This window comes from Vicugna pacos, chromosome 4 (assembly GCF_048564905.1).
Source record: "Vicugna pacos chromosome 4, VicPac4, whole genome shotgun sequence".
Taxonomy (NCBI): Eukaryota; Metazoa; Chordata; class Mammalia; order Artiodactyla; family Camelidae; genus Vicugna; species Vicugna pacos.
The window spans coordinates 58,553,086-58,841,443 of NC_132990.1; the positions used below are offsets into that span (position 1 = coordinate 58,553,086).

Sequence of the window (288,358 nt, forward strand, 5' to 3'; positions counted from 1 at the left end):
TCAGCATTAAAGAAATGCTTGTTGAGTGAATGCAAGATCTTATTTCATTGTCATGATGGCTCCATGGGGGTAGGGATTGCTTTTGCTTTTGAGAGATGGAGAAAATGAAGATTGGAGTGGAGCCTGGACTCACACTCATGTCTCCTGACTCCGGATCCCATGTACTACTGACAATACCATGTCATGGAGAATTCCACAGGGACTCCATATTGCTTTCATTTTACCTCTACCTCCTCTGTGCCAGACACTGTCACTGAATTGATCTCATTCAGTCCTCATCACAATAGTGATTTAAGCACAATTTTTTTCTAGCACACAGGGGAGAGAAACAGAGACTCAGGCCTTCCTTTGATTAAATTTCATGTCACCCAAGTTTCTTCCCCAGAATTTCCACGTTTGATGAGTAAGTTTGCATTTAGTCTGTTCACAGTGTTACGCATTTCAGTGATTATACTTTCTTAATCGCTGCCTTTCAGACCCTAAAAGTTTCTATCCCTGTTATCCGGGCTCTGTACCAGCCCTTCAAAAATTTTAATTGCTGTTTCTCAGACCTCCCCTATGCTCAGTGAAAATGGGCCAGAACTGCCCATTTCATTTTCATGTGTTTGCCAATAATACATCACTCTTTTGTTGGCTTTTTGGTCCTCAAACTATTATTTAGTTATTTCACCTAGGTTCCTGTCTAGAATCACCTTGGGCTAAAGTTCTCATGAGACAGTCTGTTATGAAAAGGAATATATGTATGTACATGTATGACTGAAACATTATGCACCAGAAATTGACACAACATTGTAAACTGACAAGATTTCAATTAAAAACAAACAAACGGAAAACAAGCAAAAAGAGACAGTCTACACTCAATTCCAGGGCCTTCCCTTGGCCAGGAACAGTAGCTTGACGTCCTCAGTCTCACGGGCAGTATTTAGAATCTGACCCCTCGAGTCACTTCTCGCCTTCTCCTCACTAAAGCCCAGCCATGGCTGCCTTATCCTCCACCTCTGGTTCGGGAGAACCTCCCGGCTTGCTTCTCATCCCTCCTCCAGAGGTTTGTGTCATCAGTAAACCTCAGAGCGTTCCTTACACACTCCCTTCCTCCAGAGTAGTTATACATTTTAATTAAACAGCCCCCCCCATCTCTAAGGAACTCCTCCCAGAAATGTGCCGTTTATTCCTATCCTTTGTTTCCTGGCTCATTTCCTAGACTCAATAAAATTGTGCCCTCATTCCCTCAGACTCCTTTTCTTTTCCCACAGGACAAGATTACACTTGAATGTGTGTTCCTATTTACTCCCTCATAAATTTTTCTTTACATAAACTTTTTTTTTTTTGAAGTAGAGTTGATTTACAATGTTGTGTTAGTTTCTGGTACAGCATAGTGATTCAGTTATGCATATATATATTCTTTTTTATATTCCTTTATAGGTTATTACAAGCTATTGAATATAGCTCCTTGTGATATACAGTAGGACTTGGTTGTTTATCTATTATATATATAGTATATTAGTATCTGCAAATCTCAAACTCCCAATTTATCCCCCCCTCCACCGCTTTCCCCTTTCATTACTGTAAGTTTGTTTTCTATGTCTGTGAGTCTGTTTCTGTTTTGCAAATACATTCATTTGTATCATTTTTTCGATTCCACAGATAAGTGTTATGATATTTGTCTTTCTCTGTCTGAGTTACTTCACTTAATATTGTTAATCTCTAGGTCCATCTATGTTGCTACAAATGACATTATTTCATTCTTTTTTGTGGCTGAGTAGTATTCCATTGTGTGTGTGTGAGAGAGAGAGAAAGAGGGAGATGATAGATAGATATCACATCTTCTTTATACAGTCATCTGTTGATGGACATCTGTTGATTGCCTCCTTGTCTTGGCTATTGTAAATAGTGCTGCTATGAACACTGGGATGCATGTATCTTTTCAAATTAAAGTTTTCTCTGAATATATGCCCAGGAATGGGATTGCTGGATCATATGGTAACTCTGTTTTTAGTTTTTTAAGGAATCTCCATACTGTTTTCCATAATGGCTGCACCAAACTACATTCCCACCAATAGTGTAGGAGGGTTCCCTTTTCTCCACAGCCTCTCCAGCATTTATCATTTGTGGACTTTTTAGTGATGGCCATTCTGACGAGTGTGAGGTGATACCTCATTGTCATTTCGATTTGCATTTCTGTCTTTTCATTAATATTTACTGAGACCTTACTATGTCCCACAAAGCCTTCCTTGCCCTTCCAAGTGTTTAGTAAATGTTGCCTTAACCTTTTGGCTATCATTTCATAATAATAATAGCTATTATTAAATATAGACTGTGGAGTGGGCAGCTGTGCTTTCTGCCAGCCCAGCGTCCATTTTTCCTTCTTTGAGTTACAGAGTCTGGGTTCCTTTGCAGAATTACTTCACCCCCGCTCAGAAACCTAGTGGTCCAGGTGACGCTAACCTCACTGTCTGCCTCAGGTATGGCACATGATCAGGCCTGGCTAATCAGAGCACTGCATTTCCCAGTGACCTGTTACTGGTTCAAGAATGGGCAGTGACCCATGTCAAGCCAATGGAGGTCAGCCCTGGAACTCATGTTGAAGTTATTGGGAACCAGCAGTGTTAGGCCTGGAACTGGAACTGCTTGCTGTGGGCCCACCTTGACGCTACATGGAGAGAGGATGACACCTTTCTTCTCTTCTTGGGGACAATACAAACAAAAAGAGAAGCAGAGCCAAAAGATGAAGAGACATAGATTTCTGGTGACACTCTGATTTCGACAACCTGGATCCAGCCATGCCTGAAGCTACACCCTGGAATTTACAGTTTAAGGAGTAAATGAGATAAGAATGGAGTTTTCCAGGTCCCAGATTTTATCTTGGCTTTATTTGTTCTCTTTCCTGAATACAGAGCAAAAGCACTGTTTTGAATGGGTGCTCACTTTATTCTTTAAAGGACTTATCTCCAAGCAAATAATTAGCAAAGCAATGCTCATCAGTGAATTTGCAGAACTAAATGAGTTAATAAGCCATCTAAACTTTTAGATTCAGAAGTGGCAATAACAAAAGGACTTTTTGGTGACTACAACTGACTTCCAAATTTGTATTTTTAGCCAATCCTTTCCCCCTGCTCTAGATCCTACTTGTGACTTCCTCCTCAACATCTAATCCATAGATCTTGATTAACAGATAGATACACATTACTATATAATAGATAAACAACAAGGACCTACTGTATAGCATAGGGAACTATATTCGATTTCTTATAATGAGGTGTAATGGAAAAGAATCTGAAAAAATATATATATGTATGTATATGTATAACTGAATCACTTTGCTGTACACCTAAAACTAACTGTAAATCCACTACATTTCAACAAAAAAGTAAGAATTTTAAAGAAAAAGCCCATCTAAACCCTAGATCTCTGTTCCAGCACCTACTATCCAGCCCTCTGTCTAGACTCAAGAGATCAACATCTGGAGAGAAACAAGAGTGTCCCCCACTTCCCTGATACCTACCCTAGCATGTGCATCCTATCTGAGGACCCGTTTCTTCCCTGAAGGATGCACATCCTGCTTTGGGGAAACATGTGTGGCTCTGACGCAATAGCCCTGACATTCATACGGAGATGCACATGGAGAATGGAAGAGGGGCATTTTTATAGTGCCTGCCCACCTTGCTGCCTCCCTGCCTTCATCTCAGATGTAATTCCCTCTTACTTGACATTTCTGATGAGCTTGTCTGTCTCTTACTCTCTCTTAGCCAGCTGCTTACCTTTGATTCTTTTCTATCCAAAGGTCTAAAATCAGTGCTGTCCAATAGAACTTTCTGCAGTGATGGAAGCATTCTATATCTGTGCTGTCCAATATGGCAGCCACTAGCCACATTTGACTCTTTAGCACTTGCAAGGAGGCTAGTGTGAATAAGGAACTAAATATTTGATTTTACTTCATTTTAATTCAAATGTAAACATGATAAGTGGTCATCGTGTTGGACAGAGCAGGACTAGGCATCACCCTCACCCAACCACCTGGAGATGAGTTCATCTTCCTGGTCCCTGCTCCACTCTTATTGGGAGAGTATATTTCCAAGCAGTGACCCTTTTTCTCTGTCCCAGACTTCTGATATTAACCTTCCCATGCCAAGTCATAAGATATGATAGCTCTGATCCTATTTGACAACAAATCCAAAATCCATCTTCTGCCAAGATGGTCAAAACCAAGGGAAATTGTCCTTTCAGGGAGAGTCTTTGGCAACTGAGCTGGTGGTGGTGGTGGTGGGACGTACGATAGAAATGCCACCACAGCTCAGAGCACATTGGGGAAGCAGTGTTCCAAAATGAGGGTCCCATCACTCATCTATCTGAGTTACACTGCACAACAAAGATACAGGAACCCCAGACACAAAAGGAATCCTCTCCATCACCTCCTTTTCTGTTACAGATTTTAAGTCCGACTTCAAGCCAAGGAAAGAGAATTTGAAGAAAGAGAAGGTATGGGTAGGGTCAGATGTGGGCCAGTTAAGGTTTAAGAGGAGTGAGGTCTGTGAGGGTCCTTGGGAGTGGGCCAGCTGGGGAAGAGGTATTGGCCCTGATGACCTTGAGGTGACCTTGCAATAGTGGAAGCAGTAAATGGATTATCTGGAGTTAAGAGAAGACAGAGGCAGGGCAATGGAGATGGGAGACCCAGGCCACTCATTTGAAAAGCTTAACATCAAAGGGAGGCAGTGAAGTATCAAAGAAAGAACTAGGATTCTGCTGGATCCTAGCCTGAGACTCATTTTTCTCATCTGTCAAATGGGCGAGTACTACTAACTTCAAAGTTTTGTTCTGACATTAATGCTAGGACAAAACAGATAATGAGGGAGGAAGAAAGAAAGAAAAGGCTTTATCAACTGCAAAATCCTCTAAAAATCTAAGGCTGGAAGAAGGCAAGAATAGGGTAGTTGTTAGAAGGGGCACGGAGACCAAGCAAGATCGGGGGGAGTATGATTCTTGTTTTAATATTGGGAGGTCAATACATACTAGTAGAAAAAAGGAAGAAGCCTGTGGAGGGGGAAGCCCAAAGGGACAAAGGAGTATCAGAGGGAGCTTGGGGGAAGGAATAAATGGCATCTTTTGAAACCGGAGGGAAGACTGATTGCCAAAAGCTGGGTGGAGCTGAGAACTGACAAATGTATATCAGAGGCACCCTGTTTTTTGTTTGTTTGTTTTTTATTCCCAAGGGAATAATAAAAAGGATCACACATCTTTAGGCTGCACAGAGGTTTATGGTTTACTAAGTGCTGTCACAGACATGACCACGTTTAATGACCCTGCCAGGGCAGCCCTGCTGGCTGTGAGCTGTTCTTACCCCCAGTGTACCGCTGAGGACACTGGGGCTCAGAGAAGGGTGGGACTTGCCTGAGGTTAGGTGGCTGGTGAGCAGCAGCGCCCTGGGACGGGAGCCCCTGGATCCCGCAGCTATTTGACTGGGCCTCCTTCCCTCCCTGTCGCCCTCTCCAAACTGAAACCCGGCCCCTCCCTGCAGCCACCCTCACTGACTCACGGGGAGGGGCCCCTGTTCTCTCCTCCTTAGAGCCAGTTTCTGACCGTCAAGACTCCACCCAATCTTTTGTCCCTTCGCCTCCCTCTCCTCTAGCCCCTCTCTCCCTCTTGTCTCTGCTGTTAGAAATGAAGGCAGGGGTTTTGAGGACAGGAAGGTGGCAGCCACTGCAGGCCTGCCCTGCCTCTTCCCCTCCGGCCCAGAGAGTCCCAGGGGAGACGGGCACCAAGGGCAAAGGCAGGAGATACAGGCTGTGCTTTCTTTCTGCTGAGCCTGCCCAGTGCCCAGGGCTCTCTGATAAGGCTGGGACGGAGCCCAGGGCCTAGCCTGGAAGAGAGCCTTTCCCTCCCCCTCAGCCCTCCTTTGTTTCAGGCATGTTTCCTTGTCCTGGTCAGTAGCCCACTGGAGAAGCCAAGGCCAGTGTGCTTAGGTGTGGGTGAAGGGAAGAGGGTCACGTTCTTGTGTATGTGTCTGTGTGTGTGTGTGTGTGTGTGTGTTTTGATGCTCAGTGACCCCACCATGCACAGGTAAACTTGACCTAACTGTCGACCTGGAATTGGGCCAATAAGATTAGTATTCCGTCTTCTTAAGGCAGAGAGCAGAGAATTTGCAGGGAGAATTTCCTGCTGTGGAGAGTTGGGTGGGCCTTTCTCTGCAGTTTCGAACCACTGTCTCAGCTAGAAACTTCCAGCCCTCATTTTCCCACGTCCCTCGACATCTGCACCCCACAACCCCAACTTTTCCACAGCCGCTACCTAATCCCCTAGACCACTGCCTAGCCTCCCCTGCAGTCTCTCTCCAATCCACCCCTTACGTAGCCCCTCACCCCAACCAAGCCACCATTCGGAAAAGGAAATGGGCTGAGTGGTCCCCTATTTATAATCCGTCAGTAGGGCTGATGACAAAGGACACCGGTAAAAATGACAAGAGTTCCAGGAGTCTGGAAGGGGGCCAGGGGCCATCTGTATTTCATATCTGGATGGATTCCACCTAGAAATCTTTAGCCAGCCTTAATTTATTTGCTGGTGAGACCGAACAAATTTTAAACCAGAGCTCCCTCCCCGTCACTCTCGGAGAACTTGTCTTTTAGTGGCTCCCCATGATCTACAGGGAAAAGGCCTCAATCCGGCCCTGCCTGTGGCGGCAGCCTTACTGTCACTTCACACCCCACCCCCAGTCCTAAATTATAAATTATTGCCATTTTTCAGACATCCTAAGGTGCGCTTCAAGACTTTATATGCGAATCTGATGCCTCTCAAATATGTTTTCCCACCTTCCCACCTGTAAACTGTCATTCACCCTTCAGAGCCCAGATTGGCCCCCTCACTAAAGCCCTTTGGCACCCTCCATGGCTAGATCTGGTGGGTGCCCTTCTGTTGCCTTATAATACCATATGCACACGTCTCCCTCTGCCACGTAAACCGGGCAGCCTCCCTGTGCTAAGAGCTAGCAGGCATTGGAAGTTACAGATGATGACAGCGTGGGCTGGAGTGGAGAAAGAAAGTGGGCAGAACTGAGAGGTAATAAGGAGATAATCCCAGCAGAATTAGGTGATGGATGGGCTGTGGGGGCAAGGGAGGCAGGTGTCAGGGGACTGCTGAGTTTCTGGCCTGTGAGTCCCCTTCCCCCTCAGACTGACAGTCCTCTGAAGGTGGAAACGTGTCTTGTTTACCTCATCATCCTCTGCCCCATGCAGGCCTGGTTGGGAGAACATCTTCAGAACCGAGGCAGGTCTGAGCCTGCTGGGAAAGCAGTATCAGCGTGTCCAGCCAGGAGGTGCCGGCAGGACAGAGCCAGGCCTGGGGGGTGGGGGTGGGGGGCTGTGAGTGGTCCCGGGTATGTGCTCAAGAACTTTCATTAGAAGTTACCTCAGCTGTTGGCTTTCTGCCCCTAACCTGCTCCCCTTCCTTGATAAGTGGGCCAATGCCCACTGGATACTAGAAAGGCTGGACTTTGAAGACTAACTTTGAGACCTAATTCTATCTCTGCCCACCATCCCCTGACCTTAGGAAGGTCATTTCTTCTACTGGGGCGTTGAAGTCCTGAGAGTACATGCTCTCTCCCCCATCACTGCTCTCTCTCTCTCTCTCTGTCACACACACACACACACACATACACACACACACACACACACACACACACACACACACACATACACACACACACACACAGAGTGGCTGGTACACATAGATGTTCATTAAATGGCCATGGTCACCAATCAAGAATGGGCATCAGACAGTCCAGCCCAGAAGCATTTTCTGGACATGGTGTCTGAGTCCTGGCTGTGCCCCTTACTTGCTATGTGACTTCAGGCACAGAATTTGAGCCCTCACGCCTTAGTTTCTCGTCTGTCAACAGGACGTAATAATACTATCGGCCACACAGGGCTGTTGTGAGGAATAAATGACACGATATGTCAACTATGTTTGGTAAGTACCCAATAAATGTGAATTGTTATTGTTTGCATTTCTAGTCATGTAATTATTGATAATTTTATGTCCATTAAAAAAATAGAAACTTCTGGGTCAGAGCCCAGCTGGCCTGGCAGGGGGCCCAGGGCAGGAAAGGGGCTCCAAGCCTTGGCCATGGGCGTGGAAGTGAAGTCAGGGGCCCAGGGCCTTTGGCCTGGGGGTTGGCAGGGACTGTGCAGAGACTGGGAGAGAGGAGAAAAGCAGGGTGGGGTGGGGAGAGAGGGAATTTGAGAAGAAATATAGCTGGAAAGAGAGAGAGAGAAAAGCCACGACTGTGGCCAGGGAACTAGCTCCCAAGTGAATAGAAACTCTGCAAACCGGTCTGGGCAGTCCCGGAGCCAGGCTGGGTCAGCTGGTGTGGCAGCCGGAGGGAGCAGCCCGACTGAGTAGGGCTGCCTTTGGGCGATGCCTGAGGCCTTCTCACCCCACCTTTGGGCACGTCAGGAGTTCTCCAGGCCTGGCCTGTGACAGCCCTTCTGGGTCTGGGAGAGAGAAAAAGACTATTTGAGAGAAAACTGGGGCACACACTCTACTACAAAAAAGCGTAACACATAAAGCCCAGCAGAGCTGGATTCTAAACTCTGCTTCATCAAGGGTGCCAAGACCATTCAAGTAGGAAAGGGCAGTGTTTTCAATAAGTGGTGCTGGGAAAATGGGGTATCCATATGCAAAACAGCGAAGTTGGACCCTTACTGTCACACCATATATGAAAATTAACTCAAATTGGACCAAAGACCTAAACGTAAAAACCGAAACTATGAAACTCTGACAAAATTGGTTTACTAGGACCCACAAAATGGAGGCCTCCTCAGGGGCCCAGCCCAGGTCACAAATCTAAACCCAAGCCAGCCTGCACCTACGGGAAAGGCCTCTCTGTCAAGGAAACCTCACATATACCCATCATCACCTTCCAACTCGACTTTAGCTACGTTACCCTGGAGAACAGGACCCACTAGCCTTGTAAGGAAATTCCAGAGCTCATAGCCCATCATGTCCTGCTAACGTGCTGTGTCTGATGACGTTCTACAAAACTCTCTCTGGCCCAAAATTTCTCGGGAAGAGTGCCCCTCTGCATGCTAGGTCCTGTACTCCCCAATCCTTTGATTGTGTTCCTTTGAATAAAGGGCATCAAACCCGTTATTAAACTGTATTATTGTATTATTTTTGTCATTTAACAGCTTCTAGCAGAAAACACAGGGAAAAGTCTTCATGATACCAGATTTGGCAGTGAGTTCTTGGCTCTGACACCAAAAGCACAAGCAAAAAAAGAAAAAAATAGATAAATTAGACTTCATCAGAACGAAAAAATTTTGGCATCAAAGGACACCATCAAGAGAGTGAAAATACAACCCACAGATTGGGGAAGATATTTACAAATCATGTGTCTTATAAGGGATGAGTATCCAGAATATATAAAGGACACCTAACATTCAAAAACAACTCAATTCAAAAATAGGCAAAAGATTTGAAAAGACATTTCTACCAAAAAGATATACAGATGGCCAATACGCACATGGCAAGATGCTCAACATCATTAACCATTAGGGAAATGCAAATCAGAACCACAATGAGATACCACTTCACACTGATAGGATGGCTATTATAAAACAAGACAAGACAGAAAATAAATATTGATGAGGATATGGGAAGTTTGTGTATTTCTGGTAGGAAATAGAAGAGTACAGATAATGTAGAAAACAAGTTGATAATTCTTCAAAAAGTTAAGCATGAAGTTACCTTATGTCCAGCAAATCTACTCATAGACCCATACACCCAAAATAATTGAAAGCAGGGATTCAAACTGATACTTGTATACTAATGTTCAGAGCAACATTATTCACATTAGTTAAGAGGTGGAAATAAGCCAAATGTTTATCAGCAGATGAATAGATAAACAAAATGTGGTAGATCCATACAACAGAATATTATACAGTTATAAAAAAGGAATGAGCTACTGATACACACTATAACATCAATAAACCTTGAAGACATTAAGTGAAATAAGCCAGACACAAAAGGGCAAATATTGCATGACTCCTCTTACATGAGATTCTAGATTCGGCAAATTCGTAAGAGATAGAAAGTAGAATGGAGGCCACCAGGGGCTGGGGACAGGGAGAAATGGGGAATTAGTGTTTCATAGGTATAAAGTTTCAGTTTGAGATGACAAAAATTTCTGGAAATAGTGCTGGTGGTAGCACAACATTGTGAATGAACTTAATACCACTGAATTATACAGTTAAAAATGGTGAAAATGATAAACTTGTTGTTTTGTATATCTGATCACACTTCAAAAAAACCCTGCTCCACCACATACAGTGTATGATCTTGGGCGAGTCAGTTAACTGCTTTGTGTCTCAGCTTCCTTACCTGTAAAATGGGAATAATAATTGGGAGGATTAAATGATACCAGATAACTGAAGTGCCCGAGGCACAGTAGATGCTCAAATATTATTTTACCTATTGCCTCTGCCCCCATCCCAAAATAGCTTTATTTCTCCTTTTGATTATAAAATGAACACATACTTATTGTGAAAACATTCTTTTCAGACAATATCTAATAGAGAGTAACAGGTTTAAATTTTTTTTTTGAGAGTAACAGGTTTAATAATAAAGTAAGTTTAACAGTAACTTTAAAAAGTTTAATAAAGTTTATTTAATAAAAACTTTATTCTTATGTAAATGCCATTCTGTAGGTAAAACAAAAAAAGCATAGTATAAACATTTTAAAATAAAGTGTAAAGCATAACAGGATAGTGCAATCAACAAACGCAGTAGTCTATCGATATAAACATACCCTAAAATTTTAAACAAACTGAGAATGGTCTACATGGATATTTTTGCCATTGGAAATTTAAACATTCCAGTGGTTGGGGGAGCGGTTGGAGGGGACAAGAGGTAATCAATAAGATATACCTTTTTCCTAAACAAAAACGGGATCCTTTCCACATACCTAGTTGTAGCTTTCCTTTTCACACCACAAAATATCTTTACAACATCCTTATTGACTTTTCAAATTTATTACTTAAAGTATTTCTTAAGATAAGCATGTATTTCGTCACTGTGTATCCATGTCTGCCGTCCAGGCATGGAGAGATGTCAGGATTTTTCCCACTTTTGTCCACACAATGAATTTAGTGTGGATGTGAACTCTGTACCAGAGAGGGTTTCTCAAAGTTCCCTCTCCAGGACACAATTTTTTCAGTATGCTTTGGCATACAAGGATTCTGTGGCAGGCAAAACAGATTTGGGAACGGTGCCTCATGCCTTCTCCTCTTACAGGTGCACCGAGCAGGTGTTAAGGAGTGTCCAAGGCTCTGAGCAGTCCCGTAGTTACGAAATTGGTTTAACTTTATTTAATCTGGTTGTCTTATCTTTACGTGACCACAGAACACTGTGGCCACCTAACCAGAAGATCATGGCTCCTTGACAAGCATGCATGTCACTCACCGTGTGCAAAACACTGCTGACAACACTACAATAGAGGGTTAACTGATGTGGCAAAAGGCTGCTGTTCTGACTGGTGAGGTTTTAGGATGCTGCCACTGGGAATGTTGAAAGCTGGGTTGTGGTTTTGAAAATACAGGGGGAAAGGTTCAGTAGCAGGAGGAGGAGGCCTTTCTTTGGGAAACGGCAGAGAGAAGAGGAAACACAGTAAACACATCAATGGGAAACATTATCTTAATGATTATCTTAATTACAATCAAAGACGATGCAAATGAAAGCAGATACTGCAGGCACTTTCTGACGTTTACTGAAAAAGTATGGGGAATTAGGAGGGAAATGCAAAATGGTGTTATTCCCACAGATGGCAAGGTTGTGCTGAAACTGACATACCCAGTTAACCAATGACACTGTAAATTTGCACAACTCATGGGGCGGCAATATGGAGCAAGAAGCACAAAGATAAGTATCTCTTAGACTAGTAATCCCACTTCTAGCAATCTGTCCTCAGGAAATATTAAATAGCAAGCTCTACACTGAAGTACCACCACCGAGAGCGAAATACTGGCTGTACCCATTTTAAGTTTCAAATGGGAGAAGTGAGGCAAGCTAGAAGCGTCCTCCTGGACATGACTACACACAGAATTAAAACAGAAGGGTCATCGGTGCATTTGAACTGCCCGAGGAATTTTAAAAACAGTTTCCAAGGCTCTACCCCATTCATGCAAAATCAGTCTCTGCCGAAGCCACTATCCTTGGCTCCAGCCCTCTCACCCCTCCCCACCTGCTATTTCTAGTGTCAGATCCTCTCTGCTTCCTTCCAGTTTAGAGTCCAGAAAGAGGAAACAGGTTGGAGGACATTCTTTTGTGCCAAGTCATAGGTCACTGGCCAGCCTGTGAAGTTGGCCGCTCTGGGGTTAATGCCCAGCTCTGATCTAACCAGCTGTAGGTGGTTGAGCAGAATGGTACAAAACAGTCCCCTCAGCCTCCCTGCCTCCCTCTTCTCAGCAGGGTTCGTGCTCAGGACAGTTAACCTGGGCTGCAAAGGCAATCAGAAAACATCCTATGGGTCTTTTGGGGAAAAAAGCAGATTCTATGATTCCAAATTTCCAGTTGAGAAGAAATCAGACTGACTCCTTGGACTGAGTCACAGTAGAAAATCTCAGCGAACAAGCCTGCCTTCCTGGGCCAAGTGCTCTGACAGAGAGGAATAAATATTCCATAGCCATTTAATAAACGACCACCGAGACAATTAGCAAACATAACCTGCAGGAGCATGGACTCTGGCCTCCCACCAATTTCAGAAAATGTCGCATTCACTCATGTCAGGGTTGTAAAGTAGCACTTTCCCAAATTATTTTAGCAAATTAGCAGTTTGGTATATCACACTCAGCTTCAGTGATCCTTGCCAACCTCATCCCGCTCAGAGAAAGCCGTACTCAGTCTTTTGAAAGCAGATAATGTAATGTTGCTTCTTGCTGAAGTTTGGCCAGTGTGGTAGGGTTAACTGAGGAGAGGTCTCGGCAACAGAGCTGCCAGAGATCAATGCACAAGGAGTTGAATGTCCGGGGAAGGAAGACAAAATAGGAGACTCAGAGGAATCAAAGCTGTCCTCCCTCCCTTAGCATCCCAAGAACAGCGAACTTCTCACTGTGCTGTCTCCTGGGAGAGCCACTAGCCATGTGTAATCATTTAACGTGAAGTTCATTTCAGTGAAACAATGAAAAATTCAATTGCTCAGTGTCGCTAGCCCCATTCAAGTGCTCTGTAGCCACGTGCCCAGCGGCAGTGGTATCCGTGCAGCTGTAGACCACTTGCATTACTGCAGAAAGTTCTGTTGGCTAGAGCTGCAGAGAAAACTGTGTTCCCCTCCCTCTACCGTCCTGCCAAATGTTGGCCATACGGTGCCTACCCTGTGGGGACAGATGTCACAAAGCCAGTTTGGAAATCTCTTGATGGTTTAGCATTTGTGCTGGGAGGTCAGAAGAGCCAAAACCATGTAGGAAAGATCTTCTGAGGATGGTTGCATCGCTTTGCTAAGTCACCAATTACAGGTTTCTTGGATGGTTTTCTTTCCCTTTGCAGAGTTAATTGGGTCCTCCCTTTCCTTCTTTTCTAGCAATGCAGCCAAAGCTGTCTTTTCAATGAGCCAGTGATTTGTTTGTGTCCCTGGAAGGGAGATGAGCCTTGAAAGGGGAGATCAGTCCAGGGTTCAAGTGCCATTAAGGTTTGGGGAAAACATGAAAGGTTGTAGCTTAAAGATAAGCTAAATCTATATATAATAGCCAAGACATGGAAGCAACCTAAATGTCCATTGACAGATGACTGGATAAATTAGTTGTGGTATATATATGATGGAATACTACTCAGCCATAAAAAAGAATAAAATAATGCCATTTGCAGCAACATGGATGGACACAGAGATCATCATTCTAAGTGAAGTAAGCCAGAGAGAAAGAAAAATACCATATGATATCACTCATGTGTGGAATCTAAAAAAAAAAAAAAAGGACACTATGAACTCATCTACAAAACAGAAACAGACTCACAGACACAGTAAACAATCTTATGGTTACCAGGAGAAAAAGAGTGGGAAGGGATAAATTTGGGGGTTCGAGGTTTGCAAATGTTACCCACTATATATAAAAATATATTTTAAAAATTATTTCTTCTATATAGCACAGGGAACTATATTCAATATCTTTTAATAACCTTTAATGAAAAAGAATATGAAAATGAATATATGTATGTATATGCATGACTGGGACATTGTGCTGTACACCAGAAACGGACACATTGTAACTGATTGTACTTCAATTAAAAAAAAGCAAAAAAAGCAAGATATTATTAAAACAATAAACAAACAAATTAAACCGAACTTCCCACTCCCATCAGGCCAACTCCAGTACCAGGCTTCCCTGGGAGGCCAGGTTAGGGGATCACGTTAACTCCCTTACCATGAATGGCCGTGACTATCAGGAAAAGCCTCAGGGGAGAGATCTGCTCAGCAGAGCTGAGCCCCCACCATCAAGTACACTGTTTGGAAGACATGCTATGGGGGCGTCTGAGGCCCCACAGCTCCCTGATTCTCGTCCCAGCCTCTGGAGACACAGGCGCAGCTGTCCCACTGCACAGGGCACTGGGCCTTGGCCTGGTGGATGCTTCAGGCCCCTCCCGCTTAACATCCCCAAACAGAACTGCTCCCTCTTCTGCATTCCCAGCCTGCTAATTCCCAGCTTGCCTGAACCTCAGAATGTGCTGAGCAGAGACTGGCTGATTTGTCTGGAGCAATCCAGTCAGCCCTGTTGCAAAACACACTGATGATATCGACCCTGGTTTCCCATCTGAAAGGTTTGACTTTTTTCCAAGAGAAGCCTTAATAGATAAATTAGATCTTTGCCTTGCGGGGATTTGGCAAATAAACAATGATGCATTTATACCAACCATAGGCATAAAGAACTAGTGTTTATCACCAAAATTCGCTAACCCGGGTTTAACATGAGGGATGACAGTTAAAATAAAGCACGCATGGTGGGGCAGAGGGTGGGCGCAGGATAAGTGTGGAGGTGAATTTACTGCATCCCTGACCCCCAGGCCCTTCAGATACAATTTGGCAGAGTACAAATCTAAAGGCTTTTATACTTTGCCCCAATCTGAGCCCACGTTTCTTGATCTTTAGGAAGCGTTAACACTATCCTAGATGACCAAATAGATCTTGTTTCTGAGTATTACAGCCCTCTTTAGCATTTGAATACATTGAAAATATTTGTCTTTTGACTTCTTGAGGCCATAGGAATGATTTTTTAAAAACTGATTTTCAAGGATCTGTTTCTTAGAACTATGGGGGGCACCAAAATTATCAATGAACTTTCTTGTGATTAAAAAATCAATTGTCTTTGTTTCTATAAAAATTCCTATTTCTGGTAATTAAAAATATATAGAAAGATGAATAATGATAGATTCAAAATTCAACCAGCAAGAGAGGTCCAATCGATATATGGGTTAAACATTCCATAACATGTAGTAACCAATGTGAAAAAGTTTCCTAAAGTTTATAAGAAATGAGAGTTTTCTAATGGGAAGGAAATCATATTCTAGAGTTTTAAGTGCATTTTTCTCTGTGATCCTTGAAGCAACCTCAGAATGCTTCTAGGCCATTGCAACATGGCAGGGTTATCTTTCCAGCCTCCTCTGTTTTCATCCCCCTACCACTCTCTGTTTCATCTTTCACTGTCCTTTGACATAGCGCCTCCTTCTTCTGTGCCTCCAGCTCTTTGCACATTCTGTTTCCTCTGCCTGCCGCGTCCACCTTCACCCAGTGCCATTTTCTGACGATTTAGCATACTCCTACTTGCTGTTTAAAATGAGGACAATAAATGGGTGCTTGAAGTATAAGGCAGATACACCACAACAAATCTGAGATCCACAGCAGAGTGAACCGGTTCTGCTGGTTCCAGTGCTGTCTGACTTCTCTGCATCCTGAACAGCGGAGCCCCAGGTCAGTCAGCTGCCCTTCTTCCCCTTCCCTGGCCCTTCAGGAAGCACTGCTGGTTTTCCAGGTACCATTCCTGAGCTCAGGCCAAGGTACCACTGCAGACAGCGCCTGGAGTCCCCACAGTGGCTGCTTTTCCCTCCCTGCTTCCCAACCCAGGAAGCTCTTCCCACGGGTCTCGCCAGATCGCTGGACACCTGTGAAGGTCTAGGTTCCTGAGGCCCTGCCAGCACCGAGGCTGCCTCACCTCAGGGTTGCTTTAAAGGGGCCACGGCCTTCCTGGTTGGTATAAGAGCCATGCTTTTGGCCAGAGTTAACTGAGGCATTGGAGCTCAGCCCTGAAACTCACATCAGCCTCTCAGTGGAAAGGCCTGAGGGCAGGTTAGCCCTAGGAAGCCAACACAGCATGAAGCTGCACCCCAGACCCGAAAAGGAGGAAGATGGTGGCCCTACCTCGGCAAGGAAGGTAAAAGAGGATAATCCTAACTGAGCACTTACCATGCCCTTTTATAATTTGTGCACTGGATCCTCACAACCTAAATGATAGCACTGTTTTCCCCGGGGCCTGCCTGTAACGTGCGCAGGGTGAAAGCACGAGTGCAGGTCCACGTCCCACATCCCACATGCTTCAGTGTTTCAGAGCTAAAAATCAAGCGAAGGGGCTGTAGGTAAACTCTGTGCTAACCTCCTAAATGGACAAGTATCTTCACGATGACCTGCGAGGCTGAGTTTGAATTTAGACTTCCGGGCTCATCAGAGTTCTGAGCTGAAGTGTGGTGAGGCCGGGAGAGCCGCCCCTTCCCTTCTGGGGCCTGACTCTGTCCTAAGCCACAAGGAGGACGCACCTGTGTGGAAACCAGATGTCTCTGCTCTGTCCCCCTCCGTCCCCCTCCCCCCCTCCCCAGTGGCTGCCCTTGGCCTCCGTCAGGCCTCAGACAGGCAGTGTAGTACATCCAGAGGATGAATCTGGGGAGCAGCCCCTACAGACCCCTAAGTGGGTTCAGGCCCGTTTGGACAGGGAACTTCAGAATCCCAGCCCTTGTGTATGGCTGAGACGGGGAGCAGAGTCCTGAGGGGCTTTGGCCCCACGAACCCCTCACCCAGCAGGGAGAAGTGTAGGCAAAGGAACACCAGAACAGGGCCCCATCCAGGATCCCCCCTTGCCTGAGCCTGAAGATTTTACCGACTTTATCTCCAGCACAAATAAACAAGTCAAAAGTCGTTGCCCAGAGGGGCCGATCCCTGGGACGACGGAACCTAGGAGGAAGAGGCAAAGTCCTGAATCCAAGGGCAACAGCCGATCCCATCTTAATCCACGGCCATGCAGGGCTGATCCAGCAGCACTCCACATTCCCAGACCCACTGCTGAGTCCACGGATGGGAAACAGAGCCCTGAGAGGTTAAAAACTTCACGACTGTCACACAGCTGGTAAGCTAGAGCTAGACTGTGAACTCATGTTGGTCTGACCCCAGGATCCCTGCTCATTCTGCACCCCACACCCCTCCTTCAAAGACCACAGAGGAGGCTGGCTGAGGGTGAAGAGAGAAGAGGATGCAGAAAATAGAGGGCTGAATTTTGAGGCTCTGGGTTTGATGGATCTTGGCTTTCCTTCCTGAAATGCCAACCAAAGTCGAGTCCAAGGGATTCCTGAATGACGGTATCCACCCCGGGAAGCTCGCGACCTTGGGCCACCCTCTGGCCCCAGGAGGCTTTACTGCTGCACCTAAAATGCAGGATCCTTCCCTTGAGTGCTTGTCTGAGGTCCCCCCAGCTTCTCAACCTGCTGTCTTTAACTTTTTGCTTTGATGACCTTTCCTCTCATTCTTCCAAGCCATCTGCCTGCTCAGTGAAAGAAGGTGACCTTGGGTGTGCCAGCTAACGAGGCTTTCCTCAGACAGGGGTAGCTCACCGAGCACGGTGACACAAGGCGTTTTTCCCCTCATTAAATTCAACTATTAAAATTACAGCTTGTTTACAGATCTTAAATTGGCTTTGCCAATGAAGGCCAGGATGCATTATAAGGCAAGATATAAAGAAATCAAACACCTAAGTACAGAGTGGAAATATGGTCATTAAATTTATATGTCCATCAATTCATTAAAGCCTTGGCCGTCTTTCATTGTCCTTTTAAGGCCACTGGTTCTCGGCCTTGGCCACACACTGGAATCGCCTGGGCTGCTTAGGAACCACCGATGACTGGGTCCCCTCCCCCGAGATTCCGATGTGCCTGCTCTGGGAGTGGGGATTTCGTCAGACTCTCTAGGTGATTTTATGCAGTTAAGGTTGAGAACCATGGTTTTTAAGGGAAAGTCCTACCTTTATTGCTTTCAGCATTTGAAAGTACAGGTCCTTGAACCCGGCTAAATTCCCCTTTCCCAAAGCTTACCACGTCTGCCAACTAGGAAAATCCTGCCTTCCTAGGTCCCGCGAGCACTCTGGTGTATAGTCAAAATTCTCCCTGTGTTTATAGTTTCAAGGAAAGAGGGTCTTAGTTTATTTTCTGCACAAATGAGCAGGTGTAGTGAGGCAGGAGGGGCCAACCCTTTGGGAGATGGAGCCAGAAGAGGCAAAGCCCTCCGTCCAAGGGCCACAGGCGGTGGCATCTTAACCCCTGGGGCTGTGGGGTTGACCACAGCAGTCCCTCCCATTCCCAGGTCACTTTTCCCTCTCTTCTCAGCTGCACTTGCCACTGTAGGCTGCAGGGGTTCCAGCAGGCTCTCCCTGTGTCAGAATCTTCTGCTCTAAGAAACCATCTAGAAAGGTGGGAGGGGCCACAGAGGAGGCTTGAAGGCTGGAGAGCTAGGTCCCTGCTCCCACCCACTCCAAGTCAGTCCTGGGACCCTGGTCACCTGGCTTGTCACCCATGCATTTGCTGGTGACCTTGGACCTTGGTCAAGGACAGATGCCCACTGCAGCAGGTCCCACAGTCAGGCCTGGCCTGCGGCTCTGGGAGCTCTCTGGGGACTGCCATTCCCGGGGGCTGGTGGGGCCTCCTTGCAGAGCCCCCTCATGTCGCCTTTCTTCACAGGCTGAGCATGGCCTTTTCAGCCACCCACCGGTCATCCACAGACCTAAAGATTCCTGACCACACTTGTCGTCGGTCAAAATACCCAGCTGAGCTCTGCTCCTGACCCAAGATGGGATGAAGCCTGGGAAGAAAATGCCCGCATTGTTTCATTATGAGATCAGGCATAGCTCTCCCAGTGTGAAGGGAAGCCCTCAGATGCCTTTAATATTTCTGCCAGTCTTGGCAGGTTACGTTCATTCTTCACCAGGGCACAGAAAACGATTGTTTCTGAGAACTCGCAAGCTCCCTCTAGTGTATACCATATACTGGGCATTACTTGAGTGTCAACACTTTGAAGGACATAAGAATTAGAAATTTGGACTGAGACCTATGAATTATGATCATCGTAGCAGTGACATTTATGATATCAACAAATGTAAATAACCTAAGTAGGGAAGTGGGAAAAATAATCATGCTACATTATGGTAGCACAATTTGGAAATACGATGTTTATGGAAGACTTTTTAATGACATGAGAAAATGCTCATGATACAAATTGTGCTACTGAAATTACATAGATGTTGAGATATAAACAGGGTAGAAAACATATATGAGGCAGGGAAGGAGGATTAGGCAGAGCAAAGAGGTAATTTTAGGGCAGTGAAATTTCTCCGTATGGTATTATAATGATGGTTACATGCCATTACACATTTGTCCAAACCCATAGAAAGGACTACATCACAAGAGTGAGCCCTAATGTAAACGATGGACTTTGAGTGATTACGATGTGCCACGGCAGGTTCAACAGTTGTAACAAATGTACCACTCTGCAGGGGGGGATGTTGACAGTGGGGGAGGCTGTGCATGTGGGGGGCAGAGGGTACATGGGAAATCTCTGTACCTTCATCTCAATTTTTCCTGTGAACCCAAAACTGCTCTAAAAAAAAAATAGTCTTTTTTAAAAGTTCTGGAAGGGGGGAGGGTATAGCTCAAGCCGTAGAGCACATGCTTAGCTTGCAGGAGGTCCTGGGTTCAATCTCCAGTGCCTCCTCTAAAAATAAACAAACAAACCTAATTACCTGCCCCTGCCAAAAAAAAAAAAAAGTTCTGGAAGTGGATAGTGATGATGGTTACACAACATTTTGAATGTATTTAATGCCACTGATTTGTATACTTAAAAATAGATAAAATGGTAAATTTAATGTTGTTTATATTTTACCAAAAATTAAAAAAAAAACATTTTAAAAAATGACATACGTAATGTGTCCTTAGAAAAATGCTGAAAAGAAATGCCCCAAAATAATTAGCTATCTTTAGGAGTGAACTCATAGGTGATTTTTATTTTCTTCTTTAGTCTATACTTGAAAGGCCCAAACTGAGCATGTTAAAAATGTAATTCTCATATAAAATCTATAATCTAGAAAAAGTTATTTTATCAAGTCAGGGCCTCAATAGGAAACAGATGGCACACAGAGCAGTCTGAGGCGGTTCATTGACAAGGGAATTAATTGCAAAGGCACAGGGGCAGAGGGAACCCCAAGGGACGCTGTAGGACCTTGGGTATAGAAACAGCAGAGCTGTTGCCATCCCGAGGCTGAAGAGAAGAGTGAACAGAACAGAGAAGGGGCAAAGGTTGTGCAGAGCAGGCCACATTAAGAGGAGCAGTGACCTTCAGCTGGGACAACAGCCCACCAAGGTGACCTCACAGAGTTACTTATTTCCCCCCTCTGATCTCCTGCAGGGATCCCTATGGGACAGAACCTGCTGGAAGCAGAGCAGGGGAAGGCTATGTTTCCATGCACACAGGTTGGCATTATGAGGCTCAGAGCAGGGCGCAGAAGGGCAGAGAGTGATCTGGAGGGTGATAGAGGATAGTCAGTAGAGGTTTAAAAAGAATTTATAAAGGCTTGAAGAATTTATTGCTTCAAAATTGACACAGATCATAGGGGTTTCCTGTCCAACCATCTCTCCCATTTTGAAATGCATCTTTTCAAGTCGTGGGAAGATGGCCATCTGACTTTTGCCTGCAGGAGTACTTTTAGGCATGGACAACCCCTTGCTCCTGGAAAAACTCAATTCCCTTTGAACAGAAATGATTATTGGGGGTCGTATGTGAAAAAGCAGAATGATGCAGTGGAAAGAGCAGAGACAGAACACCTGGGTTCAAATCCCCTGTCACTTGGGCAATTTATTTATCTTGGTCTGTTTTCTCAGATGGATAATAGGAGTAATGACATTTATCTGACAGAGCTGTGAGGATTAAGAGATGCTATATGTGAAGGAATTTTATATACTAGCTGGCACACAAGGGGCACTCAGGGTATGCTGAATCTTCACCTGAACTCTGTCTCCTGGAAACTTGTATCCATCGGTCCCATAGTGACCAAAACACTTCGTCCATCCTCCTCGTGACCATCCCCCAGAGGTTTAAAGATAACAGTAATACCTCCCTGCCCACAAGCCTCCCAAATATTTTCTCTAAGCTTTTCTATTTCCTTTGACCATTTTGCTTTTTCTGACACTTTATCTGCCTCCAACCAAGGAGCGGCCTTGTTCTTCATATGACCCATATGCATGACCAGAACAGACTGGTACAGAGCGGGTACTTGACCCAAGATGGTCAATTAGATTCCTGCCCTGGGATTTTCCAGACAAGAACTGAGGCAAGTCACATCTTCTCTCCTGGTAGGAGCTGAGGGGTGTGAGGTACAGGCCATGTGTGGTGGGAAGGCGATGTGCAAGAGAGAAAATGAAGGGGACCCAAGAAGGGCGAAGAGGTGGAGAGTGACAGATCGCTAGCAGCGTTCAGGCAGTTGGAAGCTCAGCGCTATCCTTGTCTTTCCAGTGGGTCGTCATTTAATCCTTCTTGGATTCTGTGAACCAACAAAGTCCCTTGTCTAAACTAGCTCACAATGGCTGTCTGAGACTTTCAAACAAAAGAATCACATTGACCACATCTGAAAGCCTAGAGCATGGACTTTGGAGTTCAAAAAGCCTGTTTGAATCCTATATTAACCATTTACTAGTTTTGTGACCTTCAGCAGTTTCACAACTACTCTGAAGCCATTTTCTCCCCCTGTAACATGGGAAGAACATTAGGTAACTTGCTGCCTTCCTGTAAGGACTAACAAAGGATCACGCACCTGAAGTCCAGCTCAGTACCTGACGCACAGTAGACCTACCCCATTGGCAACAGCAAAACAAACTTTATCTTTCTTCTTCCTGAGTTTGTGGTTAATTCAGACACTTACACAGCTGTGACAAAATTAGTTTCCCCACCCTGAACTTGCATTGACTTTTTGAGCCTAATTGTGGGGTTTTAAAAATTTCCCCTGCTCCTTTTCCCCTTTGTTAATTACAGAGAAATTGTTTAACATAAATGTCGAGAGTTTTGAAAGGACAGATGCTCCCCTGTCCCCTAGGAGGCTTCTGACTTGTGCTGTTTTTAGAGTTTCATGACCAGAGCAGCACAAGCAGTCAATGTTTAAAGAAGTCTCTCTCCTTTGCCGTGTATAAATTCTTGGGCTCTTTCCCAGAAATGACTTTCCAGAATAATTGTCCTACAAAGCTATACACAGACGGCCTGTCTGCTGAACTGTCACACACTGGACTTAGTTCACAGTTCTCATCGTCCATCCACAATGATGATGGCTAGCCACAAAAAGCCCTTGGCTTGGAGTTCAAAGATTCTAGGCTCAATTTCCAGCTCTAGAAGTTTCTAGACTCCTCGGGTTACTAGTAAGTGTTCACTTGAGGAGTTGAAACATTGGGTGGAATGATTCATGCATTTGTAATTCATTCAACACACATTTAATGAGTACATGTCAGGTCCCAGGCCCTGTAGGGGCTGGTGTTGGCATTATAAGATGAACACATGCTATTGACCTCAAAAAGATCATATTCTAATAAAAGAGATCAGTAACATATAGCTATAATTTAATGGATATAATAATGTAATTAATGGTAGTTCCTGCAACAAACAGCCCCCCTGCCCAAGTCTCAGTAGCTTATCATGAAAAAAATTTGTTTTCTTGCTCATTCAAAGTCCAGAGTAGATTAGGAAGCCCTCTTCCCTTTTAAAGCCACACACTGGGGGACACATTGTCGCCGCAGTGGGCTAAAGAAGATGGAAAAGGTACATTGGGTCTTAATTGCCTTGGTCCGTAAGAAACACACATCACTTCTGCTCATTGTCTATTGGCTACAACTAGTCACATGACCACCCCTAAGCTAACTTCCCTGGACGCCAGGAAATGTGGTGAAGCTCACTTGGTGAGCACTCTCTCTGCCCCCATAGGAAATGCTGATACCAGTGAGCAAGGGATAATGTATTAATTATGACTCTTTGGGTTCAGGTAACAGAAACCAGCTTGAGTTAGCATAAACAAAAAAGAAAATTTATCGTAAGAATTTAAAGGATTTTAGGGTGTCTTCAAGAATCAAATGGCAGAAATAAAACTGAGCATCAAGCAGGGATTAGAATCAGGAAATGCAAAGGCACTGAGACATGATTCTTGACTTGGTACCACATTGTGAGAAAGAAAGGAAGTAGCTGGCTTTTAGCTTCATAGATAACCCACTAGGTGTGTTTTGGTGGGAGTTCATTATTCCTGATGAGGAATATTTAATCCACATTAAGGAGGGAGGGAGGGTGGGCATTCCAAAGGAGATGATGTCTGACCTGAGTTTTTAAATATATATGTGTGTGTATACATAATTGTGCTAAAATTGTCTTGAGTTTTGAAGGCTAGAAAGGAGTTTGTTAGGTGAAGACAAAGAGTGAGATCATTCCATGATTCTACGCAGCAGATGTTAAGAACTGGATATATGGAAGAGCTTGGAATATGTTGGGAAATAAAAGTGTTCTTTACAGATAAAGTTTAGGGTAAAGTGACAGACACTGTAAGTTGACTCCCCAATATAATCTCCCTTCTTCTTCCTTGCTAATAGATCCTTGATTTTGTTTGAGGCATCAGTAGCGTAATTTCCAAGGTGGTCATTACAAAGTGACTGAGGCCAGTTATGACAATTATGTTCCTTACTTTTTAGATTACCTTAAAGCTAGTGATGGCCATGTGACTTTTTTCCTGCCCAATAAAGACTAAGCAGAAGTCAGCTGAAGGGTGCTTCTGGAAAATCTCTTGATGTCATTATATAAGGAAAGAGATGCAGTAGGTGTGGCTCCTTGTCTTTCTCCCTTCTTCCTGTTTTATGTGATGATGTGATGACTGGAACCGTGGCAGCCATCTTGAACAATGAGGAAAGAAACAGGAGGATGAAGAAAACATGCCAAGGATAGCACACAGAAAAGCGAGAAGGAGTCAGTGTCTCTGATGGCATAATTGAGCAGCCAAACCATTGTCATCAATTTCTCACCTCTAGATTTCTTGTTAGGTGAGAAAAATAAACCTGCACTGTTAAAGATGTGTGTATCAGATACTAGCATACCACATCACATCTCTAAACCTCTGATTCCAGTCATGTATGTTTTGCAAACATTTTCTCCCAGTCTGTGGCTTGCCCTTTTGCTTTCTTAACAATGTATTCCAAACAGCAAAATGTTACAATTTGATGAAGTCCATTTAACCAACATTTTTCTATTAAAATTTGTGTTTTTTGTGTTCTTTACATAGTCCACAGTCATGAAGGATTTTCTCCTTATTTCCTTGAAGATTTAAAGTTTTAGCTCTTATGCTTAGGTCTATGAATTCTTTTGAGTTACTTTTTCATATGGTTTGATAGATGGGTCTTTTTTTTTTTTCTGTATTGATAACCACTGTATTATAGTACCACTGCGAAAAAGCCTATCCTTCTTCCATTTTAAACATCTTGGGATCTTTGTCAAAATCAATTGACCATGTTAGAATGGGTCTGTTTCTCAAATCTTTATTTTTGTTCCATTGATTTTTGTCTATCTTTATGTGAGCACCATACCAACTTGATTATAGTAGCATTATAATGTATTGTACGTAAGTTGATTTTTAAATTTCACTTTATAATTGTTCATATCAGTACATAGAAATGCAGTTGGTTTTTGTACATTGACCTTGAATCCTTCAATCTTGCTGATGAATCCACTGTAGCTTTTTTCTTTTTCTTTTTGTATATTCCCTAGGATTTTCTGTGTACGCAATCATGATGTCTATAAAGAAAGTCATTTTCCCCTGTTTGCAATCTATTGTTAACCTTTTCCCTCCGTCAGGATCTATTCCTCATCTTTGGATGTAAACAGTTGACTACAGTGTGGCTCAGAACAGCCTTCTTCATGTTTATCCTGCTTGATATTCACTGAGCACCCAGAACTTATAAGCTTATGTTTTTAATCAAATTCCAGAAGATTTCAGCCATTCTTCACATGCTTTTTCTACTCCATTCTCTTTCTTTCCTCTCCTTCTGGAACCCCAATTATGTGTATGTTAGATCACTTGATATGTTAGACCATCTGAGTCTCTTCTTTTTTTTAAAGAACATTTTTTTTTCTGTCTGTTCTTCATATTATATCATTTCTATTGCCTTATGTTCAAGTTGACTTCTCTTTCCTGATATTTTCACTTAAACACTGTGATTTTTCATTTCTAGAATTTTCATTTCACCTGAAAAAAATCCTTTTGGTTTTTCTTCCTCTGTTGAGAATTTCTATCTTTTCACTCATTGAAAGTATATTTTGTTTTATTTCACTGAGAATAGCTTTAACAGCCCATAAAAAAATCCTTCTCTTCTAATCGTAACATCTGGATTAGCTTGGAGTTGTTTTCAGTTGACTTTCTTTTCTCTTGAAAATGTGTTCCATTTTCCTGGTCCATCACACATTGGGTGATTTTACATTATAAACTGGACATAATGAAAACAGGAAGACACTGGGTAATGACTCCCCAGCCCCTTGCATGTTTACTCTGCACCAGAATACGCCTGATTCTGTTCCCCATCTCCTGTCTTCAGGGAGCTATTTTTATCATGCCCAGATTTTATAGCTGTTGCCTGAGGGTTAATTTATCCAGTAGGATCCTATTTGGTTAGAACTGGAAACAGACATCTGTGTGGGTTTTTCATTCACTTTGGTCTGACAGCATCTCATCTCAGGGACAAGTCACATGTCTTTCATTTTTCTGCTCCAAGGTTTCTCCAATGCTACCACGTGGGATATTTGGCATCCACACACGTGCAGCCCAGAAGGGTGGGGGAATTAAGGCTTTCTGGGGCAAACACCAAATAGTGGAGGATGGGAGTCAATGGAGATGCACTTGTTGTTGATTCTAGAGTAGACAATTCTAAGAAGAGTTCTGTGTGCTCCTTAGGGGGGCCTGGCAGGACTGAGACCCAATGGTCCTAATGGTGGCCAACATAATAACATATTCTTTAAACTGTTTTTTCTCATTCCCTGTTTTGTTTTCTCTTGAACCTCACTCTTTCATGGTCAACTCCCAAATAATCTATCTGCACTCAGATTCTTCTCTCAGTCTCCATTTTTGGAGGGAACCCAGGCTAAGTTTCAACTGTCAAACCCATTTTCTTCTCCTTTAGCTGGGAGCAATACTATCTGATACAGATTCTTGTTGGGAGAAGACAGAAGAAATAGGCTAGGATCCTATTTTTAAAGTCCTTAAATGCCAGCTAAAAAGTATGGATTCCATTCTGTAGGGGAAAAAAAGTGACATGATCTTACTGTTTAAGATTCTTTATTGTCCCAAGATTTGAAGATTCTCTGACTTGTTATCTCTGAATTTTCTTTAATTAATAAATTGTGAAAGTAGTACTTCCCTGTCTACTTCACACAGTTGTTAAAAAGACCAAATTAGAGAATGCACATTCCACAAGGAGCTAAATAAAAGTGAGGTGTTACTATTACTACTTTGATCTGAAATGTGTCATATGCTAGTGTAGGAACTAAGCATTCTAATACTTTCCAAAAACCTTCTCATTTGCCTATTAGAATTCCCTGCTGTGGCAGAAGTATATTTTCAGGATGCAATTTTACAGCCCATGGAATCCAGATGCAACGCTGGGTTGTATCTACAAGATAACAGAATAATAAACTCTAACATATCCATAAGGGACTATAGATTCTAAACACACAAAGGTCTTAAACAGATGGAGATGGGGCTTCTAAGACTGATGTGAAAACTGTGATAGCTCAGGCTTCCTTCGTCTTTCTGCTCTGCTAATTTGAGAGTGTGGCTTCCATCTTCAAAGCCCCAAGATGGTTGCTGCAACTTCACACATCATGTCCACTTGCAAGGAGAAGAGAAAAAGTCGGGAGGGAAAAGGGTGAATCTTCAAGTTGAGTCAATGCCTCCCCTCCAAGAACTTTCTGGAAGTCTCACCTAATGATTTCTATTTATGTCTCACTGGCCACCCTTTAAGTACAAGGAGAGCTGGGAAATGTTATCTTTCAGCTAAGCACAAGTCATCCTCAAATAAAATCAGGGCTCCATCAGTAAGGAAAAAGAAGAGAATCGGTAGGCAATTAGCTATCTTGGCCATATATGGTGTCTTGGCAAGCACCCTGGATCAAATCCTGGATTCAAATTCTACTTTTGCCCTTACTTGTTGGCTGGCTGGGAAAGTTACTTTCTGAGATTCAATTTCTGCTTCTGTAACCATTTGGAGGATTCTGTGAGATAATCCATACAGTATGCCTAGCACAGTATAGATGCTCAACATATACCTGTTGAATCTAAATCTAATTGTGCACTGTGCTAGGCGAGAAGTGAGAAACACAACAGGACACAATCTCTGCCCTCGAGGAACAGTAAGTGTGACCGTATGAGTGTGAGTGTGTGTATTTGTAAGTGTGTTTGGTGAGATGTGTCACTTGGGTACTGTGCTGCTCCACTCAGATGCCCTTTTTAGTGCCCTCACACCCATACCCCGGAAGCTGGGAGAGTGGCTGTTGATGTCTCCAGCCCCACACCTCAGTGGGAATTGCTTTCAGCTGCAGGGAACTGCCTGCCTCCAGGGTATGCTCCCTTCTCCAGGTGGTCTACGACCAATGATGGGCTAATGCATAGTAAAAAGCCCAGCCCCCTTTGCTCCAATTTTGGGGCACCTCTGAGGGGCCACGGGCTCCAGAACTGCCCGAATGGTCAACTGAGGCTCAGTTGCACCTGAATTTCATCTTTCTTCCCCAATCCAGTCCTTCTTTCCTCACCCTCTTGTGTATCTCTTGAAAGCACCCACCAGCCACTCTGCATTCAACCCTCCTTCTCTGTCCTCTTTCCAGGAAACTCAATCTATGATACATGACAAGTTACCGCACAAGATATTTCTCAGGTGTCTTCAGTCACAGAGGCTGTGGGCTGGTACTAGAGGGTACTGAGGCCAGCTGTTCTCGTCTCTTCCGCCACTCCTCTGCATCTTCTCTGCACGACTGCTTCCTGATAAGCCCAGGCTCTCCATGACCTCTGGTAGTCCTGACTCCATCTCAAAACTTCTTTTCAACTTTATCTCCCACTGCCAACTCCCGCGTTCTCTGGGTATTTCTTTACCAGTCCTTAGAAGAGAGCATCTGATTGGCTCCGCTCGCCTTTTCAAGTCAAGCCACCTCATAGGCTGCCAGCAAACCTAGAGATTGGCTGACTTTGGGTCGGGGCCCAGTTCCAGTCCAATCAGCTGTGGTTGTGGGGAGTAGGGGGCGGGGAAAGCTCACGGGGAAGGGCTTCCCCTTTGGCAGCACTAGTGGGGGGATGGGTAGGTGTTCTGAGTAGGGAGTCCGGTGTATTTACAAAGGGTGGTCTCAGTGCACACGAACCCCTGAAAACCCAGGTGAAAGGAAAGGGCAAGAGTCAGAACGCTGTGTCAAGCAAAGCAGGGAGGCAGGGCTTCTACCCTGTGTTCTTAGCCGAGGAGAACACCAGCTTGATTTGGAATGAAGGGTTGAGGGAGACAGAGGGAAGAGTGGGTATGTGTGGAATGAAGCCACGTGGGCTGGCCCTGCTTGTTTTCAAGGGAAGTTGACCTCCAGATATTGGATTATAGGAAGAAAGCAGTGAAGGGAGCTGGGGCCAAGTGCAGGAGAGAAAAGGGAGCCGGCACGCAGTCAGGTGTCCCTGGGACAGATTTAGTTACCTTTTGTTCCCTCGGTACATGCTGTGCTCCACGGGGAGACCGCAGCTTGCCCGTGAGTCAGGTGCTCCCAGACCACGTGCCGGCCAATTGGAGTGTTTTCTTCTATCTCCTTTGCCCATAACAACAGCCTCCGGGTCTCAAAAGTCCCCACAGCTGAGTTTCCTCCTGCAGGTTGCTCTGTCAGAGGGAGGCATGATACAGCCTCAATTCTGAGGATGCCCACAGCTGCGTTTTTACATTGGTTTGATCCTCTCACAAACTGAGATACGGCAAGCAGCATCATTATCTGTTTTTCACGATGCTGTCCAGTACTGTAACCTCTAGCCTCCTGTGTCTCATTAAATTTAGTTACACTTAAATAAAATTTTAAAATTTTGTCCTTCAGTTGCAATGTTCACATTTCAGTGCTCAGAAGCCCTGTGTGTCTAGTGGATACCATACTGGACAGTGGTCGTACAGAACAATTCCACCATTCTGGAAAGTTCTATGGGACAGTGCTGCCTTAGAACGTGAGCTTCCAGTGTGCATCTGTCTTGTTCTTTACGCTAACCCCAGTTCCTGCAGCAGTGCTGAGCACATAGCACGTGTTCAATAAGCAGCTTCAGAATGAGTCAACTGATGAACAAATCTTCATTTGCCAAGGAGAGGAGACCTGGAGAGGTGTTATTTCCATGAGTGGTCCAGGGACCACATGACAGAGCTGGGGCTCCAAGCCAGTCCCTCCACCTCCAAGCACGGTCTGTTCAGCTCCTCCCTGATTTCCCACCAACCTCTGATGGGAGGAAGTGGTCCAATACTGTCACCTTGGCAACCTCCTGTAGCTGATTGGAAAGCCACTTAATTTTTCCAGTTTTATTGAGAAATGATTGCTATTCATCAGTGTATAAGTTAAAGGTGTACAGCATGATGGTTTGATTTACATATATTGTGAAATAACTAAAACAATAGGTGTAGTTAACATCTGTCATTTCATATAGATACAAAAAGAAGAAAAGAAAAAAAGCGATTTTAGATTGGTAAATGTAATACCTCTGCCTCTCCTTCTTCATCCTCTCCAAATTTTATCATACTTTTAATTCTATCAGTTATTGTTTGCATCATTATAGCAATGTAAATATTGTTCACTGCAGAACCTATTTGAATACTGTGATTATATGTTCTTTTTTTTTCAGTTGAAGTATAATTGACCTACAACTCTGTTAGTTCCAGGTGGACATCTAGTGATTCAATACTTCTATATGTAACAAAATAATCACCATGAAAAACCGCTTTAAAAATGACTTATGGTTTCTTTTTTACAAGGTAAGGGGAATAGAAAATGTGGAAAGTACAGAAAAGCAGAAAGAAAAGTTGTTCATCCCTCTAACACTAAAACGAGCTCAGTCAACATGTTGGGGATGTTTCCTCCCCATTTCTTTTTGAAAACTGTATTTTCAAGAAGTTACTTAATGCTGGAAGCTTTCTGCTTCCTTCTCCCAGACTCATCTCAAAGCTTCTGGGCCCATTCCTCTTTTCAGATATCAGTGTAGTCCTGGATTCATGATCTTTCCCCCTCCATAAAGTGTGCCACAACGCTGATGTGGCAGAGATGAAGGCGGGGCTAGTAGGATATTAAAGCTGGGTGGTTGGGGCTGGAGATTTCATACCTGCCTGTTCGGGGAGTCCAGTCATAGGTTCCACAAGCTTGCAGGGAGATGAAAATGAATTCCCAGCCAAAACAAGCAAGGAGTCACGAGGGCTGCTTCAGAACCCGAAAACCCCCACCTCCCGACTCTGGACCATGGGCAGACGTGGGGTCTGAGTTCCTATCACTTATATGGTATGAGGATTCCAAGTGGAGAAATTAGTGTAAAAACTTGTCCAGAACTGGTAAAACCTGGGGGACCTGAGGATCCCTGAAATCCTGGGATAGGGACACTTCCACAGTTGGGGGTCCAGGGTGCTCACAGAAGCCCCAGGAAGATGGCCTTGAAATACATTCCCAACCAGTGAGGAAACTGGCCACAAGCTGTCAGCAGCTACACAGGTAGCAGACTAGGTACCCCAAGAACTAAAGACAATAAAACAACATGAAAGAAGCTTTAAAACAAACAGGTTTAAAATTTTTGAAGAGATTAAAAAAAAAAAAGGAAGGAACAGATACTTTAAGTCTTAAAGCCAGAGCAGAATAATATGAGAAAAGAATAAACAGGCTTAAAAAGTGTCTGTCTACACAGACATTCTAGGAAAGCTATAATAAAATTATTGAAATAAAGGGAGCCCATGAATTCAGAGATGTGAGGGGGAAAATGGAAATATCTTTTTAAAGGATGTTCTGTGGAAAATAATTGTTAAACTTCTCTACGAACCAGGCAGTGTTTCAGGGATTTCAACTATATTAACTCATTTGATCTGCACAGTCTTACTGGGGAGGAGGGGAATATTCCGATGGACCTGTGGACGGGCCACCCCCAGGACAGTCAAAGAATAAAAGTAAAACATTAGGTATAAAATAAAGCACTTTACATGGATTAGCTCATTTAGTTCTCTTTTAATAATCTCATTAATCCTCATAACAATCTCTCTAGGCAGGTGTTATTATCACCTCCATTTTGTGGCTTATGAGGAGACCAAGCTTACAGCCATTAAGAAATTTCTCCAGTGTTTACACAGTTACCAAGCAATGCAGTTGGGATTTAAATTGAGGCAAGTTGAATCCACCGTCCAAGCTCTTAACAATGATGTTAAGGAAACAATGGTTGTTCATTTTGATTTTAATTGTATGCACTACTTAACATTGAATAGGCAATACAGTTCCTGATTCAAAAGGTACCAAAGGGTCTAGAGTAAAAGATCTCTCTCCCACCTCTGTCCTTCCCTCAGAGGCAACCAGTGTTCCTAGTTTCTTGTGCAACCATCCAGTTACTTTGTGCCTATAGGAGCAAGTGTCTACAGATAGGGTTATATACAAGTCTGTCTGTCTCCATAAATGCATATTCTTTTCTCCCCTTTACACACTTGGAAGTTTCCTCTACATCTTGTTCTTATCTTGCTGTTTTCATTTAACACTATCTTGCAGCATATTCTATATTGGTACAGAATAATAATAATAATAATAACAGCAACAACAACAATAATAACAACAACAATAATAGTAGGGAATATTTACTTCTGCTAATATTATAGAACAATATATAAGTATAGACTAATAATAATGACAAAATAATAAAGGGTTTCCTCCTTCCTGTTTATGACTATAGAAGATTCCATGGTAGGTCTGCATTATAATTTACTAAACTAGAGGCATTCAAGTTGTTTCTAATCTTTGGCCATTACAATGTGGCTGTGAATAATCAGATACACCTGAGGAACCTGTTCCTAAAGGTTGAACTGCTGGGTCAAAGTCAAGTGCATTTGTGAAGTTAGCTTGTACTACAAAGCAGTCGACGGCTAGCTAAAATCATGGGGACATTTTTGAAAAAATTTTTTTTCCTGATTATAAAAAAGTAATTATGAAGAAAACCTAAAATTACCCATAATTCATAAACTCAGAGATATTCACTGTTAACATATTGGTATAATCTTCTGAACCCCTTTTCATGTATGCACATAGACTTGTATGTACCTTGGAGAGCACACTATTTACCTAGGTCTTTTTTTAGCATCTTACACTGAACATTATAGCATAATCATTTTTAATTTTAACTATTCTTTATAAATGGCATTTTCATGATTGCATACGATTCCATTATACGACCTTATCATAATTTACTTAACCCATGTCCTCAATAGTAGCTACTTAGTTGTTTCCAATTTTTTTCATATTTTAGGAAGCTCTGCAATGGATAGTGCTGTACATAAATCATTGTTTTCATCGCTGTTTGATTTCCTAGTCACTTTTTATTCTAATGATTAGAGTCAATGACTGAAAGCAGTTTTCCTTAGTCATGTTTTATTCCAATCATTGAGTCCATGACTAGAAATAGAAGTTAGGCTAACGAATATCAGCATTTTAAAAGAACGTAATATATACCATTAATATGTACTTAATATGTACTGCCCACCTGGTGGTAGCAATTTATGCTCCAACAGCTTCAGCTCACCACTTCCTTACCAACATGGAGTTTTATCTTATAACACAGGAAATTCAGCAAAAGGTGGCATTTGTTATTTTGTTTTATGATTATATATATAATGCTTATTTATTATTACAAACAATTGGAAAAGAGCAAAACTCAAAGCAATTCATAATCACAAATTTTTGGTCTAGTCACTATTAAAATGTTGTTGATGTTCTAGGCTTTTCTATGCTAAAATATTTTCAATAAAATTGTCATTAGATATGTTTGAAAAACATGACTTATTTTTGCCAAGTTTAAGCTAAATATGGCATCTCTTATTTGAATTTGTCAAATTTGGTGCAAATATTTTTCTCAGCTTCTTGATTGCCTTTTTATTATGTTCATGGTGTTCTGAATTTTTATGTGATCCAATCTAGAAATTTTTTCCTTTCTTCTTCCCTACCCCCTTTAAAAAGTTCTTACTGTGGGGGTGCTCGCTTCAGCAGCACATATACTGAAAACTTTTTACCGTGCAGATAAGGATGATAGGGCGTTAAGCAATACAGAAAAGGAAGAGTGTTAGGGAGCACAGAACCCCGCTTGAGATCAGCTATGTAAAGAGCACTGGCCTGCATCCATTCAACAGGCATTTATTGGCGCACGCGCACGCGTGTTTGTGTCTGTCTGTCTGTCTTTAGGAGCACAGAGATGAACCATGCATGATTTGTTTTCCAGTAGGGGGATAAGATGAGCATGACCAGTAACTCAAATACAAGGGAGGCAGGGTACTCCAAGCCATCTCAGATGGCCAGAGGGGGAAACATGTCTATAGTTCAGGAAGCGAGCAGGCAATGAAGGATTCCTGGAGGAGAAGGCATTTGAGCTGGACCTGGACCACTGGGAAGGCATGTGGATATGAGGAAAGGAGAAGACAGAGCTGCAGGAATTGCTACAGATAGAAGTTGTCACATTCCTGCCAGTGGGGGAGTAAGAAGACATTATGGGGAGAACTGGGCAAAAACTCTCCCACCTTAGAGTAATGGGCAAACACAGGCTGTCCCCAGCTCACAAAGAAAGAGTTGTGTTAGAACAGATCATATTCTTATGAAGGTTTGGAATTCCAAATTGACTTATCCATTTAATCCACATCATATTTGCAACATTAACCAGTAGACTACCACTTGATGGTGATGTAACTCAAAGTGGAAACAGATTGAAAGATCTTTCTTGAAGACCAGTCCTTGAGGTAATACAGTTTTAATTGGAATAAGATGGCGCAGGAACTTGATAACTTTTGCGGCTCTGGAGAAGGCCTCTGGACACTCTCCAGGCGTTTATGCAGTGACGTCAGCATGTTGCGTACTTTGGCCGGTGACAGGTTCATCATAGGGCCAAATTGTCTGGGTGCTCTAGAGTTAACTCAGAGTAACTCTTCCTTTTTCTGGGGAGATGCTCCTGTTGCCCCTTGAGTCCAGTCCAGTTCCGTGGGGTGGGGGCTGTGACTCACTTGACCAACCCCAGGGCCATAGTGATTGGTCCAAGGGGTGAGCCCTTAACCTGACCTGGGCCAGTCAGAATGCCCCCCCTGAGCAGCGCTGACTGGGCGTGGAGGAAACGCCGTCTTTCTTTTCTGGCTTTGAGCTACAAGGATCTGCCGTCTATCCGGCAATTTGAAGGCATCAAGATGATGAAGGCCGAGAAAAGCAGAAACAAAAGGATCCAAGGCCCCAGTCCTTCCAGTAAGCTGCCCTACTTCCGGAAGTCTTCCCTCCATTCTGGCACTGCCCTAGGGTCCTGCCCAGGAGTCGTCCTTTTTGGTTTAAGCTAATTTGAGTTGGGTTCCTGTCACTTGGAATCAGAAGAATTCTGTCTGACACAAGGAGAAATAAGAGTCTGATTCTCACATTGAATTACACTGCCAAGTTTAATGTTTTTCCCTTCTTCAATATATGTGCGTCAGTAGCAATATTCCAGCCTTTAAAAAAATTACACAATGACTTTTAAAGTCACACATGTTCATTACAGAGAGTTAGACTATACCGATCAGCAAAAAGAAAAGGAGCTCCACCTACCACCCACCCCTAGAGACACCCACTCTAAACATACTGGCGTCCCCCGCCCTCTCCCTGACTTTTCCTTATCATCTGTGTATCTATGTATCTATCTATCTTTGATCTATTTTTATCTGTCTCTTTGATCTGTCTATCCATCTCTTTGGTCTTTTATCTATGTCTTTGTTCTGTCTCCTATCTATCTATTCATCTAAAACAGTAGCAGCCAACCCAGCACTTACTATGTGCCACGAATGGCCTGGTTTCCACATAATATCTCAGTCTTCACAACCACCCTGGGAAACAGGTATTATTATCTCCAATTTATAGATGAGAATACTGTAGCTCTGAAAAGCACAGAAAAGTTAGAGAACACAGGCTCAGAGGAGTTAGCGATCTAACCCAAGGACTTATAGCTGGCAGATGGTGAGGAGATGGGATTTGAAGCTAGGTTGTTTGGCTCCAGAATCTATTTTCTTAGCCACCACGTTATATTGACTTTATCTAAAGTTAGAGTCACATAGTGATACTGTCCTGTAACCTGAGTTTCTTCCTTATCAAAATATCATGGATTCTGTGTACGGACATCTGCAGCTCCCATATCAACTTTCAGAGCTGCACAGGACCCTGTCACAAAAATGCACCAAACTTTTGAACCAGATCCAGAGTGATGAGGATTGAGGCTGTTTCCAAATTTTCACTGTCATAAAAATTCCTTGCTGCAGAAACATATTTTAAAACTGTCTTGATATCAGAAGACAAAACCCTTAAATTTTCCCCTTAGGTCAGAGTCCCAGAAGTGGAGTTTCTGGGTTGGTGGGTTTGCAAATGTTATTGCTTTGACGTCTACAACAACCTACCCCTCTGAACAACTTAAATTCTGCCTCCTGGGGACTGATGACACTGATTTTTAGTTTAGTGTTGTTGTTGTTTTTTTTAACAATTTAAAAATTGAGATTAAATTCACATAACATAAAATTCATCATTTCAAAGTGTGCAATTCGATGGTTTTTAATTTATTCACAACATTGTACAATCATCACCACTAATTTCAGAACATTTTCATCATCCTCCTAAAAGAAACGCCAAACTCATTGGCAGTCACTCCTCATTCCCCTTCCTCCCAGCTCCTGGCAACTTCTGATCTACTTTCTGTCTGTATGAATCTGCCTTTTCTGAACAACCATATGTATGCAACCATACAACATGTGACCTTTTCTGTCTGGCTTCGTTCACTTAGCTTGTTTTTCAAGTTTCATCCATGTTGTAGCATGTATCAGAACTTCTTTCCTCTTTATGACCAAATAATATTCCACAGCATGGCTGGACTAGATTATATTTATCCATCCAACAGCTGATAGACATGTGGGTGGTTTTCACTTTGAATCCATTATGAAAAAACCCCGTTGTGAACGTTTATTCCTTAAGTTCTTGGTGTAACGAAAAAAAGAGAGGAAAGCTTTTCCTGAGATGAATGAGACTGAAAGATGATAAAATAATTCGTGGGGAAGGGCTTGCCAATTTACTGAAGTAGTGAAAGATAGAAATAAAGGAGTCTGGAGGTGGGGGCGCCTGTGGGGCAGGGATCAGCTCTTCTGCTCCTTGTGTTCTTGTGCTTCTGGACAATGCCTACGTAATCCAAAAACAGAATTCCTCCAAGCTCTTTGTTACCAAGGACAACTAGTATTTAATACAAGGGACGAGGGATGGATGAAAGGCTATAACTTTAATACTTATTATAGAATGTATTTTTCCAGGCATTTCTCAGTTGTTTTTGTTTCAGTTTTCTGAGTTTGTATGGTTGGTTTATAAATAGCATGCATGCTTTTTTTTAGAAACTTGACTTACTGGCCTTGATTACTATCAAGACTGTTCTCATTTACACGCCTCTGCCTTTGACAGGTAGGTCTCTCACTGCAACCAAAACCGCGCATCTAGTCCCGGTGAAATCTGAGAGCTAAGTTCCTGGCCGGAGCCCCAGAGGTCTAGATCAAGGTGACCTCACACTCTGTACAGAGTCCATACAGCCCTTTCCTGCGGGCAGTTCCTCTTCACGTTAAGTACCGACGAACACTACTAAAGAAAACCATGCATAGCACCTGTGCCAAGACCACCAGCCAGCAGAGGCCAACGTCGGGGCCAGTCTCGGGGACCTCTCCTTAGTCCCAGAGTGGTGTCCTGTCAGCCTGTCTTATCTTTGGGGCTCTAGAGGAGAGTGAAGTCCTTGAGAATTCAGGCAGACAGAGGAGGGGTGAGGAAGGAAGCTAAGAGAGAATTTGGACCTCTGATTATAATGATGAAAATTGAACGTGTTTGCAGAGGACTGAATTGTGTCCTCCCCCAGATTCCTATGTGATGGTATTTGAAGACGGGGCCCTTGGAAGGTATTTGTGTTTAGATGAGGTCATGAGGGGCCTCCATGACGGGATTAGTTTCCTTATAAAAAGAAGACACCAGGGCTTGCTCTCTCCATCACATAAGAACACAGAGAGAAGGCTGTCTTCTTTTTAGAAAGAGAACTCACACCAGGAACCAAGTCTGCTGGCACCTTGATCTTGGACTTCCCAGGATCCAGAACCGTGAGAAATACATGTCTGCTGTTTAAGCCCCCTAGTTGATGTTATTTTGTTATTGCAGCCTGAGAACACTAAGACAGCTGCAAATTTACCCCAGATGAATTATTTTAATAACTAGGTTTGATTACAGAAATCATTCAAATGGGTTAAAATTTAAACAAGAATGGCACAGAAGACATCTCCTTGGCTGTTTGGGGTGCTGAGGACCCAGAAACATCTACATCCTTTTTAAGAATAAACTTTCATGGGGGGAGGGTATAGCTCAAGCGGTAGAGCGCAAACTTAGCACGCAGGAGTTCCTGGGTTCAATTCCCAGTACCTCATCCAAATTAAATAAATGAATAAACCTAATTACCTCCCCCTCATTAAAAAAAAAGAATAAACTTTCATGTTCAGACATAGTTGTGTGAGACTCCTCAGACTCAAAGAACAATCTCTTCATCCTCCCCACACCTAGTTCTTGTTTGCGATGCTCACACCCACCTAGTTGCCCAACCTTGAAACTAGCCCCACCCTTGGCCCCTCCCTCAACACACCCATCAGTTATCAAGCCATACTTGCTTGGCTTGTCTGGGCTACGACCACCTACCTTATCTTCACTGCCACCATCCCTTCCCGGACCTCCGCCTCTGCGTCCCAACAGGTCTTCTCTGGCTCTTCCTCCGCTTCGGACAATGATGTTGGGAGCCCTGGGGAGCCTAAGGAGAAATTCCGGCGCCTTCCTCAACCACAAGAGGAATTCAGAGGTTTAGAAGGTACAAGGGTGGCCAAAGAAGAAGACTGATCTGGATAATTTGGGGGTGTGGAATGGGTGGGGATTTGGGGTTTCTAGAAAAGAGGTTACGTTTATGTTGTCAGTGTATTCTTATTCAATGATTTGTGTATGTAATGGATGGGCACCGATCATGTTAGGAGCTGTCAGTGCTATTCAAGATGCAGGGTCAGTTTTGCTTAAGTGACATAATTGGATCTGTCCCTGTGTGCTGGGTCCTGAGCAGTGTATTTCCTCATAAATCAGCCCTTCAGGAGATTTGAAGTCAATGAATCCGCAGAGGAGACTGCTAATTGTGCCCTAGTAATAATTTCCCCTTCTTTGATAATAAAACTCCTGAATTTTGATTGGGTAGCGTGCCATCCAGAGTAAAGATTACATTTCTTATCTCCCCTGCAGCTTGGTGTTCCCATACAATCAAGTGCTGGCAAACTCTGTTAGTCAGAGTAGTATATGGAACTTTAGGAATTATCTTTAAAGGAGAAGGATATTCTTTTTTTTTTTTCCCCGCCCTTTTCCTCTTTCCTTCTGGCTAGAATGTGGATGTTATGGATGGAGCTGGAGCAGCCATTTTGGGCTATGAGGTGTAGGTATATGTTGAGGATAGCAGTGTGACCATGTTGGAGGAACATGGGTCCCAATAAACGTGGAGCTACTGTACCAGCACTGGACTCCTGTGTTTATGTGAGAAATAAACTTCTGTTTTGCTCCAACCACCTTTACTTTGGATTTTGGATTCAGAATTTGATACCTGAAAATGGGATGCTGCAAATAACATCTTTTTAGATGTACCACTGGCTTAGTGGAATTGGTAGGCAGTGGATGGCAAGAATAGATATTGTCTTTTACATAGTGGCTAAACATTTGGTGAAACCGGTGGACCATGTGCTGACCGAGGTCACGGCAGTAGAGGAAATGGTGGGAGAGTGCCAGAAGTGTGAATGTTGTTCCTTGTTGCTTTTCACAAGTCATATAAAAGTGAGGTGAACTGGGGCTAGAGCCAGACAGACTGCAGCAGAGATGGAAGGCAGCCCTGCTTTACTAAGGGAGGCACTGTCTGGAGCCTGTGCTCAAAATTGATTAAAATCTTGAAGCATAGAAAATGTCAACTGCCTCTGTTCTCAAAACCGCAGCTATTAAGAGCAGTGGCCTTGAAGTGGCAGGCTTAGCAGGAGACAAGGCTAGGGGCAGCAAGCCATTTTCAAGACTTCTCTGCCAGAAACCGCAAACCAGTAGCTCTGAAGATCGGACTGAGGGTGCTGACTTCCCACCCAAACTTCTCTGCCAGGTGGCCCAAAGGTAAACTTTGAAGTTGAGAAGACGCATGAGTGGAGCACAGAACAGCAGTCTAGACCAGACCTTCAGCTGTGGGTACTTGGTGGAATTCTATTGGCAGAGAAACCACAACCCTGGGCGCCCCCCCAACTGCCCCAGGAGTAAGCAGGCCACAAAAGCTGTGCTGTCCCTCAGAAGGGCGCCCCCTGCAGTCCCGCCTTGGATGTGGCCATGGAGCTCAAAGAAAAACAAGGAGTCCCTCCCAGAGAGGGGCTCAGAGGTGACTATCCAAGGGACTCGATGGCCAGCCAGAGGCGCCCTCAACGTCCCAGCAGGGGGCTCGGATAACTTGCAGCAGTGTTTCCTGTTTTCTCCTCATACAAATGAGTTTCCAATGGCGGTTTTCCTTTTTCTACGTCCCTCCTGTTTATGGGCTGTGTTGGGAGAAGATAACTTGTCTTGAGTTTATAGGTCATTAGACCATAAGAAGCCGCCCAGAGCTGACAGAAAAGACCACAAATCAGCCAAACATGATTTCAGCTTTGGTTCTGTGCCATAACCAGATGGAGCCGAGGTTGGCTACCTTGCAGAGAGGAGGAATGAGCTCTATGTGAGGCAAGAAAGGTGACACCCAAGGGTTGAGGTATGGCAGAGACCACTGATTGTCCCTCATACTCTTTCTTTGCTTCTCAGAAACAGAACTCCTGAATTTCATTAGACATATGGCTTCTTGGAATAAAAACGACCTTTCCCAGACTCCCTTGCAGTAGGTAAGATCACTGCAAGATCAATGAGAGGTACATCCAGGGGACATAGCCTTAAGGGAAGGGTCTTGCTTCTCTCCTCCCCTTTCTTCCAGTCTGCTGGCTGGAAATGTGAACATGGCTAGAGCCACCATCGTGGACCTCAATGTAAAAGCTGCATCCTGGAGGTGGCAGAGCAACAAGTTAGAAGGAACCTGGGACCCTAGGGCTCATGGAACCACCTGACAGCTCTGCACAGTAGAGGATAAAGAAATGTCTGCTTTTTGTAAGCTACAGTTATGACAGCTGAACCTAATTCTGATCTAGAACTTGCCACACAAGCTCAAGGCTGTCCAGGGTCATGCTTCTGACCAGAGAGAAGGTGGAAATGGGCAGAGAGGACTCTCCTCCAAGAGAGTTTGCATTTACTTAAAAAAAAAGTGAACAAAATGAGAAAACACTTCCAGAAATCAAGACATTAGAATAAAAACGTCACAGGCAGTAACAGTGTTGCATAGCTTGAATGTTTTTATATTGATCAAATTGTTTCTCAGTAGAGTCAGAATGAAGAACATTCCAAATTTATAGACAAAATATTGCTGATCCATTAAGATACTTTCCAAAATGACATGACTTAACACAAATCCCTTGGTTACTCCAGACAGAACATGACTGTAGATGCGGGACAGTCCGGCCACCAGACTCCCCCATGCTCAGCTGCCCAGGCTGAGGTCAGAGTCTCTCTTTCTTTATCAAGACTGTTCTCAGTTTAGGATCCAAGAACCAGAGAGCAGTGATCTTTGCTTTTGCATTCAACAGAGCCAGGGTCTGAGGGACCGGCTCTTGGGGACAAGTCCCAGAAACGTGATACATCTCTCTCCAGTGGATTACTGGAGGCTTTGGTTTAGGACTAATCTCGATTCCCTGGAATTCAGACTCCCACAATGGTAAATGTTGACAGAACCACAGCCCATCCAGTCCAGCCCAACCTCCCCCCTTTTACTTATACGGAAAGTGAGGGCCGAGGGTGATATATTTTGCCTAAGTCTAGTCTAGACCCAAGTCCTGCCTCTTACAAACTTTCTCCATTGACGCTGCCTCTTTGTTGCCTCTGGGGGATGAAGAGCTGTTGCTTGCCCTCAGATGATAACTTCAGAGGAACAACAACAAAATGTCAACCAGCAACTTAGCAGCAACAGCATCCGGGCTAGTCTCAAAGCAAATTTAAGCATAAATTACTGTAGGAACGAAAGACCAGAACAAGATTGTGATCCAACCCCCACCCCCGCCACCTCCTCCAACCAAACTGAGTTGAATCTCGTCTTCTAGAAAGTCAGAACACCAAGTGCAGGTTCTATAGAGTAATTCCCATCTTGATTACGCCTGCACATCGATGTGCCTAATTAGATCTTCCGAGAACACCAGAACACAGGACGTAAATGTCTTCTCCACTCACACCCACATTTCCCAGGTAAATAATATTTATCCTGATTTTGATGAAATTCGTCTAACTTAGGGCTAAAAAGGGCTCCTTAGGTATAATCGCTTAAGTGTACAAGGTGGTGAAGCAGGAGTCTTGAGCTCCAGAATTTAATGGGCAGCATCTATAATGTCTTCTTGCATACTCTGTTCCTTTAGAGCATTCTCTTGTCATGTTCTCCAGAATTTCATGGATTTTGTTCCTGGTGGCATCTGCTGAGTCTGAACTACTGGCCTGCACGGTGGCAGAAAAAGGCTGGTTGCCACCTTTTTAGAAACTGATATTAACAATAACAGCAGCATTTCTGCAACCAAAATGAACAATCTGTTTCTTAAAAAACAAACACACACAAATCTCCAAACACATTTAGATCTCACGAGCTTTTTGCACCTAGGGTGATGACGCCTTTTTACCAAACGGCAATAATTTGCTTGATATCCTGATGGCATCTGAATTTATGTCAGCCTTCCCTCTTCTTTGGTGCTTGGCTGATTGGACTTTCTGAGTCCAGATTGAACAGAAGTACTTGTAGGATATTCCTCTGTGCCCTTGGTTCTCTCTAGAAGAAAAGCGATTTTCTCCTATGAAAATCTTGGTGATTCTACTTCTGTTTCACGGATTTGGGGGCTAATCATTGATATATTAACTTTCCAAAGAAATTCATCCAGAGCAGTGTCAGATTCCAGCTGATGAAAAAGTCTGCTTCAATCCTCATATGCAACCTAAAGCCCTCAGTATTATCTGTTTCTTCTATTTTACAGATGAGGAAATGGAGGTAAAGTTTGTAAGCGACCAGGCCCTGGGATAGTTGCTGAGTGGGATCAGAAGCCAAGCCCCCCGCCCCCTTCCTTAGCTCCAAACTTCCCTGCCACCTTCTGCTAGCCCGGCATCACGCTGACAAGGAGGGGCTCCGGTGGTCTCCTGCTTCAGTGTGGGTTACAACACTGTGTAACATCTCCTTCCCATCCCTGCCACTTAGCAGTAAAACATCGGTGCAGAAAAGATGGGAAGTATGCCATAAATATGCCGGGTCTGCAGACAAAGAACCTTTAGAAACCTGGTTCCTACCATAAGGGTCTTTATCCATCTTGGGACCAGGAAACTATGCAACTGGTCCAGTTTTGGTCTGCTAAACACCAAAATGGCCACATTTCAGTGTCCTATCACAGGAAACCATCCTTTTTCTCTAAATCCTGTTAAGAAACTGGCTACTTAGTTAGCTGCTTCTTCTGGATCCATGAAAACCGCTATTTAGAAATACCACATTAGAATTTTTATGTAATTTATTTTCCTTAAATAATAATTTGCTACAATCCTGTCACAAATTTAAAAAAAAATTTAACACAGTATTAACAAAGGCAGAATTCTTTAGGACAATCAAAATCATGGTGTACTTAGAATAAATTAACATCAAATTGTGTTTATATTCAGATAATCTGATCCTCTCCTTTGAAATGAAACGGAGACCATTGTAACTGATAGTGAATGCACACATTTGTTCTTCTATACAGAGACTCATTATATAAACGCAACTGTAATTTGAATCAAGTTAGGATTCCTGAGAAACACTCACCCGTGGGCGTGCGCGCGCACACACACACAAACACACACACACGCAACCCTCTAGAAGCTGGGTTTCCCATGGTTCAGTGACTAGATCTTTCCTCAGAAGGGCCAAAGATTCTATGTAGATGACATCCCATCTCCCCTCGGGAAAACCGTTATGTTTCAAGTGTAATAGCTCGAAGTAGCAGCATTCCATGTACTAGATTCAGTAGTCGATGATTCCAGTCCTGGGGTCTGAGTAGACAGCAAGAGGCAAGCAGAGGCAAGAGGCACCTGCCCCGAACACTAGCACGCCCGCCCGACGACACCGGGAGTCCGTGTTGTCAGCACCCGGACGGAAAACTCCCCAGAAACCTGCACCGCTCACCCGGGTCAGGCACTGCGTGTGGACCTGAGGAGGGTCACTAATGCAGGGAGCAAGCAGGGCACGTGGCCGCAAAGTCTCAGAAGCCGGGACATCGGAAGTGGCGGGGAGACGGGACATAGGGAGGGAGGGCAGAAAAGGCACCGTTTGTGCTTGACCCCGACCCACCCCCGCTGAGGAGCACACTCACGGGGTTTCCTTAGCATCGGGGCGGGGAACGCTGATTGTTCCAGCTCCTCCCAGACACACAGAAAGCTCAGCCCTTACAGTCCTATACACGCAACACATCCAAGCAAGTCTGAACAGCCACACCGTCTGGTTTCCGGGAGGTCAACGGCGTTGCTGGCATCCCCTCTCCACTGCCCAAGGATGTGGTTTACAGGAATACGGTGACATCGAGGGAGGAAGGCATGAGGACGAACCCCAAACCGAGATCCCCTTCTGCTCATTCCTCTCCGGAGGAGAAGCGGGCCTAACAGGTGCCATCGCCGCATGCGTTATCTACACGGTTCTTATGTACACGATCCCTTTCTTTACAGAAATTTAAAGTGCCTGGGTTCAAGTGCGCTCATTCCTTTCCCACAGCCTACAAATTCCTCTTGCTGCTTCCAGAGAGGACGCCCTTGGGAGAGAGGAATGAACGTTTTCACAGTTGTCTTAACTGGGATCCAGCATCTGGACTAAGCCTTCTTCATACACACGAAGAATTGCTTCACACACAAACTTGTACTGGCTCTGGAAAGGAAAAGAGAGCCGTCAGCCGGCCAGCAGCCCCGTGGGCGCTGCATCACACCAGGAACACGGTTCTTCTTTCCCCTCGTTCACACACACCCTGAGCTCTAGCTCCAGCCGGGCGCCCGGCTACATCAGGGAAATAGAGTGGAGAAGACACACCTGTGAGCTCACTAGTCTGTGTGGTGAGGGCCGGGGGGCTGCTCCCAGAGAGGGCTGGGCAGAGGGGCACGGACCATGGCGGAGGGAGGAACTGGCCGTCTGGCAGAGTCAGGGAGGGGTGAGGGTCGCTGCAGGGTGGCCATTCCGGGGAATGCACCAGTGTGGAAGCTCCGCCAGGAAGGCCCATTCAGAGAAGCGTGGTCAGGGCTCAGGTCCTGCCTGAATACCCGGTGTAGGGGGGCCGGAAGGAGGCGGCATAGGCTGCCCGGCCTTGCACTGGGGTAAAGAGGCTGGATTTTGTCTTCAAAAGGGAGAGCCACTGAAAGCCATTCTACAGGATAAGGTTCTTCATATTAACAAACACCTAAGAGACGTATTTTAGTGATAAGCACAGGGTAAGTAAAAGTGTTTAGCCTGAGCTGCCCCAGCTAGGAAAACGTGCCAAGAAGCTGCACTTTAAAATTTTTTTTAACTAGGTCCTCTGTATCACAAAACAGGGCAGAGACCCGCCTTAATAACATGATTTTTCTTCTCTTAACCAGAGATCGTGGGTAGACATGAAATTAAAACAAGAGCTCACCATCATTAGAGAAATCTTAAGAACTTGGAGGAATCTTATGAGCCTGTGAGGACCCAGAGCTGGCTGCAACCTGGAAGTCCACTCCATCCTTTGCTAATCCTCCTTGTCTATTGGGGGTGTGTGGCCTGGAGTCTTTCCAAAGTCAGCTTCTGATGCTCTTTCTGAGTTCTTAGACTCCCCTTGGACTTCTCCCACTGCTGCTGAGATTTATGGTCAACTGATCCAATTCTACTAGATGTAAGCTCGGGTCACTCCTGTTTGTGCAATTATCCGTTGAATGGATGAATGAATGAATGAATATGGGATGGTCCCATTTTGCAGACAGGGAGACCGAGGCTTGGAGACAGGTTAAGGGGACTATTCAAAGGTCACCCAGTACATGGAGGAGCCTGAATCATGCACCTACCACACCACCCCGCTGCCCCTCTTGTAGCTCTGGGTACCCAGGCTGACATACATGGGAGACAGCCCAGAGGAGGAAAGAGAAGGATCGTGTGAAACGTCTGCTGAGCCAAAAGGCTCGCCCAGGAACAGGCAGGTAGGGTGACCTGGCTTGCTTTTGATGGACACACGATGGGACAGTGGTTCGACAACGCAGAGTGCAACCAGGGCTGCTTCCTGGCCAAGTGGCCAGCAGGACGCAAACCGTGGAGGCAGCGGAAGTGGAGGGAAATAAGAGGCAGAGGCTGGAGGGGGTGGGTGCTGGGACTGCTCTCTGACCGTGGGCTAGTGGCTCAGTTCCCCTGGATCCTTGGTCTCATGACAGCAAAGCCCTCTGTGCAGGCCTCGCCATTGTTACTATTTTTATTACTGGATGTCTACTCACTGACGTCTGCACCATCATGGCGCGCTGGTCTCGCATTTTCCGAACAATATCCAGTGGGTAAACGGGCAGGTTCCTCTCAATCAGGCACATGGCTGTCTCCATGGTGACCAACACACCAGTTCGACCTATCCCAGCACTGGAGGGGAGAGGAGCAGACACTTGAGATTTGCTCAGACAGCATTTCTGCACAGCCCAGCTCAGCTCCTCGCCAGTTCCCACGTTTACTCAGACAGAGCTTTCCTCCCCTGACCTTCAAAGAACACAAAACACACACTCAGGCTGTGCTCTCGAACTGGCCAGGGCTTAAACACCAATGGGAAGAAACCCACCTTTCAGCGCCAACTCCACCCCCCATCTTATTCGCATCTACTGAGGAGGTCAGTCGACTTGGAACAGAGGGAAAGGTGAGGGAGAGACTTTGTTCTCCAGGCCTGAGCTGCATTCAGAAGTTTGTGCTTTCATAAGATTCCAAATCTTTTGACAGAGTGAGGAAAGAAAGTAAACAGAGCTTTGTGAAAGCATATCTAATCTTGAGGGATTTAGGTGGGTTTGGTGTCTGCCAACTTTCTCCAGGCCTTTACCAAGGAGTATGAGTATTAAAAAAAAACAAAACCAATGAGCCACAGTACCTGCAGTGAACGAGGATGGGTTCACCGTCCACCCTCAGGGACCTCACGTAGTTTACAAATTCCAGAAAGTCCGAGGAGTCATCGGGAACACCGTGGTCAGGCCACGCCACGTACTGGAGATGCGTCACAGTGTGCTCCTCTCCGGTCTGCAGAAGATGTGGGGTGGTCTTGCTGAGTCTATGTGGACGGTGGGCAGGTGGGCAGGAGGACGCTAGCCCCACCCCAGCCTCCGGCCAGGAAGCTCCTGTCTCCAGACGCTCTTCTGCCCACCGGGCACCACCCTGCTGTGGCCCCGGCCCATTCCAACCACCCTTCCCCACCCATGCTCCCAGACACCCAACCTCCAGGCCACCTCGTGCCTGACTGCTCCTCCATTTCCACCCACAGCAATTTTTTCCTGTTCCCTCCAGTGGGTTTTGCTACTAGGGCCAAGCACGTTGGCTCTTTTTTTTTTTTAATGGGCAAAATATACATAAGAAGAAGTTTACCATTTTAAACGTTATTAAACATACAGTTGAGTGGGATTAAGTACATTCACAGTGTTGTACAACCATGACCACTATTTCTGGAACCGTCTCATCTTTCCAAACTGAAACACGGTGCCCATTAAACACTAACGCTTCATCCCCCTTCCCCGCAGCCCTGGCAACCATCATCCTTTCTGTGCCTATGAACTGACTACTCCCGGTACTTCGTATACGAGAAGTCAGACAGAACTCGTCCTTTTGTGTCTGGCTTCTTTTGCTCAGTGTAATGTCTTCAGGGTTTAACCACGCCGTAGCATGTGTCAGAATGTCCTACTTTTTAAAGGAGGAATAAGATTCCATTGTGTGAATACACCACATTTTGCTTCTCCATTAATCTGTCAGTGGACACTTGGGCTGTTTCCATCTGTCGGCTGCCGTGAATAGTGCTGCTCTGCACACGGGTGCTGGCTCTTTTCCAGGCTGTCGTGCGTATTTACTGAAGTGCTCACCAGGTGGAAATGTGGAGCAGGCCAAGAAGTAGAGCCCCACCCCGGACCACCTGCCTCTAAATGGCGCCCTCCCCTGGGCGGCTCACCATCCGGGCACTGCTCACCTTGGTGTTGGTGACCAGCATTTCCCGGAACACGTACGCGATGGTGCAGTCCTCTGACTGACATTGGATGTGAAAGCTGCCGTGTTCCATGACGTCGGGGGGATCGGGCCAGTACTGGTGACACTTGGTCTGCAAAGGGAACCAGCGGGTGTGAGTTAACCTTGGCTGTGGGGTGGCACACGTGAGCGGTTAACGGGACGGATGGGTCGGGTGTCAGCCAGAGGGCTCTCCTCACACCAGATACTCTGAGAGCTGCTGGGAGAAAAGAAAGGGCAGGAGAGGCCGATCTGCCCTGTGTCTGTTTTCTGGGGGGTGGGCAGAGGAAGAGTGGGGCACGGGGCGGGGTCAGTCTGGCAGGGGTCAGCCTGCCTGGGGCCAGGCCACAGCTCTCATACCGGCCGGAGCTGGAGGAGGGCACAGATTTCTCTTCTTTGTCACCAGGGTCCCACTGCTGGAAGAACCGGAGGGACCTCAGACATGGAGTCTGCACCCCAGTCGAGTCCCCTCCAGTCCCTCGGCCCCTGCTCTGCCCCCAGCACCCCCTTCCACCTCACCCCTCCTTCCCCCTCCAGACCCCGCCCCCTCAAGGCACAGCCGTTTGAAGAGAACACACTTGGGAGCCAGACTCCTCAGAATTCCGCTGGAATCATTTTCTTCTCCACCTGTGAGTCGTATGACTTTGAATCTACTACTATTTAACCTCTGATTTTCACATCCTTCACTCGAAAAACAGGCGGCACCTGCTTCCCGGATGGTGACAGAGGCTGGAGAGATGGTGTGCAGTGCCAGGTCCACTGCGGGGCGGGGGGAGGGGGGTAGGTCAACAGTGGCTGTCACTACCGTCATTGCTTTTGTATCTGACTCATGGAGCTGAGACTCGCCAGACAGCAGAGGAGGAAACCTGGGCTCAGCGGGATTAAGCGACTTGCCCCAGGTCTGGGGCTGCTGTGGTTCCCCTGCTGGCTGACTAACCAACCCCCCGGCCCCTCCCGTTTTCTATTCCTGCTTCCAAATCCTGAACCTTGCTCTGTAGCCGTCTCGCTCCTGCCTCTGGCCTCGAAGCAACGTTCAGGGCCAAGCTGCCCATCCCATCATAAGTTCCATCAGTCAAAATCTGACTCATTCAAAAAAACTTCTCCAAGCCTACAGTTGCTTCAGCTTCTGTAAATATTACATTCACGGCTGAAAGGGGGTATAAACCAACAGACGCACACGATTTGGAAAGAGCTTTTCTATTCTTTCAAACATCACAGTGAATATTTGTAATTAAAGCACGTTGCTGGAGAGGTGGAGTTAAGAATCTGCTTGTAAACCTTAAACCTGGAGATGTGGGTTAGTGGCCACTTCCCAACTACTCTCGGACATGAAGGACTGCTGTCCATAGACCCTGAGGCAGGGTCGACACCTGCCGGCAGGCACTTGGTATCTGCCTCCTCATCTGCATGACGGGAGGGGCACAGTTCTCTGCTGCAGGCTCCTGGGGGGGCCCTGCCCACAGGACAACCGAGGGGGAGCTTCTCCCCGAAGTGATGAACCCAGGCAGGGCAGAGCCACAAACCTCTTTTATTTCCAGAGACTCCCAGTGAATCTGACCAGAACTGGACTCTCTTTACCCTTGGATCAAATTTAGATTTTTCAGTCTGTCTGGATCTCACGGCGTTGGAGGTGTAGTGGAAACAGCACGAAGTATGTGGCGATGCCGAGTTTCCCTCCCGGTGAATGCTTCCCACTAGCCGGGTGTGTGGTCCTGGCCAGGGTCCTTCCCGCCTTTGTGCTGGGGTTTCCCCACGAAGGCTGCTGCCGTGGGGAGAGATGGTGCTGCAGCCTGCTGTCTTCTGATCGGCATGTGCTAAGCACTAACCAGCACTCTCTATAGATGTCATTTTATCTGGGCCTTGAAACCACCTTAGGGGGCAGACTGTCTCTGCTCTGCACCTGAGGAAACTGAGGCTCAGAGAGCTCCACCTGTGTCAGGTATGTGTCTATGCAGGCACTGGGGCACAGATAAAGGTAAAAAGTAATTCTTCTCCCAAAAGAAACATCCTTGACGGAAGGTGAAGGAGAACGACTTTGTCAATGGAAAGGCTGTACCCCATAGCTCTGTTTCCTCTTGGAGGAAACCCATGAGCCTGAAAGGAGAACACAATGAAGAAGGTTTTGGGCAGGAGGGAAAAGACGGAGAATGAAAGCAGTCCTGGGGAAGGAGCGCCCCACCAACCACAGGCGGCATGGGGCTCTCGGGGAGGGGAGCCCGCTCTGCTCCATGCATTATAGTGGAGACAGCCAGCGGGACACACCGAGAACTGCACGTCTCAGAAAAGGCAGAGGGCAGAGCTGCAGGCCTGGAGTGACTGCCTCCTAATCAGGAGGAAGCCGTGGGCGATGGCGAGGACCAGACGAGGGACCTCGGGATAAAGGGTTCGGGCCACTGGAGAGTTTGTAACAAGAGAGGGAGGAAACATGCAGCCTGGATTTGAGAAGAACAGGTTTCCAACCATCGATAGATAAGAGGTAAGTTTCCAGAGCCAGAGGTTGTGAAGGGAAGGCTCTGACTCACGGGAGATGGGAATCCCTAATGCAGGAGCGCGGCGGAACCGGCCGGAAGGGGTTCAACCAGGAAGAAAGGACTAAGAAACCAAGAAACCCACCAGGTCATGTGGAGACCTCAGAGGAGCTCAGGTTCAGAGACCGACCAACCAAAGAGAGGAGGGGGACGTGCTCAGGGCAGGACCTGTAAGAACAACCGGAGAAAGCCAGCCCCCTGGATGGAAGAAAGGGCCTTTTCTCCTGAGCTGGCGCAGGCAGAGCAAGGGGGAGGAAGGGCTCCAGCCAGGGCAGATGGGTCGTCGCTAACCTCACCCACTGGGACTCTCTTTTCTCTACGGAGCAGAATGACTTACAGCCAGGAAGGGCAGAGCCAACTCTGAAGGGGAGGGGCAGCCCGGCACTGGCAGGGAGACAGCGCCGGGCTGCCCCAGGGTGCAGGGTCGGCTCTAAGGAATTGTAGCATCGCTGGGATATCCTGGGAGCTCGGAGAATGGCACCTCCACAGACAGCTCCTGAGGAAACCTGGAGCGTCCAGGCCCCCAGAAGTCACAAAACAGGCAGGCAAACATGGCAGAGTTCTCTGACGGAGAGACTGACAGATTCTGGAAATGCCAAGGCCATAAACTTGACATCTGTCATCTCTAAAGCACCAGACAGGCCCAGATCAGGGCCTGAGAGGTGTGGGGTGTGGTGGCAGATTAGGAGGAGATCGGGTCTGCAGTAAAAGGCACAGAACCACATGGTGGGAAAGTGTTTTTTCCCATGTGTGCCATGGGCAGGGTCCGAATTCGGGTCTAAGACAGCTTTAACATCATCTCCCTAGCATTCTCCCTTTGCAGGAGAGCACAGGCGAGGGTATGGGCGAGCAGGCCTCAGGTCCAGAGCCTGGAAGGCAAGAATATTTACTTAGATTTTAGTAACACTGCTCAGTGGTCTTTGCCTTTTGACCCACACCTTCTTTTTATGGCAAATGATACTGGGCTTCCATTTAAGATATATCTTTCAAAGGAACTTTTTTTTAAGCAAGAAAAGGTAAGCCAATTTGATGAAAAAATAATAAATACTACTACAGTAAAATACATATGTATCATATAGTCCTGGCAATAATGAAGGTGGTACCCAAGCTACTATTGTTAACATCTGCATGACACTTCCCGTGTGCCAAGCACTTGTTCTAAGAAGGTTGCCTGTATTAACTCATTCAATTCCTCCACAAGCCCATGACAGGTACCGTTACTATTCCGTTTTACACAGAGCGTCTGTAGCTTTTCCTAAGCCACACAGGGAGGAAGCAACAGAGCAAGGATCTGAATTCAGGAAGCCTGGCCCCAGTGTCTGCCCTCTTACCCAGGACCCCAGCTGTGGGTGCTCCAGAAAAACAGAGAGGACAGGCTAGGACTGTGAGCCAGCTGGGCTTCTTTAAGTGCAGATAAGGGCCCAGTAACTTCACTGCCTATTCAAAATAAGATTAGAAAAATCAACATGCACATACAAAAACCACAATATAAGTGAAAATTAAAAATCAGCAAAAACAAGACTTTCAGACAAGGAGATCAGGCGATGCCACAGACCTGCTGTCTTGTGATTTCAGGAAAGCCCCTGAGAGGGCTCACGGTAACTGGGTAGACAAGATGGACAGATGACCAGGGCTGGGAGCAGAGCTGCGACAATGAACAAACCACTCCCTGGAGAGAACCCTTGATGCCTCTGACCCAGAGCATTCTAGAAGGAGCTTTGCACTGCCCCTTGAGGGCCTTTACATTTTTAAACAGTGACTTATGTGAAGAGATTCTGATCAAAATTGAGCGACAAGACGCTAAGAGTGATAGCCAACACAAAGAAGAACAGACAGAAAACCCAAGAGCCCGAGGGCACTCCAAAGGCCAGGTGTGGTGGCTAATCCTCCCAGGGATGGTAATGCTGGCCACTCACACGAACAGCTGATGGTAATGCTGGCCACTCACACGAACAGCTAACACCTGCCGGACAGCTGCGACAGGCAGCTCTCTAAGCTTTTCACGTGTACCGTCTCAGTCTTCACAAACCCTCCGAGGCGGGCACTGTTAGCTGCAGCTTATACACAGGAAAGCTGAGGGTCAGAGAGGGTAAATAACTTGCTCAAGAGGAACCTGTTCTGAGCCCAGGTCGTCTTGCTCTGGAGCCCCGCCAGCCTGCTGCACGGGGATAGCAGGAGTCAAGTGCATTGGTACAAAATGGGGAAACTGGCTCGACAGCAACATCGAGACAAAGACCAGACAGTTTCCGCTGACGACAAGCTTAATGGAAGCTGACCTTGTAACCGTTCACAAGTCGAACATTATTTTCAGATATCTGAGAGGGCACTGCACAGAAGAGCAGTGTAACTTATCATTGTGTCTTCCAGGTAAGAGAAGCAGGTGGGGTGGAGGTTCAAAGCGATGTGGATTTCAGCTCATTGTGAGCAGGGATTTTAAAGAAATCAGAGCTGCATACCCAAGGATGGACCCTGGAAGTGTTTCACCCATGGTAGGGAGCCATCTGCCCGGTACAACCCGCGTGAAAGCCCTCTATTCCATGGGGCTCTCTAGAATTAGCAGGAATCCTTATTTCGCTGTTTTGAGCGAGAGGGTAGACTGAGCTCCTCAAACATACGATCTATTCCAATCCTGTATTCTCATTTTCAGCACAGATCAATTTGGCATTCTGAGCTACATGCCCAGGAGAGGCCTGAGAGGAAGTGGCACACAGATGGTTCAGAATTAATTTATATTTGCCTCTGGAATGTGTTTCAGTGAAGATATCCAGATGCAAGCAGACGTTACAGCACTCATGATGCACAGCATCCCTTGCACGCTGACCTCTGTTACATAATCAGTGAGCTGTTCCTATGGAGAACACACATCGGGCTGAGCGCAGTACGGTGCCCATCACTCTCCTAATTAAGCCCTTCTTACCTCTTTTTGGCATCGGGTTTTGCTGCAGCACAAGTAGTGGCTGGCAGAGGTCATTTCTCCTACTTTTTACTGTGAACCGGGCACTCACGCTGCTCTTCTCAGGACCAGCACTTGTCCTGGGTGGGTGAGGCCACAGCTAACGCAGGGGTTCCGGGGCAGGTGAGACACGGGGAAATGCCTCCTGGCCTTGTTATAATGGATCCGAGCCAGGAGTGGGAGGGGCTGTCTGACCACTCCTGAGCTCAGGAAGGCCAGGAGCGCTGAGCATCCTGTCCCTGCAGGTGTCCATCAGCAGCTCTGCACAGGAGGTTTACGGGTCACACAGGGGCTGGACCACGTGACACTCAATTAAGAACTTTCCCAGCTCCGAAATTCATGTTCCGCAGAGCACAGTGTGACGTGCACACGTATGAACTGGAAATCAAGCCACTTACCCGCCCTCGCTCTGTGAGAGTCGTCAACATGACGATGAGGGATAACTTCTGATCCCAGACTACTTGCCAGAACTGCGCACAGGTATGTGGCAGGGGTCCCTGAGCGGCGATGTACTTGTTCACAAGGTTAGCAGCAGGAATCTCCATCTGGCAAGAGACGGTTAAGACATTAGAACCTGTTACCGCCGCAAGGTGGACAGGGAACTGGACCTTCAACTCTCCAAGTTGGTGACTGTCATTACACCACAATAACATCTTGATCAACTTACGGCCAATAAGAAAAATCAGAGAAAAAGCTGTTTTAAAAAAATGCTTCAAAGATATTTGACAACAATATTAGCATTAGATCTTTAAGATAAAACTATATGATAGTCAGGAGGTGATAATCAGACGCGGACCTACAAGATGGCAGAAGAGTTTAAACAACTTTCACTGCTGTATCCGAATACAAGCAATACTGCGTCCCTGCATTTTCAGCAGCACATGCCGTTCCTCATGCCCGTATCTTTCCCTATGCAGAGTTTTCTATCAAACTCTATTTATTTTCTTTGAAGCATAAATCACGGAGGCTTATACCACCAACTGTTGTTACTCTTTGCTCTTTGCATGGCTGCCCATGTCTGTGCCATTGAGTTGGTCAATACCGCCCCCTCCTCAACATTACTGAGGTATAAGTGACAAATAAAAATTGTATACTTAAGGAGTACAACATGCTGGTTTGACATACATATACACTGTGAAATGATTACCACAGTCAAGTTAATGAACACATCACCGCACACAGTTACCTTCTGAGTTGATTAGCATTCAATGTTAAAATGTTTGCAACTGTCCTCGGTGTCCCTCTCTCACTCTGCTCTGCTTTTACTTCTAAACTGTCTTTTCTGTGAGAGACCACTCAGGATGGGCTGAGCTTTGGAGCTGGCATCGTGATGCACTCATTCTCAGGTGGGGAAGGTAAGTGGAGGTGCCTAGTTCACGGTGCGGTTGCTGCTTGGGTTAACGGCTTCCTCAGTCCTGGTCTCAGCCACTCCTCTCTCCTGGACTGAACAGTCTTACTGCCCCCATCATTTCTGACTCTCTGCTTTCCAGACACCAGGGATGTTGAAGGGAAGGTCAAAGAACCCCACAGATGTTTTGGAATAAGTGGACTCAATGATAAGACTCATTTTTACTGGTAGTTCTTCATATCATGCTCTAACCTGAGAACCTGCAAAGTCGTCTGCTCATTTCAGTTGAAGGTGGCAAACTATGCACCAAGGGCCAAATTTAACTGCCGCTTTGCAGGTGAAAAGTGGTTTTTTATATTTTCACATGGTTACATTTAATATGGTTATATAAGTCCCTAATTAATATCCTCAATTTTGTCTCTTGGCTTGCGAAGACCAAAATATTTACTGTCTGGCCCTCTACGGAAAAAATGTGCTGACCTCTGGTTTAGATGAAGAAACTGAGGCTCAGAGAGGCTAAGTTGCCCAAGGTGCATTTTCAGAGTGAAATGAATGCTTTTTCCCATGACACGTGAAATCGTTTCCATTTTGTTTTGGGGTTATATGCCCAGAGGTGGTTTTATTTTTCTTATTTTTAGGCAGGATGTACAATTGTAACAGGGGGAAAAAACCCAGCAAGTTACAAGTTACATACCACCGGCCAAAACAAAAACAAGATGGAGTCAGAGACACAGAATCTGAGTTCTGGTCCAGTCTTCTGTTAGCTTTGTGACTTTCCAAATTATTTAACCTCTCTGAACCTTCGTTTCGTCCTCTGCAGAACAGGACTATTCTGCCTTCCCTCAGCGGCTGTTGTGGTGCTGAAATGAGGGAGTGAACAAGAAAGCTCTCCGTCTACCTCAAAGCACCACACATGGCGCTGTCAGACTTGTTACAGCGATTCATGTGCTTTTTCTTAAGATCCAGATTTCTAACTTACATTCACATAACTCGCATTAATATAATCTTCAGTTCCCCGCAATAATACCCGGGTGGTGTCATCTGTGGGGGAGAAAGAAATTTGCCGATTATTCCGAGTGTTATTTTTATCACACCAAGTAAACAAGAGTTCAGTTCCCAGCCCCATCTGCAGCTCTTGCCTCATTAGCATAAACACTATTCCCCAACTGTTCAGAGTCTGAAATGGCTGCAATAGAGATGGTGGTGTTTACAGACACACTGAAAACCGTTCCAGAATACCAGACAATCTGTTTTAAAAAAGGAAACATTATCTCAGTGGTGGGGGGAGGGAGGAGGAGGCATTCACGCCGGATACTCACAAGGCAGTACATCTTTATATCGGTTTTTGTCCAAGTTTTGAGGCAGCTTTGCAAACGTGATGGCCAAACCGGGCTTCTTTCTGTAGAGTTGCTATATGACAGATAGAGAAGTTAAAAAAAAAAAAACCCCAAAACACTGCCAAAAAACAGCTGTGAAGAGTGAGAAAACATACTTTAACAGGAAAGTTTACCATTCACAGCAACAAAATCTTAACACTTAAAAGTGATTATGCATGATATATTAAAAGAAAAATCTTCCCACTAAGAAATTCTACAATCCCATGAGAAACTGACTAAATTCTTCAATAATTTTTTTTTTAATATGAGGATCTTTGGGAGAAAAAAGTCATAGGAAGGGGTGTGAGTCACAGATAATGGATCATGGTAAGTAAAACCTCATCTTTGTAACAATTATTTGACAAGAGCTAAAAGCAAGTAGAGGGGAAAAAAAAGAACTATGACTAAAAATTATATGGAAATCATGTACATTAGTCTAAAAACATTCCCCTCCAATTTAATGGAATGAACCATATTTTTTGCTTAAGGACAGGAGCGTTTGTTTCATTCATCATTTCAGAAGTACACTTTCACAGTAAAAAATTTATTCCAATACACGGTAAACTTCACTTAAGGAGGTATTTCCCTGTACATGCAATCACTAGCCAAAAATTCAGTTAAATCCATCTTTGTATATCTACAAGCACGTATTAAACACATTTGTACTGCACCTGATATGATGGTGACAACAGCTCTGTGAGGGTATTAATAGTATCCTTATTTTGCAAGCGAGAGACAGAGATTAAATGCTTTGCTCAAGATTACAAACGGGAGGCTGAACTCAGATCTGACTCCAGTGCTTGAGATTTTTTCTCTTTGAAGCCACACTTCATTGAGGTATGACCGACATGTTAAAAGCGTATGTATTTAACGTACAACTCGATGAGTCTGGGGATCAGTCTATACCTGTGAAACCATCACCACCCTAAAGGCACCAGACACATCCATCCCCTCCCAAAGTTTCCTCTGCCCTTTGGAGTTTTCTTTTCTACACAACTATGTTTCCCACTTCGAACTACAGAGTGAAACACTATTCACTGGTCGTTTTCGTTAACTTTATGGAAATTTAAAAACACAATTTTTTTTTTCAGTGTTGGAAGTAATTTTTTTTTTTGCAAATAATTTGAGAAATTCAGATAAATATAAAGAAAAAAAAATTACCGGTAATTTCACAACCCTGAAATGACCCTTTTCATGTATTTTCTCCAGTTTATTTTTTTCATGCACACATGTATCTAAGCACATATAATTATACACGTAAACACATACAACACACAGATATGCTAGGTTTTTAAAAACAAAAAATGAGATGAAACTATATACAGCACTTCCCATTCTGTTTTACAGAACCGAAGCATTTTGGAAGGCGCTAACAGGTATTGCTCTGGGAAAGTTTCAAGGGCAAAGAGAGCTGGGGAATACTACAAGCCATCTTATGTTCTAGGAGTCTCCAAGATGACAAGTCCTGAAGTGAGTAAGTTTATTTAATTCTGATTAGCTAAGCACTTCTCAAGCTAATCTGGCCACGGAGGATCTCATGTCTCCCAAGCGTTCTGGGAAATACCACCGTAATTCTAAAGGCCATTTTTTTTCCAGCTTATTATATAGTGTCTAATCCTCTGTGTCATTTAAATACTCTAAATATTCTCTATACACATGATGTTTACCGGCTCAATAATCTATAGTTTTTCATAATTTAACTTTATTCTACTTCTTAATTAGACTGTTCTCAAGTCTTTCTTGCCATAATCTCTTTAGGAACAGAGTGACTGCATCAAAGCATATTTTTGAGGACTTCCACTTGTATAGAGTAGAGTTGCCCTACAGGGGTGTATGAGAATGGTTAGCTGACCAAATTGTGGCCAACATCACCGACTAAAATGTGTTTGCAATTTGAATAGGGAGGCTGAACGGTATTTTTCCCTGTATATTTTTGCAAATTGTATCTGTTTTGTAAATAGCCTCTATTGGTCTGTTTTCCTCCTATTAGTTCTTTTATTAAACAAACTGCACGGAAGTCATCAGGAGAGAATTAGTACAGAGATTTTTGGTAATGATAATTATGTCTTATATATTTACCAAATGCTCAGAACTTCCAACTTCTCTCTAAAGCTCAGCTGCTGATCATCTTTACGATTTCAGTTCGTAACAATCAAATAGCCGCTGAATAATTTCTTAAATATCTGCAAGCTTTAATGGGCTCTCTGGGCTCCCTCCAGAAATAAATTCATGATTTATTGGAGGTTTTGGTTTGATTCTGGGAGGAGGAGAACGTCTGAGTCGGTCAAATTCCCCTAAATGACATTTGGGTTCTAACTGACTAGGTGGATAGAAGCGAAACCCAGTTAAGTGAAAACAGTCAGTAAAGCTAACCTGGAGGTAAAAAGTCTTTCTTTTCAACAACAAACATGTAAATGTCATCAACTTGAGATGGTCTAGCAGAAAAGCACAGATCTCAGAAGGCGTTAATCACAATTAGTATATGAATGTATCTTAGCAGGAATGGTTTGTTGATAGGACTGTAAAGTATTGAAATAAAATAAAAAAATAACAGTACTACAGCAGTAGTTTGAAAGTTTTAAACATGTATACCCTGGGCTTTATCGGACAGAAATGCATAGATACGTATCAAATAACTTTATCTGCAGCAAAATACTTTCTTATTAGCCCTGTCCTTTAAGTGGGGCCTGAGCACTTGAAATGTAATGTCCACACACACAGTCATTCCAAAGCCCACAGTTTTGCTCCCTGTATTCCATCTGTTATGCTTGATAACGTTTTCCCTTCTTAAAACAAATTTGGAGAATTATTTTTAGAACTTTTTTTGGTATGAGCTCTAGCCTTGAAGGTACACCTCCATGTGTCGCTGTAAACCTCTCGTTAAGTCTTCAGCTACCTTCATCCTTCCAGATCAACTGCTATGATCACAGGAGCCAGTGAGTCACTTGTTCTGACACTAATGCTGTATCCTATAATGGGTGATGCAGGAGCGAGTTCAGGAAGAACAGGGGTCAGAGGAGAGAAGGATGGCTTCCGGTCTTAGTAAAGAGGGAAGATGCTGCAGTGGGAGGGGCGGGCGGGGGCGCATCTGAGTTTGACATGACCTTTGGTGGAGCTTTGTAGCCGCTGCTCTAACTCATCAGTCTCGGGAGGCGGGAGGGTAGATGTTCCTCGTTTTCTATCAACTGTTTTCCACAAGTCTCCAGAGAGGTCTTAAGTGGGCAAGGAGGCAGGGATGTTGCAAAGTCATTGGATGAAGATGGGCACAAGGAGCCTCTGTTTGCTGGGAAGCTGGTTCTCAAAGGACAGTTAGCATTAGCACTTAGCCCTTATCCAGGGCCGTTGATACTGGATGCACAGCCTTTCCCTTGCCTAAATGGACAGCTCAACTCAGCGAAACGTGAAATGAGCCACAAGTTACTCTCAGGAAGGAATGACCCTGCGGCTGAATCAACGTGTTCCTTAGAGGAGGTGAGCATCCTGGAGGTGGTCGTGGACTTGGAGCCGTGTGAACCCCAAGTCAGAGACAGAGGGATGCCCTACCCTGGCTGAACACAGTATTCAGGCAGTTTGAGGCCAATCACAAATGCTGCCTGACCACTCACACTGAAGAGCTTGCACAGTGCAGCTCCTGGAGGGAGGGGCTCATATTGGAGGCAGGGTGAAGACCTGGGTTGCACCTGGTGAGTTCTGACAGCGGACTTTCAGCAGAGATTCTAATCCTGGCTCTATCTCCTACCAGCTGGGTGACAGTGGGCAAGTCCCTTAGCCTGAGCCTCATTTTCTCCACCTATAAAAGAGGGATCCTAATAATTGTGGCCACATCTGTCTCACAGAATTGCTGTGAGAGTCTACTGGGACAACATATGTGAAACACACTTGGTAGATTCCAAAGTGCTATGGAAATGCTAATTATTAAGTGTGATTTTAGTACAGCTGGGACCAAATGCTTTCTGGAACACATTTGTAATTGTTTACTGAAAGCCATGGGAGGCGCAGGGGAATTCCATTAATGAAAGCATGCTTCAAAGCAAGCTTTGCTGAAAACCAGCTTGTCATCGTGGGAGGGATTCTGTCTACAGCCCAGCCACCACCCCAGGGCGGGCTCTTTGTGCCATGGTGTGGGTGGCGTGCTAGGAACCAGCGCCCACTTCCGGCTCCTGTCCAGAGCACAGCCCCCCAACAGCCAAGCTGCACACCTGCTGATGGCACTGGAGGAGCAGGTGGGGAATCAAAACAGCTGTGACTCGAGTCAGACAGCCCCGAGGACCACTTCTCGTCTGGAGATGGCGCAGGTTCTTAGACTCTTGGAGCTTCTATTTATAAATGATGATAGTTGTTACTTTTTACTGCACTCTTACCATGCACCAGACCATGAATTAAGTAGTTATTTCATCTAACCCTGGAGATACCCAATTTATAGATGGGGAAGTAGAGGCCACAGAGGTTAAGGGACATGCCTGAGGTCGCACAGGGAGTGAGTGGCTGAGCCAGGATTGAAAGTCTGCTCAAGACAGCATCTCAGATCTTTTCTAGCTCTGATGTTGTCCTATTCTAATCAGAACTCTCATACGGAAACAGCATCTTGTTGTTACCCATATAACTACATGAAGGTTGTACAGCTGTTGAGAGAACCAGTCCTGTGAGTTAAGCCTGCCTGGGTTCCAGGCAAGCTGTGCCATGACTGTGAGGTAAGCGCTCCGAGACTCCAGTCCTCTATCTGGGGATCATGGGCTAATGACAGCACCTGTATCGGGCTCTGAGGATTCTGTGAAATGATGCATAGAAAGCCCCTGGCACAGAGAAAGTGCGCATTAAAGGTTTCCCTCTGTGTTAGCTTCCAGTCTGATTCATCTGCCTTTAATATTCCCCTCCTCCAGCAGCTGTGTAGGACACCTTCCCTACCTACAACAGTGATTGTGAGGCAGCGTTCCAGAGACTAGGGATCCCCGGGGGGCCGTGTGGAGAGACAGAAAGGCAGGGCTCCCCGTACCCCATCAGCTCCATCACAGAGCAGCTCTGCTGTTAACTACTCCAACCTGGAATTCTGCAAAAGATGTTTATCTAAAAAGAAGGTTTTCCTACTTAATTTCTAGGAAATGTTTACATTGCCTAAATGAAGGAAATGTCTACATACTAAAATTTAAACCTAAAAATTCTAGGTTCTCCATTTCTTATTTCTTCTAATAGTCCAAGCATAAGCTCTAAAGTGAAGTAAGCCAGAAAGAGAAAGAAAAATACCATATGATATCACTCTACGTGGAGTCTAAAAAAAGCCACAAATGAACTTATTTACAAAACAGAAATAGACTCACAGACATAGAAAACAAATTTATGGTCACCAGGGGTTAAAGGGGGTGGGAAGGGATAAATTGTGAGTTCAGGATTTGTAGATATTAACTACTATATATAAAATAAACAACAAGTTCATACTGTGTAGCACAGGGAACTATATTCAGTATCTTGTAGTAACCTATAATGAAAAAGAATATGAAAACGAATATATGTATGTGTATGCATGACTGAAACATTATGCTGTGCACCACAAATTGGCACAACATTGTAAACTGACTATACTTTAATTAAAAAACAACTCCTGGTGATCTTAAGAACCAATATCCAGGCTCCCTCCCAGCACAGCTGATTCAGTAGCTGTGGGCTGGGCCCCTTTAACAAGGTCCTCAGGTGATGTCCGTACAGGTGATCAGGGTGTCACCCTTTGAGAAACACTAAGTCAAAAACACGGTGGGATAGGTGGGTACTTCTTTCTGAAGCATTTTTAATCTTCTTAATGAATTTCAATGAATATTGTTCAAGGAAAATCTGGTGTGGGATCCCCACATGTGAAACATGACAGGGGAGCCACCTGAGTGGAGGGGATTTTCTGCAGCGCTGTTCCTGACCCGGCGCCTCGTTTTCCTCATTGAGAGCCCACAGCGCCTCCTGGTGGACAGTCTGATCAAAGAGACCGGGTTCCTCCTGAGCTTCCATCACCTGGAAGCATCTCCCAGGGCTCCTGGCCACGCTGCTCCTCCTGGGAAGGCCTGTTTCCCTACCTGACACCCTCAGCTTAGTCCGCACTCAGGCTGTGAGCTTCCTGGAACACCCTCCCCTCCACGCTTAATCCCATCTCACCCCAGAGGACCTCCTGGAACCCTCTCACCTCCAGTGCCTACAGAACATACATTCTGTGTAATGAAACCTTGTCCTATCTTGGTCTTTGGTTGTTTCTGGGACTTATGATGATTCAACCCCACAAATATACCAAAATTAGATTCTCTTCCTTGTGGCCAGAAACCCCCTTCTCCTTCCCTCATTGTGATCCGGAACAAGCGTTTGGCACATGGTAAATACCTAGTACACACTTGCTGAATGAATGGATGAATGAATGAATGATTCCACAGTGCCATTTCCCTTCGCTAATCCCCTCCAGTTTCTCCATTACTGATATATTCTGTAACTGGCTTTTAAGAGAGTTACAGAGTGTTTTTTTAAAAATTATTTTGGAGAGTGTTATAAAATATTGATTTTTATTGTCTAAAATGTATGTTTCAACTTTGAACTTTTTTGCGAAGCCAAGCCAGAGGACACAGCCTCTACATTTAGTTCCTTTAAAATCTTAAGCCTACACAGCCTCCTGCAGGCTACTGGAAAAAAGGGCTATTCCTCTCTGTACATATTCAGTATATGTCTACCGTTTCTTCCCAAGTAATCATATTATTCCTATGCTCTTATCCTGATCTCATTTCCACAAGATATGAACTTATTTTTTGTCTATGTTATCTGTCAAGGCTGTTAAGTTCAAAATTCCCTATTGATTTTTTTTGGGGGGAGAGTCAGTTACCTTCACCTTTCACTCGTGGGTTTTCCTTTCTACTATCATTCAATACACATTTCTCTAATAATGTATTTTACTTACATTCTATTCCTTACACCATTGTTAAACAAACCTCTCACTCATTCAAGCCTCTGCACCTTTCTTGTTTGATATTCACATTACTCATGCTTTCCTGAATCAATATGCAGTCACATACACGTGACAAATTTCCTAGTTTTGCTTCTGTGACTTTTTCCTTTATGTGGCTTTTTAATAAACAATGCAGTGCAGATTTCTGCTTTTGAATCCGACCCGAGACTCTCTGTCCTAACTTGTGAATCCAGACTGTGAATGGTGTCATTTATCATAATCAGTTTTCTCTTATCAGCCTACTTTATGCTTCTCTGTGATTTTCTGTTATCTTTTATTGCATGAACTATTCTGCTTTCTACCATCTTTAAAAAATGTGGAAGACAAACACACTCTATTTTCATTCTGTTAGTGATGGGTAAAACTGACTTGAAAACCGAGTCTCCTTGGGTCCGACTTTGTTTTGTAAAGTGTCTGCATGTGTCTTTGTCAAGAGTCTCAATCCCATGATGAGAGGTCCCTCCCAGGGAAAGAAGACGTGGGTCTGACTGGTTTCTACTTGTGTTCACATGGCTCTGGGGGACTTGGGAAGTCAAGCCGCTGTGCCCTCATGGGATAAGACTAAGTGCTCCAAATTACAGCTTGTGCCTGGTGGGGTCAGGGCCTGGCTCCTCCATCACCCCTCAGCGCTCACCCACACTGCCTCTCCACTACCTTTGACTGCCGAGTGTTCTGAGCCTTTGTGTTGGCAGCTAAAGATGCTCAGAGTCCTGCCTCCTTGATTCCCGACACATTTCTCCATGACTACCGATCGTTACTAGAACAGGAGGGTGAGGCAGAGTTCAGTGACGGGCTGTCGTCCCCGCCCCCGTGCTCTCCCTGCGGCTCTGAGCCTCTCCGTGGTCCCTTGATGGGCACGGCTGCTGGAGACTTGGATGCTCCAGCAGCAGCCAGGCAGCCACTGAGGGATGGGGGTCCAGGCTGCGGGTGTCAGCCTTCGGGGTCTCTTACCTCAAACTGGATTAGCACCGTCCCGCTTTCGAGGCCTTTCTTTAGCTGTTCCATGGACACCTCCAACGTGTCCCCACCCTCCGGACACACAGGGAAGATGGCCTCTGGGAAAAGCTGGTTCAGCTCGTCTTCAGATTTGATATCGGCAAATGAGTGGACAGCTGTATGGACAAGAAAGAGTGTGTCTGGCCTGTGCACCGTGTGCTGGGTGATCAGTCTCCTCCCCACAGACTACACTCACGACACCTGAATGCGGATGGTTTAAAACATCTTATTAAATGATTAAGCACATGGTAATCATTTTCACCAAAGACACTACTTCTTGTTGAATGATTCAATATGTGCTAATTATACAAAATGACATACTAATCTTTCTGGCTCATTTTAAATGACGGTGTTTAGTACTCAGAGGCTTTTGCCAAAGGTAAGAGAAAGGGAAAGGACGCTTTCAGAGAAAACAGATCTCCCCTCTTTGCTCTCTCTGACCTGGTTATCCTTCTGCCCTCGCCCTTCTCTCCTTCTCACATTCCTTTCATTTGCACCCTTAAAAACAGGTATTTTCCCAGGAAACAGGTGTGCGGTCAGGCACTCTCCCCACCACACCACTGTCCCACGGAGCTCAGTCAGTCCCTCTCCAGCTCACGGCCGCCGCCACATGCGAGGCTCCCGAGTGAACACCTCTAGTCCTAACGTCTCCTCTGTGCTTCCACTCCCTTCACGTCAGACTCAGCACGGGTGGAAACAAGCCTCAGCCCCTCCCCCACCATGCACACTATTCCCCACCCCCCTCAGCTCCATGTGCCTCTTTCCAGCCACTGCCACTTCCTTCTCCAGTCCCCCAAACTGGAAACCTGGGGATCATCTCTGAATTTTCCCTTTCTACCCAGAACGGGAAGTGGCTCCCTTACTCAAAAGCCTCCAATGACTCCCTACTGCCTTCAAGATCACAGGAAAGGAGAAGAAAAGGAACAACTTCCGTGTTTTCCTGCACAGGTGAACCGCATCCGCACCATGCTGAACCACTTGTCACTATCCCCATTTTACAGATGAGGAAACTGACTCACAGGGTAAGAGAGTTGTCCAAAGTGATCTGTCCTCTCAGGACAGGACACGGGAATTCAGTCCATGCCTAATCTGACCTGGAAGACCACACTCTTTCGCTGACCACAGCAGCTCAGCTCTTCTGCTGACCTTTGCAACTTCTGTCCTATCTGCTACTCCCACCTTACTATTTACTTTTCTGTCAGTCAACTCATTTTTTACTGAAATGTTTATTTTTAAAATAAATGTATTGTCATTACAGTTACAGAAAACCAGGGGCACTGCCCTTTAAGCTCTAACAGTCTACAAACATCCGTTTTCCCCACTTCAAACAGGTGCTGGCGGAGGACTCCCCTCCCCGGCCCTCCTCTCCCGCCGGCTCTCTGTATTGGCCAGCACGTCCCAGGGCACTTCGTGTGATAAGAGGCCTGCTCCCAATCGCTGGATCCCTTCCTTCCAGACCATCACACAGGCTTCCCGGACATGGCAGCAGGACGACTTAACCTTGCTGCAGCTTCCTCATTTGGGGATAACAACACTAACTTATGAGAACCCTATCAGACCTGAAGAGGATAATCGTGCAAAGCAATGAACACAGGGCAGGCACTCTGCCGGCGCTGCAGGGACATCAGCCACTGTCACTAGACACCTACTGTGTGCCGAGCACGGAGCTGGGTATGGTGAGGATGGGCTGGTGGGAGGAGGCGGGCAGGGATCTGGAGAGACCTGGTAGGGCCTCACGGAGAAGGCGGGGTAAGAGCTAGTACTGGGTGGCTCTGGACTTGGGAATCTTATTTTATTTTTTAATTTTTGAAAATTTTAATTACTTTTAGGGAGGAGGTGATTAGGTTTATTTATTTTTTAGCGGGGATTGAACCCAGGACCCCCTGCATGCTAAGCAGGGACCCTACCCCGGAGCTACTCCCTCCCCACTTGGACTTGGGACATTTGGTGGGAAGCAGGAAGGCAGGTATGCGGGGCATGGGCTGTGCCGACGACTGTGAGGCCAGAGCAGAGATGCAGGGCCGGGGCCTGAGTCACAGACTTCATTTGCCTTCAGTATTTGAAAGCTGGGCAGGAGGATTCAAGGACTCGGCTTACCGCTTTTTAACAACAACAACAGTAATGGTATTCAACAGGGGCTGCCCTTCACGTGACTGTCAAGAACTCGGCAGCACCCTCAGAGCTTTCCAATATGAGCATTGTTATCTCCACAGGAACTCCAGGAGGCAGGGACTACACTACCCTCGTTTTACACTAGAGGAAACTGAATCGCAGCCTTGGTAGGACACTTGCTCCAGGTCCCTGAACCCAGCAGGAGGCAGAGCTAGAACAGCCCTGAAGCAGCCAGCCTGCTGCCGGACTCCGCTTGCCGCCTCTCCAACGGAACCAAATGCACATGAATAAAATATAACCTGGTCCTTTGAGAAAGGGCTGAATATGCAAATGCAAGCAGGGCCAGGCAGCTAAGAGGAGGGTGTGATGTGGGCCCCGCCAGGCCTGGGAGGAACTGCAGGGCTCCCACCCTGTGCAGAAAGGGGTGGGTGGGTGCCGCCTACCTGCGGAGGACTGGCTACGAAGGGCAGGGCCCTCAGTGGGCAGATCGCCACATTTTTCAAGTGAGAAGTCAGCCATCAGGTTGTTGTGGGAAAGTCCTTGGTTCTCCAATGCTGGCTATGAGCTCAACATCTCAAAACCACGGCTGGGCCGGGGTAGGCCCTCCGTGCTAAGGCTCCTCCCCTGCGGGTGGCCGTTACCTTTCCTCCTGATCACCAGGGCCAGCTCCCGCGTGTGCGACTCCCGGCTGGCTTTGATGAACATCACCACCTGGTCGTGGGTGTGTTCGGAGATGTCCCGGCCGTTGATGAGCACGATTTGATCCCCTTCATTCAGCTTAGGAATGCAGGTGTCCGCCTGCGTGAGGGGGAGAGTGAGGTTCTGCCGTTACCATGACACGGTCCTCAAGGGGAGAACCTGACACCTCTGGGCCCAGACACTTGAGACCGTGACCAAGTTCCCCTTTCTCCCTTGGGCATCACCGTCTTTATTTTTACATCCACTGCCGTGTTGACATGGTAGCTGGTTGTGGGATTTTAAAGAAGGGCCGCTCAGAACCTAAGTCACGAAACATCTCAGGGAAGGCTAAGACTGGGACTGCGGCCATTTCTCCTGGGTGGCCAAGCTTCACCTGTTACTGTAATGTCACAATGACTACAACGCCGCTATCTTTTGTTTTCTCCACGTGCTGCTGGAAAATGCTCTGTCAGCTGAAAGTGAGCATTTATCTATCCTGCGATGGAGAGAGCCTTTGCAAGCAGAACCCCAAAGGCAGAAACCACCATGGAGAGAAGGGATGCTCTGAACTGTGTGGGAACGAGAGACTTCTCAACTCACAGAGGCCACGGGCAGCAAGCAAAAGCAAACGACTCGCTTAAAGACTGCTTAAGAGGAAAACCCCACACTGGCACCTTCCTGGGAGGCACAGTGACTTGTTGGTGTTTACAACTTTAAAAAAGCGAATCGTCTCCTGGATGCCTCGGGGACCCAGACGGAGGGCTGAGGACAGGGTGGGGGTGGCGGTGGTGGGAAGGGGTAGGGGGCCCACGAGCCCACCCGGAGGGAGCGAAACTGCAAACTCTATCCCTCAGTTCCCTTCTCTTGAGCAGCACTTCTGCGTGTTAACGTGCACACGAGTCACGCGGGGATCCGGCTAAAAATGCAGATTCTGGCTCAGGAGGTCTGGGTGGGATCTGAGAGTCTGCATTTCTAATGAGCTCCCAGGTGATGCTGGGGCCGCAGCGTGAGGACCACACGAAGCAGCAAGGTTCTGGACAAGATGAACTCCGTGCTCTCTCCCCATCTGCACATGCACTGACACACAACCCTTGCTGCCGGTGAAAAAGGAACAGGACACAGAAATAGAAAGCCGTTAGATTTAGGGGAAAGCAAGCCTGGGAAATCACGGAACACGTTTACTTACAGGCGACTCTGGGTTTATCCTGGAGACCACAAGAGGCATCTTTTGATCGACTCCTCCCTGGAAACATTTAAATTAAAAAAAAATTTAAAAAAAACTTGAGTCACTCATAGTAACAAAGACATGCAGGCATCTCTGACACAAGAGAGGGCTTAACCTTAACTCGAACTTCTAATCCCAGGGGTTGGCGCCCTTTCAGAACGACAAGGCTCCTGACCCTGTGGGTCTTGGAAGCCCTCCCCTGCCATCCCCACTTTCCACGGACTAAAGGTGCACTTGGAGGAGGTGGCCTCCTGGCAGGAAATGCAAATAGCCCCCAGGAAAACTCAGAAAACAGCCCCTAAGTGCTGCTGGAAAGGGAGCTTTCAGCGGAGGAGAGGTGCTGTAGAAGGGTCCCCTGTCATGTGGGCTTCTGACCTCTGAGAAGAGGTGGTCAGCAGGGCTGCTGGGTGTCAGGAGGGAGCGCGTGACGGCGGCTGGGGGGTGGGCAGCAAAGCCCACCCGCGCTCACTCTGCTCAGTGGTGTAAAGGGCCAGATGGCACCCATCTCGGCTTTGTGTCAGCTCGGCCACTGTAGTGCCAAACCACTTGTAAATGGATGAGGTGGCTGTGTTCCAATAAAACTTTATAAAAACAGATGGGATTTTGGCCCATAGGCCACTGTCTGCAGAGCCTGCCGAGAGAGAAGCAGAGGAGGGGGACCACCCTGTCCTCGAACCACTGTTCTCTCTTAGCGACGCGGAGGGGTCTCTTAATACCCCTCTTCGGGGGTAGATCTGCTCACCACTCCACGTGCCCACTCTGAGCCTCAGCGTGTGACTATGAAACAGGTTTAAAGATATCAACTTCCCCACTTGACAGAAGAACTAAATATAAGTAAGTACACAGCAGGCGCCAAGCACAGAACGGACACTCGACAGCTGCCAAGGCCACATAAAAAGCTCCCTGTTCTGAGGGCCGAGCCAATTTCCCTCCGTAGCCTTATGTGGCACATTTCTAACGGAAGTGAAAAAGTCATGTAAAGAGTGCTTCAGAGCATAAAACGCCCTCACAGTTGCCCACAGCATACCTTTAGATTAAAGCCAAATTTTCCATCCTCATCTGGCGTGATGCGGATCAAGACCAAGTAGCCGTCACCATCGTTCTGCAAAATGACGGAAAATCATCAGTTGTGTTACTTCTCTCTCCAGGGGCTGGTGACAAGCTGTTCCCTTTGCGTCACAACCACTGAACTGCCCGAGAGGCGCCCCTGCACGGGAAGCCTGGCGGGGTCGGCCGCGGCCCCCGAGCCCACGCACCTTGTCGCAGTAGTACTGGCTGGAGTCCTCGGCGGAGCCCGCTTTGGTCACCCTGTGCAAGGCCTCTAAGAACTGCTGGTCGACGCCGTCCGGCGAGCAGGAGCCTGGAGCGTTTGAAGATGGAGACACAGAACTGGATGACTTCCGGGTCAGGCAGCTTTGTGCTGGGTTGTTCTCGGATATGCTCCTTCGTCGTGGGGAAGGAGGAGACATTTTAATAACGGGATTAATATTTTACCAAAGCAAACATTACTGACTGCTGGTGCTTCGCTTCTCACAGCTATCACCAATCCCTGGAATCTTAGGTGAGCTCCAAAGTCAAAACCAGGGCTCAGGCACACCCAGAGTCCACGGGCTGCCAGTGCCCCCATCTGGCCCAAACACCACCACTTTTAGTTTCAAGGAAGAGGGGCAGGAGGGTAGGGCGGTGCCAGGAGCTACTGAAAACTCAGCTGCCTTCCTAGCTGCTTTAGAAAGGTGATAGGGAAAAGTGCCCGGCTACTCTGTGCTTAATTACTGAAGCTCACTCGGATGCACACGTCTCCATCCCTTCTGAATGCTTTTTCCTTCCATCTCATTCCTGCTGACAGCTCTGCTTCACAGGACTGTTCCCTACCCAAGGGAAATGGGACCAACGTTGCATGTTCAGGACAATTTATATTAACTCTAGGTTGCATTATTTGCCTGTGACATCCAGTAATTGCCCACACTGAGATCAAACGTTTTATTTCTAATACAGGTCTTTTTGTATCTTAGCGCAGGTCCAACATGGCAGCCACTAGTCCCATTTGGCTACTGAAATTAAGATTAGAAAGTTCTTTAGCTGGGCAGCACAGTTCCGGAACATTTCTGTCATCGTGGGAAGTTCTACTGGATAGCGTTGTCGTCAAGAATTCCAGACTGTTAGAACTGAACAGACCTCTGTGGTCATCTGGTCAAGAGGCGCTAAGCGACTCACCCAAGGTCACAAAGCTGCCCCCTCACCTGATGGAGAGTAGTCTGATGGATGTGAGTCCCTGAGCACCTGCCCCCTCTCCAGGCCACACCAAGTCTGCTCCTCAGACCTCCCACGTCCAACCTCACAGGGCCACAGGGACCAGCACCATGTAGGACACACAACTTCTCTGCATCATGTACACCCACACTAGGTCTTTCCAGAGCCAGAGGCCTAGCAAAAGATGCCTTAAAAAGCCTTCAGAATAGAGAATTGTTCTGTAGACTCCTCCACACTCTCGTCTCATTTGAGGTTAAGAGACGGGAAAGGGGAGCAGACAAAAGACAGTCAGTGAAACAGACAGACAAAAGGCAGTCGCTGCTGCCTCTTACTAAACCTTTATTTCGGGACCTTGGATTTTTCATCAAAATAGTACCTCTCTGTTTCCCAGCAAGTTCAAATTAGCTTACTTTAAATATAACATCTCTATCAGAGTCGCACAGAATGATTCACAGTCTCGATTCATTTGAAGACGAAAACTCAGTGACGGACTAGGGCAGAAACAGCTATTTCCAAATGAACAGTTTGGCCTTAAGGTTTTTAAGTTGCTGGTCAAGGGAAGGGTGTTATGGATGGGAAGGCATTTCAGAGCGAGGCTATTTGGGAACTGAAGCCGTACACTAAATAAATGAAAATAAATGAGACTGATTTACTCAAAAGGAAGCTTGAAAAAAAAAAAATTCTCCCCAAGTAGGGCAACTTGGTTAAGCTTTGATGTTTACAAGAGCACCTCCCAGTGGCAGAAAGGGAAACTGCTTGGAAGTTGCTAAACAGGATAAAGCCAAAGGGCTTTAGGAAATGCTATTTCCAGCTCTTGGGGTGGAGCTGAACCTTTAACGTGAAGCTGCAAATAGCATTCCTACTTCAGACGTCTGGAAGCATCTGGAGGTGACAGCGATGGAAAGGGTGACGAGCATGTAAACAAAAGAGCAAGGTGACAAAGCAGAAGAGAACGCACTTTGCAGTAAACTGTCATATATTTTTCTGTTCATTACATTTATTTAATTTCTAAATTTTGAATTTAGAATCACACTATATAGAATTTAAAGATGTCATACAAGGCTTTAAGGCATTTTTCTTTTTCAGTATAAAATGTGATGGTCTATCCCAAACAGCCCAGAGTACCAAAAATAACATCTGTGCCCAATCCTTTCTAAGGAGGGATGGAGAGGTTACTTTTAGGTGATAATTTATTAAACGTGACTATATTTTGGGGGCTGATCAACTGGGTGCAGATGTTTCCTGGAGGCTGCAGTAACGTTCTGCTCAGCGTGGAGGATGGACAGACAGATGGTGAGGAGGCCATCAAATGCCGAGATGGATGCAGCACAGGGAGGCCAGGAGGGAAGACTACGCACTGAGTGGCTTTCCTCCCGCCTTGGGGTAGGACGCGAGGTGTGACTGAGGGAGGGAGAGCCAGTGGGTGGGGTGGGAGGGGGAGAGACACAGGGAGCTGCCCCTGGAACCAGGGGTCCCAGGGGCAACTGTGAAAGGAGGGAAGAAAGGGGTAGGAAGAGGGAGCAGGAGTCAGAGGAATGCCCCGGAGACAGGAGGTGGACTGTCACTGCCATTGGGGAGCCAGATCAGCCAGGGAGTGACTGGCCACCCCCAGCTCGCTGGGGAGAAGGGGCAGAGACAGACTGACTGACCACAGACAAACGGGCGTCTGCTGTCAGAAAGATGCTTCCGAACTGTAAGTGCGGGAGGCTTCGGGGACAAAAGCCAGCACAGAATTCATTTCTCTGAAGACAAGCACTGTTAAAGTGGCAGGGTTTCCCATGGCAGAAAAGCTCTCATGTGATGCTTTTTATACCACTCTTTCCCACACCCTAGACAATGACAAAGACCCCCCTCCCAGCCCTGCCCCCAACCTGTTAGCCAAGCGAAGCCGAGCTCCCACTGAGGGTTTCACACTCACTGGGCGCCCAAAAGGCTCTTGCTCTGGTGGTGACAGAACAGAGGCCGTTCCAAGTGGCATTTCTTTCTTAGGTCTATGAGCTGCTTGAGGTTGGGAGAGACCCTCTAGTCCTCTTTCTCATCCTCTCCTGGAAGAAGAGGAGGAGTCGAGGATGCTTGAGGCTCCAACAGATGCTCACCGGGCAGTAGTGCAGACATGCGGCCCCACTTAGCAAGACACAGGAGAGCCACATGCTGGGCGAGAAGATGATGAGCTGAGACTGGGCTGGGCTGGGTTCAAGGTATTCATCAGACATCTGCAGACAAGTGGCCCAAAACCGAGTAAAGGGCACGCAGGGTACAGGGAAAATGAACACAGAAACTCCTAATGAAACCCTGCAGCTGGCTGGTCTCCTCTGAGGAGACACAGGACAACTGGGCTGTCCAATAAGAGAGCAGGCCGCCACGCTGTAGGAGGGCTGCCCGGCAGTGGCAGGGTGAGCGGGTGACAGAGGTGACGGGGTGACAGGGCTGAGGGAATTCCTACACTGGTGATGCGGCTGAAGGAAGGAATTCCCAAAGTTCCTTCCAATGCACAGAAGCTATTAACAACATTTTTTAAATAGTGGTAAAACACATGTAATATAAAATTGACCATCTTAACCATTTTTAAAGTGTACAGTTAGGCAGCATTAGGTGTATTCATGTTGTTTTGTGCACAGAAGTTCTGAAATAAAAGCTCACAGCTGCCGGGTGCCCTTGGAACAAGGCAGGCTCTGAGGGAGGGAAGCAAACAGCGAAGGCTTCATCACAGTGGCCCCCGGCCCCACTCACTCCGAGGAGAAGGTCCTCAAACACAACCCTAATCTTCCCTCCAACTTGTTTTCCTCCAGCTTCCGCTTTGCAAAGTCATTTTTCCTTTGGGACGCTCCCCCTCTCGTTTTTCTGGGTGGTGGGTTGCTTCTGTTTTCGGAAACTTCCTCCTCCACAGACTCTGGCCTTGGCTCCAAGGTGAGGGAAGGAGCGCAGAGTGGCTGAGGGGGGAACAAGAGGACGGCCTTCTCGGGCACAAAGCAAAGTGCCAACTATACTCATAAACGCCGCCGCGCTGCTATAAATACGGAACAAGCGGCGGTGACTCATCCCCGAGGCTAATGTTCAGAGAGCCTGAGCTGCGCCACTCAGTCTGGAGCCAGAGTCAGACCTCTCTTCTTCCTCCTTTCTCTTTCTTTCTCTTGTTCCCATGAGTACAGAACATTACACTTCATTCTTCTTCCCAAAAGGAGCCCTCCTCGCTGCCTGTGATATCATTCATCTGATTTCTCCAACAGAATACTTCTTGCTTCTCAACACACACTAATTTGCCGGGTAACACACACTAATTTGCCGGGTAACACACGTCAAAACGCTTCTTAAACATTCTGCAAGCCCTGCATCTGACCCTGGTATCCACAGATTCGACCAATCATGATCGAACTGAAGCTGTGGTTACAGAGGACCAATCTGTACTTTGCCATTTTACATACGGGACTTGAGCGTCCGTGGATTTCGGTACCTGGGGGGGGTCCTAGAACCAATCCCCCTTGGCATGACTGTTCTCACTGAAGAAACCACCATGGTTCTTCCACCAAGTACAGAAGAACCTTCCTTTCTTGCCCTGGGCAACGGAGGGCCCTGGACTCTCAGAGAGGCCAGCTGCCTCTGAAGACCCTGCAGAAGGCGGCTTCCTGCCAGCTGGAAGCGATTCCCTACCTAAGTGAGCTGGCAGGGGCTGCGTTTTTTCCCACTGTTTGCCCCACTTGCAAAGCACAGCTGCTAAGGGAGCCTGGGAACTGTCCACAGTTGGCTCGCCCGGCAAAGAAGGCTGCCTTTGGATCACCATTACTTGCTGCTTCTAACGTTTCGCTGGAACGCAAAGCGCCCCAGAACGACGTGCCTTCCGAGCTCTCACGGGGGCATTTCAGAAAGAACTGATGTGCAATGCCTAGGGGTCAGTGGGGTCACACGTTACTTAAGTCAGACAGGGCTGGAGGAAGTGAATTTTCAATTTAGTCTGAACAAACGTAGACTTAAATAGCCACACGTGTGTGGCCGTATCGGCCTGTGAAGGTCCAGATGCTCTGTAATTCCATCGTGGGGCTGCAGACCACAGTGGGGAGATCTCATGTAGGACATGGAAGCAGGCTTCTCAGAACCCTCAGTTTCTCAAACTCTCTTCTCCTCTCACCACAGTGACAGAGCCCCATAGTGTGATGATGAAGGCTGACAATGTGTTATTTGCCCAGCTGGCCCAGAGGCCCCCGAAAGCAAAGACTTGTCTAAATTGCCTTCACGTTCCCTCAGTGAGCAGCAAAGAGTGTAGAAAATGTGCTGCTGGACTCGGCAATGAGTGTATCCCTTTAAAACGTCCACACACCACTGGTCAGAATTCATCTCTCCTCCATCCGGGACCTGGAGCTGTCCTGAATCTGTGCTGTCCAATATGGTAGCCACTACCGACACGTGGTTCTTGAGCACTTGAAATGAGGCTTGTGTGACTGAGGAACTGAACCTAAGTTTTGTCTTATTTTAAATGATTTCGATCTGAATAGCCACATGTGGCTAGTGGACTGGACAGTAAAGGTCTAGACACTCCCCAATTCCATGATGGGACAGCAGGAGGATCTCACACGGAGGCTGTGACTGGGCATCCCTGAGCTCTCGATCGGAGCCCTAAACCCTCTTTCTCCTCTCACCAAAGCGACACAGCCCCTGGCAGACTCAAACTGGCTCAAGTCATGCATGCCTGCACTCCTGCCCTGTGCTAGATCTGCAAAACCACAGCATCACACGAAGGAACTCACACCTTCCACTGCAGCCTCAACGGGGCTGTAAGTTGGAGCAAGAGATAGTGATCATTGCAACAAAAGCATCATCCAAGTTCAGGCCACAAGGAAACAGTGACCTGAGGATTATTTACCTAGAGGTGTTAAGAGCACAGATAAGCTAGAAACCATGTTTGCTGTGGTTAGAGACAGCAGAGAGGAAGCAACCTCACACGTAAGTGGGAAGCGAGACATGTGGTTCACCTGTGGTGCCTAGAGTACAATCAGGATGCAGCTAATGCTTTAAGCCTAGTAGCTGGAGTGGTAAAAATTTGCAGATTAGCTGAAGTGCCTTCTTGCTAATCGTCTGCTGTTAGGGGAGGCATTGCATGTTTCTATGTTTTGGGCATAGTATGGGACTTAACAGAATGGATGCCCAATGACCATGGTTGACTTCCTAATAGATGATCTATTCCTGTCATACTTAGGTCATTTTTTTTTAATGATTTATGTCTTGTCCACTCCAAAAAATGATTTTCACATTTACTGTAAAATGTGCAGATATGGTAGAACAGTGAATTCATTAAAACCAGAGAGAAAAATAAGACCCATTAATAAGGCAAGGAAGGAAGAGCAGGGACTATACCAGAAACCTGGGCTAAGGGAAGCTAATGCAATTCTGAGCTCCCTGGTAATCAAGTCAAAAAGGGAACTAGTGGATTAGATATTATCGTATAGAATAATAAAAAGACTCAAGCCAGGATTTTAGGAGAGACATTATTTTTTCCCTGACCTTAAAATGTGAATGGAGTTTGTCTCATTAAAAAACAGAAAGCAGGAACATAAAAGAATTTGATGCAAATCGTCCTTGACAAAAATTCAGCAAAGAGAGTAAGAGTTGTTCTCTGCATGTTTTTTCTTTATATTAACTATTCATTAAAAACAAAAAGAGAACAAAGACCCTGAGGGCATACTGTGGTTCTGAGAAGGCTTTCCATAGACAGCTAGAAATAAGCACATTATCAGGGATGGGGAATCCTGCAGCGGTCTGACAATCTAGAGAAGTACCACTACAGTTAACATGGCTACAGTCTCTGGAGTATGAAATGGTTTAAGCTTGGCTTTGCTCATGAACTGGAGAGAACATTATTCAAGAGAGCTAACGCTATAATGGAAAAGAATCTGAAAATATACGTGTGTATATATGTGTGTGTATATATATATATATATATATATATGTAACTGAATCACTTTGCTGTACACTTAAAACTAACGCTGTAAATCAATCACATTTCAATTAAAAAAATAAAATTAAAAAAAAGAGAGAGATCTGACAAGTATGGACAGTAGCTCACTGACAAAAAGCAGTGCAAGGTCTCAACCCCAGGCACACAGCTTTCCTCCTGCTGGTGAGGGAGGGTCTGATTTACTTTCTCAGCCTGGCAGGGAGCAAAGCACCCCAGGGAGCTGGCTGCAGCCTCCGGCCCTTGCCTCCTCCTGAAAGGCCATCAGGCCTGAGCCAGTTCCTCAACAGCCCAGACGAGCCGCTACCAAGAAAGAGAGTGACAGAAGCTCCTTACTCTCGGTGTGGGCTTCGGTTCTGAGAAACCTCGGAGTCACTGTCTCTGGGCGACAGGGAGCCCTTGTAGGTGTAGAACACATCTTCGGTCTCAGTAATGTACGTCATCTCGTTGGCAAGGTTGTCTGCTGAAGAGTGCCGTGGCTTTCGGATTTCGTGCCGGAGCCGAGGGCTTCGCCTGGTGGGGAAAGGTTCAGGGTGAAGTGCCGAAAGCAGAATCCACTCAGGAATTTGATCAGACTTCCGTGATCTACCTTTCTACCCTGACCTTTCTAAGGACGCCTTGGCTGATGCGGTTGGAACTTAAGAGCCAGTTAACCCATTACTACTCTAGAATCCACCAAGGGCCACGAGGTCCCCAGTACTCTTAGCCCAGTGGTACAGCCCCTCAGTTTTAGAGGCAGGCAGATGGGCCGGGTTTTTGCCCTTTGGGGAGTTGATGAGTACTGATTTAGGAAGAGTTAGTCTTCCGGGAGAACTCAAGCTCTCAGTGCATAAATAGGCATGCTGCCTGCTGATCAGACAATTTTTCTGATTCATTCGAACAGTATAAAGAAAAGGTTTAGAAGCCCAAGTAAGCTTTTTGGCAAAATTCAAACCTTATTTCAATGACATCCCCTCATGTAAATTTCACTTGATCCAGGAAGAAATACATCCCTTACATGACATATTAGACGGCCATCTCAGGCAGTACCACTTTGTGTCTCCAACAGCAACAATGGCTGTGCAACATGAGGCAAGTCACACCGCCTCTCTGAGCCTCAGCTGTACCTACCTGGCTCCTGAAAAATAACTGAAAAGAGGCAATGTCCTCAGGACGCCAGGGGCAGCCCCTGGGCACCGGCACCTGCGGTGGGTGATCTCAGGCTGCTGAGCTTTCTCAGTTTTATTTGCCCTGTTTTTCCACCTTCCCCTTCCTTGTCAGCCATTTCTCCCTGGGACCGTCAGGACCTCCACTAGCTGCGATTCCCCCTGGGCCCAGATAATCAATAACACTGTGTCCAAAGGAGAGTAGAAAGGCTTGTGACTCCTCAGGAGGGGAGCATAAACAGCAGTGGAGAGCTCCAGCCCCAGGTGTGGCAACGTCAAATCCCGCTGCTCCTCCAGACGCCATCCTAGCCCTGCGCTGGGGCCCTGGCACTGCTGCCCGAGGGACTTCCAGACAAATGAAGCTGCCACTTTGTGGCATAAATTTACCACTACAGGATGAGTGCCTAAATCTTGGAAACCAAGAAACCAATCTACCCAGTCGTGTTATGATTTCTAACGCTAAATACCATCGCCATCCCTGCCCAGAGCCTCCAGCCCCAGTGCAGGTCAGGCTGCCCTGTGGCCCTGCTGCTTTCTTTAGCCTGCCTGTTAGAATGCTCCTTAGTCCCGGCTGATCACTCCTTGAGAATCTACAGGTCCACCCTGTCCATCATGCAATGAGCAGAAAGCCATACTCTGATTTCAGAGTGGAGCTGGGGCCATGTTTCTGGCTTGGTTTCCCATCCTGATGATGCCTGTCTTTGGGGAACATTATAATAAAATAATGATAATGACGATGATAATAATAATAGTAATAATTATTATTATTCTACCTGGTCCTTTTTGGATAGCTTACAAAGCACTTGTACGTTATTATTCCATCATTATTTCAACCCTTTTATAGATGGAAGGACTGAGACCAGAAAGGTAAAGACACGTGTTAATGAACAGAAGAACCAACATCTGAGTCTGACTCTTCCAGCTACAAACCCAGTGCCCTTCCCACTTTGCCAAACTGCCCCTTCCTTCCTTTTAAGCCGAGTCCATCATCGTAAAAGCTGGCAGGCTGCCTTCCTCTGTGCACTTGCTACTGCTGCGGAGGGTCAGGCATCCCCACTTCAGTTACATTACATACCTTTACTAGGTTTCCACGAAGTTTATTTTGTGTGATGTTAACAGGAAACATGAGAGCAAATAAAGTTAAACGTGCTTCTTTATCGCAGGACTTCTCAAAACATGAATATGCTAGTATGTACTATATATAACTCCAAGAGGAATTTCAGGAGGCTGCCCTGCTCAAATTTATTTAGACAAAATAACTATCCAAAAAAAAAAAAAAAACCCAACATTATATACTAAGGAAAATGGTGAGCCAGACTTGTGCATTTCACAAAAACACTTACTCCTGCAACAGTCAAAGCATGCAAATGTAAACTCTGATCATAGGCCATCTACAGTTAGGGATTTTTTGTAAAAAATTTATTCAGTTGAGTTTTTATTTTTAAAAGAGATAAACAGTTTACTGGTAGGTAGTACAAAAAAAAAAAGGAGAACATACCAGTTGGGAGTAATAGGAGGAGACCGGGAAGGTAGACTCTTGGTTTCTAAATGTTCCACTGATAATGATCTCCGCATGGCCGGGTTCCACACCATCCCTCCAATCACCTTTTTGCAATACTGGTTATTTACAGACCTGAAAAACCAGATGCAGGTTCACTTTCTACACGGACAAGTTCAGCGAGAATGAAGTGACAGCAAAAGCGAAACGAACAGTCCACACACGCTCCCTCCCCGACGCTGACGCTGGTGAACACCCCGATGGCCCCAGCCAAGGTTCCCGGTGGGTACACAGGTCAGCAGAGACTGCTTTCTGCCCCGCCTTCTCCTTCTCTTACTTCTTTTCTTTGGGTGAAAATATTTGCTTGTCCTTACCACTGCAAGGAAAAAAACTGCTTTCAGAATACAACCAAACCTTACCAGATGATGAGGAATTCCAGGGTAACACAGAAATACAGTCAAGGAATTCTCACTTCACCCACAGTGGCGTGAGTACGAACACTAACCATCCTACCAGGCGCTCTTTGTCATCCTAGCTGATAAATAAATCACCGGTAACTTGTTGGGAGGAGACCTGAGAAAATATGCTTAGACAACAGAGTTTCAGGCCATGTTCTCTGGATAAGCCACCCTGACGGTTCCTTTTGAATTTTATCGATACCTAGAGAATTTAAATCTCAACTATCTAGACCCGTCAGAGAATGAATTATTTGAGAGGATGGAGTTTGAAGCCAGTTTGGGGGGAAACTCAGTTCTGGCATTTCTAAACATTAAACAACGTGTAATGTTTTATGAAAACATTCCACACATTTCCTTGCAGCCTAAAATCAACAAACCAACAAAAAACGGGACAGAAAAACCAAAAGAATGTAGGTAACACGAAACACGCCCTCTAGAATATCAATGCGCTAATTTACAATGAGAAACTCGGTGGTCACCCTGCTCAAAATGCTCACAGCAGCACAGGCCTGAGAATCTACATCAGAAACCAAATTACCGTTGATTGAAAACACAGCATCGGAACGAGGGGAGCAAGCGGGATGATTCAAAGCTCTAACGGAGCAGCTCCCCAAAGTATGTGTCACAGGTTATTAATAGGTGCTCTTTGGAAAAAGAAGTGTTCCATTGTCCCGTCAGCCTGGAAAATGCTGAACAAGTTTCTTTTATGTGGGAGCTTTCAGGGGGCCTAATACGCAAATGTGCAACTGTGTCTCTAGGGGTTGGGGCAATCACATTAGTAACCTAAGCCTCAGTTTCTCCATCTGTGAAGTGGAGGTCATGAGGGACGGGATTGGCCACTGCGCTGAAGCTGGTACTGGTGCCCAAGAACAGATGACCTGTGGCCACTGAGCCACCTCCAGTGTCCCAAGTGACCCCCAGCAGCAGATTAAAGATGGCTGCAAGTTCTCTGGCTCTCGAACCCAGGCTGGCCTAGGACTGCTCTGACCAAGAGTAGCTGTGCCAGGTTTAGGTCTAGCCTTGAAGATGACCAGCCGTTCCTGCCTTAGGCTCCTGCAGTCCTGAGCCTCTGGGAAAGAAATATAATTACCCTGTGAGAGTCCACAAGTAGAGGCCCTGGGAACACAGAGAGGGCGAGGGGGCCAGATGAGTACGGCCTTCTGATTGTTTCATCAAGGCATCAGGTGTGTGGGAGAAGTCATCCCGGACCCTCAGCCCAGCCCAGCCCAGCCCAACCCAGCCCGCGGCTGCCTCTCACTGAGAAGAAGAATCATCTGGCCCATGTATACCGCACAGAGCAGAAGAATCATCTGGCCAAGCTCTTTCTGAATGCCTGACCCACAGAATCTTGAAATATAATAGAATGGTTACTGCTTTAAGTCACCAAAATAGGGGAGGTTTTTTTTTTTTAATGCCACAATGGATAACCAACCAACCAACCAACCAACCAAACAAACAAAAACACCTAAATCCTCTGTGTTGCCTGCATTTTACAGATAATGAAATTGAAGAAGCGAATTAAATTAAAGCTGACATAGGTCCGATTTAAATCCAGGCTTCTCAGGAAGAGAATCCAAGCTTTCGGCTGCTCACTACACCATGTCTCAGCTGGTCCACGGGATCAGGTCCCACCACAGTGAATGCTACATTCTAGTAAGTTACGTCCCCGGGGTGTTCAGAAATAGAGCTACCGAATGTATGAAAGTACCAGATGGTATTATAAGCTAAAAACTTGAAAAATATATTTGCTCTTGTTTCATCAGAAGCTGAGAGAGAACATTTAGCACCACAAATGCTGTCACTAATACCAATAGATGTTTACTGCTTATTCAATCTAGAAAGCTACTGAATGATTATCAGTGTCATAGGAAAGTCACTGGAGCACAGTGTGATACAGCCCCACATGTCCGCTAACGGCTCAGACGGGGACAACATGTTGTTAGTAACAACCACATCAGTAAAGAAAAAAAAATCACAAAAATAACTTTTCAAACCAGACAATTTAGAAATGCTAATAATTTGAGGCAATTTCTGCTAACTCTTGTATTTAGATGGCAGTCAGAATAAAAAAAATACACAAAAATATAAACTGCGTGATCTAGAGAATAAATTTTAATCTAAAAGTTTATAGATTTCATTTACCGTACTAGTCGTTGAATATTCTGAATATCATTCCTCCGGATAATAATACACATGGGGTTGCTGTAAGAACTAAGTATAATGAAGAATGTGCATGGTACAGGTAAGACTCATAATTGCCAGCTGTAATTATTACTGTTACTATTTTGTATCTGTCGTATGCCCTGCGTGCCAAAGTCACTTGACTCTGGAAATCTTTATTTCTGTTCATTCATTATTACAGTTTTTTTTTTTTATCAGAGGTACTAGGGATTGAACGCAGAACTTCGTGCGTGCCAAGCACACACTCTACCGCTGGGCTACACCCCCACCTCCACTACAGAGCATCTTATGGAATTAATGTTCTCTGGGAGAGGCTGTCTTAACGGCACCAAGGTGACACTGCCATGTGCCTCCCTGACTGTGACGTGGTGTGGGAGCCACTGTAATTCTGGCTGATCGGGAGCTGAGTGTTGCAGAGTTAGGAGGCAGAAGTGAATGACAGGAACAAGAGAAGTACCTGAGTGTGTGTGGAAGAGACACTGCCGCCTCCGGAGAGACGCTCACTCACGGTTCAGAGATCTGCCAGCAGCCCTGGCTCCACTGCCCGGGGGGACTCTGGGTGGGGAACCGAACCGTCCCTTCCCCGGAGGATGTCCCCTCCCCAGTGGTGATCAGGACATGTTTTCCTCTCAGCTTAGCATGGAGACTGTCTATAAAGCATACTCACTTTTTGGGGTTCCTAGAGCCCAGAGTCCAGTACTGGGACAGAACATTCTTTTCCTGAGGTAGTAGCTTCTTTGCCTGAAAGAACGTATGGTGCTCGACACAGGATTTCCACAAGTTTTTGCAAGATCGGTAATTTAACATGTTGAAGGCCACTATATGTTCCCTGGATTCGGTCTGGGAGGAAAAACATAGCAGAGATTTCATCTGCAGAGATGCAGGAGCAAGGTCTCAAGCATCTGATGCCCGCGTCGGTGGTATTCGGGTAGGATACGGCAGACAGCAGGAAACTGGCTTCAACATGCCTTAGGCCACGAGCCAGGGCTATGGGGACATTCAGGCGCGGCATTTGTGAACCATCTTCACGAATGCGGTAACAGAGATGACCAGAGCCTGCTCTTCATCATCTGTGGTCTCTCATGAATGCTTTCATTTCACATGTGCCTGTGTTCTAAGTTGGATATATCTGGAGCAGTCAGGTAAGGGCTGTCTGATATGATCCTTTTAAAATTTAGCTCTGGAAAAAATCTCTCCCCCGAAGAAATAATCTTTCACTCATCAAACAACAGGAATCTTACAATGCTTGGATTTCTCTATTGGCTTTCCAACAAAGCAGGGTTAAATCTAGTTCTCATTCCTAATGATTATTTTGATTATTTGCCTTCCCTTCATCCTACCTGAGTTGAGGTTTTCTGTTCTTATGTTAAATTACCATCTTGTGTGTTTTTATGGATGCCTGAGTCTTGCATCTGGGGATCTGGAGACCCAGTTTCTAGTCCTAGTTTGCTCTGAGCTTTGGTGTTCTCGTTTCTAAGAGTTCACTGCAATGTGGAGCCATTTCAAGGACATATTATCTTTGAAAAACTGGGAAACAGAGGTAGTGACGGTAAGCAAAAACACACAAGCATAACGAGACAGAGCGCGGTGTCATGGAAAGACTGGGCCTCTCTGATTCCTAACGGCCGGGTTCAAGTTCCAGCTGTTCCACTGCACGGGCTGTGGGTCCACTGACCGCTAAGTTGCTCTTCCCCGTGTGGAAGGCCAAGCTGAGTAACCCGAGAGCTGTGGATTCCTCCTGACACATACGCACAAGGCCAGCGTGCATTTTAAACACATCAGGGGAAGGAACTGACCTTGCTGCCCTTTCCTGCTGCTCTGAGGTGGGCTCTGCCAGGTACTCTGACCAATGGTGTTTCATCTAATCCGCAGGATCCCCTGAGAAGTGGGCATCGCTGCATTTCTGTAAATGAGATAACCCAGACTAGGGGAGGTGAAGTTACCCGCCCAGCTGGAGAGGGGAAGAGCCAGGATCTGAACCCCATGTCTCCGACTCCAAAGCAAGTTATTTCTCCAGCCAGATAAGCAGAGTAAAGTACACGGAGAACTGCCGGGCCCTCTGGGCTCCGATGCCCACTGTGAGCCATGCCCTTTCTTCCCTGTTATAGGTGCAGCAAATTCCTTCACCTGCTGAAGGGCTAAGAGCAGAAGTGGCTGAAAAACACAAGAAGCAAGGCAAGCATAGGTCTAACTCACCTGTTTTCGCCGCTGATGTATAAAGAATTTTTTCCTCTTGAAAGAGATTTTTAGAATGTTCACCCTGCAAAAAATAAAACACAACACACGAAAAGCGCATCAGGGATCAGCCAGGGTGCAGCCGACGCCTCTCGATGTGTGTCCTCTAGTCCGTGATCACGATGACTGGGGGCTCTTGGCTGCCTAGAGCTGGCTTTGGCAAGGAAATGATGGTGACCCCATCGCCTCAGCCAAACCCCATACAAAGCTGCTGGAAGCTGAGGATCTCATAAGGAGCCGCTGGATTATGATGTAGCTCTTAAATAACAAGGACCACGGGCAGCCTGCTCCCTTTGCTGTCAGCTGCTTTGTGACACCGCGGCTCTGCGTGAGCTGGTGCACACCCGGGGAAGACAGCTGAGGGCAGTGTGGAGCAGCTGAAAGAGGACAGAGACCAGCTCCGCGTCCCAGCTGCTTTGGAACTTAATAGCCCCGTGTCAAGTAGCCTCCCTATTGTTTGCATAGTAATGCAAGTATAGTCACCATTAACTGAGCCTTTAAAAATATATATACATATACCAGGCCCCCTACTTAAGGATTTACAAGCAGCCCCTCTGCTAAGCTTTGCAACAGTCCTGAAAGGTACGTTATCATTATACCCAGTTTTCAGATGAGGAAACTGAGGCTGGGAGCCACCACATAAATGCTCAAGATCACTCAACCAGGAATGCATGGAGCCGGGGGCTGAGCCTGTGCTCTTAAGTCCTCCACCAGGAAGCCTTCAGAACAGTGGGGAGAGCACTGCCTTTCTCAGACTGGTGAGGACTCAAGTCTGTCGGATTCCCTAAGTTTTTAGACCAGAATCGGGCATTTGATAAAATTTCAATTAACAACTAAGAAATTGCACTGAAAATGCAGCTCCTGCCCAGGGGAAGGTCTCTGAATTCTGTAAGGTACCGCCCAGGAAGGATTCTTTAACTCTAAAACCTGTCTTGTGCCGTTTTATCCCCGTTTCCACAGAGTATTCCAAACCACAAGGGTAACTATGGGGAAGGGGATGCTGATAAAAACCAAACTAATTTTCCCAAGTAGTGGATCTGGATCACTTGTAGAGGTCAGAGGTAAAAACTTGGGAGAAAGTCTCTGTTCCTTCTTTAGAAATAAAAGTTTAAAATTAGAGGTACCATTACTTTTGTTCAGCATATTTTTAAAGCATGATTCAGAAAATAATCAGAACCAGTTTGCACTTACCAAGGATAGAAACTTGTGCAAATATATTTTCGGTACACAGCGATGCCCGCAGAAGCAATTCCAATCATTAGCTCTAAATTGTGCAGATCCTGTAAGAAAGGAAGATCTCAGATTCATAGCGTGTTACTGTCGTGCTTCTGCCCTCTGCCAACTCAAGCACCCACGCTTTTATAAATAGCGCTACGTGTAAGCTCTAACAGGAGAATAATACAGAAAAAAGGCAAAAATCTCCTCTAAACAGATACTTAAGATAAAAGTACTCAGCACCAAATTCTTCTCAAGTGAAAGAACATCGCCTGATGGCCACATCTGGGTTCCACCGGTTTAGAAAGTTACCAGGCAAGCTCATTCACTCCACGGAATCACAGAACTGAACATTCGCCTTTCCATCGTCAACAATTAATATCAGAATCCATGCTAAAATCTGAAAAGGACCGTCCCCTACACAGCTTTAAACAAATCTCAACACCCATCACTGCAAAGGCTTTAGCTATTAAAATGAAGCATAGAACGGCTGATTCTAAACCCCATGAAGAAACAAATAAAGCTTATAAATCCAATGCAGTCAGTATTTATTAAGAGCTTATGTGCTAGGCACTGCTGTAGGTAATGAAGATAAGAAAAGGAAGACACAGAGATGACAAGGTGTTTTAAACTCATTTGAGAACAAGTAATGAGCGTTTTTAAAATAAAACAGTTCCTCCCCTTCAGTCATCTCCATCCTGGTTTACCCAATCAGATATTCGTGATTTTCAAGAAGGAGCAGAGCTATCACTCAGTGTGAACCTCAGGTTTGCCACTTACTAGCTGTGCTGCTTTGGGCTAAAGCCTCAGTTGTCCCTTTTGTATAATAAGGATTATTGAACCCACCTCTAAGAGTTTTCTCATGCTGAAATGAGAGACTACACGTAAAGAATGTAGAACAGGGCTTGGCATGTGGTAGATGTAGTAAATGTTCATCCCTTTTGCCTCTTAAGAGACAGTGTGACAAATCACTTAATGAACAGCAATACAAACATGGGGAGTTGGAGAAACTGGACCAAGAGAACACTGCTGATACAGTGGGAAGTCCAGTCAGTAATCACTATTGGGCAGAAATCACACGCTTAAAGCAAAACTAAATTTGCAAGGTGAAAGCCAGGGTTGCACTGAAACATGATACTTTGGATCAGAATATACAGAAATATTAAGCAGGTGGGACAGAAAATTAGCAAGCAAAATAAAATAAAATAAAATAAAATAAAAATTGAATAAGGAAATAGATGAATGCTCCATAGCATTCTACCGGACAAAGTGGTACTTGCAAATGGAATAAAATGAACAGTCAACTACCAATGCTGATGTCTTGTAAGATCCTGTATCTTTTTCTTACTTTATTACCTATGTCAAATCTTGTCCCATATCCTGTAACTGCACAGTTATGGGACCAAAGTGACACAAAAGATATAAAAGCGTTTCTATGAATTGCAAAAATACTATATAGTTGCCAAGTTTGGTTAATTACTCAACTTCTCTGAGCTTCCGTTTTCTCTGTAAAATGGGATGATTAGAACACTGATTTCCAAGGTTGCTATAATCTTTAAATGAGACCTTATGGTCACATAGGAAAGCATCTAAAACAATGGCTGGTACATACTAGGTGTTTAACCAGTATTTGCTTCCTTTGGATATGACATGGGCCAATTACAGGTAGAAAACGTAAAGGTCAAGTGTCAATTGGACAGTGCGGGGGTCATGTACTGAAGCTACTACTTATGTGCTGAGTGACCTTTAGAAGACCCTGAGTATCAGTTTCTCCATCTGTAAGATGGGGGTAATGACAACACTTAACTCACTGCATTCCAGTGGGAAATAAATAAGCTACTGTATCTGGCAGATAGAAATTGCTCAGTAGCTGATAGATGTTAGTCATTTTTATTTAAAAAGTCACAACCAATTCTAAATATTTGATTTTCATACTCACACCATCATGATTAAAAAAAACTATCATATTTGAGTACCTAATTAGCTCTAATCTGAGCAGCACTGAGATTAACCTGGTTCATTAAAGAGTCACTTGTAGGGGTAGGGTATAGCTAAAGTGGTAGAGCACATGCTTAGCATGCACGAGGTCCTGGGTTCAGTTCCCAGCACCTCCACTGAAAAAAACCAAACAAATAAATAAATAAACCTAATTACCTCCCCACTGCCAAAAAAAAAAAAAAAAGAATTAAAAAAAATGTTAATTGCTTGGTATGTGAGTTACAAACCTGTTTTAAAAAGAAGTCACTTAGGAAATGGATTTCTATGTTTTTTGTTTCTTTAACCATAATATGAGATGGTCTTATAAAAATTACTTTTTTCTAACCCTCCTGACCCCTACTAAAGTAAAAAAGTCTTCAAGTGTGAAGGCAAACATGACAAAATCCACTGGATAAAAATAACCAGAAAAACTCAGTATTACTTTATAAACTTTTCAAGTATCTTTAAAAAGAAAAAAAGGTGTTTTTTATGATACTGGTAAAGAGACAGTTTCCAAGAAGCTTTCAAACTTTCAGAAATCAAAATCAAAATAACTTTTGAACTACAGGGTACATACCCTACCACCATGCAGCTCCACTCCATAGAAGTCGAGGGTCCGGGCTATGTTGATAAAGCAAGATTCAGCTTCTGATTGCTTCAGCCCACTACCGAGGAAGACAGAAGATGCAGAGTTCACCCAGTAAACAGAATGTTAACGCCAATTCTTAAAATTAACACAAATCTAAAAGATTTGCTCACATCACTATAAGGTTATTAAATACCTTATGTTATTCACCTTAAACAGCTGAACCCCTGAAGTCTTACGACACCAGGTTTTTCTTCTTGTCCACTGAGTATGACTTCACCGAGCCCTCTGGTTTCTTTATTACACAACAGCTCATGCTGAGTGGGTTCTCCATTTCCAGAGACAAAGACTGTCACCTTTTGGAATTTCTGCCCTACTTTTTCCAAGTCGCTAAATTAGTATGTGCTCTTTGGGTCTTTCTGCTTTAATCTATCCTTTTAGCAGCGGCCTCAAACTTCCCAATGTCACTGTACTATTTTAGGATGCTGGCTCCTGCCTGGGAAGCAATTCTGGGAGAGAGAATTGGCAGCGCCTTTTCGAAGGGACATTAGCTGCTTGGGCCTTTGTTTTTACGGCCTCCCCAAGAATATGAGGTCCCTTGAGACCTGGTCTTCTCAGGCAGGGTGGCCCTTATTTGACCTGGCCTGAGCAAAGCTACTGCAGCTTTAAGTAAAAGGAGGCAAGGGAAGAGGCCAAAACTGGGCAAATTTGTTGCGAGTGGAGGCTTGGCCCAAGGCGGCTGAAGGAAGCTGGTGCTCCTTTCTGGAAGGAGGGCAGTTTTGAACCCAGACAGGTTTGCCTGGTAAGGTCAGGGGCAGTCAGATTTATTTATTCAGGTTTTTTTTTTTTGAGGTGGGGAGGGAAGTAATTAGGTTTATTTGTGTCTTTATTTTTGGAGGAGGTACTGGGGATTGAACCCAGGACGTCATGCATGCTAAGCATGCACTCTACCATTTAAGCTATACCCTCCCCTGGCAGTAAGATTTAAAATGGGCATTTCCTTCAGGAATTAACTGATTTCAACAATATCCCGAAAAAGAACACAGCAACCCCCCACCCCAGTCTCTCAGTGGATTTCACACTTTGCAGAAATGCTAGTTAGGCTAAATATATCTGCCACCATCAGAGCTCAAAGGTTCAGACCCCCGACATCTTGAAAGAGGATTCATGAGCAAAAGCAAGAGAAGACATCAAACACACGGGGACATGAAGGCTGACAGCACCCGACCTGAGTTCCCAAATTAGGTCACCCGTCCCACCTCTCACCTGTGCTGCTCATGGAGCGATTCGACCTTCGTTAAAAAGTCATCACTCTGATCCGGTATGAACTGACTATCAGAAAGATAGCCTGGATGATGAATGGAAGAATCATGGTCCCTAAAATGAGCTATCAAGACAGAACGAGAGGGAAATCGCCTTTTCAGTATGGTCTGTATTTACCAGCATCTGCAGCATCACAAGAAAAACACTAACTGGAAATACCCTTGTGAGAAGTTCTGCCACCACGTGAACCTGAGCTTCTCATTAGCTCCAGAGTCCACATTCATCATCTGAACCCTCAGCACCGCCCAAGCACTGTCATGCAGGCTCCAACCGGATTCTCTCTCCCCAAGGCCACACTAGGAGGAAAGGGGAGCCTGTTGGAACCCAGGTGCTATTCTAATCCCATACCTGCTCCATACTCTGTGGTCATCATAACATTTGCACTCATACCCCTGGATAGAGAAAATTAAGAGAAGCCACTCAGAAAAATGCCATGCCCTACACACCAGGCACTGTGCAGGCTCTCTCTGTAGAATCCCAAGGTTGTTACAATGCTGGACCAACCTGCTGTAAACCATGGGTGTGGACAGAAGAGAGGTCATAATGACCTGCTCACTGTCTGCATCTTGACCTACTTCCCTGGGGTTCAGAGAATTGTGGAAGAAAGGGAACAAGGATATGTTCAGAGGCCATGGGGATGGGATGGAAATGGGTGGGGCTGAAGAATCTGGACCCTGCCTGGCACAGCTGAAGGCAGAGTTCTTGGGAAGACAGAACATTCTTACAGGAGTTGGAAGATCAGACGACAGGTGCTGGGGCTGTCAAAGAAATCACTTTGGGGACCTGCAACTGCAGAGGGAAGAGGAAGGGGGACCTTACAGAGGGACTCCTAGGCTGGTCCCTGGTCCAAATGATGTATATCTTGATTTGGTCATCCATCATATTAACAGTCCCAATCCCTGTGCCTTTCTGCAAACATGAACAGCAAGGTTCTTTCTTTACAAGTCACGGACAAATGTCTGAACTTAACACAGGACCAATGAACTGGTTTTCCCTTGGAATCAGTCGGCTACTCCATGCAATGTCCTGTACTGACCACTAGGGGGAAACAAAGTTAAACAGTCTTCGGAAACTATTTGCAAAACACACGGCAGTTTCCACGTTGAATTCAATGACCAATGACTTCATCCCACTCGGTGCTCTCGATAACACAGTGAAAGACATTGCTTTTACCTCCATTAAACAGATAAGGGAGTTGAGACTCAAGGAAGGGACCTGCCCTGTTGCTCAGGCTGGTAACTTGGAGCCTAGACTCTGACCACAGTCCATATGCTTTTATCTGTTTATCATATACCACATGCCCTAAACTCCAGAGTAACACACTTTTCTATCTGTGGGGAAGCAATACACGTGAAAGCTCACTGTAGCAGACAGAAAAGGAAATAAATGCTTATGCGGGAAACACCTTGTCTTGTAAGTTCCATGCATTCTGCTAATATTTTATATTTTGCAGGACAGAGAATGTCCCAGGTACTCAAATGTATGGCCGGACAAGCGATTCTGCTGGGAAAGCCCTTTACTTGCTATTCATCCAACTTCAACTTGATTTTGGAGGCTCTTCTCAGGGATTGTCCCTCGGAAGCTTTTCCACACTGACCTCCCCCTGTTGCACCCCCCCCCCCCCCGCCACCCGCCCCCAAACCCAGAAGAGTGCATCCTCTCTGCCAGCATTAGCTGGTCCATATTTGCCTCCCTACCAGGCTGGAGACCTCTTGTGGAGAGCAATGGGCTCTACATGTGCAACCTGAGGCTGGTGTGGAACCTGCACGTGGCAGAGGCTCAGAGAACATTATAGGACAAACATGTATTTTCAAAAACTTCATTCTTTGACCCTCATAGACAGGTCACCAGTGATCTTCCACCACCAAGTCCGTACACGTTCTTTACCCACAGATCACTTTACTTTTTTCTAGTAAGAAAACGTGCTTTTGGTTGGCTTCCCTGACCACTGGTGGGCTTGTCTTCATATTTGATGCCCCTCTGGGACAGTCTGGCAAAGGGTGTCACATAAAATTCAGGCTTACTCTTTGATCCAGCAATTTCATATCCAAGAATTAATCTTAAAGAAATGTATGCACAGAAATATGGTAAAATATGTATATGTATATATTCAATTGAGGGTGGAGGAATAAGAAAATTGTACTTAGAACTGCTTGCCTGACAACCTATGATATTATTAGCATGACAGTCATACTAATATTTCCACTGCAGCTATTTTGGACTTTCTAGGTGCTCATAACTTTCTTTAGCCCCTATCCTTTCAGTCAATCCTTTGCAGAAGGGAACCTGACCACTGATGCTTAGGATTTTTATTTGCTTATGTAATTTGTTTATGACAGGCTGTTCTTTAGACAGCGTTCTTCTGGGCAGACAGGAAAATACAGTGAATAGAGTTAAACAGCACCTGCCACGTGCCAGGCACTATTCTAAGAGCTTCACGTATATTAATACATTTCATCTTCACTGCAACCCCCTGAAGTAGATACCGTAATCATCCCCACTTGACAGATGAGGCTGAGGCCTGAAGAGGCTCAAGGTCATGTAGGGGTAAGTGGAAGAGCCAAGACCCAGGTAACACAGCTTCAGCCCTTGTTCTCACTGACTCAGTTAACAGTGATGGGCCAACTCTAAAGCGTTTCCAGTTATCACCTTCACAGGTGGTACTGGAACCATGTAGTCATATTCCAAGGTGTCACAATCACCAGCATCACTCCCATCTTACAGGTGAGAAAGCAGAGACTGAGAGGTACTATCACACTAGAAGCAGAGGGAGACCCAATTTTAAACGGAGCGTGCATCCAAAGCTACGCCCTTTCATGCGCTCCTGCCTTTCAAACCCGAAGCTCTAGCTCTGAGCACCAAACTCGCTCTGTGATGCGGGAAAGCCCGGTCCCCTCAGCGATCAGCCTGGCAGAGGTAGAGTCCACGGGGTCTAGTGGTCACTGACCACCCAGGTTGACTGGTGACCGTGCCACTTCCCACGGGGACACGACATGGCTGGGTCTGCTCCAGATGTTTCACAGGAGAGGAGAACTTTCAGATCTGCCCAGGCTCGCCGCTGTCTGTGCCACCTCTTCCGAGCCTCCCATTCGGTGGGGGTAGGCGTGGGGTGCGGGGAGGAGAGGCAGGATATCGGGGAGACGAGCACTGGGGCTTGTCTCATTCATGAGTGGGGTCACTGCTGAAGGTCTCTCTCCCACTTCCTGGTATCACTCGGCCACCTTGCCCCCACCTCTCCCAGGCCTGGCTTTGCTGCTGGGGAGCAGGCAGGCTTAAGGCCACCTCAGGAGTCCCTGTCAGCCTTCTCTCGCTACTTTGCCTCTTCTGACACCAAAGTAGGGTGAGTATTTCAGCCAGTGCCTGCCGAGGTCGGTCCTTCCTGCTGTCTTAACTCCCCTCTGGGCAGTCAGCCAAGAGGGGAACAAGCCAAGGGGGCCCGGGGCTCCCGGGAGGGTGTGGGGGGGCGTCTTAAGTCTTGAGCTACCCGCAGCTCTGCACGGGTTCTAGGCTGGTGCACTGCTGACTAAGGATAAAGTGCTATCTCACCTTCCATCTGGCTCTGCACACTTCCATCATACTCACCCCGCCATCTACCACAGGCCTGACCCAGAATATGTGCTCAGTCATGTTTGCTAATGGAGTAAGAGGATTCCTACTTCAGCTTAAACAGACCTCGATGGAAAATTCCATCTGGACTTTCCATCCCACAGGGCAGCCACTAGCCACATGTGCACTTGAAGTGTGGCTGGTCCAAGCTGAGATGCACTCAAGTGTAAACTCTGGACTGGTTTTCAAAGACTTGGCAAATACCTTATTTTTTTTTTTACACGGACTACATATTAAAATAATCTTTTGTATATGCTGAGCTAAATAAAATACATTAGCTAATTATGACCCATTTCATTTTACTTTACTATGGCTACCAGGAAACTTAAAATTACATACGTAGCTCCTGCCACATTTCTATTGGACAGTGCTGCTATAGGCCAACACATAACCCACCGCTCTACTGAAACTAAAAATAAATGCCTAAGATCTCAGCAGTGTTTCTGAGTAGCACTGAGCAAGGAGCAGGAATGATCTCTGGCAAATTCCTAAACCTATCTGGGTCTTAGCTCCCATGTCTAAAAGAGGTGACTGGTGGAAATATTTGCCCCACTGGGATGTGTTACAGAAGTTGAATCCAGTTCTGAGCAAAGGCTGTGGAAAATGTAATGTGCAACAGGTATCTTCTGTTTCATGGGGTCCCCGGGGAGGAAACCCCACTTCCCCTAAACCAACATCCCTGAGCTGGAGAAGAGTGTGAGGATGAAAGCAGACCAGGCCGGGCGACCAGAGGTATGTCCGCCCAGCCGGACTCCTGGGCGAGACGGGGAAGGGACTCAGTCAAACAGGAGAGGACAGTGTGTTTCTTAACATACCGGCCAGAACAACCTGTCCATCCTTTGCGACTTACATTGTACTGCATAGGAGGCTAGAACCACCGCTGAGTTAAGAGGGCAGGTTAACCTGTTGGGAGAGGAACATATTAGGAAAGTCACAAGCACCCACAGCAGCCTGAAACACTCATGGATCATGGGTAACGTGTGTCTTTTTCTTGGATGAACCATTTAAAAACATCACAAATAATAGCAAAGAATTTTATGGTATCAACTCAATCTCGAACAGTAAAGATAAATGTTAACACACGAAAGGGTTTCTGAAATTAAGAATTTTCCCACGTTTAAAATCATACAGATGAATATAAATCCCGTGAAGCTAACGGTCTAATGTTGGCTGGGTTTTGGCTGCTCAAGGAAGGTCAGGCTCACATCACTAAGAGGAGTGAGAAAAGTGTGCTCTTAGATCAAGGGGCAGGCAGCCTTTGTCTCTTTCTGGTCAAGTCGTGAGGCTTCTCTAACTGAATCCCTGAGCTCTGTTGATTCTGATTTTTTTTTTTTAATTTTGAGGGGTACTTAGGCTTGTTTATTTATTTAAATGGAGGTGCTGGGGGTTGAACCCCGGACCTTGTACATGCTAAGGATGTGCTCTACCACCGAGCTCTACCCTCCCCCTGATTCTGGTAACCCACTTTCTAGAAAGGTGACATCCTCTTAGAAGGAATAAACAGAAAAGTATTCTGAATTTTGAAACTCCTCTCAGATCTAAATTACTTAATTAAATTAGTTACAATGACTGAAGGTCCCTAGACCTCGTCGCCCTCCTGAAACTTCCCGTCTAGAGGGAACGGTCGGTCCACCTCTCAGTTTCCCCGCCACCCACCAGAAATCCATGAACCCAGGGTTGGACTTGTTCTCCGTCTTCCCTCTTAAGCTCACTGCCCTCCCCAGCACCCTGCTTCAGCCAATGACTCCGTCTCTGTCTCTGTCGTATTCCGAATCATCTCTGTTCTCTGCATTCAAACACGGATTTCACGGTCTGCCTAGGAGCTCGGCCAGCAGATCCGGGGCAGGGAGCACTGCTGGGCGGAGGAATGCTTGGGGAAAGGGCTGAAGAGAAGCAGCAGAGTGAGGGCTTGCAGGGTGGGGGTGGGGGGGACACAGATTTTAAAAACATTCTTTCCAGCAACCCTGTGGGAAGTGGAAAAAGCCTGCAGTTTCCATGGCAGCCCATGAAGTTCCCGAGATATGTCACCCCCACCCCCCACTGCCACCTCTCTGACTAATCTGCTTGTCTCACCAGGCTTCCCTTTCTGGTCTGCCGTGCTGCGGGTTGGTCCTGAAGCTGCACATGAACATGAGGGCAGCCTTCCCTATCTGAGGGGCCCCCATCTTTCCTCAGGTAACCACGTGCTCTGGCTGGAACTTCTCAATGCTCTCCCCAGGTCTGGAGATACGATTAGGGGGTCTCGCCATCTTAATCATCGGGAGACTCAAGAGAGCCCATGGGGAGAGCAAACATCAACGTGTACTTTCCCACCAAGATGGGCTTCAGTGAAATCTAGGCTGGTGTCCCTGTTGCTGGGGCTTCTGCCCCTGCTGGTCCCAGCTGCTTCATGGGTTCCTGTCTCATCTCCCCAGCCAGACCACAAGCTCCCTCGCAGAAGCACAGTGGAGGCTTCTGAGACCCTCCTCAGTAAAAGGAAAGAGGAGGGAAGAGTAGGAGCAAGGTGTGGCTGTTCCCACCCGTTTACCTGTTGCAGTGTCTCCCACAAGTCAAAGAAAACTCCGGATCTGGAGGAGGTGGCTCAGGATCTCTGACCTGGAATCTGCCCGCCCTCCCTCCCTGAGCTGCTCAGACACTCTGCAGCCACGGAGACGGTCCTGATGCACAAGACATGCTGAACCGCGGGCAGATGCTCCTGCTCCGAGCAAAGTCTCCCGGGGAGAACAGGCGTCTCCTCTAGGTACCATGGGGCTCGGAGGGGACCTAAATCGGGCCTGACTTGCCTTCCTGGACAAAACTCGTTTTACATTCTAGGTCTCTCCCTCCCTCCCTTTAAAGTTTCTCAGGTCTTTACCAGAAAAGATAACTGTACCTTTTGTAATAAAACTAGAACAACGAAAAGCGACCTTTATCAATCCTCAGCTTCTCTAAATCAAGACCGGGCTAGAAACAGATGTCCCAGGCAAAATGTCACGCAGGATTCTGCTTTCAACATCCATTCGTTGTTTACATTGAATACTGTTACCAGAAATGCACGCTCATTAGATTAAAACCAGGAATTTGAGTAGTCTGGGGCAAGTGACAGGAAAAGAAGAACGCAAAATTCTCATTACCTTCCTTCACAAATATCCATCTTCAGTTGTAAGAAATACAGATGCCTAGGAAATAATTGTTTTCATTAATTCATAATACTCAAATTGAAATAAGCAAAAAAAAAAAAAAAGGGATGAGTCAAGGACAAGACCTGCACATTTGAAAAACAAAACACACATCTCTGCCTAAAGTGTCAGACGTGACACTTGGTTTTGCACACTGCAAAGCGGCCCCGTTCAGGAACACTCGCTGGTGTGGCTGCTGATGGGTGGGGGCGATTTCTAGGCGGCCTCCCACCAGCACACGCCATCCTAGGGATGGATGGCCGGGCAGAGAGCAGCCCACTGACGTCCGATCGGCTGGTGCCGCTGCCCGTGAGCACGACCCTCCTGGACTTTCCCACTCAAACTCGGGGCATCCGAGAGCACTGGGACCCACAGGCGGCCCCCGCACACCAAGGGGCTGCTGTTCTCAACACGGCATTTGTGCACCCACGTTCCCTCTGTGTGAAGTTCCTGAGAGGAGGAGGGTCTATGAAGACGCCTCCTTGGCTGGGCTGCAAACACCCAGCTGGGCTTTCTCCTGTGCCCCAGGAACTCTGGGTGCCCAAGCAAAAGCATCAACCTCAGTCCACCACGGGCGGCCAGGCCTCCAAGCTGAATTCTGCGCCTGGCTGTGAGCTCCAGCCACGTCGCTTCAAAACCCGGGACTTGATTTGTGGGTAGAACTTGGTAAGTTCCTGGTAAGTCACAGGACCCTCGGTCCAGGGCGCAGGGATCAGAAGGCACCAACAGCGCTGTGCAGGTCGGGAAGGGCCCCAGAGAGCATTATATTTAGGGACACGGCATCCATGTGACACTTGGCTGCTGGCTCCCACTTTTTTAAAACCCGGATTCACATGGGATAGACATTCCAGTGTCTGGCCAAGATGACAAAAGGGAAACTTCTTGAAATATAACACAGACGCAGCAGAAGTGTTCAGGGGCAGGAGAGAGAGAATTTTGGCAGTTTAGACAAATCAGTCTCATTATTCCTTCTAATTTCCATGTTTAAAGGTTGAGGCACCTGTGTTTTGAGATGTGAATGCTTCACAGGGGGTTACAATCCCCTGTTTGCACAGTTCTGGGCTGTGTGTGGTACTTCATCACTTCTCAGTTCATTTCAACCTCACAGTAACTCTGTAAGGTGGGGACCACTACTTCTGGTTTTTACTGATGAGGACACAGATGCTCAGATAGGTTTTATGGGGTCAGTTATGTCTTACTTTAACCTGGACACTCCTGCTGCGAAAAAAAAATCTGACTATGCTACCAATTTCTCATGCATTTAAAGACTAAAAAGTTTAGGATCAATCTCCTAACTCTGATATTACTTTGACTACAATTATCGCCAACTACTCTTGACGTGCTGAACACCAGGGGGATGTACATTTGCTGATTCGTGCTTATTCCATGTTGGAATCTCTATCTTTCCCACCTAGGAGAACACACTCAGTCCTTCCTAGTCTGCTTCTATGTTTATCCAAGCTGACATTTGGCCGGAATTAAGTGTTCTCTCATCCTGTAATGCTTCCGAGAGAAAGAAGAGCAGGGAGAGAATTACAGACAATCCAGCGGTAAATCTGGACGCTCCCTGATGAGCCCAGCTAATCAGTATGTCTTCCTCAGGACGTAAAGGAGACCGTGAACCTGGAGACCGCCGCTCAGCAAACGCTACCTTGTCACATAGTCAGCAACAATTCTGAGTCACCTCCAGGACATCATCTACAAAGAGGTCGGAACAGTGGAATGATGCCCAAACTCAGGAGACCTCCAAGGAACCTGGAAGGAGCCTTGAGACCGCCAGTGCTTACCAGTCTGTTTAGAATAGTCTACATTTATCAGAAACAGCAGACGTGGAGGCTCGCGGTCAAGGAGACATTTAGCAACTAGAATAAAGGAAGTCGTTAAGGAGAGATGCTCGGTGTGCCTGACCTCAGAAATGTAGTCAACATTCCTGCAGTATAACCCCATCCATGACCTCAACTTCAGAAAGAGAGCGACGAATGCCTCCCTGCCTAGATCCTCATCAAACAAACATAAAACAACAAATACTACCTCTCTACTCCTTCTTTGATCCTTGAGAGCTAAATTTCTTTAAAGGGGAACTTAACGTTTGAATTGGCGACAGAGCTGGGGCCTCAAAAAGACATTATGCGTAATATCGTACATAAACTCTACCTCAATTTAAAAAAAGATACTGTGTGCCAGGAATACAAGTAAAACTCTTTAAGTAGAATCAAAACAAAATTAATATTTTCTTGAATTAATGGTGGAAGCCTGGCCCCGCCTAGGAAGAAGATCTGCAGGCCTGGCTGTTCCCCAGCTCTGGACCAGCACAGGGGTGGGTGTTGCCATGGCTCCGGCTGTCTTAAGGCAAATCGGGTGCCCACGTTCCAGGAAGTGACAACTACAATCTGCTCCACACTCAGGGTACCACCCATCTTAAGATGGGAGGTGGGGTGGTGGGGTCGGGAGTCAGTCCAGAACCAGTGACTTTAAGGAGGGACCCAGACAAAGTGAATTTTGCCTGGGACTTAGGTAGGAACAAAACCTAGTCTGCTACTCCTCTTGAGTCAAATCTGCCTCTCTGTAGCCGCCACCCACCGGCTGTAATTCTACCAACAAGCACATCTAATTCTCCCTTTCCCATGACAGCACTTTGAAGATCTGAAAAGCAGCCTTCATTTCTCCGAGGCGTCGCTCCATCCTGAACTTCCTGTATTTCCTCAGCTGTCCCTCAAATGACAGGAAGGCTCAGCAGGAAGATTCTTTCCTGTGGGGTACGGAAGAGGAGCCCAGCGACCACGGGGCACTGGAGAGGGGCTCCTGCATTAGGCTGGCGCCAGCGACCCCTTCACTCAGGTACGCTGGGGATCTCAGCATCTCAGGGAGGAGATGGGGCGACGGGTGACAATCACTAGTTTAGGCAGCGCAGTTCACACTTGGGGTAGGAACCCTTCTGTTGGTAGTAAAATCAATTTAATGAGCCACAACTGGCATTTAGAAGAAGGAAACAGAAAACTTAAGAATGCTTTGTGCTTAGTATTGTTTTATGAACTGTCTGCTTCAGCAACTTATATATATATACATACACATATACACACACACACACACGCACACATCTGTGTAATGCATCAGAAAGCAAAATATATTATATGTGGTTGTGATAAAAATAGCCCCACTAACTAAAACTATATATATATATATATGTATATATATATATACACACTTTTTTTTAAAGTATCCCTTTTTTTAAAGCATCTCTTGAACAATCTTGAATCTGATATTCAGTGATAGTCTGGGGAAATTCTGGTAGGGTCATTTCAAACATATTCTCATAGATCATGTCACCACTTTGCGTCCACTGGCTTATGAACCGACCTGCTGGGTTGAGCCTCCCTACACTACCCGAGTCCACCAGCGTAAAGAGCTGTGATGCGGAAAACTCCAAGGACCACGTGTACTCCCCATGGTTACCCAATGACTCCTGCGGGACATCTAATGCAGGCTTAAAATTTAACTTAATGGTAAACACAAGTCAAATCACAGGGAAGAGGTCTACAAAGAAAACAAAACAGTAACAGACTGATATTTGGCCTTTAAACATACTAAAAATTATAATGTGATGTGATTACCCTTTAAAAACAAAAAGGAAAAAAACAGAGTCCATGTTGGAACGGCAACAACTTTCCTGTGCCTGCCCCTCCGTCCAAACACGGGTCCCCACCCATAAAATCCACGTGCTGGGACACCAGCAGGGCCAGGACCCAGGCCAAGCCCGGAGGGGTAAACCGGGATGGCAGTGCTTGCTCCCTTATCCGCTTCACAGACCGCCTGCATCACCGACTCATGATTCTCAGAGGCCAGGAGCTGGCCCAGCCCACTCTCCGTTCAGCTCCTACCGACTGGGGATCTGATACAAAGTTCTCAGTTCAGCTCAACCCTAGCCCTTCAGGGACACTGTGCCGTGTGATCGGTAGATGACTGTTTCACAAACTCCCTGCCTGCATGAGCAGAAAAGAACTCCATTCTCTGAACACAGGTGCTCAACAGGCTGGAGAGGCCGGATGGACGGTGGGGCGGGTGGGAGGCGGTAGATGGGAGTGTGCCGGGAACAGCGCCAAGCCTGGAAGGGAGAGTCGCAGGCCCAAGCCTGAAAACTGATTCGCCGATTACAATTTCAACATGTGCACCCACCTCCCCCCCTTTTCCTGGGATCTTTCATTGTTGGTGCAGCTACACCCAAATGAAGTATTTGGCCACAGCGATAAAATAAAGAGTACATTTTTAGTGGTTACTCATTTTTATATACTAAATAGAAAACTTAAAAAAAAAGTTATTACCTGGTTTGTTCTTGCTGCAGTGTGTTGGGATCAGGTATAAAAAATCTTACTCGAAAATGCAGGGTACAGGGGAAACCACCTACAACATTTTTCAAAAACAAATTAAATTTTCCCTTTAAAAAAGTCAAATGTATGTAAGTGGCTACTCTCCCAAAAGTAATGCATTTTTCACTAGACCACAGCTTTTTCCATCAATAAAAGGACTAATTTCAAAAAAGGAGTGCATAAGTTAATTAAATTAATTTAGAAATCTCCAAGACTACGAGAAATAAGATATTTTTGCAACATCAGCATAAAATGAGGCATTATCTACTTCCTATTCCATGTTTAACTTAGGGATGTGTTTAAACAATGCACTCCATTTATTTGCATTAGGAATTTTTTTTAAATCATCAAGTCAGGCTATACAAAACTCACAAAGAAATAATCTCTCACATATATAATGATTTCATACTTTTCAAACATTTTCATACACATTCTTGAATTTAAACATCACCATGACTGGGCGTAGGCTAGAGTGCTGTCAGTCGCACTGTTTAACAGATAAGCCAACAGTCTCAGAGATGTAGGTGACTTGTCCTAGGACACACAGCCGATGACAACACCAGGACTGTGGCACTGAGTTTTTTTGGTTGTGCAGTGCCACATTTCAAAATTATTTTTATCCTGGAAAATAATTCGTACTTTTAATGCAAAGTGAATTCTAAAAATGACTAATAGACTAGCAGACATCACACAGCTAATACACGCAAGTATGGCTTTCTGCAACAACACCAAGAGTCAACTCATGTGTAAGGACAGAATGAGCCCACTCCCCTCACTGGATGTGGCATCAGGAGATCAGACTGTGCTACCGAGACCCCATGCTCTTCTTCATGTCAATTTCACCCCTCTCCATTACTCAGGAAATAATCACTGGCCCTTTCTAGCCTAGCCCATGCTCAGCACCTTCCTGCTCTCTGAAACTCAGTCTTCTCCACCCTGCTCCCCTCACTCATCTCTACCTGTTCACTCTGAGCTCCGCCCACCCTGCTTCTCAGTGGCACCTTCCGTCTTTGCCTCCGGCCTGAATCAAAGATTCTAATAGTGTGTGTGCACCTATGTGTGTACCTCTGTCCAGAGGCCTGGGTACCAGTGGTGGTTCTCTAACTCTGGTAGCAGGCTGACTACCTCTCCATCAGGGGATAGTTAAGTCCTCGGACTGCCTTGGGATGCCCTTTTGGCTCCCCTTCCCTCCCCCAACTCTAAGTTGTCATTTCTGCAGCCATGGCATGCCTCTCACCTTTCTTGTCCTCCTCTGTCACCCAGAGCACCCTGTCATGTGCTCAGGACTATCCCAGGACTGTCTTTCCCCTTGTCTATGTCCCCACACTTGGCTGTGAGCTCCTTGAGGGCAGGGTCCAAATCTGATTTGGATCTTCACTTCCCCGAGTGAAGCCCAGTGCCATGCCAGAGTGCGAGCCTGGGACATGTCTGCTGAAAGAGTGAGTTAGTGAGGGGAAGAATGACAACACCTGTCCATGCCTGGGTGTGAATTCAAACGGGGGCAGGTATGCGGCTCTGTGGCACCCTGAGGTACTTCTGAATGCTAAGGACACCACTCACGGGGGAAAGAGCACCGAGGCCCTTGCTCCAGTGAGAGAAGCTATGGGATCAGAGCCAGGTCTCCCGATCTCTACTCCGTCTCCACTCCTTCCCACCTCGGGGAGGGGCAGGTGGGGAATGTGGCATCATGGGTGTGCGCACTTGTACGTACAGATCCACCTGCCTTCACCCCTCAACCATCCCCTGGCCATCTCCTGTATGGCGCCACCAAGAGGGATGCAGAGAGGACGCGACAGGAGCTCTGACTTCAAAGAGCTCGCAGGTTTGCAAGGAAGATAAAAACAACTAACTATAAGGTGAAGAACAGAGTGCTCTGAGGCTCAAAGCAGACAGTGACGAATGCAAGGGAGGGGAGAGGGAGTCAGGGCTTCTATTAGAGAAATGGGATCTGAGGGGCTTTGACGAATGGCAAGATTTGGCTACAGGGAAGTGGGAGGGAAAAGCGTTCCCAACAGAGGGAACAGACCGAGGGAAGGCACAGAGGCTATGTGTGGCCCTACATTCAGCCAGGTTTGGGGCATAAGGTGCATGAAGGGGAACAGAGTGTGATGCTGGAAAATCAGGTGGAGGGTGGAGGTGAGGTGTAGTTCGAAAGCCCACCTAACTGGGAGTTAACCTGCAGCACTGGGATACACTCACATGTCTACTTGTGACATTACCTACCTACGCCTTAGCTTCCAGAGAATGGAGCTCTGCACTAGGCGCGTGTGTGTGTCTCTCTCCCATCCTGGCTCTCACACTAGGCTAATAAACAAGGCCATGCTTCTTTCCCTTTCTTCCCTGTAAAAAGAACTGGGGGCTTCTTGGCTCTCAGCTGCCTTCTCTCCCCTTTCCCTTTCTTGGCCACAGCTGGCTGAGGACCCTTGCTTGGGGACTGATCTGGAAGCATCTCTGCTAACTCAGAAGTCAGACAGGGAGAAGTCAGATTACTCACGTCTCCCGGACCACCTGGAATCCAGGTACCAGCTGCTACGGTACGCTGAGGGCGGGAGGAGAGAAATGGGCCGCGGTACACTAACACCTAGCGACGGGAAGGTCACACCCACCTTTTAACTGCTTCCTGATGGGTTTGCTTGCTTCAAGCCATCTCTGTTGGGTGAGAAAACATAAGATATAAAACCAAACCTTGCAGGAGCCCGGCACGTCTTCAAGGGAGGGTACTCACAGGAGAGTCCACTGAGTCATCACCATGCTGCAAACCAAAATACTCCTTCTCGGTCACACCCAAGTGATTGTACGCCATATCCAGGAGAACTTGACCGGTATCTTGTTTCTAGGAAAAAGGATGTCGAGTGGGCAAAATTTTAAGACGAATTAAGAACTGGTGTTTATAAGTCTTTATTACAGGCATTACTGTAAAACAGTCTTACAACATGCAGAGATTTCATGCACATACCTACGCCTACAAGAAGAAAGCCTTTAATAAATTTCAAGGTAAGAAGCTACATGGTACATACGGTAATGGGGCAAAGATAAACTATGTAAATATGATTTAAGACAATGAGGTTAATTTAATTTTCCAAGATTTCTTCCTGCCCCTGAGCTGAGGTTCCCAAGCGACAATGTCTAAAGTGGATAACTCAGATATCCTGATGACAGACAGCTCTCCGTGACCTACTCACGGATTATCTACTGCAAAATGCTAATCCCATGTCGGTCTGTGTTGGCTCCTTGGGAGCCATGAAAGCCTACACTGGGAAGAAAACTCTACTAACAGCATGAAGGAAGACGGCTAAGAATACTCAGATGCCATTCAAAACACCCTCCAAGTGACCTGGCAGGGGACCCGCTGGAGGATTATCTGCCTCCCTTCTCCCCGTCATCTGAAGTGAGAAGCTGGCGGGGACACTCAACCACCCTTCACGTCCAGAGCAGGACTCAGCCACCTTCACGACTCAGTGTTCATGGAGCAGGCGTCGTGCTGGGCGTGGAGACAGAGCTGTAACAAGTGTCCCTGTCCTGCCCTCCCAGAGAGGCCGGCCAGGGGAGCAGCGGCCATAACAGGGCACTCAGGGCACAGGGAACACGCGAGAGGCCGACACAAACGAGCCACTCCACTGGGGACAAGGGAAAGCAGCCCCTGACCTGGGGCTGGGATGGGGACAGGGCTGAGTGCCTGGCCTTTCTTCCAGGCGCAGGAGCTAAGAAAAGGCATTTCAAGCAGCTGGCCCAGCAGGAAGGCACAGGGGTGGGAAATCGCAAACTCTACCTTAACAGGCTGACTTCTCCAGAATCCTTTGAACCAAGCCATTTAACTCGAGGGCCATATGAGTCAGAAATAGACCATGTATAGAACAAGCCAAGGTAGCTTTTTTGAGTGCCTGAGAGCTGACGGTATACCTGAAAACAGGTCACGGTGACCAGGATGGGGAGAGTAGAGAACTGCCAGGCCCCCTCCGGCAGCCACTTCCCAGGCACAGTCATATTATCTGGTCTAAAGGGTGGGAACAGGAGACACGCCTACATCCCGAACACGTCCCCCTTTCCTGCTGAAGCGAGGGCCTTGGCACCTGCTGCTTCCTCTGGCTTCCCAGGTCACCTTCCATCACAAGGGCATCAGGACAGCGTGGAAAAGATGACCTGGTCCACGTACTCCAAATTATGAGATAATCTCCCCGCAAATTATGAGATAGCTCATGATGCAAAGAGCCGTCTGCTACGCTTGTTGAAATTGTCTGTATGATTTTATATTATGTTTAATATGTTTTATTAATAACTATAACCTACTGGGCATCTACAAGGATCAGCCACGACATTCTGTGCAGTTTCTATATATGACCTCCAGTCTTACAGCAATGTCACACGGCCATTAACACCATCGCCTCAGCTGATGAGCAGTGGCTCCATGCCTTGTGCCATCAGTCAGTGGACAGTCTGTTTGAAGCCAGAGCCTGCATGTTCCCACCTGCATCTCTCCCCTGTGGAGTGCATAACTCAGCCATTCCAGTATCGCCATGGCTCACCCAGTTCTCAAAAGGAATTAAAATATAATATAATATAGTATGGATACATTTGTACTAAAACCAGGCCTCCCGGCCTGGCCCCCACCCCAAGAGGTTGTCTTGGCTACCCCGGGTCACTCCCCGTGACCGGCTTGCTCTCTGGGCTGAGCTAAGAACAGCTGTCGCCAGGTCAGCTTCCCAGAGGACACCCACCCCGGTCCTAAGACAGTCTAGACTGAAGAACCTGAACGAGACGGCGCAAATGAGCCCTACGAGCAGAAACAGACAAAGTGACGGAGATTCTAGGCTGCAACCTGGCCCTCAAGTTCAAGTTCAGGGTGAGTCAGCCTTGACCAGGCTGCTGGAAGGAAGCATGGGGAGCGGCAGAGGCAGCACCGACGACGATGATGACCTTCATCACTGAGGAGGACCTTCATCACCAAGGACGACTGCGCAACCAGAAAGCCAGGCTCCTCTGGGGCTTCACGTGACCGTCACTCTGGGTAGACACCTTCCTCGTTCGGTTCACAGGGCTCGCCATTCCTCCTTCTTAAAACACATCCTCACCTGGGATCCTCACTCCCGCCTGGTCTCCTCTCATCTCCCTGGATAGTCCTGCTTGTTCCTCCTCTCTCCAACCTTTAAGCACCAAACCTCAAACCTTGTTCGTATGTGCTGTCTACTCCCTCCTCAGGTGGTCCTAAAATACGGTCTCTACCTGGGTAACACCCACAGGTGTCTCAGCCTAGACCCTTCCCCCAAACTCCTCATTTGCATACCTAAGGCCATTTCTACGTAGAGTGTAGGCACCCCCGAAATCAGTATGTCCAAAACAGAACCAGCTGTTTCTGCCCCTAAGCCTGCTCCCATCCCAGCCTTTTCCTTTTCCATGAACTGCATCCCCCTCTTGCCTGGTGCTCAGGCCAAAAACCTTGGGGTCACCTTGAGGCTTCTTTCACATCCCAAATCCTATCTATCAGCAAATCCCACCAATTCCACCTTTAAAATATTTCCTGACTTGGTTTACTCTTAGCTACATTCCCACCCTGTCCAACTGTCATTGTCTCTCCCATAGACTAACGGTCTCCTCCCAACCCCCCAGCCAAGTCTAATACTAACAGAGCGTCCAGAGTGATCCCTGAGTCAGACCACGTTAGGTCTCTGCCCAAAGCCACCACTGCTCTCTGCCTCACTCAGAATAGAGCCGGCGCCCTCCTTATGACCTACAAGGTTCTATACACCCCGCCACAACCTCCCAATAAGAAAAAAAAGTTATGTTAAAAAGGTAAAAACACACACACACACACACAAACACATTATAGAAAAACTTTTTTTCCTCCATATTTAAATGGAAAAGAGGAAAAATCAACTACTTGCATGCACCAAAATGTTCTGTTTTGTCGTGACACAGGAAAATAGCCAAGCACATTATTATATTCCATCCTTGTATCGGTGTTTTTCTCTTTGTACCATCTGCTGTATTCATTTCTCCATTCTCAGGTCCACTTTGATGTGGGCGTAGGGGATAATCTTGTCAAAAAGCACACTGGTGCCTGTGTGTTTGCTAGCTCTCTTGTCCAGGAAAATATTTTATGATATTAAAGAAAATCTTTTGAAATGGCTGTTAGGAAAAAAAAACCCCAAAACCCTTCACCTGTTATCTCTCTGACCTCACGTCCTGCTACACAACCCCCCCCAATCCCCCAACTCCAGCCCAAACCCTTCTGAAACAGCAGGGAAGTGGGCAGGGCACAGCCATTCAAGGAATGACACAGCAATTAACACCAAAATGGTGGCAGATTCAACTCCCAGTAGGCCTTGAGGCTCAAGATGGTGGGAGACGTGACTTTCAGTAGAACTTAGCTTCATTATACGCTCATTGTAACATATTAGCATGATCAATAACATACATAACACAGGCGCCATGACAGTCTGAAGGCTAACCATAAAAAGTCAAGGAGCGGGTGGCGGCCCAATTCCTGGGCATCCCAGCCCCTTCCCCAGGGCAGCTGGAATGGTCCTCCCGCTACCCAGCCCATAAAAACTGGCAGCACAGTGTCTCATGGCCACCTTTCCTCTTCTTTCCTCTTCGGAGACAGCCTGCACTCTGTCCCTGGAGTGTCTGTATCTACTTTTACTTCCACCTGAGCACCCAACCCACACACCTCATGGCCTTTCTCTCACTTTCTGAAGCAGCCTACACGCTGTGTAGTATGTATTTCTCTAAATAAATCTATCTTTACTCAACTGTGGCTTGCTCTTGAATTCCTTCCTGCACGAAGCCAAGGACCCACACTTGACGGGGCATGTCCCTGGGGCTCAACCGAGACCTGGGACACGGCCCTCCTCTTGCCCCACATCTGTTTTTCCTGTATCACTTCCAGCCTGTTGTGCAACCACAGTAAAGGGATCCTGCCTCAGGCCTTTGCTCTGCTGTTTCTTCTACCTGGAATAATGTGCTTCCTCCACCAAACCACACGGTTCCTCCCCTTACTTCCCTCAGGTCACCTCCGAAACATCATCCTATGAGTGAGGTCTTCCCTAATTACCTCTACAAAGTGACAACCCCACCTCTTGTCCTGTTCTGAACGCTCCACCCTCCTCACCCCGATTTTTCTTCTAAGTACGGGCAACCCCCTGACAGTCCGCATTTGTTTATGGTCTGTTTCCTCCCTCCAGAATGTAAGCTTTAAAAGGGCAGGGGTTTTGCTCTGTTTTGTTCACTGCTGTCTTTCTTCTTTGTACCCAGAACAAAGCCTGGCACGCAGTAGGTGCTCGGTAAACATTTGTTGAATAAATACTCATGTTCTGGTCAGGAAGGAGATAGTGGCTGAGGAAGAGCTTCAAGACAGATGATGTACATTTTAACAAAGAAGCCGGGTCTAAACTAAGCTGTCAGTTTACAGCAACTGGAGGAAACCTTTGGGATCTTAATAGGGGACTTGCCATGCCGTGACTTCATGCAAACTGCCCTCTTCTCTTTCTGCTCAGCCATCAAGATCCAGAGCGACCTGGGGTCAGCAGGAGGCAAACTCAGGGGCTGCGGGGAGACCCCAGTAGGGGCCAGTTTTTGTTGCCCTTTAAATTCCCGTGGTCACCTATCACCCCCGACTCTTCTCCTGTACCCTCTCCACTCTTTCTGACATCTTCCCTCGCACACTGAACTTCCCAGGCTGGGACAGATGCTGGCAGCCAGTCCAGGGTTGGAGGGGACCCCTTTAGGACTGGCCAGAGGATGGGAGAGACAGACAAAGGTCACGAACACCCAGGTGGTGAGTGGGGAGGGGTGAGGCAGCAGCGACGGCCACTCTTCAAGCATCTTACTGCTGACGTGGGACTGGAGACCTCGTTCCCAGCCCCGCCTCTGCCACAGGCTTGAGGGGGAAGAAGCCAAGCCCTCCCCAAGCCCTGCCATCTGGGAGGCAAACCACCCTCCAGACAGGACCCACCCACATACCACGGGCACAGCTAACCAGCACCGGCTGTGTGCCACGTGTTGGGCACAGGGGAATGACAGTACTCTGTTCCCCAGGAGCTCACAGCTTAAAGAGTGACATATAACCTGATCGTTGTAACTGCTATTAACGCAGCGTGACATGGGCTCGAATAAAGCACATACAGGGCACCGTTACTGGAGAATCAGCTCAGGGAAGTCAAAGACTTCGCAGAAGCAGTAACATCTGTTCACGTCACACAGAAGAGGGGCAGAGACATGCCAGGTGAGGCAAGAACGTGAACAAAGGTTTTAAGGGTATTTCCTGTTCAATCTCAACATATAAGACCTGAGATCTTGAGCTTTTGCTTGAAAATGATTTCTCTTCATTTTCTAACCCAAGAGATGAAAAATAGTTCTTAGGGGCATTAATGCAGAAAAAACTAAGCGTGGAGAACTTACGTTAACTTTAAAGGTCTGTACCAAGCCATCTAAGAAGCGGATGCTGCAGACGACTTCGGACCGTGTCTTCTCTCTGGGTAACTCCGAGGTGCGTATGTTATTAATTCTTCCACCCAACGCACGTAACCGGGAGGTCATAACTATCGCCGAATAACCTGTAGCAGAAGATATACCTGTTAGCTCTGATGTGCAAGTTACCAGTTCTACGTGAATGGACCTCACAGTCCATCCATCCCTCACCTGTCTGCCTTGGCCCCCTCACAAAACCGCCCAAAGAGCTCAGATAAATGACAGCCAGATAACAGACCATGTTTCCATTAAAGTTTTGACTTCTAAGCAGCTTTAAGCCATATTTATTGGTCAATTATAACACGTTCATAGAATTACATGGCTTGTTTGTGTGTCTTACGATCTCCCTGGTCTAATCTTCTAATTCATATTTCCTAGGATTTCAATTTTTAACGTTTTACTATTTTATACATTTGCGTATTCTACCCCTAAGGTTTTATACGGAACTAAATGTGGTATAAAAATGATTTAGGATCTGAAGCCATTTGTTGATCAATTAGACTACATTAAGTTAAGAACAGCTATTGAGTAAGACTGTTTAAAAGAAAAGGCAGCCCACAGGGGTATTTGCAATATACATCCACAAAGAATATGTGAAGAGCTCCTACATATCAATAAGAGAAAAAATAAGCAACCCTGTAGGAAACGGTAACACGAGATGTCAAATACAAACTCAAACCTCAAAGCAATGCTACCACACGTTCAGCAGAATGGCTGCAACGAAATCTGACAAAGCCAACAACTGGCCCAGGTGTGGAGCAGCTGGAACCCTCGGGCCCTGCTCCTGAGAAAATCAGTGCAACTACTTTGGAGAATTGTTAGGCAGTATCTGCTAGAGCTGAACACATGCATGTTCTGTGAAGTAATTCCACTCCTAGGCACATTCCCAATAGAAAAGTACACATTTATCCACTAAAAGACGTGCACAAGAATTTTCATAATGGCTCCAAGGTGGGCAAGACCCAAATGCCCATCAGCAGAGTGGATTAACCGTGGTGACAGTCACACCATGCATAGCTCTACAGCAAAGGAAGTAGGTGAACCACTGTGACACACAACATGAACTCCTCCAGTGTGCTGAGCAAAAGCAGCCAGACTCAACAGACTACCTGCAGCATCAGTCTATTCATATAAAGCTCAGAAACTAACCAATGCTAACAAAAGACAGGACAGCAGTCACTGCTCGGCAGAGTGACTGAAGGGGTGACCAGGGGTCCTCTGGGATGCTCATCTCGTGATTGGGGTGCTAATAACACCAGTATACTCACTTTGTGAAAATTCATCAAGCTCTACACTTGTGATTTGTGGGTTTGTTGTTTTTTTTGGTATGTGTATTTCAATAAAATTTACTTTAAAAAAATACATGAATGAAGAGGGAATTACACAGCAGTTTAAAATCTGACCTTGGTATATTCGGGGAACAGTAAGGAAAGTGGTTTTACTAGTGAGTGCCACTGTGAAGTGTTAGACTAACAGATTACAGAGGGATGCATCTGAGCACATGGTCACATCATGCAGGCAGGAGGCACAAGGGTCCAGGCAAGCTCCTCAGCTTAGGAATGGAGGTGTAAATCCAACAAGGCTGAGTGGAAGGGCAGATAAAGACGAAGGACTTCACAGCAGTTTAATATTCTTTTAAAAATTAATTTTCTGCAAACTTTCCATGATGAGCTGGGCCTTTGCACATGCTATTCCTGCTGCCTGGAAAGCTCTCTCTGCTCCTCTTCACCTGATTAATTCCTACTCAGGCCTCAGTGCTCAGCATGAGGATCACTTCCTCAGGGAAGCCTTTCCTGGCATCCCTAACTACACATTTAATTGTGTTACAGGCTCTCTACAGGGCTCACCATAACTTCACACTTACAACTGATGACGTATTTAATATCTGCTTCTGCCACTAGGAACTGAGCTTCACGAGGGCAGGAATCAGGTCTGGTTTTGCTCACTGCATCCCCAACACCTAGCTGTGACAGGCAGTCAATAAACATGTGACTAAATAAATAAAGGAAATGAAAAATGAAGTTAAGACTTATAGTCTGGAAAAAAATAGCATGACCAGGTAGACAAACCTGGGTTGGTGGAAGCAGGCAGGACAAAGAGGCTGGGATGAGAGTGGGGATGCTCCATACAGCAGTGCCCTCACACGGTAACGTGCACTCAGATCACTTGGGGATCTTGTTTAGATGCAGGCTCGGATTCCAGCAGGGCTGGGTGGGGCCCAAGAATCTGCATGTCTCAGACACTGGGGCGACAGCGAAGCTGCTGCTCCAGGGGCCACAATGTGAGGGGCTGTCACATAGAACCAGAAAAGCAGCACTAAAGTGTCAGGGCAGGGCCAGAGATCAGGATTTGGAAATCAGTAGCAAGGGAAGGATGAGGACTAGGGAGAAACGAGCCTCCAGGAACCACAAAAGCACAGCTTTTGTTTTGCAGGCAGCAAAAACATAAGGGAGATGAAAGCGCATAGAAGATACATCCAGGACAGAAGGGCGCCCTTTGTCCCTCCAGGTCCTTAAGAAGCTCCAGCAAGACCTCCATTCTTCTGCAGATGAATGTTGATGTTAAGAAAAAAGATTCCTGGGACTGGCAGTGGAAGGGAACTTATTGTCACTTACAAAATGCCACCCACCCCGCCACCTCCACCTTGCCCTTTCCAATGAAAATGTCATCAGAAGCAGGTATGCATTTTCTGAGTAATACCAAAAGTTATCAAAAGACAACAAATGTGTTCCATAATGCTTTAACTGCACTGAATTTTAAATGTCAAATTTATTGGTTAGTCCTTGTCTAAGAATTTCAGGTGGGTTATAATAAAAAAAATTTTTTTTAAAGATACAATGGAACCATTACAAGTGTGGCTCTTAGTGGGAGGTGCACACCAGAACTACTTGGGGAGCTTTCAGAAAATATGCCTGTCCCTGCCCCACCCATAGGTGGTGATTCAGCGCCCTGGGGTGTGGCGCAGAATGACATTCCTTCTGGGAAGCCCTCCAAGAAAGGGCCAGGCCGGCAACAGCTAGAGGAGCAGGTTTTCAAGGAACCTCAGGGTGTGTTTCAGATGGTCGGACTTAGAATGCAGGTAACCCAATGGATCCAAGGGTTCCGCATCCTGAACTGACCATGGATCAAAAATATTCAGGAAAAAAAAAAGTCCAGGAAGTTGGAAAAAGAAAAACGTGAATTTGCCACGAGCCTGCAACTATTTACATAGCATTTATGCCATATTTACAGCTATTTACTTAGCACTGACATTGCATTGGGTATCACAAGTAATCCAGAGATGACTTAACGTATGCAAAAGCATGTATAGGGTATATGCAAATACTAAGCCGCTGTATATAAAGGACTTAAGCATCCTCAGATTTTGGTGTCCAAGTCGGGGGAGGGGAGGTCCTGGAACCAATCTCCTGCAGACACCGAGGGACAACTGTATGGATTCTTCGAAATCTGAGCCACGCGTTGACGGTCCTCGTGTGAAAGACTTGGGCAGTTTCTCAGAGTGGCGAAAACTGAGAGCAAATCACACCATGACTCGGGATGGAAAAAAAAACTGAAGGTGATTTCAAGCAGGAGCCTCCAAATGAAAGCCACGTGCGCGGGCACGCCAATCGTAGGGCTGGTTTTCACACTGCTCTCACCGCGTGTCCGGTGCCAGCATGTGTGTCATGGGGCTCACTAACTTAACCAGGGTTAATGGTGCTGCGCTCCCAGCATAATCCGGTAGCCAGTTCCTGATAAACTCAAGGAGACCGGCAACCCAGAAGAGACCTGCTTTTTCTGCCCTCACACTCATCCGTGGTTGTTGCATAAAGGGCTATGACCTAACAACGTTATAATGCGGACTTTCACGAAAGTCGCAGAAATGTTCTTCCCACAATTATTCCCAAAGCAAACCTTGACAAGAGCAGCCTGCTGTTGAATAACCACATAATTGAGCCATGTGGTGTTTTCCGATTGTCTTGAAATAGTATCTTAAACAATCCGGTCAGGACAATGGATGCTGACTAACAGCCCTGTTTCCTGTGCCACAGCAATTGGGGAACTCGGGGTTTCTATGGCTTCCTTTATGAGCCTCTTAATTCCAAACAAAGCCACAACCCAACCAGGAACACGTTGGCCTCTCCAACCACAGACGATTTCAGCTTCAGCAGATGCACTTGACAACATGGAAGCCAAGATGGTTCTTTGCATTGAAAAAAAAAAGTTACGGCTTTAGAATATGTTTTGCACAGTAACAACAGAACTTCTACTGTGATTATAGTTTTCATGAAAGATTATACTTGCAAACCATTATAGAATGAGGCAACATCTCACCTGGTGCACGGTGGGGGCCCAGTACATACTATGAGCCCTAAAGTCAGCATGTGTGAGTGCCTATACAATGTGTGACCCTTGCCTGGCAATTTATTAACAACCTGTTGTGTTGCATACTGACTCATGATTTCACATCCAAGCCTTGAAAGCTTGTTTTCCGACAAAGTTATTTGTGCTTTGCACTTGTTTTGAATAGTCTGTTTTGATGAAATGGCTTTGAAGTTGGACGTTAGGACTTGCTTTATCCAACTCTTGCACCTGGAGTGGAGAGAACCATCTCGTGACGGGCTAACCACCAAGAGGCTGACCAGAAACTCGAGCCTTGGGCCGGAACAAGTCTACTCTCTGCTCATCTAACACGCTCTCCAAAGGGCTTGGGACACTTGCTCCTGCCATGGCCAGCCTACTCCGGGTCAGCAGGGGTGGTAAACCGTGCAGCAATCTCAGCAAGAGAAGGGACATCTGTCTCTGCCTTGGTGAGGCCGCCTCTCAAAGGCAGCGGTGCCAGTCACGTAACGGTTCCTGGAGTAATAACCTTGGGAGCAGCCGACCTCGCCTGCCAACACCTGTGCAGTCGCCCGTAAGCTACGTGCCCCAGCAGCAAGGGACCTAAACCGGCAGCGGTAGTGGGAAGGACACTATCTAGAACCATCTTGTAGAAAGGTACATCTCAACTGAACTTGGATGTTTTCTTTCATCTCCCCATTGCCTGGAACAATCGTGTAATTAATCTGTCACCGGTTTATAGAGTATATTATTTCCTTATTGGCTTATTAAGAGACGTGATCCTGTAGGCTATTGGCTTGTGAAATACAAATGATACTTCCCGCAGTGAACCTGAGTTAAAGAAATTACTGGCAAAGACAATCTCAGTCTCAACATAATGTGCCCCAAACAAACAATAATGCTAATGAGCTCCTGAGACCTTCAGGTACCGACGGTAGACTCTGGATCTTGCAGGGCGATCCTGATTTCAAATATTTACAGGGATATACGAATGTTCCCGTAGTTTTTATAGATGTGATACACCTTACAAACTCAGTGGACCCAGAAGCAGGAACCTATTGCTCTGGGCACACGGGACACGAGTTCCCAAGGTCAGGGCTGAGTAACCAGGTTTTTATCAGCCTGACACAAGGAACAAGGGATGCTTTGTTTCCCAAGGGTCTACACGCTGATCGGGGGACCTTTGTTTTTTCACAAGCCAAGGAACCCCAGGCAGGAAGAAGGGAAAGGAGCAGTCTTCACCCCGAGAGAACGTTGGAAAGAAACCCAACTCCATTTGAGCATTTTAAAAGGAAGTGTTAAAGTTATTTCATATTCTTGTTTTTAAAAATAAGAACTAGACCTCTAACTGAAAAGCGCAAAAGTTGGGGTGGGGAGGGGAGAGAAAGCAGTCCTGATTTATAAACACCTAATCTGTGAGTAAACTGCTAGAATGAATCATCAAATGGAACCTTCAAGCTGACCCAGGCCGATGCCACCACCTAGTGGCCACCAGAGGAACACACTTCACCCCCTACCATGACTTTCCACTTCCCTCGCCCTTCCTAAAGGGAAACGTGGACAGTGAAGCTCCTTTGTCGTTTATCACCCACGTTCAGCTTAGTTAAGTCTCCCAGAATAGAGAAGGCCTTCTCTGTGGCCCAGTTCCCTCCATTTCCCTAGTGAACTCAGGCGAGCTCTCTTCTCTCTTTTTTGTGTGTCTGTGTGGCTATGAGCTCCAACAAATGTCTGATCAGCAGAAGAGGGCCCTCTCTAGCATGATAAAGTAACAAACACTCATACACAATCAGTCATGCTAGACAGATGACTCAAGTTGTGTGATTCCCAAATACCAGTATCTAACGTGCTTAAGATGAATGCTTTATTTGTTTAGCTGCTAATACCAACATTGCTTCCTCTTCCTCTTCACTGTAAACACAGCAACTGGGCTGCATTAAGGGTTAACGGAGTCTTGGCTGGGTGGGGGCAGATCAGGGCCTTAATAATCACTCGCATCACTCACTCAAGACTAGACCGCATACTGATGGAAAAACAAATGCTTTCTGGTTCTTGGCTGCACCTCCCACGGGGCAGCTCCGAGCTCCAATCTGTTCTAAGCCTGGGCCTAAGTGTTCCTTACGCGCCTCTGAAGTCAGTGGGACATTCTCTGCTAAAGAAGAAACTTACATGCACCTGGATGGGGATTTATCATTTCTCAAGCACTAGATTAAGATCAGATCAAACTGTAAGAATGTATACTTAGTATTTAAATTGCTAAAAAAAAAAAAAAAAGAAGACAGCGGTTAAAAGGAGACGCTTTTTAACCAGAGAATTAAATAAAATTTTGGTGTACTTAAGAATCATCTGGGGAGCTTGTTAAAATACAGATTCTTGGGTACCACCCACAGAGATTCTGGTTTAGTAAGGACCCAGGAAATTGCATTTTAATACTTGAAAAAAAATTTTTTTGAGCTTATAGAAAAGTTACAAGACAAAAAGAGAACTCCTGTCCATCCCCAGGGGCCTGGATTGAACTTACCATTTTGCCACATATCTTTCTCTTTCTCTCCTGCACATACACCAGCCCCCTTCCCTTGCTTTTTACTGAATACTTGAAAGTTGTAGGTATCATGCCCCTTTACCTGTAAATATTTTAGCAGGTGTTTCCCAAGAACAAGGGCATTTCATAACCACAGTACAATGATCGCTGAGAACATTAACACTGATAAAGCGCTTATCTAATACACAGTCCATACTACAATTTTATGAATCGTTCTGATGATGTCCTTTCTTTCTTTCCCCTTGATCCAGGAGCCAAACCAGGACCTTGCCTTGCTTTAGCTGTCAGGAAGAAGCTGCGTTTGTAATAAGCACCCTAAAGGGACACTGAGCACGAAGGCAGTGGAAAACTCTCAACCAGGTACCTCCTTTATGTTTTGGCCATCTGTGCCTACAGTCAGGGGCTTGGTTAGGTTGGTACCACATGTCAGTTTTCCTGTCTGTATTATAAGTCACTTCCCAGAGCCAAAAAGGGTTTCTACAGCTTAGCTGCACCATCACTCAGTCTAGGGAAGCACCTTCTAAGACAGTGATGCAGCAACAGACTTTCCAGTCCGTATGTTGGTGCTGGAATCAGCACAGAGGAAGAAAACAACGTGAAAATAAACTCAGTTCAAAAAGGATGCAATTCTGCGGAATTTTGTAACCAGAGGTCTTGACTTGTTCAAATTAGTTCACATGTTTCAGATGGCAGTTCTTAACAATTTATAGTGCCCAAGTTATAAAACAAGAGACCACAGTATCTTCTGTTAGGCACACTTTCAGAAATGGGTGGGAGTTAAATACTGTTGTTGTAAGGAAGAAAAGAAAAAGAGATACATGCGTTTTGCATGATTTATTAGGTTTTGCAAATGTTAATAAAACTCACTCCAACTAATAAAAAACTAGTGATTTTAGTTCACTCATGAAAGCGTCCATATCTTAGAAAAGCTCTCACTTCATTAATTTTAAATTATGTGCAGCTAATAACCACATTACCATAAACTGGCATATGGAATTTAATATTCCTCCTGAAAATAATTTTTGTAAATCAACACTACCTTCTGCCATTTTTTCCCTGCTTACTTGGCTTTAATTTCCAAAGTATAACACTAGCAAAATAATGCAAAGATAAATATATTGACTTGTCTTAAAAACCAGCTTAGAATGTAAACATAATCACTACTGAACATTTGCTAAATTAGAAAAAAAATCTATTCATCAAGGGAGGCATTTTCATGTTGCTAATTCAACAGTAAAGTCAATAAACTAATTTATCCTGAGCCTATATACCGAAAAAATTTTAAATAACATCTTTAAAGCTTTAAGCCCAGTAATGAGTATAATAATCATAGCTAATAAGGTGTTGGTGCACAAGACTTGTTTTTAATTTGGGTATGCATATATAAAAGTGTCTCATACCTTTTATTTATAAAAAGTGCTTCTGTGAGTGCATTTATGAGTTTTTAACTCTGACTTCACACTGTTTACCACCTGGGAGAAAATGCTCACACAAGTCACCTTAACACCACAGCTCAATACGCAAATTAGCTTGCAATTTTTAATCCTAATACTCCAGCAGTACCACGGTGGGATCAAATCGTTTATTCCACAGATCCTGTAAACTTGCTCCGGGAGTGGATCTCCAACGGCGAGCCCCCGGGAAGCGGGGTGGAGTGATTTGCAGGATCAGTTGTGTCCCAGTGGAGACCTGTATTTAGCGCCCTTGTTCTCATACAACTTCAAAATGTCAAATAGTTCTCTTGTTATGGAGCCGGGTTTATTTATAGGCTCGACACCATGACACTTGCAAAACTAACAAAATAAAAGTTATACTTGATACTAGGGGGATAACAAGAAGTAGTTTTAGGCTCCCTGAAGGGCAAGACAAAGAGTGCTGTGGGAGCGGCAGGCAGTTTTGGGACAAAGGTAATGTTGCTATAAAGGGAAACCAACCTCTTCCATCCCAGGAGTTGAGTGTCCAGGGCTGTGATGAGAGGCCAGCTACCTGAAACCCACAGCTGGCTCCCAAGTGACCAGAGAACACGTAAAACCTGAGGACATTAAATGAAGTCATCCCTGTACAGCACAGGGAACTATATTCATACTTCGTAACAGCCTATAAAGAAAGAGAATATGAAAAGGAATATATATATATTATATATATATGTATAACTGAATCACTATGCTGTACACCAGAAATTAACACAACATTGTAAGTCAATTCAAAAAAAAAAAAAAGCTGGCGTGAGCCCCCTCATTCCACTTCCAAATAGGACTCTCCCCCCAACTCCCCCACCCTGGAGGTGACCACTCTCAAATTTTGGTATCATTTTCACGAGATTTTTTAAATGAGATTTTTAGAAGTTTACAAAAAACAAGTTTTTAAAACGTTATCGTGGTGCAAAGCTAAACCACACACTTCGCAGGACCCAGGCCCCCCGGGGCTGCTTCTCCATGCACGTGGATGCTCTGTGTGTGGCAGGGGCTGCGGGGACATGAGAAGGCTGAGGTTCATTCTCCCCTGTCCCCTCGGCATGTCTCAACAGTGACCACTCAACTTCCCCCCTTATGTGCCACCTCGGTGAACAGAAAAACTTCAGAGGCCAGCGAGCCTGGAAGAAAAAGGGGATGACACCCCTTTGGAGGAAGTGAACCAAATCATGCTGGGGAAGATGACTTCTGGGACTCGCCACCAGACAAGCTGTCCCAGCAGCCTCCAAGCTGAATCCCCAAATGGGACCAGGACTGCAAGTTCACAGGCCCATCCGTCTTGTTTATGATTCCTTCCAGCCTTTGTCATTACTTTGGCAGAGGAGTTGTGGATCATTCACTCCCTCAATATTCACTTACGGGCATCTGCTCTGCACCAGGCCAAGGGAGTGGGGCCTGTAGAAGACAGAGTGGATGGAGTTTCAAGTTCTAGGAGGGATGAGAGCCCACGGCGCCAGACAACGCAGGAAGGCTCCCGACCTAGCAGGGTAGGCTGGGTGGGTGGTGGGACCAGCCCACAAGGGCTCCATGGGGTTGGGGGAGAGATGCTTGCAAGATACAGGGAACTGGGCAGGTGGAGGCAGTGGCCGTCCAGGAACTGCACACCGCATGTGCAAAGGCCCAGAGGGGAGGCTCATGCCCATTTCAGGAACCCAACAGAAACAGATTTACCAGTAGGAATAACTGAAACCCTAGAGAGATCGGAGGGAAGAGATGAGGTTCTTCAAAAATCCAAGGGGCTGTCTCGCAGAAGAGGAATCAAGATATGGTGTGAGGCTGTGGGAGGGTCAGCAGCAGTGGCGTCAGGCAGAGATGTGGACTGGAACCCCCGCTTAGCCATTTTTCAGCTGTGTATACTTAACAGAGGTCACTCACCCTCCCCGAGACTCAGTTTCCTTATCTATAGAAGGGGGAAATTCTGTTTTCCAAGGTTATTTAAGCACTGAAGGTAACGTGTATGTCAACTGGCCCAATCAATGGTCCTTATTACCACTACCATCATTGGACTGATAATTTTAGATTCCAAGGGATCAATGGATGGAAAATGAAAGAAAAAAAAAACCGAAGAGCTTTGGAATAGTCAAGGCTGCACAAATATGGAAGGGACTGCCTCGGGAGGGAGAGAGCTCGCCGTCCCTAGAAGGGATCAAGCAGAGAAGGTGGATAAGACTCTTAATGAGCAGGCTGCAGAGGGCCGGCTGGCACTGGAAGGGCATGAACTTCCAGCTTCCACGACCAAGATTCTATTATGGCTTCTGCTTCAACAGTGCCAAGGTTAAGGTACTGACATGTAAGCCCCTCCTAGAGCAGCACTGTTCAAAACTGGATTTTTTACATGGACTTCTCACTGGAAATAATTCTAAACAGATATCTCAGTCTTGGAGGAAAAAAAGCAATGGCCCATCAAACTATGAAACAGGGGATAAAATAATATGAACAGACAAAAAGCAAGATAGAAAGCTCGAAATACAGACAATGGACTCTGTCTCACATCGAGCAGTTTCTACCTAAAATTAGCTACCCGTCTCTTCTCATTCTCCCTCTGAATAGATCCACTGGGCCCGAAACACACTGCAAAACAGGATGGAATAAATTTACTCTACAGGGACAGGAATCAAGTTGCATAAACTTCACAAAAATACTGTGCTAATATTTGCCCTCGGGGCACAGACAACGCCCATTTGGGTGTCAGCCCATGATGTTTCTATCTTAGGCTCCAGCCCCCACCCCTTTTACAGCCAAAAGCAGCAGGAGCCTTCAGAAAAGAAAACAACTAAAGTCACTTTGAAAGCTTTGAGATGCGCTAATCGCAGCACATCCCAGCCAAGTAGCTGGAATCTCACAACTGGACCATCCTGCCAACTCCGTTCTTGCCAAGGAGTCTGAGGCCAGCAGCAGCCTGGCCAGAGAAACCCAAACCTTACCACCAGCAGCCCTCGCCATAATTTTATCTCAAGGAAACACAGAAAAATACCCTCCAACCCCTCCCCCTCAAAACATCACCCCATTTGTCACTAACCTGCCAAGTGACCTGGAAGTTACTACTCCATTTCTTTTCAGCCCAGTTTCCCAGCTTAGAGCCCTCTAAGGCTCCTTCCAGCTTTAAAATCCCCTGGCTGGAAGGTTTAAATCCGCAGGGCTATCTCTGGTGATATTAGGTACAGTAACTCTGCTGGATGCCAGCAGGTCTAGAGAGCAAGATAAAATGTATTTTTGCTTAGCCTAGTCCAACTTCCTGGGCTTTGACTTGGTGAGATGGGGTGGGGGAGGGTCAGAAAATTAATGAAAAGAAACCACATTAACTCTTAAACTTATAAAGTGCTAATCAGAGAAGTATTTAGGAGTAATGGAATGAAAATAATGTATCTCGTTGCATTTATTTATTTGCACTGAGGCCTTCCGTATGCTGGGAACTGGGAATGCAAACACACAATCCATTCTTTGATTTCAAAGAGCACTCAGCCTTTTGATCAGGGACACTGCTGCCTGGGGGCTCTGGGAGGCCAGGGATCTCAAAAGGCCAGGGCCAATTACAGGTCTGAAGGAATAAGCCATTCCTGGGTTCAAGTCTCTCCTCTGACACTCCCAAGCTGATAGGACCTTGGACAAGTTAACTTTCAAAGTCTTGTTTCCCCATCTGCAAGTAATTCTGAGGAGCAGCAATCTTGTATGTAACCCAGCAGAGGGTCTGGTCCACTACACACCTAGCATCAGCTCCTCTGAGTACTGTTCCTGTACCACAGCCCTTTCCACACACCTCCCTCCTAGTCCCTGGGCCGTTCCCAATCTCAGGCTTCCTGTCCTGAGGAGCAGCCAAGGGTCTTACAGGGCTTCAGGGTTTTCCAAATATTTTCACACCCATTACTCCTAGCTCCATTCATTCTGATGGGGACTGGCAGGCAGCACTGCTGTTCCCATTTTACAGATGGGTAGAGGAGACTCAAAGAACCCTGCCCAAGTCACACAGTCAGCCACCAAATGGGGTGACGGACATCACATACCTGACCACTGAGTTTCCTCGCCTAAACGGCCAGGAGGAAGGTAAATTACAGGCGATTCACTGGAAGGAAAAGGCCCCACTTACCCACTACTGTCTCTGCGATCTACTGACTGAAGGTACGTTCTTACCCTTTGAGATAATCTTCATCAACACTCCCCACAGCTCATATGCTGGTAGATTTCCTCTTAGGGAGGAAATGGTCTAGAAAACCTTTTTCCCTCGAATTAATTCTGCAACATCAGAAACCTGAGTAATGACTGGGTATTCATTACCATATGCCCTCTGTTCTAAGATGACAATTACCAGGTGTTTCAGCAGCGTTAGTTTAAAGGAACAGCACACCCAAAGGACCCTTTTGACTGTGAAGATCATGACTTCAGAAAAGGGAAAATGTGGAACATGTATCTTTCAGAATTGTGAAAACATAGTGACTTCCTCTCACTTTTACAAAAGGCGTGGGCTGGAGTGCGCCAACAATATGTCTAAAGGCCCTTCCAGCTCGACAGGCAGCCACCCCAGGTTAATGATTAACAGCGGGAGAGCAGGAGTGGGCCAGCTCACTTCCTGAGGCCAGGCCCTGGGTTTGGGCCGGGCCTCTCCTACCCCGTGACCAACAGCTCTCCTTCCAGGGAGATCCTGACTGTGGCTGGCCAGGCCCAAGCCTGTGCCCCCCCACCCCCACCACGGCACCTGCCTCCAGGGATCTCAGAACAGGGAGGACTCCTGATGGAGGCCGGGGTGCACTGCAGGGCCCAGGAGACAGGGCTTCTCAATAAACTTGAGCTCAACTAGACCCTGGCAGCTCACCAGTGGGGCACACGTGCCAGCGCCAAGCCAAGGGTCTCATGAGGACAGCCACGAGGCAGAGAAACTGACACACTGAGGTGGGGGGGGGGATTCCCGGGTCTTTAGGAGGGTCCAGGTCAGCCTCGCAGCATCTAGGCTGTGGAGGTGCTCGGGCAGCGCAGAACCTACCTCCATAGCTGTGAAAAAAACAAGATGGCGCTGACCACGGGAAGGGGGCTGACCCTGAAGGGGAAGGAGGAGAGAGCAGCTCAGCTGAGCAGCTGCTACGAATGGTGGGCTCTGAGGCGCTCACGTCAAATAAAACCAGCAGCGTTGTCTCGTTTGGGGAGGTTTGTTTTTTTTAAGGCGTACTTGTAACCTCTACATAATCAACAGCTTACCGTTTCCCATCTTCCCACAATGAAACACTTGTCCAGGTATTTCAAACACCTCACTGGCATCTTTTTGTTATGGTTTTACCACATCCCACCAAGTGGGACCATTACCGTGGCTGGGGGCTCAGATGACTTCTAACTAGGAGGGCTCAGACTTCCAAAAGAACCCAGAGCAAGCCAGAGCAGGAAGGGGCACTTGACCAAGCACAGGCACACACATCAGGACGTGGTGCCCAGGCGAGCCCCACCACCAAAGACGCGTGGCCACGAGGTGACAGGAAGGGAGAGACCACCACCTGACAGCGACTGGCATGAGAGATGAGCAGGTAATTGATAATTTGGGCAAAACCACCAGATTTATTGTTGTCTTTTCTACTAGGCAGAACAACTGTTTTACACTGGGAAGTATGGACTCAAAGGGGATGGGAAGACATGTCCTGACCACCTCTCAGGACCCGCCAGAGACTACACCTGTCATCTCACCTGGCTCCCACATCAAGAAGAGGGGTCCAGGCTACGGACAGCAAGGACCATGACCAAGGTGGCCCAGCGCAGAGCAGAACCCAGACCCCGCGGCTCCTGACAGAGTCATAGTCCTCCCAGACATCGCATTACCCACCCTGGTCTTTTTCTACTTTTTAATTTTTAATGGACTTTATTCTTTTAGAGCAGTTTCAGGTTCACAGCAGAATTGAGCAGAAAATACAGAGAGTTCGCACAAAGCCCTCCCCAGCCACACATATATACTCCACTACCGTCAACGGATTTTTAAAATTGTAGTTACACAGAACATAAAATGTGTCATTTCACCCATTTTTAAGCACACCATTACATTCACATTAATTACATTCACAATGTTGTGCAACCATCAGCACAATCTATTTCCCGAATTTTTCCATCACTCCAAACAGAAACTCTGTACCCATTAAGCAATAATTCCCCATTCCCTCCCTCCCCTAACCCCTGGCAACCTCTAATCTACTTTCTATGAATGTATCTATTCTAGATATTTCATGCAAGTGGAATTATACAATATTTGTCCTTTTGTGACTAATTTATTTCACTTAGCATAATATTTATGGTTCATCCAAGCTGTAGCATATATAAGAACTTTATTCCTGTTCAAGGCTGAATAATATTCCATTGTCTAGAGAGACTACCTTCTGTTTGCCCATTCGTTTGTTGACACTCGGGCTGGTTCCACCATTTGGCTATGGTATTGTGAACAGTGCTGCAATGACATCTCTGTACAAGTATCTGCCTTCGCCCATTTCAATTCTTCTGGGTGTATAAACTAGGAGTGGAATTTCTGGGTCATATGATAATTCTATATGACTTTCTGAAGAGCTACCAAACTTTTCTACAGAGGCTGTACCATTTTACATTCCTACTAGCAATGGAAGAGGGTTCCAATTTCTCCACATTCTTACCGATACTTCCAATAGGCATCCAAGTAGGTGTCAAAGTGGTATCTCCCTGTGGTTTTAACTTGCACTTCCCTGATGACTGATGATGTTAGGCATCTTCCCATGTGCTTACTGGCCATTTGTAGATCTTCAGAGAAACATCTATTCAAGTCCTCTGCCCACTGAAAAATTGGTTGTTTATCTTAAATTGGATTGAGTTACAGGAGGTCTTTGTATATTCTCAACGTTAAACCTTTATCACACAGCGTCTGCAAATATTTCCTCCCATTTTGTTAGGCTGCCTTTCACTTTCTTGATAATTTTGATGAAGTCCGATTTATCTGTTTTTGTTTTATTGCTTGTGCTTTTGGTGTCATATCCAAGGATCCACTGCTAAGTCCAAGGTCATGAAAATTTAGCCCTGTTTTTCCCTAAGAGTTCCATGGCTTTAGCTCTTATACTTAGGGCTTGATCCATTTTGAGTTAATTTTTGTGTATGGCATGAGGTAGGAGCCACCATTGCCATCACGATCCTCGGCAGAGCTGGCCTTGCTGGACTAGACCGTGAACTTCATGAAGGCAGAGTCTGGGTCTTTTAAAAATCAGGACCCAGTGCCTGGTACCCAACAGGTGCTCCATAATTACCTGCGGGATGAATGGAGGGTTGAGTGGATAAACTACAGGGGCAGCGGTGGGGAGTATCCTCCGTTCCTCAGCTGCTTCTCATCACTACTGAAGCACCACCCACAGCTGGCTGCAAGACTCTAGTTTGTAACAAAGCAAGCCTGATAGGCTAACCATATTAAAGACTAAATACGTATCAACAATTGCACTTGCACGCTCCTATTAGCTCAACTAAAACAATCTGTAGGATTTAACTTGGGCACTTAGCTAAGGAGAGAGCAGAGGGTCCCAGCCCTGGAAAGCTCAACATGTCCTTACCAGTCTCCTAACTCGAGCCCCTCACTGCACAGAGGAGCAGACTGAAGAACTGATGGAGCCAGTGACCTCCCAAAGCCTGGGCTTCCGCTCCCAGGGCCTTCCCCACCCAACCCAGGCTGGTGGGATCACCCACTGGAGACAAGCAACAGAAAGGCACGAGTTAGCCGGAACTGCTTCAAATGGTGGGAGTGGCTCTCTGGCTCCCAAACTTGCCAATGGAAAAATGAGCCCTGGGTCCTGGATCTCACTCTGCTACACGGGGCCTCTCTCCCTGTCCTCCTCACCGGCTCTCGCTACTCTGGCCTCACTGCCCCCTTCCCTGTACCTGGCTGGTACAAGCTCGTCCCCAACTCAGCTCTTCACAGTTGCTGTTCCCTCTGCTTGGAACACCCTTCCCTCAGATGTCCTCCACCCGGCTCTCTCCTCCACTTCATGTGTCTTCTCCAACTTTTCCTTATTGGTGAGGCCTTCCCGACTCTCCTCTCGGTCCTCTGTTCTCCCCCGTAGTGTTCATCACCACTAGAGGTATTAAATATGCTTGTTTCCTCCCAATTCCCATGTCCCTACCTCCCACTGGCATGGAAGTTCCTTACAGACAGGGATGTAATTAGTTAACTGCTGTACCCTAGCAGCTGGAACAGTGCCCAGGAAGCCTGAGGTGCCTGGTAAGTTTCTGCGAATGGCATGGATAAAAGGACAAAATGGGGAACGACACACCCAGTATTTCCTTGCCACTAAGCGTTGCAGAGAGGAAGGCAGGCAGCTCTAGACTCACAGGTGAGCACTGCCTGGACCCTGCAGCCACAGAGACCCACAGGCTGTCCCGGGCTCCTGGGCCTGCGACGGGGGCGACAGGGCTGGGACACGGTGTGCGACCAGACACTCCCACACGTCTGAGCCGAGCCCACGATTCCTGCAGCTGCAGCTGTGCTGTCCTGGCCGCGGAAAATGGTGCTTAATAAATGCTTGTGAGACACATACACACGAAAGAACAGTTAGTGGGCACACCTGCACTTCCAGAGGGCTCGTGTCTGCACTGCTAACGGCGTATCATTCCAACAATGCTGGGAGGTGGTCTGACCCAGTAATTCCATTTCTAGGAACCTACCATCAGGATACATCCAGACACAAAAGTTTTATTTGCAAAGATTTTCCTCCCAGTGACCGAACATTAAAAATTACAACCAAAAAGCTGATTTCCAACCTTAGAGGGTCAGTTAAGTAAATCATAGAATAGCCACAGGATGTCCACAAAGACTTTATAACGACACAGAAAATGATTAGAATATTAAGTAAAAAAAAAAGACTGGTTACAACACTGTACCTACAGTGTGACCACAACTGTGACAGTCATAGTATAAAAGTATAAAGGAACACACTAGATGGTGAAAATATGATTGTTAGTTTTCTATTCTCTCAACCTTTCTGAATTACCTAAGTTTTCTATGAGCAATGAGTTCAGAAAATCAAATGGATAGAACTTAAAATGCTGTCCCCTGATGCTTTCTTGGTGCCCAGGGTGTGTAACTGCTTAAACCTCCAACCCCTGACCCTTGGTCACCTCCTCACCCTTCCTGCCTTCACCCAACCCTGCTTCCTCCTCTTCCTTGGGCCTGCCCCCAGCACCCAGCACCAGCAGCCCTCCTAACACCACCGCCACACCTGCCACTCCTCCCCCAGAAATCCCGCTCTGAGGCGGGGCTGCCCCGCCTGACACTCTCCTGGCCCACAGACCCAGGGTCCAGCCTGACTCCTCCACGCCCCAGCTGTGTGACTGTGGGCAAGTTACTGAACCTCTTTGAGACTCCACTTCCTCCTCAGGAAAGTGAGGTGGACCCAACTCCCAGGGGCTTCTGAGGGCTCAGTGAGCTGGTGGTCCCCACCTTACAGGACACTCGAGGTTCAGGGGACCCCTCCCCTCATGGGGTCCTCTTGAGGCTGATTCAACACGCCAACAGCTCTGAGTGTCTCAAACCCTCACCATGGGATGGGCCCCCAACTACTGGCTCCACCCAGCCTCACAAGGCTCTGCTGACGGCACCCTGATGCACAGGGAGAGATTTCTTTATCCTCTATCTCTATAAATCTAGACACCTGTCCTCTCCTGAGGGGCGGAGAAAAGCAGGTCTGCTCTGGGATCCTGGCTGGAATTTCCATTTCCCCTCTTGAACCCTCCACCACTGCAGACATTCACAGCCCAACTCTTACAGCTGATGCCCAGATCCAAATTCCCAGTGCTCACCCTGTCTGCGTCCCTATTACACCTTCTGAAGATGTTCCCAGCATTTTCACTCCAGGTCCTGTGGGCTCCCTACGCCATCTTTCCCCATCCATACAACACTCGCCCAGGCACCTGGCTCAGGGCTCGGTCCTCCTGCTCCTTCAGTCACAGGGCTTGATGCATTCTTTCCACATGCACATTCTGCCTTCATCCCTCTATGATGCCCCAGGCATTTAATAAGCCCCAGCTGTGGTTAGGCACCGTGGTGGGTGCTAGGCTTCACAGGTGAGTAAGAGGCTGTCTCAGGTCCCTGCTTCCTAGGAACTCAGAGGAGAGTCAGAGAGAGATGCATGAATAATCAAATAATCACCTTTCCGTGGGGGAAGTGCTGTGAAGACAGGTGTGTGCCACTGGTGGCTGGGGCCTTGTCTAGGGTGTGACCTCAGCTCAGCCCAGGATAGAAGGAAACAGCTTTTAAGGGGATGCTAATTGCAAAACTAGACCTTAAAGGATGGAGTATCAAACAGCACAATCAAATCACTCAATACTTATCCCAAAGCCGGTGGGGGCCCCTACTGCCCCTAGTCCATCACCCACATTCAGATTCCAGCCTAACCCTCCGGACCCCAGACACCTGGGTGCACTTGCTCCCCGGGGCCGGTCAGAAAGCCACCCAGCTGCGCTTATCCGCTTCTTCTACATGCTCTTCTCCAGGAGCCTCGCCACCTAAGTCACGTTCCTGACCGACGCCCCTAAAAGCGGTGTCCAGACTAGCGGCATCAGCATCCCCAGGTGCTGGTGAGAATGCAGACGCTCAGGCCCAAGCCCAGCCCGCGGAATCCGAATCTTCTCATACGCGCCTTGAGATCTGAGAGGCCCTGCTCTCCGCCCCAATTCAGCTCCCCCAGGCCTTCAGCTTCCTCCAATTCACTCTGTTGCCAGCTGCCACCAACACCCCAGCAATGAGCTGACAGCCCACCTCCTGAGCACCCACCCCCTCGGCGCCACTGACCTTCACAACCACCGGCCGTGGCACCGCCCAGCCACACCCTGCCCAGGGCAGCACTCGGGTCACAGCTCTCTCCATCTGAGGCCTGGGCTCCACCTTGGACAAATGTCATCCTAGGGTCCTTCTGTCAAGCTCACTGAGAGGGACAGATGGCAGGCAGTGACTGAGAACCAGTCCTTCCTGAGTAATTTGCACGTGTCACCAGGAGAGGCCCTCCTGACTGGGGAGTCTCCCCCCGACCTGGTGAGGTGGGGGTGCCTGTCACTCCCACCGTGGAGGTGAGGAAATCCAGATGTCAGGAGGCTCCCGGAGGTCACAGAGTTAGTAAGGGGGGGTCTGGAGACAACCCCCGGCTGCACCAAGAGGGTAGCAGCAAGCACGGCAGCCTCGCGGAGAAAACTCGGTAGGAGGAGGTACACCTGCATTTCCACCGGGGACAGTCGTTTCGCTGGGGCCTAAAGGGACCTAGAGATGAGGGGAAAAGTGACAGAGGACCAGTGGGAGAGGCAGGCAGTGGCCAGCTCATGAAGCCCTTCAGTGACGGACTACAGGGCTGAGACTTAGGAGCAAAAGGAGCAATGACGTTCTCGGAGCACGGCGGTCCCAAAGGGCTACCTCCTTCCCTGACATCCATCGCATTCCCTCGCCCATGAACTTGACCCCTCACCATGTGGGACATGCGGCTCCGACCCTCCTGAAGCAGCAAGCGCAGCCGGACTCTCCCAGGCAGCCCACCCTCTCCTCTCCAGGTGGGAGCCCAGCCCCCGGGGACACCTCCACCAGCTAATTTCTCCCGAATGGCTCCTCCCCAGCAAAGCCCTGTTAAGAGTCATAATACGGCCCTATGTGCCCCTCAGCAAGGCCCAGCTGCCAAGAACCCTTCTCCTCCGGCCCTGTGACTAGGCTCCCCTTCCAAGCCCAGCCTCCCACATCAAATCACCAGTTTCCACCCTCACCTCCAAGACGGGCTGGACGGGCCTCCTGCCCCTTCAGCCCACATCCGGATGGGGCCCTGGGGATGGCGCTGAGTAAGGGACAGTCTCTACCCTAGGGAAGGACACAAGGGTGACCCCGATCCTAAGTATGTACCCCTTCAGTGGGGAAACATTCTCACTGCCCCCAATACATTCGTGTACCTGGACCTACAGGGTAACTCTTAAGAAACTGAAGCCCTTCTTAGTCTCTGAAAATGTCTTTTAGTAGCAAATAATCACTGCCACAAGAAATCGGCTTTATGATAAAAATAATTTAACATTAATTTTGCTGAAAACAGAAAACATTAAAGTTATAAAACAAAATTTTAAAATTCGTGCATTATTTATTGACTGAAAACATGCTGGTAGCACTCTGCGAAACACAGATCTAGAGTCCAGCGACACAACGTGTGGTCTCTGGGCCACAGTCTCAACCCGGCCTGGGAGCTTGTTAGAGATGCAGAAGGCAGGGCCCACCCCAACCCCTCAAATTAGAATCTGCATTTTAACACTAAAGTGGGTGGGGGAGGGAGTGGGGAGCCCAGGCTTAGAGCATATGGTTTGCAGGGATGGGGGGAGAGATGGGGAAAGTAAGCCAGCTGGAGGCAGGTTACATGGAACCTGCAGAGGAGAGGAGCTCCCAGGGCTTGTGTAGGGAGCACTTGCAGGCAACAGTGTGAAGCAGATTTAGATGTGAGGGGCCCGCTGGGGAGAGAGGCAAAGTGGAGGCAAACGGGAGAAAAGTGTGAACCTATCCAGTGTTAGCAGGGGGTTGGGGGGGCGGAGAGGAAGAGCGGGCTGGAGGAGGGGCTGAGTTGTGGTGGGTGGGTCTGCCCAGTGCAGGGGTGCACGGACTGAAGGGAGACTTGGACTGAAGGGAGACCTGGGGGTTTCTGAGCCGAAAGAGTGTGTCACTTATGGAGAGAACATTCTCAAGGAGGAAGGTGCAGAGCTCTGCTTTGGACATGCCCGCGCAGAGGGCACACAGGGGGCGATGTTCAGATGTGATACCCACAGAACTCGAACTGCCCAGAGATGGCCAGGCTGGAACAGGCCTGTGAGCCCCTGAGGGTGGGATCGAGTGTGCTCACCCAGGAAGGCCTGCAGGGTGGTAAGCGCAGAAGAGAAAGGGGATGGACAGCAGAGGGTGAGCCAGGGTAGGCACGGAGACAGGAGGGGAGCTGCATCACACAAGCCCCAGCACGAGGCCATCGGCACAGGGACCAAATGGTGAACCGTCTGAGTCGTGTGAACCGACTACTGGTCTTGACAAGTGAGTGGTCCCTTGTGTGTCCCAGCACAGCAAGGGTAGTGTTGCTCGAGGGGCAGGTGGGGAAGCCTGGGGGCCGCCAGGCTGGGGGCCGCAGGCAGTAGATGAAGCTGCGATGGCTAGCTAATTAAATGCCCAAACCCCTCACCTCCAGTTGCAAGCTCTCTTAGGTCAAAATTATATCCTTTGGTATACCCATGTTCATGGCAGCGTCACTTGAAATAGCCAAAAGGTGGAAGCAACCTAGATGTCCACTGACAGATGAATGAATAACAAAATGTGTGTACTTTCAACAGAATATTATTCAGCCCTAAAAAGGAAGGAAATTCTGATACATGTGACAATGTGGATGAACCTGGAGGACACTAAGCTAACTGAAATACACCAGTCACAGAAGGACGAGTACTGCATGATTCCAGCTATCTGAGGGGCCTAGAGTAGTCCACATCATAGAGACAGGGAGGAGAAGGGTGGTTGCCAGGGGCGGGGCCTGGGGCAGAAGGGAGAAATGAGGAGTTAGTATTTAATGGGTACAGAGTTGCAGTTTTGCAAGACGAAGAGAGTTCTGTGGATATACGGAGGTGATGGTGGCACAAAAATGTGATGTGCTTATGCCACCAAGTTGTTATAGACACTTAAAAATGGTTAAGATGGTTAATTTTATGTTACGTGTATTTTACCACAGTTTTTAAAACTATGTCTTTCTTCCACTATAGGTATAGAAAACCTGACCTCCTGGAATTGAACAGTATGTCTGTGTCACGAGAGGTAAGAGCAGATCTTTTTCGGCGAGTGTAGACTGCTCCCCTGGCAGGACTGGCAGTGAAAGGGAGTAACGGGGTGCTAACCTAACGGAGAGGCCAGGCTTGGAGGCTTTTTTTTCCCCAACTGATGGGACAATGGTCTTCAACTGCAAGTGGAGAGGTAAGCCTGGGCCAGAGACACTCCTTTTCTCAAACTGGAAGAAAGGAAGGAAAAGGAGAGAGCCAGAAAATGAAGGAGGGAGGGGAAAGGTGAGGAGGCTCCCTCCAGACGGCCCTGAGCATCCCAGGGCCACGGTGGTGGGGTCATCTGGAGAGGGGAGGGCAATAGAGACCCACGGAAAGTGGAAAAGTCAGGCTGGCTGGTGTGGGAGCAACAGGGAAGGATGGCGGGCTGGTCGCCGGCAGGAGGGAGAGCCCAGCTGACCATAAGACACAGAGCACACTGTCTGAAACGATCACTAGGCCTGGGGCAGAGGTCCTCAAAGGATGGTCCCTGGTCTCTGGACGAGCAGCATCACCAAGGAGCTTATCAGAAATGTAAATTTTGAGGCCCCACCTGAGAGTCTGATTCAGACCCGCTGAATCAGAAACTCGGGAGTAGGACCCAGAAGCCTGTGTTTTAAGAGGTGATTCTGATGTGCTAAAGTTTGAGAAACACTAGTATGGAATACAGAAATTCAGCGGAAGGTATATATCATCTTCTTTGTGTGAAAATGAAAAAAAAAATCAGTCTAGCAACTTCTACATAAAAGTGCAAGAAATGCATAATTGCTTCAATACCAACTCAGCTTATTTCTATAGTAAGAGAAATGCCAAAGGGTGTTAACAAAATGATAGAAATACACAGTCCATTTAATAAACTTCCTTAGATGACACCTAGAAAACACACACAAGATCTGGGAGGCTGGAAACTATGTGGGTACCAGTCCCTCCTCTGTGACTATCTGTGTGCCCCGGACATGCCTCCGTTTCCCCATCTGTAAAGACAGGGAGCTGGAAACGGTTCTTCCGCGGTCCCTTCCACAGACACTGTGTGATGCTCTCTGTCCTGCAAAAGATGATCTCATACTCAATGCTTTTACACAGCTGTGCCAGGGGAGGGGGCGAGTGGGAGGCGTTTTTGACCAATAAACATAATATTATAGTTAACTAGAAAACTTCCCAAAGTTCAGTCAAGTGCTAGTATCCTGCATTCTAACAACTAGAAACTCTTTCACTAACTGGCTTTACCATTACAGCCACCAATGCCTACAGTTACAAAAACACCATACTGCACTGGACCGTGTTCTTAAAGTCCACAGGACTGGGATGCCTCCCCTCCAAAAATCTTTCCACCCTACAATATAAGCCGACCTTGGACATACTGTGAGTTCCATTCCAGAACACTGCAATAAAGCAGACATTACAATAAAGTAAGTCACATTAATTTTTTGGTTTCCCAGTGCATATAAAAGTCATGTTTACACTATACTGTAGTCTACTAACTGTAGAATAGCACTATGTCTTTAAAAAACAATATATGTACCTTAAGTTAAAATACTTTATTGCTAAAACATGCTAATCATCGTTTGAGCCTTCAGTGACTCATAATCTCTTACTGGTGGAGTCTCTGAAATATTGTGAGAATTGCCGAAGGGTGACATAGAAACACAAAGTGAGCAAATGCTACTGGAAAAACGGCACCGAAAGACTTGCTTGACGCAAGGTTGCCACAAAACTTCAATTTGTAATAAAACATCATATCTGCAAAGCATAACACAATGAGGTAGGCCTATATTTTTTAATCCAAGAAGGCAGGGTTTGTGTTCTTTTTGCCAGGCAGAAGGTGAGTTAAGGAACTGAATTAATCTGATCACAGGGCCTGCCCCTTGTGACCGAGTGTCTGGGCACTCAGTACTGCAAATTGAGGCTTTCTGATAAATGGCCCTGTATTGGCCTTGTTACTGGAATCCCTAGATGCTGGTTTCCTGCCTCGTCTCTCTGTATCCAAGTCCTTGTCTGCACCTTCTAGTCATTCAATGCCCATCCTCTTGCGTCTGGGTCCCCAGTGCCAGCTGCTTCCCTGCCTCTGCCAAAGGCCAGCGACTCGGTTCTGATCTCAGAACTAGGGCTGGGAGAGTGACCTGGGTGTTTGCAAAGAAAAGACAGGTGCAAGTGTCAGCCCTGCGGGGGAGGGGGTGGAGAAGATAAGATCTAGGGAAACTCTGGTCTCCTGCCCCACCTCACTTCCACACCCCGGCTCTCAGATTCCATTAGAATTGGGTCAGTAGGAAGCACAGCTGGCTTGCACTTCCCCCTGTGCATCCATCACAGACCCCATCCCTGCTCCTCCATCCAGCCTGGGTCAGTAAGTGATGTTCCAGGCTCTCGCAGTCCCCGTGGCAGGAAGCAGCAGGGGAGGGGAGGGCTGAAACAAGGCTGGTGGAGCAGGAGCAGGGCTGGGAGGGGCACGCCAAAGAAGGTGCAATCACAGAGGGGGCCAAAGCCAGAACATGGGCCTGGCAGGCAATGCCAGGGAGATTAATTTGTCTTTGTTCAGGTAGAAAAGTCCTAGTGCTAGAGGGTTTCCTAAGCTGATCTCTCGGCACTGATTCCCAACCTCAAAGTCACATTTAGGTAGAGTGACCACACATCCTGATGTGTCTAGGGTAGCCCCAATTGAGGCTACTTGATTAGATGCAATTATTAATATCCTCCCTCATTTATTCTCAAAATGTTCTGGTTTGGATGACACACTTTAGTTATCTTATTCTTGGGCTCCTAGGCCTGCGAAGTCAGAGCCACTGTTGGAGAAGGCTGCTGCTCAGTGCTGGCACGGACACTCAGGCTGCATCCTGCCTTCCTCAAATGTTCCATTCTCCTCTCTAGCATCCCCGCCAAGCCACAAACCATCACCCAGCAACTGCTTGTACACCTGCAGAGACAGTGGGCTCACTATCCCCAGAAGAAGACTCTCTTTTATGGGGAAAGCTGTGTTGTAAAAAATAGCAGGATAGATGAATGAATAAAGATGTGGTATATCTGTGTATGTGTGTGTATATAGACACACAGTGGAATATTACTCAGCCATAAAAAGAACAAAACCTTGCCATTTGCAGCCACATGGATGGATCTAGAGGGTATTATGCTTAGTGAGATAAGCCAGACAAAGGACAACTACCTTGACTTCCCTTATATGTGGAATCTAAAAAACAAAACAAATGAACAAATGAAACAAAACAGAAACAGACTCATAGATACAGAGGACAAACAGGTGGTTGCAGGAGGGGAGTGGGGTGAGAGGCTTGGGCAAAATAGGTAAAGTAATTGAGAGGTACAAACTTCCACTTATAAAATAAATAAGCCACGAGGATGTAATACACAGCTTTAAGAATACAGTCCATACTACTTGTAATAACTCTGTAAGGGTTATTACCTGTCGGTGGTTACTAGACTTATTGAGCTGATCATTCCACAGTGTATGCAAATGTCAAACCACTATGTTGTTCGCCTGAAACTGACATAACATTATACGTCAACTACACTTCAACTAAAAAATGCATAAAAATAAAAGTAGCAAGGTTCAAACCTATGCACAGTATGGTAACAACTAAACAACAGCACCCTTCAGTGAGGAAAGGAGTGGGAGAGGGGGAAACTAGACAACCTGCTGACTCTTCCCTCCCACCTCCTTCCGTCTTTACTCAACAGATGTTAACGGAGTGCGTTTGATGTTTCAGTGCACTGAAGACACAATGGTGAGTTAAAACAGACTCAAATTGAGGACCATTCTACCAAATCACTGGCCTGTACCCTCCAAAAATGTCAAGGTCGTAAAGGACAGAGAAAGGCTGAGGAACTGCTCTGACTGAAGGAGACTAAAGAGACATGACAACTACATGCAGCGCAAGGTCTGGGGTTTTCCTGGCTACAAAGGACACCATCAAGACAACTGGCAAAGTCCGCAGGGCTGTAGATTAGATAACAGTATTGTATCAACACTGAGTCCTTGATTTTAAAAAGCGTACCGTAGTTACACAGGAGAATGTCATTGGTTTTAGGAAATACACAGAAGTATTTCGGGGGGAAAGGAAGAGTCTATAAACATTCTTCAAATGGTTCAGGAAAAAATAGAGAGAGAGAGAATAATAAAATACATGTGTTAAGACGGTAACATTTGAAGAATCTGGGTTAAGGGTATATGGGAGTTCTTTGTTCTAGTCTTAGAACTTTTCTGTAAGTCTGAATTAGGTCAAAATAAAAAGTTACAAGGAAAAAAATGTCTCAAAAAAAGTGTGTGTGTGTGTTTAAAGAAAGAAAGACCCCGATTTCACAGAGCTCATAGTGCAGCTGGGGAGACAGGTACTAATACAAATAATTACACTCATTAAGCGCAAAATTGCAACTGTGAAAAGCACCGTAAAAGGAGAGAGCTCTGGTGGTATGAGCATTTAGAGCCGGCAGTTTTACCCACATCAGTAAGGCAGTTGGGGGGGGGCGGATCTGCAATCGTGGAGCCAAGGCCCAAAGCATGAGCCAATTTGGCGGGGGAGGGGACACACGAAGGTTGCAGGCTCTCACTGGCTCTGTGGCAAGTGAGGTGAGAGCAGAGAAGGCACGGGGACCAAAGCAGGCACACAGGGGCCTGTGGTGGGGTGGCCAACATAAGTTCTGTCTTCTATTCTAAGAGCCATAGGGGTTGGTTTGGAAAGACCCGCTTGGCCGCAGCAGAGAACAGGCTGGCACAGGAGAGGCACGTGGGGTCCGCCGTAGCAGTGGTACTGATGCGGGCTGCCTCCGTGAAGAACATCGTGAATGATTTTTCTTCTTCTCTCTGACACCTTCATTCTCTACAACAACCATGGATGAACTGGATAACCAGACAGGGGGTGGGGACGGCGGGAGGGGAGCAAAGTGGGCAAGGCCTGAGCTCAGGCTGTCATCTTCCTCACTCTGGGCCCACCAGGGGTTCGGGTCCACGGACGGTTGACAGCTGGTGGCTGCCTCTCTCACCAGGACCCTCCAGTCTAGACTGAGGCTGACTCACCTGAGGGAAGCAGGGCCCAGGGCCGGGTCTTCGCACCCCTCTCTCCAAGTCAGACCAGTGCCTTTCATCAGCACGGCATCCAGCTGGCCCTGGCCCCTTTCTGGGCCTGGCTCCTGCCCCTTGGAATGTCCCTTTAGCCCCGTGAGCTAGGACCTGGAGCGCTGCCCTGGGAGCAGGCCATCACTGGAGACAGCACTCTTAGCATCGACTGCTAAACAGAGCGCCTGTCTGCGGGTCAAGGGCCCGACCACAAAGGGGAGGGGACCCTTTTCCGTGCCAAGTACTGCCTTAGGGGGTTTTCAGGCATTAGTTCTTTTCAAATGGTCAATTTAACGGAAATAGGTTCTATTATTATCCTCATTTTACAGTCAAATATTTGTCTAGGGACAGACTTGAGTTCAAATCTTGGCTGTCCACGTAGAGCAATGTGCCCTTTTTGTAGTCACTTAATCTCTCCAAGCCTCAGTTTTCTCATCCCATCTGTAAACTGGGGCTGGTAAATATTAGCAAGATGCTGGAGCTAGAAGGTACAATTTATTCCCTTTGGAGGCTCCAATAGCCTCAGTATGGAAAATTCACTTCAAACTACACATTGCTTAAATATTTACTAAAAACTTGTGTATCCTGACAGTAAATCATGGGACCTGAATTTTCCAGGACTATTCCAATTTCAAATCCTCTGTCCTAACTTTCCACATAAACCATCGAAATGTCTCAAAAATTCCACTCTCTCAGTATCCAAACAACACCTCCCAGGCCTCCTCTTGCACAAAGATGCAGCACAAACATTCTTTCTGAGATGACAGATCCCAATCTTTGGTTCAGAAAATAGAGTCAGTGGAGCCCCGCTGGCCCCCTGAAGGAAGCGGGGTCAGGGAGAAAAATCCGGGGCAGTCAGCACTCCATCACCACTCTCAGACTGGCTGCTTCCCAGCACATCCATGTGAACCGCAGCCAGGAGAAGCTGTAGCACGATCAGAGCATCATCCAGAGAGGGACACAGACTGGGGAGATGAGTTCTGCCCCCACCTGCCTACCCAGGGACACGTACCCAGGGAGGCAGCATGGCCCAAGGGTTGCTACGAAGACTAAGTGAGTGAGTAATGTTTGGACAGCACTCAGAACAGTGCCTGACGGTCACTAAGTACCACATCAGTGTTTAATAACTAAAACCAGAGGTATCCCTGGCAGACGGTGCTCATGCCTCAGAGACAGCCCAGAGGCATCGCTCCTATGCAGGGGAAACAAGGAGAATGGGCACTTACTCCTGGGGTGAGTGAGGCCAGATCCCTGTTCCACAGATGGGGGGGTACACTAACTATAGGGGGTGGGTCCTGCATTAGTAAGGTCAAGAGGCTGGACCTGGGAAGAGCCACCACTCCTGAAATACAAGAGGTCTCTTTATGCCTCTGAGTCTTTGCATCGGCTGTTCTGTCTGTCCCCTGACTAGTATCTTTTTCTACTTTAAAGGCTGAAGTCAAATGCCAACTACTCCCTATGGTGGTCCCGAATGTCCATCAGAATGAATGGCTGCCTCCCCTGGTCTCTCTTGCAACCAGATTTATATCCTTTTCTTTTTAAATTGAAGTATAGTTGATTTACAATGTTGTGTTAGTTTCGAGTGTACAGCAAAGTGATTCAATTACACACACACACACATACATATATTCTTTTTCAGATTCTGTACCCTCCTTTAAAGCAGATAGATAGATATTTGGCACAAGCACACCCAGGTGCATACACACACACACACACACACACACACACACAAAACGTCAGTCTTCACAACTCTGCCATGAATCCTTCCAAGACAGGGGCTCAGCTTTCATCTCTATAACCCAAGGGCCTGGCACACAGGATAGGTTCAATAAAGGTCTGAATTTGTTGTGCTCACAGCTGGTCTTCCCCTGGAGGCAGAAGGCTATTACAGGTGCATACATAACCAGAAGCTATGTAGATGCAAGATCTCGGGGTCTTGGAACCCAGGACCTGATCAGATTTCAGCCAGGGACCTACCAAGCACTCCCTTTAGTTTGTCCTCAGGTAGACGAAAGGAGACACCTGTGAGATCAGAGTCTGCAGTTGCTGGGACCCAGACCCAGTGCAGAGTGGACACTGGCCAGGTCTGGTCTTGTCTCTATTAGAGCTGGTAACAAGAGCTTAGGCTTGGGAAGCTACACCAGCTGGCTGCCTCGCCTGCCCAGCCCGTCAAGGCCAGGGGATTGCCTTCAGCCCCTGAGAAGAGATGAAGAGGGATGGCCCTGCTTTCCAGGACCATTGTCTGATGGAAGGAAGGGGACCACGGAATTATGGTCAATAGGTACTCCCCTAGAGAGAGAGGGAAGGACCACAGAAGGCCGGTCCCCTCCCAGCATGCCACAAACTCTGGGGATGGACGTAGGGTCCATGTTTTCCTGTTCCCTTCAATCCCCAAAACCAAGCCCCTCTAGCAGGTTATGCCCATTTTAGAAAACAGAATCCCTCGTGTGCTTGGACCCGAGGTTCAGAAGGTCCCAGTGTGTCCCTCTTGCTCCTGGTCCCACACCACCTTTGCTAGCTCAGCATCCTCATCTGCAAGAGGGGAGAGGGACCACCCTGAAATTAAACAATATACATGGGACCTCCCAGTTCAAGCAAACAATCAAGGAGTTGGTCTCAATCCCCTGAGACCAATTACCAGCTTGGAACCCCAGCTTCTTTCAGGGATAAGATTCGTCTCTGACCAGGTTCCTGACACTTGAATAGGAATGTTAAAAGCAACCAGAATTCCTTCTCTATGATAGAATGTGGAAAGGAGGGCTCAGGGAAAGGACGGTGAAGCAGTGTGGGATACTGAATATGACTCTGTGTTAACTGAGGTTCTTTCTCCCACCTTAGGCTGTCCCTGAGGGCCTGCCCTCTCCTGGCGGAGAAGTTCCCCAGGCATCCCGGGGCTCAGTGGAGTCCACTGGCCCACTCCACATCCCCACCCAGCACTGCATCTGCCTATAGAAGCAGCTCAATAAATGCTTGCTGAATAGAATGCCTAAGCCACTCCAGCCACTCTGAGATGCCTTTAGTAACTTGAACTTTTACATTCCAGATAATGTCTAATTTGCATACATGAGTTGGTTTTCGGAGATGGCAAATCACCAGAGAAAACACAGGATCAATACAGAGTATTAGGCATGTTTTATTCTACTCTAATTCTCTGCAAATTGGTATTCCATTAACTGCATGTGGGATTTATGGGAGCTCACTATAAACTAGAATATTTAACTAGAATGACCTACTCTCTGTCAGATAATAGCTTACTGTTGTTAATTTTCAACTAGTCAGAAAGGTTTCCAGCTCCCAATCTACTTTACATCTTGATTTAATCATCAGGAAGGCCATCTATTTGGAAGTCTCCGTACAATAAGCAGCCTGATGCAGAAGAAACAGACCTGCCTGTGGAACCAGAAGACCTCAGTTACAGCCCAGCTATACCACATCCCATGTAATTGGCTGCTCAAAGCCTCAATTTTCTCATCTGTAAAACGGGAATAACACCAGAGTCGATGCATGTGGATGCACATTGTGCAGTTCTACAAGGCTATACAAAGGTTGTTTATCACAGCAAAAACGTAAGATGAAATTCTCAAACAACTCAGGTTAATGACAGAAAGCAGGGTGGTTCTGAATTGGTGGCTCTAAAGGGACAGCAAGGGAAATTTTGCTCCCCACCCCCAGAGACAGAGGGGACATTTGGGCATGTCTGGAAGCATTTTTGGTTGGCACAACTGAGGGAGAGGGATTGCTACTGGAATCTACTGGGTAGAGACCAAAAATGCTGCTAAACATTCTACAACACACAGAACAGGCCCCACAACAAAATTATTAAATCCCAAATGTTAACAGTGCCAAAGTTAAAAAACCCTCATCTAAATAATCACTGAAAGTTGGGTTTGGGAGCTTTTTAGAACAGAAATCTTCCTAACCAGGCTTTACTCTCAAGCATCATCTGCTTAAACATTTGCAAGATGGATCGTCTTGCAAAACAGCTCTTTTGGAAGTAAAGCTGAACTGCCAACTTCTGGAGTTTCTGAATGTATAAAACTGCTTTTAAAGAAGATGCTCTCCAATTACAATTCAGCTAAATTGTTTTTCCAAAGATTTCAGTAGAAGTTCTCCTGGGCATAAAGACAGGGTCTGTCACTCTGCCACCAGGCCCTGAAGATGCTTTCCTAATTCTAATTTCCTGGTGAAATGGGAGCCACGAGGGTCTCTAAACGAATTAAATTCACATCACGCCAACTGCTCGCTTGCTTTGTGCTGGGCACGGTGCCAAACACCTCCACATAATTTATCCCACTTAATCCACCCAACAACCCAGTGAGGTGGGCATTACTACCGGCTGTTTGCAGGGGGAGGAAACCAAGGATCAGAGAGGTTAGATAACTCGCCCAAGGTCACCAGCGGACCAAGGGGGAGTCCAACCTGAACGGAGGTCTCCAGTTTCCAAGTCACAAGCTTTTTCCACCACCTCGGAAAACCCAGGTGTCAAGTTGTCTCAACTTCCCATGAATTTTTAAGGCAACCGCAACTTCTCGTAAGTTCAGGTTGCTGAAAATGGGAATTTCCGGGGGACTGGGCGCTCTCACATACACTCCCCCACTGCAGCTGTTTCACCGCAGGTACCTGATAAATCACTCCATATCACCCGCGGAACAGGGAGGATTTATTGGCGCTGGAGTTCGTGCCAGGCCCAGGAAATGCCATCTTTGAAAGCCGAGAGGCGGATTCGCCCTGGGAGCCGAGATCTGGCCGCCGAGCTTGGCTGGCTCCCCGCGGGCTGTGTGCCCACTCTGCGCCCGGGGCTGGGGTCGCGGTGGCGCTGGGCCTTCCCGGGCCGCCGGCCGCTCGGACTCCGCGGGTCGCGTCCGTCCCTGCCGGGTCGGAGCGCACGCCCACGCCCCGCCGCCGCCGCCGCCGCCGCGTCCCGGCCGTTCGCCCGCCCCAGACAGAGCCCCACCCGGCCTGGCCGGCTCCCTCCCGCCCCGGCCCCGCCAGGTGAGCGCGGCCGGGGCGCCCCCTCCCCGCCCCGACGAGTCGCCGGGACCCGGGGCCGCCGTGTCCGCCAGCCCGCCCGCGCGTTCGCCGCGCGGCTGGGGACGGGTGGGGGCGGGGCGGCGCCGATCGCGACCCGGGCCCCGGATCGCCCGCGCCCTGCCCCCGGCCCGCTGGGGTCGCGCCGGCCAGTACCTGCAGCATCCGGGGGCGCGGGGCGCCCAGGTAGGTCGCGCGTGCGGGCGGCGCGGAAGCTCGCTCGCGGCGCGACCTGGCCGCCGTCTGAGCATGCCCAGTGCCGCCCGCGGGCGGCTCCCGCCGGCCCGGCTGGCCGCGACGGGCCCGCGCGCCGGGCGGGGGGCGGGAGCCCGGGCTCTCCTGCGGGCCGCCCCCGCCCCCCACCCGGGTCCAGCGCGTTCGGACGCGTCTTCCAAGGCCACCGGGGCTTTCCTGCAGAGTTCCGTGCGGCCCGGTGTCCCCTCGCGCATGCACGAAGGCATTCGTTCCACAAGCATTTATTGGGCACCTATTGTGGGTCCAACCGCCCCGGTGACTTTATGCCTAGGAATGTCAAGCAGCCGGCGCTCAACAAATCTTTGAAATGAGGAGTCCTGCCCAGCTTGGGTCCTGCTGACTCCCAATGCAGTGCTCTCCTCGTTCCACTAGTAAGCTTTCAGGCTTAAACCTCTTCCCAAGACTTATGGGTCCCTTACCTGATCTGTTCTCCTGCTTTCCTGCAGCCCCATGAGCACCTTTCTGTCCACCAAATACTCAGAACTTGTTTAGCCTCAGGACCTTTGCACATGCCTGTCCTCTCCTGTGTGGGACGTCTTTGCCCAGCTTTTCACGTGGCTGGAACCTTCTCACTGTACTTTACGTCCTCCTTGCAGAGGCCTTCGCTGACCACCTTTTAACTTAGCCCCCTGCTCCTAGACACTCTCCATGTCCTCACTTTATTTTCTTCACATTTATCACTATCCATTAATTCATCCAACAAATAATTATTGATCATCTACTCTGATTCTTCACGTGTGGTGAACAAACAGACAAAAATCCTGTCCCCTGCTGGAGTTTGGCGTAAGAGAGGCAGGGACAGACAATAAACACGCGTGTAAGCAAACTACATAGTAGAAGGTGTAAGTTTTAGGAGGGGAAAAGAACGAGGGTAAGGAGACTTGGGGTCTCGTTGGGGTGGAGCGAGTGCAATCTTCAATGAAGTGGTCAGATCGAGCCCTTAAGTAGGTGACGTTTCAGCCACGCAGATAAATTGGGAATAGCATTCTGGTAGAGGGATCAGACAGTGCAGTGCAGAGGCTAAGGCGAAGGACTGCTTAGGCAATAAAATAGCACGTAGGGCTGACTGGCAGCAGATGAGGTCGGTAACTGCCTTTTCCCTGATTTGCTTACTTCTTATTGTGTATTCACCTCTGGAATTTCAGCTTTGGGGCTGTAGCTCTGCCTGTCTTCACTACAGTGTCCCAGCCCCTACAACAACACCTGGCACACTGTAGGTGCTCAAAAACTATTTGTTTAATGCGTATGTGAATGAAGGGATGGAATAGTCACTGGAACCATCCAGTACTGACCGGTGGTCCAGGGCCCTATTCGGCCCAGGGTCATTCGGCAGCAGCCGGCAACACCTGGTGCCAGACTTCGGTCCTGGTTCCCGAGTCGCACCTCCCTGGGTAGCGCCCCTGTGAAGGTCGCCGCCGGAGCGCCGCGTCGGGGGAATTTCAATCCAGCCAGGGAGTCCCAGGAACGGGACCCGCCCCGCGCCCCGCCCCGAGCCCCGCCCTGCGCCCGACCGCGGGTCGCAAGCAAAACCTGGAACGACGGCGCCCGCCCAGCACCGTTGGGACGGCGGGGAGCGCACTGGGCATGCTCGGAGCCGGGCGGGAGCCCGAGCGCCCGGGAGGAGGAGCCTCCTGGCAGGGCGGGCGACGCCCCCCACGCAGAGCCCGCCGGACCCTCAGCCATTCTCGGTTCCCGCCTCTTAAGTAGAGTGAGGTCTAGGGGCATTTTTCCTCAAAGCCCAGAGGGAAAGCTGGAATTCAGAACCCGCGAAAGGCATTCTCCGTCCTCTCCCAGCGGCTGTGTGTTCTGGGGTAAGCACCTCACCCACTCTGTGCCTCAAATCATACGAATACCCACCGCTTCCGTCTGGGCAGTGTGTGAGGAAGAATGAAACCAAGGACATGAGCATGTTTAGTCCACTTTAAAGCTCCATTTCTTGAGTGTTTACCTCAGCTATCGGTCATCCTCATACCAGTTTGTCAAGTGCTGGGATGAGGAAACCGAGGTTAGTAAACATGAGTTCCTGGAGTTGTCCCAATTTGCCTTCCCGTAGAAACTAGGCTGAAGCTACCTTTTCTGTCCTCACAGTCAACAGTCATTAGCTTAAGCAATGTTCTCAAATTCGAGCTAAAAAATATCCATACACCTAAGGGAAAGACCAGAATCCTTTTAAAAATAGTGCATTTCAAATCACCATAACGGAAACAAAAACAAAAGGAATCTTCCCCAAATAAATGCTCACAAATAGAGGGATGATTAATTAGGTTATGGTATATTTGTTGAAATAATAACGATTTTACACTAAACTCGGCCGTGTTGCAACAGGAGGAAACTGACAGTGCAATGTTAAGTGAAAAAAAGCTGAGAACACAAATACCCTGTTGAATGGAAACATGAGGAAATGTAAATAGTCTGATTTGGGGTAGTGAGGTTGATTTTTCTTTTTAAGTTTATTGTCACGGTGTTGTGTTTGCCATGATAAACATTTAAAAGATAAAATCAAAAATTCTCGAAGTTTTGTGTGTCTAGTAATAATCGTAACAACAATAATCACATATTTTACACATACTCTGTCCTTAACTCTGTACAGTCACACTGTAAAGTGGGAGTTTTTAGCTCATTTCTACAGGAAAGGAAACAATCTAGCAGCCTTTCACAACTAGTAAGAGACGGGGTCAGAATTTGAATGCAACTTGGACTGACTTCAAAGCCAGGGTTTTGGATTTTATAATGGTGCCTCTCTGTGGGGTAGCTTCCCATATTGATCACAAGAAGAACTACATATCATTTCATTTTGTGTCTTTTGCCTTATTTTCTCTACCCTTTGATGTGTTTATAGGCTACAGATTACCTTTAAATGTTCGGGTCTCCTGTTACTGTTTTATTCTTGGGGCCAAAATATTGAAGTCCATCCTTTTAAGTTGTTGCACCAGGAGTGGCATGATGTTATTATCAGCAATGACAGTAGATCTTATATCATAAGCTCCCAAACCTTTTGCAAATAGGGCCTTTGGATGGACACATAATCTTCTTAGTCTGTATGCTTGAACCTAGCCAGATCTAGAGCAAGTAGAGGCCCAGTCAAAAACAGGGCTATACCAAGCCTCAGATAATGGGTTACTGTTCTTGGGCAATCATTTTGGAGGCAGAGTCCCAACCAAATGGAACCACATGGTCCATGGGCTCCTCAGGACTGTGCTGTGATGAAAAAGTAAGACCTAGATCTAATAGCCTGATGACGTTTGCCTATAGAAAGCCAGGGCCCTGAAAGCGGCCCTCCTATTGCTGCTAAGCTAAGAAGAGCCAGCTCTCTCTTTTAATTGTGCTGGTAAGTAGACTGTGCTTGGCCCAGAAACCATTCAGCAAACAACAAGGAACACGAAAGGCCAAAGAGGGTCATTTTACTGGAGAGGAAGATATGCCACAAACCCAATAAGCATCACTGATAAGGACCAGATTCAAACAAGTTAAGAGGAAGGAGATGAACAACTGAATATAGTTATTAGCAGCATTCCCAGAAGCTGCCATTTGGGCAGAAAATATGGTGCCAAGTACTGCACATAGGCAGTTGGCTGGGGGCATTTATAGAAAGAGTTTCCTGGAAGAATCACTGATTGTCATTCGTATGAAGGCTCAGGAAGTCTGGGCACCACGTGGACTGTTTCCAGTAATTTACAAGGCAGGGCTCTCAGCTGAGATGCTAATGCTCATCAATTATTTGTGCTGTTAATGCAAGCTCAGGAAAGGCCCAAGAATCGCTAAATATGTGGGCAAATGGTGCTGTTATAAAGACAAATGTAAAGAATAGGATGTAAAATTATATACATGGTGTGGCTTCAACTGTGTGAATGCTGAGGTTCTAGATATAAAATTGCCATTTTGTAGGTCAGCAATGGTTGAACGCCGGCAACTTCCTGTATTTCAACTTAACAGAAATAGGACTAGAAAGAAATGCACCAAAATATGAATGGTGGCTATGTCTGAGTATTGCATTCATAAGCAGAGATACAAAATACAGAAGGTATCTTTTACAGGTTAAGGGAATCTCAAGTCTTTGGGCATCAATCTGTTGGTATATTTTTATGGTTCCCTAAGTCTTGTTTTATGGTAAGTGTGTTTCTTCTATTATCAGGAGAAATGAAACAAACTTGAAAGTTGGCAAGTCAAAGAAAATGAGGCAAAGGGAGGGAAAATGGCTACTCTGGAACCGTACAAAAATGTGAGAGGTTCCTTTCACAGAGGCCTGTCCACAGTGGTGCCTGTCCAGTGGTGGCAGATGGTGACAGGATGTCTGTCCCTGGCCCAGGAGGGAGAGAGAGGAAGAAATAGTCAGTGATCAAGTCAGGAGCCTGCGGAGACTTGTTAGTCTGACTTGGGACACCCCCCCCTTATCCCCTCAGCTTGTGTTGTTGGAATTCTTGAACCTTATGGATTTCACTTTGAGAAACACAAATTTTTAAGTGTAAAGTTTTAGCTGTTGAAGAATGTCTTTCCATTGCAAATTATCACTGCCCAAGGAGGAGTTTTGTCTGTTAAACTGATGAGCAAACTGAACACAAGTACAAGAGCAGAGAGGAGGTGATCGTTGTTCATTCATTCATTCATTCATTAGATATTTATGAAACACCCACTGTGTGTCAGGCACTGCTCTAAATGCGTGGGAGACATTGCTGAACAAAATAAACACCAATTTCTGCTCCTGTGAGTGTGCATTCTACTAGGGCAAGCCAGAAAGCAAACAACAAACATGATAAATAAGTGAATGTTACTGTATGTGTACAGACCAAGGGTAAAGGTGATAAGGAGAGTGATGGAGGTGGGGTGGGTGGGGAGTTACAATTTTAAATAGGATTGAGAAATTTAATCACTTAAGCAAATATTTAAGCAAAGACCTGAAGGAGATGAGGGAGTTATTCATGCAGATATCTGGGGGAAGAATCTTCTGGGCAGAGGGAGTATGCAGTACAAATCCCTTAAGGGAGCCTACCTAGAGTAGGCTAGGTGGGGGAAGATGAGGAAGCTGCACGGGATGAAGCCAAAGAGGTACCAGGGGCCAGAACCTGAGGGCCCTCCCCTTGTCACCCCCAGGAAGGACTCAGCCTTTCAGTCTGAGCGAGACGAAAGCCACGTCAATGTAATGGCTGCCATATGCACTTATCAACACATCAAAAGCTAGATTGTCCCTTTGAATACGGGAACCGAAATCATACAGCAGCCCTCCATTGTAAAGGAGGCAGCCTAGGATCCAGATTACACATTTATTTTTAACATTAACATAGAAACTGAAAAATAACATTGAATGATTATTTCAGAGGGTTCTCAGACCTTCAAGAACACCTGAGTGAACCCTCAGGGATACACAGACCTGAGTTTTAAAAACACCCTTCTGGTGCACATGCTGTAGATACGCCAGAGGACCAAAAGGACCGTAATAGCCCCATCAACCATCACACAGATTTGCTGCTACATGTAAAACGGAAACGTTAGTCTAGGGACTTTGAGATCTGGTTCTGAAGGGAAGAGAAACAACGAGAAATGCAGAGAGTGAAAGTCGGTGTCCTGAACTGTGAACTGTGGCTGGAGATATTTAAGCCATGGCCTGCCCTGAAAGGAGTGGTGTCAGCTTACAAAATCCAGGGAGAATGGGTTTAAGTCTCCCAACCACACCTTGAAGGTTCATAAGCCCGACAACCAAAGGAGAGAGAGAAAAACACCCAGGTGAGGTAGGAGAGTCCACACATAGGTCATGGCTATGAAAAATCAGCAATGATAAAGGAAACACTCAGAATTTCCTTCATAGAAGACTCTGGGGAAAAGAGTCAGAAACAATACCGTAGGCAGCATTTTTAAAAGTTTGATCCAGGAACCCACATATCAAGATCACCTTGGGAGAAGGAGTCTTTGTGAAAAAGCAGACTCTTGGCCTCAGGCCAGACCTTCTGAATCTCTGATTGTGGGACTCAGGAACCTGCATTTTATAATTAACTATAAGAATCTTATGTACACTGAAGTTTTATAACTTCTGTCCTGCGGCCTCCAGTGTATGCACACCAAGAACATGGTCTGAGTAGTGAACTAAGAGGATGGGAAATTTTACCAAGAGACTGATATTGGATGAACGGGACTAAGGACCAGAGTATCAGCTTCTTAAAGAGGTGCACACATGTAGGTGTGAAAGGGGAGGGAAAGAGGAGATAGAGTGCATCCCTTACAGGCAAATAGAGAGCTCTCAGGCTTCCTGCTCTTGACCTTGGCTCTCTGACTCCATCCATGTGACCCTGCTCTCCTGGGGCCAGGAATAAGCTAACCACGTGACTGGAGAGGAGAGGCAGTGATGGTGGTAGTCATAGTGGAGATAATGTTTGCTAAGAGGAGTAGACCTTAAAATAAACACACAAGTATGTAGAGTACACATAAAACTGAAACAAGGAAGGTCATTACCTCCCGAAGAGGAATTAGACAGGTTGGGCAGGGGAGGGATGGGTGTTTACTTTTTGCTATAAACCTTTGTGCACCTCCTGAATTATCTACTGTGGGACATATAACCTATTTCAAAATAAACCAGTTCTCTCTGGAAAAAAAAATAATAGTGTAATAATAATGATGATTTAAAAAAATTATTTTGTCTTACATTTTTGACTCCCCCTAAATTTTGCCAACTAAGCACAGAGCACAGGTTACTTGACAAGTCAAGGCTGTAACTATGACCAGGGCGTGACAATTTATAGCTTGCTTGAAAGAAACAGTCATAGGTCAAGAACCCTTATTCCTGGAAGAGTCGAGATGGAACAGGAGAAAAAAAAAAGCTTTGGATGAAGATAAAAGAGAAGGAAAAATCGTTGCAGTGACCTTAAGATCGAGAATGATGTTTACCTGACACAACTGGTAACAAAAAGGCCAGAGAAGTAAGATGGAGAACATCAATGACCCAGGTTTCAACTGAAAATTGCATCCACGAAAAGATGGTCATCTGAAACCTGTTCAGCTTGGCTGGCCGTTTCATCTCTGTGAGACGCTGGAAAGCTGATCTGGGCCTGGGAGAAAACTGTGCTCCCACCCCCTGGTGACATTTCAAGAACGGGGACGCTGTTCAGCCTGCCCTGTGCTCTGGTGACCTTCTAGTGTTGCATCGATGACACATCACAGGATTTCCTCAACTGCACCCTGGTGTCCTGCTGGGATGTCTTTCTCATTTTTTCCAGGGTACACACAGTCACTGCATCACAGCCCAAACAAACTGTCCAATGATGCCTATGTAAACGTGAGTCACACGTGACGTTAAAGAAATCTGTGTTCAGTCAGAGACAGCAGAGTTCCAAAGGCATGTCATCTTTGCGTTCGAGGTATGGGTTGATGAGAGTCATATGATTTCCTGCCAAGATGCCTGAGGTGTGCCTGGCAATTGACTTCATGGGGCAGCCACCGAAGTCTACACAGATACTGTTCTTCTTCATCCGAAACTTCCCCTTCAGGGTAAAGTTCTCCAGCTATTGTATGAGAAAATGTTACTCTGTCTCCAAGTTTTCACCTCTGCGGGCTTCTCTCAGTTTGGTCTTTGATGCCACCATGTTGCCCAGCCTTGGTCATCCCAGCTCAAGCACAAGCACAGACCTTTTCCTTGTTTCCTGTTGAAGGATGAGGAAGGCCACCCACATCAACCTGCTGAAACAACCCATTCTCCCATCTCTGCCTCTTGAAATCCTACCCATCCTTTAAGATCCATCTCACAAGCTACCTCTTCCTGGATTATCCCGGCTGCTTATAAGCTCTCTAACTCCTGTACTCCAGGAGTTGTCTCAGTTTGACTTCCATTTAGTTATTAACGCACTTATCCCTTTGGAAGGCTCTTGGAAAATCCCATTAACGGGGCCTAAGATCTTCCTGATGCCACTTGGGCTGTGACTATAGTTTCTAAGTTAGGTATACAGAAGACTATGAGCCCATTCTGAAAAGTCGCTTTCCTTTCTGCAGTGAGCAAGAAGAATTATAGTATATGTAAAGTCCAGAGTTTTGCTCTTGAGCTTGATACTTAATTGACCATTAGGTAGATAGAAAAGAGACACAAATAGATATGTAGGTAGGTGGATATGGGAGCAATGTGATCAGTGGTGTCCCAGACAAGGTATTATTAATCTCTGATTAGCTATCACTATGCACTCTCAATTTCTACCTGCAACAATTCAAGGAGTTAGGACATCACCCCTGTGTCTTCACACCTGGGAGTCACCCAGTTGTGCTGGCAGAAGGTCTACAGGTAAAGGACACACCCCTTGGTTGTCTACCTGAGTTTCTGAGTGAGTTGGTTCCATGAGCTGCGTCTTTAGGCAGCAGGACCAGGGAGAACAGGGTGCGTAAAATGCAACATAGAAATTACCAGGGAATAGAGTAGGGGACTAAACCCCACTTAGTGCCTCATGGTTTCAACTTCATTGCAATCTAGAATCATATACAGTCTCAAATGTGGGAAGCTGGCCAATTTTCAGCACTCGTAACGATATTTCATCTTCACGCTGTAGGATAGATGCGTTGAGGGCAGGCTTCATCTTTCAGTTTTGTACAGTCTGAGGAACCAGATTCTCTGACTGCACCAGCAGACTCCGGGGTCCCTCCTTCTGCATTTAGATCCCACTAAATTCACAGTGAACACATTATGTGCAATTGAGCAAGTCTGCTACCCCAACTGTGAACTCTCACATCGTGTCTTCTTATGCCGGGAGCCTAGAAAGAACCTGGAACCTACTAAGAGTATGATGTGAGAGGAAACTAGTGGAAATTGGATCACCTTACTGAGATACTCAAGTCAGGCCAATTCCCTTGACTTCCTAAGGCCAGTGTATTATTTTCCATTACACTTGGTTCAGTGGCCTAAAAAAATGTGCATAATACTAGTACATACTTCTATTGCCAGTTCACATGAGGGAACAATTTCCCAACAGTGTTATCTAGTTTCTTCTCAAGTTCCCTGGGTTGAGGTCAGTCTTTGCAGTTAATGTTGGGTTCCTGACCCAAACACAGCCTGTGCCAGTTATGAAATCAGTTTTCCATGCTTTGGATTAAGAGGTGACCGTGGGAACATGTACAGCTCTGTCTCCAGCTTTGGTGGAGTCACTGAGAACCCAACCCAGTCTGGCTGTCCTGCGCACCCACACGGAAATGGGGATAGACAAGGACTGTCCAGCGGGAGGAAGTGGGCCCGTTCTGCAAAGCCAGGCTAGGCATATGGAGCGGAGGAAAGTATCCTTCCCATCCAGGAGGAAAAATATCTCTTTAGCTATTTATTAAGCAACTGAAGTAATCTTGAAAGCTGTGCTTTATAAGGAAAAAAAATGTGGACTTCATCTAGTCAAATGCAGATAAAGGCTTATGAACAGAAATGGGTTATTTTAGCACTGTTGATCATTGCTAAAAATATGAAATAAAGAACTGACTGAATGTACAATAGTTATGGCCCACTGACGGTTATATAACTCAAAATTATTTCACATGAGAAAATGCTAGTGATGCAGTTTAGATGAAGATGTACAGGTGTATTCATAGCATACTTCAGGAAGAAAAACATTTATGCACATAAAAATGTTTGAAAGAAGTTTCACTAAGAAGTTGAATAATTATTTCTAGGTAATGATATGATTGGGTCTTAGTTTGTTCCAGCTTCTATGACAAAACACCATAGACTGGGTGGCTATAAACGACAAACACTTATTTCATACAGTTCTGGAGGCTGGGAAATCTAAGATCAAGGTGCCGGCAGATTTGGTGCCAGGTAAAGATGCCTTTCTGGGTTCACGGACAGCCTCGCATGGAGGAAGGGGTGAGAGGGTGACTCTCTTTTATTATAAGGGTACTAATCCCATTCATGAGGCTCCACCCTCATGACCTATTCACCCCCAAGGCCCACCTCCAAATACCTTTACACTGGGGATTAAGTGTCAACAGATACATGTGAGGGGAGGGTGATACAAACATTCAATCTAGAGCAACTGGTGATTTTAATTTTCTTCTTCATATTTTTCAAAGCTTCTACCACATACACATAGCACTTGAAAACTATGAAGGAAGTATTTTTAAAAATCTCCCTAACCCACAGCAGACACAGAACTTCAGTTTTGCTCGCAGGTGATGGTACAGGAGGATATTTTTATGTCAGGGTGACTATGGCACTGACCACGGGAATTTCATGACTGTTCTATGGGAGGGTTAAGTATGAGGCCTAAGATACCCATCATCTCCTTCTCATCTCCTTTACCCCAGCCCTGCAGGCATCCTCCTGAGTCCTAGCATCCCCAAGAGCTGGGAAGCCCATGAGCCATGGAAGCGCTTAGCAAGATCGACTGGATTCCTTCATGTAGAAATTTAAACAGGAGAACACAGGGAAAGAAGTGAGAAGACACACAAAGAGATCCCGAGAGCAAGAGACAGCCAGAGGAACTGTGGTCAAATGTCACACTAATGACCCCCCAAAGAGGTGACTTCCTGGTGTCCATACCCCTGTGTAGTCCCCTCTCACAGAGGCCGGGCCAAAGTGACTTGATTTGGCTAATGGGACATCAGCGAACATGCCACAAGTCGATATTTAAGTCACTTGCCCACTGGGGCTGACCCCCATGGAACCCTGAAACCACCATGCAGTTAAGAAGCCCTGGATAAAGGACTCCATGGAGAGAGGCCCAGTCATGCCAGATTTGTCTCGGCTGAACCCAGAGAAGACCAGTAGAAGAACCACCCAGCCAACACACGGAATCATCAGAAAGTAAACAAAACAAAACAAAACAAAAAACCATCGTTTTCAGCCACTAAGTCTTGAGAGTGGTTTGTTTCCAGCAATAGGTAACTGGGGCAGCCACAACCAGACTTCTGCAGCTGAGGCCTCCGCCTTGCGTTCTTTCGTTCCCAAACTGCTTTTATTCCTGGCTCGCCTGGGCCCAGCTGACTGTCTATTCTGGGATTCTTTGAGATTTCCGTCTTCCACGTTGGTCCCTATCGTCATACAGCAATGCTAAGGCAGGAGTTATCAAACCCCAGCATCCAAAGAGCAGAACCAAAATGTGAGTATCTTTAAGGGAGGGATGTTGTGGGTCCTGCTTGCCATTACACCCCTATTCCTGGAATGATGTCTATCACTCCAGCATAGATAAGACCTTAAGAGATATCTGTAAGTAAATGAACAAGCAGACCTTGGGAATTTGTTTAAAAAAGCAAATTCCAGGGCCCCCTCTCTGGAGATGCTGATTTGTTTGATCTGGGTTGGGCCCGGCAAACTGCGTGACTCTTAAGCTGCCTGAGCGATGCCGAGGCAGAAGGTGTATGCGACACGTTTTCACCATTATGGCCTCAAGTTATCCTTGCAACCGAAAGAGGCCAAAGTGACCACTTTTCTAGCTGACTGTGAATCAGAGTCACCTGGGCAGTGAAAACTCTTGGGTGACTCTGATGCAGCTGATCCACAGTCTGAAGCGCATTTGGAAACCACTGGCCCAACCAGCACAATTCTCCGAAGGTCATTTGGCAGCCAAACACGCTTTTCTCATTCCCGAGAGCAGAGAAGACACACTTCCTTAGTTAGACTGTCTTGTGCGAATCTTTAAGGCTTTTTGAAGAAAAGTTTTTGTGATAACCATGAGAAGTGTTTGTGAGGGACTCCTTCTAAGTCTAATGGTCTCACCTGCCAAAGAGATGTTGGGAACACCTGCCTCTCAGATGCCGTGAGAACTAGGTGAGGTAGTGATGATGCTTCCAAACTGAACACACCACACACGTGACTCGTCTCTGATCATAAATATATCATGCCAGGGATTCCAATATTTTATCTATTTTTAGATAATCAATCAGGATTCATTGTGCATTCTCTTGTTCTCCTAAGGAAGGGAAAGCCAGACCTTTGGAACCCCTATTTAAAGTGTTTCAAGGACAGGAAATCCTGGCTACACTTCTAATTCCTCCACCTGGGGTTCAAAGCTGTGCACCCTGAGTCCCAAATCATGTTGGTCTCTCCTTCTCCTGGCCCCTGGCCTTCCCCTCCTGCTGCCCCCAAGTGTCAGCCCTTCCGAAATGCTAATGCAGTCTCCTATCACTTCTGTCACTAGCCCTGGCTCAAGCTATGCTCTGTATCTGGAATGTTCTTTGTCATGTTTCATCCCCACTCACCTGGACCTTTCCTGAACTTTGGTGTCTGCTACTATCTTCCACCCTCTAGTCAGACAGAATCAACCAGCCCCTGTTACTAACGCCCACTGAACATTTATCCAAGGTCCTGTGTCACTCGGTGGCATTTACCTAAGTCTGGAAGTCTCTGCCCCTTCCCCCACCTCGAGGGCAGGGATTTTTCCGTATTTATCCTGGTGTCTCTGGCCCTGAGCACAGTGCCTGGCGTGGAAAAGGAACTAATAAATATTTATTGATTGTGTGAAAGTCAGGGGCTGTCTTTGGTGGGGTTTAACGTTCCAGAGAAAGAAAGGCACTCGTGCCTAGCAGTGGTCATGTCTCTCTCTGACTCTGATGTCCTGCTGCCATCCTCTGCAATTTTCCTCTCCATGCTGAGACTTTTGAAAGCCAAACAACTCGCCACAAGCTGCTTGCCTACCTGATCTGTAGCTGGTGGGGGTACCCAGCAGGTTTAGAAGAGTTTACGGACGTATTATATGTAAATGTGATATTTGATACAAATGAATAGATTAAGGTATTCATGAGAAATATTTTCCAAAGGCCAGTTCTAAATTTCTGGTGCCTACTAGATACCTCCAGCTGGATGTCCCACAAGCGCTTCAAACTCAACACGTCCCAAACTAGTAGATAAAACCCATCCCACAAGCCTGTTCCTTATCCATTGACCATCTGCCCATTGCCTGGGCTGCCAGCCTCAACACCTCAATGTCTTGTCATCTAAGAAAATGACACGTTCTCTCCATTCTACCTCCACAGTAGAGGTGTCCCAGGGGACATCCTTAAGTTCACCTTCCACTTCAGGACTTCCTTATCTCTCACCAGGGCTCCTATAAATAGCCTCCCAATTAGCCTCCCAGTTGCTTCTTAGTTTTTTCTTGGAATCTGGTAACAGGATAATCTTGCTAAAGCACAGGTCTGAACATGTTATTCCCCTGTTCAAAAACATACAACGGCTCCCTGAGGCTTACTCACAGAATAAAATTCAAGCCTCCTTAGTCTACACTCTACACAGTCTTTGATGGTGACAGACCTATCTCATCAGATGCCATCTCTTGGGAAGTGAGAATGTGAGGAGGAGACAGCAAGAGACATTTGGTCATTCAACAAATTGAGTAGTACCAACTGTTTACCATGCACTCTTCTAGGTTCTGGGGATAGAGCAAAGTCTTTGATTTAATGTGAGCTTATATGTGAGAGGACAAAAAAATGAAGTCATTAATGTCTATTTTTAAGATGAATTCTACTCTGAAAAATGCAGAGTGTGGTGGGTTGTATAGATTGCATCGATCCCCATTCTTCCCTCCCCTCTGCACCCAAGCTCTTTCACGGGACCCTAGAGTTCCTTCCACTAGAAGTAGCTGGACTTCTCCCTGCTGAACGTTGGGCTGGACCATGTGACTTGCTTTGGCCAATGGGAGGTTAGCAGATGTGATGCAATTAGAGGCGTGCAGCAGGCTTGTGTGGTTAAACTGGTCCCTCTTGAACTTCTGTTCCTGCCATAAAAAGATGGCCCCAGGTGGACTGCTGTTCCCAGAAGAGTGAGAAAAACGTGAAGTAGAACCAAACTGCAAATAAGTTGTTGTAAGAGATTGAGATTTTGGGGGTGGCTTATTATCCAGCATTACTGGGACGAAAGCTGACTGACACAAAGCACTTTCATTCTAAGCTCCATGACATCTACGTGACCTCCCCGCTTTGGAGGCATTGTTCCAGAGGAACTGGGCTGCTGCCAGGGGGGTGGGGGTGAGGGGTCGGGGGTGGGGCTCTCATACTTCCTTACTTTCATACCAGAAATTCTTCTATGCAGAAAGTATCTTAATCTAGCTCTTTCATTAGCATCTGAGAAACCTGAGTATGTCTTTTCCTTGCAGCCTGAAAAAGCCTCACTAAGACAATGTCTCCTCTACTGTCAAGAGTCCTCGACAGGAGACATTGTTCTAGATTGTTGTGCTGGCACAGAGCCTGGTATCGTGCACGGTACACTCCACTGGTTGTGGAGCTGGATGAAATGCCTGTCAAAAACCAGTTGGCCCCAGGTCTTCTCTTGGAAGATCTTTTTCCATGCAAGAGACTACTACTAATTCAGTGTATCTGTCTACCTCCCTATCCACCCACTCATGGTGACTGGAAGGCACTCTGTCGGGCACTGGGATACAAAGGCAAATTAGGCACGACTGGTCCTTGTCCTTAGAAAGGTTGCAGACTAATGGAAGAGACTGACAGACTACTCCCAGCTGGTGAGATAAAATCGATCAGAAATGAGAGCAAGATACTGAGGGAGTACAGACTCATCCAGTCTGGTGGGTCAGAGAAGACTTTAAGGATAAAATGACCCTTGAGATGCCTTTGATAGGAGAAGAGGAATTGACCAGGTATAGCAGGGGGAGAATATTCTAGGGAGAAGGCGAGCAAGTGCATGAGCTTAAAATCTACGATGAGGGTGTGAGGGTGTGTGGGGCAGGGAGGGGATGGGAAGTGGTGGGAATGAGGTCGAAACTCAAGCCTGGCCTGATGTGAAGAGCCTTGTGTACTAGTAAAGAGTCTGGACTAGGTCCCCAGGGCACCAAGGAGCATCGATGATTTTAAGCAGGGGAGTGACACATTCGGATTTGACATATTTACAAGATCCCTCTGGCAACAATGACTTAGGAAGGACGAGGACACTTGTTGGGTCATTGGTTAATAAAGGGGGAAAATGAAAATGACCTGAGGTGCTGGGTGAAGCTTAAAGAAGGGAAGCGGTGGAGAGTCAGGAGGCTGAAGGAATGGATAGACCTGGGGACTGGAGGCGGGGTGGGGAGGGAGAGGTGTTGTAAATGGTGCCCAGCTTCTGCTTAAACAACTGAGTGGCTGATGGCACCTCTCCTTGAGGTTGGGAGCCTTGGTGGGGGGTTAGAAGATGAGTCCCTTTAAGCCATGGGGACTAGAGGGGATTGTGGGGCCTCCATATGTATGTTTTCTAGGCAGCTACACACCCAAACTCAGGAGAGAGGTATATTTGGGTGTCATGTGTGTGATGGTGATTATTTGGGCCAGTGCTTGCAGAAGCACTGAGGAGTCATCCCCACCTGGTAGACATGTTTTTGGAGCCCCCAGAAGAATCCCTACACGGCATGCCTCTAGGATGTTCTGGTTCATCCTGGTTCACCTTTGTGTTGCTAGAACCCTTCATGGGGCCCAGACGTTAGCACATCCTCAGTGATGCTGGGGGAATGAATGAATTAGGCGTCCTGGGCCTTTGGGAGTCGTGGATAGAGAACCAGCATCAGTCACCTGGGGTGACTCTGTAGGTTCACATTCTGAATGAACCAAGTGCAAACTTCCCATAATCCCATACTTTTCAGAGGTCCTTGGGTGATTTCCATAATTGCCTTGGGTGGTGAGAGGGAACTTCCTGAGAATGCAGGTCCCCAGGCCCCATCGATCGGTATTTTGATTTAGTAGGTCTGGGCTGGAGCCTAGGAATCTGCTTCAGAAATAAGCTCCTGAAGTGATTCTGATGCTGATGCAATGTGGAGGATATTTTGGGAAAAACCAGTTGTACTGGGTATCCCCCATTTCCCCATCCCGATCCACTCTTTGCTTTTATTCACTCTGTTCCATGCCCAGGGAAGCTGCCTTCTGTGGCCTGTACCCGCCCTGGTTCCTTTCGTCTCTGTCTTCCGTTTGGGTTCAACCAATGGGGGTGCGGTGACAGCAGGAGATGAGTGGGAGGTGACCCCCCCATGCTGTGGTTTGGCAGTGGCTGCATCCACTGCTCCCGTCGGGTGGCCTTTCTCTGCTGGCTGCCTCTCTGGCCAAGTTCTACACCAGCTCCCTTCCTCCACTCTTCAGGCCTAGGGGTAGTAACCCGGTCTCTGAGTGCTTCACCATCTTAATTTCCTTTCACTTTACCCAGACTTCTAAATACTTTGTTCATTACATGCTCTTCAGTTACCTCTATGAGGGTGCCCTCTGCTTCCTGCCAAGACAACCAAAAACACTGACTGGAAAGAGTCAGGAATTCTGGGATGATTTCAGTTCAGTTCAGTCCAATTCAATTCAGCAAACATTTACTGAGCAAGGTGCTCTGAGTCCCGTTCTGTGCCAGGAGCTGTGGGTACAGAAAGTGTCTGAGACACAGTACCTGCCTGCAGAGAGCTCACTGCTTAATGGGAGGTAGAGCCTAGAATACAGGGTGATGATGATGTCCCTCTGGGTCACGTTGGAAGTGCGAGGGGGACCACTCTGCCGGGGTGGCGGGCAACAGAAGCCTCCTGGAGGTGACTTGGAACTTGGGTGGGCAGGGAGAGGGTGAGAAAGAACAATTCAGGCAGAGATAGAATCGCGAAGATGTGAATGGCAATGTCTTGTGTGGCTGCCTGGAGGAGGAACAGAGGCTGGGATCTTCATGTCTTCTCTACTGGAAGGCAGAGAGGGAGCTGTGGGATGCTCCCCTGGGACAGGTGCTAGTCAGGGTGACCTGCCTCCAGGTGATCTGTGTGGGCAGGGGCCTCCCACCTTTTCCAAACTGCTGTGGTTTGAGCTTCTTTTCTTCTAAAGCAGGCTTAATTCACCAGCTTGCTGCCTCCCTCAGAAGGAAGGGAAAAAAAGAGGGAGACTGCGTGGAGTATTGGGCCTGAGGTCCATGAGGCTAAGACAAAAGAAAAGCTTAGAATGATATGTACTAGAGACCCCCCATTTAGGACTCCTGATTCCACAAACTATCACCATTGACTTTAAAGGAAAATGAGCCTGGCAAGCTCCTATTCATTCTTCAAAAGCCAGCTGAGATTTCACCACCTCCAGGAAGACTTCCTGGAACCCTCTAACTAGTGCTTCTTCTCTTGTATTCACCATAGTCTCTGGTAAATTTGTATGATCACCAGCCTTTCTAGCCCGCTTCACTACTAGATCCTCAAGTACATGGCTTTGACTGATTCTCTTTCTCCCCAGGACCCCACACTAGGCCTAGGGCATAGTAGGGCATCAGAAAATATTTGTTGAATTGACCTAAAAGGAGTTTTTGCTGCACTAGGAGACATCATCATCATCATCATCATAGTGATATTATCAGTCCTGTTTGAGGAATGAGGAAACTGTGGCCCAGGGCAGTGAAGGGACTTGCTCATGGTCACACAGCCCATAACAACAGGGAAGAATGAGGACTTGAAACCAAACAAGCCTGTTGATTGCACAGGCTAGAGGACACATGGCTGGGCTCCTCACCCACCCAGACACAGCATGGAGTGGCTGACCAGCACTGCTCAGCCAGGAGATTGAGAGTAAGAGCCCGTGTTGATGGAGCCATCGCTCCTTGCCAGGAATTGTTCAGAGCACTTCATTTGCATTCAGTTAACCCTGACAACAGCTTCTTGTGGCATGTGTGTGATCACGGCCCCATTTGACAGACTGGGATTGAGACACTGGAAGCAGTTAAGAAACGCATCTGGGGTCATACCAAGAAGAAGGCAGAGCTTACAAGTCAAACCCAGACTTATTACAGAGCATGGGTGTGCACTGAACCACTATACTTCCCCAGGGAATTTGACACCATCTTCAGATTTAGGAAGAAAGAGAAAGCAAATATACATTATATTTGGAATAGGTTTATAAACTGAAATATACCTCTACATCATGGCAAAAAAAAAAAACAAAGGAAAAAGAATAATGTTTCTGGAAGCATCCTTAAATTATACGAATTGCAAGTTTTGGAAAATTTAGAACATCAAAAAGTAAATTGCATGGGCCTGGGAGAATGGATTTGTTCTGCTACTGAGCAGCTGTGTGATCCTGGGCACATCTCTTCCCCTCTCTGGGCTTCATCTCTCCTCATTTTCTTGCAGAGCCTTTATGAAAATGTTTCCTTTTAGATTATAGAAGCCATGGCAGTTTGTATCAAGCACAGTATTTTAACGCCCTCTACTGTCCAGTCACAGAACTGTCAGTGGTGCGATTGGTTAGATTGGAAGGAGGCCGCCTGTGCTTGATGCAAGTGGTGAGCAATGAAGGATAGCTATGAAAGTCCATGACATAAAGCTAAAGCCAGTCCCGTTCCACCCCAGCAAAGACTTAGAAGTCCTGTTGATCCTGCCTCCACAATTTCAATTGTTTCCAACATGCTCTTCCCCCTGAGTGCACCTGCACGTACACCCTCGACACCCACACACACAGCACCACCTCTATTATCACAGCATCACAGGGTCTGGTAATTGCCTGTTGACACGTCTGTCTTTTGAAACACGAGGCCTGGGGTTACTCACCTTTAGATTCTCTCTCTGCCCCATAGAGGAGTGTATGACACCCAGGCCCTCAACTCAAATGTGCTGAATGGGTGATGAATGGAGAGGAGGAGGAATGAATCAGGAGAGAGCCCTCTGGAGGGAGGACGGGGTGGGGGAGCAGTGAGCACAGGAAGCTCTGAGTTTGGAACTTGGGAGCCTCAGTTTCAGCAAGGTTCCCAGCTGGTCGCACGTGGCACCGGCTTCTTTTCAAAATTGGGGTGTGGAAGGGGTTTCATGAAGGGACAAGGGGAGGGCTTTGGGGCACTGCTGGGGTGTTGGGTACCCGGTGCGCTTATCTTGGGGAAATGCACTGAGCCGTACACTTACGTGCACTTAAAATTTGTGCATCTTTCCATGCGTATGTTGTACTTTGATAAAAAGCTTACGCGAATCTACTTTGAGAGAGCAGTGGATGTCTCCTGCCTTGTTCCAGAGGTAGAGGCAGGAGGCTGGTTGTTGAATTAACTCCTCTGTTTGCTGTCTGAGGGTCTAGCTTCTGATCGCCCAGCGTGAGCGACACGGATCCCTGTGCTCAGACCCTCTGGACTTTTCTGGTGTTTGGTACTCTTGCCCGCTCCCTCTTTTCAGAACTCGACGTTTTTGCTCTGAGTTTGGCTCCACCTCAGTCTCCTTCGTGGGTCTCTCTTCCAAGAACATTCCTTGAAGTTCCCAAGGGTTCTGCCCTGTTTCTAACTGCAGATTCTCCTTGGATGATCTCATCCCTTCTCAAGGCCAACCCCATGCTGGTGACTCACAAATGCAAGTCTTGAGCCCCTGTCTCTCTCTTGAGCTGTGGATCATTTATCCAACTGCCTCATTGACATCTCTGCTTGAGCATCTCACCGGTAACTCCATTCAGTGTGGATGGAATCCATTTCTTTCTGCACTCCTATCCAAAAACATAGTCCCCCTCCTTATGTGTTCCTTATTTCAGTACATGACTCCACCATCTATCCAGGGGTTGTGCTGAATTCCCTGTGGTAGACTGTCTTATTGTTTAGCACACACTCTCCCTTCCTTTCCATCTTGAAGCAGAGTATACTTCTGCACCTCATTCACTTTGGGCTTGTCCACAGGTCTTGCTTTGAATGAAGGAATGACCATGTGGCCCTTCCTCGTGAGGCGCTAGTGGCTCTGTGCTGGGAGGCACCTGTGTTTCTGCTTCCCCAGTGCTCCTGCCATCTGTCACAGGAAGAGCAGGCCACAGATAGCCACAGCTCCTTCAGCCTGGGTCCCTGAATGGGAGACTCGTGGGGCAGACCTGAGCTTGACCTAGGGCCTGCTGCTGAGCCCAGCTATGATAGGTTGAGCTCAGCTGACTCACAGACCCATGCACCAGAAATGAATGTTGGTTTGTAAGCCACAAAGATTTGTGTGCTTTTCCAACTCCTCATCCTCCACCTTCAGCCAAGACCTGTCACTTGTACCTCTTGTCTCTGCCTTGGTACATCCAAAGCCACCATCTCCCACTGCTGCATCCTAGTCCAGGCTTTTGTCATCTCTCGCTTGAACTCTTGCCAGTCTGTTTCCTGGTTTCCTCATATTTGAGCTTGTCCCCTTTTGTCCAGTCTTCACACTGGAGCAAAAGCCATCTTCCTAAAATCCACCCCTTCTTTAGGTGTTCCAGGGGCTTGCCATGCCCTTTAGGAAAATGTCCATGTCCATGGCGCTGCAGGCCCTCGACCCTCTGGACCCTGCCATCCCTCCTGCTCCTCTCTCACCACTTCTCCTCCACGCTCTGCCTACACGAACCTCTCCCAGCTTCACAAAAGCCCGGTTCTCTTTCTTGCCCTGGGCCTTTGCCATGCCTTCTCCTGGGCCTGGACCACAGTCCACTCCCCTTGCTCAGCTTCACCTGGATCCCACCTCTCATCCTTCAGGGCTCAGCTTAGGGATGATTGCCTTCGGGAAGTCTCCTCTGATCTCCATCAGTCTGGGTGAGATCCATTTGCTATCCCATAGCACCTTGCGCTTTTCCTACCCAGACACGTCTCAGGCTGTTTCCGACTCCAATTTCCCCGTCTTCCCCATGAGACTTGAGCTCCCACAAAAGCAGCAACTATGTCTAAATTGTTCATCCTTACATTTCTCGTGTTCAAAAGGTGCCTGTGCCCCATCCTTTGAGTTCAAATGTTGTTTGTTGAATAAATATGTGAGAATAATATGAATGGGCTAAAGAAGTCCAGGATGGAAACAAAAACCACAGAAGGGACTCAGTCACCAGTCTCGTTCTTTCCTTGTACAGATGGGGAAACTGAGGCTGAGAGAGGGCTCGACTAGACTAAGGACTTGGAGGCTGTCAGAAGCAGAGTTGAAATTAGAAGGTTCTGATGGGACTGCCTGGGTTTGATTTGCTGTCTGATTTAAGGAGTTTAAATAATTTAATTTAGGTTCCTAGGATCTGCAGTATTAACAGCACCTGGGAGTTTGTTCCATCAGGCCCCGGCCTAGACCTACTGAATCAGAATCTTCAGTTTAACAAGATCTCCGGGTGCTTTGTAGATACAGTTAAGTCTGAGAAGCACTGGTTTCAGTGACGAGGGGGACAGCTCGCCTGGCTTAAATGTCATTCCAGTTCATGCAGGAAGGCCAGCTGGTACAGTGGGAAAGAAATCCCAGCCAAACTGGGGTAGCATTTAGTGCTGTAGACGAAAGGCCAAACGTATGGGCCCCTCACCTTCCAAAGTTCCAGATGCTTTGGGAGTCCAGGACCTGGCCTGTTGGAGGATAATGGTTCAACTTCAGGTGAGGTGAATGGAGAGGCCTTGAATAAAGGAAAACTCCCAGAAGCGCAGCTGGCCAGCAAGCCTGATGCTGTACATTTCCAACTGTTGAGGCTATAAAATTTTAAAAAATGTTTTATAAATGTTTCTTTATTTATGCAAATAATTCTGCCCATGCTGCTTGAGGTGGCAGTGGAAGTGGTACTCTGCTACTGACTTTTGTCAACTGATGCAGCCTGTTCGGTAAACGCTCCAATAGTATGTGGCAACAACCATAACACTGTTTATCTCCTTGGACCCAGTAACGCCATTCACGGGAAAGAATCCTGAGACAATTCAACAGATGTGAAAAGCTATATGCGTGAAGATGTTTGCTACAGCTAGGAGTGGGAAATACTAAATAAAAGGGGAATGGTTGAGCAAATTATGATATGGTATCTTCACAAAGACCATTTCAATTTAATTATAACTAATATGACTCACTTCATCTGCTTGGGGTACAATGGTGGTTGAGAACATGGTCCCTGGGTTTTCAATTCTGACTCTTACCATTTTCTGTGTGATCTTGGGTGAGTTTACTTAACTGCTCTGTGCCTCAGTTTCCTCATCTGTAAAATGGGGATAATAACACCTACTGCATAGGATAGTTGTGAGGATGAAATGATTTAATTTAGTTAATGAAAGTGCTTGCAATAGCACTTCTCTATCAATTTATATTATTATTATTATTATTGTTTTAAAGAGTCAGATGGCCTGAGACTCTCACTCCACCTGACACAAGAATGCTTTTCCTCCATCCTCAGCACCTGACCTTCTGTGATGAGCCCAAGACCCCCAGAGATATTCCCTTAGTTCTCCTTGGAGTCAGCCTGGTTTTTCAGCCTCGTGGAGAGAAAACAAGAGAATTTGCTCAATTGGCCTGTACATTCCATTCCTTACGGCTCTTGTGGTCGTGGTGTTGGCGTTGAAACAGGTGATCCAGGGGTCATCTTGAATTCTTCTACTCTCAGATTTAGGTTTGACTGTGGTAACTCCACCCCACACAGGACTTTAAGATGGACACGCATGCACACCCACTTACACATGCACACACACAGCCGATCTTCTATAAGCCACTCCCCCAGCCCTCCTGAATCCTTGGTGGTGAGTATGAATGAGGTCCCTTCTTCTCCCAATCCCTTGATCTGTTGACATTTAGTGCCCTAGAATGTCATTCCTTTCAGTGGACAATCCTACTCATTTCGATGATATTAACAGCTACCGTAACTGAAAGCCTGAAGGGTGCCTGCCAGGTGTTTTGCTGTTACAACTTCACAAACATCAGTCCCCAGAATGAACCTGTGAGGTAGGTACCTAAGAAGTAGGGACGATTATTCCTATTTTACAGCTAGAGCCTCTGAAGTTCAAATATGTTATGGAGTTTGCTGGAGAGCCCTAGCTTTTAAGTGAAAAATCTGAGATTTTAACCCAGGTTCATCTAACTCCAAAGCCCACGCTCAGAGCCTCTACCCTAAACTGCCCCCCTATGTAGGGGTATAAGCAAGAAGTTTATGATAATGGTAACTAAAAAAGTAAAAGGAAATTGCATGACCACAATGCATAGAACTGTGCAAAAAGTGTGTCTGCCTGTGGACAAAGCACTGAGAATATTTGCTGTGCAAGGGCAGTAGGATTAGGTGTGATTTTTTCCCTTGTAGGTAATTCCCTTTGGTGACAGTTGCTTTGGCTTTTACAGTTTTGAAAAAGCTACCCTCCCCTGCAAAAATGACTGCCTTTGGCCCAGTCGTTCTCAGCCTTGATCGATCATGGGAATCACCTTGAGCGGCTTTTGCAAGATACCCAATGCCTGGACTCCACCATAGAGGAAGTAAATCAGAATCTCTGGGGGTTGAGTCCAGGCAGTAGGATTTTAAGAGAGTCCTCCTACTGATTTTGTGTGCAAAAAAGACTGAGGAACAGCTTTGTGGAGAAGCTTCACCTCCCGCTCCCCTTCCAGAGAGTCTAGCTGCCCCGTTTTCTGTGACCCCATGCTAATTAACTCAGTCTAGCAGTATGACTAGCAATGTGACTTTTTTTCTCCCCAGTCCTTTTTGCAAATGGACACTGAGAAGAATCTTCGGGGGATGGAAATATTCTGTATCTTGATTGTGGTGGTGGTTATGTTGGGACTGTATGCATTTGCCAAAACTCATTAAACTGTACCCTTCAAATTGGTGAATTTTATTGTATGTAAATGATACTTCATTACGCCGGCTTTTAAAAAGGTATAAATATTGGAAAGGAAGAAATAAAGCATTATTATTCACAGATGATATGTTTGAACAGGAAGAAAATCTAGTACAATCTATAAAGCACTAAGTAAGTAAATTTAGCAAGGGAGCTGAATACGAGGTCAATGTACAACTTATTTGTACTTCTACATGCCAGCGACAAACATCTAGAAAATAAAAATTTCAAAACGCCATTCACAATAACAACAGAAAGCACAAAATATCTAGGAATAAATCTAATAAAAGATTTCGAAGACCAGCATGATGACAACCATAAAACATTGCTGAGAGAAATTAAAGGAGAATAAAGTAAATTGAGGGATAAACCATGATCATGGATTGGAAGGCACAATGTGGATAAGATATACATTTCTCTAATGTTGACCTACAGATTTAATGCAAACTCAATAAAAACTCCAAGAAGTTTTTTTTAAAGTGGGTATTGGCAGATTTATTTTAAAATTTGTATGGGATCAAAAAACCTAGAATGGCTAAGGCAACATTGTAGAAGATGAACAGAGAGGAGGATTTTCAATACCAGATGTGAACTTACTATGAAGCTACAGAAATCAAGACAGTGCGATACATGGACAAACAGACCAATGAAATAGAGTTCAGCAGCCCTCCCTCCACCCTTAATTTATGACAAATGTTATAGTGCGAGTCAATGGAGAAAGCATCAACTTTTCAGTAAACGGTTCTCGGTCAACTGGATATTCATAAAAAAATGAAAGAAAAAGAAGAAGAGAGTGACCCTTCACACCATATACAAGCATTCATGATGGACCATAGATATAAATGTGGAAGATAAAATGATAATGATTCTAAAAGGAAACATGACAGGATATCTTCATAATCTTGGGGTAAGCAAAACAAATTTAAATAGGATACAAAAAGTGTAAACCATAAGAGAAAAGCTTGATGAATTAACTTACTATGAACAATTCCATCCATCAAAAGGCACCATTAAGAGAGTGAGAAGGCAAGCCACAGATTGGTAGAGAACATTAGCAATACACATATATCTGTCAAAGCATTCACACCCAGCATATATAAAGAACTCTTGCAAATCAATAAGAAAAAGACATGCAGTCCAATTAAGAAAATAAGCTAAAGACTGTAATGACTGCTTCACAAAGGAGGATATCTGAATATCAGCATATGAAAGGGTGCTCAATATCATTATTTGCTAGGCTAATATAAATTAAAACCACATGATCCTCCATCTTCCTCCCTACTCCCCCACCCCCACCCCTCCCCAGTCATGATGCAATTAAAAGAACTAATAAATCTAATCCTGGCCAGGATATAGAGCAGTTGGAATTCTCATATACAGAGGGTGGGTACAGCCATTTTGGAAAACTAGTTGACAGCATTTACTAAAGTTAAACATAAGTAAATGTTGCCACTCGATACATACTCAAGACAAATAATGCCACTTGATATATACTCAAGACAAATGAGTATCTATGTTCATCAAAAGATATGTTATAAGAACATTCTTAGCCACATTATTTGTTAGCCAAAATGGAAACAACCCAAATGTCCACTAACAAGAGTGAAAAAATAAATTGTGATATGTATGTATACTCCTATAATGGACTACTATATATCAATGAAAAAGGACAAACTACTGCTACACACAATAAGGAGAATGAATCTCATAGATATAAAGTTGAGCGAAAGAAGCCAGACACAAACAAGTATGTAACTGCTGATTTTATTTGTATGAGATTCAAAAGCAGTCAAAACAGATCTATAGTGCTGAAAGGCAGAATAATGATTATCTTTGGGGGCTACTAACAGGGAAGGGAGCCTTCTGCAGGGTTTGATATAGGTGGTGATTTCAAGATACATACAAGTGTAAAAATTTACTGAGCTGTGCTGTTAATATTGGAAAATTTCTGTATACTACATGTAATGCCTAAAAACAAATCAGTGTGCATGTATGTGTGTGTGTGTGTGTGTGTGTGTGTGTGTGTGTGTGTGTTTATAACAATCTTCTCCCCCTTTTTTCCTTCCCCTCCTCTTCCCCTTCTTCTTCCTTACATGTGTGGATGTCTCTGGCGTCTATCAGAGGGTATTAATTATACCTTTTTAGCACCTTTTCATTTGATCAATTCCACTTCCTTGTGAATTGATTCTCTTTCTTGGCATTGATGCTCTTGTTCTTTAGTACCGGCGATTATTTGGCGATTCTTGGCTGCCTTCTCTTTTACTTCAGAAATGTCTGGTAAGCTTATGATGGTGGTAGATATGGTCCAATCCCTGGACCCCCATCACTGTGAGGGAGATGGGCTGTGTACTGGTGGTGGTTTTCTGGTGTGGAGGTTCCTTCTCCTCCATCCCCTGATTTTTCTAAGAATCTGAGTCCTCAGAATCACACTCAGGGCCTCCACCTGGGAGAGATGCCGCCGTCTGTCTCTTGTTACAGGTGAAGGAGGAAGAAGGGCTGTCAGGTCTAGCTGCGTCTCGAAGTGGTTCTCAAGTTACGGTCTTTGAACTGGCAGCAGCAGCGTCACCTGGGAACGTATTAGAAATGCCAATTCTCAGGCTCCATCGCAGACCAACTGAATAAGAAATCCCTTTTTTGAGGGTTATGTGGACAGAAGTCGTCTTGCTGGATCATATGGTAATTGCATTTTTAATTTTTTGAGGACATGCCAGGCTGTTTTCCGTAGTGGCTGCTCCATTTTACTTTCCCACCAATAGTGCACAAGGGTTCCAGTTGCTCCATATCATTGTCAACACTTGTTATTTTCTGTGATTTTTTTTTTAAACAATAGCCATCCTGATGGATGTGAAGTGGTATCCCATTGTGGTTTTGATTTTCATTTCCCTAATGATCAGTGATGTTGAGCATCTTTTCATGTGCTTCTTTACCATTCATATATCTTCTCTGGAGAAATAGCTATTCTAGTACTTGGTCCATTTTTAAATCAGTTTCTTTTTTTTTGTCCTTGAGTGTCAGTAGTTCTTTATATATTTGGGATATTAAGATATGTAATAGCTTATCAGATATGTAATTTGCAAATATTTTCTCCCATCCTTTTGGTTGCCTTTTTACTGTTAATAGTGTCCTTTTAATGCACAAAAGCTTTTCTTTTTGATGAAATCCAATTTGTCTGTGTTTTTCTTTCGTTGCTTGTACCTTATCCAAGAAAATCAGTGCCAAATCCAGTCTCATGAAGCCTGATGTTTTCTTCTCCCTAGGCCATCTTGGTCTAGCCTCTAATAGCAGTTTCCAATTGTCTGCTAGTTAAACAGAAATATCTAGCTTTCCTCCACCCTGTCTCTGTGATTAGCATCAATGTTTAAAATACGGTAATTTTGCTGTTAATACAGAATGCAGATACAGTACTCTCTGACGAAAGGCTAAGACAAGCTGGGGTAGATTCTGAACAACCTTGATCTTAACCCTGATCACACTGAAAGGGATCTGGGAAGAGGAGACTAGCCAGAGTCTTTGGAATCAAGAGCACCTCACTCAAAATCTGCCTGCCATGTCACTGCTAGCTGGGTGGTTTTGGGTAAGTTCCGCCTCTTGGAGCTTCAGTTTTTATTTTAGTTTTTATCTTTTTTTAAAATTTTTTTTAAATTTTTTATTTATTTATTTAATTTAATTTAATTTTATTTTTTACAAACCCTTGTGTCGAGGGCTGACTTTCAATAGATCGCAGCGAGGGAGCTGCTCTGCTACATACGAAACCCCGACCCAGAAGCAGGTTGTCTACGAATGGTTTAGCACCAGGTTCCCCATGAACGTGCGGTGTGTGACGGGCGAGGGGGCGGCCGCCTTTCCGGCCGCGCCCCGTGTCCCAGGACGAAGGGCTCTCCGCACCGGAAGTTTTTATCTTTAAAATGGGGACAATAATACACCTTGAGGTGTAGTTGTGAGAATGACAGATAATGTGTATAAGTGTCTGGCTCTTGGAAGCTGGGAGCTCTGATTATTAATTATGCTCTGAAGACTTTGTCCATCACCTACTTCATCTCCTCTACTTGACCTCTAGCCCGTGAGCATCTCCCAGGACCAGACTAGCACATCTTCATCTCTGGATCCCGACACTTCATCCTAAGCCTGGTCAATGGTAGGACCTCAGTAGGTGTTTGTTGAGTGAATAATTTGAAGGTGAAAAAACCTCTTGCAGCCGGCCTGAAAGCTACATCCTTGTCATGGTACGCAGGTTTGAAGTTGTGAGTCTGAGGATGCATGAGAAATGCATTCTTGCTCTTTGAATATATTTCTTCGATGTCAAAAGATGTCCACCTTTTCCTCTCTCCTCTTCACTGCTACTGTTACTTGTTTGCTTTCAAATGCAACTGATCCTGCAATCCAAGATGGAATTTTGGAGGTTTTGGTGGAAGTGAAAGCTAGGTACCCACATGTTCTGGTTTTAGTGCTGAAAATCCTGAGTCCCGGAAACTCCTCAGTCTTGGGGTTTCACTCGGAACGAAAGTCAAGTCAGGTACACTGACTACAAGGCAGAGATCTTTTGAATTCCCAGCTTTATCAAAATTTGGTTTGATAGATTCTGTATGGTTCTGCTAGATTACGTTGCACTTGTTCCTTAGATGAGTGTGGAGCAGATAGGATTTTTGTTCAGGTTCCATTCAAATCTTTATTCTCTGCATAAAGTAATCCCATTGGCAACTTTAAGGAAATTACAGTGTGTGGGATTTCTTGATGGGCTGAAGTGGCCAACATTGAGACCGAGGAAATAAATGTAATAATGTCGGATCGTAGCCCCTTTCCTAAGCCTATTTTTGGACTGCAGTTTGCTGTCATCAAAACTAAGTTTTCTTTCTAAGTGAAGTATATGCTCAAAGACAAATCTTTATGAGTAATCATCAGAGAAAGGGGAAGCAGGTTAATTTTGCTTTGAAAGATCTGTTGGGTGCCAGAGCTGATAGAATGTGCAAAAATATTGGCCTGAACTGTTTTAAAAATGGATTCACAAAGAATTGTGGCTAATAATTTTCATCCCAGTTATATTTCTGACTTCAAATTCAGTGGAAGATGATTATGATTACTTAACTGAAACATGATCAGGCAGGTATTTTTATATCCTAGTACATTCTTTATGATCTCTCACTGAGCCAGCAGACTGCACGTGTCTAGTTGCCATGAGTCCAGACCTTCCCTGGTGTTGGCAGCCCTCCACTCAAAACATCCAGTTGAAAACATAGATCTGAGCAAGTCATCCTCCTACTTAAAAATCCTCGCTGCTATCCCACTTCTCCCAGGATAAAGTCCACAGACATTCCAGGCTTATGTGAGCTGATCCTCCGTTGATCCTATAAGCTTGCTTCCTGGCTCTTTCACAGCCTTTTAAGAACCCTCCACTTAGTCACATAAAAAATTAACCATTTTAAACTAAACAAGTCAGTGGCGTGTAGTACATTTACAACATTGCGCAACTGTCACTGTGATCTAGTTTCAGGACATTTTCATCACCCCACAAGGAAACGCGGTACACATTAAGGAGTCACTCCCCTGTTGTCCTTCCCGCTATCCCCAGGCAACCACCAGTCTACTTTCTGTCTCCCTGGATTTATCTCTTCTGGATATTTGGTACATCTAGAGTCATTGTCTGGAATACTGGATGGAATCATATACTATATGACCTTTGCCTAGCTTTTTTTATATTATACAATATTTTTGAGGTTCATTTGCATGGTGACAGTGCTATATTAGAAATTCATGCCTTTCTATGTTTGAATAATATTCTATTGAATGGATATACCACAGTTTGTTTATGCATTCATCTGTTGATGGACATTTGGATTGTTTCCACCTTTTGGCTGTTGCGATGAGTGCCAGCTCCTATGTGTATTTGCTTGAGTATCTGTTGTCAGTTCTTTTGGGGATGTACCTAGGAGTAGAATTACTGGGTCATAAGGTAATTCTGTTTAATGTTTTGAAGAATTGCTAAAATGTTTTCTTCCCCTTTCTCTTTTGTTTCTGTAATACAATATATTCGAAAGAATTTGTATTGTAGTATAATTATAAGATACCTTTAATTATAACAGGCCGTATACATGTCTGGGAGCAAGGACTGTGTCTTATTCACCTGTCAATCTCCAGCACCTGGTACAGGGCTGCACAGAAACATGCCCAATACATGTCTGTGGAATTGGATTGACTACAGAGGGATTCTATTCACTTTTATCCTTGAGGGAGATGTGGTGTCATGTGGTAAGGGTTTGAACATGAGTGATGGGCTAAGTGGAGATGAGGGTGGGTGAGGTGAAGAAGACCCTCCCAACTCCTTTGGACAAAGGGACAGAAAGACCAGTGTGGCGGAACTGGTTGTCCATAGACCTGGCTTCTGTTGCTGGTTTGCCTTTAACTGACTCATAATTCCCTCCTTTGTCAAATGAAAAGGCTGAATGTCTTAGTGATATTCGACCCTTCCACCTTTTTTGGTTTGTTTTAAGCAATGGAAACTCTTTTTTTCATATGAACTCACAGGTGGAATCCCGGTATGATTTGAGGGGAGCGAGTTGAGGGGAGAGGGCTGAGTGCAGAGCGGGGCACAGACCAGAATGCAGGGTGCCCCCTATCCCTGCTGCCCCAAGACCTTGGCGGGACCCCAAGACTCCAAGGTCCTAGCACATTCAGTAGTTCTGAGAGATCACTGTTCTAGAAAGATTAAGGAAGCGTTAATGCACACAAGTACATAGTATTCTGCAAAAAAGGATGTTTTCCAAGCAATCAAGGGTTCAGATAGCAACTTCAGCAAGAAAAGAACAAAAGGTTTTGATGAAAAATTCTAGTGAAAAGGGGTGGTTAGGTTAAAAAGGGGGTTCCCCAACCTCCTTCTCACCTCCTCATACTTCAAAAGAAAAGGTGTTGCAGGTTGACTTCCCAAACAGAATTGTCCAACATTGGCAGTCTCCTAACCAGACGGATTCCTGCCCCATGAGAGCATTTCCTCTGCAAACGTCCCACCTTGTACCACAGCTGAACATGTCACTGGGCAGGCCTGATCCGGTCATTACTTTCTGGGTTTCCTCTTCTTTCTTTCTCTCTCCTGGCAAAATGTCTTGAAAACATGACATTTATACTCCACCCTCATGTTATCTCTTCTCTCTGACTCTCTGCTTTTGGACTGGCCTTCAGCATGGGGAGGGTTAGCTGAGTGCCCCAGACCACTTCCTGGCACACATATGGCATCTGCGGGCTGTGACCTGTTCCTCCCAGGGATCTCGCTGACACTTGGCTTGCTTCGGTCTTGTTCAGTTTTTTATTTCCACCAAAGTTCATTTGTAGGCAAGCCTTCTGAAAATATACTGCCTGAACCTCAAAATCCCTTCTGTTTATCTGAGTTGAGGCACAGAAGTCATTCAGGCACTGAGACTGAAGATGGTTTATGCAGATGTCTGCATTAGCCCCCAAACCATACTGTTCTTATCGAGAACATCCCTACTTGCCATCAGAGAAACGCAGTTCAAGCAGCGTAACTACAAACATTATTCACATTCCACTATTAACTCTCTTGTTCTTTTTTTTTTTTTTTTTTTGAGGCTCTTCTGGCAATTCTACAAATTCTTTTAAAACAGAGTTTCTGGACAATGACTGCCCCTTTTGGTAGGAGAGCCCTATTATAATAAAAGAAAGGAAATTCAGTTTCAATATTCCTCTGATTTTACCGGCTTAATAATTGCTTTCACTTCAAAATGGGCATGAATGTAAATACTGCAATATTTTCACCATTTCTTTAAATGCTTTTTAAAAAAAGGCAACTTACAGTTTTCCGGAGTATGCCCGTGTGCCGTTAATCCCTCTTGCTCCACCATGATGCTGGCGAGGCTTGAATGTCGTAATCCTTCCAATGGCACTTCAAAAGTGATTTAGAAAAGCTAAAATCTGTCTTGTAAACCCCAGAACTTGTCTCAGAAATCCTGCCTCGATCAGCTTCCAAAGTATAATGCAACATGATTATTTTCCTCTGGGGAAACCTGTGAAACAGGTCTTTGAGCTGCACTGAATGTGTCAGAGGTTTAATTGATTCTTTACCAGGTCTCTGCACCCCATAATAGCAGTGCTAAGCACAGGACGTGTTTTACGGGAATAGTCACCCAGAGCTTAATTTGTTGTTGTGTCGTAGAGACTATTTCCCAATGAAAATAAATCGGTTTTGTGCCCTGAGAATTTCTTCCTGATGTAGTGTGCTCTGCTGATTATTGAGAGTGCGGTCCTGATCAGTTAGCACTGATGTGACTCCAGGGAAAACTTTGTTGCTGTTCCTTGCCAGTTCGGGAAAAACATTTTGGTTGAGAAGAGGGATACTACAGAACTCTGGTCCTTGAGCTCAGTTACTTTTCTCTTGCTTCTTGGATCACGAGATGGGAGTGATCCACATGCCCTTATTATAATCCATATAAAGTGGCTTCACATGTGTTATCTCATTTTGTTTTCACGATAACATTGTAAGGAGAGCAAGGAAGGTATCATTATGCCCATTTTACAGCTAAGAAAACTGAGTCCCAAATAGCCTTGCAAGTTACTCAAGGAACTACTGATAATAAGCACCAAGCAAGGACTAGAAAGCAGTACTCTTGTTAGTAATTACCATCTTCCTTGGAGAGTAGCCAAGACTACTCTATCTAGAGTGTAGTACTGCAGCAGAATTTCTGCCTCCGACAACACAATTCATTTATTCATTCAATCAACAAACACTTGTAGTGAGAATGAATCTGGGGGCAAATTCAGATCTGCAAAATAAAGGTAGCTTTATTTTTATATAACTTCAGTTAAACTCTCTCAGACTCTTATTCCTCCTGGTGGTAGAAACTTGTCAATTCTAGATTTTCTCAGCCAGTTCAGGGGTTCCTCCCACTCCCCGCCCTTTTTTTTTTGCTGTAGTTGTTATATAAGTTCAAGCCATTGAAAGGTGCGAGCATGTGTGTATGTGTGTGTGTGTGTATGTGCGTGTATGTGTGCGTGTATGTGTGATGGAGATGGTAGAGGCATATGGCCTTCTGGGGTCTTCTTACTCTGACTGCTGTTTAAGTGTGTGGCCCATCTGGTCTCCCAACATTTGGTAAATAGTAGCATTTGTTGCTAGCTTATTTTTTTAAAATCCTGATCCTGAGGCATCTGTAGCACTGCTGACTTTCTTTCAGCTGGCTTCTCTGTACTCCTGGTAAGTGCGGGAGACATGTGGGGGCTCTCCTGAGCCACTCTGAAGACTGGGGGGAATGTCAGAGGGCTGTCTTAGGCCCTCTGGGACTATGTCATTTTCATTCCGCATCTTCTCTCTCCTACCCTGCACTGTATGTGTGTGGGGAGAGGAGACCATTTCCCCCAGCTCCTCAGGTATCACCTGGTGTGAGGCACAGGTCCCCTCTACCCCAGGATCGGGTGTATCTCACATCCCTGACCACACACACATCCCCCAGAGTGAGGGGCAATCAGGGACACTCAGCATCATCTAAGTGTCTTACTCTTCTCTCCAACGCTTTCCTCTAGAACAGGTGAATTTTACTTCCTCTGGGTCAGAGGGTGGGACGGGGATGGGGAGGAAGAATTAGCTCAGCAAGTATTCATCCAAATCTATTAATTTTGCCAGGAGCTCAGCCTTTGAAGGTCAAAAGTTACAAGTTAACTATTTTTATTCTCTCTGTTTTGCTCTGGCTGTCCTTCTTTGAAACAGTAAAGGTGAAATGTCCTAGCTGTTTAGGCTCGGGGAGGAGCCATGGGTACAAATACCCGTGTGTGTGTGTGTGTGTGTGTGTGTGTGTGTGTGTGTGTGTGTGTGTGTGTGTGTGTGTGAGACAGAGAGACAGAGAGAGAATGTTAATGCCTCAAGTCTAGTCATTTTGCCTGACATGTTTCAGTCTCTCTGCGGTGGGGAATATAGAGGTGAGTGGACTGTATCCCTCACTTAAGATGTTCACAGTCTAGTGAGAAAGGCAGAGGCAAGGAGCTTGGCTCTAAAGCGAGATGCAGGCTGAGAGAGGCATGCACCATTTAAGCCGGTATAGCAGTGCTGGCTGATTGCAAGGATGTCTAGGGTGCCACCTGTGCCTTTCTCAAAGACCCAAGCAAAGGCTTTACAGTTCTACAGCTTCGCTGTTATCCAGGCTATTTGGTGCTGATCTGAACTAAGATTCAAGTGACTGATTTGAACTAAGATTCAAGTGACAAGCCAAAGGAAACTTAATAGTAAAACAATTATAATTTTGTATCTATGATCTCAGGGGACCTTCTCCACCTCAGTGGGAGATTGTAGGGTTATCTCCGTGTGGCCCATATAAAGTCAGGGTTACTTAAAAGTATCTCCTAGGTACCACTGCAAGCTGAGAAACATCAACCTGGCATCATGAAATAATTTGAACTTTTACTTCTGTTTTTCAAAAAAGCCTGGAAGAGAGTATGTTCATTACACAGAGCAAATTTCCTCCTCTTCTTTCATCTTCTCTTTTCTTATTCTCTCTCTTCCCCTTCTCTTCCTATTTGTCCTATCTATCTATCTATCATCTATCTATCCACCCATCCACCTGTCTATCCATCCATTATCTATAATCCATTTGTCTGTCTCACACCCAGCTTTGCTCTTTTCCCAGTCCAAGCTCCCACCCAAAACCTCTTAAACTGAGCTAGCATAGTCTTTTGAAAAAGATAAACATTTTCAATCGTTTCCTGTTTTAGTTTTCTCTCTTTCTCTTTCTTCTTTTTTCTCCTCTCCTTCTTCCAGTCCAGTAGCAGTCTGTCTTTTTATATACAAATCTAAATATTACTTTATCTACATCATATGGATCTGGGAAAAAATCTAGTGAAGACAGAACCATCCTTAGCACACTGAGGGTGGAGGGTAGTGGGTTGATGGGAGAGGCAGAGGGAGAGCCCAAGGAAGCAAATACAGAATTTTCCTTAGTGGATGGAGAAGGTGAAATATTACTCTTTGCAAGTCTATTTCCTTCCTTCCTTCCTTCCTTCCTTTCTCTTTCTCTCTTTCTTTCCTTTCTCTTCCTTCCTCCCTCCCTCCCTCCCCTTCTTTCTCTCTTTCTCTCTTTCTCTTTTTCTTTCTCTCTTTCTCTTTTTCTTTCTCTCTTTCTTTCTTTCTTTCTTTCTTTCTTTCTTTCTTTCTTTCTTTCTTTCTTTCTCTTTCTCTCTTTGTCTCTCTTTTTCTTTCTCTTTCTTTCTTTCTTTCTTTCTTTCTTTCTTTCTTTCTTTCTTTCTTTCTTTCTTTCTTCCTTCCTTCCTTCCTTCCTTCCTTCCTTCCTTTCTTTCTTCTCTCTCTCTCTCTCTCTTTTCTCTCTCCCCTGTCAAACCACTTTACAGACAGAGAAACTGAGGCCTAGAGAATAAAATAAGCTGTCCAGGGTCACACAGCTGCTAAAAGAGAGAGAGAGCTATGGTTTAAATCTGGATCTTTGACATTAAGTCCAGTGTTCTTCCTTCTCATAAGTGGAGTAAATTCCTGTTTTCTCCATAATTCAAATGAGAGGGAAATTAAAATAATGAAAGTCTTTCCCCCACCCCCCAAAAGCGGTAATGGAGAGGTCAGTTAATGGAGGAGAGGGGCCAGGTCTAACACGAGAACTGTGATTTGTTGGCTCCTTGATGTGGAGTAGGTAGTGGCCGCCCACTGCCAGAAGTGAGGCAAGAACCGGGGGAGGTGGTGAGATGGATGGAGCTGAAGGCCTGGTATATGAACAGTGCTGGAATCACCTGGGTTCTAAAGTTCGTAAGTGTCAGCCACAGGGAAACTGAGAGATCTGGGTTACTGCTGAAGAAAGACATGTTAAGCAGTGAGAACAGAAAAACCCAGTACTATTTCCTGATTACGTAATAGTACATGGACCTTGTAAAAATTAAAATACAGAAGTATATAGCAGAAAGTGAACAGCCCATGTAATACCCAACCCACACACCCACGAAAGTCATAAGAAAATTTCCCATATTTTTCCTATATGAAGACTAATATGGTGGCAGAATAGCAGCAGAGGTAAGCCTGGGCCTTGTGTAGATTTACGTACAGAATTAGAAGGTTCCTTTTTCTGGCTCTTTCCTCTCCAGGATTCCTCTCTGTGATCCAGTTCATACAGGACTCTTTCCTGATCCTCTGCTCAAAAAGATTAAATTGAAGTATAGTTGATTTACAATGTTGTGTTAGTTTCAGATGTACAACAAAATGATTTCGTTTTATATATATATATTTTTTCAGATTCTTTTCCATTAGGATTATTACAAGATATTAAGTATAGTTCCCTGTGCTATACAGTAGGTCCTTGTTGTTTATTTTATATATAGTAGTGTGTATATGTTAATCCCAAACTCCTAATTTATCCCTCCATCTGCACCTCTCCTTTTCCCCTTTGGTAACCATAAGTTTGTTTTCTGTGTCTGTGAGTCTGTTTCTGTTCTGTAAATAAGTTAATTTGTATCACTTCTTTAGATTCCACATATAAGTGCCATCATATGGTACTGGAGAAAGATGGGGTTTCACTTAGGATTTTACTTGTCTGTATCCTTGCGGCTACAGCACAGATCCAAGACTGGGAGCAACCCTCAGGGCAAAGGAGCAAGAGAAAAAGAAAACAGGGATTCCTTACAGACTTTTGGGACTGCAGGGGCCTCTTTCTCCAATTATCTTGGTCGGAGAGACAGAGTTCCTATTGGAATTTCAGCTCCCTGCCCTGCCCTGCCCTGCCCTGCCACCGCACAGTTGCATGACTGGGGCTTGTCTTCAGGTCACATCTGGGGAGCTTATCCCTGGACAGGTTACTGCTCCCAGTTTTCACTCCCTTTCTCTATCCATCTCTTCTGTTTACCTTTCACAGCCCTCAGGTAGTTAGTTGCTGTTTATATCTTGCACAAAGTTTTTAGCTGTAGTAAGAGATGAGAGGGAAGAAGGTTGCTGTGGGCTTTATCCATCTTGTCTGGCACCAGCAGCTCTTCTAATCCTCAAGTTTCATCTTCTTACGTTTAAGCCTTTACTCCTTCTGGAATTAGTTTTGATGTAAGTAGTAATGAGATACTATTATTATTTTTGTTATTATTATCATAGGAAATCTTTAGTAGGAGAATAAATCAGGAGCCATAGTGAGAAGACCATGGGATATGCAGGTGCATCGTCTGGGTTCATATGACTCCATCACTTCCAAGTTTGTGACCTTGGGTATAACCTCCGTAATCTCATCTTTCTCATCAGTATGGTGGAGGTAGTGATAGTGCCTGCTTCACAGGGCTGCTGTGAATATTAAATGAGAAAACGCTAGTAAAGTATTTTTCAAGGTGTCTAGCACTTAGTAAGGACTTAATAAATGGCAGTTATTGTGGCTGTGAGGATGGTGATAATGATGGTTGTTAGATAAGTAATGAGACAGAGGCATCACACTTGGGAGTCAGGTGCACTGAAGGCTGGGGGAGATGTTAGTCACAGTACACACGTCAAACCACACAGAAGGCTGTTCTCTGTCCCAGAACATGTGTGAGGTCTGAATCACTGATACAGATTTGAGTGTGGATTTGATCAGGTAATGTGACTGGGAAATGGAGCATATTGTAACTAACACATTCATACCTCCCCCATTTAATGTTAGTAGACAAGGAAAACGAAGATTCCTACATTTTGTAAGATAGTATTTTTCAAATTGGAATCAGAATCATCTGGTATACTTGTTAAAATGCAGATTCTTGAGCCCCAGTAGAACTGTGGTCAGGGCCCTGGGAATCTGCATTTAGCAGGCTCCCCAGGAAATTCTTTTGTGCATCAAAATGTGAGAAACACTTCTCTGGAAAGAAAAGGAAGAAGGTGGGTGTAGCGGTGGGAGAGGGAAGAGGAAAAGAAAGCAAAGCAGGGACAAAAGAGGAGAAGAAAGGGAGGCGAATATGCATAACTGAATCAGTTTGTTGTATACCTGAAGCTAACATTGTAAATCAACTACACTTCAATATAAAATTAAAAAAAAAACAAAAAAACAAAAGAAAGTGTAGGAAGGTATAGCTCAGTGGTGGAGTGCCTGCTTAGCATGCACAAGGTCCAGGGTTCAATCCCAGTATCTCCATTAAATCAATCAATCAGTGAATCAACCTAATTACCCCCACAAAAGGAAAAAAAAAGAAAGAGAGGAGAAGAGGGCTACTATGTGAATTAGAGTATTAATATCATTAATATCATTCCTTTCCAAGTCTTCACTAGCCCACTGTTACCCGCCATGATAAAATACAACCTGGACCCCAGTTCTTATAGACCCCTCAAAAAATCCATTCAGTCAACTAAGTTTTTGAGTCTGGCAGTGGACCAGAACCCTGGAGACAGACAGAAGAAAGAGACACATTATCCAGTGGCGGAGGAGACACGCACACACTCGTATCGCACAGGCAACCACAATCCAGTATGAAGGTGCTGTGATGCTGGCATAAACGGAAGGCTGAAGTAGGGGCGCTAAACTCAGACTGGTGAGATCAAGAAGTGGCTTCTGGGAGGAGAGTTGCCTGGATTGAGTCTTGTGGAGAGCAGTCATTCATCAGGAACAGGGGAGAAAAATTAGGGTAAGAAAGGAAGGGTGGGAGCTAAAGAGACAGAGACAAACAGCAGTGTTTGTCCAGGGGTGTGCTGCTGGCTCAGTGCTGATAGAGGGGACAGTGCAAAGTGGCAGGTTACCCTGTTAGAACAGCGGTCAGGAGCGAGGATTCCCACAGCAGCAGCCCTGTCATGGAAGGCCCCGTGGGCTGTGTCAAGGAGCTTGATCAACGAGGAACCATCCGAGGGTGCAAGCAAAGGATGACTTGGCTGGATTCTCACTTGGATTTTTTTTAATGTTGTTTTTTTCACAATGGAAGTAGCTTTATTGATTTTTCTGATTATAATGGTAATGCATGCCAATTGTGAAAATAAAAAAGATAATTTAGAAAGATATAAGGAAGAGAGTAAAAGTCACCTGGAATTTCAACACCGAGAGAAAATCTGCAATTAACATATTTGTGTTTATTCTTCCAGACTTTCCTCTAGGTGTGTGTGTATCCGCCCATATGCACATACACACATTTTTAAATGACATCATTTCACACCTGTTGTGGAAGGTTGCCTTGCAATCCCTTTCCACTTGGCAATATTGAGCGGACATCTCTGTCAATGTCAAGATTTATACCTGAATCATAATTTCTAATAGCGCTGCTGCTCACTCTGACCTCATTCTCTCTCCCTCTCCAGGCTCTGGTCCCCCTCCCATTTGGCCTCACTCCAAGTAGTACCTAGAGGTGCGGCACCCAAGCTCATCAGGCAGCTGAAGCTGCTCTATTGCGGGACCTTGATCCTGGTAGGGCTTTGGTGATGGTTAATTTTGTGTGTCAACGTGATTGAGCTACAGGCTGCTCAGATATTCAGTTAAACATTTTTCTGGGTGTGTCTGTGGAGGTGTTTTTGGGTGAGATTAACATTTGAATCAGTAGACTGAGTAAAGCAGGGTGCCTGCCCCAAAGCGGTGGGCATCGTCTAACCCACTGAAGGCCTGAACAGAACAAAAATGTGGAGTGAGGGAGAGTTTGCTCTCTCTGCCTGACTCTCTTCAAACTGGGACATCTGCTTTCTCCTGCCTTTGGACTTAAACTCAAACTGGGACTTAACGCCATTTCCTCCCGGTTCTCAGACTCAGACTGGACCCACAGCATTGGCCCTCCTGGGTCCCCAGCTTGTCAGTTACAGATCTTGGGACTTCTCAGCCTTCACAATCCTTATTAACTCTCTTTATATATGTGTGTATATATGCTTTTAACTATATATGCTTTGGATATATTTAAACATATATTATGTTTATTTAATATACTTTATTTATACTGCATATATTTATACTGTATATATGTGTGTGTGTGTATACATATACACACACACACACATACATATACTGTTTCTCTAGAGAGCTCTGCCTAATGCATCTTCCTTCTTTGTTCCTCTGTGTCTTCCTGGTCCGCCACCTCTCTCATGCCCAAGTCCCTTGCTTTGTCCCCTCAGTCATAGCAACTTAGCTCTCAATAATGTTCTTCCTGTGTCATCACTTACCTGCTTAATGTTTCCATGGCTCCCTATAGCCTTCAGGATGCAGTCTCAGCTTTCCTAGGCTGGCCCAGGGAGCTTTCTTATCAACCACTCCAGCCTCCCCTCCCTGACCTGCAGCCACCCCTCCCTGACTCTCCCCCCTGACCTACAGCAGCAACTCGGACTGCTGACATTTCCTGTCTCTGGTTTCCCTGCTGTTGCTCATGCTGTTCGTGCTGCCTGGAGTGCCTTCACCCTCCATGTGTATCTGGTTCACCTGGCTAACTCCATTTCGTCCCTTAAGACTCCACTCAGTCATCATCTCCTCCAGAATTGTCCCTGACACAACTTTGTTTGCATCAGCTGCTCCTCCTGTTGTTCCGAGAATGCTCCGTGTCTCCCTCTGTTGTTTCTCTTATCAGGTTGTATTATAATTACCTCACGTGTGTCAGTCTTCCTCATTGGGTTGTAAGCTCCTGACCTTGTTTAAGTTTGTATCCGTAGACCCTAAAATGTAATTGGTACTAAATGTATGTTTTGCATGAACAAGACCAATTTTTTATAGAAGGGCCTCTTCATTACCAGCTGTCAAACTCTCCTCATACCGCCTCCCCCAGTGGTTTCCACTTGGATCTCTGCTGATCGCCTCTTTCTGTTGCTCAGATGGGCACCTGGATCTTGTGCTTGGTTTAGACTTTGGATTGTGGTGCTTATTTCTTGCCTCTGTCTTCACACTTTTACTGATCTTCTGGTTTGAACTTCTATACCTTGTCCTTCCCAATAAACCAACGATCTCCTGTCATCTCGTTCTGTTGGAATTGTAAGACTCAGCCCTCTCCATCTAGTCCATCTTGTCACTGCAAAAAACAAAAGCAAAAGCAATCCTGTCATCTTCAAATTCCATGTTATACTTCATAGACAATAAATATTATAAATTTTATTTGATAATAATACCATAACAGAAATGTTCTTTACAACAAAACAGCAGCAAATCTCTGCCCTAATATGATTATGTGAGATTAACAAGGTGCTTTCACACAACTGATTTCATTTGGTCCTCATAACAGCCTCGCACTGTGGGTTATTATCCCCATTTTACAGATGAGGAAACTGAGGCTCAGAGTAGTTAAATGAACTGCTCATGGCCAGGGAGTGACAGAGCATGGACCTTAGTTGGGTCCTTTTTTGACTCTAGAGCCTTGAATGATACGGAGTTCATCATGGCATTAAAACATTAGATATAGCTGATAAGAAACAGACATGTCTGATTGTAAGCTTAAAAACATGCCCTCTCCAGATCCACCTTTTATATTGCTGTTAGCATAATTAAAAAATAAAAACTTAAATTCAGGTCAGATTTCTTCCCTTATTACAGTCCTTCAGTGGACCCTGGTCCCTCATCCAGTTACATGGGCTTCTGTCGAACCCCTGGCCTCAGTCTTACTCTGTGTTTTAGCCATCTCTTCCGCTTGCCTTGCTCTAAATTGCTGGTGGTGGTCCATGCCTTGGAGGTCTTTGACCTAATTTTCCACGTCTACTGCATCTGCCTTTTGCCTGGCCAGTACCTCCTTCCTATCTGGCTGGGTATCACCTCTGCTCTGGACTCATTTTAACACACTCTCATCCTCACTCTCCCTACTACCTCCTTTACAGTGGGATGGAATGAGTCACACACCTTTGTTCCCGCACTTCTAACCGTTTATGGTGGTATTTTGATTATCCGTCTGCCTCCCTCTGAAGACCTCTATACTCCTTCAGGTTACAGAGGAGGCCCAAGTTCTCCTGTGTTTACAGACACAGCATTTAGCACAAATCCAGCACAGAGTGAAGGAGAGTGGGTGATTATTGAATGGATAGACAGATGGATAGTTGGAAGGGTGGATGGATGGACCGATGGATGGATGGATGGATGGATGCAATAGTGAACTTCAGGTTGTCCTTTCAAATCCAGGTCTTCTTTTCTATTTCCTCCAGTGACAAGGTAATGAATTGTTTTCATTAGAATATAGAGTATAGGATTAACTTCTTCCTCCTTAGGACAGTGCAGTCATTGAGCTGTGGAGGAAATACAGAGTCACCTCTTTCACCCTTTGCCTTCAGACCTGTCAATGGGCTGATCATATTATTCTTATATGAATAGCATTGTCTTCTACTTGTGTTTTGCTCCATTATTTTAACTTCCTTCAGACAGTTGGGGATACGAGTATCACCATCTCTGCAAACACATCCTTTAACTCACAATCCAAGGGGGAAAAGACAAAAACCCTAGGCAGGGATTTGATTGGCATGATTCAGGTCACATATCACATGTCTGTCCCCGTGGCTGGAAGTCAGAGTACTGCAGCTGAAACTCCTCTCCAGAATCACAAAGAATAGGGAAGGATCAGGTCATCTCCAAAGTAGGGGAAACAGTTATCATAATAAGGAGGCAAAAGATTCTGATTAGACCAAGGTGGGATATCTGCCACCCTGGAATTCCCCTCACCTTTATGCCTTAAGATTTTGAAATGTGAGTTTTGGGTGTGGCCCAGACATTCACCACCCTGGATATGCTCAAGTTTGGCAATATCCCACTCACAGTGTGACCCTCTTCCCCGAGTGGAACCCCGATGAACACACTGTTCCCCAAGTCGTCTGATCTGCACGGGACACAGCAGGTGCCTTGGTTTCCTTGTTCTGAAGATGACCATCGCAGTGCTAGGCGCATAGTGGGTGCTCCAGAAATAATGAATGCAAAAGGGTGACCCTATTTCTCCAGCCAATCCTGCCTGTAAACGTTTCTCTCAAAGGCAAATAAGGCAATCAGTTGTGCAATCAGTAAGAGACAGCAAAAGAGATGCAACCAGTTGCACTGAGCGTGCGGGAGCGCTGTGGGAGGCTGTGGCTGGGATCCCTCACCGGGTACGCCCAGCATGCCTGCTTCAGCAGAGGGCTTGTTCCTCCTCCAAACTTTCAGTTCACTGGAATGAATTGTTCCTCCCCAAAGGCAGCACTGTGGGAAGATGAAGATATTTACAAAAAACAAAACCAAAAAAACCCTACATGTCCTTTTCCTGCTTAGGGCTTTGGCTTCAAGTGACAGAACACTCAAAAAGGACAGTGACTTCAAATATGACAGACTCTCATTTAAACAGAGGTCAGAGGTAAGAGGTCAGGGCTGCAATGGCAGCGCCACAGCCACTGGGGACCCAGATTGGCTCTTTCTTGTTTCTCACCATCTTGTTGGTCCTGGGTTCCCACCATCACACCACCGTTCTAACAGGAAGCAGGAAGGGATAAGGGAAGGAAGAGGGTGGAGGTATGCTCCAGCAGTCTCTTAAGATTTCCATAAAGCTCCCTAGCACTTCCGTTTACATCTCATGGTTGGAATTTGGCTCTAGCTGTGAGCAAGGCTGGGAAACAAGGTTTTTACTCTAAGCGGCTTTGCGCTCTGCTAAAGCCAAGAGCTCCATTTCTAGGCAAGAGACAGGAAGTGGTTGCTGGGATAGGCAACCAAGAGCTCTCCAGTGCTGCCAGGAAGAAAAAGCTGACTTTAAAGTGTGAAGGCAAAGGCAGGAAAATTAGAACATGTCCTGCTGTGGTTTGGGCTACAGTCCTGGTAGGGATTTTGGAGGGGAAGACTTCAGTCCATCAGTCTTGTTGCCAGAGGCATCTTCCACAAAATTAACCAGATCAGATCCAGGATATGATCTCGGTTTCCTGTAGGCTGAACTCCTAAGCACGGTATGTGGGGCATTCTGCACCTGTCCCAGTCCTGTCTCCTTAGTGTAGCAATCTGCCACTCAGCTGCGCTGCAGTCACACCCAGCTCCTTGCCGTTTTGAAACACATTCCGGCCAGTTCAGTTTCCCTCCCTCCACATGTGCAGTTCCTGGTGCCTGGACTACACTTTCCCTCCTTCCTTGTGTGACAGCTCCCAAACACTGAGCTTTTGAGATGAAACTCATTCGGACCTCCTCCATGAGTTCAGGGCCCATCACTCCCTCCTTCTGTGATGGCTGGAAGCCTTCCTCAGATATCCCAGCTTCCAGCTTTCTTGTCTTTATCTGTATGCGTTTTCCTCATCACCAACCACCCTCTTTAAACCAGCAACCCTCATCTCCCTCCAGCCCCATATCCTGTTTTCTTTTTCTTTGTAGTGCTAACCACCACCTGTCATTTTATGTATTCATTTTCCCACATGTTCCTGTCTGTCTCCTCCCATTAGAAAGTAATGTTTCCAAATTCCTGGTAGATATTTACCTTAAAGATTTCAGGGGTAAAAAATGGGAGGGGGTTTAGTTTCTTGGAATTCTTGGGAATTCTCCCAATCATGTTATTCCTCTTTAAAAAATGTAAAAAATAAGTTTTCATAACTTCACTTATTTTAAAATGATGAGTGACCAAAATAATAAACAGGGCTTCTGTGATAGGGTTACACCAAAATTTCAGAGATGTTCTATTGAAAAAACCTGACAGATTAAAAAAAATACAAGGTTCATCATGAAATCACTGTGTTATGATGAAACAATCTATTTCAGTGACATACAAAGATGATTTCTACCTGATATTTTTGATAAAAGATTAAAAGAGAACATGAACCCAAACTGCTTTATTCATCACATGACAAACATTCCAAATGTTAAATTTTTCATGTTGCATTGATTTGGTTGAGTGAGTCCAAAAGCATCTGTAAGTTGGGTCCATACTCCTTCGTACATGCTCATTTGCTTAATAATGAAAATATCTTGTCTGCCTACTTTGTTCAGCTCAAATATTGCCTCCTCAGGGAAGGAGGGGCTGCATGATTCAAAGCAATATTGCCCCACCTGTCTTCTCCTCTTGCTCCCTCCCTCCCTTACCAATAGGAAGTAAGTTCTAAGAGGGGCGACAGTTGGTAAGTTTCAACCAGGCCCCCCAAACTCTACCTGTTCAATGTGCGTTAACACTGCGAGAGGACCAACCCTTAAGCTAGTAGCAGTAGCAATGATAAGTAGTAGTAGGAATAACAGCGGTGAAAGTTGGCTCTGATTACGTACCAGGCACTGTTCACGTCTTTACAAGGAATTGTTCCAATGAGAGTAGAGAGGTTTACTATCCCTCATTTTATTGAGAAGGTCCCAGAGAGGGTAAATAACTTGCTCAAGGTCATGCAGCTAAGTGGGGGAGCCAGGCATGGAATCTAGAGCGTGTGCACCTCTGGGTTTGCACACTTCTCACTCTGATATTTTCCTGCCTCCGGAACAATTTTACTCTACGTACAACGTGGTGTATGTTCCCAGGGGCGGGCTAGGTACCGACTCACTGCCTCTGCTCTGCGCTGGTTAAACCACACAGAAGAGTGCTGTGTTTGGCTTTGGGCTCTGCTAGTTGGAGCCCTCTGAGAGAGGGTCTGGAAATAAACCACCAAAGGAGGGGCTGAGAGCCCAATGCCGCTTGACCTGGGGAGAAGAAAGCAGGTGATCGCCTCCCTGCTCTTCTGGGCCCCTGCTCAGGTGAGAGAGAGGCTGTTCTAGTCATCTCACCCTGTTTAAAGCAGCAAGCCCATCTTTCTGGTCCTTCTGCTTCTGTTTAATTTTTCATTGTAGCACTTATTACCACCTGACATTTTCTGACACGTTTATTTTTGACTGAAGCCATTGTCTTACCTCCCACACCAGCGAGTAAACTCTGAGTTCAAGTACCATCTCTCCAGGGATGAGAACAGTGCCTGGTACAGAGTAGACATTCAATATATTTGTTGAGTGAATAAATAAAATCTGACTCCCCAAGTGAAATGTTTTCATTTCTTGATATCCTGTTCTATTCTTTGTCCATGAATAGATTCAATTTGTATGTACTTATAGTACAATCACAGATTTTCATATCGTAAATTTTCCACCAGTATTGAGCTAGGCATATTTTTGGTTTTGCTTCCTCTTTCCTTTCACATCTCCACTCTCCCAAGGCAAGTAATATTAAAAACCTATCCTCGCACATCTTCCTCCAGGCTAGTATAATCATGTCCCTATGTGACACAGGTATATGTAAGTTTTTTCATTGTTTTACAAAATAGATATATATCACTTCCATTCTGCCTTTCTCACTTAAGCATATAATGGAAAACTTTCCAGCTGAAGATACAGAATAAACATGAAAAAAAAAACCCACAACATACTTCATGGCGTAACTGTTTCAGCCATTCATACGTTTCTTACTGACAGGCATTTTAATTGTTTCCCATTTATTGCTATTTCTATCAATCTGCAATTTGCATTCTTATATGCATATTCTTTTGACTTCGGGTTTCATTTCTATTTGTTACATTTGATAAAGTGGGATTTCTGGAGTATTAAGGTAAGTGGTCAGAATAGATTTCCTAGATTACTTCGCCACAGAGCTATAGCAATACGTGTTTCCATCAGCAAAGGCCACGAAGGCCCTTTTCTCTCTGCAAGCCTGTCTGGGAAAATAAACTTTCTCTGGGTTTCTCAGTGCTCCTGTAAAATGCCCTGGCCTCTTGAGACAGAGAAATGTATTCAGTATAAAGACAGAGAAAGTTTGCCTTCACTTCTGTACACTACGAGAATTAGATCTGTAGCCATTTGTTAATTCCTGTAATCCAAATGGGTAATAAAATTTCTCTTATCTCCCCAAATGGGACAAGTGATTATAACCTGGACTAGATCCTTAGGCTATGTTTCCAAAGGGATACTGGACCTCTGTCTCCCTAGTGTTTACATTTCAAAAGGGAGGAAGCCCAGACCTTGGAATCATCTCTTGGTTGTAAAAGCCCGAGGCACCAACTGGGGCTTACTCGGCCCTTGGAGAGATGTTTTTACATTTCAAAATGTTAGAATGAGAATACAGGATCCTTCCTGTCCCTCCTTCAGGGGGCAAAAGTTTTTCTTCCTCCTTTCCAGAAAGGAGGGAGGTGGCTGCCTCTCTTCTGTATCCAAATGGAGGAAATACTTTTTTTTTTTCTCTTTTCCCCATCCCTTGTCTCTGGAATGAAACCTACCACTTACCAGAGAATGTCTATCAGCCCTCATAGCATTACCTGTGGGTCTAGGTGTCAGGGACCAACACTGCACTTTACTCTGGCTGTTGATCTGGTTATATCAATAAAGAAGTCTCTTCCCTGACCCAAGTGCTCATGCTTCTGCGGTACCCACATATGTAAAGTACAAAAACTGTGCAAGTGGGAAAACATTCCAGACAGTTTTTGACAAAGCATCCTGCCAGCGCTGGGAATGATCACTCTCCAATTTTTGCCAGTCTAACGGGTGAGAATTGACTTCTCACAGTTACTTGAATTTTCTTTTCCTGGCTATCAGTGAAATTGAACATACTCCATTTTAGACATTTCAGTTCCCTTGTGTGCGTGTCTGTGTATGTGTGTGAGAATTGCCTTTTCATAAATTCTCCCCCCTTTTCAAAGTCTTCATTGAAATTTTTCTTATCGGTTTGCATGGGCTGCTTTTACAGTTAACAGAATCGTAATGAATACAGGCTGACAGCGGCTGTTCAGCAAACGTTTTGCAAATCCTTTCTCTTCCAGTCAGCCTTTCTGTGCGATATCTGTCCTCATCCTGCTCTTCTTCCTACAAGCTTTGTCTGCTTTCTGTGTGCTATAAAACAGGAAAAGGATCCTTAATGCCTGCTACTTGCAGGTCCAAATGCTAAAGCACGTGCTAACCTCCCAGCCTGTGAGGGGCACAAAAGGTGCACGGAGAGAGGGCCTTCCTGGGGAGCATACTAAAAACCTCCTGTCTGACACTGAGTCTCATCTGGAGGAGCAAACCTGGAGAAAAGGACACGGTCAGTTTCTCTGCTAGAGACACTTTCCCCAAAAGGGAGATCATGGTCGCAATGCCCCAAGCAGCTGGTCTCTGTAGTTGGGGGCTTGGAATGTGCACTCCACTCCAGGTTAGGAAGAATTTCGACATCTTGGCTTTTAACTTTATCATGGGTCAGCTGGCACGTGGTCAGAAAGCAGAGCCTGCCCTCTGTCCTCAGTCCCCTGGAGTTGGGGGTTGGGGGGTGCCCAGAAGAGCAAACTGAGCGGGACTCAGGGCCAGCAGAAGAAGAATATGATGCCAGAAAGAGGCTGTGTTGGGACCAGAAATGAACAGGATGCGAAATGGGGCTGAGGCCATGGAGGCAGAGGCCAGGGGAGCGGGGGCCCAGCCTCCATGCTGGTGTTGGGAATGGGAGATTCACAAGGGGAGAGAACTGGGTATCTTTTCAGGGTGTGGTTCTGAAGGCAGAGGAGGCCCCTCCGAAATGCCGCTTGGGGCCGACAGGCAGCCCGTGGGGCACATTCCTTCAGTAAAGTTTCTTTCTAAAAAGAAACCGCGTGGTAGCCGATCAGAGAATAAGGTTCTTTTTCCAGATGCAAGCTCTGGGTGTAGAGGAATCCAGGGCTTTATGGAAAATGGGCCTTCCTCGGCCTTGAAACTTCCAGAAGCTCGAAGAGGCCTTGTTTCCCGGCACAACTCGCCGTGACATAGCTTGGGGACCAGGAGGGCACTCTGATTCCTGAGAAACGTCAGTGATGTCCAGGGTGAGACTGAGTGAGCCGGCCCCTTGCAGTTCTCCTGTCGGACCTGCGTGGGCTAGGGGGCCCGGCCGCGGTCTTAGCCCTCAGATCTCATTCACTCCTAGTGTCTCTGTGGTGACAGTTCCAACCGCCCTCTTGGAGACTGGACAGAGCTGGCAACAAGAAAAGAAAGACAGGTCAGGGTCGTGCTGCTTTAAAGAGGCATCTGGGGCTATTTTAGCGAAGGGATGGGGCAGCAATGAGCATGAGGGGCCGGACGGGTGTATCAGTGAGAAGCCCCAGACTACAGGCTATCCAGGAGAACTTGCCATGAGGGTGGAAATGTTCCATACTTGCACTCTCTGGTGTGATAGCTGCTAGGCACATGTGGCCATTGAGCCCGTGGAGTGGGACCACTACGACTGAGGAAGTGGATTTTTAATTTTACTTGATTCTCATTCATTAGAACTTAAACATAAGTAGCAACCATAGTGGCTCATGGCTATGCTAGTGGACAGCCCAGCACCGGAGCATGGGGGTCAGGAGTTTGGGCTCTAGAGTAAGACAGAGGGTCTTGGCTTACCTCACATCCTAGCCCTGTGAACGCGGACAAGCAGTGCCACCTCGTTGTGCTTCCGTTTCCTTTTGTCTAAGCTGGGGCTGATGCTACCAACCTCTCAGCCTTGCTGGGGGCGTTAAGTGACATCACCCAGAAGAGGTGAGGAGGAAGGATTGTGCCTGCAGGTGGGAGGGCCCAGTAGAGCTTGGCTCCTAATCATATACACAAATACTAAACAAACATGTTCCAATAATTCTGTCCCAGTCCTGAGAATCCACACCTGTCGGTCAAGGTGGAGCTGCCAGGAAATTTCAGGTAATGGAGGAAACTCCTGAAGCTGGAAGCAGGAAGGGAGGGGATGCTTTCTGAGAAACAGGCTTGGGAAGAGCTAAGTTAATGGGCTTCTGTATCTCTGATGCTTGAGGGTTCCTGGGTGGTAAAGAGTGTCCCAAGGGACTTTCTTGGGAGGTGACAATCTTAGGATGCTCCCCTCTGAGTGGGCTTTTTTTTCTGAGAGTTGTCTTCAGGGCCAAGTCCTGTGAGATGAGAGCGATAAAAGATGTCTTTTGTTATGTTAATGAGGTGACTTTTGGAAAGCTTTTAAGGATGAGGGCTGGTTGACAACCATGTGATTAGAGGGTTGGAGTTTTCTTTTTTTTTTTTTTAATTTTGAAATACTTTTAAAAACATTTTTTATTGAGTTATAGTCATTTTACAATGTTGTGTCAAATTCCAGTGTAGAGCACAATTTTTCAGTTATACATGAACATACAGATATTCACTGTCACATTTTTTTTCACTGTGAGCTACCACTTGTATGTACTTCCCTGTGCTATACAGTATACTTTTGTTTATCTGTTCTGCATTTTTAAATCCCATTCGTCCCTTCCCACCCCCTGCCCCCTTGGCAACCACCAGTTTGTATTCTATGTCTATGAGTCTGTTTCTGTTTTGTATTTATGTTTTGTTTTGTTTTTTAGATTCCACGTATGAGCGATCTCATATGGTATTTTTCTTTCTCTTTCTGGCTTACTTCACTTAGAATGACATTCTCCAGGAGCATCCATGATGCTGCAAATGGCATTATGTTGTCGGTTTTGATGGCTGAATAATATTCCATTGTATAAATATACCACCACTTCTTTATCCAGTCATCTGCTGATGGACATTTAGGCTGTTTCCTTGTCTTGGCTATTGTAAATAGTGCTGCTATGAACATTGGGGTGCAGGTGTCATCCTGAAGTAGGGTTCCTTCTGGATATATGCCCAGGAGTGCAATTCCTGGGTCATACGGTAAGTCTATTCCTAGTCTTTTGAGGAATCTCCATACTGTTTTCCACAGTGGCTGCACCAAACTGCATTCCCACCAGCAGTGAAGGAGGATTCCCTTTTCTCCACAGCCTCTCCAGCATTTGTCATTTGTGGACTTTTGAATGATGGCCATTCTGACTGGTATGAGGTGATACCTCATTGTAGTTTTGATTTGCATTTCTCTGATAATTAGTGATATTGAGCATTTTTTCATGTGCCTATTGATCATTTGTATTTCTTCCTTGGAGAATTATTTGTTTAGGTCTTTTGCCCATTTTTGGATTGGGTTGTTTGGTTGTTTCTTATTAAGTCATATGAGCTGCTTATATATTCTGGAGATCAAGGCTTTTTATTTGCAAAAATTTTCTCCCATTCTGTAGGTTGTCTTTTTGTTTTACTTATGGTTTCCTTTGCTGTGCAGAAGCTTGTAAGCTTCAATAGGTCCCATTTGTTTATTCTTGCTTTTATTTCTATTGCTTGGGTAGACTGCCCTAAGAGAGCATTTTTGAGATGTATGTCACATAATGTTTTGCCTATATTTTCTTCTAGGAGGTTTATTGTATCTTGTCTTATGTTTAAGTCTTTGATCCATTTTGAGTTGATTTTTGTGTATAGTGTAAGGGAGTGTTCTAGCTTCACTGATTTACATGCTGCCGTCCAGTTTTCCCAGCACTATTTGCTAAAGAGACTGTCTTTATTCCATTGTGTATTCTTGCCTCCTTTGTCAAAGATTAGTTGACCAAAAGTTTGTGGGTTCATTTCTGGGCTCTCTATTCTGTTCCATTGGTCCATATGTCTGTTTCTGTACAATACCATGCTGTTTTGATGACTGTAGCTCTATAGTATTGTCCGAAGTCTGGGAGAGTTATTCCTCCAGCCTCTTTCTTTTTCTTCAGTAATGCTTTGGCAATTCTAGGTCTTTTGTGGTTCCATATAAATTTTATTATGATTTGTTCTAGTTCTGTGAAATATGTCCTGGGTAATTGGATAGGGATTGCATTAAATCTGTATATTGCCTTGGGCAGTATGACCATTTTAACAATATTGATTCTTCCAATCCAGGAGCATGGGATATCTTTCCATTTTTTTTAAGTCTTCTTTAATTTCCTTCATCAATGGTGTATAGTTTTCTGTGTATAATTCTTTCACTTCCTTGGTTAGATTTACTCCTATGTATTTTATTACTTTGGGTGCTATTTTAAAGGGGATTGTTTACTTTTTCTGTTGATTCATCATTAATGTAAAGAAATACAACTGATTTTTGAACGTTAATCTTGTAACCTGCTACCTTGCTGAATTCTTCGATCAGCTCTAGTAGTCTTTGTGTGGACCTCTTAGGGTTTTCTATATATAGTAGCATGTCATCAGCAAATAGTGACAGTTTTACCTCCTCTTTTCCAATTTGGATCCCTTTTATTTCTCTCTCTTGCCTGATTGCTGTGGCTAGGACTTCCAAGACTATGTTGAATAGGAGTGGTGATAGTGGGCAGCCTTGTCCCAGATTTTAGTTGGAATAGTTTGAGTTTTTCACCGTTGAGTATTATGCTGGCTGTAGGTTTGTCATATATAGCTTTTATTATGTTGAGATATGTTTCCTCTACAACCACTTTGGTGAGAGTTTTTATCATAAATGGGTGTTGAATTTTATCAAATGCTTTTTCTGCATCTATTGAGATGATCTTGTGGTTTTTGTCCTTTCTCTTGTTGATGTGATGTATTACATTGATTGATTTGTGTATATTGAACCACCTAGAGGGTTGAAGTTTTCAATTCCATCCTCCCTGGACCTCCAACGCCAATGGTCAATGATGTTATCTACCATGCCTGTGTAATGAAGCCACCATAAAACCCCAAACAGATGGGGTTCAGAAAGCTCTTGGGTTGGAGATTTGGGGAAAGTGGTGTGCTAAGAGAGGGCCTGAAGCTCCGAGCCCTTTCCCAACACCTTGCCTTTGCATCTCCTCCATCTGGCTATTCCTGAGTTATATCCTTTTACAATAAACCTGTAATCTAGTAAGTAAAATGCTTCTCTGAGTTCTGTGAGCCACTATAGCAAATTAATCAAACCTGGGGAGGGGTTGTGGGAAGCTCCCATCTATAGCTGGTGGGTCAGAAGTGCAGGTGACAACCTGGACTTGCAATTGGTGTCTCAAGTGGGAAAGAAGGGGGTCAGTCTTGTAGGACTGAGACCTGCATCTGTGGGACTGGCGCTATCTCCGAGTCGGTGGCGTCTGCACTGAGTTGTATGGTAGGACACCCAGTGGGTGCCAGAGAATCGCTTGGTGTGAGGAAAAGCCCCACATGTTGGAATTAGATGACAGAACTGGATCTCCTAACTGGACTCCTGCACCCAAGCCTCTCCATCACCTCTCTATCCGGCCCACCCTGTGAATTTGGTCTTCCTGGGAAGCCACTTTGCTTGTGGTGCAGCCTTGTTCCTTACCACCTGCTCTGACTCTCACTCCAGGCCCACTGTTCCACCATGCTCGGCCTCCCATGGAGCCCTCAGCTACAGCTCATGCCTCCAGGCTCTTCCCTTTGATCCCCATTCAGTGTAATCTTTCATCTGTCTCTGCCAGCAATGTCCTTCTTACCCAAGTTCTGCCCCTTGGCTTAAGGCTCTCCGCTCTGAAGCCTGTTGCACTGCCCCAGCTCCCTCACCTCTCCTTCTTTGGGCTTTCTCAGCACCTTCATTTTGGCCCTACACCAATCAGTAGGATATTTGGTTCTGAATAAGGGGGCACCTCATTTGTCTTGCTGTCATAAAGTCCTCCTCCTCCACTCCCCACTCCCACCAAATCCAGCCTCATGGAGAGGCGCCGGGAGCCTGTAGAATGGGTGCAGCCTCTTCTCAGGAAAGAGCTTAAGACTTTTTTCCCCACATGCTTATACAAGCATCCCAGTGAACCCCTCAGAGTTACACGGGAAACAAGGGAATCAGAGCATAGCCAGGAAAGTTGAGGCAGGAGACTCTGAGAGCCCCCTCTGCCTCACAAGATCCTCAGCCGGACTCTGCAGGGCACTGAGCCCAGGTGATGCCATCAAGGTCAAAGCCCAGCCAACTGCAGCACCTGGCAAACAGGATGTTACCATCATGCATCAGGATACCACAGATGGATCAAAAACGGCGATGTGTTTCAACTGAACAACTAGTTTCCTACTCTCTCTGGTAGTAACTTACTACCGTATTAACCATCTTGTACCTGAAGGGTAGGACCACATTGTCAACACAGAGAAGGACACTTGTCCAACTGTATATTAATAGGAGAGTATGTGTCTCAATTGTCAAAGTACCCACAGCATTGGGGCTAAGAGAAAAGGTTTCCTTCTGCTTTATAACCAATGATGATAAGATGGTTGTGGGAATAATAATTAGAACAATAGATGGACTTTGGTTCAAATCCCTCTGCTATATTAGACTCAAAGTCCAAGAGCCTCCATTTCCCTATCTGTGAAACAGGGATAAATAATGGAAACCAGCTCATGGAATGTTGTGGGGAATAAGTGAAACCATGCATTTTCAAACACTTAGCACAGTTCCTGGGACAATGTAAGTGCTCAACAAGTGAGCCATTAAAATATTATTTGAAGAGTAGTATCATATGATAAATCTGTAGTGTCAGCATACAGTTTTTCAGTTTTTGTAGTAAGTATGTAGAAAGGTACTTGGGTAGAAGGCTGTGAAGTTTTGGTTTTCTTGTGACCACAGATGAGAACTGAGCCAGGGACACTGGTGTAATGTGACCTGGGGGTCTTGGCTCAGCACAGATGACCTGAGCATCCATTCTGGTTGCCGGAGTTTTGAGCTGCCTCTTGATGCTCATGACATTCTGATGAGCAAAGCTTATCCGGGGTTGAGCACCTGTGTCTTGTGAGCCTGGAGGAAGGAGTTGGCTGGCGTTGGAAGGGTTGGCCAGGGGCCTGTTATTGATACCACAGGGGCAGGGTGTCAGCTTTAGATAAGGGACACCTTGGTCCTGGAGTTTGAAAGCCTCTTGTGCGTGTACCTGCCTGCGATGGCTCTTTCAGGCATGGTGGGACCTGTGAAAATCAACCCCAGCCCCGAGTCTGCCCTGCTTGCTGTGCCAGGGCGGGGAGAACACTCTGGGTTGGGAGATGGTGACAGTCACTGTTCCAGTGGCTCCTGTGAGTGGGCTTAGATCTCCAACGACTGTGGCCATCGGCTGCTCTGCTGCGTACACTGCCCTTTGCTACGTCTAATGAGGGTGGGAAGGAAGCCAACAGTATTATTTCTGGGACTGTTGTTACTGCTGTCACCACCACCACCACTGTCAGTCACACAGCTGGAAAAGGGTGGGTGCTGGTTGGGTCGGAAAACCATTGAGGACCTGGAGATCGTCATACTAAGTGAAGTAAGCCACAAAGAGAAAGACATCTGTGTAACCCCTTAGGACAACCCCACAATGTTGGGGTCATTGTACCTATCTTACAGTTAAGGCAAAGGAGGCTCAGAGGCCTTAAGGATTTGTCCACTTCTGATCCAGCTAGTAAGTGGGAGAATGGGATTTGAACTCGGGTCTGACTGGACCTGAAGTTGTCCAATTCATAACTTGGATGTCACCTCCCAGAACTGCACTTCCCTTCCCAGTAGAGTGGGGGAGGCCACCCTTCTAACACCAGGGACTACAGGTGGCCGTCAAGACTTGGAAAAGGGAAAGCATAGGAAATAACCCAGTTGGATGAAACAGCAGTTCTCTGTCTGAATAGAGCGGTCCAGGCAAGAGGTGTGTGCCAGGGGCTAGCACCTGGCTCAGGCAGCTTTGGGAGGGAAGCTCCGAGGAGGCAGGGACTGAGACAGTAGAGTCTGTCTCCCTGACATTTGGGTCCCCCTGGAAGGACACTGAAGACGCTGTCCTTCTCATGTCTCTCTGCCGTTCTCCGAGCCGTGAACCTGGGCTCCCACTTCCTTCCTAAGAGGTGCATGGTCCTTTCTAGCTAGCTTTGGGCCACCAGACTGGGCTCTCTGCTCTCAAAGCTACATTCTCCTTACCTCTGGATGCTTCCCCTTTCATCCCTCTTCACCGCAGGCCCTGCATCCGCACTGGTCGGGGGTGGGGGGATGGTTCCTGGCAAAGTGGCTGGAGACTCGATCCCCTTGTCCATGTAGCCGGGCAGATCTTGCTTCTCTGGGAACGACTGTGAATGACCAAGTAGAAGAGTGTAAATGAAAGCCCCTGATGCTCTGAGACCTTCACATTTCACTGAACTGGCAACATCAGCAGCGCTGTCGGCGCCCACTGCACTGGTATGACTGTTAGGATTCAAACTGTCACCAGAGCTCCAGCACACAGGATTCTCTGACCTCACCCATGATGCCACAGCATTCCATGGTCCAGCTCAGACTCATACCCAGTAGCTGTGAGGCCCTCCAAGACAGTTTCTTTTTCCAATGAAAACCCCTATGGATGTGCACTTGTAAAAAAATCACTTTTATTAAGGTATAATTTACACAGTCAAATACAACCATTTTACGTGTGCATTTGGTGACTTTTGACATATACACTTGTGTAATTAGTCTCATGATTAATAATAGGAAACAATTTTCATCATCCTGAAATATTCCCTGTGCCCTTTCTCAATCTTCCATCCCTGGTCCTGGGCATCCACTGATCTGTTTTCTGTCTTAATGGATTTGTCTTTTTTACAGAGAAATGAAATCGTGCCGTAACGTAGTCTTATGTCTGGCTCCGTTCACTCAGCATAGGAATGTTGAGGTTCATCCACACCATTGCATGTGTCATAGATCATTTCCTTTTTTTAAATTAAGGTATAGTTGATGTACAATATTATATGTTATGAGTGTACAATATGGTGATTCATAATTTTTAAAGGTTATACTCCATTTAGAGTTATTATAAAATATTGGCTATATTCCCTATGTTGTACAATACATCCTTGGAGCTTATTTATTTATACATAGTAGTTTGTACCTCTTAATCCCCTCCCCCTATGATGCCCCTCCCCCTTCCCCATTGGTAGCCACTAATTTGTTCTCTATATCTGTGCCTGCTTCTTTTTTGTTGTATTCACTAGTTCATTATATTTTTTAGATTCCACATTTAAGTGATATCATACAGTGTTTGTTTCTCTGTGTCTGACTTATTTCACTTAGTGTAATACCCTCCAAGTCCATCCATGTTGCTGCAGGTCATTTTTATTATTGCTGAGTAGTTTTCAGCTGTATGGCTGTAATTTAATTCATCTATCCAATTTCTTTATCCATTTCCCTGTTAATGGACATTTGGATGGTTTCTAGTTTTTGATTACTATGAATAAAATTGCTGTGAACAATTCAAATCCCACTCTCACATACTAGTCTTTGTGTAGACATGTGTTTTAATTTCTCTTGGGTAACAGCCAGGAGTGGAATTGCTGAGTCTGTGGTACATGTGTGCTTAATGTGATGAGAAATTGGTATTATGTTTTGTCAACAAATTTTTTTTGTCAAATACTTTTTTTTTGCATTTATTGAACAAATCAAATGGGTTTTCTTTTTTTGATCTGTTAATACGATGAAATATGATAATTGAATTTCAAATGTTAAATATTCAAACACTTGGTCCATGATGCATTATCCTTTTTATACATTGCATGATTTGATTTACTAAAGTTTTGGGGTGGGGGAAGGGTATAGCTCAAGTGGTAGAGAACATGCTTAGCATACACAAGGTCCTGGGTTCAGTCCCCAGTACCTCCTCTAAAAATAAAATAAATAAGTAAATCTAATTACCTCCCCCCCAAAAAATAAAAAGAAAGAAAGAAAAGCTGCATATGATTCGCTAAACTTCTATTACAGATTTTTGCATTCATATTATGAAGGATAGTGGTTTCAGTTTTTTTTTTTTTTGCAATGTGTTTGCCTGGCTTAGGTATCAAAATAATATTGGTCTCATAATGTGAGTTAGGAAATGTTCTTTCTTCCTCTACTCTCTGGGAGGGTTTATGGAGAATTGGTATTTTATCTTCCTTAAATACTTGATAGAATTTATCAGTCAGTAAAGATATCTGGGTCTGGAGGGTTCTTTGACAGAAGGTTTTAGATTACAAATTAATTTTCTTTAACAGATATTGGGACAGTAAGATTTCCTGTTTCTTCTCAAGTCAGTTTTATTAATTTGTATCTTTCAAGATGCTTGTCTGTTTCATCTAAGTTGTCAAGTTTATTGGCAAAAATCTTCTCATAATATTCTCTTATCATCCATTTAATGACTGCAAACTTAATAGCGATGCCCCTTCTTTCATTTCTGGTATTGGTAATTGTGTTCTTTTTTTCTTTTTAACTTGCACAGACTGGCTAAGGATTCGTCAAATTTGTAGATATTTTTCATGGAATGAGCTTTTGGTGTTAAGTAACATTTTTTTTCTTTGACCGTATTCTATTTCATTGATTTCTGCTCTTATTTTTGTTTATTTTGGTGGAAGTTTATAGACAATTAATCTTAGACACTTCTTGTTCTTGTCTTATTTCACTGGTAACTTTTAAAATGTATAGAAATGTATATATTAGAAAGTGAGAATTTCCCATAACCCAATTCCCTGGGGTAACTGCCCTTGTACCAGCACTTGCTCCCTAAAGGCATACCAAAGGACTTGGCATTCTTCTAATCCATCACATGCCTTTGAACATGTGTGCCTTTGCGCTTGGCATTCCCTCAGAAAGGAACACTCTGCTCAGTGTTCTCCACCTGGTAAATTCGTAGTTATGAAGGTCCGTATCAAATGCCTCTTCCTCCTTAAAGCTTCCTTCAGTTCTTTCAATCAAAGTTCGTTCTCTTCTCTGTGTACCATGGGACTCCGTACATGATTGTACTATAGTGTTCATTGGAAGCGTAGAATCTGAATATGGTCCATTTGTTCCAAAGTCTACACTCTTGTGTGCTGTGCTGCTTTCTTGGAATTTTTCTTTTGGGTTTTAGAGCAGTTCCATGATTCTTGACTTGCCATACTCTTATTGTTTGTTTGTTTTTTAACTGAGATATAATTCACATACCATAAAATTCAACTTTTTAAAGTACACAATTATTACAGGATTTTAGACCCAAATTTCTTTTTGGAAAAAATCGGATTTATCTTAGTATTTCTAGTTCCTGGTACAGTACTTAACAGTCAGTAATAAGGCACTCAATACCTGTTTCCTGAATAAAGAAAATAAGTCTTTACTATATGTTCTGTACCAGTATTTTTCAAACTCAATGTGCATATACATCACCGGGGAGAGTGTTAAAATGCAGATTCTGGTTTGGAAGTGAACTCTGAGATCTAAATGTCTGAACAAGCTTTTATGTGATGCCCGTATACTGCTCGTCTGAGGACCACACTTTGAATTATAAAGCTCAAAGGTACTACCCTATAGAGTGAAGGTAGTTTTCCTGATCTCTCACAAGGGGGCGCAATGGGCAAACATTTTCAACTGCTATTTATAAGAGTACATTGAATTCATGTGGCATGCGTTTCAGCAGCTGTTTTGCTAATTATTATTTATTTCATGGTACAGGCACAGTAGCTATCTCAGTATACTCAAAAATAGACTCTTCTTTAAGCCATATCTTTTGAAGATTCGCCTAGGTTATGCTCACACAAACTGGAAACACTCAGTATCTGTTACTAGAAGTGTCAAGTAAGAATAGCACTAAAAATTATTAGATATGAAGGATCTGAAAGATGTGAAAATAATAGTAATAGTAGTAATAAAAGTAATAATGATAGCAGCAGTCATTTCTTTCTTTTTTTTAAAATCTGGGAGAGGGGTAATTAGGTTTCTTTCTTTATTTCTTTTTGATGGAGGTACTGGGGATTGAACCACATCTTCTGTGTCCATTCATGCATCGATGGGCACTTAGATTGTTTCCACACCTTGGCTGTTGTAAATAGTGAACATAGGGGTGCGTGTATCTTTTCAAATCAGTGTTTTCATATTCTTCAGATAAATACTCAGAAGTGAAATAGATGGATGATATGGTAGTTTCGTTCTTAATTTTTGGAGGAACCTGTTTACTGTCTTCCATAGTGGCTGCACCAGTACCTTCCCACCAACAGTTTATGAGGACTTCCTTTCCTCTACATCCTCTCCAACATTTGTTATACCTTACCTTTTTGATAATAACCATAGAATATGTACATTTTGATCACACATTGTGTGTTTATTAAAACTGGCCATGTTTTAGGCCATGGGAAAATGTCCAGTTTATATAAAGGAGTCAATGTCATGCAGACTATGTTCTATGATCATAATGCAATAAAATGAAAAATCAGTAACAAAACAAGAGTTAAACAACTTTCCATTTTTTTCTGGAAACCAACAAACAACAAAAGCAAAAGTCCCCCAAATCCTCAGGTTGAAGGGATCATCATGTGTCAAAATTCATGAGGCACAAAATAATATTTAGAGGGGAAAATTACAGTTTTAAACACATTCATCAGAAAACAGGAATATTCAAAAGAAAATAGACAAAAACATTCAACTACAACTGTTTGAAGAAGACTATAAACTGCTCGTGAGGAAGTAGAAAAGTATAGTAGAATCTGTGTCCTGACTTACACGTACCTAGGATGCTGAGTGGGCCCAGGGGAGGGGCATCTAACTTGGAGAGGTGACACATGAGCTGTTTGATGGAGTATAAGGAATTAGATTATGATCTGGGCGAAAAATTGTGGGAAAAGCAAAGAACAAGTGCACTGAGGTGAGAAGCAGCCAGTGGGTCCTGTGATAGGAGGGGAGGTGGGCGAGAGGGCGGGGGTCATGTCAGGCCGTGAAAGCTTTGCTGTGAAATTGATAGGAAGGCCTAACATTTTTTTTTAATAAGAAAATGATAATGATCAGCATAGGGAAGTGGTTAAGAGTATGTACTCTAGGGTCAGGTGATGGCTGAGTTTGAATCCCACTTACGCAAACTGTGGGATTCACGGTATGTGCTCGTGGGCCGGACATTTAACCCCTGTAAGCCTCTAAGTCCTCATCTGTAATTGATGGTGATAGTAATAATAATAATAATAATAATAACAACTACCTGATGAATGTACTGGCATATAAAGCACTTAGCACAGCACCTGGCAGAGTCATGATTTAGCTGCTGTTCCAGTGTAATTGTTCATAGCACACCTTCTCACGATCAAAAGTGTCTCTTTTGGCTGATGAATTATATGGTCACATCTAGCTGGCACTCAGTATGTGTGTGTGTATGTGAATATTTTTGAAAGATGATCCTGGATGCTCATTGGAGACTGGATTTGAAGGATATTAGACTAGAGACAGAGGGGTCACTTAGGAGGGGCCTGCACCCTGAAGGTGAGAACAGACCGCAGAGTTCCAGAACAGAGGTGTATTCTTTTTAAAGGAAGCAGCGTTTATACAAATGGTGACCACGAGATACTTCTAGGCTGTGCTGACATTACTGACTTAGAGGATCGAGTGGGTGGTGACAGGGAATCACCCAGGTGGGACCTACAGAAGGAAGCACAGATTCAGGGTGAAGGCCTGGGGGATGGAGAATTTTGGACACATCAACGTTAAAGATGTCTGGGGGATTGCAACGTGGAGGGGTTCACTAGAGAGTCAGAAAGTAGAATCCAAAGCTCAGGGAGAGGCCAGTTCTGGAGATGGAAATATGGGTCTCATCTGCATGTGTGAGCAAACGAGATCATTCAGGGAGAGAAATGAGAAGTGAAATGAGATGAGGACTGAAGACCTAGCCCCGAGGAGCACTGCCACGTGGGCGTCCCTGAACGATGTTGCCTGGAAGCTGGGGAAAGCCAGCAGAAATGAGGGTCGCAGTAGACAAGGAGGGCAGCATCTCAAGAAGCAGCAAGCTGTCAGTGCCGTCAGAGGTGCAGGGAGGCCCTGTAGGACGAGGGCTCAGAGGCGCCACCGGGTTCCGCCGTATGACGTCATCGCTTCTTTGGGAGGAAAGGTTCCGAGGAGTGGCGGGCGGCCTGGAAGCCGATGGCAGAAGGTTTAGCGTGAGTGGCAGCTCAGGAGGAATGAAGAGTTAAGTTGTAGTTATCACATTTCTCAGACTTTTAGATTCAAGTCAAATCCTTAATTCTGATAATCAAAATAATTCCTTAGACAATCCTGGTGTAATTCTCATGACTCAAGAGTGAGCATCCACAGCTGTCGTTTATTGTGCGTTGCTGCTGTGCGGGGCACTCTGGCTGCAGCGTCTGGTGTGGTCACCCAGGGAGGATACGAGGAATACGTCCCTTGACAAATGCAGAAACTGACATTCAGAAGCTCTGTGTGACCTTCTCAGTGTCACACAACTACTGAGTCACAGAATGCAAGTCACACTTAGATCCACCCCAAAGTCCACATTCGTTCCTCTGAACCCCAACTCCAACCTCAGAACCTCCCCTCCTTCTTTGAAGTGTCTGAAAAAGAAATTCAAAAACACCTACTACATAGTAACCACTTTGCAAAATGAAAGTGCAGAAAGTTCTCGTAACTGCCAAAAAAGGCAATCACTTGTTTGTTACAGTACAACCTGGGGACCTCAGAAATGTGAAAAGCGGTAAAAGAAAAACAAAAAATCACTGCACTTCCTTGTGCTGGAGTGAGCAGTGGAAAATGACCTGTTTCCTACCTGAGCCCCGCTTTAGGGGCAATAGGGAGACTTTGTGTATCTTTCAGTCCCAGAGAAGGGGGGCCTTGTCTGTGAGTAAAACAGCAAGTTTCTTCGTAACCTTCAAGAATGACGTCTTTTTATGTCTTCATGAGGTACCTGAAGCCCTGCCAAACTCATGAGTGAGAAAGCAGACCCACTCACCCCGGCCCGTCTGCACCAGTCCCTGCCAAATATGAGGTTCTTTCAGGGGTGTGAGTGCACTGTTGTCCTTGGAGCGCCCTTCATCTGTTACTCTTTGCAACGCATGCATGTTCTCTGCAGCTTTTTCTGTGTGTGGAACATTTCACTATACAGTTCAAAATGCGCTACTTAAAAATGTAAAAAAAAAATAGAGTAAGACTAATATTTTCAAAAGAAGAATAAAAAAATCTTTGAATAGAGGCATGGGTACGTAAAATGGGGTAATACATTTCATGAAATACTAGACAGTTAAGAGAGTGGGCTCGACCTGTTTGAATCAATTTGGGTAAGGCTCAAAACACATCATTGTGTGAAGACAGCACATTGTGAAAAGACATGCACAGCGTGATATTTATCTAAATGTAAAAATAATAAGCGATGGACAGAGCCATACGTAAAATTGTGCATTAAGGATATTATACCTAAATCCTGTAACTGTAGGTACCTGGGTGCCTGGGAGCGGGTGGGTGTGCTGGGGGAGCTGGAATTAACGGGCGATGAGGAGGACTTCAGCTTGGTCTGTAACAGCTGTTCAAAGTGTGGTCTGAGGACCCATGAAATCCCCATGACCCCTTCAGGGGTTCTTCGCAGTCAAAACTGTTTTCATAATAACATGAGGGTGTTTTCATAATAACATGAAGATGTTATTGGCCAATTTCATGGTGTTTAGATTTGCACTGATGGTGCGAAACCAATAATGTGTAAAATGACGGGGTCCTTAGCAGGAATCAGGGAGTCATCACTGTACCCTGTACCTCCACCCATTTGAAGTGAAAAAATAGACCTGCCAGTTTCACTTAAGGATGACCTAAGGAAGTGGTAAAAAAATTTATTAATTTTATTAAATCTTGACCCTTGTGTTCATTTAAAAAGAAATTCTGAGTGCTGAGGTCTACATGAAGTACCTTTGCTGCATTCGAGATATGATGGTTGTCTTGAGTCAAAGCCTCTCCCTGAGCTTCAGATTCTGCTTTCTAACTCTCTAGTGAACCCCTCCACGTTGCAATCCCCCAGACATCTTTAACGTTGATGTGTCCAAAATTCACCATCCCACAGGCCTTCACCCTGAATCTGTGCTTCCTTCTGTAGGCCCCACCTGGGTGATTCCCTGTCACCACCCACTCGATCCTGTAAGTCAGTAATGTCAGCACAGCCTAGAAGTATCTCGTAGTCACCATTTGTATAAATGCTGCTTCTTTTAAAAAGAGTATACCTCTGTTCTGAAACTTTCCAGTCTGTTCTCACCTTCAGGGTTCAGGCCCCTCCTAAGTGACCCCTCTGCCTCTAGTCTAGTGTCTTTCAAATTCAGTCTTCAGTGAGCATCCAGGATAATCTTTCTAAAACACTCATACAAGGGCAAGGGTATTGCTCAGTGGTAGAGTGTGTACATAGCATTCACAAGGTCCTGGGTTCAATCCCCAGTACCTCCTCTAAAAATACACAAACCTATTTACCTCCCCCACCACCAAAATAAAATAATTAAATAATACAATAATAAAATATTCACACACACACACACACACACACACACAGAGTTGACATACTGAGCGTGTTTAAGTTGAGAGCTCAATTAATCACTTGTTTTTCTCGGAACACCATTTTTATTTGCAAGAATGACTGACAGACAAACTGGTTATTCAGACTAGGGTGTTTGGTAGATATTTTCCTGAAAATGAACAAAATGAGCCTGTCACTTCGAGGGGAACAACTGACAGTGTTTGTTACCCATGATAAAAATACAAGTTTTCAAGCAAAAATTAGAATTTTGGAAAACTTGTTTCTGCCACCTTGAGCTTGACAGCTTCTCAACATTTAAAAAGTTTTCTGATGAGACTGGTAGTCGTATTAACAAACAGGATTTTTGGATCTTGTATAATAAAACAAGCCAACATTTGGAAGTTCTGCATAAGCCAGCAAACTGATATTTTCCAATGCATTTTGTTACAAAATCATCTTATTCTTTTTTTCCTGCATTTTCAACTCTAAAAACCTATTTGGTGTAAGGTGCTTATCTTGAAATAAACGTAGATTACTAGAACTAAAGTTATTCAGGGGTGGGGCAACAACTCACGACATATACAGCAAATAGCTCCAAAGAACTTGTGTCATCTTTTTCTTATACTTTGTCTTCCTTTTCCCCACCTCCCTCCTTTTCCATTTCCTTTTTTGTCTCTATTCCCCTAAGTCTAAATAACAAATGCAGCCAAGAGTTGTTGATGTTGCTCTTGTGTGTGTGCATCTGTGTGTGTGTGCATGTGTGTGTACACATGCACGTGTGCCAGGAATGTAGCAGTCAGAGGGTATCAATAATTGCTGTTTTTGTTCATTTTCCGTACATCGGCATTAATACAATCCCTTTCCTCTGCCTTGCTATTGAGAGAGAAACTTGGAAATCAGAGAAGAAATTTGAGCATGGAGCCTTTGTCCCAAATGTCTTAGTTAGAGGGATTTGGGATAATATGGAGATCTTTTGAAATAAGGAAAAGGCAAATATATCTTTAGAGTAGTAAGGCCAGGGTTATTATTTCTCAAGGAGTGGGGCCAACATCAAAGTGGTGGGAGAACATGCATCCTTCTTAGAGCCAGCCTGGGAGTCCCTGGAAGGATCGTGAATTCCTGTGGTTCCAAGTCATGTTGGCCTTCGAGTATTTTAGGGAGAAACTGGTCACAGCACGATAGGTGGGATGAGAGCACCCACTGACTTCCTCCTAACTCAGAACTAAAGCTTCTCCTTCTCCCTTCTGCTCTCAGAAGTGTGGGCTCGAGTTCATCACTGTGAGTTTATCACGGGTGTTGTTGGACCCATGTGCAAAGCAGCATCTCCAGCCACTTCTCAGGGACCTGCGGAGTCGCCCTGGTGGTGTTAATATCTGCCGCAGTTAACAATGTCTCTTGAACACTCGCTGTGCACCTAGAGTGTTTAGTATTTAATTCTACAGCAAGCCTCTGAGGTTATCATCCTGTGGCAGGGATTGACTGACTTCCTGCTGGGGGCACACAGCTAAACTGTATTTCCCAGACTCCCTGGCAGTTCTGCATGGTGATAGGACAGAGTTTTGGTCAGAGGTTTGCTCGTGAAAGGCATCACGTGTTCCTTCCAGGCTGGCCTGCACGCTCTTCCCACATCCCTTTCTCTCCATATCCTCTTCTCCTCCTCTACCTTGTGCAGACAAGCAAGGTGATGTTGGAACTATAAGCTGGAAGGAGTCTGGCTTTTGAATCACATCTTGGAGGACAACCACTGCTCAGTAAAACCTGTCTTGACTTCAAGAGAGCAACAAATAACCTTTTATTGTATTAAGATGATGAGGTTTTTGGAGTTCACTTTTAGTAAATAAGCCCGCAGTCTCACAATTAACAAGCAGATCTATGTAAGCTGGAATTGTATGTGCGTTTCCTTGGGAATGAAGTGTCAAGACCCTCAGTCAGGTAGTGGTAGGAAGGGGTTGGGGGTACAGTTCTACCCGTGTTGATGGGCTGGATGGTTCCCAAAGTCCCACTCAGTCTCAAGCACGAATGAGAAATGTGAGTTTCAGGACCCTTCTGTCCCCTAGTCAAGGCCCTGAGGGCTCCACCATGTCCTGCTCATGGGCATCGCTGAGCAAGAAGACGTGACCCCAAAAAGAACTGAAACTTCACCCTGAGTGTGGCTGCTGCCGAGTTGGCTGACTGACAAGATCCCAGCCCTTACCTGGGAGGCAGACAGCCTGGCCAGGGATGACGCTCACCTAGGAGAATGTGACTCTGTCGGACGCCAGCCTTCCCAGTGATATCAGTTTCGGGAGGCTGGCAGGATGCAGACGGGAAACAATCTCAGGCCGGCCTACCTTGCTCAGTCAGGGCGGTGCCCCCTCACCCTGCCGTGTGGAATTTTCACTTCAAGCAGGCAGAAGGCAAGCCACCCCCGCCCACCGCTCCACTTCTAAGCCAGCTTACCCAGGCTGCCTCTGCCCGCATCACGGCATCAGTGCGCAACTGCGAGTTTGTGAAGCCCAGGCCGTGGTGGGGTTCATGGCGGTCTCCCAGACACACGCCCATCCCTCTACTGTGTGTGAATTCAGCAACTAACTGTTAGAATGTTGATGTTCAAAGAGAGCAACTCTTTGGGCTGATGCTCCCCATTTTAGGGATTTCTTAGTTTTCTAACTGAGGCCAGAGAGAAGTGACGTGATGAAGGTCACATAACCCGCTGGTGGCATATTTGAGCCCCTACTAGATGCTTGACATCAACTCATTGTTGTAGAATAGAGCTTCCGAGGAGACAGACTCTGAGACATGAAGGCTTTGGTACAAGACATTTATTGGGTGGTGCCCTTGGGAGCTCACGGGTAAGGGGGTGAAAGAGGCCGGACGGGGCAGAAGGAGTTGAGCTGTGGTCTAGTTGCAGCAGAGACCTCAGGCGATCCCATGGGGAGCTCTGAAACTGAGGCAGCCCTTCAGAGATGTTCCAAATTGAGGTAAGAGGGCTGAGCTTTTGTTCCCCAACCTGGACCTGTTATTGCTTGCTGGCTGCTCCCAGGGAGGGGTCGCAACCACAGGTGAGGCAGCTCCCTTTGGCAGAGGGTGGTTTCCAGGGAGGGGCAGTGAGCAGGGGGGTGGTGGAGGCCGGGGGAGGGGATGAACGCACCCTTGTAGATCCCAGAGGGGATCTGGGTGGAAGACCACAGCATTTTCCACACTCATTCGTACACGCAGTAATGCTGAAGTTTAGGATCAAGGCAGTTGAATGTCAGGGAAATGATGTCATGTATGTCACATAGCCACTGAGTGAATCAGAAAAATTTAGGTCTCTGGTGTCAGACTTTCAGCTTGAAAGCTCAGAGTGGTTGGAAGGCGTGACAGGCAAGGTTGATCTTGAGACTGGGTGGGGGTCTTCCAGTGTAGGATGCCTGGCCAGGGCTAGGTTGACCCCTGGTGTGTGTGATGGAGGAGGAGAGAGAATTTGAGGGTGCCAGGGACAGGGCACGGGAAGGACTTGGCCACAGGGGCAAAAGATCAGTAAGGAAAGCTTGGCGCTGCGTTCCAGAAAGCCTGGTGTCCCAGGGAGATGTAGGGAAGCCCTGTAACCACTGAACTCCTCTTACCTGGCTGTCGGGGGCCTTGGGGGTGGCAGTGGGTGAGGCAGAGAAGAGGGGCCACCCTAACAGTTCTGCGGCTTGAAGGAGGACACCTCCTCCCCAACCAGCACACACCCCAACCCCCTCGTGGATGTAAATGCCTTGGGTGATTGGTGATACGTGAGCAGGTGGTCCTGACACGTAGGAGGCGTATAGTCTACCAGGAAAAATTGTGAAAGACTTTGAAATGGCCCCAAAAGACTGCAGAGTGTCTTGTCTAATGCACACTTTGTGGTTATCTGGACCTTTCATTGCCTTTGAGCTTTTTTGTAACTGTCATTTGTGGAAAACTGATAGTAATGCAAATGATTCTTGCCCATAGAAATGCAAATGAATTTCGTCCAGTGGAGATGCAGTTGGTTATTGCACTGTGGGTATTGACTAGTTTAGCTTTTATTTGTGAATTCATCTCAGCATTCCGGATTGCCTTGCTATGTGTGCTCTTTGAATCCTTTGATCTTGTTGTAACACCTTACCAATTCTCTTATTAATAGGTTAAATAAGTCTTTAACACATGCTTATTTGAAAAAAAAAGGAAAAATAAATCCAGGTCCCCTTTCTCTCAGTTTAGCTGGTCTAAGACCAGGGGAGGTTGACTGATATTCTACAGAGACCTCTTAGAGTCTGCAGGAAGGGGGCAGGGGACTGAGGGCACTTTGCACCCTCATGTCAATCAGAGAAGCCCTACTTGGTCTACTTTTGTCTTTTTTTCTCCATAGGGGGCAGCCACATAAGCTTTCATTGGAACCAAGATGTTATGGGTTGAATTGTGTCCCCTCAAAAGATGGTTAAGTCCTAGTACCTGGTACCTATGAATGGGGTCTCATTTGGAAGTAGGTCTTTGCAGATGGTCAAGTTGGGATGAGGTCATTAGGGTGCATCTTAAGCCAATATGACTGTATGCTTATAAAAAGCAAGAATTTGGGCACAGAGATGGACACGTACAGAGTGGGGACCCCATATGGGGTTAAGGGCAGAGATCAGGATGATGCATCTACAAGCCAAGGAATGTCAGAAATTTCCAGCAAACCATCAGGAGCTAGGGGAGAGGCTTGGAAAAGGTTCTCCCTCACAGCCCTCAGAATGAACCAACCCTGCTGACACCTTGATCTTGGACTTGTAGCCTTAAGAACGGTGAGGCAATACGTTTCTGTTGGTTTTTGTTTGTTAAAAATTTTTTTTTCTTTTTTTTTCTCTTTTTAAGTTGTGGGAAGTAAAGTTTATTTATTTATTAAAAAATTTTTTTTTAAATGGAAGTATGGGGAATTGCACACAGGACCTCATGCATGCCAAGCATGAGCTCTACCACTGAGCTGTACCCTCCCCCCCAGTAATTTTCTGTTATTGAAGGCACCCAGTTTGTGGTGCTTTGTCACGGCAGCCCTAGGAAACTGACACGCCAGGCGTCTACAGCCCCCTGCAGTGTAAACCGCTGGGTTTTGGCTGCTAACCGTCTCTTCACCACGAGAAGTAGAATTAGGGCTGCAGAGTGTTACAGGCCTCAAGTGCCTTAAATATAGCCACCGTTCAAGGGAGCGGGGCAAACCATCCTTTTGGCTGGAAAACTCTCCAGGAAAATACAGAATCCAAAATAGCACGCCAGCTGCAGTTTGACATTGCGTAATTACAGCCCTCCTGTTTGTTGTAGGCAAAAGAAGAGACGCTCCCTGTGCCTGAACAAAAGGCCCAGACTGTTGCCTGAAAGGCACCCGGTTACTGGGTCTTCAATTTCCCAATCGGAACTGTCAGAGCTGGGGCTTAATTAAGCTGTCTTCCTAGGCTCCTGGCATCCGATAGGTTCCCGTAGTAATTACTAAGCTTTCCAAATAAGGCTGGCTTTCCTCTGCACCTCTGCGTGCTCTCATGGCAGGCAGGGGTGGTTTGGACTGTGATGAAATCTGGGCTTTTCCTGCAGCATATGCTGGAATACACACTGATTTTGAACATTATTTTAGTGAAACTTTGGTTTATCCAGTTTTTTAGTAAGAATATGATGACCAAAGAGAACACACCCAGGGTTTGAAGGGGGAGGGACCCATGTGTCTTGCATGGGGGTCTCCAGCTGTTCTCTTGGAGGCTGGGGGCAATGAGGAGAGGGTGAGTGGGTAACGGGATGGAGGAGTCAGCCTCATCGTCCTTTTAGGCTGAGGCTGTCTGCTGGTCAGTTCTCCTCTCTGCTTAGTGATTCACTTGGTGCCTGTCAGAAGCCCTTTGCCTCGGATGGAGATCTGACCAGGTGTTTTCCTGCAAGAGTTCAAGTCAGTGCCCAAAGCTGGATAACGGGGAGGGTAGCAGAGGCAAAACTGAGAATGACAATTCTATTTTGCATCTTCCTTGCTTGCCACCATGCACTTGGCACAGTTTCCCTGTGCTGATCAGACCTCATTCCAAACCCCCTTCTCTTTTTCCCTCCCATAGTCTTCTCTTTAGGCTTAGAGTTTTCCACTTTGTCTTTGGGACCTAGCACACCGTCTCCGTAGGAAACCCTCCCACGCAAGTCTCTTCTTGTGTCCTATAAATCTGACACCTTGGTCTTCAGCTGGAGGTTAATGAAGACACTTCTAGGTGCCCCAGGGTGTATGTCTCATGAGTTCTTTCATTAAACTGTCGGTCCTTTTACCACCTCTAATCTTCTGCCCATGAACTTCTCTCCTGCCTTCGGAGCAATGGCTTGGTCGCTTTGCCTGTGAGACGTCATAAAGTGACACCTCACTCCTGCTGTGGCCACAAGCACCCACAGTGACGTCCAGAGCAAGGGGTCAGCCTCCAAAGGCTGCCAGAGCTGCCAGTTCTCAGGGCCACCTGGCGTGTCACTGCACTGCCTGGTGCCGTCGCTTCCGGGCACCATTCAAAAGGAGGATTCCTCCCCACTATGTCCCGTGCTTTGTGGTCTCATTTCCAGTTCAGGTTTACACTAGAAAGCAAATATGTGCTGAGCTGGCTCAGCCCCAAGCCCACCCCAGGGCCGATGCCAGCACACAGGGGACAGGCTGGTGATGTGTTCATGTTGGGGCCTGGAGCCTTGGCTGTGGCATCCTGTGACCTCAGGGATAAGACGAGCTGAAATGACAGAGAGCGACGGCTCCCTTGTGGACCTCTGTCCATCACGCGGCTGCTCTTCTCATCCCCAAAGAGATAGCATCCAAGATGTTTGCTTTTCCTGTCACAAAATACAAACTGTTCCTTGAGCCCTTCTGACACGCAGACTTAATGGTGCCGATTGCTTTGTGGCTGCTGTTAAATGTTTATCCAGACACTTACAAGGCAACCCTTCCCAGCTCCCGCATGGTGTGTGAGGCACCAGTCTATCCTCTCTTTTTTGCAAAAACATGAGGCTTTGCTCTTTGTCCCCTAGCCTCCCAAACCACTCGAGTTCAGTTCTGGTTCTCATCCTCCTGTGAACTGCCTGGTTTTAGTTTCTGCCCCTGAGTTGAGCAGTGCGTATCTCCCCTTCATCATATCTTTCTTCTTTCCAATTCATCTATGTCCATAAAAGCTCCTTACTTGGGAGCGGGGTGGCGGGGGAACCTGTGTGTTTTATACTGGATTTCTTTATGCTTGTAGCTGAGGTGGGGAGGCCATTCTGTGACAGGTGAGTTTGTCATGGTGACCTGAAGTGCCCAGGAGAGTTCTGACAGGATGAGAGTGAGGGAGAGGTGCAAGGGAATGTGAAGATGTTTGGCTGGGGACTGAGAACCTGGTCTTCTGCCTGCCACCGATAATGACCTGAATTGTTTTAAAAGACTTTTATTTATCAAAGTATGGTTTAGTTGATGACAACTCCATGTACAAAATGGAGTCACACAGGGCTCCAGCTGTATCTGCAATATGACTGCAGATTTCTAATGACGGAGATTGTGAGTTTGTTCAGTTTCGTGCTTGCCATATAGTCACTCCCTCATACATACCTGGGGAGCAAATGCATGCGTGAATGAATGAGTGAAAGGGTGTCAGTTTGCTAGGATGAAATCTTATAATTGGGGTCCTCCATCCTCAATAATTTGACAGCTCTGATGACTTGAGGAAGTGCTGTGACATTGACCAGCAACCCCCAACTAAGTTAATAATAAACAGTGGCTTTCCTGACAGAGGGGACCACATAGGAAATGTGAGAAATGTAGAAAGAGAAAGCTTGAAGGAAGACATTTCTCCAAGGAAGTGACCAATTGAAGGTGACTTTATTTTTTAAAAAAAAGGGAGAAGAAAGGCATTGATGACCTATAGTAGAAAGGCTTTATTGTCTCTGTGGGAAAAAAATCAATGAGAATTTTCGAGTGAAGAGAGATGAATCCTGGGTTTCTCAGTGCATGCTGCCTACCAGGTGTAGTGACAGCTTTGCCTCCGGGGAAGCTCTTATAGCCACAGGAGGAAGGCTGCTGCCAGGGCGAGTCACAGGCCAGCTGGGGAGCCGTTCTAATAGACTGGAAGGCAGGTCTTTCAGAACAGGAAACTGACTCAGAAAAAAATTATACTTAGGTGTTGTAGAGAAGGGAAAGTGGACCCAGTAACAGAGGTCATTGATTTAAAAAGAGGAGTAAAAACTTGATAATCACATTAAGCTGAGTTGCAGTGAGGCAGGTGTGAGAACTGAAGCTAAATCAACGGAGTTATCAGTGAAATGAGGTCAGAGAGGAAGCCCTGGACAATGAGCAAAGGATACTGGACCACATGTGGGAGGAGAGTGGGGACAGGAAGCTTGGGGGGAGAGGACCCCGGGGTACATAAAGGAAGGAGAGTGATACGGTCACAGCTTGGCCCTGAGGCTGTTGACAAAGAAGGCAGAATGATTCCAGGCTGTTCCTCCATCCTCTCTCAAGGATATGGTCTTCAAACTAGAAAGGGTAGAACAAAGAGTGTGTAGAAGGGGATTGCAACCAAATATTGGTAAGGAAATAGTGAGAATCAGGCCCAGATGAGCTGTATTCCAGAGATTAGTGGAACTAGAACCCTCTGAAGCTGTTGTCAACCATCTGTGAGAAATTATAGAAAATTGGTGTTGTCAGCAGATCAGAGGTGAGTTGTCTTAGTCCATTTGGGATACTATAACGAAATACCATAGACCGAGTGGCTTATAAACAACAAAAAAATCATTCCTCACAGTTCTGGAGCCTGGGAATCCAAGATCAAGGTGCCACCAGATTCAGTGCCTGGCGGGGATCCTCTTCCTAGTTCACAGACGGCGGTCTTCACTGTGTACTCACGTGGCCGAGGGGGACAAAGAACTCTCTGGGGTCTCTTTGATAAGGGTATTAATCCCATTGGTGAGGCTCTATCCTCATGACCTAATCACCTCCCAAAGGCCTTGCCTCCAAGGTCCCTCACCTTGGGGATTAGGGTTCAACATAGAATTTTCAGGGCACACGAACATTCAGTCTACAGCAGGAGTTAACACAATTTTCAGCAGAACCATCGCTGGCCCATGTGGAGCCTTTGTGTGATTTAGCAAAAGGCACCTCAAGATACTTTGCTTCAACCTGTTGGGAAATTATCGTAATTTTTAAAGAATAAGACACTTTACAACCTTCTGCCAGAATGATTTTTGCAATATCCAGTGCTCAAATCTACAGTATCTACCATGTCTATGGTCCTTCCTGATACGTGACCCTCTTAAGTAATATATCACCTGTACTCCTTGTGTAGAATCTCGTATGTCAGGGCAGAAAAACGGTGGTTTACAGAAATTATAAAGTAGGAGCATGATGTGATCCTTGGAAAAACTGAAGCACACTCAACTATCCTACTCGGGAACATTTAGAAAATGATGTGGTGATCAGCAGAACTCATCAGGAATGTGGATTAGTGGAGAAAACTTAACTGGATAGACTGGTCTGTTAAAATTATATTTATTAGGAAGAACTTGCAGATCTCAACCCTTGAGTCTGAAAATAATGCCACAAGTATAGGAAGGGGGAAAGATGTGGTTTAACAGAAGAATGCATGAGAAGAATTTCTGTTGCCAGGAATCTCAACATAAATAACTGGTGGAAAGTGACCCCTATAAAAGTTTTGGGGACCTTAGACCATATCAGTAAACTCATTAGAACGGCAGAGATTAGGACCCATTTTTTCAGCTGAGACCAGGATTTTACATTTGGTTCTGGGTTCCACACATGAAGACAGAGAAAAACTGAACCAGAAGAAATTCAAATGTTTCTCTAGGAAAGTGAGAAAAATGGAAAATATGTTGTTTGTGTAGCAGTCTAAGGAATGGGAGGCCTTAGTTTGTGTGATAGGAAGAATTACTTGTAATTTATGACTTTCCCATTGAATGGCAGTGGTTGAATATTCCTTTGTTTGCTGAAGGCAAAGTCTCCCTTGGAATGATAATCTTTGGCATTCTGGGATTCCAGGAGAAAGCTGGAGACTGAACAGAGGGCAGCCAAGAGGAAGGCTTTTGGGAGAAGGCATGTGGAGGATGGGGATGAGTGGGGTGTGAAATCCTCCCTTCAGTGCACAAAATCTTTGGTAAAGTTTACATAGCTCACTAGCTTGTGGAGGGTATTTATTGCTGCAGACTGGGATGAAGTGTTGAGTCCTGCTTCAAGGTGGGTTGGGTCACCTTGGAAGAGAGTGTTCTCATAGGGAAGGTAATGTATTCAAAAGGCTGTAAACTGGAAAAATGAGTAGCAGTTGCTCTCTTAAACCTCTTTTAATCTGCAACAATTCCCCTGCTTCCCCTTTGTCATTCCATTCATTTGTGGAAGACATGTGATCATTTCTCCTGCAGAATGTCCTCCATTCTGGACTTGGCTAGTTGTTTCTTGTGATCTTTAACTCATTTTCCTGGCCCTCAATCTCTCCTACTTTCTATAGATTTGAAGTTATGTCTAGAAACTCTATTAGATTCAGGTTCAATTATTTTGGCAAGAAATAATTCATAGATTTTTCTGTATACTTCCTGTGCCTCACATTGATGCATGCTATGTTCCATTTCCTCCAATTTTTGTGTGACGCAAAGATGATGAGTAGGTTCAAGAATGAACCATCCATTCAGAAATTTCCTATCATCTCAATGATTTAACATTCACCAATGATTGCTGTCGAGATGCATTATTTCATTAGGGGTTGCAAAGTGGTCTTTTTAATTCTATCGTTTCTTCTGCTTATATTATCTGGACTTTTTCTATAAAGAACAACTTACTCATCAACTATTTGGTTAGCCTGAAATACAACTCATACAGGAAAATCAGGATAAATGCTCAATGCTTGCCTTTTGTCCATTTTCGGAATAGTGAGTTGATATCCTAGCAAACTCTAAAAGTGACTAATGCTCGGTATTATTATTATTTTAAATAATAGTATAACCCAGGCTGTACTCTTAGGTGGTTTTCTTGTTCCTCTGATTCTTGGCAGACATTCTTTGGGGTGATTCAGTCTTTATTCACCCCATGTCCACTGTTTATCCCATCATAAAGCAGTTCTGCTCTTGTGAGTGTTCAGTGAGATAATGTGTGTAAGTCTTTTAACACAGAGCCTGGCAAGTAGTAAGGGTCAGAAACATGGGAACTGTTATTATGAGAAGATTCTTGAAAGCAACTTTCACCTCCTTGATCCACCCAGACAAACAAGAATCCCTGCCAAACGTCAATACCTTCTCCCTGCCAGGCCCACTGGGATTCAGCCTGCTCTGTTCTGCATCAGAATTCAGTTGTAGCTTTATCAGAAGATCAGGCAGCTGGGGTCCTTTAAGCCTGCCCGGAAGGAATCTCACGTCTAGCTCCATATTGTGCTTAGCTATTTGCCAGTGAGGGAGAGGGAAGGGGCAAGCATGGCGTTCCTTAGAACATGAAGAACAATGTTAAGAGCAGTCAAAAGTAGCCTCTGACTAAAACATTCTCCCTGTCTCCCTTAGCATCCCTCTTAAATCTTCACAGCCTAGAGTGGTGTTGCTCAACCTTTTATTCATTATAACCCAATCAGGAGGTTTTCCAGACATCTCCCCCTTACCTCCTCCTCCTGTGAAAATTTAATTGTGTGAATATAAAAGTATGTCTATATACTTACTGTGTAGATATATGTGTGTGTGTTTTATATATATAAAAAAGTAATATTTTTTCACCCCCCTGTATTAATTTCCCAGGACTTCCATTACTAAGTACCATAAACTTGATGACTTAACACAGATTTATTCTTTCATGGATCTGAAGACTGCACGTCCAAAATTAGAGTGTGGACAGGGCTGTACTCCTCCTGAGGCTCTAGAGGAGATTCCTTCCTTTCTGCTTCTAGCTCTGGTGGCCCCAAGCGTTCCTTGGCTTGTGGCTGCATCACTCCAGTCTCTGCCTCAGTCTTTCTGTGGTCTTCTTCTCTCCACGTCTGTCTGTCCCCTTCTGTCTTTTATAAAGACACGTTCATTGGATTAGAGTCCACCCTCATCCAGAATGATCTCATCTCATGCCTTACCTTAATTATGTCTGCAAAGACCCTGTTTCTAATAAGGACATATTCTAAGGTTCCAGTTAGACCTGAATTCTGGGGGACACTATTCAACCCACTTCAGATCCCAAGAACCAGTTTTTGCCCCTTGGGGATGATACCATTCTTATTAAGAAAGCATCATCTTGAGAATAAATGATGTTCAAAGCACTCCAGAAGCTAAATCCAACTTCCTTGGAGAAGTGAATGTTGTCAGTTCTCTGAAGAGCGCCCCTTATAAGCCCTCTGCTGGTGACGTTTGTAGTTCTCTGCTAAGGAACGCCATGCTCCTGGAGGAAGGTCACAGCACTGTCAGTCCATCTGCTTTCCTGCACCCCTCACCCCGCTTCTGAAAGAGTTCTTTAACTTCCCTCATCCTCAACTGAGTCATCTGTAAAGTGGAGAGAATCAGAGTGTCTAATTCCTAGAGTAAATTTTGGCCTTAATTGAGGTCATGCACGAAGAAGGGTTCACTCAGTGTCTATATAGAAAATGTCCCCCCAAATTATTAGCGGTAGTTTTTGCTATCATTCGTTTTTCCCCACTGAGAAATGGTGCTCCCTGTCCTCCCCCTTGCCAGTTTCAGTATCTGATGCCTCTCTCTAGTGATGCGTTTTGAGGCTTCTTTTTAGCCTATCTCTCCCATGATCCCCATTTAATGACAGTCCATCTGACCTTTACCAGCTTCAGCTTTACTTCCCATCAGGAAAATTCTTCCTTGGCCCACAAAGCTTGCCGTGTTTTAAGTAGGGAGACATGCACAGGCAAGGGCCAGCCATCAAGGTGGTAAGCCAACCACATCATGAAAAAACTGGTTGCGCTGGCCAGTCCTGGTACATGCCTGTGGGGTGGGATTCTTCTGTGTGGCTCCTCTTCTAGAAAGGTAAGGACTCTATGCATCGGCTTTTCTGGGAAAATATTTTATTATGTCATATACCTGTGAATAATCTGCGTTTCAGAGCACTCATCTCTGCATATTCCTAATCTCAGCCTTTTAAAAATCTTTGTCTTTATCCTGTGGGCAAAACTCCATGGCAGAAATAAAGGTAGAATGGCTTGACTCCTTGACTCCATCAGCCTCAGAGGGACCTCTGTCAAATGGTTCTGCTCACATGACAGGAAACTCTTCTAGGGGTTTTGATTTTATCTCTGACAAGCAAATTGACATTTGTCTTCACAGTGCCATCTTCTCCCTCCAAGGTTCACCAAGAGTTCTTGGTCACACAGTATTGTGCTTACGATCTCTTAAACACAATTTGTTTCACATACCCTTTGGCAGAGCTAAGCACTGTGGGGACTTGAACGATACTGGGGATCATTGCTTGAAGGACATGATAGTTATTCCCTCCTCCAGATGATCTGTCATATATCCTCGAGTCAGACTAGATCAAAGAGGCAGGAAGGTGGGCTGCACTGTCCTGACAGCAGGGTAAGTCAGCTTTACTGAGCTCCTTCTTGATTGGATCCCTTCAGCCTATACAGGGGTCCTCATGGACCCCTCCTGTGGAAGCGTCTTGTTCTGTTGGTTGAAGAGCCGTACTGAGGGCATCATGCTTTCCTTTCACACTGTTCTCTTGGGAAGATTCTTTTCTTCGCTGCTAAGAATATTGGCACTTCTCTTGAATGATGGGTCCGCTTTTTGCCTCCTGGATGTTGGGAACTGTATATATGATTGTATTTCTTTTCTTATGTTGGAGGCGGCAAAGCTTAGAAAACCAGTAGATGGTTCACTAGGGTCAGGCTGAGGACGTAAGTAAATTTTTATCTAGGAGAAGAATTAAACGAAATTTGTATGATTCCAATGGGCAAAATGAGGATTTCTTCTTTTTTTTCTCTCAGTCTTTCCTTCCCCTCCCCATCCCTCCTCTTCCTTCCTTCCCTCCTTCCTTCTTTCTTCCCTATTACTCAGATATTTAACATATGTCAACTCTTAGGAACTGAACTAGGACACTTAAGGAGATAGAGGAGGCAGCTTTTTGCTGTTTAAGAAGGGACTTTTAAACACTCAGTCCTGCCCAAAGATAAACAACTACCACTTGTACCAGAACATAATTTACAGAGCACTTCCACACACATATGACCTTGTTTTACCTTCATAGCACTGCTCAATGGTAGGTATTATTATCTTCATTGATCAAGAACCTGAGCTTTAATAAGACTCTTAGCCAAGGTAACTTAGCTGCTAAATGGGGGAGGTAGGGATTGCTTCCTGGTTTTCTGCTTTCAACATTTGTTTGTCCTTCCCGTGACCCAGTACTTCCCACCACTTCTCCCTCCCCGACTCCCTGTGTGCTGGGCTTATGCTCTCAGTCTGAATGGGTTCTCTCACTCTGACATCATTTTCACCCAGAATGTGAATAACATTTCACATTGTGTCATTGCTATTTTTATCCTCTGTGATTTAAAGGCCAACAGCAAGGTGCCAGATATGTTTCTGTTTTCATGCTTCAAAGTTTGGCTTCAAGAGATAGTGTCTGTGTACGAGGACCATATGGATGCTGGTTGGAAAACAGGCGGCATGTGTGCCCATCATCCAGTGCTCAGTCAGATCCCGCATGTCGTTTTTCAGTCACCACACGCCAGCACCTCCACCTGGGGAGCTGGCTCTGGTTTGCTCTGCATGTGTGTGCATGCTGTGTGTTATCTTAGGGAGAGCAGAACAATGCATTCTGGAACAAAGCTGGGGCTTGTTGCAGCATGCCCCACCAGCAACTATTAAGGTACTTTCTTCTCCAAAACCAAAAGTTGGAAAGCATTATTGTTTTGGGGGTGGGGGAAGGGCAGACTCCCCACCATGTCGCTGTTCAGCATGAAAAAGTAAACATTTCTAGGTTATTAATTTATTTAAAGAAGTGTTGAGTCATCCCTTGTTATCCTTCCTTAAACTTACTTTATCTTGTTGAAATTCCTCTAAGCTTACGGCTTACGGATGGCTCTCTTCCTTAGCCTCCAGAGAGATGCAGTTTCCCCCTATATTTATGATTCTTTGGTCATTTCAGTGAGGTCCTTGAACGTAAGCCCTTCTATGTAGTGTATCAGGCAGGGTAAGTCAGGTTATGCTGTGGTAACCATACACCTCAATGAAACAACGGTTTATTCTTTGGCTGGGTCCATTGTGGGTCAGCTGGGGGCTCTGGGGCTCAGGCTGAAGGAGCAGCCATCACCTAAGTGGCAGAGGGAAAGAGGGTCTCCACTTGTGTACTGGACCCTAAAGCTTCACCCCACCAAAGCAAATCACTCGGCCACACCTCACTTTAAGGAGCAGGGGGATGCAGACCCACCATGTGTAGAACCCGAAGTCAGTTAGATCCCTGTGCTACACGTTAGTCTTATCTGGAAATTTCAGCCTTTATACTTTAGGCAAAAACCAGGTAAACTTTTATTAGGAGTTTGGAATAGAGAGACTAAACCTGCCACTTACTGCCTTGTACTTTTGAGTGGATCACTTATACCTTCTGAGCCCAGCTCCCTTATCTTAATGTTTTGGTAATAACCCCCTGGTGGGGCTACCTCCATAGGATTATTGGTGAGTATCAAGGAGATACTATATATGAAAATATTTTGAAATGTGAAAAAGCTTTATAGATTAAGATTGTTCATATTATTGCCATGTCTCTTTTGGATAGAATAACAATTGTAACTCATATCACTTAGATCAAAGAGAAAATACACTCATTCTGAGGACAGGTACCTTTCTCTGCTAATAATTATAGCAGTTCTACCAAAATGGCCAGAACCATCCAACATTAATATACAAGACACTGGAGAAAAGGCCACGGCCAGGGTAGCACCTGGCATGACTTCTCAGTAGTTGCTTTCATGTCACTGTAGTTACTTTCATGTAACTATGAGTCTACCACCATGCCTGGCACATAGCAGGTGTTCAATAAATATTTGTTAAATCTTATGTGATATCCCTATTTAAAAACTTCTAATTGCTTCCTATAGACTTTCAACTTCCTCCTGACTTAGATATTTAATTAGGATTCATTCTATGTAGTTTGGAGCTAAGGGATTCAAAGAATATCCTTGGGTCTACAACCCAAGGCTTTCTTTATTACCCCTAAATACTTACAGTTTCTAATAATGTACCCGAGCAGGACCCTGTGAAGTCTTCCCAGGACAGATTCCTCTCCCATACCCTCAGCTGTAGCTCCTCTCCAGAGTACCCAGATAATACTATCTTGTGTTTATTTCCTGAGTTTTGCAGATGCTAAAAATCACCACCAAAGGGAAGAAATTAACTTATTGATGATTGAGAGCATGTGGCCCCAAGACCTTCTGGCGCCTAGGGGGTTGATAGTGTTGACGGCCCTGTTCTCTCAACATCAACCAATAAGAGGATTGTGCATGAGCTGATCATGTACCCTGCGACCGCCCCCTCCCTTACCTGGCCTTTAAATGTGCTCTGCTGATACCCTTCAAGGAGTTCAGGATTTTGTTGGGCCTGAGCCACTCCATTCTTCTTGCTCGGCCCTGCAATAAACCTTCCTCTGCTCCAAACTCTGACGTTTTGGTTTCTTTGGCCTCATGATGCATCAGGCACACAAACTTGCATTCAGTAACACTAAGATTAGGAAGGCCACCCCCTTCATGTCCTCATTAGCTTTACCTTGAACTATTGTTGTGGTTTCTTATCTGGTTTCCTTACCTCCTGACTCTCCCTCATTTTAATCATTTATAATCACTCTTTCCTGTGCTCAGGGCCAGGCACATAATGTGAAGGTCCCAGTGCAAGATGAAAATACAGGGCCTCTTATTCAAAGTCACTCAAACCTAAAAAACAATTACTCAAACTTTCAACACAAGGACAGACAGCAGTGCATTCAATCCAGCACAGGGCCCTTCTACGCTTGGGGTCCTATGTGACGACATAGTTTGCACAGTCATGAAGCTGATCCTGCCTGAGTTCAGTCCTTTTCAAGTACAGTCTCAGTCATGGTAAGTCCTTTTTCAAAAACTTTCAGTGGTTCTGCATTGTCTAGGGTTGTAATTATAGGGCCTTACATAGATTCTGGTCCCAACCAACCTTCCCTGCTTTCTCTCCTCGAATTCCCCTTTACATGCCCTATATGTCTTCCAAATGGAACTACTTGATCTTCCCCAGAGGTATCCTTTCCTACCTCTGGGCCTCTGTTTGTACTGCTCCTGTTACCCAGAGGGCTGAGCCCCCTGTTTCCCATCAACACAAATCCTATGCGAAGTCTTCCCTGATCCTTTCATCTTTAAGAACACTTTCCTCCCTCTGGATTTCTAATTCCATTTTAGCAGAGTCCTCTTTTATCCTTTCATTCTCACGAGCTCCCAAGACTGTGCTAAGTGTGGTGGAAGTTACAAAGATGAGTGCTGTCTATTCTGTTCTGTGATTCTGCTGTTAGACTCCTTTAAGCTCTTGAGGGCAGGCTTCGCCTAGACTCACCTACATCTGGCCTTTTGTATAGCGGCTGCTCAGTAAAAACTTGTTGATTCAATATATGAATGAATAAACAAGTGGCTACCAGTTGACTTTCAAGAAAAGGGCATACACTTATTTGTCAAGCAAATATGTATTAAGTACCTACTATGTGTTAGACTCTTTTCTAAGAGCAGGTAATACAAGTAGGAAAAAGGCAGACTGGTCCCTGCTTGTGTGGATCTTCCATTTTTATGGGTGGGAGGCAGGGAGTAAACAAACCACCCAACCAGAAAAATAATAGCTGTTGCTAAATGTCTTGGATGTCATTGTGAATGGATTGTGAATTTGAGTGGAGGCTCTTTTGGATTGAATAGCCAGGCATGATGACACCACAAGGTGACATTTAAGCTGAGGTCTGAATAACAAGAAGATAATGTTGGGGAAAGTTAAGGGCGGAGGTTCAATGCAGAGAAAATAGGCAGTGCAAAGGCCCTAGGGTGGGAATAAGCTTGAAGGAAGAGAAAAAACGACCAGAGTGGGCAGAGCAAAGTGGGCATAGGAAGAGAAATATGAGCTGAAGGAGAGGAGGTCAGTGTGGTCATTTAGGGCTCTTAAGCCAGGAAAAGGAATACTAATTTTTATTCTAAGTGTGAAGGAATGTCTTTGGGGGATGGGAAGGTAGGGCTTAAATAGAGGAGGAATGACTTGAATTCCATACTGTGCAGAGACTGGCCTGGGAGGTGGCAAGACTGGAGACAAGGAGATGCTTGGTTGCAATAGTCTAGGTGAGAATCATGGTGGTTTGGATTAGGGTGATGGGTGTTGACCACCTGTGTTGTTGTTGGTGCTGTTCTGGAGGATGGAAGAGAGTTGGGGAAGGATAAGTTTGTTACAGAAATGACAGGCCAGCCAAGAAACAGGCACCACTCGGAGGGTTGGAGTACTCAGATGTATTATGCTGGCGGGCTCAGAGGGGCTTCTGCTCCGAAGCGCTGAGCACCTCCAAGATGTGCACATGAGGTTTTATAGGGTAAAGTACAAGCTTGGGGTATTCAGCCAATAGGCATGGAACAGCTTTAGCAGCATCATTATCACAAAAGTGGAGGCAGGGAGGCAGCAAACCAACATTCCAAAGCCAGATATATCTCTTTGAAAATCCAGCTGGCTAGCAAAAAAAACATGAACAGCAGACCAACACTAATTAACTTAGATTTACAAGTTAGTCCAGCAGAACTCAGATCAGTATTCCAATACTTAGACTTGTGAGTTATCTTGTTAGACCAGCCTGGCTTTTCCTTCACAAGTTTGGAGGGCTGTCACGGAGAAGTTCTGCCAATGGAACAGAAAAGTCTAGGTAGGTTTTGGTATAGTATGCAGTAAAGGATTAACTTCTCCCCCAAAGAGGTCTGGCCTTTGCCCTTGGCTCCTATGAGGTAACCTCTAAGACCTTGGAATGTCCTGCCTGATTTGTTTACCCTAGGACTGTTGTCCATGCCAGATACTCTCTGCTAGCAATGTGATTTTTAGTAGAGGTCCTTGGGTCACGAGGTATAAGCTTGACCTCTGGAGACCAAAGTTGACCACATGGGCAGTCAGCCATGTCTATGTGACTGAGCCCCAATTAAAACCCTTGACACAGGTGAGCTTGTCTGGTGGGCAATAGCTCATGCATATTGTCACACAGCATAGCTGTGAGAAATAAGCAGTGCTTGCATAAGTCCACTGGGAGAAGACAACTGGAGGTCCCATGCCTGGGACTCTCTTGGACACTGCTCTATGTGCCTCTCTCCTTAGCTGCTTTTAATCAACATCCTTTTGCTGTATTAAACTGTTAACTGTGAATATAGCTGCTTTTAGTGGTTTTTGTGAGTCCTTTTAGGGAATTATCAAACCTAAGGGTGATCTTGGGGACCCTTGAACTTACAGTTAGTGACAGAGGTAAAGATGGCCTTGTTTTCACCCAAACTTTGCAATGAGGGTGTACAAATTTAACAATGAGAAGCCCTCGGTGACTCAGGTCTTACACTCTGTTGGTCAGCTGAGTCTAGGGAGGCCTGGAGAACAAAAAGAGAATAAAGAAACTTGTCTCTTGGCAAGTGTCTCAGAGGATTTCTCTTTTCCTTTATACCAGTGTCACATTAAGAATCATCTACAGTCTTCTGGTCAGAGAGCTGCCTACAAGGATAACCTGGACAGACAGTAAGGAAAGGCAATGCCTTTAGTCATGGTGCATTATGAAGTCTGTAGGAAGAAATAACACTACTGATATGTCAACCACAAATATGGTTTCCGTCTAATTGAATCCATTCATCACTACATTAAAAAAGAAGCTGATGCAATCGAAAAGGGGGTTCAGTTAATCTACCCTCCCACAAAAACAGTCGTGTGTGTGCGCATTGATGTGAATCTCATCTTAAAGAAAGTATAAATCCTGGCTTCAGGCAAATGAAGGTTTATTCCATATGGCCACCTCCTTGCATACTGCTGATGGCTGCACCATGTGGAATTACTTATAACTGAAGCCTTTGACTGAAAATGTGGACATAGCACTTAACTTATCACCCTCTTCTCTGAGATTTAAAAGGCTCTTTAGAACACAAACCAATACTAGTTTATAGTTTAACAAATCAATATCTTTTCATGGACTGAAATGTTACAAAAACCTGAATCCCATCGAGAGACCAAGCGACACTTAGGGGGTTGGAGAACTCAGGTTTATTACGCCGGAGGGCCCAGAGGAGTTAATGCTCCAAACTCTGGACCCTGTCTGTAGGTTTACACAGACTTTTATAGGGTTTTAAGTTTCAATTAAGTTCGTGCCATATGCAAATGAAGTGTTAGAAATGGACCAATCAGGAGTGAGCTTTTGGGAACCAATGGAATTTTAGGAGTAAGTTTCATTTTCCTAGAAGCAAGCCATTTTATAGAAGTGCAAAAGTGGGAAGGCAATGTCCCTGCCTGGGAGGTCTTTCTGGTCCCTTTGTGGGTTTTGCCCCTTCAAAATGACTTCCCCATTGGCACCTCTCAGTGACTGCAGAGGTTGTCATATATGTGCTGGATATAGGCAGCTTGGGAGAGTGTGTCTTATTTCACAGGCTTCAGCAAGGGCAAGGGCAGTAAGGGAAATTATTCAGAGCTGTGAAAACCAGACACTCTTTCCTTGATATCTTATCTTGGGTCAGGATTGCATTAGTTATCTATTGCTGTGTAACAAATTAACACAAATTTTGTGGCTTAAAATGATACACAATTTACTTACTCACAGTTTGTGTGGTTGAGAGTTGGGCACAGCTAGTCAATTTCTCTGTTTTAGGGCTTCTCACAAGGCTGAAATCAAGTTGGCAGCTGAGGCTGTGGTCTCATTTGAAAGCTCAACTGGGAAGGATCCACTTCTAAGCTCATTCAGGTTGTTGGCAGAAATCAGTTCCCAGAGGACTGTTTGACGGAGGGCGGCAGATCCCTTCTAGCTGTTGGCTGGAGATTGCCCCAGTGATTTGCCACATGGACCTCTCCAACATGGCCACATTTTTCATCAAAGTACGCAAGCTGAAAAAGCAATATAGAAAACTAGCAAGATGGAGGTTCTAACATAATCCATCACCTCTGCTGTGTTCTATTGTCCATCCCACTCTCAAGGGAAGGGGATAACTCAAGGGTGTGAATACTAGGGTGGAGAACATTGAGAGCTTTCTTACAGTGAGCCCACCACGAGGACAGGGTCCCCTATTGAGGGAGCCACAGTAATACCCTCTTATAAAGAATGTGCTGCATGCTCCTGAGTTTCAAAAATATTCGTGGCTTGTTTCAGCAGGCAAGTTATACCTGAAGAAACTGTGATGTTTTGGTGGCAAGTGTATGTCTTTATTTCAGCTAATTTTCTCATTTTTCCCATGAAATCTTATTTTCCAGTCTCTCCAAAGAATCTACTTTCTTTCATTCCTCCTTTTATCACAACCTAATGGGGAAAATATATGGTCAAATTAGAACCTGGAAAGAGCTCAAAGTCCTTGAGGTTGGACGGAATAGTCTAGAGCTTAGCTGGTAGGCAGTAATGTGTCTGCTCAGGGCAGCTTTCAGACGTAGGCTCTTCTCAGTTTTTACTATTTCTCTTTTGTGTTTGTGAGGCTCTGAATCAGATACCCACACAGCTCCAGATCTCTTCCCTAGCAGTGGCTCCCTGACAAAGCATTTCCAGGGAATGGCATGCTTTTACCTTCTGGAGTTTAAAAGCCTATTGAATCTGTTCCCACCAGCATTCCTTGTAGACATTACTATAAGTTACAGGTGACATTCTGACTGATGACTAATACAAAGCACCCATATGTCTTTTTCAAGTGGGCAATAATCTCAGGGATTAGAAAATTGTTTGCTGTTGCTTTGTTGTTTTTGTTCACCAAAAAAATACAAAAGTCATTCAATCATTCATACCCACGTTGGCCTTTACTCATTCAAGAGCAGTCACTGGCTATAAGTCTTGAGAGTGACAAGATGCAAAAGGCGAAGTCATTGCCTTTATTGGTCCTTGTTCTTCTCTCCCTTCATGGCATTTCTTAGCATCCACAAAGGTGTTTGCATGCTGCTCTGGTCTTGCCTAGAGACAGAAAGCATTTGATCTCTGATGCTTGTTAGGGTCCCAGCAGACTCAGAACTAATATTTCCTGTGTCTGAACATGAAGGGTCAAGGGCAAGTCTTAAACCCAATCTGATCAGGAGATCCTTCTGCATGTTCTTCTGGGAACCCAGGGGCTATCCAGAGCCTGCCTGCACTGGGTCGGACCCAAGAGTATGCAAGCTCCCTCTTCTCATAACATTCTTGGGGGCAGTGGACAGAGAAGGGGGGGAGATGGAGGGGAGGGGGTGTTAGGAATCTGAAGCCTAGAGATGATTAGAATCTTTTAAAAGATAAAAGCAAATCTCTGAGCCTATGGGGAAGCCTAGGAGTAGTTTTCAAACAAATTAGTGTATGTTAGAGTCACCTGGGAAAATATTTTTTAATGCAAATTCTGTTTGATCCAGGGGAGGTCAAAATGCCAAGGAGTCTGCATTTGCACTTAGCAGTCCTCATATATCAGATGCTGAAGGTCTAAAAAGCACCATTTAGAAACAGCAGGACTTAGGCAAAAGAGATCGTGTAAACTGTTAAGACGAAAAATCCAGGGAATGAATTTACGATTTGTTTTTCCCTTCATTGATTTCAGATATATAATCACAGACACAATACAAGCTACTTATTATTTTTGAACACAAGTGGAATGGTTGCAATGCTTATTAGATGTGGGAAAGCTGAAAGCCAAAATTAAACCCCTTGGGTAGTTAATTCGGTCATTCATCTACTTCATCTAAGGAGCATTCATTCATTTTCTTTTTTTTCTTTGATTCAAGAACATAGTCACCTATGCTTTATGAATGAAAGTCAGCAGCCTTTCACAGCTACACAAATAATGCCAGCTTTAGACAACCAGACAATGTCTCCTCTATATTTATGCCTCTAAATCACACCCTGAGTACCCACTGCTATTGTTTTCTCTTGAGGAAAACAAACCAAAGTGTGGAATTATAAAGTCTCAAAGAGGGAAGTCTATGGTCTGCTAAAGAAAAAAGAGCAAGGTACAAGGTAATGAATATAATATAATATAATTACATTCATCTATATGTGCATTTACAGATCTGTAATATTTCTATGCTGCAGATTTTTTTTAGTGAAGTATATATATTGTCATTTTTTTAGATTCCACATAAAAGTGGTATCATATGATATTTGTCTTTCTCTGTCTGACTGTGATGTAATATTTTTATAAGTAAAAGAGATGGAAGATAGACTACATCCTGTTAACAATGGTTTTTTTTCCCCCTTAAGGGAATTGGAGATGAGATTGTTGTGGGAAATTATTAACTTTATTTTTTATATCTTTGTAGTCTAGTTACTAACATGAACCTATTTTTGGTATAAAAATTAAAAAACAGTGTGTAATAAGTGCAAGGAAATTCAAACTTTCAGGTCCCAAGTCTTGAGTATTTTAAAGTTAAAGGAAGAGCCTAGGTATGGAGGTAGATGGACTTCAACTGGCTTCTCATCAAATGCCTTTGCTCAATGTCTTTCAGATTAGATTTGCTAATGATTGGAGGTGACCGACCATCTACTTTCTTCTTTCCTCAATGTGTGCATGCTAAAAGGAGTATCACTGATATCAAGAGGCCCCATATGGATCAACACACAAACACAAAGCACCCCCAAAATTAGTCATAAGATGGCAAGATTTCTGATAAGACATCAAATGTGCCCTGATTTTGAAATCAAGATTTTTATTTGTAACTGAAAGTGATGAAAGTGACCAGCTATTCCTTTAGAGTGCCCGGCAAAAGTCTTGGGGCCTGCCCAAGTTTTGGGGCAGACATAGGGGAGCCATTCATCCATTCATTCATCCTCTAAATATGTTTTTAAAGATGAGTAGAGGGCCAAAAAACCACAAGTTATATATTGATTTCATTTGCTAATAGCACTCAGTCAACAGCTGGGTGTTTTTAAGCTATTATAATTGAAAACTAGCAAAATTCAATTTCTAATTTAAGAAATTACCAAAAGCACAAAAGGACAAATATTATATGATTCTACTTACATGAGGTACTTGGAGTAGTCACATTCACGGAGGCAGAGAGTAGAATGGTGGTTGCCAAGGGCTGGGGGAGGAGAATGCGGAGTTAGTGCTTCATGGGCACAGAGTTTCTGTCGAGGAGGATGAAAAAGCTCTGGAGATGGATGACTGCACAACAATGTGAGTGTACTTAATGCCACAGAATTGTATACCCGAGGATGGTTAAAAATGGTAAAGTTTATTTTATGTATGTGGTACCACATTAAAAAAAAAAAGAAATTAGTGAAAGAATTTAATAGAAAATGCAAGATGCTTCCAGAAACCTCTTCAAAGTGCAGCATTCCTGAATCTCAATTAGCCTTGCAGTGTGGACCCATTCTTACAGTTTAAGGGGAAAAGTATTGGGGTGACCAGCTGTCCCACTGTGCCTGGGATGGACAGGTTTCCCCAGGTGCGGGACTTTCAGTGCTAAAACCGGGAAGTTCCAGGAAACCCAAAGCGAGTTGATCACTTTAAGAGTAGCCAGCGAAGGCACACCTTGGAGAAGAAAGACAACAGGATGGCAAGATTGCAGACTGTGGAGAGGAAGGCTAGGTCGTGGGTGGTGAGGCAGTCTTGATGGGTGAAAGCAAGCCCAGTCAAGACTTCCTGCACCTAAAACAGCCTGTAACAGTGGAAATGCTTTTTTCTTTTTTAATTTCATTTGAAATTTGAATTGCCTTGACTTCTTTTAATTTAACTTTTTGATTTTCAGTGAACAATTTGAATAAGGAAATGGTGCAGACCTAGAGTTGCAAGTGCTGGCAAAGGATACACAGCAGGACTTAATGCAGAGAGTGCCTGTTTTTTCTGTGTCCAAGTCTTCTGGAGACTAAACAAATAACTGAAATTGATTCCTTTGATGACCCATTTGGCTGCCCAAGGGCAAAATCCCCTGACAGATCTTTTTGCTGGCTGCCAGCTCATATTTTACCCAAAGCATGAAAATCAAAGTGACTTGGAGTTCTTTTATTTTTCTTCTCCTCTAGTCTCTCTTTCTCATATTTGTGTCATTTTATTTTGTATTATTTTTATTTCATTTTTAGAGGAAATTAATGTATTATTGTTTTCCCTTGTGTACAATTAGATAGTATGCCAATAATTTTACTGTATGTCTTTGAGTCATTCTTTAACTATTATTCTGGAGGCTCCACTGTGATATATCCCACCACAGAAATGTGCAGATTACAGTGCACCTGGTCCATATCTATTTGGGTCCTAGACCCCTTGGGTCCTCAGCTTATCTTTCATTGGTTTCTGTAATAAGTCTTGTGTGGCGACTGGGCTCTCTGACTTTCATGCTGAACTGATTCTTGGCTGCATGTCTTTCTGCTTCTAGTTCTTGGTCTAGTTGAACAGGGTAGGTTTAATCTACCCTGGTGGCAGCAATGGTGGCATCTGGGTTTTAATTCTATAACCTGACCATTAAGGGATTTCTGTCAAATTGCTGCTGGTAGGGAATCTGTAATCCGGTTTCCATGACCTATTTTTGGTTGTGTGGCTGTTCCTGGCACTTGAATACAGGGTTGAAAAATTTTTGGTGGTGTTGTTAATACTGATAGATTTCTATTTTTATATGTTTTGGTTTGTGTCAGTTTGGCTTCTTCTGAATAAGAAAATAAAAGTTTATTCTGGACCCAATCATGCAAGTATCTCTAGAGTTAAAATTTCTGCACCAAAATTAAAAGGAGGATGAATCCCTAGCATTCAATGATCAGCTTTCATTTTTTTAAACAATTGAATAATGCCAAAATTACTTTCTTCAGGATTTACAAAATAAGGCTAAAGAAAGGAGGTTATCACTATAGTGAAAAGAAAGAAAGAAAGAAGGGAGAAAAGAAAGAAAGAAGGAAAGAAAGAAAAAGAAAGAAAAGAAAGAAAGAAAGAAAGAAAGAAAGAAAGAAAGAAAGAAAGAAAGAAAGAAAGAAAGAAAGAAAGAAAGAAAGAAAGGAAGGAAGGAAGGAAGGAAGGAAGGGAAAGGAAAGAAAAGGAAAGGAAAGGAAGGAAAGGAAAGGAAGGAAGGAAAGGAAAGGAAGGAAGGAAGAAGAAAATGTGGACACTAGGGAAAAAAAGAGAAAGATTATATTGATAAATTCAGAGGGAAAATTGCAAAATTACACAGATTTTTAACACTGTTTCCCAAGAGGAGCAAATGGTGATTAATTATGTTTTCATTCTTGAACTGATCAATATCCTTAATAAATATTGGTGCCTATATTTCTACCTTAAGTTCCGCTGCTTATCACAATTAGCTCCTCTAACTTATAAAAAAGTTGATAAAATTTCCCACTTTATAAATATGAAGTTGTTTTTGAGCAAATAGACATATTTTGCCTACCTCTAGCGAGTTAACAAATTAGATTATAAGGTCTCAAAATCTAATGGAGCAAATACCTTTTCCACTTAACTTTTATAAACAATTTCAAAATATTAAGTGCTTATATAAACGTGAAAGAAGAAAAACTAAATATTGTAAGTATAATTTAAATATGTTGATTGTATAAGAAATTTTTTTTTGCTAAATCTGTAAGTCAGAAAAAAAGGCAAGTGTGAATTTCATTTATAGCCTTAGGTACCAGCCTAGAAAATCAATGGAAAAATTTGCTTTGAAACATTTTGGAGATTCTACATATAATATAAAGGTATAGAAAACAGCTTTTTAAAATATTCGTAATCAAAATGACTCTAAAAATTAAACTGACAATAAATTTGTTTAAAAATGACTTTCTCTCTTCCCTCTATGCCAGTCTTAGATGTATTTTTTTCATGAAAAGTCTAATTAATTTGAATTTCCTAAATTCTATCAGTTTAGTTGGTTAGATTACCTACAATCACTTTGTTTAAACTTATGAAATCACAAAATCATATGTTCAACTAAATAAAATTATTAAAGGTAATTTCTTTATAGAAAGAAATATATAATGTTTCTTGTGGACAAAAATAGCTTTATAATTCCTTGCATTTCTGTTTCAGTTCTTTTATGTCTGGGGAAAAAATTTGGTTGCTTTGGTTAAAGATAGCAAGTAATAAAAATGCTGAGATTATATGGGTATAATAGTTGAAAAATAAATACATTATTTATTTTGAAAAAAATTTAAAATTTTTATTCTAGTCAGATTTGAGAATTATAACCCAGGGAGAGCATCTCAGAAAGCTCTGAGAACTGTTCCACTGGTTAGAAATCAAAGCATAGTTATATAAGTTTTTTGAGAGAGAGGGCTGTACATCAAATGACGTATTATTGACAGTTGACATCATCCAAATCTGTGTCATCCTGGTGAGTCATGTGACCCCTTACAAGATCAAGAAGGAATGTTATCTTTTGAGGAGATGTCTTGTTGATGCTAGGCAAATGTTGCTCTTTATGGTAGAGCAAGCATTCCTGCCGATGGGGGGGAGGTTTGGTCCATGCGTAATGCAGATACACAGTCCACAGTAGGGGCAGAGAGGAGGCCAAAGGACAGAGAAGAATCTCTTATGTTTGAATTTTTCCTGTCTTGCCATAAAACATGAATTATATTTTACACTATATATCAATTGAAAACCATGAGTTAGCACCAATACCTCCAATTCCAACCCAACACCCCAAATTTTATTTTGTGTTTTTCCCTCTCTATATTACTTCCTTTTCTGGCACTGAGAAACCTGACTCCTGTTATCCATATGTATCTACATAATTGTTCAATCTTTTTTCTATTGTGTTTGTTTGTTTATTTATTTATTTATTTATTTATTTATTTATTTATTTACTGTGAAGTATACTCGATTTACAATGTTGTGTTAGTTTTTCATAGTCTTTTTCCAATCATCTGTTGGTGGACATTTAGGTTGTTTCCATGTCTTTGCTATTGTAAATAGTGCTGCTATGAACATTGGGGTGCATGTATTTTTTTGAATTAGAGTTTCCTCTAGATATATACCCAGAAGTGGGATTGCTGGATCATATGGTAAGTCTATTTTTAGTTTTTTAAGAAATCTCCATACTGTTTTCCATAGTGGCTGCACCAAATTACATACCCACCAGCAGTGTGGGAGGATTCCCTTTTCTCCCCACCCTCTCCAGCATTTATTGTTGGTGGATTTTCTGACGATGGCCATTCTGACCAATGTGAAGTGATACCTTTTTGTAGTTTTGATTTGCATTTCTCTGATAATTAGTGATATTGAGCATCTTTTCATGTGCCTATTGGCCATCTGTATGTCTTCACTGGGGAAACTTCTGTTTAGTTCTTTTGTCCATTTTTTTTGATTGGGTTGGTTGATTTTTAGTTATTGAGTTGTATGAGCTGTTTATATATCCTGGAAATTAAGCCCTTGTCAGGTGCATCATTTGTAAATATTTTCTCCCATTCAGTAGGTCGTTTTTTTGTTTTGTTTATAGTTTCCTTTGCTGTGCAAAGCTTGTAAGTTTTAGTAGGTCCCATTTGTTTATTTTTTGCTTTTATTTCTATTGTCTGGGTAGACTGACCTAGGAGAACATTGCTATGATTTATGTCAGAGAATATTTTACCTATGTTTTCTTCTAGGAGATTTTTCTTGTCTTGTCTTATGTTTAAGTCTTTAAGCCATTTTGAGTTTATTTTGTGTCTGGTATGAGGGAGTTTTCTAACTTCACTGATTTACATGCTATTGTCCAGCTTTCCCCGCACCACTTTCCAAAGAGACTGTCTTTTCTCCATTGTACATTCTCACCTCCTTTGTCAAAGATTAATTGACTGTAGGTGTGTAGGTTTATCTCTGGACTCTCTATTCTGTTACTGATCCATAGGTCTGTTTTGTGCCAACACCACTGTTTTGATTACTGTAGCTTTGTACTATTGTCTCAAGTCTGGGAGGGTTATTCCTCCAGCTTTGTTCTTTTTCTTCAGTATTGCTTTGGCAATTCTGGGTCTTTTGTGATTCCATATAAATTTGAGGATTATTTGTTGTAGTTCTGTGAAGATGCTTTAGATAATTTGATAGGGATCGCATTAAATCTGTAGATTGGCCATTTAACAACATTAATTCTTCCAATCCAAGAGCATGAGATATCTTTCCTTCTCTTTTATTTGTTTAATCTGTGTATAGGTGACCCATCTCCAATTTGTGCTGCCATGTTTATTTTGAATTGGCTGGTATTCAACTGGATGGTAATCCTAATATGATATTATTTGATAATGCCTCATATATTAAAAACAACCAAGTTATACCTTGTTCTGATATACTATAACTTTTAAATGTTTTATTATGGATATAGTTACCTATATAGCTCATTCTATTCAGGTAGTCACCTACCAGAGGCTGAAACATTAACATCTCTGCCAATAGTGGATACATCTTAAGGATTGGTTGAGATTGTGATATGGTGTAAAAATAAAAGAAAAAAAAGTAATGACTTATTAGAGGCACTCCAATAATTGAAGAAAAATATCAGTTATTAAGATTCAAGCCAATACTAAAGAAAAATGCCCCAAATATCTGAGATGCCAACAAGTAACCATTGTCCACATGGGCTTCAGGATTCTGGCAAGGCAGAATGGGCTATGGGTGTAGTTAAAATGAAAACTGTCCAAAATTTCAGAAGAGCTTATTACTCTTTACACTTAAGTCTAATAACAGCAACACAGCCCACACCTGAACTCTCCTCCTGTGCTCTCACCCTGTGAAATGCTTGCTGGAGGACCCACGAGACTTGCTTGTCTCTGCGTCTAGTCATCTCCAATTCCTTGTACTTGGATCCAGCCACTCATCAGATTATATATTTTTCTTGGGTTTCTTGGTATTCTCACCTTGCCCCTCCTCAAGTCTGCTGGCTGGTTCTGACCTCAGATTGTCCCCGAATCTGTGTCCTCCCCTCACCCCTGCTAGACTTGGCAGTCTGCGCTTGCTTTGGTTCTTGCCCTCGTTCCCGCAGTGCTGATGGGGGTACAGGCCTCTCATGGCGCAGAAGCAAAACATATTCTAGAACACCTTTGCCTTGTAGCACAGGATGTCCATGCCCAGAACATTTTAAAAAGCATGGGTTGTTAGCACTTTATTTGGATTGGAGGATCCTGTGATTTGTACGATGTTCTATTTGATCTGATCCATCTGCTCTTTTATACTGGAACTTTAATATTCACTTTAAAATTGGTATCATTTGAAAGACTACCCAGTACCCAAATATTTTCCCCAAGACTAATCAGTGTCTGAAATCTGAGCATTAGAGATTCATTTGATGAAGAAGGGAGCTTTATAATATTTTTGGTCCTTAAGTACCCTCCATGGAAATATGAATCCCCATGGGAGGATTGTGAGACTGGAAGAGGTTCTGGGGTTCTTGAGATCAATTTCGCTTTTCAGACTCAGCCCCTTCCCTGCTCATTATTTTTGTTTTAACGTCTCAAACATTTTCTAATGTTTTGGTTTTGGAGCGGTGTGGAAATGGTGCTTATGAATATGGAAAATTAAAAGGGAGGAATTTATTTGTGTTGTTGGAGACAGATACACTTAGCTCGAGTTCATCTTTGTAAGTTGCTTAAGATACTGGCAGAGAGAGCTGCAAGTCCAGTTAAAAAGAATGGCCAGGGAAAAAGTTATCTATAACATTAAGTAGAATCATGAGTCAAGGCCTGGAGAATTGGGGAGTAGGTCTGGGAGGCCTCAAGGACAACCTGGGAGGCATAAATTCCATCCTAGGCAGAGGGTCTGACAGTTGGGGCATATGGGCTTCTGACTGCCATGTTGTATATCACATCTACATACAGTCAACAGAGGGGGCTTCAAGCCAGTCATCTCAAGGAAGAGAAGCTTTAGGGACCTCTGAGTTTGATGCGAAGTATCCTAACTCCTCTCCATCACTCATCTGCTTACAGGCTCATTGAGTGTCTTGTTCTGACCTGTCCTGGAACCCATAACTCCCTCAAGAAAACTTGTATATGCCTCGACCTCTCCTCTTTCCTAACAACCAACATCTCCTAAAGAAGTTCAGAGGGCTCCCCCTGCTGCCCATCCATTACTAGATAGCCAGGTAGCCAATTGTGTGACTCTGCAGGAAACCTATGAACCAACCATGTGGTTTGTGAAATTCAAACCCATCACAGCTGGTCCCTTAAAGCAGGGACTATAAAGGGCCAAATTATGGCCTCTGATCCATAAGGTTATTTTTAAATTTTTAATAATTGCTCACCATTTTCTTGGAGGAGATTTTATACAGAAATAAAGACTTGTTTTCCTTGAGAAAATTCAGATCTGGACACACCAGATCTATATTCCTACATGGTGGTAGTTGGCTGGGGCTAAGTAGAGGTAGGAACAGATGGTGTAGAGACTCCTGGTTGGAGTCATCATCCCCACAGTTCCCTATTGTCCCTCTTCCCAGACCTCTTTACTCATTTAAAATACATGCCTGATCTCTGGGTGCTGAGTTTGCAAAACTCATCGAAAAATATCCTTGGCTAGCATCTTAGAGAAAATGGCTGGCATGAGTGGAATGGAAGTAAATTTGTTGTGTTTGAGGAGCTCAAGAAACTATGATGACAAGATATGCACAAGACATTCAGGTGACATGAGGACAATACTTAACCCTAACTGACAAAGGTGTTGAGACAGAAAAGTTGCTATAGTTCACTTGGTTCAAAGGAGGACATTTAAAAATTGTACCTGAGAATAGAGGTTTAACAGGGGAGAAATAGCAACTCTAGCTAAGAGGATGCCTGGCCCAACTTACCAGTCTTTCTAACGACGGAAAGTTTGCGACCTGAAAAATCAAATGATTTCTGTTTTTTTTTTTTTAAGGGGGATAATTAGGTCTATTTATTTATTTATTATTTTAACGGAGGTACTGTGGATTGAACCCAGGACCTCGTGCAAGCTAGGCATGCACTCTGCCACTGAGCTATACCCTCCCCCCATCAAGTGATTTCTTATTGAGAGCATCTTACCTAGTTCTCTAGATTAATATATAATCAAAAATACAACGTTTGAATAATCAGTGATAGCCCTTATTTCCCCTGAGCCCTCTGATACTACATTTTCACCGCTCTCCAAAATAGTGTATCGTAGAAAATTTAATTCAGTTGGTTCCTCAGATATTTCTTCTCCTCTTCTGACTTCTCTGTATAGCTCTCCTGTGAGCAGCTTAATGCATTTCATAGGTCACACAACCAAATACAAGGTGATCCTGATCTAGAGGGAAGTGATGATCAGTTGCCTGTTTGCTGAGGTCAGAATCCCCCAGAGACACCTGTAGACTCCTGTTGAATGCTCTGGCTCAGCTGGTCTCATCACCTTTCACTGAGTCATTTAAGCCATGAGAATCAGGCTGGATGCCTTTCTCTTACCCACACATTCTGCATCTTGGTATATTTCTTGACTCTCTTTCCTTTCCATGCCAACAGTGGCTGCCCTAATTGGAGACCTTATCATCTCTTGTCTAAACTGTAGCATCAGGCTTCTAACTAGCTGTCCATCCTAAAATCCATCCTCCACACTGTCATGAGATGCCGGTAGCTTGCCAACATAACATGGCAGCAGTAGCGTAAGACTGAGTGGGAAATATCATGGTACTCAACTTGCAGATAACACCTTCCTCCACATCACAATCTGCAACTCAGTATCCCAGAGAGGGGAAAATCCAAAGTATTTGAAATGTAACAGAACATCAATTATGATTACAGTCGAAATTAACCATGTCAGTCATGAAAAACAATTCTATTTGTTCTGTGTATGTCCCCCAAATTTTAAGGACATAGAATCATAAAGAGATCCTAAGTGTCTTCAATGACAATGCTCTGCTTGTGATTTGGAGGTAAGGAGGGGTGTTGTGTTTGCCAGCATCATCCTGTCCCTTTGTTAAGTTTCTGCAGGCAAGGTCCTCTGGTGATCTTTCTCCAGCCTCATCTTTAACCACTTTCTTCAGGACCATTGCATTACACAACTCCAGGGGGCACTATTATACTGTGTTGTATGTAAATGGGGCCTTCAGAGTTGAGTGATTTGTGGTCCTTCTCTTTACCTCCCTTTCCAGCAGAAATACGTAGACATCTTGCTGATTCTTATTTCTTTGTTCTTGATTTTACGAGCCTCTCTTTCTGGAAAATCTTCTGACTACTTTTTCCTCCCTCCTTGGACACACAGACACACAGAGATACACACGGACATGGACCCAGATGCACACTTCTGGTTAAATGTTATTCATCCTTAAAGACATAGCCTAGGCATCAACTTCTTTAGCAAGAATTCCCTATTTCTCTGCCTAGGCTCACCTTTGTAATCACACTTATAACACTGTATTTCATTTAGTGTGTTTTGATTATCTATATGCCTTTCCTCCACTAAACTGTGAGCTCTTTAAGGGGCAGACACCATATCTCATATGTTACTGTAGTCCCAGTTCCTACCACAGTATCTGACACAATCTTTCCTTTACCTTTTGTTAACACCTCTCTCTGCCGTTCAGATTTCTCATCCCAAGGTTGACCCATTCTCAGGATGACTGACAGTGAGAGCATCTTCTCCCTTCACTGGAGATCCTACCTTACCTGTAGGGATACAATTTTGTCCTATGGGCCCCTAAAAGATGTTAAACCTAATATTTGGTCCCACACATATTCCCAAGGTCTAGGTTTATTGAGTATTGACACTGTAGGGGAAACATTGACAATCTAGACCAAGCTATACCTCCTACAGCATTATCTGGTTCCTTTACAAAATTTTCTCCAGCATCAAAGGAAGAGAAGACAGATCTGCACTTTTTCCTGCCTATCTTGTGCGTGTATGTGTGTGTGCCTGCATGTGCAAGTGTGAGTCATGTTCCTGATTCCTTAGATAACAACCCATACACACAGACAAACAACACTATACAGGCATAGGGAAGTCAATGCACACTTAGAGAAAGAAACATTTCTATGGAAACCATCAATTGTAAAGACTTGGGTCTGACAAAAGAGATATCCAGGAAATTACAACTTCTTGAGGTCTTTCTCAAGTGGGACATTTTCATTACTTTATTTAACAAATATTTATGAAGAGCCTACTATGTGCTAGACACTGTTCTAGGGGACATACGAGCGAACAAAATAGAAAAATAAATCCCTGTCCCTATCAAGCTTACTTTCTACAGGTACTTGATTCCATTCATATACGTAAATGTTCTCGTCACATTTTCCTAAAACAAAAGAACATTCTGCCTCAAGAATAAATCCAAGTTTTCAATGCTCAGAAAGGAGAAATGGTTTCCAACTTTCCAATGATCCTTCTCAAAGCATATAAAATTTTTTTGAAAAAGTCTTACCATCTTAGGTAGTTTTACTTTTAATGTTGACATTTAATATTTGTGTCAGGAGATGAAAATATTTAATGATGATGTACATAAGCCTACCTTTAAAGATACCGCCAAGTAACCAAATAGCTTCTCCAGCTTTATGTGGCACAGGAGAGCTGATGAGATAATACTAAGTCAAGTATTAATAGCCTTGTAGCAGTTGAACATCATCTAGCTCTTCTGGCTCTCAGTTTAAGCAATGTGCAATGTATCTGGGTGACTTTGGACTGGTTCCCCTCCCATGTGTGGTTAAGGGGCAGCTTTTCCTTGGCAGAGTCCCTTTGATGAGTCCATGGTGTCACTGGGTTATCTCTGAGAGGTCATTGTTCATCTTCCGTCGTAGGTCAGACTTGGCAGTGGTGAAATAAGTGATCTTGCTACATCTGTACACGCATAATCATGGGCTGTTCTGAACACATACGTCATCTTGCGGGTGGATGAGAGGAATCTAAAAACAACAAACAAATAGGCCTTTTCAGCTTTTTGAGCTGAAAGAAAACAATAAATGTATTTCAATAAGGAGGATGATCCCAGGTCAATGGTAGGAGTCTGTGTTGGCTGTTGGACTAGGTAACCCCCAGAACCCCTCCCGTCGTCAATAGACTGTGACTGCCAGAATCACCCGTGAGTCAGAAGTTTGTGCTGTTAGTGTCGTATCTGAGCAATAGAAAGACTATGAAGAAGAGAGATAACCTTTGCCCACGTTTAACCCAAGAAAAGAGCTCTTCGCATTTTGCTGACGTCTTTCCTGTCACAGTCTATGGGCTAGTTTTACCCAGTGTCAGTAGAATTATAAGAAGCCACTTGAGGTGACGTATTTTCAGAGAAAACGTATTAATAGTGGAAAAAGAGTGAGACATGAAGGCTAATAGCAACTCCATAATATTAATTCCAGCCCTATAAGCCAAGCTGGAGGTGTACAGATCAACAAAACTCAGTAAATTATTTCATTCCACACCCCAACCCCCACCCCAATGTGCACAGCTCTAGATAAGATGAACAAATACCCAGCTTCTGTTAGAGATATGTCTCTTCCCTGTGTCTCTCTAACAGTGACATCATTTACATGGAAGTAAAAGGGTAGTGTGATTCACATTATAAAATATGAAAAGTACGTAAAGCTCCACAGGATGTCATACTTCTGAGAGTACAGACAGTTGAAATCCAGTAATGCCAAGTAAATTAAAAGACTGCTGTTTTTGTATTAATTGTCAGTCTGTGATTTGCTTTGCGTTTGTTGATGTATTGGAGTCGTGCCTTGAGCTTGACAAAGTGATTGTGCTTATTTTTATTTTCTTCCTCCCCCGTTAGACTGGAAATGATAGCAGTATCTCCATTTATCCAGTTGACGAGGAAGGAGAGTGAACAGGAACACTGAATATACTTTCCAAGTAACTACATTTTAGCCTAGGCAAGATATAAACATAAACAATAGAATATAAATGGAAACATTTGAAAGCCTATTTAATCTTTTTTTTTTAATTGAAGTATAGCCAGTTATAATGTGTCAATTTCTGGTGTGCAGCACAATATCTCAGTCATGCACATACATACATTTATTCGTTTTCATATTCTTTTTCGTGAAAGGTTATTACAAGACATCGAATATAGTTCCCTGTGCTGTATGAAAGCCTATTTAGCCTTTAACACAAAGTAGGGGACATGATTATCCTGTGATTCTCTCAGGAGCTACTGTGATGGGTAGGGTTGCTTGTTCCTACACTGAAGGATTCCAAACTGACATTTTTGTTGTTTTGTTTCGTTGTCCTGTGCCCATTTTTGCATTTTACTTCCTCACCTTTAGGTGCTACTGCCTGAAGTAAAACTTTTCCTGTTCCTCTCCAACCCCTTCAAAGTCCGTGTTTCTGTTTCTACTGAACCACGAAACGATTTAACCAAATATGCTCAGAATTATATCGAAAGTAGTCGTATTATGAGTTTGTTTGTTTTGAATTAGGAAACACTGAGTTTGCAGTGGAAGTTATAGACCCCCAATCTCTATCCTCACACACACCCCAACCCATAATTCTGCCTATAATCTCAGGCAGATTCCCTAAGTCCACTGTGGTCCCCAGTTTAAGAATTCCTATTCTAAAACTTATGCATAATCCTTATATAAAAATCCTGGTAGGTATTCTCTCAGAGCTGGTCATTCTGTTTTTAGACCAGGAGACTGAAGATTTTGCTTCTGTTGATGAAGAATTTGACTTTCACTAAAATATAACCTGAGTTAAGTTATTTAACTACTCTAAGCTTCAGTTTCTTCATCTACAAGATGGTAGTAATTGTAACTCTTACAAGATCATCACAGGATAAATATAAAACAGAGTAAGTACAAGCAAGTTGCAAACTCCAGACAATTAAAGCTTAGCCTGAGGTCCATAGGCAATGGATGGGCTTCAGGGGTCCACAAACCACCTGATATTTTAAGCAAAATATGGGTTTGTGACACCTGTGTGTTTTTCCTGGAAGCAGGGTACACAGTTCTCATCAGGTACTCAAGAAGGTTATGACCCTAAGAATGTTAAGAATTGGTGCTTATGCAGACATAGAAAACAAATGATAGTTACCAGAAGGGGAAGGGATGGGGAGGGATAGATTAGGAGTTTGGGATTAACAGGTACACATTATTATATATAGAATAGATAAACAACAAGGACCTACTGTATAGCACAGGGAACTATATTCAGTTTCTTGTAATGAGCTGTAATGGAAAAGAAACTGAAAAAAAATATATATATATAATTGAATGGCTTTGCTGTACACCTGAAACTAACATTGTAAATCGACTATGCTTCAGTAAAAAATAAGAATAAAAATATATTAAAAAAAGAATTAGTACTTATGGACTGGACTTTATGATATTATTGTTGTTTTGTTTATTTCCTGGTTCTAGACTAAATTTCAGGTAGGTAGTGTTGTTAAGTTATTGACTTCCAAGTCAGTTAACATGTATTTTGTGTGCTAGGAGTACCCAGTGAGCTCGCTTAAATGAATAAACTATCAGAGAATGTGTATCAATGGATTCACATAATCATACCTGCTATTTTGCAGCTATGCTATATATATGTAAATTTTTAATGAATAAACAAATAGTAACATCTAGTGTAACATTCTCATTTAATCAATGAGAATAAACAAATTGGTCACTTAAGTATCTATGTCTGTACTGACTTCACATCTTCAAGGGAATACTCTGAAGATACATAAAGATGGGTGTTAAAATGTTAGAGATTTCAGCAGAAAGTTATGATGTGATGATGATGATCATGATCATGATAGTTTATTATAGCTACTGTTTACTGGGTATCTACTAAGTACCAGGCATGATACTAGGTAATTTATATACATTGTATCTAATTTTCAAACCAACCTTTAAAGATAAGAATTATTCTCCTCATTTTATAGGTAAAGAAACCTGAGACTAAAATTAACTAATAGGTCCAAAATCACAAAGCTAGTAGATGACCAAACTGGAATTTTAACTAAGGTCCGTTTGACTCTGAAGCATGTGATTTTTTTCCTAAAGTTAAATACAGCAAATGCTGTATTTATGACTCTTAATAAGAAGTATAAGCCAGCCCTATAAAATGAATTAATTCTTGTTTTTCTATTGCATTTTAAAATTATAATAGTTAATCTACTAACTTCAAAAAACTTAGGGTGCACCTATAATTCAATTTAACCTTTATCTTAAAGTTAAGAGATACCGATGGAAAGGTTTTAGGCAAGGGGATTATATGATTAGATTTGCATTCTTGGAAGATTGCTCCGGCTGTTCAATTGAATGGCTTGGAACAAGACGTGACAGGAGGCCAGAAAGCCAGGAGGGAGGCTGTTTTATTAACAGCAGTGAGGATAGGGAGAAGTGCATGTGCTCTGTGGCTGTTCAGGAGGTAGCCCAGATCAATCTTTTTCATTGACTGAGGAGGACAAGTCAGGATGGTCAGAAATTAAAGACAATGCCCAGGTATCTGTGCAGACACTCCCCTTTCTGTTGTGAGGCTAGGTAGGCAGGGTATTAGGAGGAGATTTACAGGTGAAACTGATGAGTGAATTTGGAACATAATTGGCTTGAGGTGTTTGTGAAGATGTTAATATGGTCTTTGGATATTCAGTTTTGAAATTTAGGGCTGGAGATTTAGTTTTGGAAGCACCATGTAAGTGGTTATATAAAGCCATGGAAGTAAATGAAATTGCATAGGGCGGGGATGTGCAGTGAAAAGGGAAGAGAGTTAAAGCTAGACCCAGCAGAATGCCAACATTTAAGAGACCAGTAGCAGATATGGGGTAGCTAGCGTCCAGGCAGTGTGGCGTCATAGAAGGCAGTGCTTCAAAACAGGAGTGACTCTAGTATTGACCCAAAAGAAATGAAAACATATGTTCACACGAAGACATGTACACAAACGTATATAGCAGTTTTATTAGTATTTGACACACACTGGAAACAATCTAAATATAAATCATCAGCTGGTGAGTGGATAAATACATTTGGCACATCTGTGCAATGGAATACTATCGAGCAACGGAAAGGAACTACTTCTACACACAACAACACAGATAACTCCCAAAAGCATTTGCTAAGTGAAAGAAGCCAAACACAAAAGGCAAGAGAGTATGGGCAACCCTTCCAAGCGTCTTGACTATGAAGGGGAAGAGTAAAGACAGGATGGCATCTGCAGAGGCACATGGGTTGAGGGAGGGTTTCACGATCTCTAAATTCACACTGGATTCTCTGAATAGAAATAGGAGAAAATCTAGAATCTCTTTCCATAAAATATCTCTGTGAATCTTCACAGGCCTTGACTTTGTGGCTTACTTTCCAGAGGGAATGGAAGGGAATGAATCTATCCAGACCACTTTGCACTGATTTCCTTTCAATCCCTTGAATGTGTAGCACTTTCTTATCTAGAGTCACCAAGCAAGCTGATAGCTTCTCAGAATGCCCTCCCCCTGTATCCCAGCCCTCCCACCTCTCAGGCCAGTCCCGTGTGTGCCCACGCTTTCTTGAACACCTTCTCTTAGCAGGTCCATTTCCCTTTTATTCTCCATCAGAGTATTTGTTTTAAACAGCTTAATTAAGATATAATTCATAAACCACAAAATTTCCCCAGGATGTACAATTCGGTGCTTTTTACTTTATTCAAGAGTTGTGCAGTCATCATCAGAAATTAATTTTAAAACATTCATCACAGCATTTTACTACTTAGTTTTTATAGCAATATCTTCAGCCTGTGATATGTTTATTTTTCTATTTCTCTGTGCTTTGTCCTTATTCATTAGCCTGTGAGCTCCCCCAAGACAGAGACTGTGACAGCCACGCTTACAGCTGCATCCTCAGCACCCAGCAGACACTTACTTACTGAAGGTCCGGGCAGTGAGGCACGATGAAAGCCTGAAACTTGTCTCACCAACTGTTCATTGCAGCAGGTGTAGGACACCTGGGTGGGAGCCAGGTTCCCACTCGGGAAACCGTTAGGAGCGGAGGATTCTCAGAGGGGGTGTAGGAGGGGACTGTATGCCCCGGGAGGCTTAAAACCGTGGGGTGGGGCCATGGTAATTTGGGAAATCATATTCAATATGTCGATTGTTTTCAAAGAACCAAGTAGGGAAAGTAACGCTGGGCAGTATCTTCCTGGCAGGCGGGAATATGCAGAATGTGGAGCGGTAAGAAGGGCGTGGGGTCTTCAAAGTGATGGAACACCGCATTAACGCGCCGCAGCGCAGCTGGAGTTTCCCTTGGGAAACTCAGACAGATGCCCGCTGAACTGGCACAATGGCGTTTCCGAATGGGTGCCCAGTGCAACCTTGCCAATGACTCAATCGTTTTCCCTGCGCGCTCTGGGCTGTGCCACGTGCCGCAGCCGCGCATCTGCCCCTCCCACCGGTTCCCGGCGTCTCAAGGCAGCGCCGCCTGTCCCAGGGGAGCCGCCGGCGCACCTGGCGCCTCGGGCGCCCGGGCCCTGCGCGCTGGTGGCCACACTGCCCCGGCGCGCAGCTGCCTGCGCGCTCCCTCCCCAAACACTTAAGTAGAGTGGCTTGTCTAGCGCCCAGCGAACAACATTATCCAATTGCTTCCCGTTTTATTCGCAGGCTGGGAGCTGAGAGAGCCTGAGCGTTCACTTTCAACCCTCAAGGGGAGGAGGGGGTGCGGGCAGGGAGGGGAGACGCTCCCGGCACCACCTCTCGCGCGGCGCGGCCAGAGCGCCCGGCTTCGGCAGAGGCCAGCAGCGCCGGTGAGCCCCGCAGCAGCGCGCCCGGCCGCCCAGAGCCCGGAGATGGAGTGAGTATCCCCGCGCCGCGCGCACCACTCGCTGCCTTCCCCTCCTCGTGTTGCCATGGCGACCGAGGCAGCAGGCCGATCCGGCTCTGATCCCGGTCTGGGATGGGTGTTTAATTTCAGCCGCAGGTGTATGCCTGGCGTTTCTATAGCAGCAGCCGCGGTGGCAGGAGCCAAGGGGTAGGAGCCCCGGGATTCGTGGTTTTGGCCGCTGCCTCTTGGCCAGCAGGGCCTCCGGAGGGGATGATGTTGCTACGGAGGGAGGCACGTTCTAGGCTTCCCCGTCCTTGCCCTAAGCTTCCGCTACTCAGGGAGTTGGCCGCAATAGCCGTTACTTCCGATTCCCAACCATGTCAGCATTATTGGACTGCAGTTTTAAAAAACGAGGGGGGGGGGGTCACTGCGGATCAGAAGCCAATGTGGTTCAGTGTGAAGCGTGTAATGGAAGGATGATGAGTTAGTGGGTAATACGAGCCAGAGCTGCAATACCTTGGCTACTAGAAACCATGAGGACCCCAAATAATTGATTTGTTCCTGGGGTAATTGAGAAAGGAGACAGACCGTAGGACCGGCAGCCAGGGTTTAATTACAACGTTTGGCACAGTGGGCACCGCATGCGAGGGGTGGGGAAGAGAGGGCCAGAAGGCAAGAGGGGCGTTAACCAGAAAAGACACAATACAGGGCCTCGGTGCTGGTTCAGACTGGGGTTCATCTCTCCTCTGTCTTTGCATCCCTGCGTTGCTTTTTTGGTCACTCTTTCAGGCTGCTACTGCAGCAGAGCCACTCTGACAGGCGACAGGCTCCAGGAAAGGGTCGTTTTGGGAGCCAGCTATTAGATAACTGCTCACTTGGTCAGCTTCTCCTCCTCCTGTTCTCTTCCCACGGGTACTCCCTGACATTGAGACTGTATGAAAATCATATTGCAGCCTGGAGATAATGCCCTGTTTTCAAGTATCAGGACTTTCATGCCAAACCCAATAAACCCTAGTTGCAGCTTTTAGCCACCCCCTGCATATCTGATTGTGTGGATGCAATTTAATCCTCACCAACAAGGCTGCTAAAGCAGAAGTGAGAGATGGTGTGGCATTTAGCAGTGATGAGTTGTAGATTTCAGCCCCTGCCTTGGCTGGTTCAAGTGCTATTGATTTCCTACACCAGTAATTTGATGTCTTCTGAGCCTCAGTTTCCTTATTTATACAAGGGAGATAAAGATGTTCCTTACCCACTTTTAAGGGTTAAGAGGATCGGATAATATTTCTATCTCTTCTAAAGAGCTCTGTCAATTGTATGGTGTATACGAATTTAAGGAGCTAATGATTAAGCCTTTTGGAGTCAGTTTGCTGGGTTTGAGTCCTTTTACACTTTGCTGAATGACGTCAGCCTCTCCGGGCCTCGTTTCTGGGAACAGAAATAGTAATAATAACTCTTTCCTGTGATTTTTGTGACGATTAAACGAGTTGACACATACAAGGTTTTTAGAATAGAGCCTGGCACAAAGTAAACTCAATGAATAATGTTAATTACCTATGAATAGTATCTATTATCATTATTACTATGGTCTCCAGTGTTTTCCATTGACATTTATGGGATGTCAGGTTGGCACCAAGCTATTTTTTTTCCAGACAATTGATTAAAAAATACAATGCCCCAAGGGCAACTGAGAGTAGCACAATTCCTAAGATACCTTTGTAGATGTGGAGATTCAACCAGAAGACACAGCAGGCTTGGGGATACAGAGCATAAACTGGACAATGCGCCCCTGGCCTGCTCCATTCCCCTCCCACGTTGCCACTTTCTTGACATGGAGACTGTTTTTTATAAGAGACTGAATATGAGTCTAGTCATCCCATTGTGTAAGGTTAAAGAGTTACCCTGGTTGTTTGCTGGGGCAGTAATTTTCATCTTTACAGTCTCATATTAGTATTAGTACTCTAATGTATAACGTATCTCCCAGACTTAAAACATGGGAGTTTAGTAACTGTGTAATGGCATACAGGATCTGTACGTTTACTTCCTCAGACCTTCCCCCATTTCCTCTCCATCCCTTGCTAAGCTTTTGTTCCAGGTGTGCCTGTCTCTCACCTGAAACTCCTTGTGAACAAAGACCTGTCCCATCACACTCCCCCTCTCCCTCCTCCGGGATCCTGGTTGGTACCTCAACCAGCCTCCTTCTCCCCAGTGAACCTGGCCCCGACTTTCCCATTCCCGAATGACATTCCAAAGCCCTCCTTGCCTTCCAGTTAACCTCCCGTATTTCTAACTGACTGTCTGTTCTCTGCCCCATTTCCTTTGCTTCATTAATGCCATTCCCTTTTTAACTCTTTATTTCCCCTTTCAGAATACCACTTTTTTTCTGTCCTACCTTGAAATTTCCCGTATGTCATATCTTGTTCTTCCCCTCAATCTAAACCCTCCCTAAATCTCATCCCAGGTAGGACAGCCTCCTTTAGATAGGAGTGAAATAGGGACTCAATTCTCCTTACTTACTGTGTCCAATTTATGTTTAGGAAAGCAAATTAAAAAGAGGAATAAAATTCACTTCCTGATTTTATTTTTTTATTTAACCAACATATATTTGTAGAGATTAGCACTGGTCAACAAAATGGTTATGATTTTCATCATCTGGAGTTCATAGTCTCATGAAGGGATAGATGTTCAACCAGTAATCACAAGCGATCTTTAAATACAGAGTGCAATAAATGCCATGAAAGGGGAAAAAAAAACAGAGAAAATGGCAGGAAGGGGATATAGGTTAGATTGGGGGGTCAGTGAAGCCCCTCTGAGGAACTGAAATCTAATGTGAGATCTAAAGAATGAGTAGGAGTTAGCTAGCTGAGGAGTAGAGAGAAGAAGCACTCTGGGCTGAGAAAGCAGCATGTGCTAAGGCCCTGAGGCAGAAGAGACCTCAGCAAGTTGGAAGAACTGGAAGAAAGGTCATGTGGCTGGAGTTTTCGCAGCGAGGGGAAGATGGTTCAGAGATGGCTAAATGCAATGGAGCCACCAAAGAGATTTTTGCACCTTTCCTCATTTAAAATGAATGGCACAGAAAATGTGTCATAGCCAACAGAATGCTGCAGGTGTCTGCAACAGGAGAAGGGAATTATCCATTTTAAAAGCCAGAGAGTTTGTTGTCTGCCAATATCTGAGCATTTTGAATAAGCCAAGTTCACTCATCTAAAATGACAGAGTAAAAATAAAAACACAATCATTTATTCATGAGAATGATTAGTTTTAATAGAATAAGAGCATCTTAGTTAAAATGAGAAAGAAGTCTAGATAATAAGCTAAGAGGGTCCTAAGTGATTGTACTTGGCAGCCTTCTTTGTTGGGTTGAGTGGCAGATCAATGTGTTTGTAGGCATGAACTGTAGTACCTGCAGTTACTAATTTGATACCACACCTACAGGCTTTGCCAGACACTCCTCTAGAACAGTTTGGGAGCCAAAAGATAAAGAGAACATAGCATGGGAACTCTTTTACATTGTTCCAGTTTGTCAAATTTAGACTTGATTGATTCCTTACTCGGACAGTTAAGAAAATGAGCAACCATCACTTAGCCTTCCATTTACCATTTGTTGCAGTTAATAGTGTGAATTTTACGTCTTCAAAGTTTTTAACATTTGCAATGTTGAACTGTAAACATAATTCATTCAACTATGAATTCATAATTCATGGTTCATTCAACTGAGTGTCATTTATGTACTAGGCACTGTGCTGAGCACTGAAATTACAGTAGTGAACAAAACTGAAGCAGATCCTCCCCTCACAGTGATTCTATTTAATAATGGAGAAAAAACATATATATATATATATATATATATATATACATATATATATATAAAAATACCAGGAAGTGATAAATGTTAAGTATAAAAGTAAAACTCAATAGGAGACTGGAGAGCGATAAGGGAGGGTTACTTTTGATAGAGTAGTCAGGGAACCTGCTGGATTCCGAGTTAGTGAGTTTGAGTAAATGCTTGAACAAAGTGAGAGGCTGAGCCATTGCAGAAGAAGAGCAGTTGCAAAGGTCCTGAGGTAGGACCATGCTTTGTCAGCTTAGTTTTCACCTTGGGATCCAAAGGGAGTCCAGATCACCACCAGCCCTTTCACCAGTGGTTGTGTTGATTTAGTGTTCAGTTGGAAGGCTTTGTCTTCCAGTGGGGCCCAGGGGTGTTATATTCTGAATGCCTTTTTGTTGCTTTTATGAACAAACCAATTGCATGTGTATAAAATTATAGAATCATGTTTTCCCTCCTGTCATAATCCTATAAGACATTGTTCCATTGTGTTCTGGCATGGACAGTTTCTCTGGAAAAGTCTGAGGCTAGCCTGATTAATTCCTCTGGCCTTTTTTTTTTTTTTTTGGTCTTTTGCTGGTAAAATTATTTTTAAACATCAAAGTGTAGCAGCATCTTTTTCTGTGATATTTCTCACTGTAAGTCATTGTGTCAGTTTTTCCTGGAAAATGGTATGTTCCTTTGATCTGAAGATTCATATTTTCATTTATTTTTTATAAAGGTGTTTTCTTCCTGGCCTTCAATTAAAAAAATTTGTTTGTTCTATTACCTACAATAGGTACATCTATTACTCACTGCCCTCCGTAGTTATTTTGAATTGCTTTCATTTTTCCTGATTTTCCCATGAGTTTTTGTTACATTTTAAAATCTATCCTCTAGGCAGCTGTTTTTTAGCAATATTGGTTGAGTTCTTACCCATTCTAATGTAGCTTTTAACTCTGTAATGGTTATATTGTTATCATCACTTTATTTTCTGACTCTGCCAGCTCATTTTGCACTTATTTTTTAGAGGGTTCATATTTTCTTTAATTTCTTCAAATGTATGGAGAAGTGTTTATCTGAAAATTTCATCGATTTTCTTGTCATTTTCGTGAAATATATTTATCTGTCTTTTGCTTGTAAATCGTTCCTCTCTTTTTAAAAATAATAGTTAAGTATATAGAATCCACACAGGTTGACAACTTTGCACTGATTACCCATTTCCAAATGGAGGTAATCCTGGACAAAACTGCTATTTGTCCAAGAATAAGTGGGAAGGAAAGGAGCAGTGTTTGGAGCAGACAGTGACTTTGGATTAAATATTTTGTCTCATAAAAATTTCTTACAACTTTACAATGTCTTCTGTTTTAAAAATGCCTTGTAGTGAGTTAGTGGATCCCTCAGGTCATGCATCCCAGACTCACACATCCCATCTCACTTTGTGTGTGTGTGTGTGTGTTTGTGTGTGTGTTGGAGTCGGAGGGACACACAGCTACTTAGTACTTATTTATCACTACATAGTTGACTCTGTTTAGCATCCCAAACACTGCAGGTCATCTACAAAGGTAATTTTTATTTTTCTTCTCTTTTTTTACATCTCTCACCTCCAGACTGGTTCTCTATGTTTAGATGGTAAGTTTCAGGCTTTCTCAGATAGTGAAGACGGAAGAAATTCAGTGTCACTTTCTGCACCACTCTGGTATGGAACCAGCCCCTCCACACAGTTGTTTCCCATGTTCCCTGTGACCTGCTCACACCATGCCTCACCATTCCAATGCTGGGCCTCTCTGAACTCTCTCCTTACTTATACAGAAATTTGCAAACCTATTGAGATGTGTAAAAATCTAGATCACCTTTTAGGGTTGTCCATTGACTGAATCGAATTTTTACTCTTTTTAGCAGATAATTCTTATAGTCTGTGATTTGAGAGTCTTCACTCTTTGCAAGTTTCATTGTAGACACATTTTTCTTTCCAATTTTTCATTCTTTTAGTTCATTTCAGCAGGTTTCAGGGAAATAGAAAACTTGCCTTTACCGTATCTTTGAGTGACTGAATCAATGAATCATGGGTTCCTGGGAAAATAATATTAGGAACTACCAAATGTCATTGTTATTGGAAAATTTGTTATACATGTCTTTTTTCAATCAATTCTTAGGAGTGTATATGGCAAAATAGGTTTATGAATGAGATCATAAAGACTTGTAGTGGATGAGTTTTGGAAAGGGTGGATGTTCTGTGTCACCTATCAAATCCGCTCTCCACCCTTCCCCCATTGCTTTGTGCCCTCGCAGGCTGATCTCTGTGGTCTACATCACTAGGCTCTCTTGCCCTTTGACTTTCTGTTGGGTTGGCTCAATGGAAGGCACCAGCCAGAGACCCAAGGGTGAAAGGAGAATGAAGTCAGCGTATTTCTTCTATGATCTCCTTTCTCACAGGGAAGTGGGTTGCTGTCCTTCTCTAAAGGCCTCAGCCCCTGCCTGCAGCCTTGTGCTACAGCTATAGCTCCAGTTCTCTCCCAATTCTGAGAATCAATCCCCCTTGCCTTTGCTTCTCCTGGACCAGGTGTGGCGATGGCCTCCCCACTCTGTTAGGCCCTGGTGCGTCACCATCCTTGTTGGTTTTCCTTCACTCTGACCATGCCTTTGTAAAGCAGCCCCTTTCCTAAGCTCCCCCCAGTTATCCAGTTTGAATGTGCCATCTCTTTCTAGCTGGGATCCTAACTTACAAAGGATAGAAGGACAGAATTTGATGGTTTTTGTCTGCATATTCTGGCCATTGGAGCTCAGGTCTCCAAAATATGAAACTGGTGTTGACAATCGTTAAGCACTTACTCATGAATTTGAGAAGGAGAAGCTTCAATTCCACCAGGTACCAACATGTTCATTTGCTTCCTGTAGAAAATGTCATTTCTCTTATTACTTATAATAAAAATCCCCCAAATTTGACTCCTCAGAGGGAAGACCAATCTCAGTTACAGAGAGGCTTAATTAGAATTTTATCTTATTTAAAGAAATGAAAATTTCTTTCTTCTCATTATAAGACGAACTGTGCTAGTCAAAATTCTGCTTTGTGACTAGAACTTCATAGTATTTGACCTACTGTTTAAACAGAAATGGTAATTTCACTAATCAATAGTACATAAAGGAATGCTTCCTAAATTCCTACCAAATCAATAAAATCTGTCCCATCTTATTTACTCTTCTTCACAGATAGCACCAGAGCATAGAGTATATTCTAATCAAAAGGTATATTTTATAAGTTCTGAATGAATGGGCTCCAAATGAAAGATATTAGACTCCATCTATTTTTTTTGCATTCTTTTTTTAATTGAAGTATAGTTTTCAATGTTGTATCAATTTCTGGTGCACAGCATGTTTCAGTCATACATATGCATATATATATTCGTTTTCATATTCTTTTTCATTTTAGGTTACTACAAGATATTGAATATAGTTCCCTGTGCTGTACGGTATAAACTTGTTTATCTATTTTATATATAGTAGTTGGTGTCTGCAAATTTCGAACTCTCAGTTTATCCCTTCCCATCCCCTTCCCCTCACTGGTAACCATAAGTTTGTTCTCTATGTCTGTGTAGGCTCTATTTTTGTAAGTATTTCCTACTTGAAAAGTAAGTTGTTTAGACTGCTTATCTTGCTTTAAGTCCCTCCATTTCTTTGTCAATTGTGTTCATTTATTTATTCATTTCAGCTCATAATTGTTAAGTACCTACTATGTGCTAGGCCTTGTTCTAGGCCCCTGGGGTACAAATATGAATATGATGTAGTTCCTGCCTTTAGGGAAGCCACAATCCTTGAGGAACAAGTATAATTGGCTAAGTAATTATAATAAAGTGTGCTAAGTGTTATGCTAGGGGAAGGTAGATGAGATACTGTGTGAAGCCCACGGCAAGAGGACAAGAGCCTAAATGATTCTTAGGAGTTCAGAGATCCTACCTGACGCCCAGATCCCAGCCTGACTCAGCCCCTGAGATTAATTTAGCTTAAAAACATTTTTGTTTTTATTGTCTGGACTGGTCACCTGACAAGAGCTTAAGTCACTTTCAAAAAAAATTAGCCAAGCCAATCCCAATATTAAAACTAGACTGAAGAATGGATGGTCTTCAGTGTTTTTATTTGCACTAATGAGCCTATGACTAAGGCTCCCTACATGACGGTTCATGCAACAGTACTGTGGTGCACGTCTGCCCCCTTGAGGAATCAGAAACTCCGCTTTCAGATGACAGTGCAAAGCAGGATCACCAAGGAAGCACAGCAGAACAAAACAGAGAACAGAATGCAAAGAAAACAAAACAGAACAGAACAAACAAACAGACAAAAGCACAGGAAGATTTGCCAGGCACTGCTAAACCTTTTTGGACACTTGATTTGTTTTTAGCCATCCTTGTTGAAATCATGTCGAAATCCTTTAAATTTTGAAAAGCATTAAGATCTGCTTAACTGTACCTATGAGTCATACTGGGAAGCACTAAAGAAGTTGATCTAGAAACAATTTGGAAGTTCTTTATCCTTCTAATGCTTCCCTTATCTTATCTTCAGAGGCAGAAGTGCCCAGCATTTAAAGTTAATGACACCAACAATAAAAGCTCATTTCCTCAGAGACTTGCGCCCTGATGCATAATGAATCCTCTGGGGACAGCATGAAAAGGCAGATCCTGATTCTGCAGGTCCGAGTGGGACTTGGAGAGTCTACATTCCCAACAAGCTTCCTAGGAGATAATGATGCTGTTGGTCTGGAGACCACACTTCCAGGAGCAATGTTCACAGTGCAGAGACACTGCATATAATGCAAGAAATGACGGTCTCATCCTTCTATACTTCCTCCCCCCAATACAGCCCTCCTGCTAGGGGGTTGCTCCTATGAACTCGAGTCCAGCAATCTGTGAAACAGGCCAGTCTACAGAGCAAAACCAGGTTCTTCATTTTAGTTGGCATCACAGGGCGGTTCCATGTGGATAAATAAAACATTTTTTGGAAAGTCAGGGCAGAATAAGTGGCTGTGAAAAACGTGTTTACAATGTAAATAAATGTACACTTATTTTAAGAAATACAAATTTGAAAAGTTTGAGGGTCATAAATAATTTAAAATCTAAAAATGTTTTTCTTTGGCTAGTTCCTTAGTGTTTAAAAAATAACTTGTGAATCTGATTACCTCGGGTGTCTGCAAATCAGTAAAATCTTAGTGTAAATATCAAGCTATGATTCTATAAATATGATACTCATATGGATGTGAATATAGTATGTTTGGACCAAGAAGCTTGTGGTTTCACATTTTCTGAATAAGATTGACCAACTAAGAGATCCTTACTATTGAGAGCCAGGGAAGAGCAACCTATTTCGTAAAGGTTAATTCAAACTTGTTTTTAAGTTGGGTTTTCACGTACATGAGATGGCAATTATCCCCCAAACTCTTTCCTTGTTATTGGAGCTAAATAGTCTAAGGACAATATATATTTGAGAATTAAACTGTACAGAACAAGGTTTAGTTATGGATTCTTGATTGCTTAATAAAAGGATGGCTCTCCAAATCTAATTACACTTGTGTAAATTAAAGCACAGTTCTTAATGGCTCCCGATTTGTGTTCCCCCAGCCCGTGTCAGCTGCAAAATGTGCCTTTCTGTTAATTTCACTCGAGGTCTTAAAATGAGAAGCATTATATCGTGTCAGGGTGCTGTGCATATGGCTTCAGTGCAAGAAGAATAGGAGGGAGTGTCATGCCCTGGAAAAACAGAGATTAGGGTGTGTGTGTGTGTGTGTGTGTGTGTGTAAGTCTTCTTAAGACCTCCCTCTAAAATGTGTATCTGTGTCTTATTTGTCACTCCCACTGCCTCGCCGATACGGGTAGCCCTCCTTTTCTTCCTTATTCCTAATTGTCTCTGTACTTCTCCACTTTGCTGGTCTCTCGATGGGGTGAAACCCTAACAGGTCCTTCATGTGTGCCCTGAAAGACGAGGGAAGCTGGTTGTCCACCCTGCTTTCTCTTTCTCAGTGAGGGGGGCTCTGTCTAGCTGGGACATTCCCTTGGCACTGAGCAGTGCCAGCGGGCCAGCCAGCCTGGGGAATAGGCTGGTGTAGACAAAATGAAGCTGCCCTTCCTTCCTGTTTGTTTGGTTATTTTTGTTCCCCTGTGTTACTGAAGTTTCTTAAGTAGACTTCTGAGCTCTCCAATAGCTACTTTTTTTTTCATGGATAGCTGTCTAACTGTTGATCTTCGCCGGGAGATAGAGTCTCGTGTCTCCCACACTGCCATCTTGGTGACGTCACCCTGAAACCGAATAGAGCTCTGGTTCATTTCCAAAGCACACATCTGTCTGTCATGTCTTAAGCCGTATCCCTAGATCCTGACATTCTAGGTGGTACTAAGATGCAGGTACCATGTAGGCATCAACAGCTGGGGGCCTATCTTGATACTCTCAAAGCTTAGGTTGTGACTGCTTTTGATTATAGAATTAAAGATCTGTAGGGTGGAGGAGCATAAACCAGAGAGCAGACATTTTAAGTATCATTGCCTGAAGTCTCCCTAGTGCTGGAGTGGAAGCTTGGACCTGCGCCTGATGAAGAAACCTCACCTACACTTAGATGATAAACTTATAAATAGGTCTGCATCAGGGGAAGGTGAAAGATTTGTCTTTTCCACAGTTGAAAATTAGTTATTGGCTTTTCACAGATGTCCTTTATCCAATTTGGGACATTCCTTTCTTTCTCAAGTGTGCTGATTGTGTTTTTGTTATTTTTAATGAACAGCTGTTACATTTGTCAAATGCTCTTTCCTAGATCTAATGAGACAATCATATGTATTCTCTTTGCTAATATTTTGTTCATGTTTTTGCATCTATATTTATGAAAGATGTTGTCTGTGGTTTTCTTTTCGTGCAATGCCCTTGTCAGGCTTTGGTGTCAGTGTTATGTTGACATCATAAAACTAGTAGGGAAAGATGTCTTCCTTCTGTATTTCGGGGGGAGAATTCAGTAGCAGTAGTATTTCTTCCTTAAATGTTTGATAAAACTCACCAGTGTAATTTCCTGGGCTGAATTTTTTTGATTGAAAGGTTATTCATTACAAATTCCATTTTAGTCAAAAAAAGGACTACTCATATGTTAACTTTCTTTTTGTGTAATTTTCAGTAGGTTGCATTTTCCAAGGAATTTGCATATATCATCTAAGTTGTTAAATCTATCGACAGGAAGTCTTTCATAATATTTCTTATTATCTTTTTTTTAATGTGCCCAGGAATCTATAGTGATGTTGCTGAAATCACGCCTGATATTTGTCATTTGTATTTTCTTTTTTCTTGATTAGTTTTCATAAAGATGTATCAATTTTGTTTATCTTTTCAAAGTACTAACTTTTGATTTATTGGATTCTTCATTGTTTGTTTTCCATTTGATTTCCATTCCTTTCTTTATTACTTTTATTCTAAGTACTTTCAGTTTATTTTGTTCTTTTGCCAGCATCTTGAAATGAAACATAGATCATTAAAAGATCTCCTTTTCTAATATTAATATTTCAAGTTGTAAGTTTCCTTCTGGGAATACTAGCTGCGGTCATCATGTCTCCTTAGCCTCCTCTCGTCTGTGATGATTTCTCAGACTGTGTGTGGTTTTTATTACCTTGACAGTTTTGAGGTGTATTAATCATGTATTTTATAGAATTTCCCTCAGTTTGGGTTTGTCCCATGTCTTCCTCCTGGTTAGAGTGGAGTTCTGGCTTTTTGGAGGAAGACCACAGAGGTGAAGTGCCAGTCTCGCCACATCATCCCCGGATACACACTATCAGCGTGAACTTGTCACTCAGACATGTTCGCTCCCTTGATTGTGACAGTGGTTTCATGTGTGTATACATCTATCTAAATTCATCAGATCATACATCTGAAATATGTGTAGTTTACTGGACAGGAACCACACCACAATAAAGGTGTTAAAAACACACATGGCTTATCACAGATGATACTAGCCTTGATCACCTGGTTGAGGAAGTGTTTGCCAAGTTTCTTCTTTGCAAGGTTATTTTTCTTCCTTTCCCAAAGGGCGGGGAATTAAGCTCCACCTCCTTGAGGGGAAAGTACCTGGATAATTTATTTGGAATTCTTCTGTAGGGAGACTTATCTTTTCTCCACCATTTATTTATTTATTCAATCTTTTATCTATATCAGCATGGACTTATGGATATTTATTTTATACTTTAGGTTATTATCCAATGCTAAATTAAAATTTTGTTCACTGTTTTTGTCATTGTAATCTTTCTTAGGTTGACTATATGCCTAAATGTAGTTTTTCTTAAATTATTATTATTTTTTAAAACTGTAGTTAAACTACAAAACCCAAGGGAAATGAGAAAATTCTAAAAGGGACCATAGTAAAAATGACATTACATATAGAAGGAAAGTGATTAAAATAATGACTGACTTAGGAATACTGAGAGTGAAAGACAGCAGAAGGAAATCTTTACAGAAAAAAATGTCAACCTAGAATTCTATATCCAGCAAAAAATACTCTTTACAAATGAAGGTAAAATAAAGACATTCACAAGTGAACAAAAAGCAGGAGAATCTGTTACCAGCATGAACATGTTACATAAAAACATGCTAATGGAATTTCTTCAGGCTGAAGGAAAATGACACTAGATGATATCTCAAGAGTCAAAAAAGGAATCACAGAGAAATCAGAAAATATTTCAAACTAAATGACAGTGAAAGTACAGGAAATCAAAATTTGTGGTAAGCAGCGAATATGCTCAAGTTGAGACAAATGACCTATAATCACCCTCTGGAAGGAATTTGCACGAATTATGAAGCTAGTGGAACTGAGAAGAAGACAGAATTCAGCGTCTTACCCATTCTGTGCCTCTGGAAAGCGAGCAGCCTCACATCCCCTAAAGAAGGTCAAGAGAGTTCTCCCTGCCTCCCTCTCTGCCTGATTGTACAGTCAGAAAACCAGGCAGCTTTATCTCTATTCATTTCAAGGCCTATATTCAATGACTGCCACGCCAAGAAAACAGGGAAGAAAACAGAGGAATTATTGTTTGTCCACTGTAATATTGGAGTGTAGCTAATGAGAAGAGTACTACAAGTCAAGGAAGAGATAATTGGGTGAATGTTGGTGTCTTCATTAAGAGAGAGGCTACAGGAGGCAAGAGCAGATTTAGATGACAGATGATGAGTTCAGTTTTATACATGCTGAGTTTGAGGCTCCTGTGGTGTTTTATTATGATCATTAAGATTTGAGGTGCTTTGAAATTTAATTACAATCATTCAGATTTTTCAAATAGATCCAAGGGAATAACTGGTATAAACTTGGCCACGTGATTGGAGTTTAAGTCAGAGGTGATATGGATTTGAAGTCAAGCATATGGATGAAAGAAGAGAAGAGGGCCCTGGATAAATCCCCAGGGAGCACCAACATTTTAAGTACAGGAAAAGGAAAAGGAACAAACAAGGAGGACACAGAGGAGAGATGGAAAGACGTCATGGAAAGAGTGGTGTCTTAGAATCCAAGGAAGTAAAGTGCTTCAAGAAAGAGAAAATAGTTCACGGTGTCAAATGCTTCAGATTAGGGAAGTAAGTAAGTATGTAAGCTGAATGTAAGTATTAAGATTAAGTAAGATGAATGCTGAGACTTGATTGCTGGAACTGAGTACTAGTTATCCATTGGTTATCTTTAGCCAAGAAATTTCAGAGGCATGATGGGGGTAGAAGTGAGAGTCCTATGGGCTGGATGAATGTTAGGGGCAAAGTAAGGTCACAAGAGTCATTCCAGAAGTTTGACTTTGAAAGTAAAGGACAGTAGCTAGAAGGTTATATAAGATCAAAGGAAGCTTCTTTTGTTCATGAGAAAGACGTGAATGCATTTACATTCTTAAGGGAAGAAAGCAACTGAGATCAGTATTGGAGAGAGAATGATGAGCTGGTTCCTAGCGGTGGACCTAGAGAGGAACAGGTAGATTTGTTGGCAAACCACGTACTCTGTGGTTCACAAGACCCAAATTAGAGATTTTGGAGATCCCTTAGTTCTTAAGTGAAATTATGCTGCTGTAGGGATCATATATAACCTTGGCTTTAACATAAGGTTTGACTTGGCCATAGAATTCTTGCCAAACTAAGGATGGGGTTGGCTTTGTCCTTTTTAAGGTAGACCTCAACTCCCTAACTAGAGCAATCATTAAAATGAATAACATTAACAGAACAACCTAGTAAAAACAGTTTAATTCTAAAAAGGCTTTGAGATGATGTATTGTAATAAGCATGTGTTTTTTATTTTAATAATACAATTGGATACAAAAATGGGTGATAAAATCAAGATAAAAGGAAAGTTAGGTTTGGGAATGTAAAGCTGAGCAGGATTAGGACACAGCAAATGCATGTCACATATGTTCTGTTCAGTTGCTGAAGGTGGGCTGCAAATTTGGCTCTAGGCTTGCCAATGGCCAGAACAAAGATGGAAAACAATTGGTTACAAGATTAAAAAATACCTAAGCCAAAATAAATAGATAGGTAGATAGACAGGTAGATAGACAGATAGATAGATAAACTAGTTATTAAGGAGAAAACAGTTTCTCTTGGGTCCAAGTCTTGAGAGAAATTTCTCTTGTGGATGCTCTATGATCCCACATTAAATCCACAAGAGTTTTCATGGTAATTTCCTTGCAGTCCCCCTCACTGGAAGTGGAAGACAATACAACTGTATACATCACCTTTTATAGAACAGAGTATCAGCAAGGGGCATTTAATTGGTGCTAAATACTTAAATGATTCTGACTATTTCCATAGGTCCTCTTACTTATGCTACTGACCTGGGTTTGTGGACTCTTTAATCAATAGAGATTGATAAGAGGCCAGAGGAGAAATTAAGGCAAGGGAGTGAAAACAAATAACTGGTGCCCTTGCTCACTCCCTGAGAAGGGATGAGCCAGTCCCTTAAAAGAGGTGAGGATAGGAGTGGATTGGTGGGTCGGGCCGGAGGGGTGGCTTAGGTGGCCTGCCCACCCCCTTGGTGATGCTGTGTGCAGGGATCATGCTCAATACCCTGCTTTTCTCCTGGCACCTCAGAAATGGCAGTTGGGTTTTGGCCTTTTTGTGTCTTGTTTTCGTAATTTGCCCCAACTGCCCATGCTTGCAGTTATTTTTAGTCCCTTATAGTTTCTTTGTATTCTGTTGCTCAAGGAGATGTTTGTCCAGACGCAAGCACTGCAGCAAACTGTCCCAGGTCCCAGCCACTGCAGTAGTTCCTCAAACAACCTCTGTCAAGTGTATCACCTGTAATTATCATGCCCTTTTAAAACCTCTGAAATAAATATGATCCGCATTTCATTTCAGAATGAATGAAAAAAGGTGATCTCTGTTTCAGTTCCCTTTCTTATTATTTACTGTGCTTTACACTCAATCTAAGAGAAACAAAGCACTGGAACTGGGAGCTGATAATGTTGGGTTTCATTTATGATCATTAAGATTTTCAAATAGATGCCCTTTCTCAGGGCACATACTTATCCAGCAGAGAGAATCTCTGGGCCTTCCTAGTGTCCAGCTGAGACAAGGTGTAGACAGAGGAAATTAAAGTTCTGGGAAGAGGAAATCACTGTTGGCCCAAATGTTATAGTTGCCTTTTTTTCCCCTGGCTTGAGGTAAGCCAAAATTTAATTATACTGCTGATGGTTTGGCTTGATGAGTGTAATGAATGCTAATTCATAGGTGGCTGGGAATCAATATTTTTTTTCATCGAGTAATAACATTTGCTTTGAAATATTTTATCTAAGTGTAAGATTCAACATGTAAAAGCTTTTTGAGGTGAGAATTCTGATAAATGCAGTATGGCAAAGGCAGATTTACATTTAGATCTGTCCTGGTAGACCTGATTACAGAAGCGCCTTCTCATCTCTGTAGCATCATTTCAGAAATCTCCATGCACCAAAAAGTCCTCTGAGGGCTGTGTCTGTGTTACTGGTGGCAAGGTCTCTATGTGTCTGGAACTCCATGAGCTTTCTGTTATTACTTCTTGCCTTGAGTGTTCTGGATTACATATTACCAGGCTGTGGCTGTGGAGGGCATCCTGTTGAGAGTATGTATGTATGTGTGTATGTATGCAATAAGTAGCATTTGTTTCACATTTTTTTCATTCTTTTTTAAAAAATACTTTCTAATTTTTAGCACTAATTTATTTTTATTTTTTTTTATTGAAGTATGGTTGATTTACAATGTCGTGTTAGTTTCTGGTGTACAGCATAGTGATTTAGTTGTACATATATTCTTTTTCATTATAGATTTTGCAAGCTATTGAATGTAGTTCCCTTTGCCATACAGTAGGACCTTGTTTATCTATTTTATATATGGTAGTCTATATTTGCTAATCCCAAACTCCTAATTTATCCCTCACTCCTCTTCCCATTTGATAACCATAAATTTGTTTTCTATGTTGGTGAGTCTCTTCCTGTTTTGTAAATAAGTTCATTTGTATCATTTTTTAAGATTCCACATGCAAGTGGTATCATTTGATATTGGTCTTTCTCTGATTTACTCCTCTTAGTATGACAATCTCTAGGTCCATCCATGTTGCTGCAAATGGTATTATTTCATTCTTTTTTATGACTGAGTAGTATTACATTGTATACATATACCACAAACTCTTTATCCAGTCATCTGTCGATGGACATTTAGATTGCTTCCATGTCTTGGCTATTGTAAATAGTAGTGCTGTGAACTTTGGGGTGCGTGTATTTTTTGAAATTGGAGTTTTGTCTCGATTACAATTGAGCCCACATTTTAAAATGCACCCCTCAAAGGTAAAGAAGCTCCTCTGGTTGATTGTTAGAGCGTTTCAGTACTTTTAGGGAAAGAGATGCTCTTTATAATGAGAAATTGTCACTGGAGATGGAGAACTAGACTCTAGCATCACTCCTCTAATTACATTTGGCAGGCTGTTTCCTGTACCACCTTGTTCCTTTTGAATTGTTCACCTGTAAAATGTAATCCCATCTCTCTAGATTCATGCAGGAAGAGAGATTTTTTTTCCAACTCTTACATGCTGATGTTATTTTATATTTTATTGACATGTATTCTGGGAATTAACCACTTTTCATCAATGACTCACATTTGCCTCATGGTCCACCAAGATTCCCGGGTGGTTCTGGCTACACCTGGGTCTGCTGGGTCAGTTCCCTCCTGCCTGCGATGTGTATGGTTTGGTTTTGATTCAAACGGTGCAGCTTATGTTTAAACTGCATTCTCTGTTACTGAAGCCAAGACACACACACAGACAGGCCCAGACTCACTTGGGGTGGGTCTGATTTCTCTCATGGGCGATCAGGGCAGGACAGTCACAGGGGGGATCACAGACCGTGCTCTCACACCTGTTGCTGTCGCTGTTCCACAGCAGGAGAACAGTCCATGTGCAGTTATGCGCCAAAGCTCAGCCCCGCCTTTGAACATCACCTCAGAGAATGATCTCAGATGTGTGTTAGGAATAACTACTATCAGAGCATAGATCAAGGTCCTTAAACTTTTTTTTTTGGTACCACAGATCTTTTTGGTACTTTGATTAAGCCTATGGATTCCTTAAAAGAATCATATAAAATGTGTATGATTACAAAATTAAAAAACATTTGTACTGAAATATAGCCATTAAAATTTTTTTAAAAAAATTGTGATATAGTAAGGCATGTACTTTTTATTCATGCATTAAATGCCAAGCCTAAAGCAGATCAAATAACCACAATTGATTTCAAAGTTGTGATGAATGTTACCAGTTGTTTCAACATGACTGCAACAATTGTGATGTAGCATGAACATACCTGTGATTTCCGTTGGTGACAAAGTCACAGGGACTGCTTATCCGCCTGTGGCTTATGACCAACATTCATAACTGGAAAAAAAACTAAATTTCAGTTAGAGATTAGTGAAAATAAGTATGTAATTTTTTTCCCTATACAAGTTCATGAAGAGTGAAGGGAAATTAGATTTCATCAATGTTGAGAGCAGAAGAAAAGATAAACATAAGAAAAATGGAAATGGAAAAATTTCAATATACAGTTATACGAATATTAAGTACATTTCAAACCACTAACAATCAATGTGCTTTAGTTTGCTGATTAACGCAGTTTTTTGCCTACGTTGTCTCTACTTAATATCTGTTGGTTTGAAGAAATGAGCAAAAACAATGCTTTGTATTCATACACCTACTGTCTCTTCTTCCTGCAGTGGACTGTGAACTCTTTGAGGGCACACTAGCTTCCCCACGATACAGGAGCCGAGTAAATGTTAAATTAAAAAGTTTATATGGTATAATATAATATAATGCCTTGATTAAGTCAAAACATCTTCAATATATCATCTGCTTAGCTTTATAATATTCTATCAAATAGAAAAGAGAGAGAGAGTCATTACTAATTTCTGGCAGAATTCTATCTAATAGCCCCCCTTTAGTATTTATGGTATGCCACGGATATAATGTCATTTAATACAATAAGCTTTCAGGTGTACGTTACCCAGATTCAACAATGCAATTTAAATATCTTTGAGAGTTTATGCATAATAAGTCATGACGGGCATCGCACAGAGCTCGATGGCACAATGGGTGATATAGAGATGAAACAGATAGCAGCTCCTGCCTGCAGATGGCTCACAGTCCAGTCAGGTGGGAAGATACGCACAAGGTCTAATCATGAGACAAGGTCAAGAAAGGCAGACTAAAGGGTCAGCATGGCAAAGGGCACTGGGGCGAATGGAGTGTGTTTTTTCTGGGAAGGGTGGATTTTTCAAAGGGACTTGAGCTTGAGGACAGAAGGAAGGGGAGCAGCAAAAGAGAAGGCAGAAAAGACAGGTTGAGAATTCAATCGCAGAGCTAAGTTTTTTAGACTTATTATGTGCATAGTTCACAAATACTACTGCTCACTATTTACAGTGGCCAAGATGTGGAAACAACCTAAATGTCCATCAACAAGTGATTAAAAGAAATTGTAGTGTATATAATGGAATACTACTCAACTGTAAAAAAGAATAAAATAATACCATTTGCAACAATATGGATGGACCTGGAGATCGTCATACTGGGTGAAGTAAGCCAGAAAGAGAAAGAAAAGTACCATATGATATCACTTATATGTGGAATCTTAGAAAAGGAAACAAATGAACTTATTTGCAAAACAGAAAGAGACTCACAGACATAGAAAACAAACTTAGGGTTACCAGAGGGGAGAGGCAGCTGGAGGGATAAATTGGGAGTTCGGGATTTGCAGATACTAACTCCTATACATAAAATAGATAAACAACAAGGTCCTACTGCATAGCACAGGGAACTGTATTCGATACCTTATGATAGCCTATAATGAAAAAAATATGAAAAGGAATATATTCATGTGTAACTGAATGACTATGCTGTATACCAGAAATTAACACAACATTGTAAACCATCTACACTTCAGTAAAAAGGTACACTTGGAAATTGGAAGGCATTTCAATAAATCATAATAAAAAAAAAATACCACTGCTGCCTTCAAGCTACATACCAATGGTGTGCCTCTTCCCAGTCTCTGAACACTAGATGTAGGGATGTTGGAGGAGCCTCTCAGAACAGCCTAATGAATCTTGAGTTTTTAAAGTTACGTTTAATCAACCCTCCTCACCACATCCCCAGTGGAAGTATTGTTCAAAGAATTCAGGTGACTCTGAATTTCTAACCGGGACAGAGGCATCTAAATGCTGTCTGTGACCAACCTAACAGTGCTCATCTGAAGCAGTGCTTTGCTCTCAGAGTCTTGTTAAGCATAATCGTAGTGGTTCACAGTAATTTTCCCAAATCACAAACTTAAGAGGGTTAATAACACGTAGTAATTTGATCCAAATTTGTTCTCTTAGACTAGTCAAGGTAATTAAGGAGCTGTCACCCGTGCCATGCCTCTGTTTATCCTCATGAGCTGCACCCTGATTTATTGTGAAGATGGGGAGTTTAATGTAGCTCAAAACATAATTTGTAAACTTTAATGACCAGAATGCTAGCTATCAGAGTGGTATGAATAGAACCCTTTCTCAGAATGTGTACTGTTCTGATGTTTCTCGGTCATGTTGCTCTGCTCACTCTAGGAAAAATATTGCTTTGTACAGGGTTCATTAGAGTTACATCTATCAAAAACATGTTTTCCATATAATCACATGTTTAAGTACGTCTTTGGCCTTTGAATGTACAGAATAATGGAATATTGGCATCAATGGGGCTTAAAAGTGTTCTAGTCCAGTTAGCTTACTTTATAAATGAAGACTTCCAGACCCAGAGAGAAAGAGAGAGAGAGAGAGAGAGAGAGAAAAGATTGGCCTAAGGTCACTTGACTTCATAAGACTTTATGGCCTGGATAGGATCCGGGTCATTGTCTTTGCCCCACTCAAGACTGCTGTCACGTGTGGGTAGTTTTTAGGGCCCTTGAGCTTTATTTGGAGTACCTTATGCTGCATCAGAACGTTTTCCCCTGCCAGGTTCCTGGGGTCTTCTGACCAAGTACCATTTTGTATTTTGCACTAAATGGAGAAGTTCTGTTATTGATGAAGTGCCCTTCCTTCTCCTCTGATACCTTGACTTTATTTCTGAACTTCCTTCTTGTAATAGGATGACTGGCAGTTCTTGCAAAAGATACACCCGTGTCCTAACCCCGAGACCCTATGAAAATCACCTTCTTTGGAAAAGGGGTCTTCACAGATGTAATTAAGTTAAGGATCACAAGAAGAGATCATCCCAAACGTAGAGTGAGATCCAGATGCAATATTGGGTGTCCTTAGAAGAGAAAGGCAGAGGGAGAGTTGAGACACAGAGAAACATGGGAGAAGGTCATGTCAAGAAGGAGGCAGAGCTTGGAGCTTTTGCAGCTACAAGTCAAGGAACAAGGAACATCCCACAGGCTGCCAGCAGCCACCAGAAACCAGGAGAGAGGCATGGAACCAATTCCCCCTCAGAACCTCCAAAAGGAACCAAAGCAGGTGCTAATAAAAATTCATGGGCGGAATAAAAGGCGAATAAATGTTTACTTTGAAAGAGTCTGTAATGGTCCAACTCAACAGGCTGCCAAGAAATGAGGCACTGCAGGGAGGATAATACATAATGATAGAAATGCTCTAGGAGAGGCAAATTCCCTGGTGGCTTTTGTGAAGCCAAATGCATCCTTCTGTCATCATCAGTTGTGTGCATCTGAGACTCAAGTTGCTATGATCACCTTTGAAAGACCTCATGGTTCTGTGCCTCCCTCAGGGTGGCTGTAGGCTCTGCAGAATCACATTCTCACCAGAGGGCCAGCAGTGGTAAAACTCACTAAACAAGTGCAGTGGTTGACTCTGGGTCCCTTCATCCTTCTGATCCTCAGCTTTTCATCTGTGAAGATGAACAAAAATTCTACCTTCCTCGAAGTCTTTCTGAGGTCACGACATGAGATAGGTATGATATGTCTTTAAGAGGGGACATTAAATAGCACCTCTACGATTTGCTAAGTCCTGAGCAAATTGAGAAATGAGACAAAATAATCCATAGATAGAAACTGAAAATATCACCTTCGTGACTCCTAGTAAAGGCTAAGATGGAATCCGTGGCTTAGTGTGAGACAGCTAAATCCCTTAACCTTCCAGTCTCAGGCTACACCGGACTCTGCTGTGGGGACAGAGGCTGTCCCCGGGGCTGCTGAGCAAGCCACAGCCCCCCTATGGCCCGGCCCACTTCTGAAAGAGGCGAGGTCATGCATGTCAAATTCCCGCCACCAAATTCACTACTCAACCCAGTGACTCCCAGGGGGAGAGTGAGTGAGAGGTGGACTGAGGCCAGGAGTGTCATGGAAATAGAGCTTCTTCCACATGAGTGGAGGCATTAGGAGTATCTTACTGTTTTCTTAATCCAGTAGCGCTGAGCCTGGACTCAGCCAGGGAGCAGGCTTCCCCCAGCGGGAGGGAGATCCCTGGTCAGCAGGACAGTCCTATTTTTATCCTCACAAGACCGTTCCCCATACCAGCCCACTGCTCACCAGCACTCCCTCCTGCCTTGGCTTGTGTCCAATTTAGTTAATTTAGTTCACAATCTAGAAACATGTACTTTAAAAATATGTGATATTTGGCAAAAGACCTCAAAAGAATCCAGCTACAGGTAAATTATATCCTGGTAATTATGAAGTTGGAGGAATAAATCAGTTTCTTTTCTGGATGCTGGCTTAAAAGGAAGATTGAAACTGTCTTTTCTTTTCCCTGTCATATGTTCCTGCAAAGGCCCATCTGATCTCTGCTCTAAACTTATGTCTCTCAATCTTAATGAGTCCAGTTGGCTTTAAAATTCTTCATAATTTTGAAATGGTTTTCTGTGTTCCTTTAGTCATTATAGCTTAATACTGCATAATCAGGCAGAACACATCATGTTCACAGGTTGTAACAGATATGCCATTGCCACTGTCCTCATATATAAATTTACGGTTTTTCTCCCCCAAACTGAATTCAAAGATAAAATTACACTGGGTACATGGAGACCAAGAATTAAATGCTCTAAATAGCTAAAAACACAGTTGCTTAACAAGTGAAACTTACAACTGTGTACATTGCAAAGACTCTCTCCCTTTGTGGGCACCCAACAGGCACTGGACCTGGTTACAGGGTTATGAACATGTCCTGTACAATTGTGAGATAAAACAAGATCTTAGTTTTATGTGTCATGTGTTCTGCAGCAGCAGTTCGGCCTGTCTGAGGTATCTCTCCCGACTTCAGCATGAGAACACTGGCTGCTTCTCAGAATTAAGAATGAATGTGTGTGTTGCAGAACAAAAGCTATAAAAATGGCTTTTAAGTGCCTTCAGAGGGGCCTGGAAAATCTTGAAGGGGGAAAAGTTGAAGGAGTAGTTGGAAAAATTTGCTATTGGCATAAAATCAGAGGAGGTTAAAATATAACCACAATATAAAATATATAAATGTTTTCCTCCAAAGCACTTAGATCTCTGAGATGCATGAATGTTGTATCACTTTGAATTTTAGGCACAGCACAGACAGACAGACAGACAGACAGACAGACACACACACACACACACACACACAGTGCTTCATATGCTCTGCCCCTAACTATAAACTCAGGGCAAAAGCTGAGACAGTGGGGAAAATGAGATTGGATCAGGATCTAATTGAATAGTGGAGTAGAAAAATTCCTCTCCTTTGATTTTCTTTCCTCCTTAAAAACTTTAATTATATTTATTTACCACATAGCCTCATGGATCCTGGAAGATGAGGGAAAAAAACTTGCTTAGAAAGGAACTGGTAAAATCTCCCACCAAATTTAGGAATTTTCTCCCTACCATTCCAAATTCTGGTCTTCCTACTTCTATTTGAAGAGGTCAAGAATGCAGTGCTCTGAAATCATAAGACCCTCGTGCTCTGTGCAGTCAGTGCTGGCCATTAAAAAACTCTTATATCTGAGATGACTTTCCTCTCCTGATCATATTCATCCTTAGCTTTCGTTCAGTCCTTTGGAACTAAGAACTACACCCTCCTTGTAACATTCTTTAAGATGTTGGAAGAAATCTCTTCTATTGCAATGTCTTTTTTCTAACTTACATCCAAGTCTTGTACATCACAAGAAGTGGCATTTCTGGAGAGAACTAATATCTTAACAGTATTGAGTCTTCCAATCCTTAAAGAAGGTATATCTTTCTGTTTATCCCAGTATTCTTTAACATCTCTCAGTGAAACTTTTAAATTTTTTCAGCATGTAGGTTTTGCATATATTGTTAAATTTATCTGTATTTCATAGATTTCTTAAATTGAGATTATAATTTACACTCCACTTAGCATAACAGTCTCCAGGTCCATCCATGTTGCTGCAAATGGTATTATTTTATTCTTTTTTATGGTTGAGTAGTATTCCATTGTATAAGTATAGCACAACTTCTTTATCCAATCATTTGTTGATGAACATTTGATTCCATGTCTTGGCTACTGTAAATAGTGCTGCTATGAACATTGGAGTGCATATATCTTTTCAAATTAGAGTTTCCTCTGGATACATGCCCAGGAATGGGATTGCTGGATCATATGGTAACTCTGTTTTTAGCTTTTTAAGGAATCTCCATACTGTTTTCCATAATGGCTGCACCAAACTACATTCCTACCAACTGTGTAGATTCCATAGTTTTTTCTACATAAACAGTCATGGCATCTTTGAAAAAGGCAGTTTTAATTCTTCTTTTCCTATTTCTATCCTTTACCTCTTTACGTTTCATTACTACTAAACTTCCAGTAAACTGGTGAATAGCGGAAGTGAGAGCAGATACCCTTGCCTTGTTCCTGATCATAGGAGAAAGCATTCAGTTTTTCACCACTAGGTATGATGTGGTTATAGGGTTTTGATAGGTGACCTATGTTGAACTGTAGAGTGTCCTTCAACTTTCAGTTTACTGAGAATTAGTTTCATGAATGAGTATTGAATTTTGTCAAATTATTTTTCTGCATCTATTGGGATTATCCTTTGGTTTTCTTTATAGAACATGTTGATATGATGGATTACATTAATTAATTAATTTAAGAATGTTAAGCCTTGCCTTTCTCCCCACTTGAACCCAATGGGATGAACCCCATTTGATCATGATATATTACTCTTTTTCTGTATTTGTTGATTTAATTTGCTAAACACTTTAAAAGGAGTTTTTCATCCATGTGCACAAAGGTCTGTGGTTTCCTTCTTGAAACAATGTCTTAAGATTGTTTTGTTAACAGAGTAATGCTGGTCTCATAAAGTGAGCTTGAAAGTGTTACTTCTTTTTCTATTTTCTGGAAGATTCATGTAGAATTTGCTTTATAGTCCTTAAAACGTTTAGTAGAATTTACCCAGAGTAGCCATCTAGGCCTGGTATTTTCTTTGTAGGAATGTTTTCAACTATGAATTCAAATTATTTAATAGCTATAGTGCTATACAGGCTAGTTATTTTTTCTTGAGTGATCTTTGATGATTTGTGTCTTTCAAATAATTTACCCATTTCATCTAAATTGTCAAATTCATTGCCATAAAGTTTTCTAAATATTCCCTAATTATTTTAAAGTCTGTAGGATCTCTGAGAAATTTCCCCTCTTTTGTTACTAATGTTGGTAATTTGTGTCTTCTCTTTTTCTCAGTCTAGCGAGTGTTTTGTCAATTTTACTGACTTTTTCAAAAAGCTATCATTGGTTTGCTTTATTGTTTTCCTGTTTTTCATTTCATCTTTTCTATTTCATATCTTTGTTTAGTTTTTTTTCATATTCCCTTAAAATAGAAGCTTAGAACATTGATTTTAAACTTATCTTCTCTAATTTTGTTTGATGAATTCCCTCTAATTACTGCTTTAGCTACCACCTCTCAATAATTTTGATGTGTTGTGTTTTCATTTCATTTCATTTCTGAAATGAAAGAATTAAATATTTTCTAATTTCCTTTGTGATTATTTTTTTGACTCGTTGGTTATTTAGAAATGTATTGCTTAATTTCCAAATATTTGGGATTCTTAAAGATATTCTTTTAATAATGATTTCTAATTTAATTTTATTATGGTCAAATTTCAGTCTTTAAATTTATTGAGGCTTATTTATGGACCAGAATTTAGCATCTTCAGTGAATGTTTAATGTGCATTTGAAAAGAATGTGTATCTTAAATTAGTTCAGGCTGTTACAACAAAACACCACAGACTGGGTGAATTATAAACAAGAAAAATTTGTTTCTCACGGTTCTGGGGACTGAAAGTCCAAGATCTGGGTGCTGGCATCGTTGGGTTCTGGTAAAGGCTCTCTTCAGGTTACAGATATCCAACTTCTTACTGTGTCCTCACACTGGTAGAAGGGACAAGGAAGCTTTCTCAGACCTTTTTTATAAGGTCACTGATTCAGTTCATATTGACTCTGCTCTTATGACCTGATCACATCCCCAGGGACCCACCTCCTAATACTATCACTTTGGTGGGCAGATTTCAACATATGAATTTGTAGGGGATGCAAACATTCAATCTATAGCAGCCACTTTTGGGTAGTATGTTCTGTGAGTGACATTTAGGTCAAGGTGATTAATAGTGTGTTCAGGAATTCTGTATCCTTCCTGTTTTTGTTTACCTATTCTATCAACTATTGATAGAAGAGTATTGAAATCACCAATACAACTGTAGACTTGTCTATTTCTCCTTTTATTTCTATAATTTTGAGGTTCATGTATTTTGAAGCTCTATTATTTGGTGTATACACATTTACTGCTTTTGTTGAATTCACCCCTTTATCCTTGTAAAGTGTCCCTTTTTTTCTTCCTGATAATAGTCTTTGTTGGAAAGTTTACTTTGTCTGTTATTAATATAGTCATTCCAGTTTTCTTTAGTGTTTCCAGATTACATCTTTTCCATTACTTTACATTTAACCTGTGTTTTTATATTTAAACTAGTTTTTATGAGTGGGGAAGATGGTAAACAGCACAAACTTGGTTCTTACTTTTTATAAAATGATGAGGTAAACTCTGTAGTTTAATTGAAGTATTTAGATTGTTAGTATTTGATGTAATTTTCAGTATGGTTTGGGGTAAATCTACTGTCTTGATATTTGTTTTCTATCTGATCTATATTTTTTAATTTTTCTCTTTTCCTGCATTCTTTTGGATTAATTGATATTTTTGTTATTCTATTTCATGTTATTTATTGGCTATATACATTTTTCTTTAATTTTTGTGTGTGTGATTACCACAGTGTTTGCAACATACATTTTTAACTTATCACATTCTCCTTTCAAATCCTATTATGCCACTTCACAAATAATGTAACACTTTAGAACACTATACTACAGTCTTACTCTCCTAATCTTTGCACTGTTGTCTTTCATTTGACTTCTGTATTTGATATAAACTCCATAATACATTGTTATTATTTTCCTCTAAATAGCCAATTATTTTTAAAAAGATTATTAAAATGAGAAAAAATTTATATTTATCCACATGTTTCCCATTTCTGTTGTTTTTCATTGCTGTCTATAGTTCCAAATATCTATCTAATATACATTCTTTCCACCTGAGAAGTTCCTGTAGTATTTCTTGTAAAGCAGATCTGTTGATGATGAATTCCCTTAGCTTTTGTTTGTCTGAAAAGTATTTCACCTTCAGTTGTAAAAGATATGTTCAACAATAAAGAATTCTAGATTGACCTTTTTTGCCTTTTAGTACTTTAAAGATTTAATTTCAGTGTCTTTTCCCATCATAGTTCTGATGAAATGTTAGTCATATCTTTAATCTTTTGTATGTAATACATCTCCTTTCTATGGCTGCATTTTTATCTTAAAAATCTTATTGTTTTCTAGCAACTTGGTTATGATGTACCCTGGTCTGTTTTTTGTTTGTTTGTTTTGTTACTAAATTTTATTCTGCTTCAGGTTCCCTGAGCTTTGTGAATCTATAGGATTAGCATTTTATCAAATTTGACAAAAAGTTGCTCTTTATTTTTAAAGTGAATTTTCTTCCCATACTCCCCCTCTTCTTTTTGGAATTCTGATTATATGTGTATTATCTTACATATCACTGAGGACCTGTTAATTTTTTTCCCCAGACTTTTTCTTTCTGAGGTTTGTTTTGGATAGTTTTTATTGCTAGAGTGTCTAGTCTACTCTTCAACCCATATGGTGAAATTTTTTCATTTTAAACATTGTATTTTTAATCACTAGAAATTCCATTTGGGTCTTTTTAATATTATCCATTTTTCTCTTCCTTTGGTTAAAATTTTCTCTACTTTCTTGAAAAATATGAAATGTATTACTAATGCTGTTTTAACTTTCTTGTCTGCTACTTGCATAATCTCTGACATTTCTAGATTGGGTCTATTGGTTGATTTTTCTTCTAGTTTTGGGTTATATATTACTGCATCTTAGTTTACCTAGTAATTTTTGATTGGCTGCCAGGCATTACAAATTTTCTGTTGTTGGTTCCTGCATTTCGTTCTATTCCTTGAAATAGTGCTGATAATTGAGTTACATGGAATAAGTTGGTATTCTATTTGAAGCCTCATGTGAAGGCTTGGCTTTAAGATTTTTATGAGAGTGTCTAGAACAGCATTTTGTCTAGAACTAATTTGGCCCCACAGCTAAGGCAATACCTTTCTGAGCAAGCTACCCAAGACCCGTATATTACAAGGTCTTTCTACTGTCTGGTGGGAACAAACTACTCAATAGCCTTGTGTGATCTCCAGGAACTATTCTCCCTATTCCTTTCTGGTAATTCTTTTTCCTAGTCTAGGTTAGTTTTCTGCTGGGAAAGCCAGACAAGCATTAAATCAAAGAGTCAAGGTGACCTCTCTGCAGATCTTTGGTGCCCACTATCTATGCAGCTCCCTTTTATATGGCACTCTACTCAGCAAATTCTGCATACCTTCTGAATCTCCTGGGCCCCTTAACTCAGTGAGACCTTCAGGCTCTGTTTGGGTTCTGCTTTCAGTCAGTTAGCTAATGCAATAGTAAGGCTTGCCTTCTTTGTTATCCTTCCCTAAGAGAACGCAGTCTGTTCTCCCTATTGCCAATGTATGAAAATTTGTTTCATACGTATTGTCTGATTTTCTAGTTGTTTAAGGAAGAAGGGCAAATCTGGTCCCTGTCAGATCATATCTTGGATCAAAGCAAAACTCACTCTTCAATACTTAAACTTTAATAATTTTGTCACCACATCAAACTTTCTTCCTTTTCTTTACCCTAATTCAGCTTGGCTGCTGTCTCCCTCATCCTGTGAAGATGTGTTGTTTTTTGAGTAACTCCCACCCCATTTTATTAATCTGAAATTCGTAAGTTCCATTTTAACCAGACCTACTTGTCTCAGAAATAATTTTTAAATCTGAAGACAAGAAACATATCTATAACATCTTAACTATGATTAAACTTTTTTCCCCCTGAACATTCTCTTTCTCTCTTTTCTCAGCACCATTCCTATTTTTATCTGGAGCAAGTAGATTGGACTTCTTAATGCTCCTGAAATTAAATCTATATAGTTCTTTTGATTACAGTCAAATACAAAGGTCTATTTTGCAGTAGTTTTTCTCATTTTGAAACCTGAAATATCATGGTAACAGTCGCAAATGACTGGTCATTTAAATCTCAGTTAATTTATTTTCCTTCATTATAATTCCCTTACTCCCTCTAATGCTTTAATTCTTACGGCTTTGTTGCCCTGAAGGTAGAATTGTATTCAGCTCTTGGATATATTTGTGCTATACTTTTCTCTGGTTACTTAGCTTGTAAAGATAGAACCTCTCTTGGTTCCTCTGGTTACTTAGCTTGTAAACCAATTTTTATGTGAACCTGAGTCCTCAAACAGGAATAAAGTAATATGTGAAACAGCATGAAGAAGAGCTTTTACTTACAGAGAATAGTATAAACAATGTGCCAATTTTTCTTTAATTGGGAGACTGAGTTATTATTTCTAGAGACATGTATCATTGAAATGGTCTCCAATTTTAAGACAAATGTTTTAAAATTAAAATAGGAAAAAAAAGTCCAGTGGAAAATAGCATTGGCTGGTTCTTGTTACACTAATAAAAAAAGTAAGGTATATTTTAATCTTTTAAATAGTGCATTATATTAGGTACAAATGAGTTAAAAAAATTTAACAGTTGCTGAACAAAGAAACAGACATACATTAAGTGCCAAATGGACCCTCAGTTTATGTAAGGGTGTAACTAAGGACTGTATAACTCTGTACTGACGGTCACCAGCCTTTGTATATTTCTTTAACCCTTTTAGATAATTTAGGTACTATTTGGTATAGGTTTATTATTCCTTAATGTGTATAATTCTTAATGGGGCGATATGTAGGACATCATCCCTCTTTTATGAATGAGGAAACTGAAGCTTCCGTGGCTTGGCTGGAATCCCTTGCTTGGTGTTACATACTGCTTTAATAAGCACTAGAAGTGTCCTTCAATAAAGCATGAAGAAGATATATATCCTGGTTCTGTTTGTTTACTTCTGTCAGTCTCTATAGTTACCACACTAGTTCACCTAACCTCCTGTCTGTATAACTAACCTCCCTTCTTCCACTCTTGTCCATCTGTAATCCATTTTCTACACAGCAGCTAGAGTGATTTTTACAAAAAAAATATATAGGTAAGATCATGGCACTATCCTTAAAATTATCTCATAATTTTCCACTGTACATAAATAAAATCCATGCTTTTGGCTTCAAGTAAATAAAAAGTTGACTAACAGAGCTTTAAGTGATAGGAAAATGCATTGTGTCATGAATCTGGAAGTCCATAGGTGGGTCAGGCTTGGTACAATGACAGCCCTAGGATGTCTTCTAAGATCCAGGGTCTAGCTGTCTCTGGGGTCTGCCTTCATCAGGGTTAGCTTTGTTTTAAAGCTGATTTACTTCCTTATCAGGAGATAGGTGCCAACCACTGGGCTGCATGCTTCTGTCCTCAGTAAGGAGGAGAGAACCTGTCAGTGCAACATAAGACATGTGAGCATCTGGGACTAGTGGCTGACACCAGGGGAATGCTGTGTGTAGATGGGCTGAGATGAGGATGCTTTGCTGGAGCTGGAACTGGTGAAAGAACCTGAAGTTCTTTCCAAATGGGGGGATGAGGGTTGGATGTGGGGTAGGAAACTAACAGTGTGCACTCTGCATGGCCTTTAAGGGCCTTTGTGATCTGGCCCCCATGTCTCTGACTCCAACACGTATCATTTCACCCTTCTCTCCTTCACTGACTCCAGCTGCAGTGGCCTTTCTGTCCTCAGGTACCCAATCTTTTTCATGACTTAGGGCCTTTGCACATGCTGGGTCCTCTACCTGGAAGCTCTGTCCTGAAATAGTTGACACCTTCATATTATTCAAGCTTCAGCTCAAATATCAAATATCTTCTTCAAAGAGTCTTCCTTCACCTTGTAATCTAAAGGATCCCACTTCCCCTCCATCCCCTCTTCATTCCACCCTTTACCACAACAATGTCTTTTAACTGTTCCATAATACTTACACTATAAGATATTTTATTGTAGATGTATTTGTTTACTTGCCTATTTTCTACCCCTACCCCACAACTGGACTACATCACCTATGAGAAGAGGAGTTTGACTGTTTTGTTCCCAGTATTCCCAGTTTGTAACACTTAGTAGGTATTCAGTTATTGGTTGGATGAATGATTAAGTAAACAAAGAAATGAATTCATGAAACTTTCCTCAAAACACCAAGAGAATTTAAATGCTAGAAGTTATGTATAGGCTGGACCATTGTGCTCAGATGGATACTTTAACACTTTTTCTATTTGGTTAAAATAAAAAAATGTGAAAATTTCTGTCATGTACATTTCCCTGAAGAAAAAAATGGGCCTCTAAGAAAACTAATTTTTACATATCGCACACAGTTGCTTCTTAAATTACTTCCAAATGATTTTCTTATGTGTCACACACAATTGCTCTTTAATTCAGAATTCAGGAAACTGACAATCTACCTCATTTATAGAAATTTATTTATGGAATTACAAAGAAGAAACAGAGACCAACAATCAGCTAGAAAGTATAATGGAAAAATAATCCCATTTGCAACAGCAACGTGAAAAATAAAATATCTAGTGATAAACTTAACAAGAATATTTAAGAGATATATATATATATCTTCAAAACATGATTAAGGGATGCAAAATTTTAATTGAACAAATGCCTTTTCTTAGAAAGGAATACTCAATATTACCAGATCCTCCCTAAATTAATCTATAAATTTAAAGTAATGTCAAAAGAAGCACTAAAGATTTCTCAAGTGTAAAAGGAATAATAAATCTACCAGAGTAGAGAGGAGAAGGCTAAAAACAGAAAGGCAATAATCAGTGACTAACTCTCCACATATTTAAAGATATTATAAAACAACCTTAATTTAAAGTGTCTATTACTGAGACAAACTTAGGCAATGAAAACATAAGTGAAAAAAGAGAGTGTAGAAATACGCCCTGACAAATAAAGAAACTTACTCTATCATAAAGGCACCATTTCATTTTAGTGAAGAAATGATTAATTAATTAATGCATAGCATCAGGACAAGTGCGTGCCACCTGGAAAAAAAATTTTTTTGAAGTTAGATTCTTACTTTACTCCTTACACCATCATGAATTCCAGCTGGATCAAAGGTTTAAATGTAAAAAATAAAACCATAAGTGTCAATTTAAAAAAATTACTGAAGAATTTTTTATAAGCATGGAACCTTGAGAAATGTGACACAAAATTGAAATGCTATTAAAAAGAATGATACATTTATTTTTTTAATATTTTTTATTTTCTTACAAAATACCATAAGCAAAGTCAAAAGTTAACTATGTATATAGTTTCGTTCCCCACCCCCAAAAGGGCTAATAGCATTAGTATAAAGAGCATTCAGAAATCAGTTAAAAAATAAAAACAAACCAACAGCCAAATAGAAAAATGGGCAAAGGGCATAAAAAGGCAGTTCTCAGAAAAATAAATAAAAATAGCTTTGAAACATACTAAAAGATATTCAGAACTTCTCATAGTAAGAAAAATGTGAATTAAAGCTGCAACAATTTTCTGTCAGATTGACAAAGACTAAAATATTTAGTAACACATTTTCAGCAAAGGTGGGAGAAGATAGAAACTCTCACTTGCTTTGGGAAGGAGAGTTAATTGGAGAGCAATTCAACAACACCCACCAAAATTATAAACATTTATAGCTTTTGACTCAGGTAATCCACTCTAGGCATTGATCACTTCAGTGGTCCTGGCACATATACAAAGACATATGTCTATGAGAGTATCAGCATTGCATGTCCTTGCAAAATGGACTGTTGTGGTGCTCCACCTAGATTTCTTTTTCTAAGCTAGAACATCCATCTTTAGTTGCTGCAGGTGTTGGCTATTAATGCCTTAAAGCTGCATCCTTCTCCAGAGAACTATCCACAACTGACGAGGACCCTTGTTCCCTGGAAATGGGTGGGAGGCTACTCCTGGATGTAGCCCAGAGCCAAGGTCTCACACACATGGCAGGACAAAAGCTCAACATTCTTTCCTGGTGCCATGCACACTTCAGAGTTCCCCATGGGATCAGGCTGAAGTTGGACGTGACTAAAATCACATCTTAGCTTCTTCCCCAGCCCTGTCTTTTCTCCCTGGCTTCTGTATGGGTTTCTTCCAAAAGCACTTCTCAAGAAATCGCTTGCACACAAATTCCCATGTTGGTTGGGCTTGGCTTCTAGAGAATCCAGTCTAAGAAATTCATTAACAGGGACTGGCTAATTAAATGATAGCATCCCATATAATGGAGCATGACCTAGGCATTAAGTAGAGGGAAGCAAAACTCTCTGTATACTGATACAGAATGATTTCCAAACCAGATGGGGTCTGTGAGGTGGGAAGAAAGAAGGAAGAGTGTACCATGAACTACATACACTTTTCCATCTTTTTAATATTCCACCGTGTAAATAAATTAAACTATATTATGTCAACAATGTTAAAGCAAAAACCATTAGTGCTACCAAGTAACTTAGGTTTAGGAGAATGTTATTCATCAGAAGTCTTTTCTTTTGCCCTAAAAAATAGATTACATTTTTAAAAATCAGCATGTCAGTGCTCTAAATAGAAACATATGTTTTTGAAGTCTTTGGCGAATGCTTAAAAATTATCTAATTATCTGTATCTTAAGGATTCTCTCTGCAATTTTGTTAATTTACTTGGTAAATGCTTTTCTTATAGGTAATGCTATGGTAACTTCCACCTGGCCCTTTCCAAATTATCGCAAATTGCCAAGTCTCTTCATACAAATGAGTGTGCTTTTTCTGAACTTGAACTTAATTACCATTCATTTTACTGCATTCATTATGACGGATTTCCTGCCTCCTTTATGCCTATGATCACATAGACATCACACTATTATTAGTTATACTTGGCCTTTGGTTACAAATTACACACACATGTTTGCTGTCAAGCATACATTACATTAAAGATCAAGCATGCTTGGACTTAGGGCTTCAACACAGAAACTGATGACAGTGCACAGGCCTGAAACCTGCGATCACGCATCATCTCTGCCTCATAGAACAGTGGCTGTGACTGGATAAAGTAACTTTTTGCAGCTAAAACATAATAGAAGATATCTCATGCCTCTCTCCCTGTTCATCCCTAAGACCAGGATGTATAACAACCAAAAAATTTTGCTTTTAGCCTTTAATTGAATGAGTGCTGCCTTTGGAGGCAGGCAAAGTGTTCTTTCAAAGTGCTTCACCCTACCAACTCCCCTCCCCCTCTCACTCCTGCCACATTTGTAATGTCCACTCAGGAAACACAGGATGGGAGGATTGGTGTGAATGCATCTTGTTGAGGTGGCCAGAGATCTTCCATTCATTCAGTGAACATTTAATGAATCCTTATTACGTGCTAGGCTCCTTGCTAAACATCAGGGCACACAGTGGTGAGTGTAGTACCTAGCCCAATGGAGTTTTGACTCATTCTGAAGCAAGACAGTAAGCAAATGAGAGTCACATAGTAAGCAAATGTCCTTTTAATGTACAAAAAGGGAAGGGAGAAACAATGTGTGTGTGTGTGTGTAAAAAGTAACATTATATGTATATATTGTATATGCATGTTTATATTATTTGATGACACAAAATTTGAAAACTGTGCATTAGAAATAGCACAAGAAAAATGGAAAGGCTACAGATGACAGCTTGATGGTGGCATGTATGACAGAAAAGGGTGGACTGCTCTTACAAATTAATAATGGACAAATAGCTCAATAGAAAAATGGGGAAAAAACCCGAACAGACAATTCTTAAAAGAATGAGCCCATCAAATCAACAATGAGATACCATTTTCACCAACTAAACTAGCAAAATATTTTAACTACAGAACTTCATGAGGCAAGAATGAGGTTAGAAAGACTCACACACAGAAATTAGTGGTATAAATGGTCTGATGGACGATTAGACTGTATAAATAAAAAACCTGAAACCAGTTTATGCTGCTTGAATCTGTACTGTCACTTTTTCAGAATTTTATCTTGAGGAATTAGTCAGAGATGTAAATAAAGATTCTTGTACAAGGATGTTTATTGTAGCATTACTATTGCATTAAAAATTGCAAACAACCAATTCCAAAATTAGATGATTAAATCTATTAAAGAAATCATAGAGTGGAATATTATTCCACCATTAAAATTCATACTTTCAAAGAAGAAGCATTTGAGAAAACACTTAAGATAGCAAGAAAGAAAGCCAGTATTCACAGTAAGAACTCAAGTGAGTCAGTGATGTGCACATAGCCAGAAAGGAATAAGTCAAAACAATGAGTGGTTATTTCTAGGTGATGGAATAAAGGAGTGATGTTTATATCCATTTTGCTTTTTCTCTATATTTTCCAATCTCAACTGTGAACAAGCATTACTTTTATAATATATTACAAGATTGTTTCAAATGTTGAGGAAGAGATGTAAATATGACCCAATTCATTCTGCACCCAACCTAGATATTTACAGATGAATGTGTTTTAAATGACTGTTTGTTCAAACCCTTTAAAGATTCTCAATGTCCTTCTTTTTTGTTCTTGTTCATATATAATTAAAAATTTTTTATGTCTTTTATTTTTTTATTTTTATTGAAGTGTAGTCAGTTTATAATGTTGTATCAATCTCCGGTGTTCAGCTGTCTCACAACCTCTCAAAATTCTGCTACGATATATCTTGTTCACAATTACACCTCCAGCGTCTCGTTGGAGAGTTTGGGCTATTTCTAAGAGGTTACTTAAAAAGTTCTCATCTTCCTCAAATATGTATTTGAAAATTTTTGCTGGATGTCTCTGTCACACCTGGGGTTCATTAAAGATGTAGGGCAAAGAAAAGCCAGGAAAGGAGGAGCATTATTTCCTATTTTCTGCTTGTCCACCTCTGCCATCTTATATTTTCAGTCTGTGCAATTTAATACCAGATGAGATTATCCTTTCATTGGACAGTAAAAACATGAACGTGTTTGGCAAAAATGCAGTAAGTCAATAATATGACTGGAATTGTAACAAAGACAAAGTATAGGAAATCACATATGGTAGACATGGAAAATTAGGCTGAAATGCAACTTTTTATAGCCGGGAAGGGGAATGCTTAAAAGATTTTGCAGTAAGTATTAAATTTTATGAGCTAATATAAGATTGGGATATAAACATGATAGTTGGAGACAACAGAACAATCTACCACATTTTCTGGCTATAAAATACATCCTTGGGCATGATAATGGAACTTAAAAAAATCGTTTCTTAAAAACACTTCTCATTTGGTTGAATTTAGAAATTCAAATGTATGTATGCGTATTTATAACTCTTGCAATGCTGTGGGTTTTCAGGTCAGTATTCCCAGGGAAAATTATTCTGCATTATGTAACTCATCATAAAAATATTTTTCAGACTTCATCTGGCAAGAACAGTTTCAGGAGCAGGTGTGTGTTTGTCTTGTGACTAAAAAGAGGTATTTTTCTCATTACCTAAGTTTTCAATATATGAGATCATGGAGTAGTCTCACTCATTCCGAACATTTTTATTGCATACCCAGTATGTTTCAGGCAATATATTTTTCTGATAATTCTGTTGTGTCCTGAAAATGCCTTAAATGGTATTTTGTAATGGCAGCATTGTTGGAAAAGTTCATAGGTATGTACTTTTTTTCAAAATAGCATCTTTGTTCTATATCAAGAAAGTAGGAATTGGACAAATCCTCTGGCGAATTTTATGGCTGATTAACCCCTGGAAATAATTTGCTTATTTATCAAATAAGAAATAAAACATTATCTAAAAGAAAGGAAGATGGTTTGTGTTAGTATGAAAGACTATGCTGTGTGGTTGTGTTTCACGGAACAGAAACCTTAGATGTATAAATTAAATATTCATAAATGGTTCAGGGTGGTGGACAGTGAAGATCTTTCCTAACAGTTGAAGAGATAAAAAAAGTATTCTTTATTTGGATGATAACTTGAAAGTATTTTAGTTAATTAATCTATGGGGGATATTAATTTGGCTAGATAACCCTTAGACACCACAAAACTCATATTCTTTTATTTCCCAGAAAGTTTTCATCTTCTCTGAGCCTCTGCACTCATGTTTGGGGAAATTCAATCTCAGAGTAAGGGTCGTGCAAATATTCAGGGGTCGTAAGGAGTCCAGCATCATGGGGAAAGGGTTTGCTCATCTTCAGCCCACACTGACCTTTTCTGAAATCTTCCTGGGCCAGACTTTGTGTCTTGGAACTCACCCTGGGAGCCTTCCAGCCTTTAGACAATGGTGAGGGGACATCTCTGAGAGAACAGATAAATGGCTTCCTGGCTATGGGAGCCTGGGATGGCACTTAGGAACTTGCAGAAAAAGCAAGTTCCCAGGGGCTGAAAGGAAGAACAGAAGATGTCCTTCCTAGAGGAGCCATAGGGAGGGAGTCACCAGTTGGCCAGGAGGCCTGGTGCTCAGATGTGGCAGGTTCTAGACCATGACTGTGATGCCCTCAGATTTATTTCTAAGTATCTCAGCTTTTTAGCCCATAAAGCCATTGCTAAACCAGCCCCTGGCTCTGAATGGCCTCCCTAGGCACAATGTGTAAGTGAGTGAAATCATTTGAGCCATGGCTGTGATTTCATTCATATAAATGTGTAAATGATTGACATAGTTCAATCAAATGAGGAAAGACAGCAAAATGTAGTCCTTGGTACCTCCTTGCAGGGAGAAAAAGTTTCAGAGTGGGGACACTGCAGAATGGGGAGTCTGATAGGAAACGTCTGTGTCTTCACAGCTTTTAAATGCCTGGATGCACCGTAAATCATCTTTAGGGAGGCCACCAAGGCCACAGGGAGCTTAATGGGGATTCAGCAAGTGGCCTCTGGTCACTGTTTCAGGGCCTCCTTTTCCATCATCTCAAGTGTCTCAGCCATTGGTCTCCTTTCACGCCTGTAACAATCTCCAAACCTACCTCTGCCACCATGAACTTTCCTCATCCCTGCCCTTCTGCCCCAGAGAATCTGAGACAACACATAACAATAAAGACCCACCCCCTCCCCCTCCATGAGCTGCCATTCACTTCAGCTTGGCTCTCATCAGTGCTTGACAAGACTTCTATCCATTTCTTCTTGGCAGGTCTCCAAAAGGGCTGTTTTAAACTACTCCTCTCTCCTTAGCTCCGCCGTCCTACGTACTGAGAGTGTGAGAACACAGATGTGGGCATCAATAGCTCGGCACTCACCAGCTGTAGGACCTTCGCCAAGTTTCTTAACTGCGTCCAGAAAACAAAGATGACAATAAATAGAACTTAACCTCTGAGCATCTAGTCTAAAAGGAGACTACCTGGAAAGCTCTTAGTGTATGAGGACAGGGCCCTGTGAATGTCATCTGTGATGGTGGGTAACCTCCCTCCGAATGAGTGAACAACTTCATTCCTCCTTTACTTGGAAGATGAAGTTCCCTTTGCATATTCTCCTTCAGCTACTTGATAATAATTTCCACACATCACTCTCTGTGTCTGCTTAATCTCCGTTTCTCTCCTCACTTCAGATGTCCCCAGCAGAGGTTGGTCAAATGTGAACAGAAGAGTAGGGTGGGGAGGAGATGAAATTTAAGTCACATTTGAGATTGAAATGTTTAAGTGACCTGAACTTTTAATAACTTGTTAGAAAATGTCTGGAAAGCTATAGAATCTGTCCAAGATGTAATTAAGAATTTTTTTTAAAAAAAAGCTTATTGCAGTTGTGGAGGGAAAAAATTCACATTTTTTAACTTTACCAACTTGATTCCTCAGTGATGATGATGCTGGTGGTGGTGATGATGATGGTGGGTGATGGCTAAGTGCATCAGGATAGGTCTTCATGGTTATCTGTGGCAAATTACTAAGCTTGAAAATTTGCTTATTACTTCATGCCCACCAGGATGGCTATAATTAGAAATACAGACAATAACAGTTATTGGTGAGGATGTGAAGAAACTGGAATACTCACACATTACTGGTGAGAACATAAAATGGTGCAGCCACTTTGGAAAATAGTTTGGCAGCTCCTCAAAATGTTAAGCGTAGAGTTACCACGTGACCTAGCCGTTCTATTCCTAGGTATCTAGGAGAAATGAAAACATATGTCCACACAAAAACTGGTCCACAGGTGTTCACAGCAACATTATTCATAATAGCCAAAACGTAGAAACAATCCAAATGTCCATCAACTGATGAATGGATAAACAAAATGTGATAGCCCTATAATGGAATATTATTCAGCCATAAAAGGAATGATGTACTAGTCCATGCTACCACATGGATGAGCCTCAAAAACATTATGCTCAGTGAAAGAAGCAAGTCACAAAGCCTAAATATTGTATAGTCCCATTTATATGAAATGTCCAGAATAGGTAAATCTAGAAAGACAGCAAGTAGATTAGTGAGTTCCTAGAGCTGAGTGTAGGGTTGGGTGGGAAGTGACTGCTAATGGGTACGAGGTTTCCTTTTGGAGTGACAAAAATATTCTAAATTTAGATTATGGCCATGACTGCATAATTCTGCAAATATGATAAAAAAAAAACAACATTGAACTGAGCACTTTAAATGGGTGAGCTTTATGGCTTGTAAATTGTATCTCAATAATGCTGTAAAAAAAAAAAACAGTTTATTTTCTCCAGCTTTTGAAAATAGAACCACAATTTCCCTTGCCTTGGGCTTTATGCCTAAATAAATAACCTTTACCTTTTTTCTCCACATGGCTCCACTTACCAGTCAGTGATTGTAATAGACATTTGTCATTTTTCTGGCTTCCCAGCATTTGCATCCATTTCCAAGTTTGGGGAAACCCTCATTTATGAGGCTTGGCTGGGTGCATCAGCCACTTCTCGTTCTAGAAATGGAAAATGTCAGATCCTTGCCAAAGGACAGAGGCATCAAACCTAGGCTTGGCCAGCTTGCCCCAGACCTGTCATCAGGCAGTAGGGATAGAGGTGAAGAAGCAGGGACAGTGGGGAGTCCATTCAGAATGAGGGTGAGAGCAGTGGCAGCCACCAGTTTCCAGGGGCGGTGTCTGTGTCAGTGCCAGGCAGTGGACGCCGTTCAAGGCATGACCCGCCATGCACAGGAGCAAGGGGTGATCTCACTGGATTGATTTTTGGCTGTGACTGAATGCTGCTTCATCTTCTGGTCCTGCCTATTTTCCAAGCCTGGTTCTTCAACCTTCTGGGCAATGGTATTAGCAGATGAATATCCCTCTAGCCAGTTCCTTGCCTCCCGTGATCAGTTTCTCTGCTTGCAACTCAGAATCCTGTTTGATACAATCAGCAGGGCAGGATGATTTCATCCCAAAGGGTCTCTGGGAGGCAGCCTTCAGACTCTGGAGGCATTTATTCAGTGCCTACTTTGTGCCATTCATTATCTCATCTATTCCTCATAATAACTTAGTGACACAGACACTGTGAGTCCCTCTTCCGTAAATGAGGAAACGAGCTCATTGGAATGAACAACTTGTAGACGCAAACCCAGGCCGAGCCTAGGGTCCTTTATCTTTTAGATCTTCCTGGTCCTTTCATTTTCACTACCACATCTCCCCAATCACATACAGAACAAAAGGCCCCACTCTCTTCCTCCCTGTTTTCTTTCCTTCTTTAAATCATTGTGGGCGTCACTGTCAGATCTCTTCCTAAGAGTATTGCTGATCCGTCTGGACAAGAAGCTATGCCTATTCCCTATTGTCTCGATGCTCAGGCCTCGGAAAGGCTTTACTGCTGACACCCCACATTTTCTTATTCTCTGCTCATACCTCTCACTAACTCTGAACAAGCCCATCTCATACCAAAAGGTCAAGCCCTGTTTTCATTTAGTCTGGCTCAATTGACTGCGGACAGTAGGCCCTCAATCAATCTCTTTAATCTGGAGACAGACTAAAGACGAAATATTGAATGCACTTCTCCATCGCAAGCCCCAGATTCTATGGCAATGATGATTTAGGGAACAATAAAATAAGCATCAAGCATCGGATGACCAAGTCTATTGGAATGTGATATTCTTGGCAGGATATCACTCCTGAGTGGAAAATGTTTGCTAAATATAAACACTGCAAAGACATGTGTACCACCAAGACTTTATTATTAGAGTCCCAGGGATTTTTATTTAGAAGCTGCAGAACTAGTAAGGCTATACAATTCCTGGAATGGAATTTAGGTTTACTTTCTGAAATCAATCCAGACAAGTCTTTTTTATACATGAGCCTTCTTAGAAAGTCTTTAAACATCTTATTCTTACTCACTTATACTGGTGGCAGAAAGTCCCCAAATAAAATCATGAGGTTCTGCCTGCTTCCTGCTTTAGTTGCATTGGAAATCTTCCAAGGAAACTCATGTACTTTGTAAATTCTCCTTTCCCTTTCCCATTGCCATTGGGTAGTTGGAGCCTGGAACCAGGGCAAAGTCTAGGGTGGTATTTGTGGTTCTGCCCCTAATTCTAAGGTGGAGGGAGGTGGTTTCCTCCACACATCAAGCAATTCTTGGACACCAACAGAGTTTCTGAGAATTCGACTCAATTCTGACACTATCTATCCAGAAATAGCATCGAATTCCATAGGTTAAGTCCCATAAGACTCCACCCCCACCTCCCCTTCAGATGCTAGTCGCACCTGTGCTTCTGATCCATTGTCTATAGGTTGGAGGTTTCACGACCCGCTCTTTGTACTTCAGGCACTAGTCATGGAGAACCACAGAGGTGACACAGAGAGAAGGCCACATGGTGATGGAGGCAGAGGTTAGGGTTATGCAGTTGCAAGCCAAGGGATGCCAAGGGTTACTGGGAGCCACCAGAAGCTAGGAGATGGCGTGAAGGGATTCTCCCTTCAAGCTTCCAGAAGGAACCAGCCTTGCTGATGCTGCTATTTCAGACTTTTGGCCTCCAGAACAATGAGAGAATACATTTCCAGTGTGTCAAGTCGCTCAGTTTGTGGTAATTTGTTACAGCAGCCCTATGAACTAAGATACACTCCAGGAAGGAGACCATGGCTTGAACCCCTTCCTGCCCTTCAGCCTGGTTTCGTTGAGCACGGCCCAAATCTACAGAATTTAAATAGAGTCAGCATATGGTGGTGGGAAGGGAATGAATTCTAGAGGCAGATAGCAGGCTGGGATTCTGACACTGTCACAAACGTGTCTTGGAGCATCATTTCTCATCTGCAAGGTGGGGATGAGGAGGGAAAGGACATTTATTGGTCACCAGCTGAGAGTAATTATTCCTCTGACTTCACTGGATGGCTGTCAGCTTTGGATGACGATGTACTGTGCTCAGTGGCCCATCCTTCCCTAGTAGATACTTATCTCCTTTCCTCTTCCCACCTTGGGTCACTGGTATCAGTATTGTAGGAGCAACAAGGCTGCTTGGAGTGCTGCTACAGCTTTGCTTCAGCTGAGGAATGTTTGGGACCTCTTCAAAGGGCAGCCGGTGGTTTCTAGCCTTGGCTCCTTGGGCCTTGCCGGGAGAATGAAATGACAGTGCCTGCTGGAAAGGCAGGGGAAGGGACAGAGCAAGAACTGGTTTATAAAAACTGTCTCCCCAACGCAGCCGTAATTTGAAATCTACCCTGCATATTTACTTCATATGTAGTACTATGTACATACAAAACTGATTTAAGACAATCTCCACGATGAACGTAAGCATTTTAACCACATTTGGTTCTCAATAGGAATTCAAGTGGGAAAGTGTTGTTTTTTTTTTTTAATTACGGTATACCCTTATTTGGATGTTGTTGCTTTTGCCAGGCAAAGGGGTGGATTGCCTTTGTTTTCATTTAAAAAAAGAGAGATGGTGTTAGCCATTGGTTAGAGGAGAATGGATTCACTTTTCCCCCGAGTGGAGTCTGTCTGGTTTATTCTGAAGCATAGGGACTCTCTGCATCTTCTGAAGCTCAACAGAAGACTTTGTTGAATCAATGTCAGCAATATTAATGTGCAATATTAAGAGGATTTTGCTGGTTTATAAAATCCTTGTGAATCGTGTATGTGAGTTACCGAAGGGGCTCCATAGCTCAAGTAATAAGATACACACAACTTGCATGTTTTTCATCTGATTACATTTTCGGTGTTGTATTATAGATATTTGATGGATGAAGAGAGTCAAAGTCTCTATTTTTAGCAAGGAATAATACGTCTAGTGTGACATTGGAGGGTGTTTTGTGAGTCCAAGTTAGGAAATTATGAGAGCCCCAAGGTTGGTCCTGAGTGCTTTGGTTATAGAAGTGCCCAGCATTGCAGTACCCTGAGTCAGGTGATGCAGGAAAACGGATGTGGGGCGTGAGGAGGGCTGTGTCCCAGCCTTCCGTTGGCTTCGCGCAGGAAAGAATTCAAGAGCCAGCCACAGTTGAGTAAAGGTAGATTTATTCAGAGAGATACACTGAAAGGCAAGAGAGAGGCCACAAGGTGTAGGGGTTGGGTGCTCAGATTAAAAGTAGGTACACACTCCAGAGACCGAATGTGGGCTGTCTCCAAAGAGGGAGAGAGAGGGGCGGCTGTGAGGCGCGCCGTGTTGCTAGTTTTTATGGGCTTGGTGGCTTCATATGCTAATAAGTGGAAGGACCAGTCTAAGTAGCCTGGGGAAAGGGCTGGGATTTCCAGGAAGCTGGCCATTTCCCACTCTTTGACCTTTTGTGGCTAGCCTTGGGACTGCCATGGTGCCTGTGAGCGTGTTTTTCACCATGTTAATATATTACAATGAGCGTATAATGAAGCTCAAGATCTGCTAGAAGTTAAATTTCTCATTGTCTTGAGCCTCAAGGCCTACTGGGGGTTGAAACTTTCACCATTTTGATGTTAATTGCTGTAGCATTTCTTGAATGGCTGTGCCCTTCCCTCTTCCATCCTGTCTCACAGGGATGATTAGGAGAAAGGGATGGTTGCGCCCTGTACCCCTTTGAAATCTGCCTTACTAAAGCTTGTGCCCCATCTCTGGGGGAGCAAAGCGGGG

At 44.3% G+C, this 288,358-nt stretch overlaps 2 protein-coding genes and 1 long non-coding RNA gene across 9 annotated transcripts in view; 1 reads left to right on the plus strand and 2 right to left on the minus strand.

The window, feature by feature from the left end:
- Positions 1-43,213: 43,213 nt before the first annotated feature.
- Positions 43,214-172,287, minus strand: PTPN3 (protein tyrosine phosphatase non-receptor type 3). Of its 4 annotated transcripts, XM_072959882.1 has the most exons (27): positions 140,855-141,146; positions 123,450-123,607; positions 108,439-108,593; positions 102,767-102,874; positions 102,648-102,690; positions 99,997-100,075; positions 95,633-95,677; positions 93,370-93,422; positions 88,857-88,977; positions 87,582-87,669; positions 85,004-85,092; positions 83,774-83,837; positions 82,245-82,417; positions 78,939-79,073; positions 76,632-76,808; positions 69,358-69,544; positions 69,129-69,203; positions 68,063-68,119; positions 66,840-66,996; positions 64,042-64,202; positions 56,067-56,157; positions 55,727-55,788; positions 53,798-53,944; positions 47,884-48,012; positions 46,804-46,949; positions 46,175-46,310; positions 43,214-44,609 (listed from the first exon to the last, which is right to left on the minus strand). In XM_072959882.1, the coding sequence occupies exons 2-27, from the start codon at positions 123,466-123,468 to the stop codon at positions 44,532-44,534; spliced, it is 2,775 nt and encodes a 924-aa protein (XP_072815983.1). In that variant the 5' UTR covers positions 123,469-123,607; positions 140,855-141,146; the 3' UTR covers positions 43,214-44,531. The 4 variants fall into 4 exon arrangements, with proteins under 4 accessions (XP_072815983.1, XP_006213433.3, XP_072815984.1 ...); XM_006213371.4 differs by lacking the exons at positions 123,450-123,607; positions 140,855-141,146 and adding an exon at positions 172,126-172,287; XM_072959883.1 differs by lacking the exon at positions 123,450-123,607.
- A 12,651-nt stretch (positions 172,288-184,938) lies between these two features.
- LOC140696126 (uncharacterized) lies at positions 184,939-196,019 on the minus strand. 3 transcript variants are annotated; one of them, XR_012072183.1, is made up of 4 exons: positions 195,744-196,019; positions 189,702-189,957; positions 189,446-189,600; positions 184,939-189,035 (listed from the first exon to the last, which is right to left on the minus strand). It is a non-coding gene; the product is annotated as an uncharacterized lncRNA (long non-coding RNA). The 3 variants fall into 3 exon arrangements; XR_012072181.1 differs by having other exon boundaries at positions 189,446-189,957; XR_012072182.1 differs by lacking the exons at positions 189,446-189,600; positions 189,702-189,957.
- Positions 196,020-244,658: 48,639 nt separating this feature from the next.
- The window catches only part of PALM2AKAP2 (PALM2 and AKAP2 fusion), a 418,898-nt gene continuing 375,198 nt past the window's right edge, over positions 244,659-288,358 (plus strand). For both annotated transcript variants that reach the window (XM_072959888.1, XM_072959891.1), the window contains exon 1: positions 244,659-244,678. In XM_072959888.1, the coding sequence (XP_072815989.1) occupies positions 244,674-244,678 (5 nt within the window). In that variant the 5' untranslated portion in view covers positions 244,659-244,673. The remainder of the gene's footprint in view (positions 244,679-288,358) is intronic.

Coding starts and splice junctions, on each gene's coding strand:
- PTPN3 (XM_006213371.4), bottom strand. CDS start 172,174: ATGGTGGAGCAAGAGGGATTAACGGCACACGGGCATACTCCGGAAAAC. Junction 108,594..172,125: donor CGGGCATACTCCGGAAAACT/GTAAGTTGCCTT, acceptor CTTCTGCTACAG/GTTATTCGGCGATAGTTATG. Junction 87,670..88,856: donor TCGCTCCATGAGCAGCACAG/GTGAGAGGTGGG, acceptor CTTCCTCGGTAG/TGGGCTGAAGCAATCAGAAG.